The sequence below is a fragment of the Syngnathus acus genome, chromosome 21 (assembly GCF_901709675.1).
Source record: "Syngnathus acus chromosome 21, fSynAcu1.2, whole genome shotgun sequence".
In the NCBI taxonomy this organism is placed as follows: Eukaryota; Metazoa; Chordata; class Actinopteri; order Syngnathiformes; family Syngnathidae; genus Syngnathus; species Syngnathus acus.
In genome coordinates this window covers 14,021,384-14,265,603 of record NC_051105.1, presented here as the reverse complement: position 1 = coordinate 14,265,603, position 244,220 = coordinate 14,021,384, and the positions used below count along the sequence as shown (strand labels likewise).

Genomic DNA, 244,220 nt, shown 5'->3' with positions numbered 1-244,220 from the left:
CCTGTGTGTAATCAAGTCTCCGTATAAATGCACCTGCTCTTTGATAGTCTCAGGGTTCTGTTTAAAGCCTCTCTGCGCTTTGAAGACAAAGGAACACACCAGGCAGGTCCGAGATACTGTTGTGGAGAAGTTTAAATATTTCCCAAGCTTTAAACATCTCAAGGAGCACTGTGCAAGCAATTATATTGAAATGGAAGGCGTATCAGACCACTGCAAATCTACCAAGACCCGGCCGTCCCTCCAAACTTTCATCTCAAACAAGGAGAAGACTGGAGGAGATAAAGGCGTGGATGAATCTCAGCTTCCTGCAAGTTAACAGTGACAAAACCCAAGCCATGTTAATTGGCACTCCCCATCAGATCCATACCTGCCCAATAACAAGCATCTTATTCGCCGGTCTCACTATTCCCCTCTCAGCCACTGTCACCAACCTGGGTGTGAAACTGGACATTCAACTCAACCTTGAGTCACACATAAAACACATCTGCAAAACCTCCTTCTTCCACCTCAGAAATATTTCCAAACTCCGCCCCACACTTACCCTGACGGATGCTGAGAAACTTGTCCACGCCTTTGTCTCCTCAAGGCTAGACTATTGTAACGCACTCCTCATCGGGATCCCTAGCAAGAGCCTCCAGAGGCTTCAGTACATTCAAAACAGCGCTGCTAGGATCCTGATGAGGGTGCGGAAAAGCAATCACATCACACCCATCCTCCGTTCTCTGCACTGGCTCCCCATCAAATTCCGAATTGATTATAAGATCGCCCTCCTCACTCACCATTGTATCCTCGGACATGCTCCCCCATACCTCAAAGAACTCCTTGCCCCAAAACCAGCCACCCGAAGCCTCCGCTCATCCAATTCACACCTTCTCCACGTTCCGAAAACCAAGCTGCGCACCATGGGCGACCGGGCCTTCTGCCATACAGCCCCTACACTGTGGAACTCCCTCCCCGACCACCTAAGAGCACCCCAATCCACTGACTCTTTCAAAACTGGACTTAAAACTCACTCTTTACCTTAGCATTTCCGTAATTTCTCTCATATCTTGGTTGTCGTCCAGTTGTTTTAAACTTGTCCTTGTTTTGTTTTCTTGTTTTTTATCTGCCATGTAGCACTTTGAGATTCCCCCGAATGTAAAGTGCGTTATAAATATAATTTATTATTATTATTATTATTATTGATCAGAGATGCAGCCAAGAGGCCCATGATCACTCTGGATGAACTGCAGATAACTACAGCTGAGGTGGGAGAGTCTGTCGATAGGACAACAATCAGTCGTGCACTGCACAAATCTGGCCTTTATGGAAGAGTGGCAAGAAGAAAGCCATTTGTCAAAGATATCCATAAAAAGTCTCGATTAAACTTTGCCACAAGCCACCTGGGAGACACACCAAACGTGGAAGAAGGTGCTCTGGTCAGATGAAACCCAAATCGAACTTTTTGGCCACAATGCAAAACGATATGTTTGGCGTAAAAGCAACACAGCTCATCACCCTGAACACACCATCCCACTGTCAAACATGGTGGTGGCAGCATCATGGTTTGGGCCTGCTTTTCTTCAGCAGGGACAGGGAAGATGGCTAAAATTGATGGGAAGATGGATGGAGCCAAATACAGGACCATTCTGGAAGAAAACCTGTTGGAGTCTGCAAAAGACCTGAGACTGGGACGGAGATTTATCTTCCAACAGGACAATGATCCAAAACATAAAGCCAAATCTACAATGGAATGGTTCACAAATAGACGTATCCAGGTGTTAGAATGGCCAAGTCAAAGTCCAGACCTGAATCCAATCGAGAATCTGTGGAAAGAGCTGAAGACTGCTGTTCACAAACGCTCTCCATCCAACCTCACTGAGCTCGAGCCGTTTTGCAAGGAAGAATGGGCAAGAATTCCAGTCTCTCGATGTGCAAAACTGATAGAGACATACCCCAAGCGACTTGCAGCTGTAATTGCAGCAAAAGGTGGCGCTACAAAGTATTAGCGCAAGGGGGCCGAATAATATTGCATGCACCACTTTTCAGTTTTTTATTTGTTAAAAAAGTTTAAATTATCCAATAAATTTCGTTCCAGTTCACGATTGTGTCCCACTTGTTGTTGATTCTTGACAAAAAATTAAAATTTTATATCTTTATGTTTGAAGCCTGAAATGTGGCGAAATGTTGAAAAGTTCAAGGGGGCCGAATACTTTCGCAAGGCACTGTATATATAAAAAAAAAAAGAAATTCTCAACTGAGTCACACGATTCACGAAAATGATACTTTCGACGGAAAAAAACACGGAAATCCGCGGATCCCAGAAAATTCTCATCCCTGAATAAAACATTTCAATCATTTCAAAATTGTCAACGTAGTGGGGTTGGAGGACAATATAAAAAAGGTGGTCAGCAACAACGTACAGATGTATGTTTTTGTTTTGCTACTTTATAAACTCTTGTCACTTCAGACGGTGAGAAGATGTCTTTTTTCTTATAGAATAAAAAAATTATAGTATGGTTACAGACATATATGAAGATTTTTTCATTAAAAAGCTGAAGTAGTTACAGGCTTATGTAGAAATATTTTCAAATACCAAAATAAAAACAAATTGCTTAAAATATCACCACAGCTGCACTTAAGGAATCACAATATGGCATATATATATTGTGTAAAAAAACTGAATTATAGTGAGAAAAAAATAAGAGTCATGTTAAGATTGAAGGACTTGCTTACCTGTAGACATCATTGTCCAAAACTGTGCCTTCTGTCAAGTCAGGCCAAGTGGTTGAAAGATGAAGCTCACTTTGAAAAGAAAAATACATTTTTATGGTAAAAAAGTTTTCATATGGGCAGTGAACTTTTTCGTCACAAAAACGTATAACACCCTTAACCCTTAGATGCATAAGTGGGTCAAAAATGACCCGGTGAGGTTGTTTTTTTAAAATATCTTTGTAATTGAAAACTGTTATCATTTCATATTCCAGGAATTCCTCAAAAAACATGTTTTTGACATTATGCTATTGACATTTTTAACTTACCTATTATATATTTTGAGAAATTATAGTTTTTGTATTACTACCCCAAGTTTCCATAAGTGGGTCAAAAATGACCCGCATGCATTTTCTATGGAATCCAATGGGAACCTTTGATCCTCATCAACTGTGGCTGTGGACAACACAATCTATATGAGAAGTGTCACTCCTCACAAATATATTTTACATAGCAAGAGCTGATACATGTACCGTTTTTTCCCATGTATAATGCGCAAAATGTAACTAATTTATTGTCCTAAAATCTGGGGTGCGCATTATACATGGGTACAATTTTTTTACATTTTCTTTTTTTTTTTTAACTTTTTTTTTTTTTTTGGTGAAGAAAATCATGGTACAACAATTTTTGAAGAAAATCTTGTCACGGATGGTTCTTTACAACGTCACTTTCCTCTCTTCATTTTAACCTAACTGATCGCGGTGGTGCCTTTCTGGGCAGTCGGAGAAATCAACGCCAACAAAAAAAATACATCCAGCCTGGTTCAGAAATCACCAGAAAGATCACCATGACAATTGTGAATAATAAATAAATAATTATTATATATATTATATATATTATTATTATTATAATAATAATAAATAATTGTGATAAATAACTGGAACATCACTCAAATATTGGTGATCCCGTTGAGAGTCTCACATATTTCTTTGCCAACAAAAAAAATACATCCAGCTTGGTTCAGAAATCACCAGAAAGATCACCATGACAATTGTGAATAATAAATAAATAATTATTATATATATTATATATTATTATTATTATAATAATAATAAATAATTGTGATAAATAACTGGAACATCACTCAAATATTGGTGATCCCGTTGAGAGTCTCACATATTTCTTTGCTATCGGGTTTGCTACTGCATGCGCAGTGATACTGACCGGCAGAATAACATCCGGTTGTTCCCAAAGATGATCTTTTTCTGAAATAATTTTATGTTTACGGACTTAAGTAACCCGGCCGGGTCATACCAAAGACTATAAAAATGGGACCCATTGCCTCCCTGCTTGGCACTCAGCATTAAGGGTTGGAATTGGGGGGTTAGATCACCAAATGATTCCCGAGCGCGGCGCCGCTGCTGCTCACTGCTCCCCTCTCCCCCAGGGGATGGATCAAAATCACACGGGGATGGGTCAAATGCAGAGGACAAATTTCACCACACCCAGACGCGTGTGTGACGATCATTGGGACTTTCAAAAAAAAGAAAAAAAAAAAAATTTAAAAAACAAAAAAAACAAAAAAAAAGTCGAAATTTGGGTGCGTATTATCAAAGTCAAAGTCAAAGTCAGCTTTATTGTCAATCCCTTCATATGTCAAGACACACAAAGAAACCGAAATTCCGTTTCCTCCATCCCACGGTGACGAGACATACAAGTAGGCGACACAAAACAAAAACAAGAAGGCACAAACCATAAACAATAAATAATAAATAAAATAAAATGAGCGATGAATAAATAATAGACCAATAAATAAGAGGGGCAAAACCGAGCCAGTGTGCATACATACATGGGTACAGGCTTTTTTCCAGCATCGACATGCCATTTTTAGGGTGCGTATTATACATGGGGGCGCATTATACATGGAAAAAAACGGTAAGTATTATCGCATATAATATGTACAAGGCCATGATGTCAATTGGGAGATTTGAAGACATTCGCCGTACCTTGCGCTTTGATGATAAAAGGACCAGAGCCTTCCGGCTGGAAACAGACCACATGGCAGCCTTTCGTTATGTATGGGACCTGTTTCTGGTCAATTGCCGACAGTGATTCATCCCCAGTGATTGTGTTGCTGTGGACGTACAGCTTGTGCCTTTCAAGGGTAGGTGCAAGTTCCTACAGTACATGCCAAGCAAGCCTGCAAAGTACGGCCTAAAAATATTTTGGGTTTGTGATGCACGCATCCCTATGCAATAGATGGCATAGTTTACACGGGGAGACAACCAGGAGAAGAAGTTCAGAAGAATCTGAGTGAAACCATTGTCCAGCAGTTGTGTCGTCAATTTAGACACACAGGTCGAAACATAACAATGGACTACTTCTTCATCAGTGTGCCTCTTGCGTAGCATCTCTTGGATACGGATCTCACCATTGTGGGGACTCTACCCCAGAACAAGCCAGATATCCCTCCTCTGATGAAGCCTTCCAAGTCCAGGGAGGTTCACAGCACAGAGTTTGGATTCAATGACAACCTTACCATCGCTATGTCAGGAAGAAAGGAAAAGCTGTTGTGCTCCTGAGCACGATGCACCACGACAAAGTAGTGGATGAAACTAGCGCGAAGAAAAAAGAAGTGATCACATTTTACAAGAAGACGAAAGGAGGTGTCGACACCACTGACCAGATGGTTGGCACATACACCTGCAAGCGCCAAACACAGAGGTGGCCACCTGAATACCTACACCTTTTTCACAGCTCAACACCCAGATTTCAAGAGTGGCATCACCAATGCACGACGGCTCTTCCTCAAAGAGCTGTCAAAGGAGCTTGTCACACCACACATGAGGAGTCTGCTGTAACGCTGCCCCCAGCTTCAAACCCCGATTACAGAAACAATGGAAAGGTTAAGATGCTAGGTTTACACAATATAGAAAAACAAAACAGTTCTCCCTAAAAATGTTCACATTACAGGACACAGTCTTTTTGGGGAGCATTATCAGCATTCAAAATTTTTGCACATTTAAATTTTTGCCGACTGGTCTTGTCTATAGTGTTGTTTTAAGACGTCATTGTAGTTAGGTTGCAAAAACACAAGCATTTCTTGGTTTTACTGTTTCCAATCCACTCGTGCCTTATGGCAAGTGAGGATAGACTTGCATATTTTGCAAGTAACCATGCTACTATCTGTCTGATTTTGATAAAATATATTCAACACATTTGTACCATAGAACAGCTGTGTGCAATAGTGCGACAATGATTAAATTTGACGGTTATCATACAGGGTTGCCAGAGCATGAATGGACCCACTTTGGTGACCAAGATAAAGCTTTGCGCTGCTGCCCTCATTTCTCAGCGCCAGTCCAGCCGAACTAGTGAAGCTAATCACTATTCTCAACCACTAAGAGCTACAAGCATATCAGACCTGGCTTTCTGACTTGTGCAGAGACTGTAGTTAGACTGTATCGCATGGAATCCTCAGCAAAGTGGCATGTGATTCAAAGGACAAATTAGTAATTACCGTATTTTCCGGACTATAAGTCGCAGTTTCTGTCATAATTTGGCTGAGGGTACTACTTATAATCAGGAGTGACATATATGTGAAATTATCAACACATTATTACTTGATCATTACCACATTACTTACTTGCACCGTACTAAAAGGCACAGTCTCAGTTAGTAAGTGTGCCATTACTGTATTTAACACAGACATAGGGCGCACCGCATCATAGGGTGCATGCATGCCATGATTTACGGTAAACAAAACAAAATGTCACGGGAGCAAGAAAGTGAGTTCGGTTGTACTTTATTCTACTGTTTAACTATGTACTCGACTGTACTCACATTATTGTTGATCGATATTCATACGCAAATCCGTCCAAGTCCTCATCTTCTGTATCCAAATTAAACAGTTGGGCAAGTTTGCCATCTGACATGCCAATTTCTCTCATCATTGTCTCGTCGTTGTCACATTGCTCTTCGGCAATGATCCCGGCTTTCCAGGAAGCTTGAATTGTGCCTCGTTAGCATGTCTCTTTGTTGATGCCATTTTAGAGGGTCCTAATGCTGTTTTCTTTGCACAAACGATTGTATTTATTTATCAATGGCGGCGGAGGTACACACTCCACGTCTTACATGAAGTCCTCTGATTGGTTTACCGCCCTGATCTACATAAAACGTAATGTCCTTTGATTGGTTTATCGGGGCTACATATTATGCCTGTTTATTACGTCTCTGTGTGGCGGAAGCAAACGGTAGTATTTATCAATGGCGGCGGAGGTACGTACTTTGCTCAAACGATAGTATTTATTTACCAATGGTGGCGGAGGTACGTACTCCTCTACGTGTTACATCCAGTCGTCTGATTGGTTTACCCCCCCGTTCGACGTAAAACGTAATGTCCTCTGATTGGTTCATCGGGTGCCTGTATATTACGTCTCTGTGTGGCGGAAGCCACACAAAACAATGGTGGCGAAGGTACGTACTCCTTTACGTCAGTGATCCCCAACCTTTTTTGCGCCACGGACCGGTTACATGTCAGAAATATTTTCGCGGATCGGCATTTATATAAATAAATAATACATTTATATAAATAAATAAATAATACATTTATAATAAATATATAAATACGATGAAATAAAATGATACGACTGACATAAAAACAAGTACAAATGACAAAAATAAAACTCACCATTACGTTGAATTAGTGGGAGCACTGAGTTTGTTTCTCAGAAACGAGCCGGTCCCATCTAGACGTAATCGGAGACAATGACACCCGAAGTGATTAAGGTTTGTCTTTTATTGCAGGATGCTTGGTCTCCATGTGTTGAAGCAGTTTTGAATGCTTCATTGCCTGGTTAGTTAGCCTGTCGCCACATATTAGCTTTGCGGGCTCGACTGGGGAAACATGTCACGTGACCGGGACGAGTGTCTTGACCTGAATTAATTGATCGTCGATAATTGTTTTTTTTTTCTGTGCGGCTTGGCGGCCCGGTACCAAGTGACCCACGGACCGGTATCGGCCCGCGGCCCGGCGGTTGGGGACCACTGCTTTACGTGACACGTCTAGTCCTGTGATTGTTTTTATTGTCCTGAGCTACGTGGCAGAAGCCACACAAAACAATGGTGGTAAAGGTACGTACTCCGTGTCACGTCTAGTCCTCTGATTTGGTTTTTTTGTCCCGATCTACGTCTACGCCTGTATATTACGGAAGCCACACAAAACAACTTTACAGATTTTTGAATTTGGTTCACACAAAATACGCGCCTTCTTAAAAGGCGCACCTTGGTTTTTTGAGAAAATTAAAGGCCTTTATGTGCACCCTATAGTTGTGAAAATACGGTACTAGTATAGTTGACAAATGCACAGCGGTGCAGAAAGAGTCGGAACAGCGGCAATGAGCGCTCATAGCACAGGGTGTGCCTCTGAGCAATGTGCTTCACTAAGGACAAGCGCTGGGTGCGCGGCTGGCTGCGCACGTAGGAAAAAAGCACTGCCGTCCAGGAGTCGGGACAGCAGCCATGAGCGCTAGCGCTGATAGTGTGGGACGTGCCTCTGAGCAATGTGCGTCACTGTGGACGGGACTGAGTACAAGCGCAGGAGGCGCCAGTCGGCCACGCTTGAGGGAAGACTCACCAACCAGTGCAGCAGGAGTCTAGACACATGACAATATCACTTCTTTGTTCTTTTATTTACTGTAAAGGTACAATACATGCAAAGAAATGTGTGGGAATGGCTATTTAGAGAATGGGAAAGGCTTATGTAGCGTAAAAGTATTAAGGAGGGTTTAAAAAGTGTGTACTGGACCACAATGCAACAGGAGATTCATGCCCAACCATGACTCACTTTGGTTTCGCTATGCATCTTCTTCTTCATATTGACGATATGGTCCTTTGAAGGTGTAGATGTTATATTTGGGGGCAAATGTCAGTTAGCCAGCTGACATCTTATAACATGGTCTGCAGTCTGTTCCTCTGAGCCACACGCATCCTGCAGTAGGTGCCAATCCCCATTTGTGCATGGTTGAGCGGAAGAGACCAACACCAGTTCAAAGGTGGTTAAGCCTTACCCAAGCTGGTCTGGGGAAACATATTCCTGGTGGTATTGTGCTGGCCTCTGCAATGAATCTGCGAAGTCGGGAAGAGCTTTCTTTCCATTCCATGTTCCATTTGCTGTCTGCCCAAGTTGTTACATTGCTGTCTGACTGGTCAGCTTCATTCAGCAGCTCCATTGCAGCAGGGACAAACGGTTGTCTCGACTTGAGTTGCTGGTGTACTCTAGGTGTTGGAGAGAGAAGACGATCGTGCAGAAGGTGATCGGGCTCCTGTGCCCGGCGAGCTCTCTTACCGCGGAGCTCAGATGGTTGGATGCCTGCAAATGTGTACAGTTCGTCCGTTGGTGTGGGCCGAAGGCAACCTGTCACTAAGCGCGAGTGTCGTTAATTGGCTTGTCTATTAAACGGGTGTGAGCACTACGACACCAAACAGGAGTGCAATATTTGTCGGCAGAATAGACCGAAGCTAGAGTGTGTACGGAGTGTCTTACCGTCAGCTCCCCAGCTTGAACTAGCCAATCTTCACAGGAGGCTGACGCGTGTTGTGAGCTTTTTACACAGTGACTCTTGGTGACAGCGGTACGCGAGTGCTCTGTAGAGTTTAATGCCACGCTTTGTAGGCTTGGCAAAGAAAGGTAGAGAACCTTAATTAACGTTAAAGTTAAAGTCCCAATGATCGTCACACACACAACTGGGTGTGGTGAAATTTGTCCTCTGCATTTAACCCATCCCTGTGTGATTTTGATCCATCCCCTGGGGGAGAGGGGAGCAGTGAGCAGCAGCGGTGCCGCGCTCTGGAATCATTTGGTGATCTAACCCCCCAATTCCAACCCTCAATGCTGAGTGCCAAGCAGGGAGGCAATGGGTCCCATTTTTATAGTCTTTGGTATGACCCGGCCGGGGTTTGAACCCACAACCTTCCAGTTTCAGGGCGGACACTCTACCACTAGGCCACTGAGCTAGTAATGTGTACGTTAAGATCACGTTTTGCCTCCTTTTTGTAAAGATGGAAGGCAGCCATCAATCTTTTGGTGGTACTAAGCTTCAGCTTCCATTTCTGCTTGCAGGTAAGGCCACGATGCCAGACGGTATTGTAGGCTGCTGTAAGATCTACAAACACAGCACCTGATTTTTCTTTTGCCGAGAAACAGTCCTCAACCTCTTGAGTCAACAGAGTGACTCGATCTGCGGTAGATCTCCTACGTTGGAATCCAGCTTGCTCACTGGGAAGCATCGGATCGATGATAGGTTCAACACAGGTGAAGATTAGTATCTCTAGGATCTTAAAGGGGATACACAAAAGAGTGATAGGTCTGTAGCTCTTGGGATCCTCTAATGGCTTCGACGGCTTTGGGATAGCAACCACAGACATTTTCCTCCAGATTTTGAGAAGCTTGAGTGTATGCAGGCAGGAAGATAAGAACATGTTTAACAAAGACTTCAGAACAACTCCGGCATGTGTAATCAGCTCCGGGCAGATGGAATCAGGCCCCGGGCTTTTCCGGGTTTTGGTTGATGAACAGCATTGGCAAATTCCTCTGATGTGAACTCCCCAGAGATTGTTTGACCAGGGGGCGTCTGTATTTTCCAGAGTACAGCCACTTCTTTGATAACCAGGTAGGCTGCGTCGCAATCTTTTGTTTTGTATACCGCATTCTTTACCAGTTGCAAAGCAATGGTGTTGACAGAAATGGGGCAAATACGTTGCGATTTCCTGGATTTGCCCGTGAGGTTGTTGAAGGTGTGCCATGCTAGTCGGCTAGAGTGCGTAAAGTCGATGGACTTGACAGCCTCTGACCAGCATTCTTTCCGCTTTTAATCCAGTCGAGCATGTAGAGCAAATACCCATCATCGTTGGATAGGGTAGTAAAATTATTAATTAAAATTTGCATTTTGTTTATTTGTGTTGTTTGTCTGATATTCTTTGTGATCATCTTACTTTAAGTAATGAGACAATGCAAAAATGATTTGAGAAGAGGGCAAATACATGCTCACTGCACTGTAGTTTCTGTAACATTATACACACTATTAAAATATAGATATTTTACCTGATTGTTTCTTCACATGCACCAAATGGAAGCTTCCCAAACTCCTCCACGCCCACCTCGCCTCCAAGAAGGTTGTCAAAGTCTGCCAAAAATCCACAAAGAGCCTCAGTAACCCCTATATAGCTGTGTATTAATACTGTATTCAAATGCCAACCTTAAAATGTGTTTTCAAATTGCTTGAACAAAATTGTGCACACAATCATTTAAAACCTTTATTAAACCAAAAACAAACTGGGGGGAAAAAATAAAACATTGCGATAGCATTATTCTTGTCAAGGATTATATGGCCCAAAAGGCAAAGCACAATTTATATCATAGCAATTTATACGTCATAGCAACGCACACACGCACGCGCGCGCACACACACACATACATCGTTAAAGAATTCTTTAACGATATCATGACAATAGCGTAACATTAACTTCCATGTAACGTCATGTTACTTTCGAAACCAGACATAGGCAAACTACAGCCCACGGGCCACATCCGGCCCACGCGGCTGTTTAATCCGGCCCGTCAAACCTGAACAAATTGTATTATTAAACATTTTTTTTGGTCATTTTGCCTGCAATGACTGCGTTTCCCCAGTAGATGGGGAAACGCCCGCCCGCACATTTACTCCCGGAAGCCGTGTCAGAAAGCTCAGTGCACACTCACAAGCTCAGTGGCCTAGTGGTTGAGTGTCCACCCTGAGATTGGAAGTTTGTGGGTTCAAACCCCGGCTGGGTCAGGCCAAAGACTATAAAAATTGGACCCATTGCCTCCCTGCTTGGCATTAAGGGTTGGAATTGGGGGGTTAGATCACCAAATGAGCGGCACCGCTGCTGCTCACTGCTCCCCTCTCCCCCAGGGGATGGATCAAAATCACATGGGGATGGGTTAAATGGAGAGGACAAATTTCACCACACCCACATGTGTGTGTGATGATCATTGGGACTTTAACTTAACTTTAAGTGCGTGTACGTACTCAATAGTATGGACCGGACCCGGCGCCCTCCGCGCTGTATTTCTATCAGTGCTGAATTTCGAGTGTGGGCTGATACGTCAGCATTCTTGTAATTCGCGCACTGAGGTTTCAGATACAATTTTACGCTATGGCCACCCACAAACCTTCCCCTGGAATCCTTCCATTAAAATGAGTGGCCCAAGAAAAAGAAAGGTGGACACTGAGTGCCGGGTGTTCAAAAGAGTGGACAATTTGGCTCGACCTACGTGTGTGAGCAGACGTTCAGCCACATGAACGTCAACAAAGCCCGTCACAGATCTAGGTTAACAGACCAACACCTCGGCTCTATCCTAAGAATTGCCACAACAAATTTTACTCCAGACTCCACTAGCAAAAAAGGGAGACCAACAACACTATTCCCACTGAAAATGAAGGGGAGTTTCTCTAGTTTGTTGTACATAACAAAATGCATTTTGAACATAATTTGTACAAATAGCAGGGATTGAAACTAGCGACCGTTCTCATTTCCAAACAATGCAGGATGCTCAAGGACATTGATGCACCACATGTTTGCAACTGATCTTAACTTTTAATGTTCTTAAGGCCCACTTTACGAAGTGTTTCCCGTTTCCTCACCACTGTCACCAGGTGTTTGTGAGTTAACGCTCTGCTCTGATTTTCAGATATCTGTCACCGTGTTGCCGTTTTGATTTCTTTATTACTTTATTTAGATGTATTCTTTTACTGATTCTTCAAGATGATGTATTTGTTCAGAATGTTTGTTGTTTGATGTGATTTCGCCTCAATAGATAAACATCTTTCATAAATCTGACCTGAAGGCGCTGAAGTGATGGAAATTGTTATTCATAATAACAGTGTCGTATTTAATGAGAATCATTGATCGTAGTTTTTTGGTGAAATATTTTTTTTAATGCCGTTAACAAATGCATTTGTTTTCAAAAAGCTTTTTTGAATATCCACGCTTTACTACCTACTAAAGGCCAAAACCTTTTATGCAATGACCTTTACATGTCGTTTATATTCACACAAACACTACATCGATCTGCTCCTGGTTCAGCCCCCGGTCAAAATTTAGAACCCAATTTGGCCCGCAAGTCAAAAGGTTTGCCCACCCGTTCTAAACCCACATGATTGTAAAAGTACAAAAGTACCTTTGTGTTTTTTTGTTTCCATGTGCTCCATAATGTTCCTAGCGCCGCGACCTCCATAGCTGATCATATCTTGACAGAAAATACACAAAACCTTCCCCGGGACATCTACTTTATGGATATGTTCCATCAGGCACGTGGTTACGGACTATGTTCCGAGTTGTACGATGACGCTGCTCTCGAGCCATGCTCATCTGAAGCAGTTCTTGATCCCGTTCATCTTGTCTATTTCCCTGCCACAATCCTCATGCTGGCAAAACCCTTTGCTGAGTAGGCCCTAGATCTATCTAACTAAATAACTCGTCTACAAGTGATGACAACAATTCACATTGTGGCGGTGTAAAAACACTAGTTCTCCGCGTAAGTTAAGTTCACAAGTGGAAATGATGTGACGAAAGTAGCGCCAAAATGCTGCCGAAAATAAGGCGGATTGTTGTCGCATCACTGCTGCCAGTGAGTTAGGTTTACAGAGGCAAGCCGATTTCTATATTCACAGTTTAACTAATTTTGCCTTGAGATGTGCCAAAAGATGCCGTCGCGGCGGCCGGGCGAATGCTCGCGAGTCACCAAGACTAACGTTGCCGCTTCCATAAACCCCCCGTTTTTTCTCAACGGATTTCACGAAAATTATACTTTCGACGGAAAAAACACGGAAATCCGCACAAAGTTCTCATCCTTGTAAATGCTAATTAAAATACAGTCAAACCTCGGTTTTCAAATGTCCCGGTTCTCGAACAAATCGGAATTCGAACGAAAAATCCGAGATATTTTTGCCTCGGTTGTCGAACAAATTTCGGAGGTCGAACCTCGCGAGATGAGCCGAGAGGCCCTTAGAAAACCCGACCGCACGGTCCGGATGCCGACTGAGTCCGTTGTTATTGTATTTTTGTTACTTTGAGGATTGTATTAACCCCTAATCATGCATCTAAAGAAAGCAAGTGGGAGCAGTAAAGCCATCCTAAAAGACGCTCTTAAAGCAATGCGACAGTGAGTGCCCGGCGCGCTGCGGTTGCGCGATTGGACCAAATTAAGCTCCCTGCGCACTGAGGTCCACTTAAATCTTGGAAAGTACATCAGGACTTTAAAAATATTTTCTAAATTTCAGCGACGGCTCTGTCACAATAATGCGACCAGCGCGGTGCAGTTGCGCGGTCGGCGGCGCGCTACGATTGCGCGTTCAGCGGTGCGCTGCATTTGCGCGATTGAACAAAAATGCACAAATGAAAACATGCTTAAAAAAGGCGTTTTTTTGTTGTCTTGGAACGGATTAAATTTTTTTCCCATTATTTGTAATGGGAAAAATAGATAGAATAGAATTCGAACGATTCGCTTCTCGAACCACCTTCTGGAACGGATTGTGGTCGAAAACCGAGGTTTGACTGTATCTACAGAAAGAGAATTGAAAATTTACAATCAAAACAGACAGTGTCTAGGGAGCAGTACATTTGTCCGTCTATTGTCTCCAGTCATCATTGAAAGCTGTTGTACAGTCTGATGGCCAGGGGGACTAAAGAGTTATTGTATCTGTTGATGGAGCAGGGCAGACAGCAGTCTCCCAATGAACACATTCTGATGCCAGATGGGATGCAAATCAAACCCACGCTGCCCTTACACAATTCAGGCGAGTCTACCCTTATCTTCTTTCAACTGCCTTACCAAGACAAATAAATAAAAACATGTCTACATAAGCCGGCTCAGTGGCGCACTGGGTAGCACGTCCGCCTCACAGTTAGGAGGGTGCGGGTTCGATTCCACCTCCGGCCCTCCGTGTGGAGTTTGCATGTTCTCCCCGGGCCCGCGTGGGTTTTCTCCGGGCACTCCGGTTTCCTCCCACATCCCAAAAACATGCTTGGTAGGCCGATTGAAGACTCCACATTGTCCCTAGGTGTGAGTGCAAATGGTTGTTTGTCTCTGTGTGCCCTGCGATTGGCTGGCGACCGGTTCAGGGTGTCCCCCGCCTACTGCCCGATGACGGCTGGGATAGGCTCCAGCACTCCCGTGACCCCCGTGGGGACTAAGCGGTTCAGAAAATGGATGGATGGATGGATGTCTACATAAGCCAAAAAACCTTCTCTGATTTTCACGTTATGACATTGTTGATTGAATAATTTGAAGTTATTAAATTTTATTTATTATATTTTAAATTTAAATTAAGATCTACAGTACAGTGCAATACTACACTAACTTGATAGGTCACAGTCTGACATTTTTTTTGTTAAGTGCACCGATGTTTAAGAGTCATTAATGTGTAAAAATAAAACAACAATGCCTCCCCCACCACACCCCCATACTCATCTGTTTTTGGGTAACCTCCCTCAAATATGAGTTGCAGTTAGGATGTAACCCACCTGGACGATAGGAAATTCGCATTACCAGAAATTGATATTACCAAGAACTAAATGTTCCTTGGCAGTGAAGAGTGACTTACTGTAATTTCTGGACTATAAGGCGCACCAGCTAAAATTAGGGGAAAACCTTTTTTTTCTTCATATAAAGCCGCACAGGACTATAAGCAGCAGGTATTATAATGTTTAATTATCATTTGTAAGAGAATATACACAAAGAGGCTTGTCAGGAAAGAGATGGTTCTTTGGGGACGCATACCTTTTATTAACACGTTTATTGACAGAGATGAAGGAGCTCTGCAAACATACCGTTTTTTTCCGTGTATAATGCGCCCCCATGTATAATACGCACCCTAAAAATGGCATGTTGATGCTGGAAAAAAGCCTGTACCCATGTATAATACGCACCCAATTTTCTTTTTTTTTTTTTTTTTTTTTTTTTTTTTTTTAAAGTCCCAATGATCGTCACACACGCAGGGAGGCAATGGGTCCCATTTTTTTAGTCTTTGGTATGGTCTTAACTAGGCTGGATGTATTTTTTTTTGTTGGCGTTGATTTCTCCGACTGTCCGTAAAGGCACCACCGCGATCAGATGAAAAGAGAGGAAAGTGACGTGCGGACATGTGAAAAAGGCGGCTCTGTATGGGAGAGACGTTGAAGAGGAATAAAAACACCCTTGGAAACCAAAACTTGCCCCTCGTCGTGACTCGGAGCCGCAACAAATGTTTCGGATTTGTGTAGGGTACATTGTGACAGCAAACGAGCAGGTGATCGAGCAAGCGTCTGATACGAGAGCATTGCGTTCGTATGGAGCGTGTTTGAAGTGAACAGCAGGGACGAAAGGAACAAGGCAAAGTGTTGTGAAATAAAATATTACCTGTAATACGCATTTTGTTATTTGCTGATTGTATTAAACTATCACATTCATTGTCAGTCAAGAAAAGAAGAGGACTATTATCCCTTCTTTGATGAAATGACCAGAGCACAGTACAAACACACTATTGTTCTTGTAACGTGTTTTGTATTTAAGTGCTGTCTGCCCCTCGCTCACCGTCGGATCATTGCATGTGTTACTGTCATGATGTCTGTTTGGTTTCTGTTCCTGTCTTTGGTAATGTCACCCTGTCTTTTTGTTCCACGTCTTTGTCGGTCAGTCCTGTTGTTGGTTTTGTTGTACCATGATTTTCTTAAAAAAAAAAAAAAAAATTATTTAAAAAAAAAAAATTAAAAAAATGTTTTAAAAAAATTTGTACCCATGTATAATGCGCACCCCAGATTTTAGGACAATAAATTAGTTAAATTTTGCGTATTATACACGGAAAAAAACGGTACAAAAATGTATAAATCTCAGCAACAACCATAATAAACTTAATGTGCAGGAAACACTAGCCAAACAAGAATAATAAATAAAATGGGACCACTTACAGGGGTTAAGTTGGCAATGCGATACGAGCTACACATAAAGCTCCGGAGAAGACATAACCGGGAAAACAAATACTGAAAAGGATGACGCAACAAGATGTCATCAACAATAGCCCAGTGCCCTCTAGTGGCCAGAGGAAACCTCTACAATAACACAAAGAAGCTCAATGTTCTTCGTCAAGAGCCAAATCTACTGCCTTTTACTTAAAAGCGGCATTACAGGACTGTCTCAGAAAATTAGAATATTGTGATAAAGTTCTTTATTTTCTGTAATCCAATTATAAAACCCAAAATGGCATACATTCTGGATTCATTACAAATCAACTGAAATATTGCAAGCCTTTTATTATTTTAATATTGCTGATTATGGCATACATATCCTATCTCAAAATATTAGAATATCATGAAAAAGTATACTAGTAGGGTATTCAACTAATCACTTGAATAGAATAGAATAGATCTTTGTCATTGTCACATGTACAACGAAATTTAAAAAGTGCCAACCGATCCGCGCATGCGATAAAAAATATATAGAATAAATAGAATAAAAAGATAAAAAAAACAAGATAAAAACCCACAGAAGAACATACACAGACATAATCATTTACGTTTAGCTGCATTCAATGTGACTACCGCTGTAGGGTAAAAACTGTTGGCGAATCTGCTAGTCCTCGACCTAATTAATCTGTAGCGTCTGCCTGATGGCAACAGTTCGAAAAGGGAGTGGCCAGGGTGGGAAGTGTCCTTCAGAATGTTCTGTGTTTTTTTGAGACAGCGGGTTCTGTGTAGGTCTTCCAGTGTGGCGAGAGGGCAGCCAATGATCTTCTGTGCTGTGTTGATGACCCCTTGGAGCTTTTTCCTCTGAGCAGCAGTGCAGCTGGAGTACCAAACACATATACAGTACGTTAAAGTGCTTTCTATGGAGCAGCGATAGAAGGACACCAGCAGTCTCCGTGTAATGCTGTGCCTCCTCAGCACCCTTAAAAAGTAGAGTCTCTGTTGGGCCTTTTTAAGCAGCTCAGAGGTGTTCACACCCCAGGTGAAGTCCTCCTCGATGTGGACTCCCAGGTAGCGGAAGGAGGACACCCTCTTCACACAGACCCCGTCGATGATGAGTGGTGGAATGTCCGTTTTATTTTTCCTCCTAAAATCAATGACCAGTTCTTGGGTTTTAGCCGTGTTTAGGAGCAGATTGTTCTCTCCGCACCACTCCGATAGCTGGACCACTTCGTCCCTGTAGGCAGACTCATCCCCCTTTGAGATGAGCCCCACCACGGTTGTGTCATCCGCAAATTTCACAATGGTGTTGCTGCGGTGGGCGGGGGTGCATGCATGTGTGTAGAGCGTGTAAAGCAGTGGGCTCAGTACGCAGCCCTGTGGGGAGCCGGTACCAAGACTGAGAGGTGTGGATGTATGACGGCCCACTTTCACCCTCTGGCTGCGACCCGTCAGGAAGCTCTTAATCCACCTGCAAGTATTATGTGGAAGTCCCAGGCCCTCCAGTATGTCCACCAGTCTGTGGGGGAGGATGGTGTTAAAAGCAGAGCTAAAGTCCACGAAGAGCATCCGCACATAGCTCCCCGGCTGCTCCAGGTGGGACAGTGCAGCGTGGAGGGCTGTAGCTACTGCGTCCTCTGTGGATCTATTTGCCCTGTAGGCAAACTGGTGGGGGTCAAAACCTCTGAACAGGAGTGCTGTGATGTGACCCCGTACCAGCTTTTCAAAGCACTTCATGACCACCGGGGTGAGTGCGACTGGCCGGTAGTCATTGAGGCTGGTGATGTGGCGTTTCTTGGGCAGGGGGACTATAGTGGAGGATTTTAAACAGGATGGGACAGTGGACTCAGTAAGGGACTGGTTGAAAATCTTTGTGAAGACCCCAGCCAGCTGATCTGCGCAGTCCTTCAGGACACGCCCCGTGACGCTGTCAGGACCCGCAGCCTTCCTCGGGTTGATGGTCCGCAGCGTGCGCCTCACCTCGTGCTCCTTCACTGTGAGGGTGAAGCTGCTGCGGTCTGTGGGATGTGATGTGGCCCCTTCAGGTGGCTCGGACTCGAACCGGGCGAAGAAGGTATTGAGGACCTCTGCCAGTGAGGCGTCCCCTTCAGCAGCTCCGATGGTGGTTCTGTAGTTGGTGAGATGCTGGACTCCCTGCCACACCTGCTTGCTGTTGTTGCTGTCCAGGTGATCCTCAATCCTCTTCTTGTAGGCAAGCTGGGCCTCTCTGATGCCTCTCCTCAGGTTGGCTCTGGCTGTGCTGTAGAGAGCCCCGTCCTCAGACCTGAGGGACAGGGCGGTGTCCCTCTCCTCCAGCAGCCGAAGGACCTCCCGGGTCATCCAGGGCTTCTGGTTGGGGTATATCCGTATAAGTTTGTCCATTGTGACAGTGTCTGTGCAGTGCTTGATATAACACAGAACACTGTCTGTGAACACGTTCAAGTCCCGGTGTTCGAAGATGTCCCAGTTAGTCCTGTCGAAGCAGTCCTGCAACTGCTGAGAGGCGTCATTAGGCCAGGTTTTAACAGTTTTAGTGATGATAGGAGCTGATTTCCTGATGGTGGTATATGCCGGGATTAATAGCAGTGACATATGGTCAGACTGGCCCAGGTGAGGTAGCTGTTTTGCCCTGTAGCCTAGCTTGATGTTGGAGTAGACCTTGTCCAGAGTGTTTACTCCTCTAGTGGCACATTTAACATGCTGATGGAAACTAGGGAGTGCTGCTTTCAAATCTACATGATTAAAGTCCCCTGCCATGATGTGGACTGCGTCAGGATATCTGCTCAGCTGGCTGCTAATACTGCCATGTAATAGTCCGATAGCTAGCTTAGCATTAGCCTCCGGAGGTATGTAAACAACAGTCGTCATGACTACGGTAAATTCACGAGGGAGGTAAAAGGGCCTGCATTTAATAGTCACGTACTCCAGGTCCGGGCAGCAGTGACTGTCTACAGTCACCATATTAGTACACCAGTTGTTATTGACGTACATACAGAGCCCTCCCCCCTTGCTCTTACCGGAGTTCTCAGTCCTGTCATGACGCTGTGTGGTGTATCCTGCTAGCTCGATAGCAGAGTCCGGTATGAGTGGATGAAGCCAGGTTTCGGTGATCAGTACCATGCAGCAGTCCTTCACGGTCTGGTTCGCAGACATCTGTAGCCTTAGTTCATCCATTTTGTTAGCAAGAGACCTGGCGTTGGTAAGAAACAGGCTAGGGAGCGGTGGTTTGAACGGCTGCTTCCGTAGCCTGGTTAGCGCGCCGGCCCTGCAGCCTCGTTTTTGCCTCCTCTCTCTGCGCTGCCTTCGCTTCCTCCCAGCGGGGATGGTGATCCAAGGGGAGCCGGGGCGCCTGATGATATCCTCCGGTATGTTTTTCGAGCGGTGAAACTCCGCTGCGACACTCAACTCGCAGCAAACACCTATCCTGAGGAGCTCCTGCCGGTTGTAGGTGGTGTATGATTGACATACAGTGGGTACAAACACTAACAAAAAACAAACAATGCGTAGATCGGGAGAGCACTGAGCCGCTGCAACTGCGTGCGCCGCCATCTTTCCGTCCGCCCTCTTTCCGTCTCTTGTTATCAGGATCAAAATCGTCTAATTAACTCGAAACACCTGCAAGGGTTTCCTGAGCCTTGAAAAACACTCAGCTTGATTCAGTAAACTAAATCACAAGTATGGGGAAGCTGATCTGACTGCTGACCAGAGGACCATCATTGACACCCTCCATCAGGAGGATGAGACACAAAAAGAAATTTCTCAAAGAGCAAGCTGTTCACAGAGTGCAGTTTCAAAGCACATCCACAAAAAGTCTGTTGGAAGGGGGAAATGTAGCAGGAAACACTGCACAACCGAGAGAGATGACCGTAGCCTTAACAGCATTGTGAAGAAGAGTCGCTTCCAGAATTTGGGGGAGCTTCAAAGACAGTGGACTGAAGCTGGAGTCCAGGTATCAAAAGCCACTGTTCACAGACGTGTCCGCGAAATGGGCTACAATAGCCGTATTCCCATGGTCAAGCCACTTCTGAAGCGTCTGACTTGGGCTATGGAAAAGAAGCACTAGACAATTGCAGAGTGGTGCAACGTCCTCTTTTCAGACGAAAACAAGTTTTGTATTTCATTTGGAACTTAAGGCGCCAGAGTCTGGAGAAAGGCTGGAGAGGAGCAAGATCCAAGTTGCTTGAAATCCAGTGTGAAGTTCCCACAGTCAGCTATGGTTTGGGGAGCCATGTCAGCTGCTGGTGTTGGTCCACTGTGTTTCATCAAGTCCAGAGTAAATGCAGCTGTGTACCAAGAGATTTTAGAGCATGTTGCGTGTTGTGCGGGGATGTCCGAAGTTGAGGCAGGAAAAACAAATATGTGGAGTGTAGAGTTGGTCCTTTATTGGCAAGATCTTGGGTTGTTCAATGGCAGTTCGTACACAATGGCAAGGCGGCACATCAACAAGAACGTCCGTCTCCAGGTCAGCTTGTTTTATACTGTCCGGAAAGGCGGGAACTTGTCACATGACCATTTGGTATCTGTGAGTGTGGGGGGCGTCACCCCTCTGTGTGTGTGGGTGTGTGTGTGCCTATGTGTGTGTTGTATTAGTGTTCTGATTGAGCAGTTATGTTTATATAAACTAAGGAAAAGAATTGCATAATATGAACATTAAAACGTCCATGAGATTGTCTAACCTAATAGAATATGTACAGATTGCTGTTGCTCTCTCTTCAAGCACTACATGCTTCCGTCTGCTGAAAAGCTCTATGGAGATGATTATTTCATTTTCCAGCATGATCTGGCACCTGCCCACAGTGCAAAAACCACCAGTAAATGGTGTACTGACCATGGCATTACGGTCCTCGATTGGCCTGCCAATTCTCCTGACCTGAACCCCATAGAGAATTTGTGGTGTATTGTGAAGAAGAAGCTGAAAGACACCAGACCCAACAATGCAAATGAGCTAAAGGCCACTATTGAAGCATCCTGGGCATCCATAACACCTCAGCAATGCCATAGGCTGATTGCCTCCATGCCACACCGCATTGATGCAGTAATCCGTGCAAAAAGATTCCCAACCAAGTACTGAGTGCATTAATGGACATTTTCAAATGGTTGATTTTGTTTTGCTGTTATAAATCTTTTTTTTACTTGGTCTGAGGAAATATTCTAATATTTTGAGACAGGATATTTGAGTTTTCTTAAGCTGTATGCCATAATCATCAACATTAAAATAATAAAAGGCTTGCAATATTTCAGTTGATTTGTAATGAATCCAGAATGTATGACATTTTTGGTTTTGTAATTGCATTACAGAAAATAAAGAACTTTATCACAATATTCTAATTTTCTGAGACAGTCCTGTATATGGATTTATTTTGTCCCCCATAATGAGGGTTTGTGTACGAAAGCTTCCTTTTTCCAAATACGATATGTCTCCCAGCTAACCTGGGAACATCTCAGAATCCCCATGAAAGAGTGGACAAAGTCTGGCCTTTTCTGCTCTAGCTGTTCTCCACAAGACTTGACCCCAGTTTACAAAAGGATAGCTGGATCATTTTTTATAGTTTTTTTTACAATGTGTTAAAAAAAAAGTCTGTTTTCACACATGGGTGGGCTGGAATGTATACCCTGTGATGAATGGGAGTTCAATGGCGTTATCAAGGAAAGCGTAATATGCAGATGATCAAGACAGCTGAGCAATAAAGGGCTGGGACATAGTCTGTGAATACATCCGATAGAGCACACTGAATATCGTCTGAACTATATACACTTACCAGGAGGCTGCAGTGGCCAAGAATGTTGCTGCCAGTCCTGAAGAATGTAGGTAAAACGGATTGCAACATTGATAGGAGGCAATGGGTAGATGGTGTAGCCCTAAAAATATGGAGAAAAGTTCATGACAACAGTGATTGATAATGATAATGAATATTCAATATGTATTGTATGTGTATGTGTGTTTCACGTATGAAGTTTACACATTTACAGGACATGTGAATACTTTCTTCTTTGCACATTTAATAGCACTCTTAGTTTGTAAGGTGTAGGCAGGAATTAAATTTAGATTTTATATGCATGTGTAAATGGTTTAAAAATTCCTTTCTCTGTGGATGGATGGATGGATGGATGGATGGATGGATGGATGGATGGATGGATGGATGGATGGATGGATGGATGGATGGATGGATGGATGGATGGATGGATGGATGGATGGATGGATGGATGGATGGATGGATGGATGGATGGATGGATGGATGGATGGATGGATGGATGGATGGATGGATGGATGGATGGATGGATGGACTTTATTTATCCCACAGTGGGGAAATGTTCTTGTCACAGCAGCGTACAAGAATACAAGAAACAAGTGCCAAATGTAAAAATGGATAAATAACAGACAAACAAGGACAAAGACAAGTGCCATTAGTAGCGGTAGAGACCAAACAGAAGGAAACCAACACATGATCAGGTGCCGCACGTGTTGTCGAGTCTGACAGCAGTGGGAATGAAGGCCCTGCGGAACCTCTCCTTTCTACACCATGGGTGTAATGGTCTGCTGCTGAAGGAGCTGCTCAGGGACCGCACAATGTCATGGAGGGGGTGAGAGGTGTTGTCCATGATGTTTTAAGTTATGTTAAAGTAATGCTATTAATGTTTTGTAAAAGGAATGTTCATTAAATTTCAACATTTTCCTAATGTTCTTGTGCTCTTTACACCAAAACAAAAAGGAAAGCCATGATATTTTGGTTATTTATAACATAATATGGTATAATTTTAATCGTCCGGCCCACTTGACATCTACCGGGACCGTATGTGGCCCACAATGTGAAATGAGTTTGACACCCCTGGTATAAAAGCGAGTGCGTGCGTTGATGCGTCATGCGTTGATTAGCTTCTTAGGTTTGGTGTCTATGTGCTGCTCCCGATAGGCTTACATGTATGTCAATCAAGCGATTCTAGCCTATAGAAAAAATGTTTTTTGTTAAATGTCATGCGATCAACCAGTAGTAGCTTACTTCGGTGACGTCCCTGACCACCGTTTCCGTAATGCTGAAAGCGATGTGACCTTGTAATTTACATTTTGGTAGAGCGCTGTGTACAACCAGTATGGATCAACAAATTCATCAATTGATCCATATACGGTTTTGGCCCGAATATAAGACGATGTTTTTTGCATTGAAATAAGACTGAAAAAGTGGGGGTCGTCTTATATTCGGGGTCTAGACATTATACCGATTTTCACTTGCGCTTCACTTAAATTAAAGGTTGCTGGTATCGACTGAGTATGTTGCTGTGATCGTGTGCGTCTTTGACACAAAGTGAGTATATACACATTTCATTGTTACTACTGTCCACTGTTGTGCCGTTTATCCGATCGCAGTTTGCTTCGTGTGCGCGCAGTTTGATTGACAGCTCCGGCGCGCTCCTTTAAGTTTGCCTCGCATCGTACGAGTAGCCGTTACGCAGCGGCACAGCGACTAACGGTCACCAGCAAATGTATTTTGTTGTCTCGATCGATGACTTATGTTTGGTGTGTTGCCGAGAGTATTTCATTTATGGTTTTTTTTTGGGTTTTTTTTGCCAATAATTCAGTAAAGCAATCAAAACTGAACCACGTCTTCCCTCCTGTGTTCGGACCGACACCCGAGGGCGAAAAGAGCATAACCATCTGAGCCAACCCCCTATACAGTCCTCAGGCTCCCCAACAATAGCGGAAGCAGTTTGCATTCTTTTTTTGCAATGTTTTTCCTTATTCAGATTTTGTTTCAAGACTAGTTAGACTTCACTTTGATGGTTAATGCAGTTATTGCAATTTTGTTGTTTTACCACAGTAGATTGGTTTATTTACATTTCAAAAACCAGAAGCCATTCATTTACAAATGTGATTGCACTTTAGTTTACATATTTAAATGTTCAGATATTAAGATGTGATAGACAGGTTTTGCATGATTTATAAATAATAAAAACTAATTTAGTTTTCAAAAAGTCTTTTTTCAGACTTGAGTCTTGAAAAAGAGGGGGTCGTCTTATAATCGGGATCGTCTTATATTCGGGCCAATACGGTATAAGGCGCTCAAATAAACTTGACTTGACTCTGCATTATAACGCGCACTGTGTTTTTTTGAGTAAATTTTAAGTCCTTAAGTGCGCCTTATAGTGCGGAAAATACGGTATACTGTGGTACTTGTATGGTGAAGAGAAAAATTATAATTTGCCTTTTTTTTCTTTTAACTATTCAGCTTCTGTTGACATTTTTCTATGTCACAATGACAAGGCAGTCGATGCTGGGTCTCTAACAGTGTTTCATTTTACATTCTGTTTTTCTTCCTGTCTGTACATTTCGTTTTACAATGGAGGATTACATATCCAAACGATTTTCAACTATGTATTTTCGGTCGAAGCAGGAGGCCATCAGTAAAGGAAGAGCAACTCTGGACTTAAAAGGTTTGATTCGGACAACGGGACTTCGGAACGTAGTGGTACGCACGATCGAAAACAAGTTTTTGATTCTATGTGCTTTATTGAGTGTTTTTATGTGTGAAGACTGCTGATATGAGATTTTAATTAAAATAGTTCAAATTAAATAATGAATAAGCCACACTAGAGCAGCGTTCCCCAACCTTTTTTGTGACACGGTTAGGTGCCGGACAAATTCTACCGGGGGGGGGGGGTGACGTCAGTGCCTCCCCAGTCATGAACCTCACCGCACGTCACTGTAAATTGCGTAATCCTGACGCAACCCTGGCGGCTCCACACACAAAAAGTGGAGACTGGGTGGGTTAACAACGAGATAAGCGATTATGATTGCCTGAGGCAGAGATGTGTTTCATGGTAACCAATCGGAGGCAGTGTTTTTACATGACCCAGGCCACGCGCTTCATGCGCATAAGCGTACACGCACACAGCAAAAACCACTTTATATTATTTAACTGTTTACTTTTGAAGGGAGTACTTACAGTATAGAATGTCTACCAGACCAGTTGTCTGAGATTGTGAGTTTTATTTATTTAATTTAGACTACAGTTAAACAAACTTAATTTGTTTAAATGTATACTTTCGTTGTGAACAAAATACGTGTAAGTACAGGTTGTTTACTTGACCAGTTGTCTCAGGTTGTCAGAATGTTATTTACTTAATTTGCTAGTTACTGTAAACACACTTTATATTGTTTAACTGTTTATTTTTGAAGAAAATACTGAAAGAAAGAATGTCTACCAAACCAGTTGTTTGAGACTGGGAGTTTGAGTTATTGAATTAAGACTACAGAGTTAAAAACACTTTATGTTGTGGAAATATTTACTTTTGTTGTGAACAAAATACCGTATTTTGCGGACTATAAGTCGTTCCGGAGTATAAGTCGCACCAGCCATAAAATGCATGATAAAGAAGAAAAAGATATAAGTCGCACCGGAGAACAAGTCGCATTTTGGGGGGAAATTTATTTGATAAAATCCAACACCAAGAACAGACATGTCATCTTGAAAGGTAATCTAAAATGAAAATAGAATAGGCAACAACAGAGTGAAGGTACATTATGCTAACGTTACATAAACACATAAACAAGGAACTGAGAGCGTGCCTGACATAACACATTAAGAGTTATTCAAATAACTATAGCAAAAATAACATGCTAACAAGTTTATCGAACCATCCGCGTCACTCCAAATCAGGGTTAAGATCAGGGTATGTTGAGAAAAATTTTAAATTTTGCACAAGTGAAGCCCTTTGAGACTTGTCTGTGATTTAGCGCTGCATAAATAAATTTGACTTGACTCCAAATCAATAAATGCAACAAAATCTTCATTCTTGGTGTCACGTATAAACAACTCCGCTAACCCCGAAAATAGAAGATGCAACGCTTCCTCTTCTACGTGGCTTACGTCAGACTCATTGTCAGTTGCAGTTCCAATTATTCCATAGGCCAAGAGTGCCCTCTTGCGGTTTAGTGTGAAAATAACATGTGAAATGATATACAGTCAAACCTCGGTTTTCGAGCACAATCCGTTCCAGAAGGCGGTTCGAGAAGTGAATCGGTCGAATTCCTAATCTATTTCTCCTATTACAAATAATGGAAAAAATTTTAATCTGTTCCAAGAATAAAAAACACGCCCTTTTTAAAGCATATTTTCATTTGCGCATTTTTGTCCGATCGCGCAACTGCAGCGCACCACCGAACGCGCAACCGTAGCGTGCAGCCGACCACGCAACTGCACCGCGCTGGTCGCATTATTATGACAGAGCCGTCGCTGAAATTTAGAAAATATTTTTAAAGTCCTGATGTACTTTCCAAAATTTAAGTGGACCTCAGTGCGCAGGGAGCTTAATTTGGTCCGATCGCGTAACCTCAGCGCGCCGAGCTCACTGTCGCATTGCTTTAAGAGCGTCTTTGTGTTTTAGGATGGCTTTACTGCTCCCACTTGCTTTCTTTGGAGGCATGACTAGGGGTTAATACAATCCTCAAAGTAACGAAAATAGAATAACAACGAACGGAGTCAGTCGGCATCCGGGCCGTGCAGTCGGGTTTTCTCGGGTCCTTTCGGCTCATCTCGCGATGTTCGACCTCCGAATTTTGTTTGACAACCGAAGCAAAAAAATCTCGAATTTTTTGTTCGAATTCCGATTTGTTCGAGAACCGGGACGTCTGAAAACCGAGGTTTGACTGTAATGTGTTAATAATTTCACACGCAAGTTGCTCCTGAGTATAAGTCGCACCCCCCGCCAAACTTTGAAAAAAAAACTGTGACTTATAGTCCGGAAAATACGGCACTTCAAGTGCAGGATAAACATTGTGCAGTAAATATTGAAGGTTATGTACCTTAAGTACCTTTCTGTTCCACTCATTTCAACTGACTTGTGAAAACTGCTCAGAAAAATCAAAATTCTTTGACATATAGCAACTTTTTTTACAGTAACACAAATTGTTATTTTCTCTGGTAACTAGCTCCTTTTATTATAAAGTAATTCAGTTACTAACAGTTACTTTTTGGATCAAGTAGTGAGTAACTATAGCTAATTACTTTTTTAAAGTAACGGTCCCAACACTGGTCTCTAAAAACTATAATCGAATGCAGGAGCATTTTTGTAATATGATGACTGAAAATTTACTGTACATGTTTTCATACAAGCCCTCTGGACGCAAGTGAAATGAAATGAAAACAACTTTGAAACCAATAGATATAGAACACTTGGACAACACTGACACTTACTGTCTTTGATTTGAAAATGTCAAGAAGGCCAGACAGGTGGTTGTACTGACTTGGTACTCTACGAAGGTGTACCATCTCAAATTCAGTGTGGACACCCTGTCCCTGGCATTCACCAAAATATAGTCGCCTCCACTTTTGCTGGATCTGTACAAATATGGGGACTTGGCTGATTGGAGAGGAAAAACAGAAGTTTTGTTTTTTAGAACTTTTCAACAAGGATATAAACAGGATATAACAGTTTATTTTTGCTTTTTCAAACCTTTATAACAAAAATAAATGTCACTATTCTTGACCTCCTAACTTTGCTTAGGGATGTTTTAATTTTCTACAATTGCTAAAAATACCTCCGAGAAGACACAGAAAATGTATAAGTTGTGAGACTACCATTCTACGACTGAGCCACGTGAAAACATCCCTAGGCAGTCAGTAATCACTGTTGGCTAAAATGGTTGATGGCCTGGAATCAGTATGGGGGGGGGGCTTATTCTCACGGGTGGACTTATTATAGTAATAGGGCTACTGTTAGAATGAATACTCCTGTAACTTTGCTTGTAGAGGGGACACCTATTCAAATTTGCTACACTTGGTGAAAATACCCCCAAGAAGAGACAGAAAAACTAAAATGATGCTGCCATGAACAGCACTGCCAGGCCTTAATGGGAGCAAAATAAAGTTCAATGTCTTGCTCATTGATAATATGATACAATAATTAATGAACAAGGTTAATGAGTTTCTGGCTGAGTGGTCACTGAAAGCACGTCGCAAAGAACGGGAGTGAGAACTTGAAAAAAATAATTAAAAGAAAATGAACCTAGCTTCCGAAGATGAAAATTGACAAACACAAAAGTGTGTTTCTCATATTTTTATTGAAAACAAGCTGGTTCTGTCTGACGCACACCAACAGCTTCCATCTTTTACTCAATGTATGCGCACTCCTACAGCAGGGGATACCTACTTTGGCACACCAGCTATACTCCGTCACGATGCCTTTGCCATGTTTCTTTATGATTTTGTGTTTCATATTGATCTTTGGAGACATACTCGACTACGCTATTTATTGTTTGCACAGCTAATGCGCCGAGACGAATAGGGAATTACAGACCAAAAGAGACAAGGCGGGGGGGCATGACTGGTGCGTCGGTTCGTAAGTAGAACATTGGTTCGTAAGTAAGTGCAAAAAAAATCGCGAGGCTCCGGTTTGTATCTTGAAAAGTTTGTAAGTATAGGTAGCACTGTACTGTGACATTATCCATTACCTTGGTTACCACAATCATATATTTGAATATAGTCCTGAGTTTCCAAACAATGTTGTTAAAAAGTGGCGTTCGATTATTCCAAGTGCACCAAAAACAGAGTGCTGGTGTGCACTGTAGGTGTTCTAAATCGAGACATAATGCTTTAAAACACATTGCAGGTACGAATGGATGTGTCTCCAACTGGCATCTAAGGCTTCTGTTTGGTGATCATGTTTTTAATTAACGGTGCTGACATCCTCTGTGCATTTTTTGATGTAGGCTGACAAGGATAAGGAGTACTCATCTACATCACACCACTCATGAGTCTCAGAGACATCACTGGGCAATAATATCCTGTTCTTGCCACTTAAATGTTGTTAGTCACCTGAATGTTGTTAGTCACTTAAATGTTGTACAGAGGCTGATTTCAACTGGAGTCAAATTTATTGTTTGGCATGCACGAACTAGGCCAATAAAACAGATTCTGATTCTGATTGTTGATTGATGCAGTTGCCTTGAAAATGTTCCAATCCGTACATTCAAAAACATTCCTGCAGAGCCTCCACGGGCCCCTCAGGCCACACTCTCACCCTTCTCACTGAAGGTTTCTCTCTGATCAGGCTCTATTACTGTAACAGGAAAGTGGTCCCAACAGCCTATGGGGTGCTGCTTTGAATGCCTCTTTGATGTTAGTGTAGGTCTTGTCCAGAACTGGAACTGTGGCAAATTAAATTAGCCCAAAACGATATTGCCATCAGAGTGAGCAGTTTTCAGCTCGGTGATGATCTGGTAAAGATGACCCATCTGCCCAATTCACACTGGGACTGGGAGAGGGATTGTGTGTGTGAGTGTGCGTGTGTGTCCAAGTGAGTGTATACAGTTGTGTGCGAAAGGGCAGCCTTGTTAATTTCCGTGATTTTCCTTTATAAATCATAGATTCTTTGGATAAAAATATAAGATATAGGGCAGTGGTCTTCAACCCGGTCCGTGGATCATTTGGTACCGGGCCGCACAAGAAAGTATAAATAACTTGCATTATTTCTGTTTCCTTCATCTGAGTCTGAATGATCTTTTATTTTGAAAAATGGACAGGATTCTCTCCTACACCTTGTGACGTGAACAAAACATAACATTTCTCATGTTATGTTGTTGGCACAATGAAATGAGGACACTGCAAGTAAAGTTGCATAGGTGTTCGCAACAGAATTCCACCATGGAAATAAGGGTGTGTTGTGTCCGCGGTGTGTCTGTGTTCTTTTTATTCCTTGTTTTACGAGTATGTCCAGTAATTGTTTCGCGACACACCTGCATCTCCTTTTCTTCGTCACCACAATACCATTGTCTTTTATGCCGGTCCCAGCATTTTATTTTGCTTTCGACATTTAGTTTTGATTTTATTTGTTTTTAGAGGTTTTCTTTGCAAAATCCGTGACGTCATCAAACACCGGTCCGTGAAAATATTCATCCATTCATTTTTTGTGCCGCTTGTCCCCACGAGGGTCACGGGTGGGCTGGAGCCTAATCCCAGCAGTCATCGGGCGCTAGGCGGGAGACACCCTGAACCGGTTGCCTGCCAATCGCAGGGCACACAGAGACCAACAACCATCCGCACTCACACTCACACCTACAGCCAATTTGGAGTGCTCTACCATGCATGTTTTTGGGAAGTGAGAGGAACCCAGAGTGCCCGGAAGAAACCCACGCAGGCACGGGGAGAACATGCAAACTCCACACAGGGAGGCCCGGAGGTGGAATCGAACCCGCACCCTCTGAACTGTAAGGCGGACATGCTAACCAGTGTGACACCATGCCGCCTATGAAAATATTGTCTGACAAAAATCCGGTCCGTTATGCCACAAAGGTAGAGTTTTTCATTGAGACATCTCAACTCCTCTCAGCTCAGCAGTACGCCACTAAAACGCGCATGCGAGACCTGCCCTGCATTGACTTTCAACAGTCAAAGTGCTTCCGGGTTTTCCTGCCGGACGCCCTCTTCCTTCTCAGCCCAGACTCCCAATACTTTTCAGGCTTGGACGATTTTGTTTCTCCAGCGTGGAACTCATCTCCCTGACTCTAAAGTAAGTTTGAATCTTTTTATTACACTGTTCGATCTTTTTTACTTCGCAGCCGGAGTGCCTGGGAGAGCGGAGGCTTCGTGGCCGTTTGTCTACCGTCGATCATCGGACACAAAGTATGGCTGCGGATCAAGAGGTTTGTACGGCTTCGTGCACCAACTGCACCCTTCTCTTAGAGAGATTGTCCCTGCTAGAGGGACGTGTCCGCCAGTTAGAGCAGAATTGCGCGATAACCGTAGATGTGGCGGATACAGTCGCGGACTGTAGTCAGCCCGCTAGCCCAGTTAGCATTAGCCCCAAGCGGCTTGCTAATCGCGATGAGCCAGGTAAGACGCATAGCCGTCCAAAGTCATCTCGGTCTACTGGCCGTCGCACTTTGGTCATAGGTGACTCCATTACCCGAAATATTACGCTTAAAAATCCAGCCACGGTAATGTGTATTTCTGGGGGCAGAGCACCCGACATAGAAGCTAATCTTAGGGAGCTGACTCGCAATAGGTCTAGTCAACAGCGTAGTTCCAACAACACTAGCTACTCGGACATAGTGATACACGTCGGCTCCAATGATGTTAGGATGAGGCAATCGGAGATCACAAAGAGAAACATAGCGAGGACTTGTGATCTCGCCAGAAAGATGAGTCGGCATCGAGTATTTGTCTCTGGCCCCCTGCCTGGGAGAGGCACTGATGAGAGGTTTAGTAGATTAGTCTCCCTTAATCGATGGATGGCTGGGTTCTGTAATAAGCAGGGACTGTATTTTATAGATAACTGGCCCTCCTTCTGGGGCCGCCCCGACCTGCTGAGGAAGGACGGCCTTCACCCTAACCGTGAAGGCGCCGTCACTCTTTCTAGGAATATAGATTACTGTTTGAGCCACGCATGACAGGTCACTTTAGAGCAGGCCGGGGCACAGGTGATTAGACCACCTGTCAGGATGGGTTTGGAGTCTGTTAAGCTAAAGTTAACTAGCGCTAGGCTAGACTTCCAGCATGCACATAGCTCCTTGTGTAGACTAGAGCGTGACAGTTTGAATAGTGCCACAGTACACATAAACACACTTTCTACTGGGGTAGTAGACAAATCCAATCACTCCACCCCAACCGGTTTTGCTGATGAAACGGTGCCTGTTTCAGATAATTTTACATGTGTAACAAATATTTACTATCAGATTCCCACGGTCGTATCGTCCCGCTGCGCTAACAAACATTCGAGAGGTGATGTCAGGCCTAGAGAACACAATCTTACTCGCATCTCGTTTAAATATCCTTCGATAGATACGCACCCTGATCGACCGATTACGCTTAAACTCGGTTTTATGAATATTAGATCGCTTCATACAAAAGCAGTTCTCGTTAATGACCTCATCACGGAACATAATCTAAACGTTTTTGGTCTCTGCGAGACCTGGTTAAAACCTAATGAACTGCTGCCGCTTAATGAGGCCTCGCCTCCAAATTTTGTGAGCTCGCATGTGGCGCGTCCTCGAAAAAAGGGTGGGGGTGTCGCCCTCATCTCGAATTCTGAGCTGAGACTTAGGCCTCGTTCGACCAATGTATTTAAAACATTTGAAGTTCTCACTGTCCGATCCACCGCTTTACCGTCATTTTATCTTGCTGTTATTTACCGTCCACCCGGGGCTTACTCTGGCTTCCTGGATGAATTTTCAGAATTCGTGGCTGATCTCGTAACCAATGCCGATAATATAATTATCATGGGTGATTTCAACATCCACATGAATTTACCGTCAGAGCCACTTACTTCGGCGTTTCAGACTTTAACTGATATGTTTGGTTTTTCGCAAGCCGTACAGGCAGCAACGCATAAGAATGGAAATACCATAGATCTGGTATTATCCCGAGGACTTGCAACCTCAAATATAGCAGTGCTGCCATACACTACTGTTTTGTCTGATCATTACTTAATAAAATTTGAAATTTTAGTTTCTTGTCAAAGACAAGAGAGCAATCAGAATTATAGGAGCCGTAATTTTAACTCCATGACTGCAACTGCGCTATCTGAGTTACTGTCGCCGGCAACTGCCATATTTCCCGCGTACACCGGCTCTGTTGATAACCTTACAAATGAATTCAATGCGACATTGTTAAATGCCATTGACTCTGTGGCGCCGTTATGTCTGAAAACTCGCCGTAGATTGCCTACTCCGTGGTTCACGGATGAAACGCGTACGCTTAAGCAATTATGTAGAAAGCATGAGCGCAGATGGCGTCTAACCAAACTTGAGGTTTTCCATCAGGCATGGCAGGACAGCCTCCTGAAATATAAAGATGCGCTTATCTTAGCAAAAACTCGGTATTTCTCGCAAGTTATTAATCTCAATAAAAACAATCCGAAACACCTATTTGATACAGTGGCAAAGCTGACTCTATGCCAGCCGACCCCCGATAATTCCTTCCACTCAGCTGACGAGTTCATTCAATTTTTTGCTCAAAAGATTGAGTCCATTAGGGACGAGATCAAGAATACCATTCCAATCGCGCGGTCGAGCCCGCCGTGTACCAACGCTGATGATCATGCAACAACCCTCTCAACTTTTAATAGCGTGTCCCTTGAAAGGCTTACACAAATGGTTAGTGCGGCTAAACAAACAACATGTTTGCTCGACCCTCTTCCAGCCAAACTACTTAAAGAATTATTTCATATTTTAGGACCGTCTGTCTTAAATATAATCAAGCTGTCTGTCTCCTCTGGGATAGTGCCAACAGCCTTCAAAACCGCTATCATTAAACCGTTGCTTAAGCGACCAAATCTTGACCCGGACTGTCTCAGTAATTATAGGCCAGTTTCAAACCTCCCATTTATAGCAAAACTTCTTGAAAAAGTAGTAGCACAGCAGCTTAATGATTACATGGTCGCCAATAATCGATATGACTCTTTTCAGTCTGGTTTTAGAGCTAATCATTCCACTGAGACAGCACTTGCTAAAGTGACTAACGATCTCCTCATAGCTATGGATTCAAACACTTCATCTGTACTGTTACTATTCGATCTTAGTGCTGCCTTCGACACTGTAGACTTTGATATTTTATTAGGGCGTCTTAAAAGTTGTGTTGGTATTTCAGGGTCAGCACTAGGCTGGTTCCATTCCTATCTATCAAATAGGACGCACCGAGTGGTCCATGGCAATGCGTCCTCTGAGCTCTATAATGTTACGTGTGGTGTCCCACAGGGATCGGTTCTCGGACCAATTTTATTTAATATTTATATGATCCCGCTTGAGGACATAATACGTAAATATAATATTAGTTTTCAATGCTACGCGGATGACACCCAATTATATATGCCATTATCGATGACAGATCCGCGTGATTGTTGTAATCTTGAGGCATGCCTTGCGGAGATCAAGCAATGGATGTCTCTCAACTTCCTTCGTCTTAACCCAGATAAAACTGAGATGTTGATAATTGGTCCAACTCGTTTTCAACACTTGTTCAAGGAAACCGCTATAACTATAGATAACCGTACTATCACTCAGAGCGATACTGTAACTAATCTCGGGGTAATGTTTGACCAAACTCTCTCCTTTCAAAAGCACATTAAGAATATAACCAGAATTGCGTTCTTTCACCTTCGTAATATTGCAAAGATTCGTCCGATCCTCTCGACCGGTGATGCGGAAACTATTATACATGCGTTCGTCACGTCGCGCCTGGACTACTGTAATGTACTATTCTCTGGTCTTCCTAAGTCCCGCATCAAAAGTCTACAGTTAGTACAAAATGCTGCTGCAAGGCTGCTCTCACGGACAAGAAAATTTGATCACATTACCCCAATATTAGCCAACTTACATTGGCTCCCGGTCCATTTAAGATGTGACTTCAAGGTTCTTCTATTAACCTATAAATCACTGCATGGCTTAGCGCCTTCGTATCTCGTCGACCTAGTTGTTCCTTATGTTCCGTCTCGTAACCTTCGTTCGCAAAACGCTACCCTTTTAGCGACACCGAGGGCCAAGAAAGTGTCTGCAGGGTCTAGAGCATTTTCTATCCGGGCTCCAGAGCTTTGGAATGCCCTCCCAATGGATATTAGGACTGCTACCTCAGTAGAAACATTTAAGACACGTTTAAAGACACATTTCTATGACATGGCCTTTAACTAACTTGGAGTGGCCGATTCGGCCGGAGTTTGTTTTGTTTTCTCTCCCCCCCCCACCTCCCCGGCCGGGGAGGTGGTTAGGTGGCACCCAAGCTGACAGCGGCTATCTGGATTCTTGTGGGCTAATTCAGGTTGGGGGAACTGCAGCTCAACCTCCACAGCCAGGATAGTAGAGGGCTCCTCCGGCGGCCCTTCGCTCTGACTTGGACATCCACTTTTGATTTTCATATTATGTATTATTTGTGCCCTCTCTGCATCCATTACAACCTGGTGATCCTGAAAGGGGGATCCTTCCATCTGTGGTCCCTTCTCAAGGTTTCTCATTTTCCCCGGGCAGGGGTTTTGAGTTTTTCCTTGCCCTTTTGGGAGCTTAAGATCAGGGGATGCTTTGAGAATAATTGTCAATTTTTGTCTATGTGAAGCCCTTTGAGACTGCTTGTGATTTAGGGCTATACAAATAAACTTGACTTGACTTGACTTGACTAGAGGATCGCTGATACAGGGTGATATTTGATAACAGTGATATTTGAGAATTGAAATTTGTTGTCTGTTTACTTAATTTTTACACATCTCATCCACAATGACTGCAATGTAGGTTCTGAGACGAGCTTCCCCGGCCCTGTGCTTGCATTCGTGGGTGAACGTGCAACTGTGAGCTCGAATACCCCTCCGTGAGTCGTCACCTTATCGTGGTGGAGGGGTTTGCGTGCCCCTATGATCCTAGGAGCCATGTTGTCTGGGGCTTCATGCCCCTGATAGGGTCACCCATGGCAAACGGGTCCTAGGTGAGGGGCCAGACAAAGCACAGCTCACCCAAGCCCCTTATGATGAATAACATGAATGGATTTGGTTTTCCCTCGCCCGGACGCGGGTCACCGGGGCCCCCCTCTGGAGCCAGGCCTGGAGGCGGGGCTCGAAGGCGAGCGTCTGGTGGCCGGGCCTTCGCCCATGGGGCCCGGCCGGGCACAGCCCGAAAAGGAAACGTGGGTCCCCCTTCCCATGGGCTCACCACCTGTGGGAGGGGCCAAAGGGGTCGGGTGCAGTGTAAGCTGGGCGGCAGCCAAGGGCAGGGACCTTGGCGGTCTGATCCCCGCCTGCAAAGGCTGGCTCTTGGGACATGGAATGTAACCTCTCTGGCCGGAAAGGAGCCCGAGCTGGTGTGCAAGGCATCCGCCAAGGCTGCCCTTTGTCACCGATTCTGTTCATAATTTTTATGAACAGAATTTCTAGGCGCAGCCGAGGCGTTGATGGGGTCCGGTTTGGGGACCTCAGCATCGCGTCTCAGCTTTTTGCAGACGGTGTGGTGCTGTTGGCTTCTTCAGGCCGTGATCTCCAGCTCTCACTGGAGTGGTTCGCAGCCCAGTGTGAAGCGGTCGGGATGAGCGTCAGCACCTCTAAATCCGAGTCCATGGTCCTCGATCGGAAAAGGGTGGAATGCCCTCTCCGGATCGGGGATGAGATCCTGCCCCAAGTGGAGGAGTTTAAGTATCTTGGGGTCTTGTTCACGAGTGAGGGGAGGATGGAGCGCGAGATCGACAGGCGGATCGGTGCAGCGTCAGCAGTAATGCGGACTCTGTACCGGTCCGTCGTGGTAAAGAGAGAGCTGAGCCAAAAGGCAAAACTCTCAATTTACCGGTCGATTTACACTCCTACCCTCACCTATGGTCACGAGCTATGGGTCGTGACCGAAAGAACAAGATCCCGGATACAAGCGGCCGAAATGAGTTTTCTCCGCAGGATGTCCGGCTCTCCCTTAGAGATAGGGTGAGAAGCTCGGTCATTCGGGAGAGGCTCGGAGTAGAGTCGCTACTCCTCCACGTTGAGAGGAGCCAGATGAGGTGGCTCGGGCATCTCATCAGGATGCCTCCTGGACGCCTCCCTGGTAGGTCCCACCGGTAGGCGACCCCGGGGACGACCCAGGACGCGCTGGAGAGACTATGTCTCTCAGCTGGCCTGGGAACGCCTTGGGATCCCCCGGGATGAGCTGGATGAAGTGGCTGGGGAGAGGGAAGTCTGGGAGTCCCTCAACACGGAGAACTTAATCGGTGAGATGTATGATAAAGAATCCAGACTCTCATTAGAAGCTATTAGAAGCGTTTTGAGGCTGTTATTTCTGCAAACAGAGGATCTACTAAATAATGAGTTAAGGGTTTTATGGTGTCCAAATTTAAAATTTATGCATTTTGCTATTAAATGACAAGATGCTTTACTAATGCATTTTGCTCTGTCAGACTCATCATTGTAAGGCTGTTTGAAAGCTGCGGGAAATGAAAGTTGCCCGGTCGACTCTCTCCCGCTCATTTTTACACTATCAATAACACCAGCGTGATGTCTCCGCAGATGAGTTGACATATTGGATGTACTGCTTTTGGCAAATAAAACGCATTTGGTCCATATAAACATAAAATAGCCGTACCAATAACATTAATGAAAAGTCTAATTTACATCTGATGTTAATGAATGGTACGGTTGTTCAAAAACAAGTGTTCATGTTTAAAGAAAAGAGTGTCGAGGGTGTTTTTACCAGCCACTGTTGACCAGACAAATTGAGATGGAGCTTAGAAGCAAATTGCCTTTGGACTCGCTGATGATAGCCTCAACATTGGCTCCTGGGGATATGACAACAAACTCTCTTATCCCGTACCTGTCACAAGAGATGAAACAAGTGTGTTGATGAGACGTAGTTATTTTCATCTTTACATTTACCAAACGTAAGAGCTGTCATGCACTAAATCTGTTTGAATTTGCCTTGTCTGAAGCGGCTATGGCTCAGTTATTAATTTTGTGACTGAAGGATCAGTGGCAAAATTCGCATCTAGAACTGTTTGCATATTAAAAATAGGTGCTGTTTGCCAAACATTTGTTGAGTTAAAAATGTTAGAAAACACTCTTTAACCTGTCTAAAATTGTTTGATGTTGACATATAGCATACGTAATGACGGCACAAGATTAAAGATATACAGGTTTTATGTTGTATAAAGTAACATACATAATGTTTGTTACACATTTCCAGAAAAAAATGAAACATTATGAAAATAATTAAGTATGAATCATATTTGCAATTTCTGTACTCACGGTACATATGAAAATAATTTATGCAAATAAATGCACTCCATTTACCAATTAGATTAAATTGAAATTTTCATTTGTTGGACTACAAAGCATTTTTTGAGAAAAGTACACTAAATAACCAATTCAAGTTCATTCTGCATTTGCTTTTTAACATGAACAGGAATAGTCAACAGAGATTTTGGGTACGAGTTCTAATGTTGATATGATGACAAAAAATACATGGCCAAAAAATCAGCTAAAATTAAAATTGCGGTCAGATGACATTACCGTATTTTCCGCCCTAAAAGGCGCACCGGATTATAAGGCGCACCTTCAATGAACGGCCCATTTTAAAACTTTGTCCATATATAAAGGCGCACCGGATTATAAGGCGCATAAAATAGAAGCTATACTGCAACAAACTGAGGTTGACTAGGGTTGCGGTATGCATCCACTAGCCAATAACCAACGAGCCCTCTGTAAACAATCGCGTTTCTCAAACGATCTCCTATAAAATGATCGGAACTGACTAAAGTTCGATCTAACGCATTGGTACTACTTACCGATGTTTCCCTTCCATATCGATCCGTAGATTTACTCGAAACATTAACAGAGCAGCCTATTTTGACATGAAATAGCCTGGTACGTATAGCAGCTATCGTTATAGCATTAGCCATCCGCAAAGTCCCACGAGCCTCAGCTCGCAATCTCCCATGAGCCTCAGCAAAGTGTAAACAATCGCGTTTCTCAAACGATCTCCTATAAAATGATCGGAACTGACTAAAGTTCGATCTAACGCATTGGTACTACTTACCTATGTTTCCCTTCCATAGCGATCCGTAGATTTACTCGAAACATTAACAGAGCAGCCTATTTTGACATGAAATAGCCTGGTACGTATAGCAGCTATCGTTATAGCATTAGCCATCTGCAAAGTCCCATGAGCCTCAGCTCGCAATCTCCCATGAGCCTCAGCAAAGTGTAAACAATCGCGTTTCTCAAACGATCTCCTATAAAATGATCGGAACTGACTAAAGTTCGATCTAACACATTGGTACTGCTTACCTATGTTTCCCTTCCATATCAATCCGTAAATTTACTCGAAACATTGACGGAGCAGCCTATTTTGAAATGAAATAGCCTCGCGGGTACAACAGCTATTCGGTGACGCCCCCTGACTACAGTTACCGTAATGTTGGGAAGCGATGCGACCTTGTAATTTACTAGTCGTACTAAAACGTACTGAAATATTTTGGCAGAGCACTGTGTACAACCAGTATGGATCAACAAATTCATCAATTGATCCATATATAAGGCGCACTGGACTATAAGGCGCACTGTCGGCTTTTGAGAAAATTTTAGGTTTTTAGGTGCGCCTTTTAGGGCGGAAAATACGGTACCTATGTCTTGATGAACTTTTTAAATTGACAACATTCTTTGACAAATATTCCGTGATAATAAAATGCTAGAAACTGATGACACAGATGCTGAAACTCACCATCTGACCAAGCAGTGGGCTCGAGGAGGAAAGTCATTATTGGTGCACAAAAGCTCCTGCATTGCGAAAGGAAAGGGAGCTGCAAATAAACAAAAAAAAGTGTTATATGTTGTATCAATAAAGCTAGCCTGCATGTGTGTGTGTGTGTGTGTGTGTGCGCGTGCGCGTGTGTGCGCGTGTGTGCGTGAAGCTCAAGTTCCCCTTTACAGATTACTATCAAGCTTGGAAATGAAAGACAAAGAGAAAAAATTTAAATGTGAATTTGACTTGAAATATTGACTGTAAAGAGAGAAACAAAAGAGACAATACCTTCTTCCAATTCAGTATTTGTGTTGTTCTCATGCTCTTGCACCAATGCATAGTGAGTTATGGAAAATTTAAAATCTACAAAATTAATCTCCTGAGAATTCTCCTCCCAAGTGCCACTTGAATAATTACTCTGTGCAAACAAAAAATGCCCACTGTCAAAAACTAGAAACAACAGTCATGTTTAACGCAACATTTAAGGTTTTATCTCACCATCTTTTTAGGGGACATCCCTGTTGAGTTTCCAGTTAGCTTCCATTCATTTAGGACTTCTTCAACCCTGGACACAAACCTTTATTAAAGAAATAAATGTATATGACAATTAGTTGGACATACTGTAAATGATACACTAACATTATCCAACACCAGCATTGAGAATGTCTTGGATAAAATAGGCTTGAAAATTATGGAAGTGACTGTTGTGAGCTTTGGGCACTGTCCGGAAAAGTTTCCACACACCATTCTGTATCGAACTAATTAATTTTCATTACAGAACTCATTCTACAGCGAAATAGTGTTGCGTAACAAAAATTAGTACGCGCTTTTCATCAACAAGACTTTTTCACGAGACGTGACAACGTAATTAATGAAAATAAAAATGATGAAATGTGGTCTACAAAATTAAAGCTATGCTAAAATAGGTCTATTTTTGCGAAACAAAATGAGATGACAAATGTCATAAAATGTGTACATTCCTGATGTCTACTGACTCCCTCAAAGGATGGGTAAACCGAAGATGGTTAATTTTTCACTAACGAGCCCAGTTTATGTATTTTTTTTCATCAGGAAAATGAAAAAAAAGCTACCATTTTCTATTTTATCCATTCATTTTGGAGAAATAATGAATCAATTAATGCCTTTAAAAACGGCAACTTTTAATGACAAATAAGAGCCACACACCACACCCCTCCATGCCCATCCCCTTTGTTGATGACATCACGTTAGAAAGAGGTCACAATTTACCCATCATTGTACAGACTATCGCTTAAAATGTCCAAGAACAGCCATCAATTGGCATCAAAGTTTACATGGACATCTCTACGTACAGTGGGCCAAAAAAGTATTTAGTCAGCCACCAATTGTGCAAGTTCTCCCACTTACTAGATGAGAGATGCCTGTAATTTTCATCATAGGTATACTTCAACGATGAGAGACAAAATTAAATAAAAGAAATACGGAAAATCACATTGACTGATTTTTAAGGAATTTATTTGCAAATTAGGGTGAAAAATAACTATTTGGTCGATAACAAAAGTTCATATTAATACTTTATTACAGTTGGGAGAACAATTATTTGATACTCTGGTGATTTTTCAGGTTTTGCAACTTGCAAAGCATGTAGAAATCTGCCATTTCTATCATAGGTACTCTTCAACAGTGAGTGGTGAAATCTAAAAAATCCACAAAATCAGTATTTGATCATCTATCAACCAGTAAGAATTTTGGCTTTCACAGACCTGTTAGTTCTTCTTTAAGAAGCCCGCCTCTTCTCCACTCATTACCTGTATTAACTGCACCTGTTTGAACTCGTTACCTGTATAAAAGACACCTGTTCACACACTCAATCCATCATACTCTAGCCCAGTGGTTCCCAAACCTTTGCAGGCTGGCGCCCCCTTTGGCTCTCCAGTGAATTCCTAGCGCCCCCCCCAAGGACCGGCATTTATATAAATAAATAATACATTTATATAAATAAATAAATAATACATTTATAATATCATTACCATTCCGTTGAATTAGTGGGAGCACTGAGTTTGTTTCTCAGAAACGAGCCGGTCCCATCTAGACGTAATCGGAGACAATGACACCCGAAGTGATTTAAGGTTTGTCTTTTATTGCAGGATGCTTGGTCTCCATGTGTTGAAGCAGTTTTGAATGCTTCACTGCCTGGTTAGTTAGCCTGTCGCCACATATTAGCTTTGCGGGCTCGACTGGGGAAACATGTCACGTGACCGGGACGAGTGTCTTGACCTGAATTAATTGATCGTCGATAAAAAAAAAAATTCTGTGTGGCTTGGCGGCCCGGTACCAAGTGACCCACGGACCGGTACCGGTCCACGGCCCGGTGGTTGGGGACCACTGCCCTAACCAGCTCAACACAACACAACACGGCGCGTTCTGGCGAGTCCCCAATTTCATGTTGACTTGAACTCAAGATGATGTTGACCGCCAGAATGCGGTTTTTATTATAAGATAAAATTCTGAACATTACAAGCTTGAAATTACAAACCTGAGCTTTTGCTTTTGTAGTCTATGCTGTCGGATCTGACTGGGCCAGAGCGGCGTGTTGTGTACAAATCGACTGCCGCCCCCCTACCGCCCCTTTCTTCCTCACCGCCCCCCCAGATCTTTCCACCGCCCCCAGGGGGGCGGTACCGCCCACTTTGGGAACCACTGCTCTAGCCTCTCCATCAGGGGTCACCAACTCCGGTCCTCAAGGGCGCCAATCCAGCCTGTTTTAGATGTATCCCCCCTGCAACACACCTGATTCAAATAATCAGGATCGCTATCAGCCTTAATAGAGCTTGCTGATGAGCTGATCATTTGAATCAGGTGTGTTGTTTCAGGGCTGCACCTAAAACAGGCTGGATTGGCGCCCTTGAGGACCGGAGTTGGTGACCCCTGCTCTCCATAATGGCCAAGACTAGAGAGCTGTGTAAGGAGATCAGGGATGAAATTGTAGACCTGCACAAGGCTGGGATGGGCTACAGGACAATAGGCAAGCAGCTTGGTGAGAAGGCAACTACTATTGGTGCAATTATTAGAAAATGGGAGAAATTCAAGACAACGGTCAATTTCCCTCCGTCTGGGGTGCCATGCAAGATCTCACATTGTGGGGTATCAATGATCATGAGGAACGTGAGGAATGAGCCCAGAACTACACGACAGGACCTGGTCAATGACCTAAATAGAGCTGGGACCACAGTCTCAAAGAAAACCATCAGTAACACACTATGTCGTCAAGAATTAAAATCCTGCAGTGCACGCAAGGTGCCCTTGCTCAAGCCAACGCATGTCAAGGCTCATCTGAAGTTTGCAAATGACCATATGGATGGTCCAGAGGAGGAATGGGAGAAAGTCATGTGGTCTGTTGAGACAAAAATATAACTTTTTGGTTTAAACTCCACTCGTCGTGTTTGGAGGAAGAAGAATGATGAGTACAACTCCAAGAACACCATCCCAACTGTGAAGCATGGCATTGGAAACATTCTTTGGGGATGCTTTTCTGCAAAGGGAAAAGGACGACTGCACCATATTCAGGGAAGGATGGATGGGGCCATGTATCGTGAGATCTTGGCCAACAACCTCCTTCCCTCCGTAAGAGGATCGAAGATGGGTCGCGGCTGGGTCTTCCAGCATGACAACGACCCAAAAAACATAGCTAGGGCAACTAAGGAGTGGCTCCGTCGGAAACATCTCAAGGTCTTGGAGTGGCCTCGCCAGACCTGAATCCAATAGAGAATCTTTAGAGGGAGCTTAAAGTCTGTGTGGCCCAGCAACAGCCCCGAAACCTGAAGGCTCTGGAGGAGATCTGTATGGAGGAGTGGGCCAAAATCCCTGCTGCAGTGTGTGCAAACCTGGTCAAGAACTACAGGAAACGTCTGATCTCTGTAATTGCAAACAAAGGTTTCTGCACTAAATATTAAGTTCTGTTTTTCTGATGTATCAGATACTTATTTCATGCAATAAAACGGAAATTAGCCATCCATCCATCTTCTTCCACTTATCCGGGGTCGGGTCGCGGTGGCAGCAGCTTTAGGGGGGACTCCCAGACTTCCCTCTCCCCAGCCACTTCATCCAGCTCATCCCGGGGGATCCCAAGGCGTTCCCAGGCCAGCGGAGAGACATAGTCTCTCCAGCGCGTCCTGGGTCGTCCCCGTGGTTACTGATGGTAGTCTTTGTTACTTTGGTCCCAGCTCTCTGCAGGTCATTCACTAAGTCTTCCCCGTGTGTTTCTGGGATTTTTGTGTACCGTTCTTGTGATCATTTTGACCCTACAGGGTGAGATCTTGGGTGGAGCCCCAGATCGAGGGAGATTATTGTCTTGTATGTCTTCCATTTTCTAATACTGTATTTTTTGGACTATAAGTCGCGGTTTTTTTCATCGTTTGGGTGAGGGGGGGGATACTTATACTCAGGAGTGACTGATATGTGTAATTATTCACAAATTTTTACTTGATCATTAACACATTACTGACTTACTAATATAGTTGATCACTTCACATGTTTTCACTTTAAACTGCATGAGGGCGCACTGTGGCCGTGGAATAATTGGAGCCTCACTGACAATGAGTTCCATTCACTGACTTCCGGAGTCAGGAGATTTTATGATTTGGAATGACACAGATGGTTCGATAAACTTTTTATTTATGTTATAGTTACCGTATTTTCCGCCCTAAAAGGCGCACCGGGTTATAAGGCGCACCTTCAATGAACGGCCCATTTTAAAACTTTGTCCATATATAAGGCGCACCGGATTATAAGGCGCATAAAATAGAAGCTATACTGCATCAAACTGAGGTTGACTAGGGTTGCGGTATGCATCCACTAGCCAATAACCAACGAGCCCTCTGTAAACAATCGCGTTTCTCAAACGATCTCCTATAAAATGATCAGAACTGACTAAAGTTCGATCTAACGCATTGGTACTACTTACCTATGTTTCCCTTCCATATCGATCCGTAGATTTACTCGAAACATTAACAGAGCAGCCTATTTTGACATGAAATAGCCTGGTACGTATAGCAGCTATCGCAATAGCATTAGCCATCCGCAAAGTCTCACGAGCCTCAGCTCGCAATCTCCCATGAGCCTCAGCAAAGTGTAAACAATCGCGTTTCTCAAACGATCTCCTATAAAATGATCGGAACTGACTAAAGTTCGATCTAACGCATTGGTACTACTTACCTATGTTTCCCTTCCATATCGATCCGTAGATTTACTCGAAACATTAACAGAGCAGCCTATTTTGACATGAAATAGCCTCGCGGGTACAACAGCTATTCGGTGACGCCCCCTGACTACAGTTGCCGTAATGCTGGGAAGCGATGCGACCTTGTAATTTACTAGTCGTACTAAAACGTACTGAAACATTTTGGCAGAGCACTGTGTACAACCAGTATGGATCAACAAATTCATCAGTTGATCCATATATAAGGCGCACTGGCCTATAAGGCGCACTGTCGGCTTTTGAGAAAATTTTAGGTTTTTAGGTGCGCCTTTTAGGGCGGAAAATACGGTATTTAAGTTTATTTAGAGTAGCAACGTCTATGTTGTTAGACTTCAGTAGTTTCCGATTGTCTAGCAAGGCCGTGAAGGCAGCAGGGGGGGAGCGATCCAGGGTGCTGCTCATAGCACTGTGTTGGCTCATATGTTGAGCTCTTGTTTTGTGAAATAAAGAGCCGGTTACCAAACCCACGTCTTGCCTGGTACTTTGGTAACGCTACAATATAGTTATATACGTAGATCTGTGGAATAATTGGAGCCGCAACTGACGACGAGGCTGACGACGAGGCTGACGACGAGGCTGACGACAGCGGCGCACGTAGTTCCGAAGTCAACAGCTGTTGTTTTTTTTGTTTCTTTTAAGTGACACAGCGGATGAAGATTCCGATGGATTTAATGATTTGGAGTGACACGGATGGTTCGTTAAAATTGTTGTTCATATTACATTTATTTGATATATCTAGTCTGACGTCAGCGGCGCACGTAGTTCCGGAGTCAACAGCTGTGGGGTTTTTTTTTTTTTTTTTTTAAGTGACACAAGACAAAGATTCCGATGGATTTAATGATTTGGAGTGACACAGATGGTTCAATAAAATTGTTGTTTATATTATTGTTATTTGATATATAGTTTATATATTGTTGTATGGGCCTGTGGAAAAATTTGAACTGCAACTGACGACGAGTCCGACGTCAGCGGCGTGCCGCACATGCGCCGTTTTTTACATAAAGTACGAAGAATTCGATCGACGGATTCAATGATTTGGAGTGACATAGATGGTTTGATAAACGTATTATTTATGTTATAGTTATTTGAATAACTGTTAATGTTACGTCAGGCCCGTTCTCAGCTCCTCGTTTGTGTTTATGTCACATTAGTATACCGTATCGTTTAGCCTCATCGTATCGTTTAGCCTCATCGTATCGTTTAGCCTCATCGTATCGTTTAGCTCATGTCTGTACTAGGTGTTGGATTTTGTCAAATAGATTTCCCCCAAATTGTGACTCAAACTCCGGTGCGACATATACCGTAATTTTCGGACTATAAGTCGCACCGGAGTATAAGTCGCACCAGCCATAAAATGCCCAAAAAAGTGAAAAAAAACCATATATATGTATATAAGTCGCTCCTGAGTATAAGTCGCCCCCCCACCCAAACTATGAAAAAAAAACCGCGACTTATAGTCCGAAAATTACGGTATTTATTTTTCCCCTTTATTGTGCATTTTATGGCTGATGCGACTTGTACTCCGGAGCGATTTTTAATCCGAAAAATACGGTAATTGCCCCCACACTTGATTTCTTCGCACTAAGCTGCTTGCCTATTGCAGATTTAGTCTTCCCTGGCTGGTGTAAGTCTACAATTCTTTTTCTGGTGTCCTTTGACAGCTCTTTGGTCTTGGCCATTGTGGCCCAGCGACAGCCCCAAAACATCACTGCGCTCGAGGAGATCTGCATGAAGGAATAGGCCAAAATGCCAGCAAATGTGTGTGAAAACCTTGTTTTTCACCCTAATTTGCAAATAAATTCCTTAAAAATCATACAATGTGATTTTCCGGATTTTTTAAATATTTTGTCTCAGAGTTGAAGTGTACCTATGATGAAAATTACAGGAATATCTCATCTTGTAAGTGGGAGAACTTGCACAATTGGTGGCTGACTAAATACTTTTTTGCCCCACTGTAGGACCACTTTAACATATCACAAAGATTAGCCTTTCCTTGGCTGATTTAATAGACACGAGCAGCCTCTCTGCAGCTGATGTGTCTTGTCATGTCCATTTCTTTTCACCAGTCACCAACTTACGCAATGCGTTCAGAGAGGCTTTTTGTAAGCTGAATTGTTTTGCTAAATTGCCCATACCGTGAGTGAGGCCGAAGATAAAGATCTTGACATCAGTCAGTCAACTTATTAAAGCAAAATTTACAGGCGTGGAGAGTGAGTTTACTCACATATTCACGCAAATGATCGCTTTTATGCGTCTAATCACTCGTTAACACTGTTGTATACCAAAACGGCGTTTTCAAGCGAGTGTGCTGGATGTTTTTGCCTCCAGCGAAGCCACGTCCGTTAAATTACATCACGTCGTTTACAAACTTCGAAGGAGTCTATAGTCCCTCACTTTCATTTTTGTCTGCTTGTGGAAGCATTAACACTTAATAACGTCCATTTTTCTTAATATATCGACAAAACTGAAACACTGTTTTATTGATCATTTATTCCAGTGACATTGGTCTGGCAGGGAATAAAAATAATTCTAATTTTGTTGTCACATCGCAACATATTACTATGCAACTGGCTGGGAATAGGTTCATAACAAAAAAAAAAGATAAATTATAGAAAAACACCCAAGGGAAAAACACCAACAGATATCATGATTAGTGACACTAAGAACTCCCGAAAGATCAAATGTAATGTCTGTTAGTAATTACACGACATGTAATCATTCTGAATCTGTCTGTTTCAAGTAAACGTACAAGGCAGTATATAATACCTTTCCCACTCAGACGCAGTGGTGAAATCCGTGATCTCGAAGACCTCTGATTCGGACTGAAATAAACAAAAATGGCTTCAAACACAGATGACCCGTTGTTGAATCAAGCGATAAACCTTTACGTTACATTTTTTATGACTTTTACCTTCGTATTTTCACTCACATCGGTGACAGCTGCCATGTCGACGTTATCAAACTGCTCGAGGTAGGTCCGCCTGTTCCGCCTGCTTTGTAGTGTTGGCTCGTGAGTGAACGATTCGTTCAAAAACAACGAATATTTTCAGTGAACGAGAGTGAAAGTGATTTGTTCTTTTTTTCCGTTCATATAACTTCAACCAGTAGGTGTCGATAATGCCCATTGAAGCTGGTGCCAGTTCACCGCGAGAACGGATCAGTGAGGGACCGAATCCTGGCTTTCCCGTTCGCGAACGAGTCAATGAGTGAACTGCCTTCCTGTGCATCAACGGATCAGTCAGTGAGTATGTTGCGTCTCCTGGCGTGAACTATGTAAGCCAGAATGTAGATTTACGATTTACTTATAGTAGGTTTTAAATAACGTGTATGCATATATATGCCGAAATGTTATCCAATATATCGACTGCAGTTTCACATTAGATTGCTGGTTTGAGATGTACTTTTATTATTATTATTATTATTATTACTATTATTATTATTGTTATTTTATTTTAATAAACATTTATGTTATAACTTGTCTGGTGTTTTATTCCTTGTTTTTATATTCGCCAATCAAAACATAAAAATCAGACATTTGGTTAACTGCTTTATATGGCAATATGTATATGTGTTTTACGTTGTTTTATGAGTTGGTGTCCCCCAAAATAACAAATGTCGGCATAACGGGGGTTTTTTTTCAACCTTTTATTCAAACACAAACACATTCGGTATGATAACACCATCAACTACAAACCAACAAATACAAAATTAAAACATCAATGTTGGCATAACCTGTGTCGGCTGGCAATGGCATAGCAGCAATGCTGTCTGTCACTCACTCGTGAAGACCAATCAGCAGCGCCAGCGAGCGTGAGACGGAGGAGGGACTTAATGAGTCAGTCACGTAACTTCCCGTTCACGAACGAGTCGTGAATTGCATTTCCCGTTCACCAACGAACGAATCTCTGAGTGAACGAATCAGTGAGTGAGTGATTCGCATTTCCAGTTCATCGCGAGAACGGATCAGTGCGGGAACGAATCCTGACTTTCCAGTTCGCTAACGAGCCAATTATTATTATATATAATAATATGGGGGGGGGGGGGGGGGGGGGGGGGGGGGGGGGTAGTTGTATTGTTTGATGTGTATGGGTTGTTTCCACTGGATGTTGTAAAAAAAAAAAAAAAAAAAAAAAAAAAAAAAAAAAAAAAACGGATGTGTGTGGGGGTGGGGGGGGATTCATTGAACGATTCGTTTGAACGACTCTTTTGAGTGAACAGATTCTAAGGATTCAGTTCACCTAAAAGAACTGGAATGCACATCACTGCTGCTCTGACTGCATCTTTTTCTTCGTCTTCTTCGTTTTCTTCTTCGTCTTCGTCTTCTTCTGCGCCGCGCGTGAGCAGAATGTGTTTCTGTTGTAAATGGCAACACGATTCCTATTTTATCCCCCTGGGTCACTTTGAACCACTCAAAATGTTCAGTGGCTCCAGACTTATCCATACATATGTAATTTATTTTTATTTTTTGGGGGGATGCCCTCTATAGTAGTATAGTAATAGTAAAAATAACTGTATACGTTCATTTTTGAAAGTTAAAATCACAATTCTTCATGTGACGTAATTAGAAGTTTGAATGAGTCAATAAGCCATAACAAAATATGTTTTACATGCCTGATTTTTTAGGACAATAACGTTTTTTTTCTGAAAATACGGGACACAGTATGATTTTGTCCAAAAGACGACGCTGCTTTCTAAGTGTGATAACTAAGTACTTTATGAAGATTTTTTTTCACTTTCAACCACTCAAAATGTTCAGCATTTAGCATCAGACCTATCCATCTTTTCTTCTTTTCCCATTTCCCTCTATATGGACAATTAAAATAAGTATTGTTTTATGACCATAACTCTAGGTAGCAGGGATGAGAATTTTCCACGGATCCGCGGATTTCCGTGTTTTTTTCCGTCGAAAGTATTTTCGTGAATCATGTAAATCCGTTGAGAAAATTATTTTTTTTATATATGGGGGGAGCGGGCAACGTTAGCCTCGGCGACTCGCGAGCATTCCTCCGCCCGCTGCGACGGCATATATACGTATACGTGTGTGTGTGTGTGTGTGTATGTATGTATATATATATATATATATATATATATATATACAGGACTGTCTCAGAAATGTTGAATATTGTGATAAAGTTCTTTATTTTTTGTAATGCAATTAAAAAACCCAAAATGGCATACATTCTGGATTCATTACAAATCAACTGAAATATTGCAAGCCTTTTATTATTTTAATATTGCTGATTATGGCATACAGCTTAAGAAAACTCAAATATCTTATCTCAAAATATTAGAATATCATGAAAAAGTATGCGAGTAGGGTATTCAACTAATCACTTGAATGGTCTAATTAACTCGAAACACCTGCAAGGGTTTCCTGAGCCTTGAAAAACACTCAGCTTGGTTCAGTAAACTAAATCACAAGTATGGGGAAGACTGCTGATCTGACTGCTGTCCAGAGGACCATCATTGACACCCTCCATCAGGAGAGTAAGACACAAAAAGAAATTTCTCAAAGAGCAAGATGTTCAGCATGCCGTTTCAAAGCACATCCACAAAAAGTCTGTTGGAAGGGGTAAATGTAGCAGGAAGCCCTGCACAACCAAGAGAGATGACCGCAGCCTTAACAGCGTTGTGAAGAAGAGTCACTTCCAGAATTTGGGGGTGCTTCAAAGACAGTGGACTGAAGCTGGAGTCCAAGTATCAAAAGCCACTGTTCACAGACGTGTCCGGGAAATGGGCTACAATAGCCGTATTCCCATGGTCAAGCCACTTCTGAACTCAAGACAACGGAAGAAGCGTCTGACTTGGGCTGTGGAAAAGAAGCACTGGACAGTTGCAGAGTGGTCCAAAGTCCTGTTTTCAGACGAAAGCAAGTTTTGTATTTCATCTGGAAGTCAAGGCGCCAGAGTCTGGAGAATGGCTGAAGAGGAGCAAAATCCAAGTTACTTGAAATCCAGTGTGAAGTTCCCACAGTCGGCGATGGTTTGGGGAGCCATGTCAGCTGCTGGTGTTGGTCCACTGTGTTTCATCAAGTCCAGAGTAAATGCAGATTTTAGAGCACTACATGCTTCCGTCTGCTGAAAAGCTCTATGGAGATGATGATTTCATTTTCCAGCATGATCTGGCACCTGCCCACAGTGCCAAAACCACCAGTAAATGGTGTACTGACCATGGCATTACTGTCCTCGATCGGCCTGCCAATTCCCCTGACCTGAACCCCATTAGAGAATTTGTGGGGTATTGTGAAGAAGAAGCTGAAAGACACCAGACCCAACAATGCAAATGAGCTAAAGGCCGCTATTGAAGCATCCTGGGCATCCATAACACCTCAGCAATGCCACAGGCTGATTGCCTCCATGCCACGCCACATTGGTTGCAAAAGGATTCCCAACCAAGTACTGAGTGCATTAATGGACATTTTCAAATGTTTGATTTTGTTTTGCTGTTTTAAATCTTTTTTATACTTGGTCTGAGGAAATATTCTAATATTTTGAGATAGGATATTTGAGTTTTCTTAAGCTGTATGCCATAATCAGCAATATTAAAATAATAAAAGGCTTGCAATATTTTAGTTGATTTGTAATGAATCTAGAATGTGTGACATTTTTGTTTTTTTTAATTGCATTACAGAAAATAAAGAACTTTATCACAATATTCTAATTTTCTGAGACATTCCTGTATATGTGTACCGTGTTTTTCCATGCAAAATGCGCCCCCTTGCATAATACGCACCCTAAAATGGCATGTCAATGCTGGAAAAAAGCTTGTACCCATGTATAATACGCACCCAAATTTTGACTCTTACTTAAGTCTGTAAACGTAAAATTATTTCAGAAAAAAGATCATCTTTGGGAACAACCGGATGTTATTCTGCCGGTCAGTATGACTGCGCATGCGCTAGCAAACTCGATAGCGAAGAAATGTTTCGGATTTGTGTAGGGTACATTGTGACAGCAAACGAGCAGGTGATCGAGCAAGCGTCTGATACGAGAGCATTGTGTTCGTATGGAGCGTGTTTGAAGTGAACAGCAGAGAAGAAAGGAACAAGGCAAAGTGTCGTGAAATAAAATATTACCTGTGTCAGGTTTAATTCGCTGACTGAACAACTATTAAGAGAAGAGCAACAGCAAACAAACCACAAGTGAGACAGAATATTAAGTCTTTTCTCGCGAGGAGTGCAGTACAGATAGCTTACAACAATCTCACTACACTAAATATCTGTGTACACTCCCGCTCTTTTTATTTGGATTTGCCCTACCCACAATTATGAGACAAAAGCCCCTAAAGGAAGGGGGAAGCACGTGGGCTTTGCCTCGTAAGCAAAAAATCACCAGGTGTTACATACTAATAAGAACATATGAGGAAAAGGAGTTTGAGTTGAGAAGAGAAAGCCCTTGATCTCTAGTCAAAACATAGCAAGGGATGTTTTACGACCTTGTGTAGGATGAGACAAGCTAGGTTATTTATTACTGGATACGCACCAACATAATCTTACGATCAAGATAGTTTGGAAAACCCAGACTTTGATGGTCACTTGTAGGTTCATCTGAGGTGCAAGACAGCAATGAGGCATGTTGTCTAACAAAGTGGTCTTTGTTAAGAAGAAACTGTCTCGGTAGATGTCTTCTTTTTGCTGAGTTGTCAGCTGCGTCCTGTCTGACCCAGCTGTAACCTCTCTCCTGGCCCAGCCGTACCTTTTCTCTTCTGTGGTACATCATAAAAACAGCAAGGCCAAACAGCAAGCATATATTGCAGTAATATTGCGGTAAAGCATTGATTAGAGAACGCATGATAACATATATATACATTTTTCTAACAACCTGTAATACGCATTTTGTTATTTGCTGATTGAAACTGCTAATTAAACTGTGAATTGAAACTAATAGGTAGAGAACGGAACTCTCGCTCTTTATATAGCTGACGTGTCTTGCGCATCCGTTCTGCGCATACTGTCATGGCGGCCTCCGTATGATATCCGGTCTGCGATGGAGATTAAAAAACAAACAATATTTGACAATAACACACCATCATGGATTGCACCATCGCATCAAACGATGTGTCGTCAATTATGAATTTTACTGACTAAGTGTGTTGGGCAGGATGGCTGAATGCGATGCGCGATCGACAACAAACAAGAAGAAAGGTGTGATTTCAAGTTTTATTTCGAGGGAGATTTTCTTCAAAAATTGTTATACCCATGCATAATGCGCACCCCAGATTTTAGGACAATAAATTAGTTACATTTTGCGCATTATGCATCGAAAAACACGGTATATATATATATATATATCCCTATATCTGAAAACGTAATGTTATTACAACATTGAAAAGGTCGAAAAGTCAAATTGTAACTCTTTAGGCCAGGGGTGGGCAAACTTTTTGACTTGCGGGCCGAATATCAAGATGGCGGCGCGTGCATACGCAGCGACCTCTCTCTGTCCCGCTCGAACGGTGTTTTGTTCGTCAAATGAGTGTTTGACCGGCAGTTTTGTGCGTTCGTCTCGTCGTACTGAGTCGTGCTACAAGTACGGCAGGAAGGTTCTGCTCGACATCGGCGAAAGCGACTTTTGTCGAGTTCTGGACTTTGATGCGGGGACATTAAAGGCGCTCGGACTGCTACGTCCTGAAGCGTCGCCGGAATCGTCTGCTATTCCTCCCCCGGTTGGGAAACGTCGAAAGCGGTGTGCGAGGAGGCTGAAGAGGGGCAAGCGTGGGGGCGTCCGGGCCAGGCTGGCGGCCAACCCGGCTCGCCCGGCCGTGCCTTCCATTCTTCTGGCGAATGTTCGATCGCTGGACAACAAAATGGATTACATTCGCTTGCTGAGATCTACGAACCGGACGGTGCGTGACTGCTGTGTGCTCGTGTTCACTGAGACTTGGTTGACCGTCAACATTCCGGACTCGGCTGTACGTCTGGAGCGGCTAGCGTGCTATCGGGCGGACCGGACCATTGTACGAGGGGGGAAATCTCGTGGAGGTGGAATATGCGTCTACATCCGTGACGAGTGGTGCCGGGACTCTGTGGTGGTATGCAGGCACTGCTCGCCACTGGCGGAGTTTGTGATCATTAAGTGCCGTCCTTTTTACCTGCCAAGGGAATTTACCGCGATTCTGCTGGTCGCGGTTTACATCCCGCCTTCCAACATCGAAGGCGACAGGATCGCGGCTCTTAGTGAACTGTACCAGGCTGTCAGTGACCAACAGACAGCGCACCCTGACGGTTTCACCATCTTCGCTGGGGATTTTAATCATGCTAATCTGAAGTCTGTTTTTCCGAGGCTTCACCAGCATGTTGATTTTCCTACGCGTGGCGACAGCTTCCTGGACCTGGTCTACTCTTCGCATAAAGGAGCTTTCAAAGCCGCCCCCCTCCCCCATCTTGGGCTTTCTGACCATCTCACTGTTATGCTTTTGCCCGCATACAGACAAAAGGTGAGAACATCCAGACCAGTTCGCAAGCGGGTGCGGGTGTGGCCTGAGGGTGCCTCTGATGCGCTTCGTGACTGCTTTGGCTCTACCGACTGGGACGTGTTTAGGAGGGCGGCCACTTGTGACGGTCGGGCGGACATTGAGGAGTATACTGACTCTGTTTCCTCCGACATCGGGAAGTGCATTGATGATGTGACACACTCAGTATCCGTCGTCACTCGGGCAAACCGGAAGCCATGGCTGACGGGGGCTGTCTTCAGGCTGCTGAGGGCCAGGGACAAAGCCTTCCGGGCGGGGGATGAGGCTGGCTTGAGGACTGCGAGGGCCGACCTGTCCCGGGGCATCAAAGAAGCGAAGAGGGCGTTCTCGGGCAAAATTACCGCTCACTTCAAGGACAGCAGGGACGCACGGCGCCTTTGGCAGGGCATTCAAACCATCACGGACTACAAGCCCGCGCCGCAGAGCTGTGATGGCGACGTCCGTCTGCTCAATGACCTCAACCGCTTCTTTGCTCGCTTCGACGCTCAGAACAGCACTTGCCCGCTGAAGGCCACTCCCCCTTCCCACGAGCTGCCCCTGTGCCTCTCCGCCGACAGCGTGAGGAGGACGCTTGCCGCTATCGACGTCCGTAAGGCGGCGGGCCCGGACAACATCCCGGGTCGAGCGCTGAAGGACTGCGCTGGTGAGCTGGCGGGTGTCTTCACGGACATCTTTAACACTTCCCTGCAGCAGGCCATCGTCCCGTCGAGTTTCAAAGCAGCCACCATCGTACCTGTGCCGAAGAAGCCTGCTCCGTCCTGCTTCAATGACTACCGCCCCGTGGCACTTACGCCCATCGTCATGAAGTGCTTTGAGCGGCTTGTCTTGGAGCACATCCGGTCAGTTCTCCCCCCCACCATTGACCCCTTCCAGTTTGCGTACCGAGCCAAACGGTCCTCTGAGGATGCCATCTGCTCTGCCCTCCACTCGGCCCTCACCCACCTGGAGGGGAAGGACTCGTATGTGAGGTTGCTGTTTGTGGACTTCAGTTCTGCCTTCAACACCATTGTGCCGCAGCGTCTCATCAGCAAACTTGACAAGCTGGGCCTCAGTACCGGCCTCTGCAACTGGCTACTGGACTTCCTCTGTCAGAGGCCACAGGTGGTACGTGTTGGCGACAAGATCTCCGCCAGCATCACGCTGAGCACAGGGGCCCCCCAAGGCTGCGTGCTCAGTCCGCTGCTCTTCACCCTCCTGACGCATGACTGCGCTGCCACCTGCAGCGGCAACCGCATAGTGAAGTTTGCTGACGACACGACTCTGGTGGGTCTCATCACCAAGGGAGACGAGACTCAATACAGGCTGGAGGTTGACCTTCTGACCGCGTGGTGCAGGGACAACAACCTCCTGCTGAACGTCGACAAGACCAAGGAGATTGTCGTTGACTTCCGGAAGGGTCACGCCCAACACCTGCCGCTGACCATCGACGGTGCTGTGGTGGAGAGAGTGAGCAGCGCCAGGTTCCTGGGGGTGCACATCAGTGAGGATCTCTCCTGGTCCACCAACACCGCGTCGCTGGCGAAGAAGGCCCAGCGCCGCCTGTACTTCCTTCGGAAACTCAGGCGAGCGGGGACTCCTCCGGCCGTCATGACTACTTTTTACCGCGGCACCATTGAGAGCGTCCTCTCCAGCTGTATTGCTGTCTGGGGTGGCAGCTGCACTGACCAAGACTTGAAGGCCCTGCAGCGCATTGTGAAAACGGCTAGCAAGACTATTGGTGCTTCTCTCCCCTCCTTGAAGGACATTTACTCCTCCCATCTCACCCGCAAGGCGACCAAGATTGTGAGTGATGTGAGTCACCCCGCTCACTCTTTGTTTGAACTTCTGCCCTCTGGGAGGCGGTACAGGAGCCTGCGCTCCCGCACCACCAGACTTTCCAACAGCTTCGTGCTCCAGGCTGTTAGGATCCTGAACTCGCTCCCCCTTTCAGCGTAGCGTCCTGTTCTTGCTGTATGCTCACTGGCTCGGTTTTGCCCCTCATATTCAATGGGTTATTGGTCTGTTTTTATTCATCGCTCATTTTATTTTATTTTATTTATTATTTATTATTTATGGTTTGTGCCTTCTTGTTTTTGTTTTGTGTCGCCTACTTGTATGTCTCGTCACCGTGGGATGGAGGAAACGGAATTTCGGTTTCTTTGTGTGTCTTGACATATGAAGGGATTGACAATAAAGCTGACTTTGACTTTGACTTTGACTTTGAATTGGGTTCTAAATTTTGACCGTGAGGGCCAAACCAGTAGCAGATGGATGTCGTGTTTGTGTGAAGCAATATAAACGACATGTAAAGGTCATTGCATAAAAGGTTTCGGTCTTTAGTAGGTAGTAAAGCATAGATATTCAAAAAAGCTTTTTGAAAACAAATATATTTATTAACAGCATTAAAAAAATATTTCACCCAAAAACTGCTATCAGTGATTCTCATTAAATACGACACTGTTATTATGAATAACAGTTTCCATCACCTCATTGCCTGCAGGTCAGATTTATGAAAAATGTTCTTCTTATGAGGCGAAATCACATCAAACGGCAAACATTCTGACCAAATACATCATCTTGAAGAATCAGTGAAAGAATACATCTAAATAAAGAAATCAAAATGGCAACACGGTGACGGCTATCTAAAAATTAGAGCAGAGCTTTAACTCACAAACACCTGGTGACAGAGGTGAGGAAACGGGAAACACTTCCTTAAAGTCGGCCTTAAGAACATTAAAAGTTAAGATTAGTCGCAAACAGGTGGTGCATCAATGTCCTTGAGCATCCTGCATTGTTTGAAAATGAGAATGGTCGCTAGTTTCAATCTCTGCTATATGTACAAATTATATTCAAAATGCTTTTTTTTTTACAACAAACTCCCCTTAATTTTCAGTGGGAACAGTGTTGCTGGTGTCGTGTATTTTGGGCTAACTTAAGTTCTGTCGTAAGGAACCCCCGGAAGTGGGATGGGTTACTTCTGGGCGGCATTCTGTGTTGTGTGTGTGTGCGCCCTGTTAACGGACCGCGGTTAAGGAATAAACCAGTTAACCTTCACGTCGTTGTCCGACCTATTCTTGTTAGATAAGAACCTGGAAAATAGTAAGGATATAACAAAACTGGCGACGAGGACGTCTGGACTGACGCGTGTTGTCCACACCGTGAAAGTGAAAGTTATTTCTCTTTCCTGCTAATGCCTCGCACTGCTGCGGATGGTGGGCCAGTAGTCGCTGTCATCACGCCAGGTGTGCTTGAACCAGACGGCCAGCTTCAGCTAGAGGGGAGGAGTGGATCGGTGGACTATCGACAACGTCGTGAGTAGTGTGGTGAAGAGTGAAAAAGAGTAGCCTAGCCTACTGGGGGGTGACGTCTGTGAAGGAAAAGCAGCGCCATACAAACAGGAGCTTGAAATGGCTGGAATAATTCGCTCAATCGGTCCCTTTGACGAGAGTATTGCAGCTCATAGTATACCGAGCGTTTTGATTACTTCGCCGTGGCTAATGATATAGAGGAGGAGAAGTTAGTACCCACTTTTTTGAGTATAATAGGGCCAAAAACGTTTAACCTGCTACGCGACCTACTACAACCAGCAAAGCAAGGCAGTAAAACATACAAAGAAATAGTGGAAGTGCTGGCAAACCATCTTTCACCGAAACCCCTGGTAATCGCAGAAAGATTCCGATTTCACAGACGCAGCCAGAAGGAGGGTGAGTCGGTCACCCAGTTTGTAGCAGCAATACGCAAGCTAGCCGAAAACTGTGAGTTCCAGGATGTGTTAAGTGACACTTTGAGAGACAGGCTGGTATGCTGACTCAGAAACAAAACAGCACAGAAGAGATTGCTCACAGAAAGAAACTTGACACAGGAAGAGTGCACCAACTCAACAGCGATAAACCAAACGCACAAGGGCCATGTTTTCGCTGTGGCAAATCTGGACACCTTGCATCAACATGCTGGTGTAAAGAGATGGACTGTCGTAACTGTGGAAAAAAAGGCCACATAGAGCGGGCATGCAGAAGTAAACAGAGCGCAGACAAAAGCTCAAGGACTGAAAACAAAAGAGACAATGTGAAATACATACAGAAAAGGCATGTTCGCAAAGTTCGCCATGATAATGAAAGAAATAGTGATTCTTCAGGGGAAGAAGTGCCTGTAAATACGATACGGGTAATGAGTGTAGGTGAGAGCTCAGATGGCTACTGGGCTGAACCCAAGTTGGAGGGACATGTGGTGAAAATGCAGATAGACACGGGGTCAAAGGCATCACTAGTGTCACACAAAATCTATAGGGAACACATGAGGCACCTCCCACTACGTCCATCAGACACAGTGTTTAAGGCATATACGGGACATCGAGTGCACATGGAAGGGATGACAGATGTGACTGTTTAGTGCAACGGGCAAACCAAAAAGCTTCCCCTTTATGTGACCAAGGGAAATCATCCTGCTATAATGGGGCGTACATGGCTACAGGGAATCCGGCTGGACTGGTAAGCGATAAGGAAGCTGTCACACAGTTCCTCTCCGCAACAGGAAATACTGGAGAAACACAAAGAGGTTTTCCGTGACGAATTAGGCAGCATGAAAGATATAACCATTAAGTTACATGTCAAACCTGATAGCAAGCCTGTGTTCATGAAAGCTAGACCAGTGCCATACGCAATCTGACCCAAGGTGGAAGCTGACTTGGACACCCTGGTCAAGATTGGGGTTTTGGAACCAGTGACCATCAGTGAGTGGGCCACGCCCATCGTTCCAGTACAAAAAAAGATGGGGGAATCCGGACCTGTGGAGACTTCAAGGTAACACGTAACCCTGTGTTAGCAGCAGAGCAATATCCACTTCCCCTAATTGACGACTTGTTTGCTTGACTGAGTGGGGGACAAAAATTCAGTAAGATAGATCTCAGTCAGGCTTACCTACAAATGCATGTAGAAAAAGAGTCACGTGAAATGTTGACCATTAACACACATAAGGGACTCTTTAGATACTGCAGACTGCCGTTCGGCATCACGTCAGCCCGGGCACTGTTTCAGTGGGCAATGGCTCAAATCCTTAGCGGGTTGTCTGGGGTACAGTGCTACCTTGACGATATCCTGTGCACCGGATCAAACGATGACGAACACCTGCGCAACTTGGATGCTACCCTTCAAAGTTAAAGTTAAAAAGTTAAAGTCCTAATGATCGTCACACACACATCTGGGTGTGGTGAAATTTGGCTGAAGGACTATGGCTTGAGAGTCCGTAAGGACAAATGTGACTTCCTCCAACCATCTGTGGAATATCTGGGGCATGTGATCTATTCAGAAGGGCTGCACACTGCACCATCAAATGTGGCAGCTGTCGTGGATGCACCCCCACCACAAAACATCAGCCAGCTGCGATCCCTCTTAGGACTGTTGAACTACTACGGACGCTTCATCCCCAATCTGTCATCACTGCTACAACAGCTGCACGAACTGCGACGCCAAGACAAAACGTGGAAGTGGACAGCCAGTTGTCAGGAGACTTTTGAAAAGGCTAAAGAAGTGCTGACTACATCCGAGCTCCTCACTCACTTCAACCCATCACTTCCATTTCAGCTCGCCTGTGACGCCTCTCCTTACGGAGTAGGGGCGGTTCTCTCTCATGTCCTGCCGGGTAGTGAGAAAAAGCCAATCGCTTTTGCATCAAGGACATTGAACAAGGCAGAGTCTAACTATGCTCAGCTGGAACGAGAGGCACTGAGCATTGTTTTGGAGTTAGGAAATTCCATCAAGACTTGTATGGAAGGAAGTTTACGCTCCTAACCGACCATCGACCCCTCACAACCATCCTCGGTCCTCACACTGGGATACCGTCTCTTGCTGGATCCCGACTGCAGAGGTGGGCTCTGTTGTTGTCGGCACATGCGTATGACATCATATATCGCAAATCAGACTTCCACTGCAACGCGGATGGCTTATCCAGACTGCCATTACCTGTCATGAAGCCGGAGTCGAACACGGTGGATATCTTCTACTTCAGGGAGGTAGAGAAAGCACCTGTCTCAGCTGTACAGGTAAAAAGGGAGACTCGAAATGACCCCGAGTTATCGGCGGTCATGGACGTCGTCGTCAAGGGTCAACCTGCTGGTGATAATGCAAACCTGAAGCCCTTCCTCGGAAGCAGGTTGGAACTGTCTGTCCAGTCTGGGTGTTTGCTGTGGGAGAGGAGGGTGGTCATTCCACGGTCACTTCGCACAAAAGTGCTGCAGCAACTGCATTCGGGACACAGCGGAATAGTACGAATGAAGGAAATAGCGAGAAGCTATTTTTGGTGGCCGAACATGGATCAACAGATTGAAGAGTTGGCCAAAAGCTGTCCATCATGCCACAAAGTCAGAAACAATACTCCACTAGCACCTCTTCACCCCTGGGAATTCCCACAAGGACCATGGCACCGTGTGCACATTGATTTTGTGGCACCAGTGGAGGACAGAATGTTCCTTGTTGCTGTTGATGCACACAGTAAATGGCCAGAGGTGGCTATCATGAGATCAACCACCGCAGAGAAGGCAATCGAAAAGTTAAGAGAACTGTTTAACTTTAGTCGGTTTGGATCTCCTGCACAGCTAGTCTCTGACAATGGACCCCAATTTGTCTCAGGAAATGGCATGGTTCCTACAAGTTAACGGGGTTCAAAACATTAAGTCAGCTCCCTACCACCCCGCAACAAATGGGCTTGCTGAGAGATTTGTTCAAACCATGAAACGTGCCTTGAAAACATCACAAGGACAAGGAACCAGGGCTGTGGACTCGGTTCGGACTCGGGGACTCGGACTCGGTCGGACTCGGTCATTTTTGCCGGACTCGGACTCGGTGCTGATTTTGACCGAGTCCACCGAGTCCGACAATAAAAAAAAGAGGCAAGACGCAGCCAGAGAGTGTCAGGTTACAGTCAGCGCGTTAGGAGTTGGAAGAAGCAGTAAAAACTCCACCAAACTCGTCGTAATGACACGTGATATATGTTATATCCTTACTATTTTCCAGGTTCTTAGATAGCAAGAATAGGTCGGACAACGACGTGAATGATAACTGCTTTATTCCTTACTCACAGTCCGTTCACAGGGCGTACCAGAACAACACAGAATGCCCATCCCACTTCCGGGGTTTTTCTACTACGGAATTTGAGTTAGCCCAAAATACACAACATCTCTTCCCCTCTTACAATGAACGTGCTATATGCATGAACAACATAGTCTTATGCACCTATAACTTGACATCTTCAAGATCTATCAATAACTACCATTAAACAATTATCATATATGGTCCAGACAATTATGACAATAATATTCCCATGAAACCTTAACTTTGGGTGAGGGTGGACTACCCCGAATTATACCGAATTATAGCGAAAAACCGATGTCGTACGGCGTCAACACTATGTTGTTTTCAATAAAAACATGAAGAACTCACGTTTGCGTCAGTCAATTTTAATTTTTATAAAGGATTATTCTCATTTGATGTCTTTAAATTCATCCGCGTTCTGCCATTGAAGCGGGGTGCATTCAAAGACCAGTCGTACAGACGGAAACGTTTTGTGATCAAATCTTTCATAACGAGAATGATTTGAGTGAATTGATTTGAATGAATAATTGAGAAGAAATTTCAGTTCTGAAGGCTCCTTTTGTCCCAAGCAAAGTGACAGATGGTGGGGAGGGGGGATAAAAATTGTAAAATCAATTCACTCAAATCATTCTCGTTATGAAAGATTTGATCACAAAACGTGTGTGGCTTTTTCTTAAATGAACACGTTTGACATTGCTATCGTGTCAGCTTTTAATTATATTGCGCTGTCATGTTAAAGCAAATTAATAAATGCAACAATATTAATTTGCTTTGAAAATACCTGAGTAATAAAATAAAATGGATGGATGGATGAATGATGATCACAATTAAGTATAAAGTCTCCTTTGTAATATATACTCCTTGTAGCCTGTACCCAAAAAGAGGAGTTTCTTTGCATCGAGGTTTATGCAAAGAGCTCACGTAATTATATTGTTGCGTTTTGGTGAAGTGAATGAGTGTTCCGTCTGTACGACTGGTCTTTGAATGCACCCCGCTTCAATGGCAGAACGCGGATGAATTTAAAGACATCAAATGAGAATAATCCTTTATAAAAATTAAAATTGACTGACGCAAACGTGAGTTCTTCATGTTTTTATTGAAAACAACATAGTGCTGACGCCGTACGACATGGGTTTTTCGCTTTCCAAATAAGGGGTCGTCACTAATTATTTGTGTTTAGATAAATGTCTGAGCTATAATGGTGTAATTAATGATTAAAACTTGAAAGTATCTGTTTATTGTATTCGCTTATATGTTTAATAAAGACAAAGCCATCACAAAACTGTTGTAATTATTTAGATTTTGATCTAAATTAGCCTTGAATAAAGACTAAGCGCTCACATGAATTAACAGAAAAAATGGACAGCCGGACTCGGACCCGAACTCGGACTCGGACTCATGGTCAAGAGGCCGGACTCGGACTCGGTGCAAAAATCCGACCGAGTCCACAGCCCTGCAAGGAACGCTACATCAGAGACTGCACAACTTTCTACTAACCTACCGCAACAGTCCACATGCAACCGCCAAGACATCTCCTGCTAGCCTGAAGCTAAAGAGAGCACCACATTTGACCTCTTGAAGCCCTCAGCAGTGATGGACATTGTCCAATGTCAACAGGAGAAACAGGTTAGGTGCAGAGAACAGAAGGGCAAAGAAAGGCAAGGAACTACCATAGCGAACCAAAGTGGATTCCTGACACTGTTATTGCGCAAACTGGACCAGTATCCTATCCAAACTGTCCAAACGTCTGATATCGTATGGAGGAGACATGTTGATCAACTCCTACAGACTCCGTCAGTGCCAGTGGAGCTGTCCCTCAGAGATTGCCCTGATGCACCTGTCAGTGTCAACACACTGGTTCACATACCCTCACAAGTGCAGGACTCAACCGCACCAGAGCCAACAGTCCCAGCTGAGGATGTGACCGAAACAGGGATTGAGACATCTTCCTTTACAGAAGCCCCTGCAACGAGTTCACCATTGGACGACCATAGGGCTAATACTGTGCCTTCAGATAGGAGATATCCTACTCGAGAGCGGCGGCCTCCTGCATGCCTGGACTTATAGGTTAGTGAATGACCCGAGTTATGGGGGGCAGAATATCCCCATGGGTATAGTTCGAGGTCCACCCTCACCCAAACTTAAGGGTTCATGGGAACATTATTGTCATAAATAGTCTGGACCATATATGATAATTGTTTAATGGTAGTTATTGATAGATCTTGGAGATGTTAAGTTATAGTGGCATAAGACTATGTTGTTCATGCATATAGCACGTTCATTGTAAGAGGGGAGGAGATGTTGTGTATTTTGGGCTAATTTAAGTTCCGTAGTAAGGAACCCCCGGAAGTGGGATGGGTTACTTCTGGGCGGCATTCTGTGTTGTGTGTGTGTGTGCGCCAGTGACGTGCGGTGAGGTTCATGACTGGGGAGGCACTGACGTCACCCCCCCCCCGGTAAAATTTGTCCGGCACCTAACCGTGTCACAAAAATGGTTGGGGAACGCTGCTCTAGTGTGGCTTATTCATTATTTAATTTGAACTATTTTAATTAAAATCTCATGTCAGCAGTCTAAACACATAAAACCCCTCAATAAAGCACATGAAATCAAAAACTTGTTTTCGATCGTGCGTACCACTCCGTTCCGAAGTCCCGTTGTCCGAATCAAACCTTTTAACTCCGGAGTTGGTCTTCCTTTACTGATGACCTCATGCTTCGACCGAAAATCCATATTTGAAAATCGTTTGAATATGTAATCCTCCATTGTAAAACGAAATGTAAAAACAGAAAAGAAAAGGAAAAAAACAAATGTAAAATGAAACTGTTGTGAATTTTTATTCTGGTATCATGCAATGTAGTATATCTCACTAGTAAGCCTAAGTGTGACCGGGTCATGTTCGGGTCAGGTTTGTGTGGGATTGTTTGGGGCTTGGTCCAGGAATGTAGGCTCATTGGCACCAGACACATCTGGTTTCCATTAACAACTGCTAAGATATGCACCGTGTAGAGTTAGGGACTGGCTGACTGGGGGTTCATAGATCATCCAACAGCCCCGTGTGCGCGCACCCGAGTGAAGGGAAGCGCGGGGGTATAGGTTTTAGGGGAGAGTAGACAAAGGGACTCGACATCTTGGCTAGGGCGCGAGACACTTCTCTCTGACATCGGTTGAATAAAATCTTTCCCCAATCAGCCGTGTGTGACTGAAGTTTTCCTTCCCCAAGCCAGCCACTTTTTCACCGTTTGTTTGGAAGACCAGCTGACCATCGAAGAGAATTCACCACAATTTTTGGCGTCACAAACAGTTCTCGTGTCCTTCGGGGAGCCCTCGTCCGCCTGGGTGCGAGCATCGATATGTCCGGCCGGCAGGCCGAGTTTGAGGTGAGAAGCTTTCACTCACAGTATCGCGATGTGCTCGTGCCTGGTGTGGGGGGGACGGAGGGGCTCCTAAGGGGGACAGTTAATGGGCCTGGTGTGCCAGTGGCTGGCAAAGGGGGGGGATTTGTCTCCCCTAGCGGAATGTCGACGAGATGTGGATTTTGAAAGGGGGGAGTAGCCCCAATAGGAAAATGAAAATGTTCAATAAAAATAGAAAAAAGAAAAAGGCAAATAAAAATGGAAAAATAGCATAAAACAGTGTGAGTGACATGTCTGGTGTGAATGATGAATGAGAAAGAAAATGCCCCGAGTGAGAGGGCAGGTTGGACAGGACGGGATGTCTGGGGCATCGCCGCTCGGCTGTCACGGGAGAAGAATAATAGAAAGTCCCATAAAACGTGGACTTTATTTTGGCGACAGATCCGATGGAGGATAGAAATTTTAGCTGTGTGATTGAGCCGAAAACACAGATACAATTGAACACTGTTTGCGACAAGAGACGTGCGCCACCAAGCCACCGGAGGCACAATTCCCGGGACGTGCTGGGACGTTGAGATCGCACCCAATGTGATCGTTGAGATGTTCGGTGGTGGCATTTGTCTCTATAAAGGTCGCACAAAAAAGGGAGGCTTGCTGCAGACCGCGATTGGCAGAGCGGAGGAGTGCGCAGCCTTGGCATCCGTAGCTGTGTGAACGAATGTGGGAGAAATACCGGCTGGGTCTGGGACCAGGGTGCCGAAGAGAATGACGCGCGCAGACCACGTTATTTGGGCACTGATCAGATTAGGAGTTTGTGCGGGTTGCGCGGTTCCCCCGGCTGACCGCTGGCGCGTTAGCCTCTTAGAGAGATACTCTTTGGGCAACTTACCTGGGGAACTGGTGCACTGCGGTCTGTCAAACGCGCACTTTTTATCAAAGTGTCACCGGCTTCCCATCAAAGGGTTCGATAAGCCGGGGTGAAGGGACTCGTCCGTATCTAACCACCCGAGTGAAATTAATTCTACCAGAATCAATCTAATTTCTTTATGACGCCAATCCCTCTCAAGTCAACCGACGCGCGTGCCGAGTAACTCAATTCGAGGCGAGTCGTCGAAATGACCGCGCCATAATGATGGTTCCCTTCGGTTGTTTGATGCTTTTGTTATGTTACGGATATTTTTAGATGTCTTTGTTAAGACCTCAAGGATTCGTTAATTTACTAGAGCGCCCTCGCCCTAGCTGAGCTCAAGATAACTACTTCGAACCAGATCTGACAATTCCTGATGTTAAGGATTAAAGCTGTCTTCACTTTAAAAAGAATTGAACGGATTTAAAGAATGACTATGATAGGGAAATAAAGACATTTTAAAGTTGTAATTACCGCATATAAAACCATGCTCAACATAGTTAATACGAAATAATGGATAACCGAATTAAGGCTTAAGAAGAGAAAGAATTACAAGTCGAAAAAACAAAAAACAAGACTCACCCACTCAGAACAAAAGAGGAGAATAAAGGTCTAAAATCTTATTTGGTTGAACAAGTCGAGTGATCGGCTCTCCTTTGTTCCAAAATCCGAATTCTGTTTAAAAAAGAGGAAAGGTCTGGCCGTGAGGAGCATAGCCAAAAAAGTAAAATTGGCGTCTTCCCCTTTCTGCCCGGAGCGGCTGTCTCCTCTGCCTTCCTCGAAGCTTAACATTTGACAAAGTCCAATTCGAAGACTCTGGAAATTCATTTTAGTAGATTTTGGTTCAATCTCAAAAAGAATGAAAAATCCATCTTCGTTCTTTTACTCCGGGCAGCATCACGGCCATCGCCCTGACTAGGAAGAAGCGTGTCCGGGCAACATATTTATAGGCTTCTGGCATTACCTCATCATAATATGTAGGTGAAAGGTCAGAATCCCTGCACCACTGGTTGTCTTGGCAACCTTGCTTCAAGCAGCAACCACTGCGCCTGACAGCAGTCTGTCACCGGATGCAGATGTTTCCTGTTTTGCTCGTTCTTTCTTTCACTATTAGCCCTTGATGTCTCCTCTCAACTTAATACATTCAGGTATGGATGGAACACCAATGTTAAATACAGGTTGGACAAAACATTGCAACATGAATCACATATATCTTGTCTAATAAAGATCAATCTCAACACATAATAGTACTTAACACAATAATGGGTTCCTCCAACTTAAACACATATATTGATATTGCTCAAGCTGTTACATCTTAAAATTATGGCATAGCAAACTCATATTCCAAAATTGTGCGTTGCTACGTGTTTGAGCAGGTCGTGTCCTCCCAATTGCTAACAATTTAATTTATTAGATTTGTTAATTTCCATCAGGTCACCCCTATGTCAAGCTTTAACACCATCTGGTGAAATTTTGGAACTACTACATGTTTTGGGATAGCCAATGTGCCTGGGCCAAATTCAATACCTAATTTTACACCATCTTGTACCACCATGCCACTTGACAGGTCGTACCCAAAGTCGACACGGTTCGATTCCGATTGTCGAGGCGCACTGTAATAGCACACACGCCTGTCAAAGTCTGATGAAATTTACGGCTTGCAGCAGACCGCAATTGACAGAGCGGAGGAGTGCACAGCCGATAGAAATTGGAAAACGTGGAAAAAGAGGCCTCAGGGGGTTTAATATTGGTATACCATGTAAGAAAAGTAATTTGTGTGCACACTGAAGTTAAAAATCTGCAGTATAAGGGGAAATGCAAAGCGCTCTTAGGGGAAACAAAGACAAGAAGTGCAAAGGGCATGTTTGTAAGTGCACCTGCGCACGGTAAGAAGCCACAGAATGACCAAACCGCATGGAAGCGGTTAGTAAGAAGCTACATGAGAGATGGATTCGAATCCCTTTGTCTGTGTGTTCTGTGTTCGTGCGTAATCTCTGTAAAGTTTGTGTCAGTTGTCGTCGTTCGTCTGAGCTCTGTGTGCGCGCTTTGTGTATTGGGCGTGCGTGCGTGCGGATGCGTGTGTATATGTGCGGTTGTGTGTGCGCTCGGTGTGTGTGCGTTTATGTACACACCCTGTGTGGGTGCGGGCGTGGGAGGAGGAAGACGGCCTGGATCAGAGAATGTTCAAGAAAGGAGGGGGCCCGGTGGGCTCCGAGGCGTGGAATGGCGCTATACCGGCGGGGGTGGGGGCCAGCGGGACGCGCGGGCCTGGCCAGACCGTGGCGTCAACATTGATACGCTGACCCCCCCTTGTCCAGGGGCGCTGTGCCGAGGAGTCCGCAAAGGCGGGGCTGAGTCCCCCCGGGAGAGGTAAATTTCGAGGAGAACTGAGGCAAGACGAGGGGAGATCAAATGTTGAGGAGCAAAGGGTGCATGACCAACAGCGAACGTGCATGATTGAAACTGAAACATCACTGGCACTAATGTTTAACAGTTTGCAAATAGGTGAGAGAGGGGCATGCTTGCAATACTCATTAAAATACTAATGTATGTGTACCTGTGGGTCTTAGGAAAACAGTTGGGCCGTGGCAGCAGTGATTTATGGCAGGACGCCACACATTCAGCCCAAGACAGATAGAAAGAGGGAGTGAGTGAAGAAAGGGGGGGCTAACTCGTAAATAATGAGATATTGGGAGTAATCTGATGGTCCTTTCTTTAAGACCCTTTAAATGATTTCCTGGTGTAGACAGGTTAGCAACACGAGAGATTTAGAGGTTCAAAAGAAAGACAGTTAAAAGAAAATAACATTTTTGATTTAGACAATTGCAGGCTAACAGGAGCATGAGAAAGAAGAGCTGAGAAGCGGGATCCAATTTGATCGGGGAGATTGGAAATTCACAGCACCATATTCTAAGTCACATTTTTGAGCAAGCATGACACAGGTAATGACGTTTGAGAGATCAAGGGCTAGATGTGGAACGCAGACCTCGATGAATTAATTTTGAATAATGATACTGAAGACACAATGTACTGTCCCATTAAATTGGAACTATAGATGAAACGTAGCTCGAAAATAGGATGAGGTGCAGGACTTACAATATAAAAACGAGATCGTTGTTACTAGGAGAATTTGAAGTTTGGTAAACAAACGTTACTAGCGAATTGATGGCAGCAGCTACATTTGGTTACAAGTTTGATGTCCCAGTCTGTCACTCTCAGTGCCAGGATCCCTGAAACTCGATCCCGAGACTCCGCCTGCAGCTGTGGACGACTACAAAACGGTGCCTGGCTTTGGCAAGGACAAAGAAAGACTGTTGTTGTGATTGGAGGGGGCAAGTACACTCCGGAGGAAAGACGACATCCTCAGGGACGAGAAAAGACAGTGAGAAGCGGAGGAACTCCCAATGATGAAAATTGACTCATTTGAACAATGGACTCATTCGAGAGTGATGGATGGGTTGGCTCTGAAGCAACAACAAAAGAATACCAACTTGAGAGTGTGAGGTGCTGCAAAAGAAGTGTCCGACGGCCAAATCGCACTCCTTGCTGTGGCGTTGCTAAACTTGGTGGAGCTTGGGTCAAAGTGGACAGGAGCTTCATTGTGCACTGAGTTTGACAGAACTGAGGAGATTTGATAAAAAATTGAATAATGCGTAGAGCTACTGTCAGGAACGGGGCAGAGGAATGGAGCGAGGACGACCAAATGCAGCTTGGACGAGGGTTTATTGCAGAAACCAAAGGACAAACCCGGCAAACTGACGTGACTAAGCAAAACCAAAAGGACAGACCGCCAAAGCGTGAAACAAAAGACAGGAACAAAACAAACCGCGTGACAGTGAGACATGCATGGTCCGCACATCTCGTGCAATGCTCCGACAGAGAGTGACACGCAAACAGAACTTAAACAAGACACAGGTAACGAGAGGCAGGTGCGTGTGATTACACAAATCATGGGCACACAGGAGGGGAGGGGCGAGCACACAGACAGAAACCACGGACATGAGCACACAGGAGGGGCGAGTCATGACAGCTACAGAGAGAAGCATCATGGTCAGAGATTGAACAGATTTGGATAAAACAAATAGGCTAAAATGGTAAGAAACAAGAGCGAGATCTAATATTTTGGCTTGTCAGGCTTAAGAAGTAGAAGTCGAGTTAGATAAATTTTAGAATAGGACATTTGGACTAAAGTGGATTCAGTCAAGAGGAAGCTAGGACGCTCAATGTACCAACTCAATACGATAGAAGTTTGTTGCACCATAGTGGAGGTTGGGTGGTCAGAAAGTTGGATACGTTAAATTTTTGACTTTCACACAATCATGCATAGGAGTCGCACAAGGCCACAGGTAACAAGATAATGACTGCAATAGGGGTCACTTACGACTGCACCGACATGGCAAAGTAGAAGCAAGAGAGCTGAGTAAGGGATTATATGCTAAACAGTCCGCTATAGAGTTACCAATAGGCGATTCTATCAAAAGAAGTACTAAGAGGTGGAGGTGAAGATAACAGGAGGATGTAGATATTCGGAGGTTTGATAAGGGCAAACTCCATTGTCAAAGATAGGATTAGAGCGAGTAGGAACGGGGGCATTTTGGCATTTTAACAGGGATTGACAGCAAGGGAGATTGAGGATAGAAGATCTGGACAGCAATGACGTAAATTACATTAAAAACTGCTCATTCCCTGTGTGGAGCTCCAGCTTTGCAGAGGGGGGCGGACCGCGCGAGTGAGTGGATGAAAGGAGTGGTAATAGGCGACGACTTAAGGAAGCAGGGAGAGGTGCGGGATGGTGTGACAGGCAGGATTTTTAGGAAGAAAAAAAAAAAGAAAAAAAAAGGGGGGGAGTGAGACTCGCCAAGAGGGACAATAAAGAGAAGCAGACTGAGAAACATATTTGAGCTAGACAACAGGAAAAAGGGGGAGAGCCAAATGATGACGTAAAAAGCCAGAGGGAATAGTCTGACCCATCTTTATTGAATTTAATTAGGATAAAGTCAAAGTCAAAATCTGCTTTATTGTCAACCTCTTCACATGCCAAGACACACAAAGAAATCGAAATTACGTTTCCACTATCCCACGGTGACAAGACATAGTACACGACATACATACAAGCAAACAACACAAAATAAAAACAAGAAGGCACAAACAATGAATAATAAGAGTGATGAATAAATAATAAATAAACAAATAACACAATAAATAAATAAATAAGAGGAGCAAAACGGAGCAAGTGTGCATACAGCAGACAGTCAGAATATAGCGCAAAAGTACAGGACGCTACGCAGAAGGGGGGAGCGAGTTCAGGATCCTAACAGCCTGGAGTACGAAGCTGTTGGTGAGTCTGGTGGTGCGCAGGCTCCTGTACCTCTTCCCAGAGGGCAGAAGATCGAACAACGAGTGAGCGGGGTGACTCACATCACTCACAATCGTGGTCGCCTTGCGGGTGAGACGGGAGGTGTAAATGTCCTTCAAGGAGGGGAGTGAAGCACCAATAATCTTACCGGCCGTGTTCACTATGCGCTGGAGGGCCTTCATGTTGTAGTCAGCGCAGCTACCACCCCAAACAGCAATACAACTGGAGAGGACGCTCTCAATGGTGCCACGGTAAAATGTAGTCATGACGGCCGGAGGAGCACACGCTCGCCTGAGCTTCCACAGGAAGTACAGGCGGCGCTGGGCCTTCTTCGCCAGTGATGCGGTGTTGGTGGACCAGGAGAGATCCTCACTGATGTGCACCCCCAGGAACCTGGTGCCGCTCACTCTCTCCACCACAGCACCGTCGATGGTCAGCGGCAGGTGTTGGGCGTGACCCTTCCGGAAGTCAACAACAATCTCCTTCAGCAGGAGGTTGTTGTCCTTGCACCACGTGGCCAGAAGGTCAACCTCCAACCTGTATAACGTCTCATCGCCCTTGGTGATGAGACCCACCAGAGTCGTGTCGTCAGCAAATTTCACCATGCGGTTGGTGCTGTAGGTTGCAGCGCAGTCATGCGTCAGCAGGGTGAAGAGCAGCACTGAGCACGCAGCTTTGGGGGGCCCCCGTGCTCAGCGTGATGCTGGCGGAGATCTTGTCGCCAACACGTACCACCTGAGGTCTCTGACTGAGGAAGTCTAGTAGCCAGTTGCAGAGGTAAGTACTTGGTAGGGCTTTCCAAGATGGCGGCGCCCCAGTTGGCTGCGGCTGCTACGGCTCTCAACAACCGACGAGCATTATCACAAAATATGTCGCCTAGGACAGTGGTCCCCAACCTTTTTTGCACCACGGACCGGTTACGTGTCAGAAATATTTTCGCGGACCGGCCTTTATATAAATAAATATATTTATATATTTATTATTTAAATATTTATATACATAAATAGGATGAAATAAAATGATACGACTGGCATACAAACAAATATAAACCACATAAAAATAAAACGTTGAATTAGTGGGAGCACCGAGCTCTTTTCTCAGAAATGAGCCGTTCCCATCTAGGCGTAATCGGAGACAATGACACCCGAAGTGGTTAAGTTTTGTCTTTAAATGCAGGATGCTTGGTCTCCATGTGCCGAAGCAGGTTTGAAGGCTTCATTGCCTCGTTAGCTAGCCTTTCGCCACATATGCAGTGCACTTGGCGCGTCAGAGTCACCTGTGGCGATAAATCCATATTTTAAGTAGGACTCCAGAAATGTTCTTTTAAATGCAGCTTTCCTTTTCTTAGAAGTCGTAGCCTCTTCTTCTTCAGTGTCCTCATTGGACGTTTTTCCCTTTCCGAAGAAGCTTTCCAAACTTCTCTGTTTCTTGCTCATTTTTGCTTGCCTCGCGGGCTTGACTGTGGTGACATGTCACGTGACCGAGACGAGCGCCCTGTGTCAAGAGTCCTTATTTTTCAGATGCACCGACAGATGTAATTGGGAGAGATTCGCCAAATTTTTTATATTTTTCAAAATAAATTCTTACTCATTTTTGCTAGCTTTGCGGGCTCGACTGGGGAAACATGTCACGTGACCGGGACGAGCGTCTTAACCTGAATGAATTGATCGTCAATCGGGGGGATTCAATCTTGGTCAAATGTGGTTCCTGAGAGGCCTCAGATTGCTGTCAGGGAGGAATTCGATATTAAATTAGGTTGAGCTTTCCTAGTTAATGTAACCTTAAGTAGCATGCCTTGAGCATGATTTAGGATGAGACAAATAGGTCCAAATTGTAGACGAAAACCATAAAATGGTTGGGGGAAGATTTTTGAATGTACCAATGTCATTTCTTGTCGGGTTGTTGTCGGGGCACTTGTGCCCAGTCAGGGGGGAATGTTGTGAATTTTTATTCTGGTATCATGCAATGTATATCTCACTAGTAAGCCTAAGTGTGACCGGGTCATGTTCGGGTCAGGTTCGTGTGGGATTGTTTGGGGCTTGGTCCAGGAATGTAGGTTCATTGGCACCAGACACATCTGGTTTCCATTAACAACTGCTAAGATATGCACCGTGTAGAGTTAGGGAGGCTGACTGGGGGGGTCATAGATCATCCAACAGCCCCGTGTGCGCGCACCCGAGTGAAGGGAAGCGTGGGGGTATAGGTTTTAGGGGAGAGTAGACAAAGGGACTCGACATCTTGGCTAGGGCGCGAGACACTTCTCTCTGACATCGGTTGAATAAAATCTTTCCCCAATCAGCCATGTGTGACTGAAGTTTTCCTTCCCCAAGCCAGCCACTTTTTCACCGTTTGTTTGGAAGACCAGCTGACCATCGAAGAGAATTCACCACAAAACAAATGGACGACTGCTCCTCAGTTGTTCACTGTAAATTTGAACTGGAGATCTCTTATTCTACAGGTAGGCGTGTCCCAGGATCACTAGCACCCCCTGCCATAAGGTTGGAGAACCTTTTTTCGTAGCCTCCGTAAGATCTCTTTTCAAAGCCGTTTTGTTCATCTAAAGAAACACGACGTTACAGACAGCTGACAAAAAATACAAGAAATTATATACACCAGCTTAACTACGGAAATTAATTAATATAGCCAGTGTTTGAACACTTAAACAGCGACATAAAGACAGAGAGCAGTTTAGTCTGACTGCATAGCCTGTCAACTGTCACGAACGGAGAGGAATGGAGCGAGGACGACCAAATGCAGCTTGGACCAGGGTTTAATGCAGGAACTCAAAAGACAGACCCGGCAAACTGACGTGACTAAACAACGAAACCAATAGGACTGATCGCCAAAACGTGAAACAAAAGACAGGAACCAAACAAACCGTGTGACAGTGAGACATGCATTGTCCACACATCTCATGCAATGCTCCGACGGCGAGTGACACGCAAACAGAACTTAAATAAGACACAGGTAACGAGAGGCAGGTGCGTGTGATTACACTAATCATGGGCACACAGGAAGGGAGGGGCGAGCACACAGACACAGAACTGGGGACGAGACATGACAGAACCCCCCCCACAAGGGACGGCTCCCGACGTCCCAAAAACCCAACCCCCCACGGCGGCACGCGGGGGGGCGGGGGGGCAGCGCACTAGTCCAGACAACCCTACTGGTTTTCGGAACAGCTTGAACCGCGCACGGCGGCGACTTGGGAAACAACCGCACTCTGCGGTGACTTGGGGCACAGAACCGCACCGCACTCTGGCGGCGACGAGGGGAAACAGAACCGCAATCGGCGGCAACAGAACCGCAATCGGCGGCAACTCGGGGAAACAGAACCGCAATCGCCGGCAACTCAGGGACAGAACCGCGCTCGGCGGAAACTCGGGGAACGGAACCGTGCTCGGTGGAAACTTGGAAAGTCAGAGCCGCAATCGGCGGCAGTTTGAAGTCCGGACCGCAATCAGCGGCAATTGGAAGGCGGAGCTGTACGCAGCGGCAAGAGTCACCACGCGCTGCAGCAGTAGGGGGTGGGGCCATCGACGATCGCGGGTCCGGCGCAGCTGGCTTGAATCTGGCGACCGCGAGTCTGATGACGCCGGGAGGCACTCCGATGGCGGCCGCGAGTCTGATGACGTCGGGACGGACGACTGACGTCGATCGGGCGTCGCGGACGGGAGCTGATGGTGGAAGGTCCAAGCGCTGGTCGCAGTGATGGTCGGAGCATTCTGTCAGGAACGGAGAGGAATGGAGCGAGGACGACCAAATGCAGCTTGGACCAGGGTTTAATGCAGGAACTCAAAAGACAGACCCGGCAAACTGACGTGACTAAACAACGAAACCAATAGGACTGATCGCCAAAATGTGAAACAAAAGACAGGAACCAAACAAACCGTGTGACAGTGAGACATGCATTGTCCACACATCTCATGCAATGCTCCGACGGCGAGTGACACGCAAACAGAACTTAAATAAGACACAGGTAACGAGAGGCAGGTGCGTGTGATTACACTAATCAAGGGCACACAGGAAGGGAGGGGCGAGCACACAGACACAGAACTGGGGACGAGACATGACATCAACATAGGCAGCCGTGTGATTACGCAATCCTCAGAGGAAGCTAGACAGGACGTTGGCTCCTCCGAGCGAATCGTCTTCGGTTTTAAAATAACTGTAAAAATTCAGCGATTTTGGTTCAAAATGATACAAAATTATTGAAATTAAAAGGAAAATGACTTTATAATAAAAACAATTGAATTAGTTTTTCCCCTTTTCATGATGCAGGGGAGGCATAGTGTTAGGGTGGTGCTCACTCTAACTTATTTTGCAAGAACCACACGGGAGACAAGTAAGTCCTTTTAGACACCTGTAGGTGGAGAGTCATTCGTCGCTGTGCGTACAGCGATGATCAAATGAGGTCTGACTCAGGCCTCTTGCAGGAGCATTTTTATTGAGAGAAACAGAGTGGGGGTGAGAGTGGGGGTGAGAGTGGACAGGATGGGGTTGAAGCCCCTGGCCTGCTGATCAAAGCATAGCAGGGGGTCTTTTACGACGTTGTGTAAACAAAACAACTTTGATTGCTTCCTCTGCAGCTAGTCAATCAATTCAAAAGATCTTAGCACTTTGTTCTACTACTTTTGTTAAGACAGGACAATAGAATAGAATAGAATAGATCTTTATTTGTCATAGTAACATGTACAAGCTAGGTTAATTACCGTTTTTTCCATGTATAATGCGCAAACGTTAGCTAATTTATTGTCGTAAAATCTGGGGTGCGCATTATACATGGGTACAATTTTTTTTTTTTTTTTTTAAAGAAAATCTCCCTCGAAATAAAACTTGAAATCGCCTTTCTTCTTGTTTGTTGTCAATCGCGCATCGCATTCAGCCATCCTGCCCAACACACTTAGTCAGTAAAATTCATAATTGACGACACATCGTTTGATGCGATGGTGCAATCCTTGATGGTGTGTTATTGTCAAATATTGTTTGTTTTTTAATCTCCATCGCAAACCGGATATCATACGGAGGCCGCCGTCAGCTATATAAAGAGCGAGAGTTCAGTTCTCTACCTAAATGCGTATTACAGGTAATATTTTATTTCACAACACTTTGCCTTGTTCCTTTCTTCTCTGCTGTTCACTTCAAACACGCTCCATACGAACACAATGCCCTCGTATCAGACGCTTGCTCGATCACCTGCTCGTTTGCTGTCACAATGTACCCTACACAAATCCGAAACATTTCTTCGCTATCGAGTTTGCTAGCGCATGCGCAGTCATACTGACCGGCAGAATAACATCCGGTTGTTCCCAAAGATGATCTTTTTTCTGAAATAGTTTTACGTTTACGGACTTAAGTAAGAGTAAAAATTTGGGTGCGTATTATACATGGGTACAGGCTTTTTTTCCAGCATCGACTTGCCATTTTTAGGGTGCGTATTATACATGGGGGCGCATTATACATGGAAAAACGGTATTACAGGTTACATTCCAACATAATCATACGATCAAGATAATCTGTAAACCCTAACATATCCCTCCTGTTTTATCATATGATTATGCCAACCCCGATCAATCAAACATAAGTAAGAAAATACAATGACAGCAATAATTTCCAGTGAAGATGAGGTTTTCCCTCAATACTCCAGTCCAAATTTAGTGTGTGAGTGAAAAACCTGCGGCAACATTAATGCAGGAAAAGAGTCACATGGTCCCTCTGCCTTAGGCGACCAGAATGCTATCAATAAAAAAATTCAAATAAAAAGAAAAACACAGAAACACTACATCATTGTATCCATCACTTGCAAGGCATTTTCGATGGTCAAATCATCAAGTTTCTGTAAAACATGCTGAGCTAAACAGCATCTACGCAATCCACGTTTCGCAGACCATTATAGTCATCACATCCGTCATGTCTGAGAAGTTGTATATGTACCTGTGCTACGGTAGAATACACAACCCTTGTCACAGCAGACTTCAAACATGGGACAACACAGGTCGTAAACAAGCACAACAATACCAGCACAGCAAGCACAGGAGCCACAAGTTTGAACAGCAACTGCCACCAAGTGCCAGAGAATAGCCATGAAAAGAAATCCCATTGATGTGAGATTTTATCCTCCGACATGGCCTGCTGTAAATTCCTCAGTGAGTTCATGGCATCCTTGATGTGCGTGTGATTATCTCCTGGAATGTATGTGCAACAGGAAGTCCCAATGATGTGGCACACACCACCTTGTGCTGCAGTCATCAAGTCCAGAACCATCCTGTTTTGCAAGACCATTAGCCTAATAGCCTGAATCTCTCTGTTTTGTCCATCGTTGACTTGCAGTGAGAGATTCACAAAGGATTGAAAACGATAGTTCAGTGTCTCGATGAAGAGCGATTGTTTTCCAACTCCGATCCAAGGAAACAGCGCATGAACAACTTTGTCTCCGATGGACCATACTTTATGGTCGTCCGGAACATTCGCACCCCAGACAGGGTCATGGGAGTCAAAGGTTGCAACCGCCCTGCGTCGACGTCCAGAAGAGTTGTGTGCTGTCGTCAGCTGATGATGTTGTATCCTGTAGGTGTGGTCTGTCACCCACACTGGTGCACACACTCCTGTCCAGTTGGCGGGCAGCATCGGATAAACCTTGTGACCACAAAGCCACCAGCCATTCTGTATGAAGTATGTTCCGTTTGATGGTGCAGCCATGTTGGTCGGAGAACCCTCACCACCTGAAATGGCTCTCTTATCCTGACACTCAGCGGTGATGTCCAAAGCTCCCATCCAGTTTCCTCCTGGAGAGCAGTCGCTGTCAATGCATTTGTGGGTCTCATTTCCTTGGATGTAACACGTATAGTTCACTCCAGGTGGCCGCTCTGTGTAGGGCCTACACTGTAGGCCACCTGCGGCAGTGTTCGTCCTTTAACAGTCACATTGAGATTTGTCCAGAAAAGCTGATCACAGGTACCTTCCGCAAGTCCAGGGCGGGAAGGGTCAGCATCACTGACTGTGACAGCACGGTGTTGATATCCAACTCCTCCCATGGATGCCATACATTTCGCTTCAGTGACATTCATTGCTCTGGCCTCCAAGTGAACTTGTGTAGAGGAAGGAGGAAGTTTGGAACACACATAGCAACCCTCCTGTGTGTGTGATCTCACAGTGAACTTGACGTACCGGTACCAAGTGTTGGTTTCGTATGGGTTTCTGGGGTCCCATGACCAGTCCTCAAAGTTCTCATCGTGTGACCATCATTTTCCACGGTCAACATTGTCACTTGGTCTGTTCAGTTGAGTCCATACACCATAGCACGCTCCAACCACAACGCAGCAGAGGATCCACCTGGCATGTGGAGCCCCGTTGCTACTTGGATGACAGGGACACCGAGGCATACCCTCGCCTAGCGGAGTGGGGATTGTTGTTCGCTTCACCAACATTGAGACGCCTAACCCAATACGATGAGGCTAGTTTGAAGTCAGGCTTCCCCACCACGCCGAAATGAGGGGTCCAGCACTCCCTGTAGCTTGCAGTGGCTGAGGTGAATCCAGCTGGGCCGTTCAGCAATTTTCACTGCGGTGGGGGTAGTCAGCAAGACTTGGAATGGTCCCTCCCACCGTGGGCTGGCCCAGTTCTTTCTTTTGATGACTTTGATGTAGACCCAGTCTCCTGACTTGATGGGGTTGTCGATCTGTGACGATGAAAGATCAGGCGGCAGTAAATTTGCATTTGACACCTCTGTCAGTCTGAGTGTTCTGATCATGTAATCTGCCAAGGACTGTTCTTCATCTGCCTTTTGTAAATCTGCATGGAACACAGGTAGTCTATATGGTCTCCCGTGGATGATTTCAAAAGGTGTTAGCCCTTCTGAAGTGGGAGTGATTCTCATATAGAGCTTCACTAAGTCTAGGCACTCTGGCCAAGATCTGCCTGTTGTTTCCATGCATTTTTTCAACCTGCTTTTGATAGTATAGTTTGATCGTTCAACCAGGCCAGCGCTCGAAGGGTGGTAACTGCAGTGGTTTTTTAACGTTATCCCAAGGTGTACAGCCATGTTCTGTACAACTTGGTTCACAAAGTGTGGACCATTGTCACTGTAAATGGTTTGGGGGATGCCATGGGTCGGTATGATGGCTTTGCAAATGGCTTTTGCCACTGTTAAGGCATCTGCACGTTTAGATGGAACTATTTCCACCCATTTGGAAAATGCATCAATCATCACTAGGCAGTATTTGTGAGGTCCACTTTGTGTGAGTTCAATAAAATCAATATGCATGATTTGAAATGGGTAAGACGGTTTTGGAAATGAGCCTCTCTTAGGTCTCATGTTTCCTTGTGGATTATGTTTCACACAAACGGGACATGCTTTACAAAAATGTTTTAAGGAAACATCTAAACCAGGGGTGGCCAACCGGTCAGAGACTAAGAGCCACATTTTTTTACTGTGTACCGCAAAGAGCCGTATAACTTTGCCCTTTAAAGGTAAACGCAAACCAAAACTGTGAGTCTGGGTGAATTGGCACTGAGAAAAATGCATTGCTAAGATCAATTACTGTGAAAAACTTCTGGTTGGGCTTCAAAGTGTTTAGAAGTGTGTGTGGGTCAGGCACATTAGGTGCTCTTGTCTGCACTGCATCATTCACTGCTCGTAAATCTTGTATCATTCGCCAATCAATTTTATTGGCCTTTCGAACTGGAAAAATAGGAGTGTTGCAAGGAGAATCCGAGCACTTCCTAATGATTCCTCCTGACAAAAGACCATTTATACCAGGGGCAATCCTATTTATTGCCTCCTGTTTTAAAGGATATTGCTTAACTCTTGGACGCCACTCCACTTGATCTGCACTGGCGGAATGGATGTTAAAAGTCCTACATCAGATGGGCCCTTTGTCCACAGTTTTTCAGGAAGCCCAGCCAATTCCCCCTCCTCCTTTTCATTCAAACAAATGTTAACTAGTCAGGGAAGCGAACAAGTGCATGCCCTACCAACAGCTACTTCACACACAGTTTGCTTCCACATGTCACAACTAGTACTGTAGCTCCACCCATCACCTTTGTCCTCATAATCAGTGACAGATCCAGCAAGTTTAATCCGGCAACCCACATCTGCCCATGTTATACTGTGAGGTTTAAACAATGAAATGTGGGGTACAGCCGACAACTTGTATTTGTCTTCCTGAGGAGTGGGCAGGAGCACAGCAGCAGCTGCAAATGACCTGCGATCAGTGTACAGAGCAGTGATTGTTAAAGTTACTTCTGTATCACTGAGAAAACTTTCAATATAGTCATCTTGTGGATCTGTGAGAATATTGATGGTGACACGTAATTCTTTACAAGTCATTTCTGATTTAGGTCGCGTCAATTGTTTCCGGGCTTCACTCAGCAAATTGCCTGGTAGCTTGGGATTCTGTTCAGCAGAGATGTCATAAGAACAGCAAATCCGCTCACCTGCCTGTGCAGCAAATGAGTCTACATCTCTCACTCTACATGCTCGCATGCCATCCTTTACTGGAATTATTGCAATTCCCAATCTAGTCATCAGATCTCGTCCCAGAAGGTTTATGGGACATTTTGGGGATAGGACAATCGAGACTGAAGCCATGTTTCCAGTTTCATTATTTCTCACTTCAACTGGATTGGAGATACTCTCCTTGTGTACCTGCCCATCAGCAGATTTTACCCAAATAGTATTTTGGGAGGCCTTTAGATTTGGGACTTTAGTTTTTATTACGGTTTTACAAGCTCCGGTATCACACAAAAACTCTACCACTTCCGCCAATGTTTAAAGTAACATATGGTTTTTCTTTTAATGCATTCAAAATGTCCCATGCTGCATGGACATCTACTATTTCTTCCTCTGTAGGAGCACAAGAGATCAAAGGGGAGGAATCTAGTCATGCTGAAAATGTGGCTTTTCCTCTGCCCCTTCCTCCACCCTTTGATTGGTATTGTTTTGCAAAACGACACGCTCTTGCAAAGTGTCCTCGTTTCCCACAGTTCCAACAGTTGTCAGAATCTGATGGGGGTTTTGAATTGTATGGCGGCCTGCGACCTTGTTGGCCTCTACCTCTTCCTCTGCCCCGCTGGGACCCTTGGAAGAAGACTGTTGTATCTTCATCTAGGTCATCATCATCATCATTGTCTGGATGAAATACATCAGAACTTTGGCCTCTTTTGATCACTTTTTCAGCATGTCTGGCCCATTGCATAGTTGTTGTCACACTTGCAATATCCACTTCCACCAAATGTTTCCTCACCCAGTTGCCTATTTCAGGGCGGAAATTAGTGAGGAGCGCATTTTTAAGCTGTTGCTGATAAGCACTCTCAGCTGCATCATTGAATGGGATGCCACTATGCACCCTGAATTCTTTTTCAAATCTTAAGCGAAAATCATCAGTATCTTCCCCAGGCTTCTGTTTTATTCCTGCCAAATGACCATAATTCGCTCGTCTTGGAAATATAGTTCTCACTCTTTGCACAAGATCATTCCATTGTGTTGCATACTCCCCTACCAACTGATTTCCCTCAACGGGATAGGGAAAAGGCCCTTGATTATTCCTACCTGTATAATTTCCTCTAACCTTTGCCCAGTCTTTTCCCAAAGAAGACATTGCAGCTTCTCCTGCCTCATGCCCATTCAGTCTATAGGAATGTACGATTCCAGCCATGTCTTCTGTCCATTTATCTGGGTCTTCAGCAACAGGGGTAAGCCCTTCAACTGCTTTTCTTGCTTCTTCCAAAATCCATGGCCGAAAAACGTACGTATGTCGAGGTTGGCCTTCCCCTAGAATAGGGTTTGGCACCTGTATCATTGGGCACACATCAACATTGTCCAAATTTTGGGAAAATCTAGCAGCAGTGGTCAAACCTCTTGTTTGTACAGGACTTCTAGTAATGTGACCCTGACTTTTTTTTCTGTTATATGGGGGAGGGTGCAGGTCTGTTAAACTTGGATACAAGTTTTGCATACGAGCGGAAGGTCCCTCTTGCTCCTCTGCTTGAGCTGCGCTTCCAGCTGCGGCTGGAGCCGTGGCCGGGACAGTGCGCCTCATTGTCTTCCGGCCTGACAAACATAGTCGCAGTCTCATCGCTTTTCATCTTTCTATCTTTTGTCTTTTGGATTTGTTCTCTTCTCTCTTGTGAAGCTTTCAACCACAGTCTAGCACAATTCAACTCTCTCTCTTTTCTTTTCTTTTTCAGTCCCTTTGTCTTCCTATCTAGCGTCCCTGGTGTGCGCCCTGTTAACGCACTGCGGTTAAAGAATAAACCAGTTAACCTTCACGTCCTTGTCCGACCTATTCTTGTTATATAAGAACCTGGAAAATAGTAAGGATATAACAGTTGGTCTCACTTTTTTTGCTAGTGCATCATAGTCTGGAGTAAAATTTGTTGTGGCAATTCTTAGGATAGAGCCGAGGTGTTGGTCCGTTAACCTAGATCTGTGACGGGTTGATGTTGATGTCCATGTGGCTGAACGTCACGTCGCATAGGTCGAGCGAAATTGTCCACTCTTTTTTTAAACACTCGGCACTCAGTGTCCGCCTTTCTTTTCCTTGGGCCACTCATTTTAATGGAAGGATTCCAGGGGAAGGTTTGTAGGTGGCTTTAGCGTAAAACGATATCTGAAAGCTCAGTGCGTGAATTACGACAATGCTGACGTCACAGCCTACACTCTAAATTCAGCACTGATAGAAATAGAGCACGGAGTGCGGCATATTCGTACTACTGAGTATGTACACGCACTTGTGAGTGTGCACCGAGCTTTCTGACACGGCTTCCGGTAATAAATGCGCGGGCAGTTCCCCATCTACTGGGGAAACGCAGTCATTGCAGGGAAAATGACCGAAAAAAAAAAGTTTAATAATATAATCTATATAATCTACCGGATGTGGCCCGCGGGCCGTAGTTTGCCCATACCTAAAGTTTAGGCCAATACATAGTTCTAGTATTTGAATGCAATCACAACATTCTTTTAGTTTCCAATGTCTATGATTACAATACCAAACCTAAAAATGATAAACTACTCGATTCTTTAGTTAAGAGGATCACTTTTTGGCTTTCTAAATATCCCAATTTAATTCTCTTAATTGGGGGTGACTTTAATGTTACAATGCGCTCAACACGGGACTGCACTACATCCTGCACCATCTGGACACCCCAGCAACGCACGCCAGTATCCTGTTTGTGGACTTCAGCTCGGCGTTCAACACCATGGCTCCTGACATCCTCCAACAGAAGCTCATCCAGCTCGCGGTGCCTGCCTCCACCTGTCAGTGGATCACCAGCTTCCTGACCAACAGGAGACAGCGTGTGAGGCTGGGGACCATCACATCCGACACCTGGACCACCAATACTGGCGCCCTCCAGGGGTGCGTCCTCTCCAATGTTCCCTCTAAGCTGCGCGCGTGCGCAATCGCGCACTGCCCGCACGTTCTCAGCGCACAAGAAATCTATCCAGCGCATAAACATCCCCCCCCCGAAGCGAAGCGAACACGCAGCGTTAGCGCCTCATTAGCAACCCCCCCCCCGAAGCGAACACGCAGCGTTGGACGTCCCATTAGCAACCCGCCCCGAAGCGACCTGTTGTTGCTCACTGTAGTCCTCAGTTTGCTCAGGGAGCTTGTGTCTATGCCCAGATACATGAAAAATTAGAGGGAACATTGGTCCTCTCCCCACTGCTCTTCTCTCTCTACACTAATGCAGGCCCACCGGTGTGTGGACACGGCCTGGTGCCCACGAACCAGCCCCCAACTATGGGTTAAATAGTACCACTGCCCAGTGGGCTCCTCGGGAGAGGAATGGGCTAAGGGAGTCAACCCCTACAGAAAATCAATTTCCCCTTGGGTTGGTGTCAGGAAGGGCATCCGGCTGTAAAAAGTTTTGTTCCAAAAATTTTCTCAGTATCGGACTCTCAACCACGAGATGGCCATGGACCGTCCCCGGTGGAAGAAAGCCATATTGAGAATCCAGTCCAACCCAGCGGCGTCTGGAAAGCGGACTTTAAACCGATGATGATGATGATGATGCTCAAACATGGCCAATAAAAATTCTTGGATCTTCTTGAATCTTGAATCTTAAATGACACTATGGACAAGTGAACCCCAACATCACATTTTCGAATACATTTGAGAATAGAGGCAATTTGAATGACCTAGCAAACAAAATTTCCAGAGAAGGTCTCATTTACATTGAGGAACCGCTCTGGTTTTTAAAAAATTGCGTATTGATTAGTGGCTAATTTCAAATACAGTCATCCCTTGCTATATCATGGTTCACCTTTTACTGCCTCGCTGCTTCACGGATTTTTTTCACAGTGCATTGTGTTATGGCTTCAGATGAAAAAGGCACTGCATAGCGGAGTCAGGCCACAGAGGTACGTAATGATGATTAAAATTATCATTTTACTGTAGTTTTCTGGAAGAAAGTGTTTACTTGTTAAACAAATGCTTGGGCCTGAAAACAAGTTGTGTCCTTTGGTTTCAATGTTATACCTGTATAATAATGGTAAAAGAAAATAAAGGTTTCTACTTCACGGATTTCACCTTGGAATCAACCTCCCATCTATCCAGGACTTGTACTTGTCGGAACGTAACCCCAGCGAAAAACGAGGGATTACTGTAGTCTGCCCAAAGATAGCATTACAGTCGATATTCTCACGCCTCTTACAGATCATAGAGCAATATATATTAACTTGTAACTTTTTACAACCAATTTTACCAAAAGATCATCTTATTGGAAACTAAATAATTCACTCTTGAGCCATGCACTCATGAAATCTGAAATTATACGTCTAATGAAGTTTTTTATGGACAAGGCAAATAAAGAACGGTCCTATAGTACAAACTGGGAACAGGTAAATTCTTGGGACAGTATGGGGCTAGAATGGCGAAGTTAAAGTCGGCAGAAGAAGAAAAGTTGATCTTGAATTGCCACCTGACAAAGTCTCGGAGAAGGACAAACTGCAAATTAGAACCCTTCAGTTCAAACTTGATGAGCTTTAGCGCCAAAAAGCTGAGGAAAAGATGAATAGAGGAAGGCGAGTAGAATTCCGTGTATTTTATCAGATTAGAGAAACACACATCGAAATTTAATACCATTCACCAACTGAATATAAATAGTGCAGTTATTGATGATCCCGAAATTATTCCACTCTCTTCCTTAAAGTTCAAAGTCAAAGTCAGCTTTATTGTCAATCCCTTCATATGTCAAGACACACAAAGAAACCGAAATTCCGTTTTCTCCATCCCACGGTGACGAGACATACAAGTAGGCGACACAAACAAAAACAAGAAGGCACAAACCATAAATAATAAATAATAAACAAAGTAAAACGAGCGATGAATAAATAACAGACCAATAACCCATTAAATAAGAGGGGCAAAACCGAGCCAGTGCGCATACAGCAAGAACAGGACGCTACGCTGAAAGGGGGAGCGAGTTCAGGATCCTAACAGCCTGGAGTACGAAGCTGTTGGAAAGTCTGGTGGTGCGGGAGCGCAGGCTCCTGTACCGCCTCCCAGAGGGCAGAAGTACAAACAAAGAGTGAGCGGGGTGACTCACATCACTCACAATCTTGGTCGCCTTGCGGGTGAGATGGGAGGTGTAAATGTCCATCAAGGAGGGGAGAGAAGCACCAATAGTCTTACTAGCCGTTTTCACTATGCGCTGCAGGGCCTTCAAGTCATGGTCAGTGCAGCTGCCACCCCAGACAGCAATACAGCTGGAGAGGACGCTCTCAATGGTGCCGCGGTAAAAAGTAGTCATGACGGCCGGAGGCGCCCCCGCTCGCCTGAGTTTCCGAAGGAAGTACAGGCGGCGCTGGGCCTTCTTCGCCAGCGACGCGGTGTTGGTGGACCAGGAGAGATCCTCACTGATGTGCACCCCCAGGAACCTGGCGCTGCTCACTCTCTCCACCACAGCACCGTCGATGGTCAGCGGCAGGTGTTGGGCGTGACCCTTCCGGAAGTCAACAACAATCTCCTTGGTCTTGTCGACGTTCAGCAGGAGGTTGTTGTCCCTGCACCACGCGGTCAGAAGGTCAACCTCCAGCCTGTATTGAGTCTCGTCTCCCTTGGTGATGAGACCCACCAGAGTCGTGTCGTCAGCAAACTTCACTATGCGGTTGCCGCTGCAGGTGGCAGCGCAGTCATGCGTCAGGAGGGTGAAGAGCAGCGGACTGAGCACGCAGCCTTGGGGGGCCCCTGTGCTCAGCGTGATGCTGGCGGAGATCTTGTTGCCAACACGTACCACCTGTGGCCTCTGACAGAGGAAGTCCAGTAGCCAGTTGCAGAGGCGGGTACTGAGGCCCAGCTTGTCAAGTTTGCCGATGAGACGCTGCGGCACAATGGTGTTGAAGGTGTTAAAGTTGATGAAAACGAAAAATGCAGTAGCTTTACTCGATGCATACATTGAGTTAGATGTTATTTGCCACCTGACAAAGTCTCTGAGAAGGACAAACTGCAAATTAGAACCCTTCAGTACAAACTTGACGAGCTTTAGCGCCAAAAAGCTGAAGGGCCCTTTGTTCTTTTGAGGAAAAGATGGATAGAGGAAGGCGAGTAGAATTCCATGTATTTTTTCAGATTAGAGAAACACACATCGAAATTTAATACCATTCACCAACTGAATATAAATAGTGCAGTTATTGATGATCCCAAAATTATTCCACTCTCTTCCTTAAAGTTGATGAAAACGAAAAATGCAGTAGCTTTACTCGATGCATACACTGAGTTAGATGTTTTTGGTGACCTCTAATTGGGCGATTTTGGGTTATTTTGTATTTATTTATTTTGTTTGATTCTCTAGTTTGCTATTTTGTCCTTTTAATTATTATTTTACTTTGTGGATTTGTTTAGTTTAGTTTTGTTTACCTATTGGTGATACTTTGTCTATTTATTTTTGTTTTGTTGGGTACTGTGTGCCTTGTGCCTTACATTTCGTGTTCTCATTGTTCATGATATGCCATGTTGTTTGTATATTTCTGTTTTAGATAAAGCAAAAAAAAAAAAAAAAAAAAAGAAAAGGTGACTGCACCGGCCTTAGAAGGGAGCAGGCTGTGGATTTGGACACAGCACTCGTGTAGTTACGGTAGTAAGCGAGCCAAGATGGCCGATTGGCATTCTGCGCATGCGCGCAATGGATTACCCAGCCGTCGCGAATCGTGTCTTGATAAGTGTCCGTACTTGCGTGTGTGTGATCGTATGAGCGTAACCTTTACGATGATTTGGTTCAGTGGATCCATACCTGATGCCATTAATTTGGCTAAACAGAGGAAGTTTGTCTTTGTCATCGTCATTACAGGTGTGTGCTTCTATTTTTGCCAATATGATCGTCCTAGCAATATTTTCAGTGAAATGAGTAGGAGTACATAGCGAGTTAGCCTCCCCCTAATTGAAAATGTGTGCAACAAAAAACATTAGATTTCAACTCCAAAGTATAGTTTGTATTAACGATATTGGTGTCAGCGGACTGTGGTCGAGACAGCCTGCGCCGCCAAAATTGAGCTTAGGATCTTACTTAAACGCTCAGTATCTGTGTAAATTCGGCGTTTAGGCACAGGACTGCGAACCGTGTATGAACAAAATTGCCTTTGATCCCAAATTATTTTGTAAAGCAATCCTCCATTTACCATTCAAGGATTTTTGGACAGAAACTTTTAGAGTCAGTTTCAAACTTCAAAGTGGTTGAGTTCACAATTGGCTTTAAGTGAGCTTGCGTTACAAACACTGTACTGACGACACCGAAACCCGGAACTCAACGGCCTTGGTACTCGACATATTAGTTCGACCTAAATTGTCGGAAAATCTTTGCTCAGATCTCGAACAAAGCTTCGGAATCCGTCCGACTCACGCGACTTTTGTGTAAAAAGAAAAAGAAAAAAAGAAAACGTACTGTACAGTTCACCTTGATCTGTGAAAATTGGGGCACATATGTAACAGTTACGAGAACGACAGCCATACGAGAAAACTGCCATTTTTACTTTATTTTGGAATTGGGCACCATATGGTCTAATAGAGGTTACATTTTATTGAACATCTTCAGGAGATTTTATCTGATTGTTTTCAAACTTTGGGTGTTTCTTCTAAAAATGTTTAGGATGAAAAACTACTAAAAGCATTTATTTTGCCAGACACGGTTGTTGTGGCAATGTGCTGTTTCCCCCCCCAAAAATAAATACAAAAAATAAATAATTGTTTTTGAAGGTCTGAACCTGGGCATATACTCATAAGACTTTATACAAACATCAGACCTGGTATAAAAAGCAATATTTTAGAATTTTTATGTAAAAATGTCAAAATCAGGCTCCTCCAGAACGTGAGGATGAACTGGTCATTTGAATCAGGTGTGTTTAATGAGGGAAACTTGGAAAACATGTAGGAATGCGGCCCCCAAGGAAAGGCGTTTGACACCCCTGAGGCCAAACTATCCTCTAAAGCAGGGGTCGGGAACCTTTTTGGCGGACAGAGCCATAAATGCCCATTTTAAAAAAATAATTTACTTTGAGAGTCATACCATTTTAAAAAAAATAAATAAATAAATAAAAATAGGCTAAATACAATGCATATATTTTAATTAAGACCAACCATTTTTTCAGTGTACTAATGTATTCTTTTTAATAACATTTTAATATTGAAGCCTAGAAAAAAACCTCACCATTAATGAGACTTCTGGGGCTGCATCGTTTTGCTGATGGCTTTGTAGTCCGGTTGATATGCGGTGAGGTTGAGCTTCATGCAGGCGTTGAGGCTCTCATCAGTCATAATGGCCCGATAGTGAACGGTTCTTGGTGACAGAGGCATGTCTTTTATCCATTTGAGTATCTTTTCTTTGTCCATGAAGTCGTCAAAAAGTTCATGAGCCACATCAAGCATAAATGTTTTGAAATACTCGCCATCCGTGAATGGCTTTCCGTTCCTCACAATTGCTAATGCGCCAGCAAAACTAGCTGAATTAAAGTCACCTTGTCTGGTCCATACACGGAGTTGCTGTTGATTAGCTTGGACCTTCCTCTGGAGCTCTTCACACGCTTTCTTTCTGCTGTCCCCAGCTGGGTATTTGGTCGCAAATGTAGCATGTCGTGTCTCAAAGTGGCGCTTGATATTGGAGCGTTTCTTTGATGCAATTTTGTCATCGCATATGAGGCACGTAGCAGAGCCTCCTTTCTCTACAAATGCGAATTCTATGGTCCACTCACTCAGAAATGCCTTCCTGGTCTTTTGTTCCGGAGACAAAAGACCAGGAAGGCACCGGGCCCAGACGGCGTGTCACCTTCCTGCTTGAAAGTCTGCGCTGAGCAGCTGGTGCCCACCTTTGCACGGATCTTCAACCGTTCTCTGGAGCTGTGTGAGGTGCCCTCGTGCTTCAAGAGCTCCACCATCGTTCCAGTGGCCAAGAAGCCCACCATCACAGGTTTGAATGACTATAGACCTGTCGCACTGACCGGGCAAACAGGTCGGTGGACGATGCGGTCAACATGGGACTGCACTACATCCTGCACCACCTGGACTCCCCAGGAACGTACGCCGGGATCCTGTTCGTGGACTTCAGCTCGGCGTTCAACACCATCGCTCCTGACATCCTCCAACGGAAGCTCATCCAGCTTGCGGTGCCTGCCTCCACCTGTCAGTGGATCACCAGCTTCCTGACCAACAGGAGACAGCGTGTGAGGCTGGGGGGCATCACATCTGACACCCGGACCACCAATACTGGAGCCCCTCAGGGGTGCGTTCTCTCCCCACTGCTCTTCTCTCTCTACACCAACGATTTCTCCTCAGGTGACTCTCCTGTGAAGCTCCTGAAGTATGCTGACGACACCACTCTCATCGGACTGATCCAGGACGGTGATGAGACTGCGTACAGACAGGAGGTGGAGCGGCTGGTCCACTGGTGCAGCCAAAACCACCTGGAGCTGAACCCGCTCAAGACCGTGGAGATGACAGTGGACTTCAGGCGAGACCCTTCACCACCTTTACCCCTCACTATCCGCAGTAATACTATTCTCTCCACGGACACCTTCAAGTTCCTGGGAACCACAATCTCTCGGGACCTGAAATGGACCGGCCACATAGATTCTGTCCGGAAGAAGGCCCAGCAGAGGCTGTACTTCCTGAGACAGCTCAAGAAGTTCAACCTGCCGCGAGAGCTTCTGAAGACCTTCTACACTGCCATCATCCAGTCTGTCCTCTGCACCTCCATCACTGTCTGGTTTGGATCGGCCTCCAAACAAGACAAGCACAGACTGCAACGGACAATCAGGACTGCAGAAAAGATAATTGGGATCAACCTCCCATCTATCCAAGACTTGTACCTCTCCAGGACCAGGAAACGTGCAAGGAACATCTCTACAGACCCTTCTCACCCAGGTTGCAGTCTGTTTGAACTACTCCCCTCCGGATGGCGTTATAGAGCTCGGTACACCAAAACCAGCAGACACAGAGACAGCTTCTTCCCCCAGGCTGTTGCTCTGATGAACTCACACCACTCTTAGAGTCTCAGAGTCATTGCTGTGCAATAACATCCTGCTCTCCACACCTTTTTTTGAATTTGTCTACACTGTTTGTACTTTGTGTCCTCTCTGCATCCATTGCAGCCTGGTCATCCTGGATAAGGGACCTTCCCATCTGTGGTCTCTTAAGGTTTCTCAGTTCCCCTAGCTGGAGTTTTGAGTTCTTCCTTGCCCTCTTGAGAGTTTAAGATCAGGGAATGTTTGAGAATATTTGCCATTTTTCACATGTCAAAGTCAAAAGTCAAAGTCAGCTTTATTGTCAATCCCTTCATATGTCAAGACACACGAAGAAACCGAAATTCCGTTTCCTCCATCCCACGGTGACGAGACATACAAGTAGGCGACACAGAACAAAAACAAGAAGGCACAAACCATAAATAATAAATAATAAATAAAATAAAATGAGCAATGAATAAATAATAGACCAATAACCCATTAAATAAGAGGGGCAAAACCGAGCCAGTGTGCATACAGCAGACAGCAAGAACAGGACGCTACGCCGAAAGGGGGAGCGAGTTCAGGATCCTGACAGCCTGGAGCACGAAGCTGTCGGAAAGTCTGGTGGTGCGGGAGCGCAGGCTCCTGTACCGCCTCCCAGAGGGCAGAAGTTCAAACAAAGAGTGAGCGGGGGACTCACATCACTCACAATCTTGGTCGCCTTGCGGGTGAGATGGGAGATGTAAATGTCCTTCAAGGAGGGGCGAGAAGCACCAATAGTCTTACTAGCCGTTTTCACTATGCGCTGCAGGGCCTTCAAGTCATGGTCAGTGCAGCTGCCACCCCAGACAGCAATACAGCTGGAGAGGACGCTCTCAATGGTGCCGCGGTAAAAAGTAGTCATGACGGCCGGAGGAGCCCCCGCTCGCCTGAGTTTCCGAAGGAAGTACAGGCGGCGCTGGGCCTTCTTCGCCAGCGATGCGGTGTTGGTGGACCAGGAGAGATCCTCACTGATGTGCACCCCCAGGAACCTGGCGCTGCTCACTCGCTCCACCACAGCACCGTCGATGGTCAGCGGCAGGTGTTGGGCGTGACCCTTCCGGAAGTCAACAACAATCTCCTTGGTCTTGTCGACGTTCAGCAGGAGGTTGTTGTCCCTGCACCACGCGGTCAGAAGGTCAACCTCCAGCCTGTATTGAGTCTCGTCTCCCTTGGTGATGAGACCCACCAGAGTCGTGTCGTCAGCAAACTTCACTATGCGGTTGCCGCTGCAGGTGGCAGCGCAGTCATGCGTCAGGAGGGTGAAGAGCAGCGGACTGAGCACGCAGCCTTGGGGGGCCCCTGTGCTCAGCGTGATGCTGGCGGAGATCTTGTCGCCAACACGTACCACCTGTGGCCTCTGACAGAGGAAGTCCAGTAGCCAGTTGCAGAGGCAGGTACTGAGGCCCAGCTTGTCAAGTTTGCTGATGAGACGCTGCGGCACAATGGTGCTGAAGGCAGAACTGAAGTCCACAAACAGCAACCTCACATACGAGTCCCTCCCCTCCAGGTGGGTGAGGGCCGAGTGGAGGGCAGAGCAGATGGCATCCTCAGAGGACCGTTTGGCTCGGTACGCAAACTGGAAGGGGTCAATGGTGGGGGGGAGAACTGACCGGATGTGCTCCAAGACAAGCTGCTCAAAGCACTTCATGATGATGGGCGTAATTGCCACGGGGGGGTAGTCATTGAAGCAGGACGGAGCAGGCTTCTTCGGCACAGGTACGATGGTGGCAGCTTTGAAACACGACGGGACGATGGCCTGCTGCAGGGAAGTGTTAAAGATGTCCGTGAAGACACCCGTCAGCTCACCAGCGCAGTCCTTCAGAGCTCGACCCGGGATGTTGTCCGGGCCCGCCGCCTTACGGATGTCGATAGCGGCAAGCGTCCTCCTCACGCTGTCGGCGGAGAGGCACACTGTCCTGAGTGTTGTTAGTCACCTAAATGTTGAACAGAGGCTGTGATTTACCGAAGTCAAATTCCTTGTTTGGCACGCTCAAACATGGCGAATAAAAAAACTCTTGAATCTTGAAATGTTCAGTAATCGTCATCTTTTTTCCTCTTCGCCATCTTTCTTGCTTGCCTGGCACACACCTACTAGCCAGCTGAAATTTTAAATAGAGCGGATGGAATTTTACCTCTCACGACCCCGTAGGCACCGTATTGTCCAGTCAAAATCACGCTTTTTTTGTCCGACCTTCTGTACACCGAAGGGCAGCTGGGATTGGCTGATAGGACGCAACCGTGGATTTCAGGGGTAGAAAACCGATGGGATGGATTGCAAATGTGATCATATTTTATATTTTGAAAGCTAATTTAACATTTTGAATTCAGTGGGTCTAATTTTTACTTTGATAATACAACAAAATTATTTGACTTCAATTGTGTAAACAAATGTCAGATTTGTCCGCGAGCCATACACCGTCACCAAAAGAGCCATATCATAGGTTCCCGACCCCTGCTCTAAAGGATAGTTTGGCCTCTTTGATGCCTCTCTTCAGGTTGGCCCTGGCTTTACTGTATTGGATTTTGTTATTAGACCTAAAGGCGATGCAGAGTTTGAAGAAATTGTGGACATTGCTGTTCATCCAGGGTTTCTGGTTTTGGTGGGGCCCAATGTGTTTCTTTACTATTACTGTCTTTGCAGTTTATGTAGGAGAGGACTGTGTCGGTGTGCTCCAGTAGATCCTCGTCTAATACGTCCCAATCTGTGTGCTCAAAGCAGTCCTTCAGATGAAAGAAAGCATACTCGGGCCAAGTCTTAATTATCTTTGTGGTTTAGTTTTCCAGGAGGAAGGTGTATGGGGGGGTTGGGGGTGAGGGAAAACCACACGTGGTCGGTGCCGGCGGGGTGGGGGAGTGGGATAGTTTTGTATGTTTGTTTGAGATTGGAATCAACACAGTACAATGTTTTGTTCCCTACTGGTGGCACAGTTTATATATTGGACAAATTTAGGGAGCACAAACTTTAGACACACCTGATTGAAATCGCTGGCAACAATAAAGACACCATCAGGATGGGTGAGTTGCTGTTTGTTTAGCGGAGTCACCAGGATGCTAAGCGCTATGCTAACGTTAGCGTCTGGTGGTATGTAAACAGAGGTCACGATAACTACCGTCAGCTCTCTTGGTAGATCAAAGGGTCTGCAATGAACGGCTTACACTTCTAAGTCAGGAGAGCTGTACGTGCTTATTTATAATCTTGCTGTTATTATTAGGGCTGTCCTGACTTGACTTAGAAATCTCATCAGTTCTCTAGGTTGCGCCTTTACCTTATCATTGTACCTATGTGCAAGTCCACCATCATGCAGGTACACTTACGTGGCAGTGAGTAATTTTCTGCCTGGAAGCCATCATTTACACACACGGAGAAGGAGGCGAACATGCCAGGCACTAAAGTCCTTTTTTTCTATACCGACAAGCTGCTTTGCAACTTGGCAACTTTAAAATATTTTTTTTGTGGCGCCTGATGTTCGTGAAAAAATTGGTGAGTTTTGGTTTAGGTTTAGTTCGTCACTAATGTGAGTCTTTACGGAGAAGAATAATTTTAAATAAGAAACTTGCGTTCGCTCATCGGGCCCTAAAATAAAAGCATATTAAAGTCATACCATGATTGCTTTATGCATTTCAAAAAGTTAAAACTGACAGGTTAATTTGTGCAGAGAAAAGTGAAACATTAATAAATCTAAGGCTGTTTCAGAAATTAAACTTTGTTCCTAATATTTTTGTTATGACTTCCAATCACAATTTCAATTTTTTTGTATATATTTCTCATAATCCTTAACCGAAGTGAAATGCAAATATCAACGCACTTCATGTACCTGTTTGCCAGTGACTAACGTAAGCAATGAAACTTGATGTCCTAAGAAATGAAATAAAATAAAAGCAAAATAGAAATAAAATAAAAGCAAAACATGTGATCATTAAACAAAATTCAGATGTAATCCTCGGTGGATCAATAAATATCTTTCAAGTGGGTAAATTGCGCATATTTTGACAACTAACCCTGGATGAGGAACATATAACAGATTATATTTTACAGTAAATTACTCTGCATTACCTGCTCATAGGTAATGATGAGCAGTCAGCAAACCTGATAGCCAGCTGGGAGGATGACAGCGTTGCTGAGACGGCTCAAAAATGCTGTGTGGCCATTAAAATCGACGCTGAGAGGTATTGTATCATGTTCAGCACTTGTCTATAAAAAGTGAATAGTTTCCAATGCATTTTTATTCCCTCCTGATTAGGGATGGGTACCGACGACGGTACTTTTTGTTGGTATGGATCAATTTGGTTCGGTATTATTAAGCACCGATTCATGTGAAATCAAACAATGTACCATATTTTTCGGACTAAAAGTCGCTCCTGAGTACGAGTCGCATCAGCAATAAAATGCACCATAAAGGGGAAAAAACATACCGTATTGGCCCGAATATAAGACGAACCCGATTATAAGACGACCCCCTCTTTTTCAAGACTCAAGTTTGAAAAAAGACTTTTTGAACACTAAATTTAATTTTTATTCAGAAAATAATTACATCTGAAAAATGATTATAACAATATATTGGAGGGAAAAAGCATGTTATTTTGACTCATTCAAATCATGCAAAAACTGTATCACATCATAATATCCAAACATTTAAATATGTAAACTAAAGTGCAATCACATTTGTAAATGAATGGCTTCTGGTTTTTGAAATGTAAATAAACCAATCTACTGTGATAAAACAACAAAATTGCAATAACTGCATTAACCATCAAAGTGAAGTCTAACTGTAGTCTTGAAACAAATCTGAATAAGGAAAAACGTTGCAATAAAATAATGCAAACTGCTACCGCTATTGTTGGGGAGCCTGAGGACTGTATAGGGCAGACATGGGCAAACTACGGCCCGCGGGCCACATCCGGCCCACGGGGCCGTTTATCCGGCCCGCCAAACCTGAATAAATTATATTAATTTTTTTTGGGGTCATTTTCCCTGCAATTACCATGTTTCCCCAGTAGATGAGGAAGCACATTTACTCCCGGGAGCCGTGTCAGAAACCTCGGTGCACACTCACAAGTGCGTGTGCGTACTCAGTAGTACGTAGTAATTTCATCTATCAGTGCCGAATTTCGAGTGTAGGCTGTGACGTCAGTATTCTCGTAATTCGCGCGCTGAGCTTTCAGATAGAATAGAATAGAATAGATCTTTATTGTCATTGTCACATGTACAACGAAATTTAAAAAGTGCCAACCGATCCGCGCATGCGATAAAAAATATATAGAATAAATAGAATAAAAAGATAAAAAAAACAAGCTAAAAACCCACAGAAGAACATACACAGACATAATCATTTACGTTTAGCTGCATTCAATGTGACTACCGCTGTAGGGTAAAAACTGTTGGCGAATCTGCTAGTCCTCGACCTAATTAATCTGTAGCGTCTGCCTGATGGCAACAGTTCGAAAAGGGAGTGGCCAGGGTGGGAAGTGTCCTTCAGAATGTTCTGTGTTTTTTTGAGACAGCGGGTTCTGTGTAGGTCTTCCAGTGTGGGGAGAGGGCAGCCAATGATCTTCTGTGCTGTGTTGATGACCCCTTGGAGCTTTTTCCTCTGAGCAGCAGTGCAGCTGGAGTACCAAACACATATACAGTACGTTAAAGTGCTTTCTATGGAGCAGCGATAGAAGGACACCAGCAGTCTCCGTGTAATGCTGTGCCTCCTCAGCACCCTTAAAAAGTAGAGTCTCTGTTGGGCCTTTTTAAGCAGCTCAGAGGTGTTCACGTCCCAGGTGAAGTCCTCCTCGATGTGGACTCCCAGGTAGCGGAAGGAGGACACCCTCTTCACACAGACCCCGTCGATGATGAGTGGTGGAATGTCCGTTTTATTTTTCCTCCTAAAATCAATGACCAGTTCTTGGGTTTTAGCCGTGTTTAGGAGCAGATTGTTCTCTCCGCACCACTCCGATAGCTGGACCACTTCGTCCCTGTAGGCAGACTCATCCCCCTTTGAGATGAGCCCCACCACGGTTGTGTCATCCGCAAATTTCACGATGGTGTTGCTGCGGTGGGCGGGGGTGCATGCATGTGTGTAGAGCGTGTAAAGCAGTGGGCTCAGTACGCAGCCCTGTGGGGAGCCGGTACCAAGACTGAGAGGTGTGGATGTATGACGGCCCACTTTCACCCTCTGGCTGCGACCCGTCAGGAAGCTCTTAATCCACCTGCAAGTATTATGTGGAAGTCCCAGGCCCTCCAGTATGTCCACCAGTCTGTGGGGGAGGAGGGTGTTAAAAGCAGAGCTAAAGTCCACGAAGAGCATCCGCACATAGCTCCCCGGCTGCTCCAGGTGGGACAGTGCAGCGTGGAGGGCTGTAGCTACTGCGTCCTCTGTGGATCTATTTGCCCTGTAGGCAAACTGGTGGGGGTCAAAACCTCTGAACAGGAGTGCTGTGATGTGACCCCGTACCAGCTTTTCAAAGCACTTCATGACCACCGGGGTGAGTGCGACTGGCCGGTAGTCATTGAGGCTGGTGATGTGGCGTTTCTTGGGCAGGGGGACTATAGTGGAGGATTTTAAACATTATGCTAATGCCACCCACAAACCTTCCCCTGGATTCCTTCCATTAAAATGAGGGGCCCGAAGAAAAGAAAGGTGGACACTGAGTGCCGAATGTTAAATAAGAGTGGACAATTAGGCTCGACCTACGTGTGTGAGAAGACGTTCAGCCACATGAACGTCAACAAAGCACGTCACAGATCTAGGTTAACGGACCGACACCTCGGCTCTATCCGAAAAATTACCACAACAAATTTTACTCCAGACTATGATGCACTAGCAAAAAAGGGAAACCAACAATACTATTGATTTCTTTATTACTTTATTTAGATGTATTCTTTCACTGATTCTTCAAGATGATGTATTTGGTCAGAATGTTTGCCGTTGGATGTGATTTCGCCTCATTAGATAAACATATTTCATAAATCTGACCTGCAGGCGCTGAAGTGATGGAAAATGTTATTCATCATAACAGTGTCGTATTTAATAAGAATCTGAGTTTTTTGGTGAAATGTTTTTTTAATGCTGTTAATAAATGCATTTGTTTTCAAAAAGCTTTTTTTTAATATCCATGCTTTAGTATCTACTAAAAGTAAAAACCTTTTATGCAATGACCTTTACATGTCATTTATATTACTTCACACAAACACTACATCCATCTGCTCCTGGTTCGGCCCCCCGGTCAAAATTTAGAACCCAATTCGGCCCGCAAGTCAAAAAGTTTGCCCACCCCTGGTATAGGGGGTTGGCTCGGATGGTTATGCTATTTTCACCCCCGGGTGTCGGTCAGAACACAGGAAGGAAGACGTTCAGTTTTGATCGCTTTACTGAATTATTGGCAAATAATAATAATAAATAACCATAAATGAAATACTCTCGGCAACACACCAAACATAAGTCATCAATCGAGACAACAAAATACATTTGCTGGCGACCGTTCGTCGCCGTGCCTCTGCGTAATGGCTACTCGTACGATGCGAGGCAAACTTAAAGGAGCGCGCTGGAGGTGTCAATCAAACGGCGCGCACACGAAGCAAACCGCGATCGGACAAACGGAACAACAGTGGACAGTAGTAACAATGAAATGTATATACTGTAAATTTCGGACTATAAGCCGCGACTTTTTTCTCACATTTTGAACCCTGCGGCTTATAGTCCGGTGCGGCTTATATAGGATTTTTTCCGTGATTTTTGTGATGACTTGATCACTTTTATACACTCGTAAAAAGGCTGTGGACCGCTGTTGTGCGGCACCGCTTTGCTGGGCGGAGGGATGTATGACACGGTCATCATCATCATCGGTTTAAAGTCCGTGTTCCAGGCGCCGCTGGGTTGGACTGGATTCTCAGTATGGCTTTCTTCCACCGGGGACAGTCCATGGCCATCTCGTGGTTGAGAGTCCTATACCGAGAAAATTTTTGGAGCAAAACTTTTTACAGCCGGATGCCCTTCCTGACACCAACCCAAGGGGAAATTGATTTTCTGTAGGGGTTGACGCCCTTAGCCCGTTCCTCTCCCGAGGAGCCCACTGGGCAGTGGTACTATTTAACCCATAGTTGGGGGCTGGTTCGTGGGCACCAGGGCGTGTCCACACACCGGTGGGCCTGCGTGCCGCACGTCTAGGGGCCAAACCTCCTCCGAGTCCCTTGTAGTTTAGCCTGGGTCCGTGTTGTACCCAGTTACCATGTGTCGCCGCGTGGAGGCACTACATAGGGCTTGCTGTTAGAGAGGCTTTGTACTGGCAGGGAGAGACTTACGCACTCAGCTCCCCCGTTTGCATACTTCTAGCCAGCGGTGAGGGTTGACAGTGAGAAGTGACATGCACTGGGCACTCCACCAACACACTAGACCAGGGGTGGGCAAACTTTTGACTTGCGGGCCGAATTGGGTTCTAAATTTTGACCGGGGGGCCGAACCAGGAGCAGATGGATGTAGTGTTTGTGTGAAGTAATATAAATGACATGTAAAGGTCATTGCATAGAAGGTTTTTACTTTTAGTAGATACTAAAGCATGGGTATTAAAAAAAGCTTTTTGAAAACAAATGCATTTATTAACAGCATTAAAAAAATGTTTATCTAATGAGGCGAAATCACATCCAACGGCAAACATTCTGACCGAATACATCATCTTGAAGAATCAATGAAAGAATACATCTAAATAAAGTAATAAAGAAATCAATAGTATTGTTGGTTTCCCTTTTATGCTAGTGCATCATAGTCTGAAGTAAAATTTGTTGTGGTAATTCTTAGGATAGAGCCGAGGTGTCGGTCCGTTAACCTAGATCTGTGACGGGCTTTGTTGACGTTCATGTGGCTGAACGTCTTCTCACACACGTAGGTCGAGACAAATCTTCCACTCTTTTTTAACATTCGGCACTCAGTGTCCACCTTTCTTTTCTTCGGGCCACTCATTTTAATGGAAGGATTCCAGGGGAAGGTTTGTGGGTGGCATTAGCGTAAAACTGTATCTGAAAACTCAGCGCGCGAATTACGAGAATATTGACGTCACAGCCTACACTCGAAATTCGGCACTGATAGATGAAATTACTACGTACTACTGAGTACGCACACGCACTTGTGAGTGTGCACCGAGCTTTCTGACACGGCTCCCGGGAGTAAATACGCGGGCGGGCGCTTCCCCATCTACTGGGGAAACATAGTAATTGCAGGGAAAATGACCCCAAACAAATTTATAATACAATTTATTCAGGTTTTGCGGGCCGGATTAAACGGCCCTGTGGGCCGGATGTGGCCCGCGGGCCGTAGTTTGCCCATGTCTGCACTAGACGCATCATAACAACCCGACTTGGTCTTATGAAGTCAGACACACTTATGAAGTCAGACACACTTATGAAGTCAGACACTGGGGAGAATAGTGGTGTGTTGATCGCATGTCCATCCGCCAGGCAAATAGTGCCGTATAATTCACACAAAGAAGAGACAGAACGAGATCAAGACGGACATTACTGAAAGGAAGCTTTTATACACAAACCGTCATTATGGGGGACAAAAGAAATGCATATGATGCCGCTTTTAAGCTAAAGGCAGTCGATGTTGATGACATTGTGTTGCATCACCCTTTTCTTTATTTCGTGGTCCCGTCTACTCTGGAGCTATATGTGTCGCTCGCTAGTTTAATGTAATTTAGCGCTTCGTGCATGAATAAAATTAGCATGAACAGACCCTCATCATGGAAAATGCTAAAAGAAATGCATAAAACCGACGACGAAAGAGATACTGAGAAAGTGTGTGGCAAAGGATAACTAACGCTATTCCAATCGGAAGACTTCGATGGTTTCAATGCACAGGAGGAAGATGAAGACGATGAAGCTCTTTTTTTTTTACTTTTACTTGTATGCTTTTTTTAATCAGCCCTGTTAGTGCTGTGCTACAGTGTTGCTGCTGTGTTACCGCTGCGTCTCAGTGACTTTTACCGGTATGTTTTATTTAATCAAACCCTATTAGTGCTGTGTTACTTCCGTGTTGCTGCGTTATTACTGCCGCGTCACAGGCAGTGTTTGGAAAGAAATGTTAAGGTATGTTATTAAAACTTTAAAAAAGCTTTCTGTGTCCAGTCTTTCTTTGTTAATAACTCGCATGCACACTTCCGTGTTGCTGCGGTACTACTGCTGCGTCACAGGCAATGTTTAGAAAGACATGTTAAAGTATGTTATTAAAACTTTAAAAAGGCTTTCTGTGTACTGTCTTTCTTTGTAAAAAAAACTCGTGTGCACGTGCGGCTTATAGTCCGGTGCGGCTTGTATAAGAAAAAAACTAATATCCCCGGATTTTAGCTGGTGCGGCTTATAGTCCACACTTTGTGTCAAAGACGTTCACGATCACAGCAACATACTCGCTCGATACCAGCAACCTTTAACTTAACGCTGCGCACAAGTGAAAATGGGTATAATGTCTAGACCCCGAATATAAGACGACCCCCACCTTTTCAGTCTTATTTCAATACAAAAAACATCATCTTATATTCGGGCCTATACGGTATATGTCGCACCAGAGTTTAAGTCGCATTTTGGGGGAAATTTATTTGATAAAATCCAACACTAAGTACAAACATGAACCAGCAACAGGGTAAACGATACGGTATGCTAACGTGACATAAACACAAACGAGGAGCTGAGAACGGGCCTGACGTAACATTAACAGTGATTCAAGTAACTATAACATAAAGAACACGTTTATCAATGATGCTGGTAGTACGTGGGGCCCTAGGTCATCTTCGTCATCCCGTGATCAATCTTTGTCCTTTTTGTAAACAACCGCCGCGCCGCGCTGCTGACGTCACTTGAAATTAAAATTACAGTAATCCCTTGCTACATCGCGGTTCGTTTATCGCGGTTTCACTCTTTTTTTTTGAAACTTTTTGAAAAAATTCACATAAGTCGCTCCTCATTATAAGTCGCCCCCCCCACCCAAACTATGAAATAAAACCCGACTTCTTGTCTGAAAATTACGGTACTTAAGTCTAACAACATAGACGTTGCTACTCTAAATAAACCATTTATCAAATCACTATCACATAAATTACAAGTTTATCGAACCATCTGTATCACGCCAAATCATAAAATCTCCTGACTTAGGTTTGATTAAAAAGATTAAAGTTTGATTAAAGTCCCAATGATCGTCACACACACACCTGGGTGTGGTGAAATTTGTCCTCTGCATTTAACCCATCCCCGTGTGATTTTAATCCATCCCCTGGGGGAGAGGGGAGCAGTGAGCAGCAGCGGTGCCGCGCTCGGGAATCAGTTGGTGATCTAACCCCCCAATTCCAACCCTTAATGCTGAGTGCCAAGCAGGGAGGCAATGGGTCCCATTTTTATAGTCTTTGGTATGACCCGGCCGGGGTTTGAACCCACAACCTTCCAGTCTCAGGGCGGACACTCTACCACTAGGCCACTGAGCTGGTAGTCGGTGAATGGAACTCTTTGTCAATAAGGCTCCAATAATTCCACAGCCATAGTGCGCCCTCATGCGTTTTAAAGTGAAAATAACGTGAAGTGATCAACTATACTAGTAAGTAATGTGTTAATGATCAAGTAAAAATTTGTGAATAATTGCACACAAGTCGCTCCTGAGTACAAGTCGCCCCCCCACCCAAACTATGAAAAAACCCGCGACTTATAGCATGGTATGTTTCGGTCTGAACCACGTCTTTGTTGTGACTGTGCGGCAATAGAAGAGTTTTCATGACACCGTTGAACATAGCAGTGTACCCATGCCAGCATAATGATGTCACCCACTCACAAACACTAAAAGTACCAAGTTTGGAAGCAAGCAAGATTTCCCCGCCACCAAGCCAAACAAATACACTTAATGAAGTACCGTTTTTTTCCATGTATAATGCGCCCCCATGTATAATACGCACCCTAAAAATGGCATGTCAATGCTGGAAAAAAGCCTGTACCCATGTATAATACGCACCCAAATTTTGACTTTTTTTTTTTTTTTTTTTTTTAAGTCCCAATGATCGTCACACACGCGTCTGGGTGTGGTGAAATTTGTCCTCTGCATTTGACCCATCCCCGTGTGATTTTGATCCATCCCCTGGGGGAGAGGGGAGCAGTGAGCAGCAGCGGCGCCGCGCTCGGGAATCATTTGGTGATCTAACCCCCCAATTCCAACCCTTAATGCTGAGTGCCAAGCAGGGAGGCAATGGGTCCCATTTTTATAGTCTTTGGTATGGTCTTAACTAGGCTGGATGTATTTTTTTTGTCGGCGTTGATTTCTCCGACTGCCCATAAAGGCACCACCGCGATCAGTTAGGTTAAAATGAAAAGAGAGGAAAGTGACGTGCGGACATGTGAAAAAAGTCCGCTCTGTATGGGAGAGAAGTTGAAGAGGAATAAAAACACCCTTGGAAACCAAAACTTGCCCCTCGTCGTGACTCGGAGCCGCAACAAATGTTTCGGATTTGTGTAGGGTACATTGTGACAGCAAACGAGCAGGTGATCGAGCAAGCGTCTGATACGAGAGCATTGCGTTCGTATGGAGCGTGTTTGAAGTGAACAGCAGAGACGAAAGGAACAAGGCAAAGTGTTGTGAAATAAAATATTACCTGTAATACGTATTTTGTTATTTGCTGATTGTATGTATTAAACTATCACATTCATTGTCAGTCAAGAAGAGAAGAGGACTATTCGCATCGGATCCATAGTGCGCATGCGCAGTGATACTGCCTCCGTATGACGTCCAGTCCGCGATGGAGATTAAAAAACAAACAATATTTGACAATAACACAGGTTTCTGTTCCTCTTTGGTAATGTCCCCCTGTCTTTTTTTTTCCACGTCTTTGTCTGTCAGTCCTGTTGTTGGTTTTGTTAGAGTTATGTTAGTTTACCAAGTCTGTGTTTTGAGTTCCTCCAATGAACCCTGGTTCAAGCTGCACTTGGTCGCCCTCTTCCTTTCCACACTCCATCCGTGACAAGATTTTCTTCAAAAATTGTTGTACCATGATTTTCTTAAAAAAAAAAAAAACAATTTTTTTTTTTTAAAAATTAAAAAAAAATTGTACCCATGTATAATGCGCACCCCGGATTTTAGGACAATAAATTAGTTACATTTTGCGCATTATACATGGAAAAAAATGGTAGATTGTCGGCATGGTGAAGCCTCACACTTAGCAAGCTTCAGCTGAGCGTCAAGCAGTGTACCCCGCAGTGCCAGTAATAAATTGAAAAAATTTTTCAAAAAAACAAAGTGGAACCGCGATGTAGCAAGGGATTACTGTAATTTGAATTTCAAGTGACGTCAGCAGCGCGGCGCGGCGGTTGTTTACAAAAAGGACAAAGATTGATCACGGGATGACGAAGATGACGAAGGGCCCCACGTACTACCGGCATCATTAGCGGCTTTGTTTCGAAGTGACACGGAGGACGAAGAGTTTGAAGGATTTAAGGATTTGGAGTGACACAGAAGGTTTGAAAAACTGCTATGGCTTTTACGCACGCCCGGTCCTACTCTACGGAGCTCTCTTTCACCTCCGTGGATAGAAGCCGGGGGCCGGCGCTCGGCCGGGTGGCTGTCCGGGGACGGTGGATGGGGCTCGGTCATGGCTTTTACGCACGCCCGGTCCTATTCTATGGATCTCTCTTCCACCTCCGTGGTTGGAAGTCCACGCCGCCACACGCCTGGAAGTTTGTTTTGTTAAATAAAGAGCCGTTTACCTGACCCACATCTTTCCTTGTACTTTTAACGCTACAATAGTTATATACTGGATCTGTGGAATAAAGAGGCTGACGTCAGGGCGCACGCGCGGCGTTGTTGACAAAGGACGAGGAATTTGATCGATGGATTTAATGATTTAGAGTGCACAGATGGTTTGATAATATTATTGCTTATATAATAGTTATTTGATATCTAATTTATATATCGTTCTATGGGCCTGTGGAATGTTTTGAAGTGCAAGCGCCGTCAGCGGCGCGCACCCATTGTTGACAAAGGACGATCGATGGATTTAATGAATTGGAGTGACACAAATGGTTTTATAAACGTGTTATTTATGTAATAGTTCTTTTTAACAACTCTGAATGTTACGTCAGGCCCGTTCTCAGCTCTTCGTTTGTGTTTGTCACGTTAGCATACCTATCTTTTAGCCTGTTGTTGCTCGTTCATGTCTGTTCTTGGTGTTCGATTTTGTCGAATAAATTTCCCCCCAAAATGCGATTTATACTCCGGAGCGACTTATATGTTTTTTTTCACGTTATTGTGCATTTTATGGCTAATGCGACCTATATTCCGGAGCGACTTTTAATCCGAAAATTACGGTACACCTTTTTTACCAACTAACATGGACACAACAAACAACTTTTTTTCATTTTGGAACACGAATGTACATCATGAGAGTCGTCATCTTCAGCCAGTCGTCTGGGGGAGTCACTCATGCAGTCAAGTCATGTATTTCTTTTGTGTGGTGTGTGGGGAGGGGAGGGGGGGGCGTCGCAAGTCACGTTTTCAGGACATTGACGCCAAAAGAGGCATTCGTATTTTCAAGATGGAGCTACACTATTAGCATTAAGCAGTAGTAGCATTAAGATTGATTGTACAGTACATAGTAGAAAAAAGTGTTTTCTCCTGGAAAAGGAAAATATCCAATCCAAAGAAACATTTGGACTGGCAACAGGCTGTGTGAAGTTGAAGTGCAACTAATGCAGGAGATAAATAAGGCATTTATTTTGTTTGGACAAGTGAAATTCTTTTAGATGTTTCCTGCTGACAGTTTCGACTGTGTCTCCAGTCTTCCTCAGATGCGCCATCCGACACATCAGCAGCATGTCGGATGACGCATCTGAGGAAGACTGGAGACACAGTTGAAACTGTAAGCAGATAACATTAAAACGTTTTCACTTTTCTAAACCGAAGAACTGCCTTATATAAAATACGGAGACATGAGGAATCTTATCGAAATAATGCAGGAGAACCCAGAACTATAAATTGCTTTATTGAGTCATCTTAATGTTTTTTTTAAAAGGTTTTTGTATTTTATTTTTGAATAATGCACATGACCAAATTACCGTAATTTTCGGACTATAAGTCGCACCGGAGTATAAATCTCACCAGCCATAAAATGCCCAAAAAAGTGAAAAAAAACATATATAAGTCGCTCCGGACTATAAGTTGCATTTTGGGGGGCAATTTATTCGACAAAATCCAACACCAAGAACAGTCATGAACGAGCAACAACAGGCTAAACGATAGGTACGCTAACGTGACATAAACACAAACTAAGAGCTGAGAACGGCCCTGACGTAAAATTCAGAGTTATTCAAAAAACTATTACATAAATAACACGTTAATAAAACCATCTGTGTCACTCCAATTCATTAAATCCATCAATCGTCCTTTGTCAACAATGCGTGCGCGCCGCTGACTGCTCTTGCACTTCAAAATATTCCACAGGCCCATATAACGATATATAAATTATATATCAAATAACTATTATATAAGCAATAATGTTATCAAACCATCTGTGCACTCTAAATCATTAAATCCATCGATCAAATTCCTCGTCCTTTGTCAACAACGCCGCGCGTGCGTGCGCCCTGACGTCAGCCTCGTCGTTACTCCACAGATCTACTATATAACTATATTGTAGCGTTAACAAAGTTCAAGGAAAGACGTGGGTTTGGTAAACGGCTCTTTATTTAACAAAACGAACTTACAGGCGTGTGGCGGCGTGGACTTCCAGCCACGGAAATGGAAGAGAGCTCCATAGAATAGGACCGGGCGTGCGTAAAAGCCATGACCGAGCCCCATCCACCGTCCCTGGACAGCCACCCGACCGAGCGCCGGCCCCCGACTTCAATCCACGGAAGTGAAAGAGAGCTCCGTCGAGTCAATCTTTGTCCTTTATGTAAACAACGCCGCGTCGCGCTGCTGACGTCGCGCTGCTGACGTCGCGCTGCTGACGTCGCGCTGCTGACGTCGCGCTGCTGACGTCGCGCTGCTGACGTCACTTTAAATTCAAATTAGAGTAATCCCTTGCTACATTGCTGTTCGTTTATCGCGTTTTCTTTTTTTTTTTTTTTTTTTTTTTTATGAAAAAAAACACAAGTCGCTCCTGAGTATAAGTCGCCCCTCCCACCCAAACTATGAAAAAAACCGCGACTTATAGTCTGAAAATTACGGTAGTTTGCTGATGTACTTGAACTGTTTTTTTCTTTTTTCATCAAGCACCTTTCACGAATAATAATGTGGATTTCAAATCTTCTCATCTTAGTGTATTCAACCAATTGCAACAGATGCACGACAGTTTTGTCATGTCGTAGAATTCAAATCCTACATTTTGGGACTTTTGTAAAATATTAGATAAAAATGCGATTAATTAGTTTAATTATGTACAAATCTTGTAATTAATCAGATTAATTTTTAATCGCCTGACAGCACTAACAAAAACACTTCAATAAAATATAAAGCTGACTCAGTCTTTGTGATTTATTAGATTAATCAATTACAGATCCTGTAATAAATTTGGGTAAGTTTTTATTCGCCTCACAGCACTACTTAAAATGTAAAATCTACTTTTCTGCCTTTTCCCACAGTGAAACCTGCGTGCAGTTCTCACAGATCTGTATCTTTTTTTCATTGCTCTTCTCCAACCTAGAATCTACATGAACATATAGTATGGTACAATGTTAAGGTAATAAGAAATATAATTTTTGTGCAGTTTGTATGCATAAAAACAGAACATTTAATGTGCTCTGAGCGTATTCTTTAACAATATCCGAATGCAGATCCAGTGGTGTGTGTTCCTTCAAGTTTTTTTATTGGGGAGAATGGCGTTCCTTTGGAGGTCATTGCCGGCAGTGTGTCTGCCGAAGAACTACGAATTAGAATTGACCAAGTACAACAGGTAGGAGCCCTGATTTTGGATTGTACATTTTCCTATCTCACGCCTTGTTCCTACAAATGAGTCTGGTCTCAGGCCACTCCTATCATGTCCTTGCCGTCTTCAACTCTTCACATCCGATGATGGAAACGCTATGAAAATGAAATGACAAAATGACAGGCTGATGATTACAGTATGGTTTGGAAAAAATGACGGATTGACAATGATAAATGGGTCCCCAGGCCGCTGATGAATGACGAATAGAAATTTTGTAGATTGCCCACCTCTTCCGATCACGTGATCGGGTCAGGACATCGGTATTATTTGTAATTTATGTAGCATCACAGTCATCATACATTTTTTTTGTCTTGCATTTTGATGCAGAAACAGCATTACTAAATGTCCACATGAAACTTAAAATTTGTTGTTGGGGCTGAACTGTCATTTTTGTCCAACATCAACAACAGTCCTTCTTTTCACCTAGGACTATTATTGAGCAAATAATTCAATAAAATGGCGATTTGCTATGAATTCATTAATACACTTGTCGAAATAACAGTTGCTAAATCAATGTCTTTTTTCAGATGCATGCGGAAAAAATTGGCACTCGAATGGGGTCGCAAGAGACAGCCACTACTTTGATGACCAGTCCAACACAACCTACCATGGCTGCACTCTCAGCTCCTTCGGTGCCTGTCATACCACCAGAAGAATTGATTAGGCCCTCTGCATTGGAAGACATAGACCCTAGAGAGGCAGCAAAAGGTAAGAATGTCGAGTGTTCGACTTTACTCTAGTTCTATTTTCACTCTTGCATTCTGTAATACTCATGGGATACGCATGGGACGGTAACTTGTTTCACGGTATTAGAAAATACCATGATATTAAAAAGCCACGGTTTGATAACTGAGTATTTGCTCTTGACAGAGCTACTTTCTCATCTAAAAGTGCAGCGCTCCCTACCCCGCCTTCCCTGGCTCACTTTGCGACACACTGCCATAAATCAGTTGCACTTAAAAACTGAAAGCTGCTTCAAGTGGTGAAGAAACACGATAACCCCCTGCCAAAAGAACATAGTCTGAGGCCAAGGTTCGGTCATTCAAATAAACTGGAAAGTGTGCTGTGTCCATTTAACACCCAAACAGGCTGTGAATGAGCCTATGCAATCATGTAGTTATTTTGCTTTTTATGCTAACATGTACTATAATGACACATTTGTATTTCATCACACGCACACGCACGCCGTGCTGGCCAAAAGTATTGGCACCCCAGCAATTCTGTCATAAGTTAATTTCGCCCAGAAAATTATTGAAATTATAAATGCTTTAATATTAAAATGTTCATTTTGTTTGTCTTTTTTGTAAAACTACAAAAATAATTGTCAAAAAAGCCAAATTGGATATAATTCTACACCAAACATAAAAAAGGGGGTAGACAAAAGTATTGTAACCCTTTGAAAAATCATCTGATGCTTCTCTAATTTGTGTACTTAACAGTTCCTGTTACTTACCTGTGGCACATAAGAAGTGGTGGAAATCACTAAATCACACTTGCAGCCAGTTAAAATGGATTAAAGTTGACTCAGCCTCTGTCCTGTGTCCTTGTGTGTACCACGTTGAACATGGACAAAAGAAAGAAGACCAAAGAACTGTCTGAGGACTTGAAAGCAAAATTGTGAGTAAGCATAGGCAATCTCAAGGCTACAAGTTCATTTCCAAAGACCTGGATGTTCCTGTGTCTACCGTGAGTGTCATCAAGAAGTTTGAAGCCCATGGCACTCGTAATGTCGGGCCCAGTGTGAGAAACTGGGTCTCCTTCAGAGGTCATGGGTCTTTCAGCAAGATAATGACCCAAAACACACTTCAAAAAGCACTAGAAAATGGTTTGAGGAAAAGAACTGGAGACTTCTAAATTGGCCAGCAATGAGTCCAGACCTGAATCCCATAGAACACCTGTGGAGAGATCTCAAAATGGCAGTTTGGAGAAGGCACCCTTCAAGTCTCCGGGAACTGGAGCAGTTTGCCAAAGAAGAATGGTCTAAAACTCCAGAAGAGCATTGTAAGAAACTCAGTGGTGGTTACCAGAAGTTCGCAGTTATTTTGTCTAAAGGTTGAGCTACCAGGTATTACGCTAAGGGTGCCAATACTTTTGTCTGGCTTATTTTTGGAGTTTTGTGTAAAATGACAATTGATTTGACTCATTTTTTCCATTCTCTTTTGTGTTTTTTCATTGAAAGCAAAATAAATGAAGATAATACCAAATCATTTGTAATTGCAATCATTTTCTAGCACCGTTTTTTTTTTTTTTTTTTTCCGGGCAAAGCCTCGTACCCCAGCAACAGAAGAGCCACATCCAAAGCTTCAGACTTGAGTTATCTTATTTTAAATACACTTTTATTAATGTTCTATTCTCTCATGTTCTGTGTATTGTTTTAAAATAAAATTAGTTCCGTGGAAAATATTTTCTTTTCTGTTTTTTTTATTTTAAATACAAACTTTAAAAAATAAATATTTGGGCCACGATATTGTGAAACCGTGATATTTTTGCCCAAGATTATCATACCGTCAAACTCGTACTGCTCCATGCCTACGTACGACTCTTTCCATATTTTGGGTACCTCAAAACAAAAGGTTTTGTTTTTGCCTTTCACACACAACTAAGTTAGGAAAAAAAGTTGTGGAATAGGTAGGCAAAATATGAACAATTGAAAGTTGGAACGGGTTGAATCGGTTGAAAAATGTAGAAATTAGAAGTGAAAAATGAAATTTTGTGAAATTTTGCGCAAATTGTAAACGTGTAAATGTGAATTTTGTTTTAATTAGGCAATGTTGGGATTGTACCCAATGTGATTTGAATGTGCTAAATGATGTGAATTTCAAACTGGAACGACGTAGATGTGAAATGTAAAATCTGTCCTTAAGAATGAATGGGGAAAAATATGCCGGAAATTTGTGAATTTTGTGAAAAGAGAAAATTTTTGGAATGAAAAAAATGTAAGCAATGGTTTCATGAATATTTGAATAAGTGGAACGGAGTGAATCGGTTGAAGTATGTGGAACTAAAACTCAAAAAAGTGGGGGGAATAAAATTGTGAATTGAATAAAAAAGGCCTTCGCCTTCACACAATAATAATAATAAAGTGAATGGTGTAGAATAACATATGTGTGAAGGCCATCGCCTTCACACAATAATGGATCGCGCTTTGCAATGCATTATGGCACAGGTGTCAAACTCAAGGCCCGGGGTCAGATATGGCTCGCCACATCATTTTATGTGGCCCGCGAAGACAAATTGTGCATCAAATTCGTGTGTCATTACTAGAATTGCAAATTGTCTTCACTTTTAATCTTTTTTTTAAAAAATATTTGACTACCGTTTTTTTCCATGTATAATGCGCCCCCATGTATAATACGCATCCTAAAAATGGCATGTCGATGCTGGAAAAAAGCCTGTACCCATGTATAATACGCACCCAAATTTTGACTTTTTTATTTTTATTTTTTAATTTTTTTTTCTAAAGTCCCAATGATCGTCACACACGCGTCTGGGTGTGGTGAAATTTGTCCTCTGCATTTGACCCATCCCCGTGTGATTTTGATTCATCCCCTGGGGGAGAGGGGAGCAGTGAGCAGCAGCGGCGCCGCGCTCGGGAATCATTTGGTGATCTAACCCCCCAATTCCAACCCTTAATGCTGAGTGCCAAGCAGGGAGGCAATGGGTCCCATTTTTATAGTCTTTGGTATGACCCGGCCGGGTTACTTAAGTCCGTAAACATAAAATTATTTCAGAAAAAAGATCATCTTTGGGAACAACCGGATGTTATTCTGCCGGTCAGTATCACTGCGCATGCAGTAGCAAACTCGATAGCGAAGAAATATGTGAGACTCTCAACGGGATCACCAATATTTTAGTGATGTTCCAGTTATTTATCACAATTATTTATTATAAAGTTAAAAAAAGTTAAAGTCCCAATGATCGTCACACACACACCTGGGTGTGGTGAAATTTGTCCTCTGCATTTAACCCATCCCCGTGTGATTTTAATCCATCCCCTGGGGGAGAGGGGAGCAGTGAGCAGCAGCGGTGCCGCGCTCGGGAATCAGTTGGTGATCTAACCCCCCAATTCCAACCCTTAATGCTGAGTGCCAAGCAGGGAGGCAATGGGTCCCATTTTTATAGTCTTTGGTATGACCCGGCCGGGGTTTGAACCCACAACCTTCCAGTCTCAGGGCGAACACTCTACCACTAGGCCACTGAGCTTATTATAATAATAATATATATAATATACTATATAATAATTATTTATTTATTATTCACAATTGTCATGGTGATCTTTCTGGTGATTTCTTAATTAGGCTGGATGTATTTTTTTTGTTGGCGTTGATTTCTCCGACTGCCCAGAAAGGCACCACCGCGATCAGTTAGGTTAAAATGAAAAGAGAGGAAAGTGACGTTGTAAAGAACCATCCGTGACAAGATTTTCTTCAAAAATTGTTGTACCATGATTTTCTTCACAAAAAAAAGAAAAAAATTAAAACAAATTGTACCCATGTATAATGCGCACCCCAGATTTTAGGGCAATAAATTAGTAAAATTTTGCGCATTATACATGAAAAAAAACGGTAGTTTTGTCGCTTTTACTGTATAGTAAAACCAACTGACAAATAACTCGTTTTCAAATCAGACGAGTAAAAACGACCGTTTTTCGCTTTTACTGTATATAATGAGTTCTCCATGGATCGCCACCTTGCCGTGGTGGAGAGCCTTGCGTGCTCCGATGAACCTAAGAGCGATGCCGTCTGGAGTCTCGGCTCCTGGTAGGTTCAACCATGGCGGTAAGGTCGAAGGGGAGGTTCCAGACAAAGTGCGATCCAAAGACCTCAACGGTGGGAGTGGCGGAGGATGACACTGTGAGTCACAACGGCACTGAAGGCGGACGAAGGCTGCAACAGAGGGTGGTCTCCAATCGTCATGGACCCATGCCATTGGATCCCGGCCCCTTTCTGCCAAGGACCGTGTGGTGGCTGCAGGCGCATCAGTCTCCCCACGCTAAAAGACGTCACGCGCAGGCGTCCTCCTGAAGGGAACATATTCCATTTTACATCCTGGACAACAAAGTCCTGTGGCGATCAGGAAGTGGTAACGGGGGCAGGACAGTGAGGTCTGGCAGCCCCTAGCCACAACCTGGCACACAGGCGGTGGGTGTTAGATTCAGTCGTTAAGTTCTTGGACTGAGGCAGAAGAGCTTCTCGGCAGCTGCACCCATGACTGAGCAGCCCTATTTAGGATCCACTCTGCTCACCCCATTTAGGGGAGGGGGTTAGAAAAGGTACCCTAAACATAGCCTGCCTCACAAAATCCTGTCTGGAATACCGCATCCAGAGGGATCACCATCACGCGGTCAGACACAAAAACATGTACACATTGGAGCCTGGAACGTGCGGACCCTAACGGACAACCAAGCCAGTGATCGACCTGAAAGGCGAACTGCCATCATCTCCAGAGAGCTAAGGAAATTCCAGATCGACATCGCAGCACTCTCCGAGACCCGACTAGCAGATGAAGGGCAGCTGAAGGAGGAAAAAGGTGGATATACTTTCTTTTGGAAAGGAAAACCTGCAACTGAGCCAAGAATCCATGGTGTGGGTTTTGCTATCAAGAACCGCCTCATCAACCACCTCCATGAACTCCCTGTGGGCATTAACGAGCGCCTAATGACCATACGCCTGATGCTTGCCAACAATCAGATGGCCACGGTCATTAGTGCCTATGCACCAACACTCGATGCACAGGACGAAGTTAAGGAGGCCTTCTACGCTGACCTAGACAAAGTCCTATCGGACGTCCCCAAGGAGGATAAGCTAATCCTGCTTGGAGACTTCAACGCCAGAGTGGGACGAAACCACCACCTATGGAGGGGTACGCTGGGACGAGAAGGGGTTGGAAACACAAACTCTAATGGCACATTACTACTAACCAAGTGCTCAGAACACAACCTGGTCATCACCAACACACTTTTCCGTCAAAAAACCAAGTTCAAAACATCTTGGATGCATCCTCGCTCCAAACTGTGGCATCTCATCGACTGTCATTGTCCGCTCTAAAGACCGCCGCGATGTCCTAAACACCAGAGCAATGACCAGTGCAGACGACTGCTGGACCGACCATCGCCTCATTCGCTCCATCATGTCCATCCGCCTAATGCGGAAAAAACGGATGCAGAAAAGACAATGCCGGCCAAGAATAAACATCGAGCTGTTGAATGACACCGCCTACCAACAACAGCTGCAGGAGGCTCTTAGTGCAGCGCTGCCCAACCACTACCCAGAGGATACTGAAACACACTGGAGCACACTTTCGACTACCATAATGAACACCTGCAAAAATATCCTCGGGCACAAAAAGCGGACGCATCAAGACTGGTTTGATGAGAATGACACTGAGATCCAGCAGCTAATTAACAACAAGCGGCAAGCTTTCATCACCTGGCAAAATGACATCCACTGCAAGGTGAAAAGAGTAGCCCATGCCAAAGCGAAGGCAGCCGTCCAAACACAGGTTAGCAAACTGAAGAACCAATGGTGGACAAAGAAGGCTCTGGAGATCGAGCAGCTTGCTATCTCTGGAGACACGAGAGGCTTTGATGCCACCAGAGCGGTGTATGGTCCCAGCCACCGCTGCCTAACCCCCCTTCGCTCAAAGGATGGCCTGCTGCTGAAGGACAAGGAGGCAATTGCAAACAGGTGGAAAGAACACTACGAGGACCTCTTAAACAGGGACACTATACCTGAGATGGAGGCTCTTGATCAAGTACCACAACAGCCCACAGCTGAAAGCATGGGAGAGCCACCCAGCCTGAACGAGCTGCAGGATGCCATTGGGAAGATGAGGAACAACAAGGCTGCTGGGTCCGATGGAATTCCAGCAGAAGTCTTGAAGAAAGGCGGACCCGACCTTCTCAGGCACATCCATGCCCTGCTTCTTAAGATCTGGGAAGAAGAGGAAATCCCTGCGCAGCTCAGAGATGCCTTAATCGTCTCCGTATTCAAGAAAGGAGACAAGGCAGACTGCGGGAATTACCGTGGCATTTCTCTCCTCTCCACCATAGGGAAAGCCCTCGCTCGGGTTCTGGCCAACAGACTCACCCCCCTGTCAGAAATCATCCTTCCTGAGTCTCAGAGTGGATTTCGCCCAAGCAGAGGCACCACAGACATGGTTTTCATTGCTCGACAACTGCAAGAAAAATGCCGGGAACAAAATCAACCACTATACATGGCCTTCATAGACCTCACCAAAGCCTTCGATTCAGTTAACCGTCAGGCCCTTTGGCTGGTTCTATCCAAGATTGGCTGCCCAGACAAATACAGAGACTACTGCATGATAACATGTCAGCCACAGTGCTCAGCGGCAGTGGAGACGAGACGGAACCCTTCAGGGTTGACACAGGTGTCAAACAGGGATGCGTCATCGCTCCAACACTATTTTCCATCTTTATTGCTGCTATCCTCCGCCATACAAGCAAGCATCTGCCCCACGGAGTCAAAATCATGTACAGAACTGACGGTCAACTCCTCAACATCAACCGACTCAGGGCTAAAGGTCAAACCACCACCATATCCATCATGGAGCTGCAGTATGCGGACGACAATGCCCTTGTGGCCCTGTCGGAAGAAGACCTACAGAGTATTCTGTCTGCCTTCGCGAAGGCATACAAACAGCTTGGTCTGGCCATTAACATAAAAAAGACCCAAATCCTCCACCAACCACTACCAAACTGCAGTTTGCTTGTCCGCCCCCCAAACATCTCTATTGATAACATCCGACTGGAAAAGGTTGACCACTTCCCCTATCTTGGCAGCCTCCTGTCATCTGAAGCCACCATTGATGATGAAATTGACCATCGCCTCAGCTGTGCCAGTGGGGCTTTCTCAAGGCTACGGAAGCGAGTCTTCGAGAATCGTCACCTCCAAGCAAAGACCAAAATCCTGGTCTACAAAGCTGTGGTCCTCCCCACCCTTCTGTATGGGTCAGAAGCCTGGACCACATACAGCAGGCACTTAAGGGCACTGGAGACCTACCATCAGAGATGCCTCCGGAAAATCCTCAGGATCAGCTGGAAGGACCGACGCACCAACACCAGCGTCCTGGAGGAGGCTGGCTTGCCTACCATCACTGCCACCATTGCCCAAAACCAACTGAGATGGATTGGCCATGTAAGCCGCATGCCTGACTCTCGCCTCCCAAAACAAGTTCTTTATTCCCAGCTCGCTGAAGGAAAGCGGGCCCCGGGAGGTCAGAAGAAGAGGTTCAAGGACAACATAAAAGCAAACGTGAAGAAGTGTCACATAAACCTTAAAACTTGGGAAGACAAGGCCGCAGACAGGACGACGTGGAGAAACCTTGTCCGTGACGGCGCCGCTCAATATAACGTTGACCTCCACCATGCCGCTCAAGACAAACGCAGACGCAGAAAGGAGAGAGCCCCCACCAAGCAGGCCCAACCCAAACCCACCACCATTACATTCCCCTGTCCACACTGCACCAGTTATCGGGTCCAGGATCGGCCTCTTCAACCACCTGAAGACCCACAAAGACCAAGAAGGAGGACCGTCATACTCGACTACGAGTGACCGCCGATGATGATGATGATATAATATGAGGTGCTCATACCGTCTTTTTCCATGTATAATGCGCAAAATTTAACTAATTTATTGTCCTAAAATCTGGGGTGCGCATTATACATGGGTACAACAATTTTTGAAGAAAATCTCCCTCGAAATAAAACTTGAAATCACCTTTCTTCTTGTTTGTCGCGCATCGCATTCAGCCATCCTGCCCAACACATTTGGTCAGTAAAATTCATAATTGACGACACATCGTTTGATGCGATGGTGCAATCCTTGATTGATTGATTGATTGATTGAATATTTATTGATCCTCAGGGGTGGGGAAATTCAAGCCCCAGCAGTATCCATACCACAGAGAGGGTATACAAAAGACACACAGATGGCATGAGCGCAACTCAATAGGCTCTCATAAGGCTGCCACACAACGGCGCCACAAAGAAAGTCAGAAAGTGCACAAGATAAAAGCCATCAAAGCAAAAACAAAGCTAAAAGACAAAGGAAAAAAAGTAACAGCGGCCAACCAGCACCCCTCAATACAAGAGAACACCCCAAAACACACAAAATAGCCTCCACGGGGTCCATAGACAGGTGTAAGGGCAGTCCAGTTCAACGGCGCCCAATGATCGGTGAAAAACATCACAACGCAGGCAAGCGTGTGAGCAGCGTCCTGGGCACCCAGTCGGGTGCACGTGCAGATGGTCACCACGGGGCCAGCATGGCGAAAGTCGTTGGTCCCGACGAGGGAGCGGACTCCCCACAGGGGTCGCGGCTGCAAGGCCAAGGCGAGGGACCCGGTCATCACTGGCCGGATAAGCAGGAAGCCGTCGTGGAGTTACGCCGGCCTCGACCGATGATCCCACGAAGAAAAAAATAAATAAAAAACATCCGATCCGAAGAGATACCGAGGTGCGGTAGAAGGCACCAGCATCGCCGAATGGACAAAAAGACAGAAAGAAAAAGGAGAAAAGAAGGAAATAAAGAGGAAAAGAGAGAACACTGCTGGGAGGCAGCCACTTACGGCGCCATACCGGAAGAAGAAGATGGTGTGTTATTGTCAAATATTGTTTGTTTTTTAATCTCCATCGCAGACCGGATATCATACGGAGGCCGCCATGACAGTATGCGCAGAACGGATGCGCAAGACACGTCAGATATATAAAGAGCGAGACTTCAGTTCTCTACCTATGTTTGTTGTCAATCGCGCATCGCATTCAGCCATCCTGCCCAACACACTTAGTCAGTAAAATTCATAATTGACGACACATCGTTTGATGCGATGGTGCAATCCTTGATGGTGTGTTATTGTCAAATATTGTTTGTTTTTTAATCTCCATCGCAAACCGGATATCATACGGAGGTCGCCATTACAGATGCGCAGAACGGATGCGCAAGACACGTCAGCTATATAAAGAGCGAGACTTCAGTTTTCTACCTAAATGCGTATTACAGGTAATATTTTATTTCACAACACTTTGCCTTGTTCCTTTCTTCTCTGCTGTTCACTTCAAACACGCTCCATACGAACACAATGCTCTCGTATCAGACGCTTGCTCGATCACCTGCTCGTTTGCTGTCACAATGTACCCTACACAAATCCGAAACATTTGTTGCGGCTCCGAGTCACGATGAGGGGCAAGTTTTGGTTTCCAAGGGTGTTTTTATTCCTCTTCAACTTCTCTCCCATACAGAGCCGCCTTTTTCACATGTCCGCACGTCACTTTCCTCTCTTTTCATTTTAACCTAACTGATCGCGGTGGTGCCTTTCTGGGCAGTCGGAGACGCCAACAAAAAAAATACATCCAGCCTAGTTAAGAAATCACCAGAAAGATCACCATGACAATTGTGAATAATAAATAAATAATTATTATATATATTATATATATTATTATTATAATAATAAATAATTGTGATAAATAACTGGAACATCACTCAAATATTGGTGATCCCGTTGAGAGTCTCACATATTTCTTCGCTATCGAGTTTGCTACTGCATGCGCAGTGATACTGACCGGCAGAATAACATCCGGTTGTTCCCAAAGATTATCTTTTTTCTGAAATAATTTTACGTTTACGGACTTAAGAGTCAAAATTTGGGTGCGTATTATACATGGGTACAGGCTTTTTTCCAGCATCGACATGCCATTTTTAGGGTGCGTATTATACATGGGGGCATATTATACATGGAAAATTACGGTACATTTATTTGGGTTGACAGTCATAATGGCCCTCCGAAAGAAGCTATGACTACAATGCGGCCCGCGAAAGAAATGAGTTTGACACCCCTGCATTATGGGAACTAATTGGTGAGAGCATATGACAGGCAGTGTTGCTTCGTTCATCGGCATTACATTAACAAAACAAAACAAATCGAGAATGTATGCATTAGGATGCATGATTTGATAGCACAAGCAAAATGTCACCCTCATAAAAATCACATAGCCACCATTAAATGAATGAGTGAATGAATGAATAATAGTTTCGGTGCAGCTCAACGTAGCAGTTCGACGCCTAATTATTTTCCTTCTATAACTTTGTATTACACTTGATGAATTTATTTCCAACATGAGGAACAGGAATACAGTAATCCCTCATTTATCACGGATAATTGGTTCCAAGACCACCCGATAGGTGAAAATCCGCGAAGTAGTGTCACCCTCTCATTTTTAACCAGGGACGTGCGGTGCGGTCAGAGGAGGCAAGGGTTACGCCTCCCCTGCCATCATAAAAAGGGGAAAAACAAATTCAATTGTTTTTATTATAAAGTCATTTTCCTTTTAATTTCAATAATTTTGTATCATTTTGAACCAAAATCGCTGAATTTTTATAGTTATTTTAAAACCGAAGACGATTCGCTCGGAGGAGCTAACGTCCTGTCTAGCCTCCTCTGAGGATTGTGTAATCACACGGCTGCCTATGTTGACAGGCTATGCAGTTAGACTGAAGATTTGTTAGATTCCTGGAATAATTGGAGCCGCAACTGACGGGTCTGACGTCAGCGGTGCATGTTCCGGAGTCAGCAGCAGTGTTTTTTTTGTTTTGTTTTAAGTGACACAGAGGATGACGATTTTGATGGATTTAATGATTTGGAGTGACGCGGATGGTTCGATTAACTTATTTATGTTATAGTTATTTCATATATAGTTTATAGCAGGGGCCACCAACACAGTGCCCGCAGGCACCAGGTCGCCCGTGAGGACCGCATGAGTCGCCCGCAGGACTGTTTTCAGTGAGCTGAATCTATTTATTTTACAGTCAAACTTCGGTTTTAGAACGTCCCGGTTCTCGAACAAATTGGAATTCGAACAAAAAATTTAGATTTTTTTTGTTTCGGTTGTTGAACAAAATTTGGAGGTCGAACCTCGCTAAATGAGCCAGGAGGACCCGAGAAAACCCGACCGCGCGGCCCGGATGCCGACTGACTCCGTTATTGTATTTTCGTTACTTTGAGGATTGTATTAACCCCTAATCATGCCTCCAAAGAAAGCAAGTGGGAGCAGTAAAGCCATCCTAAAACACAAAAGACGCTCTTAAAGCAATGCGACAGTGAGCGCCCGGTGCGCTGCGGTTGCGCATCGGACCAAATTAAGCTCCCTGTGCACTGAGGTCCACTTAAATTTTGGAAAGTACATCAGGACTTTAAAAATATTTTCTAAATTTTAGCGACGGCTCTGTCACAATAACGCGACCAGCGCGGTGCAGTTGCACGGTCGGCGACGCACTACTGTTGCGCGTTCGGCGGTGCGCTGCAGTTGCGCGATCGGACAAAATTAAGCTCCCTGCGCACTTAGGTCCACTTAAATTTTGGAAAGTACATCAGGACTTTAAAAATATTTTCTAAATTTCAGCGACGGCGCTGTCACAATAATGCGACCAGCGCGGTGCAGTTGCGCGGTGGGCGATGCGCTACGGTTGCGTGTTTGGCGGTGCGCTACAGTTGCACGATCGGACAAATATGCGCAAATGAAAAAATGCTTAGAAAAGGTGTTTTTTTTTTTGGTCTTGAAATGGATTAAAATTTTCTCCAATTCGACCGATTCGCTTCTTGAACCGCCGTCTGGAACGGATTGTGGTCAAAAACCAAGGTTTGACTGTATTTTTGCTTTTGTTAAAATCACACTTACATGTAAACTGGAAATGACAATAATAACACATAGGGAAAGCTAAATTGAGCAAATTGGCTATTTCAGAAGTGTGTGTCAAACTTTGCCTTAATCAGTACCCAGGAAGTAGCTCTCGGTTTAAGAAAGGTTGGTGACCCCTGGTTTATAGTATATAGTTATATAGGCCGGCTTGTGGAATAATTTGAACTGCAACTGACGAGTCCAACGTCAGGGTCGCATGCAGAAGCGGCGTTGTTTCCACAAAGGATGAAGATTTCGATGGATTTAATGATTTGGAGTGACACGGATGGTTTGATAAACATGTTATTTATGTTATAGTTGTTTAAATAACTCTTAATGTTACGTCATGCACGTTCTCAGCTCCTCGTTTGTGTTTATGTAACGTTCGCATACTGTAACGTTTAGCCTGTTGTTGCCTCTTCATGTCTGTTCTTGGTGTTGGATTTTGTCAAATAAAGTTCTCCCAAAAATGCGACTTGTACTCCGGTGCGACTATTATTTTCTTCTTTATTATGCATTTTATGGCTGGTGCGACTTGAAAATATGGTACATACATTTTTTGTGTATCAATAAATATATATTAATCCATATAATTGCATATGTTATCGTTAAAACATTAAATAAGTTTCAAATATGTAAATACTATGTTAATAGTAAAACTGACATTCAGAAAATAATGTATAAATAATATAAATATAAATATGATACGTGTGTGTAACATATGTAGATGTAACTAAAGTATACATACTGTTTTTAGAACTCTTATCACAACTTTTTTATAACAAGGTACAAGTGTGCATACTGTAAATGTTTTTAGAACTATTTTGTTATTCTAACATTTTTTATAACAAGGTACAATATTGTAAATATGTTTTTAGAACTCTTATAACAATTTTTTTTATAAAAAGGTACAAGTGTACGCACTGCAATTGTGTGGGCACTCCCTGCCTTTTGCTGGCGTGTGGGCAACCTTCGTGCCATTATTCCCCAAATTAGAAGTTTTACTTTGAATTTTAATTTTTTTTAATTTGGAAAAAAAATCTGTGTAGTGAAACCGCAATAAACGAACCGCGATAAAGCAAGGGGTTACTGTATTTGGTAATTTGGTTTCATTCTAATTGGAATACACTGCTCAATATAAACCTGACTGGCGATGATTATCTTTGTGTTTAATCTGTATTGGACATTTGCAAACAGATGCTTTTACTGGGGGAAATGAGCCACAGTTCCCTCAATTTTCTGACATAATAATAATAATAATAATTCATTCAATTTATATAGCGCTTTTCAATAACCCAAAGACGCTTTACAGATAACAAAAAAAAGGGGGGGGTACGTATGGGGGGGGGGGTGAGACAATAGGATATAGTTAATAACAGGACATCGGTCAGCAGTGCAAAGGAGATGGATGGAGGAGATGGAGGGGCGGAAGCGGAGGTTGTTGAAGTTGGCAGTACGGGAGGTGGGGGTGACGGGGGGTTGGTAGTCCAAAAAGAGGAGTTGGGTGAGCCATCGGGGAAGTGCCGGTCCAGATGTTGGACCAGATGGTGATGCCGGTCGACCTCGACTGCACCCGCTCGAACGGCAGGCCCCAACGCACCACGGCGGCACACAGCAGAGCCACGGTTGGCGAGCCCGCAGGGAGTGGAGCCCGCAGGGAGTGGAGCCCGTCGCCCGAGAACGCCGGACGGAAGGCCAGAGAGCCAGGCCAGAGCTGCCGTAGAGTCCACAGCAGGCGGCCACAGGCTCAGAGTCGGGAGGCAGGAGGGTCCGGTGGTGGTTTTGGCCAGTTGGCTGTTGGCTAGCTGGCTAACGTAGCTGGTAGTCCGAGGGAGAGGAAACAGATAGGTGAGAGCGGAGCTGCGGGAATGCGAAGTGGACGGAGGACAACACGAGAAAAATAAAAGAAGAGACGGGTGCACTGAAAACAGGAAAACGAAAAACAAGTAACGGACACGGTCCGGGACAGAAGCGGCAGTCAACAAGTTTGACGCCAGCGTGCTCTAACCCGGAAGACAACAGACGGTGGGGGAGGACAAGATGAATATGCTCCGATGTCACTTGTCTGTAGAAATGGACATGTTACAGACCAACACAGTAATCAAATTATAATTTGCTAAACATGCCAAATCAAGCCAAATTAACTTTTTGAGCTTTTAGCGCTGTTAAAATGCTAATTTGTCACCGAAAGAACACCCAAAAAGTTGTGATTTTTTTTCTCTATTCATCTTGGAGCATTCTTACACATTCCTCCTCTCTAAGCACTCACCCCCTCTATCCATGGAAACGACCCGGTCCTCACATTGTGACATCACAAATTGAGGAGCCACCGCTGTTCCCATACAGAATAGGCAGTTCTTATTTTGGTGCATCAAATGCATGCTGATGTGTCAGGTTTAGGCCTAGGGTTGAACCCTCTGCAATCATTTTGCATGCCCAATTTTTCTTTTTTTGTTTCTTAAAGTTTGAATTATCCAACCTTCTTGACTGTCGCACTTGTTGATTCTTCACAGAAGTGTGTGTGTGTGTGTGTGTGTGTGTGTGTGTGTGTGTGTGTGTGTGTGTGTGTGTGTGTGTGTGTGTGTGTGTGTGTGTGTGTGTGTGTGTGTGTGTGTGTGTGTGTGTGTGTGTGTGTGTGTGTGTGTGTGTGTGTGTAAGTGTGTGTGTAAGTGTGTGTAAGTGTGTGTAAGTGTGTGTAAGTGTGTGTAAGTGTGTGTAAGTGTGTGTAAGTGTGTGTAAGGTGGATGTAGTTGAGAGCGCAATAAGAACGTTGAAGGGGTAAGTGTGACCGTGGATTGTATATATAAAACCCGCGCCCTGTGTGTGTGTGTTAAACACAGTCATGGCACACAGCTGAGAGTGCGCCTTTTATTACGGTGCGTATTTTGAACGTGAAAATACGGTAATCAGTGACTTCCTCATTCAAATGTCCACACACCAAGGACTAAGGTTACGCTGAAATCAGAGTGACGCTGCACACGGAAAGGAAAAAAAAAAAAAAAACACGGACTACTGGTGAGCTGTACAGCTGTACTAACTCTACACACTACTACGCATCCGCGCCGCCCACTCACAGTGATCGCAAACAACAAAAAGACTGGATTATTATTTTGTGATTATGAAGTAATTTGTTGCGTATGAAGTTGAAATAAAGATCAAATGGAGAATGATTTAATTTGGATTAAAAATCTGACATGATGCAACCTGGCCTGCAGTCACAAACACCAATAGCACCCTTCTTATTTATACAACAATAACAATAATAAAACAAACTTAATACATCTAATAAAAAAATCATTCAACTTTTATAAACTTGTTCATTTGTATTTAATTTATTATTATTTTAATCTTTTTAATTTAAACTTTTCTGGTAGTGTAATTGACAACAGATTCTTATTTGCAATATCAATCAGACAGCAAAGGATGTAGTTACATATTTACAAGTTCATTTACAATGGTAATGGTTCGAGGAATGTCAGTGTGAATGGTCGGCCCCTATACATCTTCATCTAACCAAATTTGGCCCGCTTTGCAAAAACCTTGGACACCCCTGCTCTAGATAATGCTGATGAGCTTTTCTCAAGGAAGTCTTTCTCCAGCTGCAATTATAAGGGAGAAAATTAGCACTTGCAAGTTTTGAGTTTTTACATGTTGCATGAGTTGCCCACCACTTCAGTAGACACTCATGCATTTTATTGCACGGCTCAGCTTTGTTGTTCATCCTTGTCAGAGTCTGAAGACAGCAGGAGGAGGCTTTTCTGTTGCCTGTTCCTCTGTGGATTGAGGGGCAGCAGGTCCTTTTTCAGATCCTCGCTGCATCTCTTCAAGATTCAAGAATTTTTATTCGCCATGTGTGGGCGTGCCAAACAAGGAATTTTACTTTGGTACATCACAGCCTCTGTTCAACATTTAGGTGACTAACAACACTCAGGACGTGTGAAAAATGACAAATATTCTCAAACATCCCCTGATCTTAAACTCCCAGGAGAGCAAGGAAAAAGTCAAAACTCCTACTAGGGGAAATGAGAAACCTTGAGAAGAGACCACAGATGGGAGGATCCCTCTTCCAGGATGACCAGGCTGCAATGGATGCAGAGAGGACACATAGTACAAATAGTGTAGACAATTCAAAAAACGTGTGGGGAGCAGGTTGTTATTGCACAGCAGTGACTCTGAGACTCTAAGAGTGGTGTGAGTTCATCAGAGCAACAGCCTGGGGGAAGAAGCTTGTCTCTGTGTCTGCTGGTTTTGGCGTACAGAGCTCTATAACGCCATCCGGAGGGGAGTAGTTCAAACAGACTGCAACCAGGGTGAGAAGGGTCTGTAGAGATGTTACTTGCACGTTAACTGGTCCTGAACAGGTACAAGTCTTGGATAGATGGGAGGTTGATCCCAATTATCTTTTCTGCAGTCCTGATTGTCCGTTGCAGTCTGTGCTTGTCTTGTTTGGAGGCCGATCCAAACCAGACAGTGATGGAGGTGCAGAGGACAGACTGGATGATGGCAGTGTAGAAGGTCTTCAGTAGCTCCGATGGCAGGTTGAACTTCCTGAGCTGTCTCAGGAAGTACAGCCTCTGCTGGGCCTTCTACCGGACAGAGTCTATGTGGCCGGTCCATTTCAGGTTCCGAGAGATTGTGGTTCCCAGGAACTTGAAGTTGTCTGTGGAGAGAATAGTATTACTGCGGATAGTGAGGGGTGAAAGTGGTGAAGGGTCTCGCCTGAAGTCCACTGTCATCTCCACGGTCTTGAGCGGGTTCAGCTCCAGGTGCTTTTGGCTGCACCAGTGGACCAGCCGCTCCACATCCTGTCTGTACGCAGTCTCATCACCGTCCCCGATCAGTCCGATGAGAGTGGTGTCATCTGCATACTTCAGGAGCTTCACAGGAGAGTCACCTGAGGAGAAATCGTTGGTGTAGAGAGAGAAGAGCAGTGGAGAGCGGACGCACCCTTGAGGGGCGCCAGTATTGGTGGTCCGGGTGTCAGATGTGATGCTCCCCAGCCTCACACGCTGTCTCCTGTTGGTCAGGAAGCTGGTGATCCACTGACAGGTGAAGGAAGGCACCGCAAGCTGGATGAGCTTCTGTTGGAGGATGTCAGGAGCAATGGTGTTGAACGCCGAGCTAAAGTCCACAAACAGGATCCTGGCGCACGTTCCTGGGGTGTCCAGATGGTGCAGGATGTAGTGCAGTCCCATGTAGACCGCATAATCCACCGACCTGTTTGCCCGGTAGGCAAACTGGAGCGGGTCAAGCAGGGGGCCCGTGACATCCTTCAGGTGGTTCAGCACTAACCTCTCGAAAGATTTCATGACCACAGATGTCAGAGCGACAGGTCTATTATTCATTCAAACCTGTGATGGCGGGCTTCTTGGCCATTGGAATGATGGTGGAGCTCTTGAAGCACGAGGTCACCTCACACAGCTCCAGGGAACGGTTGAAGATCCGTGCAAAGGTGGGTGCCAGCTGTTCAGCACAGATTTTCAAGCAGGAAGGTGACACGCCGTCTGGGCCCAGTGCCTTGATGATCTTTTGTCTCCGGAACATCTGGCGCACTTCCTCCTCGCGAGTCTGGAGTGCGGGCGCGGCCTCTGCAAGAGAGAGAGTCGGTGACAACGGTGATGGAGGTGTGGTCAGAGCGATTGTGGAAGGAGGTGAGTATGTTGATTGTGCTGTAGGAGGTCCTGTTGTGTGGGAGGACCGATCAAACCTCCAGTAGAACCTGTTTAGCTGGTTTGGAGGCCTTGGGCTCTCCACAGGACGGGGGGTTCGCTTCTTGAAGCCTGTGATGCACTGCAGACCTTTCCACACTGTTGAGGGATCAGAATTGGCAGAGAGGTGTCTCTCCAGGCTCTCCCCGTAACACCTCCTGGCTTTCCCGACCACTCAGTTCAGTGTGTTTCTGGTCTGCTTGAACAGGTCCTGGTCGCCGCTCCTGTTGGCATCCTCCTTGACTTTGCGCAGCCTCCTGAGGGTCATTGTCAACCAAGGTTTGTCGTTGTTGTACGTGCAGGTCTTAGTCTGCACACACAGATCCTCACAAAAACTGATGTATGATGTGACAGTGTCAGTGAGTTAATGCAAGTCTGAAGTTGCAGCTTCAAAAACTCCCCAATCGGTGCAGTCAAAGCAGGCTTGGAGGTCCTGCCTTGACTCCACTGTCCACTTCCTCACAGTCCTCACCACAGGCTTAGAAGTTTTTAGTTTCTGCCTGTAGGCCGGGATCAGATGAACTAGACAGTGGTTCGAGAGTCCTAAAGCTGCACGAGCCACAGAGTGGTATGCATCCTTAATTACAGTGTAGCAGCGGTCCAGTGTCTGTGCCCCTCTGGTGGGACACGTTATGTGCTGTCTGTATCTGGGGAGTTTGTGTGCGAGGTTCGCCCTGTTAAGATCACCCAGAACAATGATTAGTGAATTTGGTAGAAGTTTCTCCATGTCTGCACGTGCGTGTGGTGGAATGTGTAAACAGCCGCCATGACAATCGAGGAGAACTCCCTTGGTGAATAGAACGGCCTGCAGTATTTGAAAAGTGTTTCTAGGAGAGGGTTGCAAGACTCTTTCAACACCGTGACATCAGTACACCAACGTTCATTAATGTAGAAACAGAGACCACCTCCCTTTGATTTTCCGGTGAGCTCCGCGCTGCGATCTGGACGCATTAGCCGCATTAGCCAAAACCCAGCTAACTTCACGGCGTGGTGGGGGGTGCCCACGTTTCAACAAAACACAGAGCGGCTGATCTGCTGAAGTCCGTGTTCCTTGAATTGAGGAGCAGCAGTTCGTCCATCTGGCGCGAACATTCGCCAGGTGAATTGATGGTAGGGAAGAACGGAACCCTCTTTGCCTCAGCTTTACGAGGGCTCCAGTGCGTTTTCCGCGTCGTCTTTGTCGTGCTAGCTTGTATAGCACTGCCGCTCCAGCTAAAATTGACGGAGGTCAAACAGTGGATCAGAGAGAAAATACCAGAAGACTGTCCGATGTTTAACAGCGCTTCTGTGGTAAAAGCGATCCGGGATGGACAGCAGAGGACATAGAAAACACACAAAATAAGACAAAGTAACAGAGAGCGACTCACCGTGGCGGCCATCCGCGGCGCCATCAGTACAGTCCACCTGTTAAAAGTGGGGAAAATTCATTTGTTGCATAGCACTTTCTAACCAAAGCACTAGTCTCAGTCACACACATACCCCATCTCTTTCATTCTTGTGTATGCTCTTCAAATCTGTGAATCGCGTGTTGAGGGCTATAGCCACCTTCAGCCATCTGTTGATGTTGGCCATGCGTGTGTGTATGCCCTTTGAGAAGGTAGTCTTAAACTTTATCAAATAGCCTGGATCCTCATCAGATCCATAACCTGGTTGAGATGAGATGAGTGCAGCGAGTACCACAGACCATGTAACAGCTCTCACCTCAGAGCAGCTCGGTCACATATCTTCAGTGGAACGAAATATGGCAATAATGAACTCTCATCACTATTGACGTGTATATTTGTGTGTGAGTGAATGAGAGACAGTAGTGAAGGGATAGGGAGAGAGAGGTGAGTGTAAGAAGGGGTAGTGAATGGGAGGTGAGGTGTGTGAAAGAGCGATACAGAGAGATATGAGAGGGAAGGAGAGGTTTGTGTCTGTCATGTGTGGTCTGCGTGTGTGTTCGTATGTGTCCCCTCTCCCTTTGAAACAAGTGTCATCGAACACGATGGACAGGTAAATGAGAAAGAAAAGTGCGTGACACATCATTTGTCTGGATTTTTCTTCGTATTTCAATTAATAATTTTAATTCACGTCCAGCCTTTTATTCTTATATCTGCCATGTCTTTTAATCATTGCAGCTGCGTGTCGCCAGTCAGCTGTGACCACTGCAGCGAGTGAATATCCACATCCTACAAATGTATCTTTTATCAGTGAAGCAAATCCAGATATGAAAAGGTAACAGCAAACCTGCAAACTGGCTTTTAATTACCTTTACCTCAAAATATTAATGATGTTTTATCTGGAACCTGGATATCAGGCATCGGAGAAAGACAACGTTGGAGAATGAGGTAAGGAAAAGATCTTAGGGAACACTGATGCACTGGACTCTATGGATGTGTAAAAAAAAATCTGTATACCGTATTTTCCGGACTGTAAGTCGCAGTTTTTTTGTCATAGTTTGGCCGGGAGTGCGACTTAAACTCAGGAGCGACTTGTATGTGAAATTATTAACACATTATTACTTGATCATTAACACATTGCTTCCTAACTAGTATATCTTTTCACATGTTATTTTCACACTAAACCGCATGAGTGCGCTCTAGGCCTGTGGAATAATTGGAACTGCAACTGACGATGAGTCTGACGTCAACAACATAGAAGACGAAGCGCCGCATCTACTTCCGGAGTCAGCGGAGTTTTTTATCAGTGACACAGAGGACGAAGATTTTGATGGATTTAATGATTTATGTAGAGTGATACGGATGGTTCTATAAACGTATTTATGTTATAGTTATTTAAATAACTCTTTATGTCACGTCAGGCATGTTCTCAGTTCCTCGTTTGTGTTTATCTAACGTTAGCGTACCGTACCGTCAGCCTGTTGTTGCTGATTCATGTCTTTTCCTGGTGTCTGATTTTGTCAAATAAATTTCCCCCAAAAAGGCGACTCATACTCCAGTGCGACTTATGCAAAAGTTTGGGCACCCCTGATTATTTTCAAGATTTTCTTTATAAATCATTGGTTGTTCGGATCAGCAATTTCAGTTAAATATATCGTATAGCAGACAAACACAGTGAAACTTGAGAAGTGAAATGAAGTTAATAGGATTTGCAGAAAATGTGCCATCATTACTTAAACAAAAGTAGGCAGGTGCATAAATTTGGGCACCCCAACAGAAAAATGACATCAATATTTAGTAGATCCTTTTGCAGAAATAACAGCCTCTGAACACTTCTTACAGTATCTAATGAGAGTCTGGATTCTGGTTGAATGTATTTTTGACCATTCCTCTTGTGAATTGACGACAATACTTTCCTTGCGTTGTCGGAGGATGCAACGCATACAGAAAGCATTCATTACGCAGTGTGTGTGACATAAGATTTACTTGAAAGAGTGTGTTGGCCTTCATGATTTTAAAACACGAAGTTTGTGAATCTTTGCGAAACATTGTTGCCGTGGCAACACAGAGTTCCCCAAGAAAACAGTGCTATGTTTAAGTGTCTAAAGATGCACTAAAACACATGCAACACACATCAGACTCAATGTTTTTAAGTTCACAGAGTGATAAAAAGAGGGAAAAAAATCTGTGGCACCCCCTAAAAATTTTTAACAGCAGCGTGTGTTTGTGTGTTTCTATGAAATTTTGGTTGTATATGTATAGTCTCCTAAAGCCATGCGCTAAACCTAACAAGAAGACGACCATTTTGAGTTCATTTTAAAATTGAGTCTAGCTTCGACTTCAAAATCCCCTCTCATACCCACATCATCCAATCTTAAAAAGTCTAAGCCTGAAGACATCTACGAACTTATTATTCATTGCAGGGAATTAAGTTTGTGACATTAATAATGTAATATGTTCATTCTTTTGTTGTTGTTTTATCTCTGTTTTGCAGGACTGTGTGGATAGAGCAGCCCTTCATTCCAAAACCCTGGAGCACAAGGCTCAGCAAATAACCCTACAGGCCAAACAGACAGAGCTTGAAGCTGTAAAGGGTACTTTTGTGAAGCCAAGGGGGTAAATCTGCCATTATTGTCTCAAAACATCACATTTAGAGTGTGATGACACTTAAGGACCACATCTATTTTTTAGGATCAGTGTTATTCCAGCACTACAAAACGCACCTGATCAAAAGCCGCAACAGCAAAATTTAGAAGACAAAAAGGAAAACGTCTAATTTTTCTTTCATTCAATGCCAAAACTTGTACAATGTACAAATAAAAATGTACAGCTGCATAGTAATTTTATTCAATGCCAAAACTCTGTACAATGTACAAAGAAACATGTACATTGCATAGTGATTCACTGTCCACTAGCATTGTGAATATAAGCACTGTACAGCCGGGAAATTTGAAAGTTCATGCCATGAACATTAATTCTCGTAATTTCCGGACTATAAACCGCTAACCTTTGCACAAGCTTTGAACCCTGTGGCTTATAGTCTGGTGGGGCTTATCTATCGATTTTTCATGCTTTTTATGATATTGTAAAAGATTTGTTATGGTAATACAGGTAATGAGGTCATTTCAGGTGCGGCTTATTGTCCGGAAATTACGGTACACGTTTTATGTACATCAAGACAGTGGACTACATCTGCTCATGCATCAGCATACACTACGGGGATGTTTTTGTGAAGTGCGAGCCAGTAGCTCACACCACGGTTCCAGTATTGCGCGATTCTGTAAAAGCCATCATTGTCTACCAAGCTGTAAGGGCAAAGGTCCTTGCAAATAAATTTGGCGAAGGAGGTTGTGATACAGTCAAACCTCGGTTTTCGAACGTCCCGGTTCTCGAACAAATCGGAATTCTAACGAAGAATTTGAGAATTTTTTTTGCTTCGTTTGTCGAACAAAAATTCGGAGGTCGAACCTCGCGAGATGAGCGTAGAGGACCCGAGAAAACCCGACCGTGCGGCCCGGATGCCGACTGACTCCGTTCATTGTAATTGTATTTTCGTTACTTTGAGGATTGTATTAACCCCTAATCATGCCTCCAAAGAAAGCAAGTGGGAGCAGTAAAGCCATCCTAAAACACAAAGACACTCTTAATTAATTAAAGCAATGCGACAGTGAGTGCCCGGCGCGCTGCGGTTGCGTGATCGGACCAAATTAAGCTCCCTGCGCACTGAGGTCCACTTAAATTTTGGAAAGTACATCAGGACTTTAAAAATACTTTCTAAATTTCAGCGACGGCTCTGTCACAATAATGCGACCAGCGCGGTGCAGTTGCGTGGTCGGCGGCGCGCTACGGTTGCACGGTCGGTGGTGCGCTGCAGTTGCGTGATCAAACAAAAATGTGCAAATGAAAAAAATGCTTAAAAAAGGTGTTTTTTTTTAGTCTTGGAATGGATTGAAATTTTTTCCATTATTTGTAATGAGAAAAATAGATTCGGAATTCAAACGATTCGCTTCTCGAACCGCCTTCTGGAACTGATTGTGGTCGAAAACCGAGGTTTGACTGTACTCTGTACCCTCCGCGACCCAAGAGGGAACATCTCAACAGTAGTGAGTCAACTGACTTGATTTGCCTTTATTATCACCTGTGTGTAGCTTACCGTTATTGCGAACAAAGGGATTTTGTAGATAGTCTTTGTAGGGTTGCTTTGTAAAACAATTCTTGCAGATTGAGTGTTTCAGACCTGACTGTTTGGTCCACTTTAAAAGGACCAGGGTTTGATTCTAACGCTGGTCCGGACCTTTAATGCAGGTGTGAATACACGCAAACGAATCCTGGTGCGGATTAAAGAAACGGACCGAGACCTACTTTTTCAAGTGGTCTCGGTTCGCTTCCAAACGAACTCTGGTGCGATTCGCTTCAGGTGTGAATACAAACAGCGTAGATCAGAAATGTATGTACTTTTTTTCAATAATTAATGTTGCGTTTGTGCATCATTAGTACCACCACAAGGCTTCAGTTTCGCCTCCCAGATGGGTCATCCTTCACCAACCAGTTTTCCTCACAGAGCAAACTTCAGGAAGTTCATCAGTTTGTGATACAGGTCAGTAAAATGAGTAGACCTCAGTTATTGCAAAGGTTCTGGTCCTCAGTCATAGTTTTGACGAGACAATAACTTGGTTAGCTACTCCATCTTTTTGGTATCTTGCTTTTTTAGTTGATCCTTTGGGACCTAAATTGATTAAAAATACTCTGCTGTAATATATTTAGTGTGAAGGCGAAGTCTGTTATTCTAAACCACAGGTGTCAAACTCCAGTCCTTGGGGGCCGCATTCCTACATGTTTTCCAAGTTTTCCTCGTTAAACACACCTGATTCAATTATCAGGCTCCTGCAGAACGTGAGGATGAACTGATCATTTGAATCAGATGTGTTTAACGAGAGAAACTTGGAAAACGTAGGAATATGACCCCCGAGGACTGGAGTTCAACACCCATTTTCTACACCATTAACTTTTAGTATTTTTAGTATTATGTTTTAGTATTTAGTATTATACCGTATTTTCCGCACCATAAGGCGCACCTAGAAGCCTTTAATTTTCTCCCAAAAAACTAAGGTGCGCCTTTTAATAAGGTGTGCGTTTTGTGTGGACCAAATTCCAAAATCTGTACAGTTTTGTGTGGCTTCCGTGTTATATGAAGACCCGATAAACCAATCAGAGAACATTACGTTTTACATAAATCGGGGCAAAAAACAATCAGAGGACTGTACTAGCACATATAGTACGTATCTCCGCCGCCATTGATGAATCAATACTATCGTTTGTGCAAATCTGTAAAGTTGTTTTGAGAGGCTTTGAGTAACATGTAGACCCGAAGAACCAATCAAAGGACATTGTTTTACGTAGATCGGGGCAGTAAACCAATCAGAGGACTGTATGTAGCACGTTGAGTACGTATCTCCACCGCTATTGATAAAACTTGCAAAAATTTGTGCAAAAAAAATTGCATTAGGACCCTCTAAAATGGCATAGACAAAGACAAAGTTGTTTTGTGTGGCTTCCGCCACACTGAGACGTAATATACGTAATATGTACAGTGCCTTGCGAAAGTATTCGGCCCCCTTGAACCTTTCAACATTTCGCCACATTTTAGGCTTCAAACATAAAGATATAAAATTTTAATTTTTTGTCAAGAATCAACAAGTGGGACACAATCGTGAAGTGGAATGAAATTTATTGGATAATTTAAACTTTTTTAACAAATAAAAAACTGAAAAGTGGGGCGTGCAATATTATTCGGCCCCCTTTACTTTCAGTGCAGCAAACTCACTCCAGAAGTTCAGTGAGGATCTTTGAATGATCCAATGTTGTCCTAAATGACTGATGATGATAAATAGAATGGACCTGTGTGTAATCAAGTCTCCGTATAAATGCACCTGCTCTTTGATAGTCTCAGGGTTCTGTTTAAAGCGCAGAGAGTACCATGAAGACAAAGGAACACACCAGGCAGGTCCGAGATACTGTTGTGGAGAAGTTTAAAGCCGGATTTGGATACAAAAAGATTTCCCAAGCTTTAAACATCTCAAGGAGCACTGTGCAAGCAATTATATTGAAATGGAAGGAGTATCAGACCACTGCAAATCTACCAAGACCCGGCCGTCCCTCCAAACTTTCATCTCAAACAAGGAGAAGACTGATCAGAGATGCAGCCAAGAGGCCCATGATCACTCTGGATGCTAACAGTGTTTGCTGATTGACTGAAGTAGCATTCAAGTGTGAAGGCGAAGTTATTGTATGTTATTCTACACCATTAACTTTATTAGTGTGAAGGCGAAATGTGGCGGCCATCTTGGAGTGACCCAGAAGTGCCCCAAAATGAACACGAAGTAAACCGGAAGTGCCCCATCACAAACAGGAAGTGACCTAAAATGAACAGAAAGTTTTTCATTATTTGGATGGCCGTTCACAATTAATTGGTGAGCAATTTATTTTGGATTTACTGCTGCTATTCTTTGAGGTGGTTTATTCTCATAGTTTGTTTGTTGCTCATATTTTCCCTTGGAGGTCTCAGGTGGGAAGCTACTCAAATGATTAATTTGGGGGTTTATAAACAGAGATGATGGTCAGGTGTTTTGTCTCTAATTTGATTATTTCAATGGGGCCAGCTTCAATTCTTGCCGTGCTCAAAACTGATGATTTGTCCCCAACAAATATGGCACTTCCATATGTTTGGTTAGCGATGGTTGTTCACCCTATGTGTCTCTTGCAGACACAAGACATCTGGCTGAAGATCTGAAAGGATCTTTGCTTTGTTATTGCTAAAGTCTTCAATATTTAAACTAATTATATTCATGTTATCAGAGGGCCGAGGGTTTATCCTTTTACCACCCATAAGATCGCAATTGGTTGGACTGTATTGGCATGTAATGTTAGGATTGGTCTCCTTACGGATTAACAGGGTCACGACGAGAACGTTCCTAACTTGACCCTAGACTGAAATCTAGAAAAAGTTTTGTCACTGAGGAGGAACTTCCACCCCATATATCAGGACAAAAGTATAGAGTGGACCAATAGAAGGAATCTGAACAAAGGAATACCCCCAACAGTGCTGTTCAAGACCCCACCGAAGAAATTGCTGATGGGGCACATCTCCCTAGACGCAGCTGGTGTGCTCTTAATAGGGCAAGATCAGGAGTATGTAGGACAGGCGATAATATGGTCAGATGGGGTCTGGGGACGGGTCAGTGTGGAGAGGGCACCCAGACCATCGAGCATATCCTCCGAGCGTGCCCCTTATCATGCAGCCTGAACAATGCTGACTTGCTGAATGTGAACCAGGACACCCTACAATGGTTGTTGGTTTGGCGTGACAAGCTATGATGAACAGAAAGTGCCCCAACATGAAGAGGAAGAGAACCGGAAGTGCCCCAATTTTAACAGGAAGTGAACCGAAAGTGCCCCAAATCAAACCAGAAGTGCCCCATACAAATAGGAAGTGACCTAAATTGAACCGGAAGTGCCCCAAATAAACCGGAAGTGACCTAGACAAAAACGGAAGTGGCTACAAAAAACCGGAAGTGTCCCAAATACACTGGAAGTGACCTCACATGAAACAGAAGTGCCCCTAAACAAACCGGAAGTGGCCCAAATAAACCTGAAGTGACCAAATTTGAACCTGAAGTGACCTCAAGAAATCTGGAAGTGTCCAGAAAAAAACGGAGGTGACCTCAATTGAACCAGCAGTGCCCCCAAACGAGCTGGAAGTGCCCCAAATTTTGTTTTTCCCTTCTACTTTCACCATTTTTCAACCGATTCAACCTGTTCCAACTTTTAACTGTACATCTAATGCCTACCTATTCCACAACTTCCCACTTACCAAAAATTCTAAGTTTTCAACTTTAAAATTCACACAAAATTCTACAAAATGTTGTTTTTTGCTTCTAATTCCAACATTATTTGACCGATTCAACCTGTTCCAACTTAGGACATCATTCTGTAGCATACCCCAAGTATTTTTTCAGCTTCTTTGCTGAAGCCAAACAAAGATGCGGAGGACCCCAAGTCATACAGGCCCATCTCACTGCTGAGTGTCCCATTTAAGATCTTGGAAAGAATGATACACAGCCGCATAGAGCCAGTGGTGGACTCACAACTCCCACGGGAACAAGCTGGTTTCCGTCGCGGAAGGTCAACAGCAGACCAGATTACCCTACTCTCCCAAGACATCGAGAACAGCTTCCAGGATAAGGAGAAAGCTGGAGTGGTATACCTGGACTTAACTGCCGCATATGACACCGTGTTGCACCGGGGACTCCACCTGAAGCTGTTGAGGACCATACCGGACCGGCACATGGTGCAGTTCATTATGGAGACGCTTTCCAACCGCAGCTTTACTCTCCAAACCAGCAGTGGGCAGTGCAGTAGGCTCCGTAGACTGAGGAGCGGGGTACCGCAAGGGTCAGTTCTCTCACCAACACTATTTAACATCTACAGTGCCTTGCGAAAGTATTCGGCCCCCTTGAACTTTTCAACATTTCGCCACATTTCAGGCTTAAAACATAAAGATATAAAATTTTAATTTTTTGTCAAGAATCAACAACAAGTGGGACACAATCGTGAAGTGGAATGACATTTATTGGATAATTTAAACTTTTTTAACAAATAAAAAACTGAAAAGTGGGGCGTGCAATATTATTCGGCCCCTTTACTTTCAGTGCAGCAAACTCACTCCAGAAGTTAAGTGAGGATCTTTGAATGATCCAATGTTGTCCTAAATGACTGATGATGATAAATAGAATGCTCCTGTGTGTAATCAAGTCTCCGTATAAATGCATCTGCTCTTTGATAGTCTCAGGGTTCTGTTTAAAGCGCAGAGAGAACCATGAAGACAAAGGAACACACCAGGCAGGTCCGAGATACTGTTGTGGAGAAGTTTAAAGCCGGATTTGGATACAAAAAGATTTCCCAAGCTTTAAACATCTCAAGGAGCACTGTGCAAGCAATTATATTGAAATTGAAGGAGTATCAGACCACTGTAAATCTACCAAGACCCGGCCGTCCCTCCAAACTTTCATCTCAAACAAGGAGAAGACTGATCAGAGATGCAGCCAAGAGGCCCATGATCACTCTGGATGAACTGCAGATAACTACAGCTGAGGTGGGAGAGTCTGTCCATAGGACAACAATCAGTCGTGCACTGCACAAATCTGGCCTTTATAGAAGAGTGGCAAGAAGAAAGCCATTTCTCAAAGATATCCATAAAAAGTCTCATTTAAAGTTTGCCACAAGCCACCTGGGAGACACACCAAACATGTGGAAGAAGGTGCTCTGGTCAGATGAAACCAAAATCGAACTTTTTGGCCACAATGCAAAACGATATGTTTGGCGTAAAAGCAACACAGCTCATCACCCTGAACACACCATCCCCACTGTCAAACATGGTGGTGGCAGCATCATGGTTTGGGCCTGCTTTTCTTCAGCAGGGACAGGGAAGATGGCTAAAATTGATGGGAAGATGGATGGAGCCAAATACAGGACCATTCTGGAAGAAAACCTGTTGGAGTCTGCAAAAGACCTGAGACTGGGACGGAGATTTATCTTCCAACAGGACAATGATCCAAAACATAAAGCCAAATCTACAATGCAATGGTTCACAAATAGACGTATCCAGGTGTTAGAATGGCCAAGTCAAAGTCCAGACCTGAATCCAATCGAGAATCTGTGGAAAGAGCTGAAGACTGCTGTTCACAAACGCTCTCCATCCACCCTCACTGAGTTCGAGCTGTTTTGCAAGGAAGAATGGGCAAGAATTCCAGTCTCTCGATGTGCAAAACTGATAGAGACATACCCCAAGCGACTTGCAGCTGTAATTGCAGCAAAAGGTGGCGCTACAAAGTATCAGCGCAAGGGGGCCGAATAATATTGCACGCCCCACTTTTCAGTTTTTTATTTTTTAAAAAAGTTTAAATTATCCAATAAATTTCGTTCCACTTCACAATTGTGTCCCACTTGTTGATTCTTGACAAAAAATAATTTTTTTATATCTTTATGTTTGAAGCCTGAAATGTGGCGAAATGTTGAAATGTTCAAGGGGGCCGAATACTTTCGCAAGGCACTGTATATATACGACTTACCGGACACAGCATCCAGAAAGTATGGCTATGCAGACGACCTTGCCATCATCCTGAGTCGACCAACGTGGAAGGCGACGGAAGACGGCCTGAATGAAGACATGCGCACCATGGCAGCATACCTTCAAAAGTGGCGTCTCCAGCTCAGCGTTGGAAAGACTGTTGGTGCATCATACCATCTCAGCACCAGGGAAGCAAGGAGAGAACTGGCAGTGAGCATTGAGGGCAAACGCCTGGAGGTTCAACAAGCCCCAAAGTACCTCGGCGTGCGTCTGGATCGGACCCTATCCTTCAAACAACACCTCGAAGATCTGAAGGCAAAGGTGAAATTCAGGGTTGCACTGATCCGCCGCCTTGCTGGAACAACGTGGGGAGTCTCTGCTAAGATCTTGCGGATATCAACCCAAGCGCTGGTCTTCTCTGCAGCAGAGTACTGCGCTCCAGTTTGGAACAGAAGCCCCCATGCCAAAAAGGTGGATGTGGCAATTAACAATGCCCTCCGAACTATAACAGGATGCCTGAAACCCACCCCTGTGTCCCTCCTGCCTGTCCTTGCGGGAATAGCGCCGCCCAACCTTCGGCGAGAGGCTGCCACCCTCGTTCTCGCCAGGAAGGCAAAAAATAACAACTGGCACATCCTGCACAACACTACAACAACTCCAGCTCCACCAAGCAGACTCAAGGCACGCCACCCCTACAACATGGCAGCACAAGAGATGCTCAAATCCATCCCTGAAGACATCTCCAGAGATGCCTGGCTGGCAGCAGCTTGGAAGCAGGAGTGGGAGGCAGCTGGCCCCTCCCTCATGCACCGTTATGTCTGGGAACCAAGAGACGGCGCCATAGGAGGAGACGAACTACCTCGCCAGCAGTGGACCACACTGAACCGCTTAAGAACTGGTGTTGGGCGCTTCAACATGTCTATGCGGCAGTGGGGACTGGCGGACAGTGCGGCATGCGAGTGCAGACAGCCGACCACATCATCAACACCTGCCCCCTATATAGACCACCCTCGGAGGCCGGCCTCTTCGACCTGGGACCAGAGATGCTGGCGTGGCTCCACGACACCAAGTTGGAGCGCTGACGTTACACGAGAGAGAGAGAGAGCTTCTTTGCCTTCATACTAAATTTCTCCAGAAATTGCAAATTCTAGTTATTATATTTAATTCCTCGCACTTTTGTGACGTGCTCCACATAATTCATCCGATTCATTTCATTCCACTTTTGACGTATTCCAAATATTCATGTGATGAGCGCTTGCGTATTTCTCATTCCAAAAATTCCCTTCTAATTTCTACATTTTCCAACCAATTCAACCCGTTTCAACTTTCAACTGTTCATCTTTTGCCTAACTACTCCAAAACTTCCCACTTACCAAAAATTCAAAATTTTCAATTTGAAAATTATTAGAGAACTCTCCAAAGAGCTTTATATTTTATGCACATGAAACATTGACTGGTTCATCTAAAGATATTCAGAATCAGCTTTATTGGCCAAGTTTGTGCATGCCAAACAAGGAATTTGACTCCGGTTGATCTCAGCCTCTGTATAACATTTAAGTGACTAACAACATTCAAGTTACTAATAACATTTAAGTGCCAAGAGCACGATGTTATTGCCCAGTGATGTCTCTGAGACTCTGAGTGGTGTGAGTTCATCAGAGCGACAGCCTGGGGGAAGAAGCTGTGTCTGTGTCTGCTGGTTTTGGCGTACAGCGCTCTGTAACGCTGTCCGGAGGGGAGTAGTTCGAACGGACTGTGACCTGGGTGAGAAGGGTCTGTAGAGATGTTAATTGCACGTTTCCTGGTCCTGGACAGGCACAAGTTTTGGATAGATGGGAGGTTCGATAGATTGAATATAGAGTTACATAAAATTTTTCATTTTGTCAAATTCCGCTGCCATTGAAACACACTATTTGACATGAAAGCAAAAATGTTTCTGATTGTCTAAAAATACACAAAAGCTTTCATAAGGTTTCCTCTTCAGAAAATGTTGAAATGTGTGGTGTTTCTTTGCTAGCACTGAATGGAGGACAAGCCATTTTGTTTTCAAGCTCCGTTCATGCAGATACATTTTGTATGAGGGATTATCATTTCCCTTAGATGTGTGTATTATTAACCAAAACTAAAAAAGTCAGTTATTTTATATGCGTCAAAGTAACTCACAAAAAAGTTTCAGTTGACAATGAAATACCGTGATTTAAACACCCAACTGGGGAACGAAAAAGCCGAATTTGGAGGGAAAAAAACTTTACCAGAGATTTAAGTTTCAAGACGCATGACAAGTCATAAAACACACATCAGGCCTGCAAAAAACATCTTTAGAGGTTTATTGTGACATTCAAAACAAAATCACATTCCGTTGTGCCAGTACCCCAACATGCCAGTCCCCAAAGTGGACCGGGCTGCGACGGCCCTTCGTTGCTGGTCGCAGCTCTATTTCTTTGTTTTTTAATTATATGATTTTATTAGTTTGTCTATGCTATATGATGTTTCAATTGCCTTTACTGTGCTCTCAAATATTTTCTTGTGCCACTCCAACTCTTTACTATCATAAGCGTATTGCTTCTTTGATATTCTCTGAGAAACATCCTGCATGAGGAAATATTTTGACATGAAATTACATTTGTAGCCTTCCCTGTGGTTTGATATGCACAAACTTAGTAATATCCTTTATTGTGTAATTTTAATATGCCACTAGTGTCTTTAGTAAATATGTAGCTAAAGATTTTTGTCTGCATTGTTTCTTAGGAAGTTGGAAACCGCAATAGCAACTTTTCCATGGCCACCATGTTTCCGAGAAGGGAATTCACCAATGAAGACTTTAATAAGACTCTATTGGAGCTGGGACTTTCTCCAAGTTCATCCATTGTACTTCTGCCTGTGAGTAGACTTTTTCCATCAAATGAAATTAAACTAGACTGGTGAATTTTTTCACCAGAATGATGCGAAATATTGAATATGATAGTGAACAGGTGTAATTATGTGGGAATTTTGTTTAAAGGGATGGTAAAGCGAGACCAACATTGGCACTTTTGTGATAGAACTATGAAAAAATGATGTCAATGGTACAATTCCCCCCTGTAAAAAAACTCAAGAGAGTTATCGATATTTTGGAACAGAAGTAAGGTACACTTACTAGGGCTGGGTATTATGGCCAATTTCCTAAACCGATTCATTTTCGATTCTGTAGGTTCTAAATCGATTAATTGTGATTTGATTCAATTCGATTCGGCTCGAATCGATTCAATCTGCCCTTAAATGATGAAAATAGCTCACCTCAATACACATGACTTTAATTTTTCTCGTTAGGTTTCAGGTGCAATTTTGAATTAAACTTGACAGATCACATTAACTGTAAAAATAGATTTGTCAGTCGGAAAAGTGCAAGTGAGTGTACATTAACAACAAATTGCATAAAGGCATTGTGTCAGTGCAAAATAATATCAACAAAACTAAAAGTAAAATTTACCTCTCAAGGCAAATCCTGTTAATTTCATAAATTTGACAGTTCACACTTTGTCTGGCCCGTGGAGACTCTGATGGTAACGTTACTACGTCCCTCAGTTTCTTTTGTTTTGCCCCGGGCGGCTTGTTGTCGGAAGCCAACGGACTAGTGCGGTACCTTGTCAAGTGGCTTCGGAGGTTTGTACTATTCCTACAATAACTGAGCTCCACATATCTTGCACACCACCTTGAATCTATCCAGCTCGTTGTCCTTTGTTGTTTTATATGCGAAATTGATCCAAACGTCAGACTTGAGCTGGGACGACTTGCAGAGCAGTGTTTTACCTGCCTCCACCGCTTTATGAATTCGCGCTTGAACGTCTTCACGTATGATGTCACGAGACTGTTGCGGTCCTGTGGCAGAAAAATTAAAATAAAGTGCGCATCATGGGTGTCCTATGAATTGATTATATCATTTTAATGGTATGTATTCAAAATCGATTAAATAATTTTTTTTACCCAGCCCTAACACTTATTGACGCCCACTTTTTGGGTGGAGTCTGCTTGATTCGACACATCAATCTGACTATGTCAAGGAAGGAAGAAATCTCAATTTCCCCATTGTAAATTTTGTAAAGAATATCGCTTACAAAGTACGACAAAGACAGCTATGAATTGGCACCAAAGTGTATATAGACATCTCTATTTATGGTACAACACAAGGATTAGCCTCTTTGGCTGATTTTGGAGAAATGAGCAGCCTCTTTGCAGCTGAAGTACCCCGTCACGTCTGTCTATTTCTTTTCACCAGTCACCAATATACGCAAACACAAAATGTTCCGAGAGGCTTTATGTCAGCTGAATTGTTCATACGTCGTTAAATAGTCAATTGAAATTGGCAAGGGTTCATTTTAGTTACATTTCCCCTGAAGTCCACGTATGGGGTATCACCTCCGCCGCCTATCTGAAAAGAAGGCCCTATAAAAAGTCACACTCAACTGAAGGGTCGGCCTCCTTGCTGGAAGTCTGATGATGCAGGGATGAGAATTTTCCACGGATCCGTGAATTTCCGTGTTTTTTTCCGTCGGAAGTATCATTTTCGTTAATCGTGTAAATCCGTTGAGAAAATGTTGTTTATATATAGGCCATCTGGCCGGGCAACGTTAGCCTCAGCGACTCGTGAGCATTCGCCCGCCCACCGCAACGGCATCTTACGGAAATCAGCTTGCCTCTGTAAACCTAACTAACTGGCAGCAGTGATGCGACAACATCCGCATTATTTTCGGCAGCATTTTGGCGCCACTTTCGTCACATCATTTCCACTTGTTAGCTTAACTTACGCGGAGAACTAAGTGTTTTTACACCGCCACAATGTGAATTTGCGATTGGGTTTTCATCACTTGTAGACGAGTTATTTACAGTTGTTAGATAGTTCTAGGGATATATATATATATATATACCGTATTTCCACGTTTATTAGGCACGGGTAAAAGTCTTAGATTTTTTTTCAAAATGTGCGGCGCGCCCTATCATGCAGTGGTCCCTATGTGTGTTGTTGTAAGGCGGACGTATTAAGGAGCACCATGAGAACATTAAAGGGAGAATTGTGGGCGTGGATTTGCAGTACGCCCCGCCCTGTGTGTTGTTGTAAGGCAGACGTAGTAGAGAACGCCTCTCTCTCTCTCTCTCTCTCTCTCTCTCTCTCTCTCTCTCTCTCTCTCTCTCTCTCTCTCTCTCTCTCTCTCTCTCTCTCTCTCTCTCTCTCTCTCTCTCTCTCTCTCTGGCATCCGTCTGTCTCGAGAGACAATGGTAGCGCCATGGAGCATGGACGGCGAGGCTGGAGTATCCTCTCCATGGCGCTAGCCAGGGCAGAATTTTTGAAGATCATGCATTGCCCATTAAACATGACTCCACTCTCGGCTGCACCAACTTGATCCAAGGGAACGCTACGCATTACATTTGGAGCTGGTTTAGCTGCAGGAGCTGCCGGAGAGATGTCGACGTCGACTATCCAACCGTCTTCGGGGCTCCACTCCGAATTTTTCCTCAGGGTTGTCTCCCGAAGCCTTTCCCGAGAATAAGTAACCCACAAGGCAGTGGGGGTTTGAGAATCAGGGTTTTCCGTCCCCTAGATGGATTGCCCTCCCAAGCTGACGAGCTCCATCTACCCGAAGCAACTGCACTCAAGAGAACGCCATGAGAACGTTAAAGGGGGAAGTGTGGGCGTGGATTGTATATAAAAGAACGGGTACATGCGTCATGCAAAACTTGTTGTTATAACAACAGTAAAAATGGCAAAGAGACACGCTTATCAAGCACAGTTCAAACTGAAGGCCATCAGCTACGCGGAGGAGCATGGAAATCGAGCAGCCACTCATCACCATCGCTGTTGCTCTGTGACTCTACGCGTGCCCATCTCACAGCCGATGTGAAAAAACAAGTGAAGCAAATGAACGCCGAGCTTGCTGTTATTCCAGGAGGCACGACAAAGGAACTCCAACCGCTGGACATCGGTGTGAACCGGCCGTTCAAAGTAAAGCTGCGAGCGGCGTGGGAGCGATGGATGACCGATGGAGAGCATAGTTTAACTAAGAGTGGAAGGTAGCGCCGGGCGAGTTACGCCACAATTAACGAATGGATTGTGGATGCTTGGGCTAACGTGTCTGCTGGCACTGTTGTTAAAGCTTTCGTAAAAGCATCATATCCGAGGAGCCACACGGCACGGAAAGTGACTCTGACTGTGAAGAAAGTGAACCTGGCATGTCTGTTAGAGATTTAGTGCTGCTGTTCAATTCGGAAACAGAGGATGAGGACTTCGATGCGTATAATTGATGACCATTACCGGTAATAAAAATGTGAATACCAAACTCAGTTTTGCTCCTGTTAGTGCAACTTATTTGCAAGAACCACACGGGAGACAGTATGCCCTTTGAGCACTTGCAAGTGGAGAATTCGTTCGTCACTGTGCATACAGCGATGTTCGAACGAAGTCTGACTTAGGCCTCTTGCAAGAGCATATTTATTGAGAGAAACAGGGTGGGGGTGAGAGTGGACAGGATGGAGGTGAACCCCTGGCCTCTGGTCAAATCATAGCAGGGGGTGTTTTACGATGTTGTGTAAACAGAACAACTTAGATTGCTTCCTCTCCAGCTGGTCAATCAGTTCAAAGGATCGTAGCACTTTGTTCGACTACTTTGTTAAGACAGGACAAGTTTGGTTAATTATTACATATCTGTGTTCCAACATAATCGTAGGACCAAACTAATCTATCAACCCTAACAGCTCCCACTTCATTTTTAAATACGCACGCTTGTATGCTTGTGTGTGGGTGTGTTGTTGTTGTTGCCATGAGAATGTTAAAGGGGTAAGTGTGGGCGTGGAGTTGTAGTGCGCCCCGTGTGTGTGTGTGTATGTGTGTGGGTGTGTGGGTTTGTGTGTGTGTGTTGTTGTAAGGCGGACGTAGTTGAGAGCGCCATGAGAATGTTAATATTGTGTTAGGGTCACTACTGACCCGTTTTGAGTTTTAGCATGCATAAAAGTACTTCATACATTTGTTTTTTGCGTTGAAACTTTTTGACTTTGTCAGGGACTTCCATTTAAACAAAATAAAATATATATTTTTTTTTACTAAATTATAAACTGCTCTGGTGAAAAAAATTACTTTTGTGGTGTTCGGGTCATTTTTGACCCAATTAAAATTTTCGATTATAAAACAAAAAATGCCCAAAATGAAATCATAAACACACAATCAACCAACAGCCTCTTCCTCCAACCACTTGAGCTTCATTTAGGGGCTTTTCTCTTTGCCTCTTTGCGAGAGCAAACAAAGGGAGACATGTCCAGGCATGTCAAGCCATTTGAGTGTGGGGGTGGTGACTTGCAGAGTACACATCTCCAATTCACAGGATGCAACAATGAGGAGAAGATTGACTGTAAATGAAGCTTTGGATCACATCTTTGCTGCAAATGAGGGAGCGGACACAGGATTTTAGCGATGGAGATGAACAGGCCTCTGAGGACGAAGATGATGTGGAGTACCAATTGGAAGAAACAGACACAACTGATCAGTCTGAAGAGGAGGTCACTGGTGCTGAAGCTGCTCCTGCTGAATCATTCCAATCCAAACGTGGCAACATACGTTGGAGCACAGTTCCTCCTGATGTGCATGGAAGGACAGCTGCTGCAAACATCATCAAAATGACCCCAGGGGTCACGAGGTTTGCTGTGACGAGTAAGTGACATCAAGACGTGCTTTGATCTTTTTTTGCCATTGTCACTAAAAAAAAGTCATAATTGCTATGACAAACCTTGAGGGGAAAAAAGTCTATGGCAACACGTGGAAAGACATTGATGAGACGTTCCTGGATGCCTACATTGGTGTTCTCCTCCTTGCTGGAGTTTACAGATCCAGCTATGAGGCAACTGAGAGTCTCTGGGATATATCAACGGGCAGAAATATTTTCCGGGCAACAATGTCTCTTCAGACCTTTCACATGATCTCAAGAGTCCTCAGATTTGACAATCGAGACACCAGAGCAAAATCTGACAAGCTTGCTCCCATCAGGGATGTTTGGGAGAGATGGGTGCAACTCCTTCCACTGATGTTCAACCCAGGGCCAGAGGTGACAGTGGATGAACGTTTTCTCCCTTTCCGAGGAAAATGCCCATTCCGGCAATAATATGACCAGCAAGCCAGGCAAATATGGCATAAAAATCTGGGCAGCCTGTGATGCTAAAACAAGCTATGCGTGGAACCTACAGATTTACACAGGCAAATCTGCAAGCGGCATCCCTGAAAAAAAACAAGGAAAACGTGTAGTCCTCGATTTGACTACTGGACTGCAGGGTCACAACATCACTTGTGACAATTATTTTACCAGCTATGACCTTGGACAAGAACTTCTCGGGAGGAAACTCAAAAAATAAACCTGAGCTGCCCGCTGAAATTTTGCTGGTGAAGGACAGGGCTCCACTTTCCTCCAAATTTGTTTTCACAGATACCACCACTGCGCTCCCGCACCACCAGACTCACCAACAGCTTCATTCTCCAGGCTGTTAGGATCCTGAACTCTCTCCCCCCTTCTGCGTAGCGTCCTGTACTTTTGCGCTATATTCTGACTGTCTGCTCTATGCACACTTGCTCCATTTTGCTCCTCTTATTTATTGTGTTATTTGTTTATTTATTATTTATTCATCACTCTTATTTATTCATTGTTTGTGCCTTCTTGTTTTTATTCTTTTGTGTTGTTTACTTGTATGTATATTGTGTACTATGTCTTGTCACCGTGGGATAGTGAGAACGTTATTTCGATTTCTTTGTGTGTCTTGGCATGCGAAGAAATTGACAATAAAGCAGACTTTGACTTTGTTGTCCAAAAAAACAACGGAATGTGATACTGATGTCCACTCTTCACAAAGATGCTGCTGTGTCATCAGGAAGAGACAAAAAGCCCATCATCATCCTGGACTACAACAAAAACAAAGGAGGAGTGGACAATCTGGACAAGCTGACTGCCACCTACACTTGCCAGCGAATGACCAGGAGATGGCCAATGGTTGTGTTTTACAACATCCTCAATGTGTCTGCATACAATGCATTTGTGTTGTGGACCCATATTCACCAAGGGTGGAATTCAACCAAAAACACCAAGTTTCTTGAGGAGCTCGGGAATTCCCTTGTCCAGCCGCACATTGAGCAACGGGAACGGGTGCCCCGAGACCCAGCTGCTGCAGACTTGGTCAGACAGCTTCAGTGTTCACCAAGCACGCCATCCACAGCAACCAGAAGAACATCAGCATCACCTTCCCCCTCAGCAGCCAGTCCTGCCTCAGGCACTCCATCCACAGCCACAATGCCAGTGAGACCACCTTGCTCAAAAAGAAAGAGGTGTCAGGTATGCCCGAGCAGTATGGACAGAAAAACCTACATAGTGTGCTTCACCTGCAAGAAATACATCTGCAAAGAACACACTAAAACTGTCACTGTTTGCAACACATGCATCTAAACACACACAAGCACGCGCGTGCGCGCACACACACACACACACACACACACACCAAACACACACACACCTACACCATCATCATTCTATTCTATTCTTCTCAGGGTCGTCTACTTGTGGGTCCGCAGGTGGGCGTAGAGGCCGATCCGGGATCCACATATTTTTGTGCAGTGTGGGCAGGGGAAAGTGGTGGTGGGTTGTGGTCGTGCTGGAGCCTGTTTTTGTCTTTCCTTTTGGAGTTGTCGTTTGGTTTCTGCGACACGGCGGAGTTCCTTTTCGTGATGTGCTGCACCTTCTTGCACCGCTGCCCTCCAGCAGTTCCTGTTCAAGGCGATGCGCTCCCAGTCCCGAGATGTTATTTGGAATTTCTTGAGATTGGTCTTGAGGTTGTCCTTAAAACGTTTCTTTTGCCCGCCCGGGGCTCGCGGACCTCTCTCCAGCTGGGAGTATAACATCTGTTTGGGGAGGCGGGTGTCAGCCATGCGGATGAGATGTCCTGTCCACCGGAGTTGGTCCTGCATTATTAAGGTGGTGATGCTCGGTATCCTGGCTTCCTCCAGAACGCTGATGTTTGTGCGTCTCTCCTCCCATTTGATCCTGAGTATTTTCCTCAAGGTTCTCTGGTGGTGTTGTTCAAGAGCTCTTAGGTGCCTGCTGTAGGTTGTCCATGATTCTGCCCCGTAAAGTAAGGTGGGGAGAACCACAGCTTTGTAAACCAGGAGCTTGGTGTCAACCCGGAGGTCTCTGTCTTCAAAGACTCTTTTCCGGAGTCTGGCATACGCTCCACTGGCAAAGCTCAGGCGATGGTTGACCTCAGAGTCAATGTCCGCTTTGGAGGAGAGAAAGCAGCCGAGGTAGGGGAAATGGTGAACATATTCAAGTGCAGTGTTGTCCACATTTATGATGGGCGGAGTAGATGGCTGGTTGGGTGGGGGTTGATGTAGCACCTGGGTCTTCTTGATGTTCACGGCCAGACCCAGGGCTCTGTATGCCTTAGTGAAGGAGTTCAGGATGCCCTGGAGGTCTTCTGCAGAGTGTGCTGCAATGGCATTATCGTCTGCATACTGGAGCTCCACGACCGTGGTGGTTCTGATCTTGGTTTTGGCTTTGAACCTGTTAAGGTTGAAGAGCCTGCCATCAGTTCTGTACCATACTGGGATTCCGTGTGGTAGTTCTTTGTTGATGAGGTGGAGTATGGCGGTAATGAAGACAGAGAACAGGGTGGGTGCAATAATGCATCCCTGTTTGACCCCTGTCTCTACAGTGAAAGGCTCAGTCAAGGAGCTGTTGTTGAGCACTGTGGCTGTCATTCCGTCATGTAATAAACGCAGTATTCTGACGTATTTGTCCGGGCAACCGTACCTCAGAAGGATGCTCCATAGGGCCTGGCGATCCACCGTGTCAAAGGCTTTTGTAAGGTCTATGAAAGCCATGAACAAAGGCTGTTTATGCTCACGGCATTTCTCCTGGAGTTGGCGTGCTGTAAAAATCATGTCTGCAGTGCCTCTAGATGGGCGAAAACCGCACTGCGATTCTGGGAGAATTTCCTCAGACAGTGGCAGTAGGCGATTGGCAAGAACACGAGCAAGTACTTTGCCAACTGTTGAAAGGAGCGAGATGCCCCTATAGTTTCCGCAATCCGCTTTGTCCCCTTTCTTGAAAATGGTCACTATTTGAGCATCCCTGTGCTCCGAGGGGAGTACTTCTTTTTCCCAGACCTTCAGAAAGAGGGAATGGAGGTGGCGCTGGAGCTCTAGTCCACCTTCCTTTAGGACCTCAGCTGGGATCCCATCTGGCCCAGAGGCCTTGTTGTTCTTCAGGCTCCTGATGGCATCTTGGACCTCTACTAAAGTGGGAGGTTCACCCATGTCTTCCCTGATGGGACTCTGAGGGATGTGACTGAGGAAATCTGACTGAGTTGTGCTGTCACGGTTGAGGAATTCCTGAAAGTGCTCTCTCCACCGGTTGTTTATGGACTCATTGTCCTTCAACAGCTCCTGCCCGTCTTTAGAGCGTAGGGGTTTTTGGCCGCGATGGCTTGGGCCGTAGACAGCCTTAGTAGCGCTGAAAAAGCCTCTGGTGTCACCAGAGTCTGCCAAACTCTGGATTTTCAGTGCCCTTTCTGTCCACCAGGAGTTTTTAATCTGTCTCACCCGGCTCTGGACGTCAGCCTTGGCTCTGGAGTGAGCCTGTCTCTTTGCTGTGCAGGTGATGTCATTTTGCCAGACATGAAAGGTTTCCCTTTTCTTGGAGATCAGCTGTTCTATCTCCGTGTCGTTCTCATCAAACCAGTCCTGATGCTTTCTGGCCTTGTACCCGAGAGTGGCACGGCAGGTGTCGAGGATGGAAGACTTGAACAAGCTCCAGTGTTCTTCAATGTCCTCAGGGTATTCCTGATTGAGGCTTTCTCCAAGAGAGGCCTGAAACAGCTGCAGGGCGGCAGTGTTGTTCAGGGTCTCGAGGTTTAGTCTCTGCCGGCTCAGCTTCTTTTGCAGTCTCCTCTTCCTCTTGAGTCTGATGGACATCGTGGATCGTATCAGGCGGTGATCTGTCCAGCAGGCCTCTGAATCCATCATGGCTTTTGTGATGCTCACGTCGCGCTGATCCCTGGCTCTGACAATGACATAGTCAATAAGATGCCATTGTTTAGAGCGAGAGTGTCTCCATGAACCCTTGAGTTTGTTCTTCTGGCGAAAGATGGTATTGGTGATGGTAAGGTCGTATTGAGCACATTTGCTAAGAAGCAAAACCCCGTTGGAGTTGATGTTTCCAATGCCTTCCTTTCCAATGGTGCCCTTCCAGAGGTAGTGGTCCCGGCCCACTCTGGCATTGAAATCTCCCAATATAATAATCTTGTCCTCCTTGGGGATTTTTGACAATACCTCATCCAGACAGGCATAGAAGGCCTCTTTTTTGTCCTCATCGGAAACGAGGGTAGGTGCATAAGCACTAAGAACTGTTGCCGTCTGGTTGTTGGCCAGCACCAGACGGAGGGTCATCAGGCGCTCACTGATTCCCACAGGGAGTTCAGAGAGCTGACTGATCAGTTGGTTCTTGATGGCAAAACCAACCCCATGGATCCTAGGCTCATCTGTGGCCTTTCCTTTCCAGAAGAAAGTGTATCCACCCTTTTCCTCCTTCAGATGACCTTCCTCTGCCCGTCGGGTTTCTGAAAGAGCAGCTATGTCAATCCGGCATCTTCTCAGTTCCCTGGCAATGATGGCGGTTCTCCTCTCCGGCCTATCACTGCTTACACTGTCCATTAGTGTGCGCACATTCCATGCTCCAAAATTCATGTTTCTGTGTTTTCGACCGCATATTGGTGATCCCTCTGAACGCGGTAATCCAGTCGGGAGGTTTGAGGCAGGCTATGTTTAGGGCACCTTTTCTAGCCCCTTCCCCCTCAGGGGTGAGCAGAGTGGATCCTAAAAAGGGCTGCTCAGTCGTGGATGCAGCTACCAAAGAACTCTTTCTGCCTCGGTCCAAGAGCCCAACGATCATCTAACATCCACCGCCTGATGTGCCAGCTTGTGACTAGGGGCTTCCAGACTTCACAATCCTGCCCCCGTTGCCACTTACTGGTCGCCACAGGACTTTAATCCGGGATGTAAGGTGGATTCCCTGAAAAAGACGCCTGTGCGTGACTTTGTTTAAAGTGGGGAGACTGGTGCACAGACAGTCACCACACCGTTCTTGACAGATCGGGGTCAGAGTCCAGTGGCAAGGAGACCAAGACGACTGGTGACCCTTTTCTGCTGCAGCCTTCATCCGCCTTCCCAGCCGTTGTGACGCCACCCCTCAGGTCAGCCATCATCCTCCGCCTGGTCCACCGTTGAGGTCTTCACTATTTACCCATAGCTGGAGCTGTTTACCCACAGCCGGGACAGTGGTTGATGGGCAGTAGGGCGTGTCCACACACCGGTGGGCCTACATGCCACATCTCTGGGGCCCACTGCTGCTCCGAGATCCTGCACAACTTAGCCTGGGACACGCACACGCACACGCACACACACACACACACACAGGCATGTTCTTTGCACATAGTATTTATAGAACAAGTACTTGATTTGGTGTGATTTTCTCGATTGGTTGTTGTTTATTTGACCTTGCAAATCTTTGTTTTATTGTAATTTTTTATTATTTATACTGTTCTGTTTTTCATATTGTTTAATATTGTATTAAAGTTCTATTGTGTGGAAAAAGACTTGTTTTTGCCCTTTTCTTTAAGTAAATAAATACGGGTGCCAAATGACCCGAAACACCATAGATGTTACTATATTTGATAATATTAAAATGAAAATCTTTTTTTTGTTGAACATTTAAGAAATGTGTTTTAATATCTCTCAGTTACACTCAGGTAACAGAACAACTGATTATTTTGTTGCCTTCTTCTCTTAAGGTTAATTTGACCACTTTTTAGACATTGAAAATGAGGGGTATGCTGTTAAAACAAAGGCCCAGGGGGCCACAAAAAATATTAAAACCAATCTTTTCATGGATAAGGGAGCCCAACCAGCTAAACAAGAGTTAAGAAAAACATTGGATGATAAAAGATTGTTTTGAGGGTATTTTATGGCTGATTTAATACACGGGTCCAAAATGACCTGCTAACACCACAGATGGCAGCAGAAGGCCAACAAAAGAGGAATAATTAATAACCTTTCTTTTAACCTTCCTTCGTGGATTGTATATATAAAACCTGTGCCCTATGATCTGTTGCGCCCTCTGTGTGTGTTAAACAGTCATGGCACACAACTGAGACTGCGCCTTTTATTACGGTGCGCATTTTGAACGTGAAAATACAGTAATCAGTGAATTTTTGTTTGCCATGTTTGGGCGTGCCAAACAATTTGACAGCCTCTGTTCAACATTTAGGTGACTAACAACACTCAGGATGTGTGAAAAACTAGGGGAAATGAGAAACCTTAAGAAGAGACCACAGATGGGAGGGTCCCTCTTCCAGGATGACCAGGCTGCAATGGATGCAGAGAGGACACATAGTACAAACAGTGTAGACAATTCAAAAAACGTGTGGAGAGCAGGTTGTTATTGCACAGCAATGACTCTGAGACTCTAAGAGTGGTGTGAGTTCATCAGAGCAACAGCCTGGGGGAAGAAGCTGTCTCTGTGTCTGCTGGTTTTGGCGTACAGAGCTCTATAACGCCGTCCGGAGGGGAGTAGTTCAAACAGACTGCAACCAGGGTGAGAAGGGTCTGTAGAGATGTTACTTGCATGTTTCCTGGTCCTGGACAGGTACAATTCTTGGATAGATGGGAGGTTGATCCCAATTATCTTTTCTGCAGTCCTGATTGTCCATTGCAGTCTGTGCTTGTCTTGTTTGGAGGCCGATCCAAACCAGACAGTGATGGAGGTGCAGAGGACAGACTGGATGATGGCAGTGTAGAAGGTCTTCAGCAGCTCCCGCGGCAGGTTGAACTTCTTGAGCTGTCTCAGGAAGTACAGCCTCTGCTGGGCCTTCCTCCGGACAGAGTCTATGTGGCCGGTCCATTTCAGGTCCCGAGAGATTGTGGTTCCCAGGAACTTGAAGGTGTCTGTGGAGAGAATAGTATTACTGCGGATAGTGAGGGGTGAAAGTGGTGAAGGGTGTCGCCTGAAGTCCACTGTCATCTCCACGGTCTTGAGCGGGTTCAGCTCCAGGTGGTTTTGGCTACACCAGTGGACCAGCCGCTCCACCTCCTGTCTGTACGCAGTCTCATCACCGTCCCGGATCAGTCCGATGAGAGTGGTGTCGTCTGCATACTTCAGGAGCTTCACAAGAGAGTCACCTGAGAAGAAATCGTTGGTGTAGAGAGAGAAGAGCAGTGGGGAGAGGACGCACCCCTGAGGGGCGCCAGTATTGGTGGTCCGGGTGTCAGATGTGATGTTCCCCAGCCTCACACGCTGTCTCCTGTTGGTCAGGAAGCTGGTGATCTACTGACACGTGGAGGCAGGCACCGCGAGCTGGATGAGCTTCTGTTGGAAGATGTCAAGAGCGATGGTGTTGAACACCGAGCTAAAGTCCACAAACAGGATCCTGGCATACGTTCCTGGGGTGTCCAGGTGGTGCAAGATGTAGTGCAGTCCCATGTTGACCGCATCATCCACCGACCTGTTTGCCCGGTGGGCAATCTGGAGGGGGTCAAGCAGGGGGCCCGTGACATCCTTCAGGTGGTTCAGCACTAACCTCTCGAAAGGTTTCATGACCACAGATGTCAGAGCGACAGGTCTATAGTCATTCAAACCTGTGATGGCGGGCTTCTTGGCCACTAGAACGATGGTGGCGCTCTTGAAGCACGAGGGCACCTCACGCAGCTCCGGGGAACGGTTGAAGATCCGTGCAAAGATGGGTGCCAGCTGCTGAGCACAGACTTTCAAGCAGGAAGGTGACACGCCGTCTGGGACCGGTGCCTTCCTGATCTTTTGTCTCCGGAACATCTGGCGCACTTCCTCCTCGCGGATCTGTAGTGCGGGCGCGGCCTCTGCAAGAGAGAGAGTACGTGACAACGGTGATGGAGGTGTGGTCAGAGCGGTTGTGGGGGGAGGTGAGTATGTACATTTTGCTGCAGGAGGTCCTGTTGTGTGGGAGGACCGATCAAACCTGCAGTAGAACCTGTTTAGCTGGTTAGCAAGCCTTGGGCTCTCCACAGGACGGGGGGTTCGTTTCTTGAAGCCCGTGATAATAATAATAATAATTCATTCAATTTATATAGCGCTTTTCAATAACCCACAGACGCTTTACAGATAAAAAAAAAAAAAAGGGGGGGGGTACGTATGGGGGGGGGGAGACAATGGGATATAGTTAATAACAGGACATCGGTCAGCAGTGCAAAGGAGATGGATGGAGGAGCAGGAGGGGCGGAAGCGGATGTTGTTGAAGTTGGCAGTACGGGAGGTGGGGGTGACGGGGGGTTGGTAGTCCAAAAAGAGGAGATGGGTGAGCCATCGGGGAAGTGCCGGTCCAGATGTTGGACCAGATGGACCAGATGGTGATGCCGGTCGACCTCGACTGCACCCGCTCGAACGGCAGGCCCCAACGCACCACGGCGGCACACAGCAGAGCCACGGTTGGCGAGCCCGCAGGGAGTGGAGCCCGCAGGGAGTGGAGCCCGTCGCCCGAGAACGCCGGACGGAAGGCCAGAGAGCCAGGCCAGAGCTGCCGTAGAGTCCACAGCAGGCGGCCACAGGCTCAGAGTCGGGAGGCAGGAGGGTCCGGTGGTGGTTTTGGCCAGTTGGCTGTTGGCTAGCTGGCTAACGTAGCTGGTAGTCCGAGGGAGAGGAAACAGATAGGTGAGAGCGGAGCTGCGGGAATGCGAAGTGGACGGAGGACAACACGAGAAAAATAAAAGAAGAGACGGGTGCACTGAAAACAGGAAAACGAAAAACAAGTAACGGACACGGTCCGGGACAGAAGCGGCAGTCAACAAGTTTGACGCCAGCGTGCTCTAACCCGGAAGACAACAGACGGTGGGGGGAGTGATGCTCTGCAGACCTTTCCACACTGTTGAGGGATCAGGATTGGCAGAGAGGTGTTCTCCCCGTAACACCTCCTGGCTTTCCTGACCTCTCGGTTCAGTGTGTTTCTGGGCTGCTTGAACAGGTCCCGGGCGCCGCTCCTGTAGGCCTCCTCCTTGACTTCGCGCAGCCTCCTGAGGTTTGGTGTAAACCAAGGTTTGTCGTCGTTGTATGTGCAGAAGGTCTGCACACACAGATCCTCACAAAAACTGATGTATGATGTGACAGTATCAGTGAGTTCATGCAGGTCTGAAGTTGCAGCTAAAAACTCCCCAATCGGTGCAGTCAAAGCAGGCTTGAAGGTCCTGCCTTGACTCCACTGTCCACTTCCTCACAGTTTTTAGTTTCTGCCTGTAGGCCGGGATCAGATGAGCTAGACAGTGGTTCGAGAGTCCTAAAGCTGCACGAGCCACAGAGTGGTATGCATCCTTAATTACGGTGTAGCAGTGGTCCAGTGTCTGTGCCCCTCTGGTGGGACACGTTATGTGCTGTCTATATCTGGGGAGTTCGTGTGCGAGGTTCGCCCTGTTAAGATCACCCAGAACAATGATTAGTGAATTTGGTAGGAGTTTCTCCATGTCTGTCACCTGGTCAGCCAGCATCTGCGTGGCTTCACTTGCACGTGCGTGTGGTGGAATGTAAACAGCCGCCATGACGATCGAGGAGAACTCCCGTGGTGAATAGAACGGTCGGCAGTTTATGAAAAGTGTTTCTAGGAGAGGGCTGCAAAACTCTTTCAACACCGTGACATCAGTACACAAACGTTCATTAATGTAGAAGCAGAGACCACCTCCCTTTGATTTTCCGGAGAGCTCCGCGCTGCGATCTGGACGCATTAGCCGCATTAGCCAGCTAACTCCACGGCGTGGTTTGCCTGTATAACTCTATGAGCCACAGTGCCTGTTACTTTTTTGCCAATAATTTCAGTCAAGCAATCAAAACTGAACCACGTCTTCCCTCCTGTGTTCTGACCGACACCCGGGGGTGAAAAGAGCATAACCATCCGAGCCAACCCCCGATACAGTCCTCAGGCTCCCCAACAATAGCGGTAGCAGTTTGCATTATTTTACTGCAATGTTTTTCCTTCTTCAGATTTGTTTCAAGACTACAGTTAGTTAGACTTCACTTTGATGGTTAATGCAGTGATTGCAATTGTGTTGTTTTATCAAGTAGATTGGTATATTTACATTTCAAAAACCAGAAGCCATTCATTTACAAATCAAAGTCAAAGTCAAAGTCTGCTTTATTGTCAACCTCTTCACATGCCAAGACACACAAAGAAATCGAAATTACGTTTCCACTATCCCACGGTGACAAGACATAGTACACGACATACGTACATACAAGCAAACAACACAAAATAAAAACAAGAAGGCACAAACAATGAATAATAAGAGTGATGAATAAATAATAAATAAACAAAGAACACAATAAATAAATAAATAAATAAGAGGAGCAAAACGGAGCAAGTGTGCATACAGCAGACAGTCAGAATATAGCGCAAAAGTACAGGACGCTACGCAGAAGGGGGGAGAGAGTTCAGGATCCTAACAGCCTGGAGTACGAAGCTGTTGGTGAGTCTGGTGGTGCGGGAGCGCAGGCTCCTGTACCTCTTCCCAGAGGGCAGAAGATCGAACAACGAGTGAGCGGGGTGACTCGCATCACTCACAATCGTGGTCGCCTTGCGGGTGAGATGGGAGGTGTAAACGTCCTTCAAGGAGGGGAGTGAAGCACCAATAATCTTACCAGCCGTGTTCACTATGCGCTGGAAGAGCCTTCATGTTGTAGTCAGTGCAGCTACCACCCCAAACAGCAATACAGCTGGAGAGGACGCTCTCAATGGTGCCACGGTAAAATGTAGTCATGACGGCCGGAGGAGCACATGCTCGCCTGAGTTTCCGCAGGAAGTACAGGCGGCGCTGGGCCTTCTTCGCGAGTGATGCGGTGTTGGTGGACCAGGAGAGATCCTCACTGATGTGCACCCCCAGGAACCTGGTGCTGCTCACTCTCTCCACCACAGCACCCTCGATGGTCAGCGGCAGGTGTCGGGTGTGACCCTTCCGGAAGTCAACAACAATCTCCTTGGTCTTATTGACGTTCAGCAGGAGGTTGTTGTCCTTGCACCACGTGGTCAGAAGGTCAACCTCCAACCTGTATTGCAGCGGTGGCCAACCCGCGGCTCGCGAGCCGCATGCGGCTCTTTGGCTGGTTTCATGCGGCTCTTTTACGTTCATATCAACATTTGTGTTTATTTTTCGTGCGTATTTGCTTCGCTTGAGTTCAATATGGTATTTTGGTCAAACGCGCATGCGCGTGAGGTGAAATCCCGCAAAGGAGGAGGGACAAACCGAGCGATTGGTTTTGCTGGCTTTTTAATGAATGGCGACTGTGACTACGGGGGCCCATTAGGTCCAGAAAAGCTTAAAGTTGTTTTTTGTTGAACGCTATGGCAAGCCATTCTGCCTGATATGTCGGACGTCATTGGCGCATTTAAAACCTTCAAATGGTCAGCGCCACTTCAGCTCACGTCATGCCAATATCGATAAGGACTTTGCAAAAGGGACTGAATTTCGCAAGCACAAGTTTGGAGACTTTGAAAAGTCAGGCAAAAAAATGGGTACAGTTTTTCAAAAAAATTACAAAGCACTCAGAGACTGTCACACTTGCATTGTTTCAACTGGCTTGGAACATTGCACAGGCTAAAAAGCCATACAATGAAGTGGAGTTCGTTAAAATATGCCTCAGTGACGTTATTGAAATCTTGTCTCCTGAAAACGACAAACTAAAACGAATGGTCTGTCCCGCCACACATAGTAAGTGAAAAAACTTGTGTTTTTGTTTGTGGAATTTGTTGAACTGAGAGTTTGTCTGTGTGAGACAATGCACACAATGTTCATTGTTGAAAATGTGGTCTTTGGTCTGTGGTTTTAGTACTAGGAGTCAATTTGTCATTATCATGTTGGTGCGTGACATAATAATGTCACACAATAAATTTGGCTGAGCAGAGGTGTGTGTGTGTGTGTGTGTGTGTGTGTGTGTGTGTGTGTGTGTGTGTGTGTGTGTGTGTGTGTGTGTGTGTGTGTGTGTGTGTGTGTGTGTGTGTGTGTGTGTGTGTGTGTGTGTGTGTGTGTGTGTGTGTGTGTGTGTGTGTGTGTGTGTGTGTGTGTGTGTGTGTGTGTGTGTGTGTGTGTGTGTGTGTGTGTGTGTGTGTGTGTGTGTGTGTGTGTGTGTGTGTGTGTGTGTGTGTGTGTGTGTGTGTGTGTGTGTGTGTGTGTGTGTGTGTGTGTGTGTGTGTGTGTGTGTGTGTGTTGTGTGTGTGTGTGTGTGTGTGTGTGTGTGTGTGTGTGTGTGTGTGTGTGTGTGTGTGTGTGTGTGTGTGTGGGGGGGGGGGTGGTGTTCATGTGTGCTCATGTGTATGATGTGGCTCTTTGCGATGACACAGTAAAAAATGTGGCTCTTGGTCTCTGACTGGTTGGCCACCCCTGCTGTATTGATTCTCGTCGCCCTTGGTGATGAGACCCACCAGAGTCGTGTCGTCAGCAAATTTCACCATGCGGTTGGCGCTGTAGGTTGCAGCGCAGTCATGCCTCAGCAGGGTGAAGAGCAGCGGACTGAGCACGCAGCCTTGGGGGGCCCCCGTGCTCAGCGTGATGCTGGCGGAGATCTTGTCGCCAACACGTACCACCTGAGGTCTCTGACTGAGGAAGTCTAGTAGCCAGTTGCAGAGGTAGGTACTGAGGCCCAGCTCGGCGAGTTTGCAGATGAGTCGTTGTGGCACAATGGTGTTGAAGGCAGAACTGAAGTCCACAAACAGCAATCTCACATACGAGTCCCTACTCTCCAGGTGGGTGAGGGCCGAGTGGAGGGCCGAGCAGATGGCATCCTCAGAGGACCGTTTGGCTCGGTACGCAAACTGGAAGGGGTCTATGGTGGGGGGTAGAATGGATCTGATGTGCTCCATGACAAGCCGCTCAAAGCACTTCATGATGATGGGCGTCAGTGCCACGGGGCGGTAGTCATTGAAGCAGGACGGGGCAGGTTTCTTCGGCACAGGTACGATGGTGGCAGCCTTGAAACACGAAGGGACGACGGCTTGCTGCAGGGAAATGTTGAAGATGTCCGTGAAGACACCCGTCAGCTCCCCAGCGCAGTCCTTCAGCGCTCGACCCGGGATGTTGTCAGGGCCCCCCGCCTTACGAGTGTTGATAGCGGCAAGCGCCCTCCTCACGCTATCAGCAGAGAGGCACAGGGGCTGCTCTTGTGGAGGAGGAGGGGCCTTCAGCGGGCAAGTGCTGTTCTGAGCGTCGAAGCGAGCAAAGAAGCGATTGAGATCGTTGAGCAGACGGATGTCGCCCTCACAGCTCTGCGGCGCGGGCCGCACTTTAGTTTGTGATTGCACTTTAGTTTACATATTTAAATGCTCAGATATTAAGATGTGATAGACAGTTTTTGCATGATTTGAATGAGGCAAAATATCATGCTTTTTCTCTCGAAGCACCCTCCACTGAACGTCACGAGGGGCACGGTCGAACGCCTTCTCCAAGTCCACAAAACACATGTGGACTGGTTGGGCGAACTCCCATACCCCCTCGAGGAATCTGCCGAGGGTGTAGAGCTGGTCCACTGTTCCACGGCCAGGACAAAAGCAACACTGCGCCTCCTGAATCCGAGGTTCGATCCCCCGACGAACCCTCCCCTCCAGCACCCCTGAATAGACCTTACCAGGGAGGCTGAGGAGTGTGATTCTGCTGTAATTGGAACACACCCTCTGGTCCCCCTTCTTAAAGAGGGGAACCACCACCCCAATCTGCCGATCCAGAGGCACCGTTCCCGATGTCCACGCAATGTTGTTGAGGCGTGTCAGCCATGACAGCCCCACAACATCCAGAGCCTTTAAAAACTCCGGGCGGATCTCATCCACCCCCGGGGCCTTGCCCCCGAAGAGTTTTTTAACTACCTTAGTGACTTCAACCCCAGAGATTGGAGAGTCCGCCTCAGAGTCTCCAGGCCCTGCTTCCACAATGGAAGGCGTGTTGTTGGAATTGAGAAGGTCAAAGTATTCTCCCCACCGACTCACGACGTCCCGAGTCGAGGTCAGCAGCACGCCATCTCCACTGTAAACAGTGTAGATGTTGCACTGCTTCCCCTTCCTGAGATGCTGGATGGTGGACCAGAATTTCCTCGAAGCCGTCCGGAAGTCATTCTCTATGGCCTCGCCAAAGTCCTCCCACGCCCGGGTTTTTACCTCAGCAACCGCCGAAGCCGCGTTCCACTTGGCCATCTGGTACCTGTCGGCTGCCTTCGGAGTCCCGCAGGCCAAAACGGCCCGATAGGACTCGTTCTTCAGCTTGACGGCATCCCTTACCGCCGGTGTCCACCAGCGGGTTCGGGGATTGCCGCCACGACAGGCACTGTTAGAGTGGTGCTCACTCTAACTGATTTGCAAGAACCACACAGGAGACAGTATGCCTTTTGAACCTAACTTATTTGCAAGAACCACACGGGAGACAGTAGGCCTTTTGAACACTTGCAAGTGGAGAAATCGTTCGTCATTGTGCATATAGCGATGTTCAAACGAAGTCTGACCTAGCCCCCGTGCAAGAGCATATTTATTGAGAGAAGCAGAGTGGGGTTGAGAGTGGACAGGTTTGGTGAACCCCTGGCCTCTGGTCAAATCAGAGCAAGGGGTGTTTTAAGATGTGTAAACAGAACAAGTTTGATTGCTTCCTCTGCAGTTGGTCAATCAGTTCAAGGGATCTTAGCTGGGACTGTCTCGGGGTGCTGCCCGTCCTCGCAGGCATCGCCCCGGCTAACATCAGACGAGAAGCAGCCACGCTGGCCCTCTCCCGAAAGGCACAGACCAGTGAATCCCACCTCCTCCATAAGATCTTCACACACACCACGACGCGTGCGCCTAAAGTCACGACGCCCCTTTGCCATCCAAGCCCATGAGCTGCTCAGCACATCAGCTGACACTTCCAAGGCCACCTGGGTCAAGACGAAATGGAGAGAACAGTGGAAGTCAGCAGAACCATCTAGGCTGCACCACTACATCAATGACCCCACAGACGTCTCTGGCCTAGACTTGCCCCGGAAACAGTGGACAACCCTCAACCACCTGAGGACAGGCGTTGGACGCTATGGAGCTGCAATGAAGTGGTGGGGACTCGCAGATAGCGCCTCCTGCAAGTGTGGGGACCCAGTCCAGACAGTAGAGCACATCATCAGCAGTTGCCCCAAACACCGGCCACCGAATGGCAAACAAGGCCTGATTGATCTGGATGACGACACGTTGACCTGGCTCGCCTCAACAGAGCTGCAAGTCTGAAGTCATACGACAGAAGAAGAAGAAGAAGAAGGGATCTTAGCACTTTGTTCTACTACTTTAAGACAGGACAAGCTTTGTTAATTGTTACAGGTTACATTCCAACATAATCATAGGATCAAACTAATCTATCAACCCTAACATCCCTCCTGTTTATCATATGATTGTCACCCCGATTAACAAATATAAGCAAGAAAATATAATGAAGATAGAAAAATAAAAATAAAAACAAAGAAACAGTACATCATTGTATTCATCACTTGCGAGGCATCTTCGACAGTCAAATCATCAAGTTTCTGTCAAAAACGTTCAGCTAATCAGCATTATCGCAATCTTCTGTCAGCAGCGCATTAAAATCATTAGATTCGACATGCCTGAGATGTTGTATTTGCACTTCAACTACGGTCGAAGACACAGATCTTGATACAGCTGACTTCAAACACGAGATAACAGGTCATAAATGAGCACAACAATCACAGGAGTCACAAGTTTCAACAGCAGTTGCCACCAGGCGGCAGCGTATAGTCATGAAAAGAAATCCCATTGATGTGGGATCTTGTCCTCCGACATGGCCTGCTGTAAATTCTTCAGTGAGTTCATGGCGTCGTTGATGTGAGTGTCATTATCTCCTGGAATGTATGTGCAACAGGAAGTCCCAATAACGTGGCACACGCCACCTTGTGCTGTAGTCATCAAGTCCAGAACCATCCTGTTTTGAAAGACCATTAGTCCAATAGCCTGGATCTCTCAGTTTTGTCCATCAGCGAGCAAGTCACAAAAGATTGAAAATAGTTCAGTGTCTCCATTAGGAGTACCGTATGTATTCTAATTTTCGTCCAGGGCGATAATTAGAGAAGGTTTATGTCCAACGGGGGGTGGGCGATTAATAGAGAACACTTTTTGTCCGATCGCCAAGGGGCACTGAAATGGGCGATAATGTGTATATTTTCCTTACGTAGTATGCAATACCTGCATCTCACTGGTGTTCTTAACACTAGAACAGCGGCTGTTTTGATCTACCTTAAACAGCGGGGTGCGTCAATTGACGCTCCATCGATGCGACACGTTACCGTCGCACATCACATGTTGCGCGCGTCTTGTTATCGCGATCGTCTTGTTCGAGCGCACGCCCCGATAACGTAATTCTGTGAGGATATTGTAGCGGAGTGACGAGTGTAATTGTATCATAGTTTATGGAGAAAAACAATTTAAAAGGGACATTCGACGTGCTGTCATATCAGTCATGTTTAAACTTGCGCAATGACGTCGTCATGTGGTCGTGGAGGAAAACGTACGTTTTGGGGGGAATTTTTAGCAGCATGGGCGATAATTAGAGGTATCAATGTTTTTCATTTATGTCATCGCTAACACACACTGGGCGATTATTAAAATATGGGCGATAATTAGAATGAATACGTAAATTTTTTTTTTTGCCCCAACTCCTGATCCAAGGCAAAATCGCATAAAGCTTTGTCACCGACGGACCATACTTTGTGGCTGTCAGGGACATTCGCACCCTAATGTGGTGCAAAGGTCGCAACAGCCCTGCGTCGACGTCCAGAAGAGTTGTGTGCCGTTGTCATCTGATGATGCTGTATCTTCAGGTGTGGTCTGTTACCCACACTGGTGCACACACTCCTGTCCAGTTGGCAGGCAGCATCGGACAACCCTTGTGACCACAAAGCCACCAGCCATTCTGTATGCAGTAGGTTCCGTTTGATGGTTCAGCTATGTTGTTCGGAGAGTCCTCACCACTTGAAATGGCTCTCATATCCTGGCACTCAGCGGTGATGTCCAAAGCTCCCATCCAGTTTCCTCCTGGAGAGCAGTCGTTAATGCATTTGTGGGATCTCACAGTGAACTTAACATACTGGTACCAAGGGTTGGTTTCGTATGGGTTTCTGGGGTCCCATGATCAGTCCTCAAAGTTCTCATCAGGTGACCATCTTTTTCCTCGGTTGACGTTGTCAATCGGTCTATTCAGATGAGCCTATAGACCAGGGGTCACCAACACGGTGCCCGCGGGCACCAGGTCGCCCGTGAGGACCGCATGAGTCGCCCGCAGGACTGTTCGAAAATTAGCTCAAATAGCGGCACTTGCCAGTGAGCTGCATCTTTTTATTTTACAGTCAAACCTCGGTTTCCGAAATTCCCGGTTCTCGAACAAATCGGAATTTGAACAAAAAATTCGAGATTTGTTTGCTTCGGTTGTTGAACAAAATTCGGAGGTCGAACATCGCGAGATGAGCCCGGAGGACCCGAGAAAACCCGACCGCGCGGCCCGGTTGCCGACTGACTCCGTAGTTATTATATTTTCGTTACTTTGAGGATTGTTTTAACCCCTAATCATGCCTCCAAAGAAAGCAAGTGGAAGCAGTAAAGCCATCCTAAAACACAAAGATGCTCTTAAAGCAATGCGAGACTGAGCGCCCGGCACGCTGCGGTTGCGCGATGGGACCAAATTAAGCTCCCTGCGCACTGAGGTCCACTTAAATTTTGGAAAGTACATCAGGACTTTACAAATATTTTCTAAATTTCAGCGACGGCTCTGTCACCATAATGCGACCAGCGCGGTGCAGTGGCGCGGTCGGCGACACGCGACTATTGCCCGTTCGGTGGTGCGCTGCAGTTGCGCGATCAGACCAAATTAAGCTCCCTGCGCACTTAGGTCCATTTAAATTCTGGAAAGTACATCAGGACTTTACAAATATTTTCTAAATTTCAGCAACAGCTCTGTCACAATAATGCGACCAGCGCGGTGCAGTTGCGCGGTGGGCGAAGCGCTACGGTTGCGCGTTCGGCGGTGCGCTGCAGTTGCGCGATCGGACAAAAATGCGCAAATGAAAAAATGCCTTAAAAAAAGGCGTTTTTCTTTTTTTTTTTTGTCTTGGAACGGACTAAAATGTTTTCTATTATTTGTAATGGGAAAAATAGTTGCGGAATTTGACCGATTCGCTTCTCGAACCGCCTTCTGGAACGGATTGTGGTCGAAAACCGAGGTTTGACTGTATTTTTGCTATTCTTGTTAAAATCACAATTACATGTGAACTGGAAATGAAAATAATAACACATAGTGTAAGCTAAATTGAGCAAATTGGCTATTTCAGAACTGTGTGTCAAACTGGTAGCCCTTTGCCATAATCAGTACCCAGGAAGTAGCTCTCGGTTTAAGAAAGGTTGGTGACCCCTGCTATAGACCATAGCACGCTCCAACCACAACGCAGCAGAGGATCAACCTGGCATGTGGAGCCCCATTGCTACTAGGATTGCAGAGACACCGGTATATCCCATTGCCTGTCAGAGTGGGGATCGTTGAATTCTTCACCAACATTGAGACGCCCCACCCTAAACGATGAGGCCCCTTTGTAGTCAGCCTTCCCCACTCTCCGAAAATGGGGTCCAGCACTCTCTGTAACTTGCAGTGGCTGAGGTGATTCCAGCAGGGCCTTCCAGCAACGTTCAGTGCAGTGGGGGTAGTCAGCAAGACTTGGAATGGTCCCTCCCACCGTGGGCTGGCCCAGTTCTTTCTTTTGATGACTTTGATGTAGATCCAGTCTCCTGGCATGATGGAGTTGTCAACCTGAGAGGAAGAAAGATCAGGCGGCAGTAAATTTGCATTTGACACATCTTTCAGTTTGAGTGCTCATGCTATCTGCCAAGGACTGTTCTTTGTCTGCTTTTTGTAAATCTTGTATCATTCACCAATCAATTTTATTGCCCTTTTGAACTGGGCAAATAGGAGTGTTTGCAAGTAGAGTTTGAGCACTTCCTAATGATTCCTCCTGACCAAAGACCATTTATGACAGGGGCTATCCCATTTATTGCCTCCTGTTTTAAAGGAGATTCTCTGATCTTGGTTGGATTTGGACTGGAGGAATGGACCGTAAGTCCTGTAGCAGATAGTTCTTTGCCCACCTCCTTATCAGTCAAACAAATGTTGATTAGCCAGGGAAGCGGATAAGCGCGTGCCCTTCCAACAGCTACACCACTTCCTCATAGCTTCTTTATAGTCACTTTTCAATCATCTTCCAATTGTTTACAGCAAAAGTTTAAGAACAAATTTAACTTAATGGTACGACTCCATATGTATTAGAAAATCCATATGTTGTAAAGAATTGTATTATTACTATCTTTCACTATCTCTCCGACTCCCTCCGTTTTGAAGCTTGGCGACGCCCATGCCTCACACCTTGTCCAGTATCACTAAGACAATCATTTTGGGAGGATGTGTTCTTTACTACATATGATTACAACATCACTTAATTTGACTTTCTTTCCAAAATGCTACTCAGTTTCCCAGTTCACACATCTTATGCATGTGTTACTGGTTCTCCAGTTTTTTTTTCTAGTTAATTATTAATCCAAAAGCAACTTTTTTTTCTTCTTTCCTTTGCATTTAACTTGCTCAAAATCACTCTTTCTTCAAAGTTCTACTAATTTTCCATAGTAGTCTCCAACGACTTCAACCATCCAACCTGTATTTTCCTTTCATTCAGGCAATCAATCATCCTTGCTCATTTGCATCTCACACAGTCTCCAAAAAGGAGTCTTTCCATCACATTAGTCTCAATTTATCCAAGCTCTCCACACAACATTCATATATTACTCTCAACTCACATTCCTCATCCTAATATTTTCTATTATTTCTCTTAAATGTAGCATTGCAATGTCTCAAATTCACAATTTTACTTCATCTAATTCCTAAAAATGTTTTCTCTTCCTTTCGAATTTGTCATCAGGGCGAGACACTAATGAGCACTAGTGTGAACCAGTTTCTGCCCACAAACAGATTTATTTCTTTTCCTCTCTTTTATTTTTCAAAATTGTTTCCGTCTTGCGGTGCAAATCGAAAATACCACAGTCTAGCAAATTTCTTTGCACTAAAGGTTTAGCCAGATTCCTCATTTTAACACATAGGCACACTCTTAGGCACACAAATGCACAGCTCTCGCGCGTGAGGGCATCATTGATTCGTCACAAGCTGGCCATTTCTTGCGGTCGATCATGAAGCCGGTCCTTGACCACACACGCGAGGACAGCACATTCCAATTCTCTATTTATCTTTTAGAAGCAATTTACATTTCTTTACCACTTGATTTGCAAATTTTAACTTTAGTGTGCACACATAATTTGATCCCTGGTCATTTGTCATTCTATAATCTGACAATGAATCTAAACCAAACGTAACGTGTTTTTTTTCTTTTAATGCACTCAGAATGTCTCATGCTGTATGGACATCTATTATTTCTTTCTCTGTAGGAGTATGAGAGGTCAAAGGGGAGCAAGCTAGTCATGCTGAAAGTTTGACTTTGCCTCTGCCTCTTCCTCCACCCTTTGATTGGTCTCGTTTTACATGATGACACACTCTTGCAAAGTGTCCTTGTTTCCAACAGTTCCAACAGTCCAATTTTGATGGGGATTTTAAATTGAATGATGGCCTGCGACCTTGTTGGCCTCTACCTCTTCCTCTGCCCCGTTGGGAACTTTGGAAGAAGTCTGTTGTATCTTCATCATCATCTAGATCAGCCGTGGCCAACCCGCGGCTCGCGAGCCGCATGCGGCTCTTTGGCTAGTTTCATGCGGCTCTTTTACGTTCATATCAACATTTGTGTTTATTTTTCGTGCGTATTTGCTTCGCTTGAGTTCAATATGGTATTTTGGTCAAACGCGCATGCGCGTGAGGTGAAATCCCGCAAAGGAGGAGGGACAAACAGAGCGATATGTTTTGCTGGCTTTTTAATGAATGGCGACTGTGACTACGGGGGCCCATTAGGTCCAGAAAAGCTGACAAGACGCTTGCCAAAATGGCAAGGAAAAAATGCACAGCTAAACGAATATATGACGATGAACACAGGACGTTTTTAACAGAGTTAAAGTTGTTTTTTGTTGAACGCTATGGCAAGCCATTCTGCCTGATATGTCGGACGTCATTGGCGCATTTAAAACCTTCAAATGGTCAGCGCCACTTCAGCTCACTTCATGCCAATATCGATAAGGACTTTGCAAAAGGGACTGAATTTCGCAAGCACAAGTTTGGAGACTTTGAAAAGTCAGGCAGAAAAATAGGTACAGTTTTTCAAAAAAATTACGAAGCACTCAGAGACTGTCACACTTGCATTGTTTCAACTGGCTTGGAACATTGCACGGGCTAAAAAGCCATACAATGAAGTGGAGTTCGTTAAAATATGCCTCAGTGACGTTATTGAAATCTTGTCTCCTGAAAACGACGAACTCAAACGAATGGTCTGTCCCGCCACACATAGTAAGTGAAAAAACTTATGTTTTTGTTTGTGGAATTTTTTGACCTGAGAGTTTGTCTGTGTGAGACAATGCACACAATGTTCATTGTTGAAAATGTGGTCTTTGGTCTGTGGTTTCAGTACTGTAGGAGTCAATTTGTCATTATCATGTTGGTGCGTGACATAATAATGTCACACAATAAATTTGGCTGAGCAGAGGTGTGTGTGTGTGTGTGTGTGTGTGTGTGTGTGTGTGTGTGTGTGTGTGTGTGTGTGTGTGTGTGTGTGTGTGTGTGCGCGTATTTTTTGTCTTTTGAATTTGTTCTATTCTCTCTTGTGAAGCTTTCAACCACACTCCAGCACATTGCAATTCTCTCTTTTCTTTCCTTTCTCAGTCCCTTTGTCTTCCTCGCCACACTCCCCTCCAAAACTTCTACCACTGTGTTCCACATTTCAACTTTCAACTTTCCTTCTACTCCATACTTTTTCTTCCACTTCGGCATGTATTGCATACAATTAAGAAATCTACTCGCCATGTACTTCTTATCTCCTTCAAGAGCCCCTTTATTTGGAGATTTGCAGTTTTCATTTCCCATCTTAATTTTAGTAGTTTTAGTTTTTACAATTTTTTTTTCTTTGAGGATCCTCAATGCAGGTTTAAATTGACCTTTCAACAGAATTGCTTTTTAGTCGATTTATCCTACCAGTCACACTCACAACCACACAAGCTTTTTCCCTGCCAACTCGAAGTACTCTTTAGAAGAGATACCTCATCCAGAGGGGGGACTCTACAACACCCCCTCCTTCCCTGAGAACGAAAGACAGCAGTCCTGTTACCCAGCCGTGCCAACGCGAAGTAGTACTTTAGAAGAGCTACTTCATCCAGAGGGGGACTCTACAACACCCCCTCTTTCCACGGGACTTAAGATCTCCTGTCCTGCCTATTTACTAGTAAGTTTTCCTGTGCACTTTTACTTTAGGGCTTTTACTCACTTGTCTCCTGGGTCGTTGCACTTCTGGATCCCGTCAATCCACTGTTGTCAGACGAAGGCAGACCTAAGATGCTAGCCCAGCGAAGAATTTTCTTCCCAGGTCTTTCTTTACCAGGTCCAATGGACGCTGGCCTGTCGACAGTGTGCAGCACGTCCTCCTCCGTCCATCAGCAGTGGGTATGTTGAGATTCGGGTCACGGCACCAAAATGTTAGAGTGGTGCTCACTCTAACTGATTTGCAAGAACCACACGGGAGACAGTATGCATTTTGAACACTTGCAAGTGGAGAAATCGTTCGTCACTGTGCATACAGCGATGTTCGAACGAAGTCTGATTTAGGCCCCTTGCAAGAGCATATTTATTGAGAGAAGCAGGGTGGGGGTGAGAGTGGACAGGTTTGGTGAACCCCTGGCCTCTGGTCAAATCAGAGCAGGGGGTGTTTTACGATGTGTAAACAGAACTTTGATTGCTTCCTCTGCAGTTGGTCAATCAGTTCAAGGGATCTTAGCACTTTGTTCTACTACTTTAAGACAGGGCAAGCTTGGTTAATTGTTACAGGTTACATTCCAACATAATCATAGGATCAAACTAATCTACCAACCCTAACAGGCACCAACCACCTTACGGCCGCAGCTCCGGTCGGCTGCCTCAACATAGGAGGCACGGAACATGTTCCACTCTGACTCAATGTCCCCTGCCTCCTCTGGGACGTGGGAAAAGCTCTGCCAGAGGTGGGAGTTGAAGCTCTTCCTGACAGGGGATTCTGCCAGACGTTCCTAGCAGACCCTCACAGTACGTTTGGGCCTGCCAGGTCGGACCGGCATCTTCCCCGACCATCGGAGCCAACCCTTCACAAGGTGGTGATCAGTTGACAGCTCTGGCCCTCTCTTCACCCGAGTGTCCAAATCATGCGACCACAAATCAGATGACACGACTACAAAGTCAATGATCAAACTGCGGCCTAGGGTGTCCTGGTGCCAGGTGCACACATGGACACCCTTATGTTTGAACATGGTGTTCATTATTGACAATCCGTGACGAGCAAAGAAGTCCAAGAATAGAACACCGCTTGGGTTCAGATCGGGGAGTCCGTTCCTCCCAATCACGCCGTTCCAGGTCTCACTGTCATTGCCCACGTGAGCATTCAAGTCACCCAGTAGAACGATGGAGTCCCCAGAAGGAGCGCTCTCCAGCACTTCTTCCAAGGACTCCAAAAAGGGTGGGTACTCTGCGCTGCTGTTTGGTGCATAGACACAAACAACAGTGTCGAGTCGGAACTTTTCTGCCTCGCACACCAGCTCGGGCTCCTTTCCAGCCAGAGAGGTGACATTCCATGTCCCAAGAGCCAGCTTCTGCAGCCGGGGATTGGACCGCCAAGGTCCCTGCCTTTGGCCGCCGCCCAGCCTGCATTGCACCCGACCCCTTTGGCCCCTCCCACAGGTGGTGAGCCCATGGGAAGGGGGACCCACGTTTCCTTTTCGGGCTGCGTCCGGCCGGGCCCCATGGTCGAAGGCCCGGCCACCAGACGCTCGCCTTTGAGCCCCACCTCCAGGCCTGGCTCCAGATGGGGGCCCCGGTGACCCGCGTCCGGGCGAGGGAAATCTGAGTCCATATATATTTTTCATCCTGAGGGGTTTTTTGAGCCGTGCTTTGTCTGGCCCCTCACCGAGGACCCTTTTGCCATGGGTGACCCTACCAGGGGCATGAAGCCCCAGACAACATGGCTCCTAGGATCATTGGGACACGCAAACCCCTGCACCACGGTAAGGTGACGACTCACGGAGGGGTAGCTGAATTTAGTTCAACAAATTAGTTTGTAAAACTAAGCTGAATATGTTTCAAACAATTAGCTGAATTCAACTCAACAAATTAGCTTGTAAAACTAGGCCAAATATGTTTTAAACAATTAGCTGAATTTAATCAACAAATTAGCAAATTTGTGGTTGATTCAATTCTTCAGTTATTAATTGTAAAAGCCTGTGTGCCTGAGTTAAACTCAAAACAAACTTCAGAAATGAATTAAATAGCCAATGAAACTAATTATAATTTAACACTAAATTTTGGATAGAGAATTCAAAGTCCTAGTGACCAATCCTAATAAATACAAAATAGTCAGTCTTGAATTAAATGATAATGACACGGATTGATTGCTTATTCTGTTAGAATAAAGTGGTTTATCAAGTCGCTTCAATTCCAAAATCCCAATATAGAAAGAAATAGGTTCGGCCCAGAGGAGAAAATGAACACCCAAATTTGGCTGTCTTCCCGTCTTGCCACAGAAGATTTTCCCCTCAAACCTATTCTCCAAAGGAAGTTTAGAAAAATCCAATTCTTTGAGTAAACATATGACGGCCCTCAGCCCGATGGACTGCGGGGAGGCCTGAACCGGAACAGAGAGGGGCAGGAGGCACGTGTTAGGGTGGCTACATGGAACATCGGCAGCATGTCACACCGATCGGGGGAGGTGGTTGAGGCTCTACACAGGAGAAGGGTGGATGTCTGCTGTGTCCAGGAGTCGAGATGGAAGGGTGGAAGTGCAAGGATGCTGGGTGCAATCGGCAGAAGGTACAAGTTCTTCTGGCAAGGCTGCAACGAAGGGACTGGTGGTGTTGGAGTACTTATTGCTGAAAAGTGGATAGATCAAGTGCTAAGCATTAGCAGGGTAAATGAGCGGATCATCGTTGTGAAGTTGATCGTTGGGAAGCGTCTGACAAACGTCATTTCAATCTATGCCCCTCAAGTTGGCAGAAGTCAGGACGAGAAGGATGCGTTCTGGGACAAGGCCATCATGGTGCTGTCAGGGATCCCCCAGAATGAGGTTATAATTCTGGGAGGTGATCTGAATGGACACGTGGGGAGGGAGTCAGATGGCTTTGAGAGGGTACATGGGGGACAGGGGTACGGCATGCGGAACGCAGAGGGAGAGAGGATCCTGGAGTTCGGCGACGCACTGGAGCTGGTGCTGTGCAACACGCTTTTCAAGAAGGACGAAGCCAAATTAGTAACATACAGTTCAGGTGGCTGCAAGAGCACAATAGATTACATCATGGTCAGAAAGGTGGACCGCGTCCTGGTCAGGGATGCCAAGGCAATCCCCGGAGAAGAGTGTGTGTCTCAGCATCGCCTAGTCATCGGAGACCTAACTCTGCGGATCAAGAAGGTGGGGGCTAAGAAGCATCCTCCCAAGTTGAAGTTGTGGAAGCTACATAGCGGAGGGAATAAAAACGAGTTTAGGGAGAAGATTGAGCATATAGCAGAAGAAGTGGAGGAGATGATGGAGTCGGGTGGTGTGGATGGCAAGTGGCAGGCAATGAAGAAGGCTCTGCTTAAATACAGCATATCACAGTTATGCTTTTGCCCGCATACAGACAAAAGGTGAGAACATCCAGACCCGTTCGAAAGCGGGTGCGGGTGTGGCCTGAGGGTGCCTCTGATGCGCTTCGTGACTGCTTTGGCTCTACCGACTGGGACGTGTTTAGGAGGGCGGCCACTTGCGACGGTCGGGCGGACATTGAGGAGTATACTGACTCTGTTTCCTCCTACATCGGGAAGTGCATTGATGATGTGACACACTCAATATCCGTCGTCACTCGGGCTAACCGGAAGCCATGGCTGACAGGGGCTGTCTTCAGGCTGCTGCGGGCCAGGGACAAAGCCTTCCGGGCGGGGGATGAGGCTGGCTTGAGGACTGCGAGGGCCGACCTGTCCCGGGGCATCAAAGAAGCGAAGAGGGCGTTCTCGGGCAAAATTACCGCCCACTTCAAGGACAGCAGGGACGCACGGCGCCTTTGGCAGGGCATTCAGACCATCACGGACTACAAACCCGCGCCGCAGAGCTGTGATGGCGACGTCCGTCTGCTCAATGACCTCAACCGCTTCTTTGCTCGCTTCGACGCTCAGAACAGCACTTGCCCGCTGAAGGCCACTCCCCCTTCCCACGAGCTGCCCCTGTGCCTCTCCGCCGACAGCGTGAGGAGGACGCTTGCCGCTATCGACATCCGTAAGGCGGCGGGCCCGGACAACATCCCGGGTCGAGCGCTGAAGGACTGCGCTGGTGAGCTGACGGGTGTCTTCACGGACATCTTTAACACTTCCCTGCAGCAGGCCATCGTCCCGTCGTGTTTCAAAGCTGCCACCATCGTACCTGTGCCGAAGAAGCCTGCTCCGTCCTGCTTCAATGACTACCGCCCCGTGGCACTTACGCCCATCATCATGAAGTGCTTTGAGCGGCTTGTCTTGGAGCACATCCGGTCAGTTCTCCCCCCCACCATTGACCCCTTCCAGTTTGCGTACCGGGCCAAACGGTCCTTTGAGGATGCCATCTGCTCTGCCCTCCACTCGGCCCTCACCCACCTGGAGGGGAAGGACTCGTATGTGAGGTTGCTGTTTGTGGACTTCAGTTCTGCCTTCAACACCATTGTGCCGCAGCGTCTCATCGGCAAACTTGACAAGCTGGGCCTCAGTACCCACCTCTGCAACTGGCTACTGGACTTCCTCTGTCAGAGGCCACAGGTGGTACGTGTTGGCGACAAGATCTCCGCCAGCATCACGCTGAGCACAGGGGCCCCCCAAGGCTGCGTGCTCAGTCCGCTGCTCTTCACCCTCCTGACGCATGACTGCGCTGCCACCTGCAGCGGCAACCGCATAGTGAAGTTTGCTGACGACACGACTCTGGTGGGTCTCATCACCAAGGGAGACGAGACTCAATACAGGCTGGAGGTTGACCTTCTGACCGCGTGGTGCAGGGACAACAACCTCCTGCTGAACGTCGACAAGACCAAGGAGATTGTTGTTGACTTCCGGAAGGGTCACGCCCAACACCTGCCGCTGACCATCGACGGTGCTGTGGTGGAGAGAGTGAGCAGCGCCAGGTTCCTGGGGGTGCACATCAGTGAGGATCTCTCCTGGTCCACCAACACCGCGTCGCTGGCGAAGAAGGCCCAGCGCCGCCTGTACTTCCTTCGGAAACTCAGGCGAGCGGGGGCTCCTCCGGCCGTCATGACTACTTTTTACCGCGGCACCATTGAGAGCGTCCTCTCCAGCTGTATTGCTGTCTGGGGTGGCAGCTGCACTGACCACGACTTGAAGGCCCTGCAGCGCATAGTGAAAACGGCTAGTAAGACTATTGGTGCTTCTCTCCCCTCCTTGAAGGACATTTACACCTCCCATCTCACCCGCAAGGCGACCAAGATTGTGAGTGATGTGAGTCACCCCGCTCACTCTTTGTTTGAACTTCTGCCCTCTGGGAGGCGGTACAGGAGCCTGCGCTCCCGCACCACCAGACTTTCCAACAGCTTCGTACTCCAGGCTGTTAGGATCCTGAACTCGCTCCCCCTTTCAGCGTAGCGTCCTGTTCTTGCTGTATGCGCACTGGCTCGGTTTTGCCCCTCTTATTTAATGGGTTATTGGTCTGTTATTTATTCATCGCTCGTTTTATTTTATTTATTATTTATTATTTATGGTTTGTGCCTTCTTGTTTTTGTTTTGTGTCGCCTACTTGTATGTCTCGTCACCGTGGGATGGAGGAAACGGAATTTCGGTTTCTTTGTGTGTCTTGACATATGAAGGGATTGACAATAAAGCTGACTTTGACTTTGACTTTGACTTAAAGCCACAGAGGAGGTGTGCGGATGGTCAAAGGGTAAAGCAAGACAAAGAGAGACATGGTGGTGGAATGACAGCGTCGAAAGAGCGGTGAATGAGAAGAGGAGGTGCCATAAAGTATGGAAGAAATCTAAAAGGGAGGCAGACCGAGTGCGGTATGTAGAGGCAAGGAGGGCGTCACGGACAGCAGTGTGGGAGGCCCAAGAGACCAAGAGGAAAGAATTTGCAAGTGAATTGGAGAGTGAAAAAGGACAAAAGAGCTTCTTCAAGATAGCGAAGCAAATGGTTAAGGAGAGGCGTGATGTGACCGGTGCAAACTGTGTGAAGGATGAGGATGGCAACATCGTGACAGACAACAGAGGAGTGAAGGAAGTATGGCGAAGGTACATGGAGAAGCTGCTGAATGTGGAGAATGACTGGGATGGTGAGGCGGGATGCGACGAAGTGGAGGGTGAATGTGGCCCGATCACACGGACAGAAGTGGGAAAAGCCATGAAGGCCATGAAGGATGGAAAGGCAGCTGGACCATCTGGAGTGGTGGCAGAGATGCTAAAGGCAGCGGGAGACGTCGGTGTGCAGTGGATGACCGACCTGTGTAACAGTGTCATCGCTGAGGGGCACATTCCGGAGGACTGGACAAGAAGCGTCCTGGTGCCTCTATTCAAAGGGAAGGGGGACCCACTCGCATGCGGGTCATACAGGGCCATAAAGCTGCTAGAGCATGGAATGAAGTTATTAGAGAGGGTGTTGGAAAAGAGGGTGAGGACACGGGTAAAGGTGGACGAGATGCAGTATGGCTTCATGCCTGGTAAAGGTACAACAGACGCAATTTTTGTCATCCGACAGATGCAAGAGAAACACCAGGAGAAGAGGAAGAGGTTGTACTTCGCTTTTGTCGACCTGGAAAAAGCGTTCGACAGGCTGCCAAGGGAGGTGGTGAGGTGGGCCCTAAGGAAGTCGGGTGTGGAAGAGGGACTGGTAAAGGCTGTGATGGCTCTCTACTGCAGAGCCTGCACAACTGTTAGAACAGGAGTTGGCGACAGTAATGGGTTTGAGGTAAGGGTAGGGGTGCACCAGGGATCAGTGCTCAGCCCATTACTGTTTGCTATCGTGATGGATGTGGTATCGAGGGAAGTGAGGGGTGGACTACCATGGGAGCTGCTCTACGCGGATGACCTGATATTGATTGCTCACAGCCGAGAAGACCTAGCTAGGAAGCTAGCGGCCTGGAAGACATGCCTGGAAGTGAAAGGAATGAAGGTGAATGCGGCAAAATCAAAGGTCATGGTCGGTGGTGCTGGCCTGGGAGTGATATCGCAGTCAGGAGCATGGCCATGTGGAGTTTGCGGGAAGGGAGTGCAAGCTAACTCTATCCGGTGCAAGGGTTGCCAGAGATGGGTACACCGAAGATGCAGCGGAGTAAAAGGCAGCCTACTAGCTGCAAGTGAGACCTTCCAATGCAAGCGGTGTAGGGGAGAAGTCGCCCAAGCAGACCCAGCTGAGCAAGAGGGGCTCGTGGTAGATGGGGAGATGTACGAGGTGGTGGACAGCTTCTGCTACCTTGGAGACATGCTTAACGCTGATGGGGGGGTGGACCTAGCAGTGACCACAAGGGTGAGAAGCGGGTGGAAGAAATTCAGGGAACTCATGCCCTTCTTAACATCTAAGGCCCCATCCCTGAAGATGAGAGGCCAAGTGTACTCAGCCTGTGTCAGAAGTAGTATGACGTACGGAAGTGAGGCATGTGCCCTGAAAACGGAACATGAAGACAAACTAAACCGAGCAGAAATGAGGATGATCAGATGGATGTGTGGTGTGTCAATGAGGGATGAAAAGACCAGTGCAGAGCTGAGACAGAAGATGGGAGTGGAGGCCATAGTGGATGTGGTGAGGAGAGGCAGACTGCGATGGTACGGACATGTAGTGAGGAAGGACGAGAACGACTGGGTGAAGAAAGTTATGTCGTATAACGTAGAGGGAACAAGACCCAGTGGCCGACCTAAAAAGACCTGGCAGATGACCGTGGCAACCGACATGAAGGCACTCGGCATCAACCTCGAGATGGCCATGGACCGTTCCCGGTGGAAGAAGGCCATATCGATAACCCAGTCCAACCCAGCGGCGCCTGGAAAGCGGACTTTGAACCGATGATGATGATGATGAAATCCAAGTTAATCCAAGCGTGCGATCTTGCGTCTAACACTAAGAGTCCGGCAGCTGGAAAAAGTCCGTGAAGACACCCATCAGCTCCCCAGCGCAGTCCTTCAGCGCTCGACCTGGGATGTTGTCAGGGCCTGCCGCCTTACAGGTGTTGATAGCGGCAAGCGCCCTCCTCACGCTATCGGCAGAGAGGCACAGGGGCTGCTCGTGTGGAGGGGGAGGGGTCTTCAGCGGGCAAGTGCTTGAGCAGACGGATGTCGCCCTCACAGCTCTGCGGCACGGGCTTGTAGTCCGTGATGGTCTGAATGCCCTGCCATAGGCTCCGTGCATCCCTGCTGTCCTTGAAGTGGGCGGTAATCTTGCAAGAGAATGCCCTCTTCGCTTCCTTGATGCCCCGGGACAGGTCGGCCCTCGCTGTTCTCAGGCCAGCCTCATCCCCCGCTCTGAAGGCTTTGTCCCTGGCCCTCAGCAGCCTGAGGAGAGCCCCTGTCAGCCATGGCTTCCAGTTAGCCTGAGTGACTCTGAATTTTGTGTGGGTCACATCATCAATGCACTTCGTGATGTAAGAGGAAACAGAGTCAGTATACTCCTCTATGTCCGTCCGATTGTTGCAAGTGGCCGCCTGCCTAAACATTTCCCAGTCAGTAGTGCCAAAGCAGTCTCGAAGCGCATCAGAGGCACCCTCAGGCCACACTCTTACCCGCTTGCGAACCGGCCTGGATGCTTTCACCATTTGTCTGTATGCGGGCAAAAGCATAGCAGTGACATGATAATATTTCCGCATTTTGCTGGTCGGAGGAGTACAGAACTTGTTGACTGTTAGCCGTTAGCGAGGCTACCAGCCGTTGGCGGGGGCTGCTAGCAGGCAGCCGGCTGGTTGTCGAGGTTTGTTGTGGTCCTGGCAACTGTGGCTCGGCCGCTTTAGCCTGCGAGTAGTGCTGTGAAGAGCCGAACAGGATCCTGTTGGAACTTGGGGGTGATCCTAGGCTTTGGAGGAGACTAGAGGACTGGAACCAGCCGAAAATGCAGGAGGACAGGTAGGCATAGAATGGCTTGCTGTTGCTGATGGCAAAATGTTGCCGAAAGTTGCTGAAGAGTAGCAAAAAACACGCTAAAATGCTATACGCTAAAATACTAACTTTAATACTGATTGAAAGTTTAAAAATAAAAAAAGGACTAGAACTAAGCTAACTCCGGTGGAGAAGCGGCGAACATTCAGCGCTTTCGGTCTCTTTGACCACAGTTCCCCAGAACACTGCTCAGAGATGTCATTATTCCAGGGGTTAAGGTCAGGCGAGCTTGCTGGCCAATCAAGGACAGGTACTGGTGGTTTTGGCACTGTGTGCAGGTGTCAAGTCCTGTTGGAAAGTGAAATCTGCATCTCCATAAAGTTGGTCAGCAGCAGGAAGCAAATGCTCTAAAACCTCCTGGTAGACGGCTGCATTGACCTTGGACCTCAGAGAACAGAGTGGGCCAACACCGGCAGATGACAAGGCACCTCACACCATCACTGACAGTGGAGACTTTACACTGGACTTCATGCAACGTGGATTCTGTGCTTCTACGCTTTTACTCCAGATTCTGTGACCTTGATTTCCAAAGGAAATGCAAAGTTTACTTTCATCAAAGAACATAACTTTGGACCACTTAGCAGCAGTCCAGTCCTTTTTGTCCTTAGCCCTGGCAAGACGCTTCTTACGCTGTTTGTTGATCAAGAGTGGATGGATACAAGGAATGCGACATCTGAAATTCATGTCTTTCATGCGTCTCTTCGTGGTGGTTCGTGAAGCACTGACTCCAGCTGCAGTCCACTCTTTATTAATCTCCCCCACATTCTTGAATGGGTTTTATTTCACAATCCTCTCCAGGGTGCGGTTATCCCTATAGCTTGTACACTTTTTCTACCACATTTCTTCAACTGTCTATCAATGTGCTTGGATACAGAGCTCTGCAAACAGCCAGCCTCTAGCAATCACCTTTTGTGTCTTGCCCTTCTTGTGCAAGAGGTCAATGGTCGTCTTTTGGACAACTGTCAAGTCAGACGTCTTCCCCATGATTGTGTAGCCTTCAGAACAAGACAGAGACAATTTAAAGGCCTTTGCAGATTTTTTGAGTTAATCAGCGGATTAGTGTGGCACCAGATGTCTTCTATATGGACCCTTTTAAAAATATTCTAATTTTGAGGTACTGAATTTGGAGTTTTCATTAGCTGTCAGTTATAATAATAAAAACTAAAATGAATAAACACTTGAAATATACAAAATATGCAAAGGTTTGGGCACCCCTGATCATTTTCTAGATTTTCGAGATTGACTTTGACTTTGGGGCGGCTCGGTGGCGCATTGGGTAGCACGTCCGCCTCACAGTTAGGAGGGTGCGGGTTCGATTCCACCTCCGGCCCTCCCTGTGTGGAGTTTGCATGTTCTCCCCGGGCCCGCGTGGGTTTTCTCCGGGCACTCCGGTTTCCTCCCACATCCCAAAAACATGCTTGGTAGGCCGATTGAAGACTCCAAATTGTCCCTAGGTGCGAGTGCGAGTGCAAATGGTTGTTTGTCTCTGTGTGCCCTGCGATCGGCTGGCAACCAGTTCAGGGTGTCCCCCGCCTACTGCCCGTTGACGGCTGGGATAGGCTCCAGCACTCCCGCGACCCCCGTGGGGACTAAGCGGTTCGGAAAATGGATGGATAGATGGACTTTGACTTTGATATTCCATCCCCCGCTTACTGGAGTTGAGAAGTCACGAAATTCTAGCCTGTGTTTCAGTTATCAAAAAAGTATGAAAGGATGAAAGATTACAACCAAGGGTTTCACTGCCAGACACACAATCTACATTACTACAGCACTACCAATAATACTGACACAATCATGAAAAGAGAGAATCAATAGAAAACAGAAATTTGAACAGTATAACACGATCTGAATACAGCAATAACAGATAAATTGGAGTTTGAATGAGTTGAATTCAGCAATGATTTAAATACAGCAATAACAAATAAACTGGAAGTTTTCATAACAATTTATATAAATTTGTTTTGAATACAGCATTGCCAATTTGATTTAGTTATAACATGTTTTAACAGTTTGATTTGAATACAACAATGACAGCTTAATAAATTTCGAGCGTTATTAGAGTCAAGTGTGTTATTTCAGTTCCTGTTTAAGTTTCACCATCTGACACACTGCATTTGTGCTGGTGCTTCCATCGCGAATGGAGAGGTCAGCCAGTATGTGTTCTCACCACCATGCTCAAATGCACCTGAACTTCAGATGTATTGTTAAGAATCCTACTAGGATTGGCGATCAAAAAACCGGCAGTCACTTAGTCGGAAAGGCACCAAGTACTTTGAATAGCAAATAAACCCGAAGCAGTAGGAGCATCGCCACACACTGGCGCACTGTCCGCCATCTTGGCATTCACATCAGTCACCAGTGATACAGGACTCAGTGAGTGGTTAGAGTCGACAATAATAATGGGTGAAAACCCATTTCTGTCAATGCTGAGTTCTTTAGTCTTACATCATTCGTCAGCAGAATGACTGTCCATCACTGACAGATTGACAGACTGACAAAAGGCTCACCTCTGTCCAAAATATATGCTCAGGGCAGCTGAATATTTTTGTGTGCCGCACTTTTCATTTTTTTCTCAAATGCTCTATTATATGAAATCCCAATAAAACAAATTTCTTTCTGTTGTTTTTATACAATATGAATGTTTAAAAACAAATAATGCATCATATCCTTCTTACAGCGTGGCAGGCCTGCTTGCACTATTGTCCCATCCACTGGTGGAGGTATGTGGGCTTTCCTGAGCACACTCTTCTATCCTGTTCTCACTGTATGGCGATTCGTCACCTCCTTCACGTTTCAAACTCCACCACAAGAACCATCAAGAAGCTCTTTTGCCCTGTCTCAGTCTTACGTCAACCCAGCAACGCACTCTAATAAACCAAAAAGGTGAGTGACAGTCTCTGCTCCTCTTTGTATTATACACCGTGTAAACTGTATATTGTAATAAAATATATAATGTACAGAAAATTACCAAAAAAAATATCTCAGAAAATTTGAATATTGTGATAGTTCTTCATTTTCTGTAATGCAATTAAAAAAAACAAAAATAACATACATTCTGAAATGAAATCATTACTAATCAACTGAAATATTGCAAGCCTTTTATTATTTTAATATAGCTGATTATGGCATACAGCTTAAGAAAATTCAAATATCCTATCTCAATCGTTTAATTAATCCGATTCTCTCCCGGATGACCGAGCTTCTCACCCTATCTCTAAGGGAGAGCCCGGACATCCTGCGGAGAAAACTCATTTCGGCCGCTTGTATCCGGGATCTCGTTCTTTCGGTCACGACCCATAGCTCGTGACCATAGGTGAGGGTAGGAGCGTAAATTGACCGGTAAATTGAGAGCTCTGCCCTTTGGCTCAGCTCTCTCTTTACCACGACGGACCGGTACAGCATCCGCATTACTGCCGACGCTGCACCGATCCGCCTGTCGATCTCGCGCTCCATACTGCCCTCACTCGTGAACAAGACCCCAAGATACTTGAACTCCTACACTTGGGGCAGGATCTCATCCCCGATCCGGAGAGGGCATTCCACCCTTTTCCGATCGAGGACCATGGACTCGGATTTGGAGGTGCTGACCCTCATCCCGACCGCTTCACACTCGGCTGCGAACCGCTCCAGTGAGAGCTGGAGATCACGGCCTGAAGAAGCCAACAGCACCACGTCGTCTGCAATAAGCAGAGACGAGATGCTGAGGTCCCCAAACCGGACCCCTTCAACGCCCCGGCTGCGCCGAGAAATTCTGTCCATAAAAATTATGAACAGAATCGGTGACAAAGGGCAGCCTTAGCGGAGTCCAACCCTCACTGGGAACGAATCCGACTTACTGCCGGAAATGCGGATCAAACTCTGGCATCAGCAATACAGGGACCGAACCGCCCTTAGCAGTTGACTCGGCACCCCGTACTCCCAAAGCACCCTCCACAGAACCTCCCAAGGGACACGGTCGAACGCCTTCTCCAAGTCCGCAAAACACATGTGGACTGGTTGGGCGAACTCCCATGCCCCCTCGAGGATCCTGCTGAGGGTGTAGAGCTGGTCCACTGTTCCACGGCCAGGACGAAAGCCACACTGCTCCTCCTGAATCCGAGGTTCGACCTCCCGACGGACTCTCCTCTCCAGCACCCCTGAATAGACCTTACCAGGGAGGCTGAGGAGTGTGATTCTCCTGTAATTGGAACACACCCTCCGGTCCCCCTCCTTAAAGAGGGGAACCACCACCCCAGTCTGCCAATCCAGAGGCACTGTCCCCGATGTCCACGCAATGTTGTAGAGGCGTGTCAGCCATGACAGCCCCACAACATCCAGAGCCTTTAAGAACTCCGGGCGGATCTCATCCACCCCCGGGGCCTTGCCACCGAGGAGTTTTTTTAACTACCTCAGTCCGCCTCAGAGTCCCCAGGCCCTGCTTCCACAATGGAAGGCATGTAGGTGGAATTGAGGAGGTCTTCGAAGTATTCTTCCCACCGACTCAAGACGTCCCGAGTCGAGGTCAGTAGCATGCCATCTCCACTGTAAACAGTGTTGACGGTGCACTGCTTCCCCCTCCTGAGACGCCGGATGGTGGACCAGAATTTCCTCGAAGCTGTCCGGAAGTCATTCTCCATGGCCTCGCCAAAGTCCTCCCACGCCCGGATTTTTGCCTCAGTAACCGCCGAAGCCGCGTTCCGCTTGGCCATCCGGTACCTATCAGCTGCCAAAACGGCCCGATCGGACTCCTTCTTCAGCTTGACAGCATCCCTTACCGCCGGTGTCCACCAGCGGGTTCGGGGATTGCCGCCACGACAGGCACCAATGACCTTACGGCCACAGCTCCGGTCGGCCGCCTCAACAATGGAGGCGCGGAACATGGTCCACTCGGACTCAATGTCCCCCGCCTCCCCCGGAGGTGAGAGTTGAAGCTCTTTCTGACAGGGGATTCTGCCAGACGTTCCCAGCAGACCCTCACAGAGCGTTTGGGTCTGCCAGGTCGGACTGGCATCTTCCCCCACCATCGGAGCCAACCCACCACCAGGTGGTGATCAGTTGACAGCTCCGCCCCTCTCTTCGCCCGAGTGTCCAAAACATGCGGCCACAAATCCGATGACACGACTACAAAGTCGATCATCGAACTGCGGCCTAGGGTGTCCTGTTGCCAAGTGCACACGTTTGAGCATGGTGTTCATTATAGAAAATCCGTGTCGAGCACAGAAGTCCAATATGACATTTTTGTTTTTTTAATTGCATTACAGAAAATAAGGAACTTTATCACAATATTAAAATTTTCTGAGACAGTCCTGTACAGTCGTATGCAAAAGTTTGGGCACCCCTGATCATTTTCAAGATTTTCTTTTATAAATCATTGATTGTTCAGATCAGCAATTTCAGTTAAATATAAATAGCAGACAAACACAGTGATATTTGAGAAGTGAAATCAAATTTATATGATTTACAGAAAGTGTGCAATCATAACCTAAACAAAAGTAGGCAGGTGCATAAATTTGGGCACTCCAACATAAAAATGACGTAAATATTTAGTAGATCCTCCTTTTGCAGAAATAACAGCCTCCAAACACTTCCTATAGCTTCCAATGAGAGTCTGGATTCTGGTTGTAGGTGTTTTTGACCATTCTTCTTGACAAAATATCTCCAGTTTAGTCAGGTTTGATGGTTTCCGAGCATGGACAGCCCACTTTAAATCACAATATAGATTTTCAATCATATTCAGGTCTGGCGACTGAGATGGCCATTCCAGAATGTTGTACTTGTTCCTTAGCATGAATGCCTTTTGTGGAATTTGAGCAGTGTTTGGGGTCGTTGTCTTGTTGAAGTATCCAGCCCCTGCACAACTTCAACTTTGTCACTTGAACATTGTTCGCAAGAATCTGCTGATTCTGACTGGAATCCATGCGACCTTCAAGTTGAACAAGATTACCAGTACCTGCACTGGCCACACAGCCCCACAACATGATGGAACCACCACCAAATTTGACTGTGGGTAGCAAATATTTGTCATGGAATGCTGTGTTCTTCTTCCTCCACCCATACCACCCCTTATCAAAGTCAAAGTCAAAGTCAGCTTTATTGTCAATCCCTTCATATGTCAAGACACACAAAGAAACCGAAATTCCGTTTCCTCCATCCCACGGTGACGAGACATACAAGTAGGCGACACAAAACAAAAACAAGAAGGCACAAACCATAAATAATAAATAAAATAAAATGAGCGATGAATAAATAACAGACCAATAACCCATTAAATAAGAGGGGCAAAACCGAGCCAGTGTGCATACAGCAGACAGCAAGAACAGGACGCTACACCAAATGTGCTTTAGCATACCTCAAGTGACTCTGTTTGTGGCATGTGCGCAGAAAAGGCTTCTGCCGCATTATTCTCCCACACAGCATCTCCTTGTACAAAGTGCATTGAATAGTTGAACGATCCACAGTGTCGCTATCTGCATGATACGACTGTATGTAGGTCGGCACGGCGGCACACTGGTCAGCACGTCCGCCTCACAGTTCAGAGGGTGTGGGTTCGATTCCACCTCCGGCCCTCCCTGTGTGGAGTTTGCATGTTCTCCCCGAGCCTGCGTAGGTGTTCTCTGGGTCCTCCGGTTTCCTCCCACATCGTAAAACATGCTTGGTTGGCCAATTGAGCACTACAAATTGCCCATAGGTGCAAGTGCGGATGGTTGTTCGTCTCGGTGTGCCCTGCGATTGGCTGGCGACCAGTTCAGGGTGTCCCCCGTCTACTGCCCGATGACGGCTGGGATAGGCTCCAGCACGCCCATGACCCCTGTAAGGGGTACAGATAATGGATGGATGTATGGATATTATATGTATTATTACTATTATACATAAAATAATTATGTATAATTATTCTTCTAAAAAGCTGCCCCCTCCAGATCACAAGATTCACACTGAGCGTTGACTTCACATGATAACTGTGTAAAAAGAGAGGTACTGTATGTTTAAGATCAGGGGATGTTTGAGAATATTTGCCATTTTTCACGTGTCCTGACTGTTGTTAGTCACCTAAATGTTGAACAGAGGGTGTGATTTACCGAAGTCAAATTCCTTGTTTGGCACGCTCAAACATGGCGAATAAAAACTCTTGAATCTTGAATCTTGAAAATATACAGTAATCCCTCACTACTTCGCAGTTCGATAATCGCGGCTTCAGTACATCGTGGATTTTTCTCCAAAAAAAAAATAAAATTACTAATTCAAAATAAACCTTCTAAATTGAGGAATTATGACACGAATGTTGCCCACACACCAGCAGAAGGCAGAGTGTCCACACAATTGCAGTACGAACAATTGTATCTTTTTATAAAAAAAGTTGTTATAATAATAAGAGGTCTAAAAACATATTTACAGTATTGTACCTTCTTATAAAACATTTTTCATAATAATAAAAGAGTTCTAAAACATTTTTACAGTACGTACACTTGTACCTTGTTATGGAAATGTTATAATAATAAGAGTTCAAAAACATATTTACAGTATGTATACTTTAGCTACATATACATCACACACACACACACACACACATTATTTTCTGTATGTCATTTATACCAGTGGTCCCCAACCTTTTTTGCACCACGGACCGGTTACGTGTCAGAAATATTTTTGCGGACCGGCCTTTATATAAATAAATATATTTATATATTTATTATTTAAATATTTATATATATAAATAGGATGAAATAAAATGATACGACTGGCATAAAAACAAATATAAACCACATAAAAATAAAACGTTGAATTAGTGGGAGCACCGAGCTCTTTTCTCAGAAATGAGCCGTTCCCATCTAGGTGTAATCGGAGACAATGACACCCGAAGTGGTTAAGGTTTGTCTTTAAATGCAGGATGCTTGGTCTCCATGTGCCGAAGCAGGTTTGAAGGCTTCATTGCCTCGTTAGCTAGCCTTTCGCCACATATGCGGAGTGCACTTGGCGCGTCAGAGTCACCTGTGGCGATAAATCCATATTTTAAGTAGGACTCCAGAAATGTTCTTTTAAATGCAGCTTTCCTTTTCTTAGAAGTCGTAGCCTCTTCTTCTTCAGTGTCCTCATTGGACGTTTTTCCCTTTCCGAAGAAGCTTTCCAAACTTCTCTGTTTCTTGCTCATTTTTGCTTGCCTCGCGGGCTTGACTGTGGTGACATGTCACGTGACCGAGACGAGCGCCCTGTGTCAAGAGTCCTTATTTTTCAGATGCACCGACAGATGTAATTGGGAGAGATTCGCCAAATTTTTTATATTTTTCAAAATAAATTCTTACTCATTTTTGCTAGCTTTGCGGGCTCGACTGGGGAAACATGTCACGTGACCGGGACGAGCGTCTTAACCTGAATAAATTGATCGTCAATCGGGGGGATTCAATCTTGGTCAAAAAGTTTTTTTTTTTGTTTTTTTTTTTTCCTGTGCGGCTCCGCGGCCCGGTACCAAGTGACCCACGGACCGGTACCGGTCCGCGGCCCGGTGGTTGGGGACCACTGATTTATACGACATATTAATATAGTATTTACAAATTTGAAACTATTATTTAATGTTCTAATGATAACATGCGCTTATATGGTTTGATATACACTTATTGATACACAAACAATGTATGTATGTTAAAAAAAAAAGGTAACACTACTTCACAGATTTTCACATATCGCGGGTGGTCTTGGAACCAATTATCCGCGATAAACAAGGGATTACTGTATTGCAGGGATGAGCAATTTAAATGCTGGAGGTGGCCACAATTTTTAATCCATGTTACTTGGAGGCCACATAGGTTCAAGAACTTCTAAAAGCCCTTATCCAACTGAGGGCAACCGTTTGCGATGGTTGATTGAAGGTAGTGAATGCGCATTCACGCCAGAGTTTGTCAAGGTTCGTCCATGGTCACCATCATGCAAGGCAAATTTTTTGTATAGCATCTTTAATGTACAAAATTCAAAATGCTTTACATAAAACATTTGAAGCTTTTTAGAAAGTAAAACAAAATACATACCTTGGAACCCTGGAAATCCCACCACCACGGTAGTCGACATATTTAGTTTTCAATGCAAAATGTTGGGAAAGCTTCAGATGCCGACATTAGTTGGCGTTGTTGATTTGCGGGTTTTAAACCATTGTGACGCTCGACTGCAGTCGTGCGCGGCACACTTCTAAAACGCTGCCCCCTCCAGATCACAAGATTCACACTGAGCGTTGACTTCACATGATAACTGTATAAAAAGAGAGGTACTGTATGTTATATTTATTTTCTCTAAGAGCAAGCTTTATTGCGATGACAAGGACGGAAGTGATTTGTGCCCAGATTTGTGTGCTTTGAACAGCCTAGCAATTGGAGGCAGTAAGAGGCTATAAGAACATTCATAAAGCCACCTGGGTCTCACTAAACCAGGGGTCACCAACACGGTGCCCGCGGGCACCAGGTCGCCCGTGAGGACCGCATGAGTCGCCCGCAGGACTGTTCTAAAATTAGCTCAAATAGCGGCACTTGTCAGTGAGCTGCATCTTTTTATTTTAGTCAAACCTCGGTTTTCAAACGTCCCAGTTCTCGAACAAATCGGATTTCTAACAAAAAAATAGAGATTTTTTTGCTTCGGTTGTTGAACAAAATTTGGAGGTCGAACCTCGCGAGATGAGCCGGGAGGACCCATGAAAACCCGACCGCGCGGCCCGGATGCCGACTGACTCTGTTATTGTATTTTTGTTACTTTGAGGATTATATAACCCCTAATCATGCCTCCAAAGAAAGCAAGTGGGAGCAGTAAAGCCATCCTAAAACACAAAGACGCTCTTAAAGCAATGCGACAGTGAGCGCCCGGTGCGCTGCGGTTGCGCATCGGACCAAATTAAGCTCCCTGTGCACTGAGGCGACCAGCGCGGTGCAGTTGCGCGGTGGGCGACGCACTACGGTTGCGCGTTCGGCGGTGTGCCGCAGTTGCACGATCGGACAAATATGCTCAAATGAAAAAGTGCTTAAAAAAGGCGTGTTTTTTTTGTCTTGAAACGGATTAATTTTTTTTCCATTATTTGTAATGGGAAAAATAGATTCGGAATTCGACCGATTCGCTTCTCGAACCGCCTTCTGGAACGAATTGTGGTCAAAAACCAAGGTTTGACTGTATTTCTGCTATTCTTGTTAAAATCACACTCACATGTGAACTGGAAATGACAATAATAACACATAGTGAAAGTCAATTTGGCTATTTCAGAAGTGTGTTCAAACTGGTAGCCCTTTGCCTTCATCAAGATTCAAGATTCAACAGTTTTTATTCGCCATGTTTGAGCGTGCCAAACAAGGAATTTGACTTCGGTAAATCACACCCTCTGTTCAACATTTAGGTGACTAACAACACTCAGGACATGTGAAAAATGGCAAATATTCTCAAACATCCCCTGATCTTAAACTCCCAAAAGGGCAAGGAAAAACTCAAAACTCCAGCTAGGGGAAATGAGAAACCTTGAGAAGAGACCACAGATGGGAAGGTCCCTCTTCCAGGATGACCAGGCTGCAATGGATGCAGAGAGGACACATAGTACAAACAGTGTAGACAAATTCAAAAAGGTGTGGAGAGCAGGATGTTATTGCACAGTAATGACTCTGAGACTCTAAGAGTGGTGTGAGTTCATCAGAGCAACAGCCTGGGGGAAGAAGCTGTCTCTGTGTCTCCTGGTTTTGGCGTACCGAGCTCTATAACGCCGTCCGGAGGGGAGTAGTTCAAACAGACTGCAACCTGGGTGAGAAGGGTCTGTAGAGATGTTTCTTGCACGTTTCCTGGTCCTGGACAGGTACAAGTCTTGGATAGATGGGAGGTTGATTCCAATGATCTTTTCTGCAGTCCTGATTGTCCGTTGCAGTCTGTGCTTGTCTTGTTTGGAGGCCGATCCAAACCAGACAGTGATGGAGGTGCAGAGGACAGACTGAATGATGGCAGTGTAGAAGGTCTTCAGAAGCTCTCGCGGCAGGTTGAACTTCTTGAGCTGTCTCAGGAAGTACAGCCTCTGCTGGGCCTTCTTCCGGACAGAGTCTATGTGGCCGGTCCATTTCAGGTCCCGAGAGATTGTGGTTCCCAGGAACTTGAAGGTGTCTGTGGAGAGAATAGTATTACTGCGGATAGTGAGGGGTAAAAGTGGTGAAGGGTCTCGCCTGAAGTCCACTGTCATCTCCACGGTCTTGAGCGGGTTCAGCTCCAGGTGGTTTTGGCTGCACCAGTGGACCAGCCGCTCCACCTCCTGTCTGTACGCAGTCTCATCACCGTCCTGGATCAGTCCGATGAGAGTGGTGTCGTCTGCATACTTCAGGAGCTTCACAGGAGAGTCACCTGAGGAGAAATCATTGGTGTAGAGAGAGAAGAGCAGTGGGGAGAGGACGCACCCCTGAGGGGCTCCAGTATTGGTGGTCCGGGTATCAAATGTGATGCCCCCCAGCCTCACACGCTGTCTCCTGTTGGTCAGGAAGCTGGTGATCCACTGACAGGTGGAGGCAGGCACCGCAAGCTGGATGAGCTTCTGCTGGAGGATGTCAGGAGCGATGGTGTTGAACGCCAAGCTGAAGTCCACGAACAGGATCCCGGCGTACGTTCCTGGGGTGTCCAGGTGGTGCAGGATGTAGTGCAGTCCCATGTTGACCGCATCATCCACTGACCTGTTTGCCCGGTAGGCAAACTGGAGCGGGTCAAGCAGGGGGCTCGTGACATCCTTCAGGTGGTTCCGCACTAACCTCTCGAAAGATTTCATGACCACAGATGTCAGTGCGACAGGTCTATAGTCATTCAAACCTGTGTTGGCGGGCTTCTTGGCCACTGAAACGATGGTGGAGCTCTTGAAGCACGAGGGCACCTCACACAGCTCCAGAGAACGGTTGAAGATCCGTGCAAAGGTGGGCGCCAGCTGCTCAGCGCAGACTTTCAAGCAGGAAGGTGACACGCCGTCTGGGCCCGGTGCCTTCCTGGTCTTTTGTCTCCGGAACATCTGGCGCACTTCCTCCTCGCGGATCTGGAGTGCGGGCGCGGCCTCTGCAAGAGAGAGAGTGGGTGACAACGATGATAGAGGTGTGGACAGAGCAGTTGTGGGGAGAGGTGAGTATGTAGATTGTGCTGCAGGACGTCCCGTTGTGTGGGAGGACCGATCAAACCTGCAGTAGAACCTGTTTAGCTGGTTAGCAAGCCTTGGGCTCTCCACAGGACGGGGGGTTCGTTTCTTGTAGCCCGTGATGCTCTGCAGACCTTTTCACACTGTTGAGGGATCAGGATTGGCAGAGAGGTGTCTCTTCAGGTTCTCCCCGTAACACCTCCTGTCTTTCCTGACCTCTCGGTTCAGTGTGTTTCTGGTCTGCTTGAACAGGTCGCGGTCGCCACTCCTGTAGGCCTCCTCCTTGACTCTGCGCAGCCTCCTGAGGTTCGGTGTAAACCAAGGTTTGTCGTTGTTGTACGTGCAGAAGGTCTTAGTCTGCACACACAGATCCTCACAAAAACTGATGTATAATGTGACAGTGTCAGTGAGTTCATGCAAGTCTGAAGTTGCAGCTTCGAAAACTCCCCAATCGGTGCAGTCAAAGCAGGCTTGGAGGTCTTGCCTTGACTCCACTGTCCACTTCCTCACAGTCCTCACCACAGGCTTAGAAGTTTTTAGTTTCTGCCTGTAGGGTTAGGGTTAGGATCAGATGAACTAGACAGTGGTCCGAGAGTCCTAAAGCTGCACGAGCCGCAGAGTGGTATGCATCCTTGATCACCGTGTAGCAGTGGTCCAGAGGCTGTGCCCCTCTGGTGGGACACGTTACGTGCTGTCTGTATCTGGGGAGTTCGTGTGCGAGGTTCGCCCTGTTAAGATCACCCAGAACAATGATTAGTGAATTTGGTAGAAGTTTCTCCATGTCTGTTACCTGGTCAGCCAGCATCTGCGTGGCTTCACTTGCACGTGCGTGTGGTGGAATGTAAACAGCCGCCATGACGATCGAGGAGAACTCCCGTGGTGAATAGAACGGCCGGCAGTTTATGAAAAGTGTTTCTAGGAGAGGGCTGCAAAACTCTTTCAACACCGTGACATCAGTACACCAACGTTCATTAATGTAGAAACAGAGACCACCTCCCTTTGATTTTCCGGAGAGCTCCGCGCTGCGGTCTGCACGAGTTAGCCGAAACCCCGCTAGCTCCACGGCGTGGTGGGGGGTTCGTTCGCTGAGCCACGTTTCAACAAAGCACAGCGCGGCGGATCTGCTGAAGTCCGTGTTCCTTGAAGTGAGGAGCAGCAGTTCGTCCATCTTGTTCGCCAGGGAGCGGACATTCGCCAGATGAATTGACGGTAGGGCAGAACGGAACGCTCTCTGCCTCAGCCTTACGAGTGCTCCGGCTCGTTTTCCGCGCCGCCGTCGTCGCGCTAGCTTGTATAGCACCGCCGCTCCGGCTAGAATCTCCGACAAACAGTCTGAATCGGAGAGAATAGGAGAGAAAATACCAGAAGAAGACTGTCCGATGTTTAACAGCGCTTCTCTGGTAAAAGTGATCCGGGATGGACAGCAGAGGACACAGAAAACACACAAAATAAGACAAAGAAACAGAGAGCGACTCACCGTGGCTGCCATCCGCGGCGCCATCATATGATGGGCATTCCACCCTTAATCAGTACCCAGTAAGTAGCTCTCGGTTTAAAACCCCTTTGGTGACCCCTGCACTAGACCATCCATCCATCCTTCCGCTTATCCGGGGTCTGGTCGCGGGGGCAGCAGCTTTAGGAGGGACTCCCAGACTTCCCTCTCCCCAGCCACTTCATCCAGCTCATCCCGGGGGATCCCAAGACGTTCCCAGCCCAGGCCAGTCTCTCCAGCGCGTCCTGGGTCGTCCCCGGGGTCTCCTACCGGTGGGGCATGGCCGGAACACCTCCCCAGGGAGGCGTCCAGGAGGCATCCTGATGAGATGCCCGAGCCACCTCATCTGACTCCTCTCAACGTGGAGGAGCAGCGACTCTACTCTCTCTTTACCACGACAGACCGGTACAGAGTCCGCATTACTGCCGACGCTGCACCGATCCGCCTGTCGATCTCGCGCTCCATCCTCCCCTCACTCGTGAACAAGACCCCAAGATACTTGAACTCCTCCACTTGGGGCAGGATCTCATCCCCGATCCGGAGAGGGCATTCCACCCTTTTCCGACCGAGGACCATGGACTCGGATTTGGAGATGCTGACCCTCATCCCGACCGCTTCACACTCGGCTGCAAACCGCTCCAGAAGCCAACAGCACCACGTCGTCTGCAAAAAGCAGAGACGCGATGCTGAGGTCCCCAAACGGACACCCTCAACCCCTCGGCTGCGCCGAGAAATTCTGTCCATAAAAGTTATGAACAGAATCGGTGACAAAGGGCAGCCTTGGCGGAGCCCAACCCTCACTGGGAACGAATCAGACTTACTGCCGGAAATGTGGACCAAACTCTGGTATCGGTGATACAGGAACCGAGCCGCCCTTATCAGTTGGCTCGGCACCCCGTACTCCCGAAGCACCCTCCACAGAACCTCCCGAGGGACACTGTCGAACGCCTTCTCCATGTCCACAAAACACATGTGGACTGGTTGGGCGAACTCCCATACCCCCTCGAGGATCCTGCCGAGGGTGTAGAGCTGGTCCACTGTTCCACGGCCAGGACGAAAGCCACACTGCTCCTCCTGAATCCGAGGTTCGACCTCCCGACGGACCCTCCTCTGCAGCACCCCTGAATAAACCTTACCAGGGAGGCTGAGGAGTGTGATTCCCCTGTAATTGGAACACACCCTCCGGTCCCCCTTCTTAAAGAGGGGAACCACCACCCCAGTCTGCCAATCCAGAGGATCCCTGATGTCCACGCAATGTTGTAGAGGCGTGTCAGCCATGACAGCCCCACAACATCCAGAGCTTTTAAGAACTCCGGGCGGATCTCATCCACCCCCGGGGCCTTGCCACCTAGGAGTTTTTTAACTACCTCAGTGACTTCGACCCCAGAGATTGGAGAGTCCGCCTCAGAGTCCCCAGGCCCTGCTTCCACAATGGAAGGCGTGTCGGTGGAATTGAGGAGGTCTTCGAAGTATTCTCCCCACTGACTCAAGACGTCCCGAGTCGAGGTCAGTAGCATGCCATCTCCACTGTAAACAGTGTTGACGGTGCACTGCTTCCCCCTCCTGAGACGCCGGATGGTGGACCAGAATTTCCTCGAAGCTGTCCGGAAGTCATTCTCCATGGCCTCGCCAAAGTCCTCCCACGCCCGGGTTTTTGCCTCAGCAACTGCTGAAGCCGCGTTCCGCTTGGCCATCCGGTACCTGTCAGCTGCCTCCGGAGTGCCGCAGGCCAAAACGGCCCGATAGGACTCCTTCTTCAGCTTGACGGCATCCCTTACCGGCGGGTTCGGGGATTGCCGCCACGACAGGCACCAACGACCTTACGGCCACAGCTCCGGTCGGCTGCCTCAACAATGGAGGCAAGGAACATGGTCCACTCTGACCCAATGTCCCCCGCCTCACCCGGGACATGGGAAAAGCTCTGCCGGAGGTGGGAGTTGAAGCTCTTCCTGACAGGGGATTCTGCCAGACGTTCCCAGCAGACCCTCACAGAGCGTTTGGGTCTGCCAGGTCGGACCGGCATCTTCCCCCACCATTGGAGCCAACCCACCACCAGGTGGTGATCAGTTGACAGCTCCGTCCCTCTCTTTACCCGAGTGTCCAGAACATGCGGCCGCAAATCCGATGACACGACTACAAAGTCGATCATCGAACTGCGGCCTAGGGTGTCCTGGTGCCAAGTGCACTCATGGACACCCTTATGCTTGAACATGGTGTTCATTATTGACAATCCGTGTCGAGCACAGAATTCCAATAATAGGACACCGCTCGGGTTCAGATCGGGGGGCCGTTCCTCCCAATCACGTCTTTCCAGGTCTCACTGTTATTGCCCACGTGAGCATTGAAGTCACCCAGTAGAACAATGGAGTCCCCAGAAGGAACGCTCTCCAGCACATCCTCCAGGGACTCCAAGAAGGGTGGGTACTCTGAGCTGCCGTATTGTGCATAGACATACAGTCAGGACCCGTCCCCCCACTCGAAGGTGGAGGGAGGCTACCCTCTCGTTCACCGGGGTGAACCCCAATGTGCAGGCGCCTAGCTGCGGGGCAATAAGTATACCCACACCTGCTCAACGCCTCTCACCGTGGGCAACTCCAGAGTGGAAGAGAGTCCAGCCCCTCTCGAGAGGGCTTGTACCGGAACCCACACTGTCTGTGGAGGCAAGTCCGACTATATCTAGTCTGAACTTTTCTGCCTTGCACACCAGCTCGGGCTCCTTTCCAGCCAGAGAGGTGACATTCCATGTCCCAAGAGCCAGCTTCTGCAGCCGGGGATCGGACCTTTGGCCGCTGCCCAGCTTATAATGCACCCGACCCTTTTGGCCCCTCCCACAGGTGGTGAGCCCATGGAAAGGGGGACCCACGTTTCCTATTCGGGCTGTGCCCAGCCGGGCCCCATGGGCGATGGCCCGGCCACCAGAAGCTCGCCTTCAAGCCCCACCTCCAGGCCTGGCTCCAGAGGGGGGCCCCGGTGACCCGCGTCCGGTGCGAGGGAAATCTGAGTCCATATGTCTTTTTCGTCATAAGGGGCTCGTTGAGCCGTGCTTTGTCTGGCCCCCCACTTAGGACCCTTTTGCCATGGGTGACCCTACCAGGGGCATGAATCCCCAGACAACATGGCTCCTAGGATCATTGGGACACGCAAACCCCTCCACCACGGTATGGTGACGACTCACGGAGGGGTCTCACTAGACCGCCAAATGGAAAACCAGCTTGACCATTTCAGCAAAAGTTTATACGGTCCATGTGAGAGTAAAGAGAGGAGTGGATGTGGCTTCGGACCATCACCTTGTGGCGGCCCAACTGCAACTGAAGTTAAAGAAAAAACGGATGACAGCGCAACCAACCAGACACAAGTACAACACAGCTCTTCTGAAGCATAACAACAAACTGCAAGAGTTTTTTAAGTGACCCTCAGTAACAAGTTTAAAGTGCTTCAAGACATGTGGAAGGAGAAGATGGTACCCTTGAGAGCAAGTGGGACGCGATAAAAGAAGCAGTGTCAGGAACATGCAAGGAAGTGCTCGGCCTGAAGAAACACCAGCACAAGGAGTGGATTTTGGTTGATAGTTTAGGAAAGATAAGGGAAAGGAAGGATAAGAAGACAGCCATAAACAATTGTCGCACATGGGCAGAGAAAGCCAATGCACATGCATAGTATACAGAAGCTAACAAGCAAGCAAACAAAAGCATGAGGACAGACAAGAAAAGGTATATAGATGACCTGGCAACATCAGCAGAGGAAGCAGCAAGAAAGAATATTATGAAAGAACTGTATGATACTACCAAGAAGCTAGCAGGGAAGTACAGTAGGCCCGGAAGACCAGTGAAAGACAAGAATGGACCATCAATTATGGGAGAGGAAAGGCAAAGGAACAGATAGATAGAGCACGTTGGGGAACTCTTCAACAGGCGGATAATTGGTTCCAAGACCACCCGCGATAGGTGAAAATCCGCGATGTTAGAGAAAATATATTGTTACAATATCCATAAAAGACTTTTATGAACCTTTATTGTATTTTGAAGTTAAAGTTAAAGTCCCAATGATCGTCACACACACATCTGGGTGTGGTGAAATTTGTCCTCTGCATTTAACCCATCCCCATGTGATTTCGATCCATCCCCTGGGGGAGAGGGGAGCAGTGAGCAGCAGCGGTGCCGCGCTCGGGAATCATTTGGTGATCTAACCCCCCAATTCCAACCCTTAATGCTGAGTGCCAAGCAGGGAGGCAATGGGTCCCATTTTTATAGTCTTTGGTATGACCCGGCCGGGGTTTGAACCCACAACCTTCCAGTCTCAGGGCGGACACTCTACCACTAGGCCACTGAGCTGGTCACTGTATATTGTACTTTTAAATGTTTTTTGTATTCTTATTCACTTTAGTAAATATTTTAAAGTCAAACTGATTTTCATAAACAAATATAAATAAATAGGAAAATAAAGAAAATAAATAAGAGCGAATATCCGCACAAGACTTTGATGAACCTTTATTGTAGTTTTATACACTGTTGTTTTTTTTTAAACACTTTTTGTATTTTTAAACACTTATCTAAAATGTTTAAAGTCAAATTGACTTGCAGAAACGTTCTTATTTATTTAAATAAATAAATAAGAAAATAAATATGAATAAATATATTGTTACAATATCCACACAAAACTTTCATGTACCTTTTTTGAAGTGTAAATGTGTCTGGCTCCTCTCTGCTCTTGCGTGCTGGCCGACTGACGCACCCCCGCGGCCCAGCGCGAGCGCATCCGCACAAGACTTTTATTTTTTTACACTTCATTATATTTTTAAACATTTAAACATTTTAAAGTGGAAATGTGTCACGGCCACACATTTCTCAGAAGCACGCCCTGCGCTTAGTACTCATTGCCGGCCGCTGTCCCAAATCCTGGACGGCAGTGCTTTTTTGCTACGTGCACGGTTACGCTCACTACCGTTGTCCCGACTGTTTCTGCACGCCGGCGCATTTTTCCTTCGTGCGCGACTGTGTCACGTCTCTGTTCTCGCACTGCTGGCCTGTGGCATCACGCACCCTCCGTGCTAAACTTCTGAGGCGCGCGTCGCCAATACGGAACTGCTAATCGTCAGCCCTCACAGTTTTGTCTGTTATACACGCATGCCTGCCACCTGATTCTCGTTTGCCTGACCTGCTGTGTTACGAGATGCCTGCACGACGCGAGCTCGCTGACCGGCTTGTCATTTTAAGGTGTAAATGTGCAACGGCTCCGCTCTGCTCTTGCTGTGCTGACCAGCTGTCGCGTCCCCGCTGCCTAGCGCGAGGGCATCCGCACAAGACTTTTATAATTTTATGACGGGCAAACAGGGTGATCCGATCGGGAGTGAGAAGCAGACACGCAGTTTTACTTCACTTGGCGATCGAGGAGCGGAGACGTGATGATGTGTGTGCTGCTGATATGTTGACACAGACGGAGTGAATAAAGTGCGGGAGGCTGAGATAAAGTGTAGTTAGAACTGCTAAGCCAACAGCTGCAAGGACACAGATCAACATGTTCCCATTGGCCATCAGTGTCATATGGTCAGACAAAGCCCTGCGCTCCAAGTGACGCCGCAAAAATCCGCGATTATCGGGGAGTCGCTGATAGTGTACAGGTGCACTTGCCTGTCTTGTTGCCTGGTTTGTGTGCTTTATTGCATATGACGCTGTGTGTGTGTGTGTGTGTGTGTGTGTGTGTGTGTGTGTGTGTGTGTGTGTGTGTGTGTGTGTGTGTGTGTGTGTGTGTGTGTGTGTGTGTGTGTGCGTGTGTGCGTGTGTGCGTGTGTGTGTGTGCGTGTGCGTGCGTGGGGCGCGCGCGTGTGCGCGGCAGACTTAAAAAAAAAAAAAAACGATGCACCGAATCTATCTGCAATATTTGTTTAAAAAAAAAAATTTCGCGATGGAGCAAGGCCGCGATAGGTGAACCGCGAAGTCGCTAATGATTACTGTATATCGACGGCTGCCTGCGCAAGATTCTTCACATCCACTGGCCAGAGACTATCAGCAACAACAAACTTTGGAAGAGACCAAACCAGCTACCTGTGGAAAAGGAAATAAAGAAACGGCGCTGGGGATGGATTGGAAACACCCTCCGAAAGCCAGCAAACAATATTACGAGACAAGCCTTTAAATGGAACCCACAATAAAAAGGAAACCGAGGCCGACAAAAAACACCTGGCTCAGAGACCGAGAGGCAGACGTAGAGGACCTTTTTGCTGTGGGTCAGCAGCATTAACCACAGTCCCCTTACAAAAAAATGTATTAAAGTTTCTGGGTGAGAGCCACCCTGCCACCTCTGTCGTTGTGCTAAGTCAGTTTATTTTCTTTTGTGTCTTCTCAGAGAATCGCTTTCCAAGCCTTCTATAAACCGTCCCAAGAACTTCAAGAAAGATGGTAATATCTGCCAGCTCAGGGCTCAAGAGGATAGTGAGGACGATAACAACACTTGGAATGGAAACTCTACCCAGCAAATGTAGCTCTGTAAAAGTAGCTTTTTTCTGTCTGTTCCAATATCGCTGTCACAACTGTTCAATCCCAGTTTAGTAATAGATAATAATAATAATAATATATACAGTAATATAAATAATTGCTCACCTGTTGGAATGTTGTCAAAGGGATTATTTGAAACTGTAAACACTATCAGAGATTTATAGAAATAAAGTGTTGCATAATTTGCAGAATTATCTGTTTCCTATTGATCACGAGAAATCAACAACTTAACCAGTGTCTTCACATACATGAACGTCATTAATTGTGTGTGTGTGTATATATATATATATATATATATATATACACACACACATATACACACACACTGTGGAGCCTCGGTTTTTGAACGTCCCGGTTCTTGAACAAATCGGAATTTGAACAAAAAATTCGAGATTTTTTTGCTTCGGTTGTTGAACAAAATTCGGTTGTCGAACCTCGCGAGATGAGCCGGGAGGACCCGAGAAAACCCGACCGCGCGGCCCGGATGCCGACTGACTCCGTAGTTATTGTATTTTCGTTACTTTGAGGATTGTATTAACCCCAATCATGCTTCCAAAGAAAGTAAGTGGGAGCAGTAAAGCCATCCTAAAACACAAAGACGCGCTTAAAGCAATGCGACAGTGAGCGCCCGGCCGGCGCGCTGTGGTTGCGTGATCGGACCAAATTAAGCTCCCTGCGCACTGAGGTCCACTTAAATTTTGAAAAGTACATCAGGACTTTAAAAATATTTTCTAAATTTCAGCGACGGCTCTGTCACAATAATGCGACCAGGGCGGTGCAGTTGCGCGGTCGGCGACGCGCTACGGTTGCGCGTTCGGCAGTGCGCTGCAGTTGCGCGATCGGACAAAATGATGCTCCCTGCGCACTTAGGTCCACTTAAATTTTGGAAAGTACATCAGGACTTTTATAATATTTTCTAAATTTCAGCGACGGCTCTGTCAAAATAATGCGACCAGCGCAGTGCAGTTGTGCGGTGGGCGACGCGCTACGGTTACGCGTTCGGCGGTGCGTTGCAGTTGCGCGATCGGACATAAATGCGCAAATGAAAAATGCTTGAAAAAATGCTTAAAAAAAGGCGGGGTTTTTTTGTCTTACGGACTAAAATTTTTTCTATTGTTTGTAATGGGAAAAATAGAGTCGGAATTCCACCGATTCGCTTCTCGAACCACCTTCTGGAACGGATTGTGGTCGAAAACCGAGGTTTGACTGATGTTTTGCTATTGTTAAAATCACACGTGAACTGGAAATGACAATAACATAAACAAAACATCAACTAATAACTACATATGTGTATAAATGAGTATATGCCTACACAATATAGTATGGCAACAACAAAAAGTATGAACGTTTACATTCCAGAGTTTATCAGAACTACAGCTCTCCATTCGGCTTTGGCCATGTTCGTCATAATGGAATGTATTTTGTTCTGGACCATCAAAAGAAAAAAAAACAAATAGGTAGGCGATTTACGCAAGGTGGTCCCACTCATCTCGTTCACGCTGGACCAACATGATATTCTGGACAGCTGATGTCAACATTTTAGTCATCATGTGACGAATACAAGGTATGATGCATGATGTAAAAATACAGAGAAATAACAGTGTGGCAACTAAAAGAACCGCGACTTTCAAGAGAAGTTGCCTCCAATTGCCATAAAACAGCCACCAAAAGGGATGGACATCCTTGGCTGGAGTTTCGTCCTGGGACATAGCCCTACGGAGGTTCCGAAGTCCTTGTAGAGCAGTGGTTCCCAAAGTGGGCGGTGGAAAGATCTGGGGGGGGGCGGTGAGGAAGAAAGGGGCGGTAGGGGGGCGGTAGGGGGGCGGCAGTCGATTTGTACACAACACGCCGCTCTGGCCCAGTCAGATCCGACAGCATAGACTACAAAAGCAAAAGCTCAGGTTTGTAATTTCAAGCTTGTAATGTTCAGAATTTTATCTTATAATAAAAACCGCATTCTGGCGGTCAACATCATCTTGAGTTCAAGTCAACATGAAATTGGGGACTCGCCAGAACACGCCGTGTTGTGTTGTGTTGAGCTGGTTAGGGCAGTGGTCCCCAACCACGGGGCCGCGGACCGGTACCGGTCCGTGGGTCACTTGGTACGGGGCCGCCAAGCCGCACAGAATTTTTTTTTTTTATCGACGATCAATTAATTCAGGTCAAGACACTCGTCCCGGTCACGTGACATGTTTCCCCAGTCGAGCCCGCAAAGCTAATATGTGGCGACAGGCTAACTAACCAGGCAGTGAAGCATTCAAAACTGCTTCAACACATGGAGACCAAGCATCCTGCAATAAAAGACAAACCTTAAATCACTTCGGGTGTCATTGTCTCCGATTACGTCTAGATGGGACCGGCTCGTTTCTGAGAAACAAACTCAGTGCTCCCACTAATTCAACGTAATGGTAATGATATTATAAATGTATTATTTATTTATATAAATGTATTATTTATTTATATAAATGCCGGTCCGCGAAAATATTTCTGACATGTAACCGGTCCGTGGCGCAAAAAAGGTTGGGGACCACTGCCTTAGATCACGTCCGCCACCATTTTCTGTGAGTAAATGGAAGAAAATGAATACATGAGAGGGTAAACTTGCTTTTCATACCTTCAATGTTGTCATTTTTGTCTTTAAGTAGGCCTATTTATGAAATTTAGTAGAACGGGGCTTCAGTGCAGTCACCTTGCTTCTTTCCAAGCAAAGAAACCGACTGAAAATTACTGACCGCGGGGATCTACGACTTCTTCTTAGTGAGTTCCAGCCTGATGTTGAGAAGCTTATGTCCCTGCACCAAGCACATCCATCCCATTAATATTACGTGTGAGACAATGAAGGTTACTGGTGGAATGTTTATTTACGATTCTATGTTGCTGAAACAGTTAAAACTGCTAAAAAATAAATTGGTTTACTAAATACTAAATTGGGTTTTATTTGTGAAATACACATTTGTGTTTAACCTTTATCTTTTCAAATTGCAGCAAACCAAATATCAAGAAAGAGGTGTTTGTTTCCATATGTGCCTTGGGGGGGCGGGGGGGGGGGGGGTTGGGGGGTGGGGGCGCTAGTAATTCACTGGGGAGCCAAAGGGGGCGCCAGCCTGCAAAAGTTTGGGAACCACTGTTGTAGAGCATACTCGATGTGGGTGTCATTTTCTCCTGGGATGTAGGTACAACAGGAGGTACCAACTATTTCACACACACCTCCTTTTTCGGCAGTCAGGAGGTCCAAAACCATTCGGGACTGTAGTGCCATTAGTCTCAGGGCTTGCAGTTCCGTCTGGTAACCTGTAAGGGCCTCTAGAGTAAAATTGGCAAAGGTCTTCAACCTGTAGTCCATAGTTTCTATCCGGAGAATAGTCTTAGCCACACCCGCCTGTGGGAAGAGTGTGAGTGCCACCTTTTGTCCTGTGCTCCAAAGCTTGTATTCATCTGTTGTACTAGGTTCATCTTGTTTTTTCACAATCACATCAGTGACACTCTGATGAAGGCGGAAGAACCTGCCGAAACATGTCAGGTAAATGAACCTAAAACAAATTCTTTGATATAGAAGAACCAGTGAAGTAATTGAAAAAGAAAAAACAAGATCAACCTAGTACAACTATTATGAAGAAGTTATGGAGAGAACTGCGTCAAAGAATTTCGCCTCCTCGAAAAGCTGACGAAAAAACGAGCTCGCTACAGGAACCACCTGAGGTTCAATCTACGCTGCCGGGATGAAGAAGTAACGCCGGCCAGCCTGACAATCAAGAACCCAATTCCGACCAGGAATGCGGAAAGGATTATAAGGAGAGTGCGGATGGCTCTGGCCAAAGAAAGGATACGCTGCACAAACAACAAACTCAACAATATCAACGATGAACTACAGCGACGGACGCAACAATTCAAACACCGGTATGCCCTGGACAATGGCACGGAAACAACACTACACGAACATTTAGATAAAATACACGAACAGGAATTTGCCGCCACAAAAAACCGACACATCGGGAAATTGGACAGACTCATTGCACAAAAGAAGGCACAACCGGACCACACACACATCAACGAAAAATTGATTCACAACATGTCACGCCACGAACCCACCCAGGCAGAATGCAGCATATTAGCAAAAGGACTCAACTACGCGATCACACCCAAAAACATACCTTACGATGATTTCATTTTAGCCACGGAGTTACCATGCGAAAGAATACATAACCCAGGACAAAAAGCAGCACTACGCAATGAAGTTGCAGGTATATTAAAAACGGCTAAATCACCACCCAGTAATATTACAAAACAGGAAACAAACGCAATGATCACACTAGCAAAAAATAAAGACATTACAATCCTCCCGGCAGACAAAGGCAGAACAACAGTGATTATGGACACGGACACTTACGAAGAATCAATGCAACAGTTACTACAGGACGATACCTACGAAGTAATAAAAAAAGACCCAACAGAAGACAAGAAAAATAAACTCAAAGCATTACTCAAACCACTACTGATGGAAAATAAAATAGACAAACAGACATACAATCACCTAATACCCACAGCAAACATCATCCCCAGAAGTTATGGCACACCAAAAATCCATAAACCAGGTACACCTCTCCGCCCCATTGTAGACAGCATTGGGTCAGTCACATACAACCTTTCAAAAGCACTCACAGAAATAATAAAACCACTACTAGGACACACGGATCAACACTGCAAAAACTCAAAACAACTTGCTACAGAACTCACACACATAAAAGTACAGAAAGATGAAATGCTCATATCACACGACGTCATTTCACTCTTCACAAAAACGCCCACACAGCCCACTATACACATAGTACATGACAGACTATCAGCAGACAGGACACTCAAGAAACGCACAAATCTAACAGCACAAGACATCACCCAACTACTTCATTTCATAGCCACCTCCACATACTTTCAATACAGAAACACAATATACAGGCAAAAAGAGGGATTCCCCATGGGAGACCCTCTTTCTGCCATCATGTGCAATTTCTTTATGGAAGATTTAGAACAGAAGGCACTCTTAACAGCCCTGGACACATACAAACCCACGCTATGGAAACGTTACGTTGACGACATTCTGGAAAAAACAAAAACAGGACATACACAACACCTCACAGACCATCTCAACACCATAGACACCACCGGTAACATCAAATTCACTCATGAAGAAGAAACAGATCGATCCATAGCTTTTTTAGACATCAACATACACCACACAGACAACGGTGACATAAAAACAAAAGTACACAGAAAACCCACACACACCGACCAATACCTCTTCTGGACATCAGAACATCCCACTATACACAAATTGTCAGTAGTCAGAACACTATACGAACGCACAACAATAATCACGGATCCGGAAGACATAACACAGGAAGAAAAATACATACAACACGCACTCAAAAAATGTCAGTATCCACAATGGGCAATAACCAAAGGTGCAGAACAGGTAAAAAACAAAAAATACAAAACACAGGAGAAAAGAAAGAAACAAACACGGAAACAAGAACCCAGCGGAATGGTGACGTTGCCATATGTAAGAGGCATTACGGAACGCATCAAAAGAGCCATGATAAAATACAACATAAGCACGCCTATCAAACCACATACAACACTCCGTCAGATACTGGTCCACCCAAAAGACAGAGTTAATCCGGAAAATAAATGCAATTCCATATACGAGATTCCATGCAAATCATGCAATAAATCATATATCGGGGAGACAGGGAGGAACTTCATCACAAGAAAAACGGAACACAAGAAGGAATGTGAGAAGGAGACAGCAACAAGACAAACAAGAGCAATAAAACTACAAGCAGAACAGGAACACTACAAGTCAGCCATCACCGACCACTGTAAAAGAGAAAACCACATCATGGACTGGAAAAAGGCCAGAGTCATCCGCACTGAAGACAACAAACATCAGCGTTGGATCAGGGAGGCCATTGAGATCCGCAAGCGGGGCCCGAGGACCATCAACAGGGACGAGGGAGCCTATATGCTCTCTACAACCTGGAACAGCATTTTGGAGAGGTGAACGGACAGCAGAGGGCGTGGCTCATCTGTCAAATCTGACAGGTGAGCCACGCCTTCATCCATCAGCTGATAAAGACGCGTCACAATCACATCAGTGACACTCTGATGAAGGCGGAAGAACCCGCCGAAAAATGTCAGGTAAATGAACCTAAAACAAGTTGTTTGATATAGAAGAACCAGTGAAGTAATTGTATTCATCTGGTACGTCTGAGCCCCAGACACTGTCGTAGGGACGGAAGGTGGGAGCAACAGCTGCACGTGTCTTTCGCTGATGATGTTCCTGAAAATGTGTCAGACTGAGGAACACAGTCTGCGGTCTGATCTGACACATATGCGGGGGCACATGTGCCATCCCATCGTCCTGGAAGGACTGCGTAGCCTCGGCGACCACAGAGCCACCATCCCCCTTCGATGATAGAGTGGGGATTTTCGCCTCCTGCTAGGACTTGTTTGATTGCTTCTGTGATATTCAACGAGGTCTCCTCGGTAGGTCCTAGAAGTGAGGTGGTGATGCAGTGTTTTGTTTCTCCCACCTTTATTCCATCAACACGTCTTCGTCGGAAGCACAGGGGATGTGAGATGGTTTCACTCACTTCGAGAGTCACTGGTGCGACGACAGAACTTCTTGACACTATTGTGAACGGCCTTGAGATGTTGTAACAGGGATGGGCGGCTAGTTGTGCCTCATCAATTTCCGACCGTCTGATTCCTTTGAGGGGATTAAACCCAATAGCCCTTAGTATTGCGAAACACCATCCATTTTTCTCTGGCATGGGTCGGGCATGTAGGACAGGTTGTTGACTTGATCGTGGCATTATGGAACATACATAACATTTAGTTTGATTGTATGTTTCGGCCAACATGTTGTCTGCATGGGGTATATCTGGGTTTATCTTTATATACTTTGTCAACAGTTCGGTCGTCATTCTCTTGATTCGAGCGGAAGTTCCACTTTCCCCTTGGGGACCCTGGACACTCCATGTCATTGGTAAGCATGCTACAGCCACAGCACAGACAAGCGCTGTGCTTGTCTGAGTGCCATTTTCCGTTCAGTTCCACAGAGCCACCTGAACCCCTAGGGAGCTAAATGGTCAGGGTTCTTAGTTCTTCACCGGTTTGAGACTGATGCCAAACTATAATTGACACCCCCTTTGTAGCCAGACTTCGCCCTGACCGAGGCCTAGGAGTCAAGCACTCTCTGCAGCTTACAGTGGCTGAGATGTATCCAGCTGGGTCTTTCTGCAATCTTGACAGCTGTGGGTGTGGCAAGTAGGACTTGGAATGGTCCCTCCCACCGGGGTGAAGACTACATCTTTCTTTTGATTACTTTGATGAAGACCCAGTCACCTGGTTTCGCTGAGTCATCCTGTGGAGATAAAGGAGTGGAGGGCAGTAAATTTGCATTTGAGACTTCTTTCATTTGCATGGTTTTGATCATGTAGTCAGCTAGAGTTAGCTCTTCTGCGGCTTTGTCTAAATCATGTGAGAACAGAGGGAGCCTGTATGCTCTGCCATGAATGATCTCATAAGGGGTTAAACCCTTGCTACAGGGCGTAATCCTCATATAGAGTTTTACCAAATCTAGACATTCGGGCCATGGTCTTCCTGTTTCTGCCATGCATTTGGTTAATCTATTTTTAATTGTTCCATTTGTCCGTTCAACAACGCCAGCGCTCGATGGATGATAGGAACAATGATTTTTTAATGTAATCTGCAAATGTTCAGCCATTTTGTGAATGACTGAATTGACAAAATGTGGTCCGTTGTCGCTGTAAATGGTCTCTGGGATACCATAACTGGGAATGATGGTCTTGCAGATAGCCTTTGCTACTGTTATGGCATCTGCATTCTTTGCTGGGATTATTTCTGTCCACCTTGAAAAGGCATCTATTAGGACTAAACAGTATTTGTACAGTCCACACCTGTTTAGTTCTATGAAGTCCATATGCAACATTTGGAACGGATATGCTGGTTCTGGGAATTTTCCTCTCTTTGGTCTTACATTCCCTTGTGGATTATTTTTTATACAGACTTCACACGCTCTACAAAAAAGTTTTGAGTACAAATTGAAACCATACGTTGTAAAGTGTTGTGATATTAGCTCCTGCATCCCCCCTGTCGACACATGAGTACTACCGTGTGTCGAAATTGCAGCTGCTCTAAAAAGGGATTTAGGGAGAACAGGCTTATTATTTACAATGTATATGTCTTTGTCTGTCAGTTGTGCACCTTTAGCAATCCACATTTTCTGTTCTTGTTTAGGGGCTGAATGTTGCATATCATGCAAGATCTGTGTATTTATTAGTTCTTCCTTTTCTGACGGCAATCTCAGAAATAGGTCTGAGGTTCCGTATTTGCCCATAGCAGCTTCCTTTGCTATTTTATCTGCTAAGGCATTGCCTAGTGATACCAAGTCTTTCCTCCGTGTGTGTGCCTCACATTTGCAAATTGCAAGCTTCGTGGGCAACATTACTGCCTGGAGGAGCTGGATTAGAAGTTGTGCATGTGTTATTTGCTTTCCTGTTGAAGTTATCATTCCACGCCTTTCCCATTGTTTTGCAAAGTAAAAAACTGTTGAAAATGCATACTGGCTGTCTGTGTATACAGTTAGGTCTTGTCCATCTGCTAGAGTACATGCTCTAGTCAGCGCAGTGATTTCAGCTGCTTGGGCTGAGAAATGCGAAGGAAGAGTTGCTGCTTCTATTACTGTATCTGGGTTTTCCACTACAGCATAACCTGTCAGCGTTTTTCCTATTGGTGTTCTTGAGCAAGACCCATCTACAAACCACGTTTTACCTGTGGTGAGTGGTGTGTCTGACAAATCTGCTCTGGGTAGCTGCAGTTGTTCAGTTTCCTCTACACAATTATGAGGTATTCCATCATTTGGTGTAGGGAGTAAAGTCGCTGGATTTAATACAGTGCAGCGTTTAATGGTTATGTGTGGCTGTGACAGTAACAGAGCTGTATAAGACAAATGTCTGGCTGGAGACAGCATATTCATTTTACTTTGAAGTAACAACACATCAACAGCATGTGGTACAAACAGGTCTGTGGGATGGAACAAGATGACATCTGCTGACGATTCTACTGCCATCGCAGCAGCACATATAGCTTGAACACATGGTGGCAAAGCTCTAGCTACAGGGTCAAGTCTTTTGGAATAGAAAGCTATTGGTAGCCATTTCATGCCATGTTGTTGAGTCAGTACTGATGTCATAAACCCATCTTTACAGTCCACTGTTTGCATAAACCTTTTGCTGTAGTCAGGTAGGATCAAATTTGCTGTTTGAACCAATGCCAATTTCAATTTTGTGAATGCTTCTTCTGCTTCTGGTGTCCACGTGATTTTATCTTTGAGTGCTCATGGCTGTCCATGAGCTACCTCTATCAATGGTTGAGCCATCTCAGCATAGAGTGGAACCCAGGCTCTGCAGTAATTACATAGTCCTAAGAAAGACATAAGTTGTTTCTTTGTGACAGGTCGTGGTGTGTCTAATATAGCCTGTTTCCTGCCCTGTTGTACTGCTCTTCCCCTTGCTGAGAGTGTGTGACCAAGATAATTCACTTCTGGTTTTACCCATTGTAACTTCTGTTTACTGACTTTATTTCCTGTCTGGCCTAGGTGTTGCAGAAGGAGGAGGGAATCACGTCTGCATGCTTCCTTTGTTTCTGAAGCAATTAAAATATCATCAACGTAGACCAAAACTTGACTCTCAGATGAAGGTGTGAAACCAGCCATACAGTTCATGATAGCCTGTGTGAAAATGGTTGGGCTGTCGGTAAAACCTTGTGGTAATCTGGTGTAGGTACCCCTGACCCTTATATGTGAATGCAAACCAATACTGAGAATCATCAGCTACAGGAATAGAGAAAAATGCATTACTCAAATCAATCACGGTGAAATGAGTCCTATTTGGCTGCAATGAATTTAGTAATGTGTGTGGATCAGGAACATTTGGTGCCCTGGTCTGCACTGCATCATTTACAGCTCTCAAATCCTGGATCATTCTCCATTTTGATGCTTCTGCTTTTTGAACTGGGAATATAGGTGTATTACATGGAGAGTCATTACATTTCCTAATTATTCCTGCGTTTAATAGATCTTTAATGACTGGTTCAATGCCTATAGAAGCTTCAGGCTTCAAAGGGTACTGTTTTACTCTGGGTCTGTAAGAAGATATTGGTTTAATTTCCACAGGTGGAATGGCTGTAATCAGACCAACATCTGTTGGGCCTGTGGCCCACACAACAGGATCTACACTCTTCAAATCTTTTTCATCCTCCTCCGAAAATGCAATAGTTGCTGTCTGTCATTCTAGGGCAGGGGTGGGCAAACTACGGCCCGCGGGCCACATCCGGCCCACGGGACCGTTTAATCCGGCCCGCCAACCCTGAATTAATTGTATTAAACTTATTTTTTTGTCATTTTGCCTGCAATGACTGCGTTTCCCCAGTAGATGGGGAACCGCTCGCCTGCGCATTTACTACCGGAAGCCGTGTCAGAAAGCTCGGTGCACACTCACAAGTGCGTGTACGTACGTACTCAGTAGTACGGACATGGCGCACTCGCGCTCTATTTGTATCAGTCCCGAATTTAGAGCGTGGGCTGTGACGACAGCATTCTTGTAATTCGCTCGCTGAGCTTTCAGATACAGTTTGACGCTAAAGCCACCCACAAACCTTCCCCTGGAATCCTTCCATTAAAATGAGTGGCCCGAAGAAAAGAAGTGAGTGCCGAATGTTAAAAGAGTGGCCAATTTGGCTCGACGTACGCGACGTGACGTTCAGCCACATCAACCCGTCACAGATCGAGGTAAACGGATCTCTCCTAAGAGTTTGATGTGATCTCATAAGATAAACATTTTTCATTAATCTGACCTGCAGGCACTGAAGTGATGGAGACTGTTATTCATAATAATAGTGTCGTATTTTATGAGAATCACTGATAGCAGTTTTTTAGTGATTTTTTTTTTTTTAATGCTGTTAATAAATGCATTTGTTTTCAAAAAACTTGTTTGGAATATCCATGCTTTACTACCTACTAAAGGCCAAAATCTTTTATGCAATGACCTTTACAGGTCGCTTATATTACTTCACACAAACACTACGTCCATCTGCTCCTGGTTCGGCCCTCCGGTCCAAATTTAGAACCCAGTTCGGCCCGCGAGTCAAAAAGTTTGCCCACCCCTGTTCTAGGGCATGGATTTTTGGAGTAGCTGTGAATAACATGCAAAATTTATGTCTGTACATGTCACAGCTCGGGCTGTACTCGCAACTTGGAGCTTCCCATCCTGTTTCACAAGGCTTATAATCAGTTGCTGCACCAGCTATTTTTAGCTTCGGACCTGTGTCTTTCCACTGAATATGTTCTGGTTTCAAAAGTGACACGTGAGGCACTGATCCTCCTCTATACATGTTTTTTAGATTTGTAGGTAAGATTACTGTGGCACCTGCAAATGATCTGTGATCAGAATATATATAGTCAATGGACACTGGAACGGAGGGCTTGTTTAGGAACTCCTCACTATATTCAACATCTGAACATGGTGAAACTTTCATTGTGACATGTAATTTGGTGTACTGCATTTCATCTTGTAAATCAGAAATGGTGGATTTTGCAAATTTGATCAGATCTGCCGTTTCTCTGTCACAGAGGGAGTGTGGAAAATCAAGTGAATAGTAAACGGCTTCATCTCCCTCTGTGAGTAAGAGGTGTGGCACTCTGGCTGCTGTCATCCCATCTTTTAGCGGGAACACAGCTATGCCTAGGGCTGACATTAAGTCTCTTCCTAGGAGATTTACAGGACAGTGAGGTGAGTAGACGACTGGTGCTGAAATCACACTGCCTGTTTCTGGATCTTTAACCTTTAGTGGTAGTGTCATGTGTTCCAGGTATGTCTGACCATTAGCTGTTTTGACCCAAATTGACTGCTTTCCAGTGGAAAGGCCTTTAACTTTGTGTCTTAAAACTGATGTGCAGGCACCAGAATCACACAAAAAGGTTACTTTTTGTTCATTAACAATCAAATCTATGAATGGTTTTTCTTTTAAGTGACTCAATGATTCGACTGCTGTAAAAACATCCAAGAGATCATGCTTGTCCTCCTCATCTAGTCATGCGCTCTGTTCTGGCCGCGGTCCTTTTTTCTTTTTAGGACATTCTTTGGACCAGTGGCCTTTTTCTCCACAATGCCAGCAGGCAAATTTCCTCTGCGTCCACCTCGGCCTCGATAGAGCAGGTGGTTCTGATAGAAGAATTCTGATTCTTCCACGCAGTCCGAGTTTGCCCAAAAAACTCCGGCTGACCCTGTGGGAGTTTTAGGTTTCTTTACAATTTTAGCGGCGTGTCTAGCCCATTGCATTACGGTAGTAACACTGGCTGTGTCTACCTCTACATTGTGTTTTCGAATCCATTCACTGATTTTGGGTTCCATTCCATTTAAAAGGGCATTTTTTAATTGTTGTTGTAGGGGCCTGCGTCTTGGTCGTCTACAGGGATTCCACTGTGAACTCTAAATTCTTTTTCAAATCTCACTCTAAAGTCATCAACATCCTCACCCAATTTTTGTTTTATCCCTGCCAGACGTCCATAATCAGCTCTTCTCCTAAATGTTGTTCTACATCTGTCCCATAAAGCGTTTAATTGAGCCAAATAAGGACCTCTTAATTGTCCATCATTTGGGTATTGGAAAATTTCCCCTTGATTAGTTCTACCTGTGTAATCTCCCCTCACTCTTCCCCATAAACGAGGGACGGAGCACTGGAAGGCTTCTCCTGCCTCCCTACCATTTAATCTATATGAGTGTATTACTCCTTCCATGTCTCTGATCCAGGACTCTACATCCTCTTGTGGATCAGGGATTCCCTCAACAGCTTCTCTGCACTCTCTGTTTGACCAAGGTCGAAACACGTACATGTGTTGATTATTAGGTCCGTCTGCATTTGGATTAGGGACCTGAATCATGGGATAATTGCCCATTATCGGGTCGTCACCTTCCTCATCTGAGTATTTGTCGCGTGTTATTTCAGTCATTTTGTCTGGGACAGCCTGCGGCTGGACTGTCCTTCGTCCTGTCTTTTGTCTAGTGTGCTGAGAAACCGGAGAATAAGGTGGGGGCACACTAGCTTCAGCTCTAGCTGCGGCCTCTAATTCCCCTGGAACGCTCAGGTTGTGCTTGAACTGCTTCTTCATTCATTCCGTCAAGTCCATGTGGTGCCGCGTCATTTTGTCTCTGTCTTAGTCGTCCTTGTCCTTCATTGTCCTCTGGTTTGACAAAACAAATTGTACCAGTCATTTTATTTTGTTGTGCTTTTCGGTCCTCTCTAGCTTTTAGTCCAGCTCTGCGTCGGTTTTCAGCCTCTTTTAACCATAACTTTGCACATTGCAATTCTTTTTCCTTTTTTTCTTTTTTCTTTCCTTTTTTCATAATCACACTAGCCTTAAGCTTGGCAACTACATTTTTCCACTGATCTACTTTAAGGTGACCAGTCACACCATACTTTTTGTTCCATTTTGTCAACCATTCGATACTGTCTGGAAACTTATTTAACATATACTTCTCATCTCCTGATACCTTGTCAGTAACACTTTGAGGCCCCCCATTTTAATCAATTTAGTCCAACTGTCAAATCCTAAATTTTTGATTTCTAAAGTTGGAATGTTTCTTTAGTGGGATAACGACTTTCTGTGGTAATTCCTGCTTCGACCAGTTTCCTGGTGAGGAATTCTTGCCTGTGCTTCCACAGAAATTCGTTATTTCTTCCCACTATATTACATGCAGCACATACGTGCTACCATTCACACACACATTCACACCGCGGAATTTTCTTAACACAACGAGGTGTATTTACTAGGGGTGTAAATCGCGGGTTTTGTCACGATACGATATCATATCGATACAAAGGTACACGATACGATTATTGCCGATATCTTAAAGCCTGCTGTGATTCATTCACGATACATCACGATATAGTGCTCCACGATCGATATTTTTATTTATTTATTTTTTTTTAAATAAAAAATATAGAACAATATCCTGATTTATAACAATTCATACGCAAAATCAACAAGGTACTGCAAACTCTTTATTTAGGAAATTACAAGAGTATTGTAGTATACAAAGTGCTTATTTAACACTGAACTTGATCGAATTCCTATATTTTTTCTCATATAAGTAAAGAAAGTGCTTATTTAACACTGAACTTGATCGAATTCCTATATTTTTTCTCATATAAGTAAAGAAAAATGAATATTCTTTCTTTTTTTGTAATACCATTAACTTTAAAGTGTACGGAAGAGGATTAGGGCCAGTGAAGAAAAAAAAACCGAAGGGTGACAGGATTCTGACTTTTTTTCTCAGAATTCTGACTTTATTCTCAGAATTCTGACTTTAAAGTCAGAATTCCCACTTTAAAGTCAGAATTCTGAGAATAAAGTCAGAATTCCCAATTTCTGACTTTAAACTCAGAATTCTGACTTTATTCTCAGAATTCTGACTTTAAAGTCGGAATTCTGACTTTATTCTCAGAATTCTGACTTTAAAGTCGGAATTCTGACTTTAAAGTCAGAATTCTGAGAATAAAGTCAGAATTCTGACTTTATGGCGTGGGGTGGCGGAGGGAAAGTCAGTGTGGTGTGGTTTTGACCAGAGAGGACATTATGTCGTCAACGAGTGACTTTTTGCGTGCCAGAGGATTGCCGGAGGACATCATTTCACACTTGGAGGAGCAGGGGGTGAGTAAATAAAGCATTGTGTTCATTTTGGTGACTGTTGCGTATATAACTGGCTCCGTGTAGCATGTAGCTCCGTTGCTAATTGATAGCTCTTGACGGGACGCGCCGCATTTACACGTAAAGAAGCATTATGCGTATTTTTGTTCATTCAGTAGTCAGTTTCATTAAACCGATGACGTAATGCACGATTATAAATATATATACACGTCACGGCAACGTCACAAAGCGTCGGTAAAACCCCTTATGCCTTGCTGACTCTCCATACCACAATCCAACGCTAGATCATTTTAAGTGTTTACACACTCACATTAAGTCAACTGATGATTGAAATAGTGTATAAAATGAAATAAAAAACACATAGACTTCAGGTATAAATGTGGCTTAATAAATTCTTAAAGATTAAACAGTTGCAACATGTTTGTCGTGTGGATTTGATTTACAATAAGTATTATATTTGTGCTTCATTCTTTCAAATTAAGTGATTGTGTGTGACCGATTTTTTTTTTCTGTCATCGTGCAGATTGACAGTGATGTCATCGCACTGATGGACGATGCCGCTCTTGCCAATTACATCCCTCGCTATGGAGACCGCATTGCACTCTTTAATTTTTGCAAGACGAAACAGCCTAGATCCAAAAGAAAAAACTGACTTTTAGAAAAACTACGTGAAAAAATGAAACTCAGGAAAGACAGTGACAAAGAGGACACCACCTCAAAGACACAACCACAAGAGACAAAGAAGCAGAAAACAACAAGAAATATTGCGATCGGATGGATACACAGTGATGGAAAGATGACCAAACAGGTGAGGGAGAAGCAGGGAGGGGGTACCAGAAAACTTCAAATGTCCACAGAAGCTGGGTTGAAAGACATTCTCAAGGAAGGAAAAAAACTATTTTTCCCAGATGGAATTTCTCCCAAAGGATCACAATTGGACTTTGAGTTTGAGGTTTGGGATTTCAAACAAAACTGCCTCACTGATGACACCTGCCATTCCATCGGCTATATGTACGAGGCTGCAAAGCTAACATTGTTGCGTTTTTACATTGCAACAAGACCAAAAGACAACCAAGATGATGTCCACACACACGAGGAAGTTACGTCAGACAATGGCAGTGAATACAATGCCGCAGAAAGTGACGAGGTCTCTGTTTATTCAAATGAAGTCTACCAGCCATTCAACATTTCTGTTGATTCAGAAATTACCTTTGGTCCCACATGTGACACACAGGAAGATACAGAAGTCACAATGATCTACGATGGTCCTGCTATGCCCCTCAATCCACCTGATCCACAAGATGTGTTGACTATAACTGTCCACTCCACTGACACATTGAATGATATGATAAGAGCATTCTGTAAAGAAGAAATACTGAACAAACCACTCAGTGTGAAACGCATACTCCCAGGTGATAGAGAAGAAGCAGGTGTTGGGTCTGGAGTACTGAGAGATGTTCTCACCTGTTTCTGGCAGGAATTCTATGACCGATGCACCCTTGGTACATCAATTAAGGTGCCATTTATCCGTCATGATTTTTCTGCAGCAAAGTGGAAAGCAGTTGGGAGAATACTTATAAAAGGTTACCAAGAGTGTTGCTATTTCCCAAACAAACTTGTGTTTCCTTTCCTCGAGCAAGTGCTTTTCAACTGTGTCTACAGTGATCCAAGGGCCCACTTTCTGCAGTTTGTGAGCAGCCAGGAGCGTGACGTTTTGATGGACGCAATGAAGGACTTTTCAGAAGTGGACCAAGATGATCTTGTGGAAGTTCTTGACAGCTATGGGTGTAGAAAGAGAATCACACCTGAAACCTTTCCCACAATACTGCAGGAAATAGCGCACAAAGAGCTTGTCCAAAAGCCCATGTTTGTTATTGACTGCTGGAGAGAGGTTACTTTTCACCATGACTTCATAAGTCCTGACGCACTTAACAAGTTGTGCTCTGACTTGCAACCTACTTCCAAAAAGGTCTGCCAACTGCTGAAATTTCCAAATGATTTAATGTTAGGGTTTGCAGAATATCTTCATCGTATGATTATGTTGGAATGTAACCTGTAATAATTTACCTAGCTTGTCCTGTCTTACCAAAAGTAGTAGACCAAAGTGCTAAGATCTTTTCACCTGATTGACTAGCTGCAGAGGAAGCAATCAAAGTTGCTTTGTTTCCACAAAGTCGTAAAAGGCCCCCTGCTATGCTTTGATCAGCAGGGGAGCGGCTTCACCCCATCCTGTGTTCCCACACCTCCACTTTCAACCCCACTGTGTTTCTTCTCAATAAATATGTACCTGATGAGGCCCGAGTCAGACTTCATTCGACCATCGCTGTAAGCACCGCGACGAGTGAACTCTCCACCTGCAGGTGTCTGAAACGACTAACTTGTCTCCAGTGTGGTTCTTGCAAAATAAGTTAGAGTGAGCACTACCCTAACATTTAACCTCAAAGCAGAAGGAAGTGGTAAATCATCTGAAAAGGTTCATCAGAGAGTTGGATGAACTCAAGCTTCAGAAATTTCTTATTGTCACCGACACCATCCTTGTGGAGTTTCAACAAATGACAAGAGTTTAGTAGAAGACCAGTGGGGCACACGTGTGGAAAGGTTTTGTACATTGCTGACAGCTATGAAAATTTTCCAGACTTCCGATCAGAATTCAATGCCGTTCTCGAAAGCAATAGTTGGGTCATGGATATTGTTTAATTCTGTCAATAACCATAACTCCGTTAATTATCCGTTGTAAGTTGCATCAACACAACATATTTTGTTCACTGTTCTTATTGGTCAAATAGAAACAAACTTTGTATTCGTTCCTTCACTGTTTTTAGAATTTTATAGAAACAGCTTGCATTTGGCATTATGTTCCAGTTATATAAAAGTTCTAGGGCTTTATTAAAATGACCCAAGATGTTATGCATAACCATTGGATGGTTGTTTTCAGCAGCTACATAGTATTAAGTGAATGCTTCTGTAATGAAGAGTAGTAATATTTTATTGCATTCAATAAACTCACTCTTCATCCACTATGTATTTCCTGACTGCACCTGAATGTTGGTATATAAAAATAAAGTATTATGTTGTACAGATGCCTTCTATGAAAAGACACAATTTCTAATATACAAGTAATACATTAATACTTAATACATATTTAAGCAGTCAAGTTCAGGACATTTCAAGCAAAATGTAACATCTTTGTTTTTGTTAGTCACAAATGGAAAAGAATAACCATAGATCAGGTAAGCATAGTTAAAAAAAATTCAATTTTGCAATGAATTATTCTGGAAAATTTGGGTCATTAAGGAATATTTAAAGGTCAAGAAGGCATTGTAAGACTAAAAAAACATAGTAACTGAGTATACAGACTACTGATTAAATTATTTTCTGAGGAGTTTATATGTATTACATCAATACGCTTGTCAAACAATCTTCAGTAATTCCTCTCTCAACATAAGATACAAGTCACTTGCATGCAATGGATCTGATGGAGCGTGCCATTCATTTTCCTCCATTAGCAGACAACACAGTTCAAATACAGTTTCATCGCAAGGAAACTGGCATTTTGGAGTGCACTCTTCCATACACGCAGTGATATCTTGCATTCCAGTGGGTTTCAGTCGATCCTCGGCACTGTGCATGGCAGGGAATGAATACATGACGACTGGCCGGCCTGAAGCTGTATCACCGTTCGACCTTGGTCTTATTTTGTGCGAGTTCCATGTGTTCACAACTTCATCCAGCTCATCCTGCACAAGAGCAGCATAGTTAAGTATTTAAGTACATTGTTATTTTTTACTACTCAATTTATTCATTTCAACTTCAAAAACATGATGGGAGAGACAAAATATTTTACCTGCACAAGATTAAGAAAGCAGAACTGGATAAGACTTTTATCCAGAAAATCTCCTGTGTAGTGACCATCCTCCTGAAGAGTTTGAAATAAATTAATCCAGAACTGTGCGCTCTGTTTGCGAAGGATGGACCACCACCCTTCAATGCGCTGATTGGCAGTACTTCTCCCGTAAAGAAAACTTTTCTCCCCAGCAAAATTGTCAGAGTGGTTTTGTCGCAAACACAATTGCATCTGTTCAACACAACCATTTTCTGTGCCCCTGTCTGCACGGATCCTCTCTGGACATCCACCAATGCGCGAAACTGTTTTGATAAAATAACTTGCAATCACCTTGGGATCATTGTTTGTGGTATAGGCCTCTGCCCATAACACATACCGGCTAAACTCATCAATACAACCATGGATGCAAATCCCATAGGGTTTTAATTTATCATAGCCATCCATGTGCCAAAGAGCATTTGGGCCTCTGCAGCTGTACTGGCGTCTTCTAAGGCGTCGTGCTCTTCTTAATTCCACGCCGACCGGGTCAACCAATTTTATAATTTGTCTTATTGTATCTTGTGAGACAACAAATCCTTTTTGAATCGCACGTAGATGAAGCCAGCGATAACCTTGCATCTGGCCACAAGTCAGGATTTCATGCTGGACAAAAGCCAACACATCTCCCAGGTCCGACTGATTCTTTCTTCGGAACAGACCAAGTCTTTTACAAGTTCTCTTCAGAGTCCGAATACTTATAATAGTCTGAGCATTATGTGCTAAAACTGCAAGTATTTCCTTGTTGCTGAATGCAAGTCTAAAGCATAGCTTGATTAAGTCATCCAAATCCGGCTTTTCAGGCACTGGTTGAGTTGCACCCTCCATCAGTCACTTTATCTGCACAACAAAGTAAAAACAATTACAATTTGTCAAACAAAACAGTGGGCATTTTGAAAACATGACTTTATGACAGTATGCTTATTGTATAAAGTTGTTTTTAATACTAATACTCCTGGTACGATGTCAGGTGTAACATCACTAAACAAGTCTCATCCAGTGAGTAAATAAAGACGTGCGTGTGTGCATGATTATACTTCAAATGATGTAACCTTGAATTGTGGCACGTAGAATCAACACTCTTAAACAACAGTGTGATCAGTGTATTGAGTTAAATTTAAGGTGCAATGATATTGCAGCCGGTCACAATCAGCAAGGCATAGTTTATGCCGCGTGTCGCGGTGTTTTACCGACGCTTTGTGACGTTGCCGTGACGTGTATATATATTTATAATCGTGCATTACGTCATCGGTTTAATGAAACTGACTACTGAATGAACAAAAATACGCATAATGCTTCTTTACGTGTAAATGCGGCGCGTCCCGTCAAGAGCTATCAATTAGCAACGGAGCTACATGCTACACGGAGCCAGTTATATACGCAACAGTCACCAAAATGAACACAATGCTTTATTTACTCACCCCCTGCTCCTCCAAGTGTGAAATGATGTCCTCCGGCAATCCTCTGGCACGCAAAAAGTCACTCGTTGACGACATAATGTCCTCTCTGGTCAAAACCACACCACACTGACTCTCCCTCCGCCACGCCACGCCATAAAGTCAGAATTCTGACTTTAAAGTCAGAATTCTGACTTTATTCTCAGAATTAAAGTCGGAATTCTGAGAATAAAGTCAGAATTCCGACTTTAAAGTCAGAATTCTGAGAATAAAGTCAGAATTCTGACTTTAAAGTCAGAATTCTGTCAAAGTCAGAATTCTGTCACCCCTCGTTTTTTTCTTCTTCACTGGCCCTAATCCTCTTCCGTAAAAGTGCATTACTGAACTATTTATTTACAATAATTTTAATTGTCCGTTGAGCCATCTTTTCTTTGGAATCCAAAGTGCTTCCAAACGAATGACTTGAAGCCCAAAGGGGAGCGAATTTCCTCGTCTTCTTGGACACTAGCCATAGCACCAGCCCAGGAGCCGCGTAGTTGTCGGCTCCCCTTTCACGTGCCTGCTCTGCTCACAACACAGCACGCCGCGTACTGCTCCCGGAAAGAGGAAGCAAGCAACAATGAACTGGATTTCAAAATAAAGTCGCGTCTAATGTCCGAGGTCAAACACGGCGATATAAATCGATGTTTACGTTTAGCATCGATGCCAATAAATCGTAGAGCATTATATCGATTAATCGATGTGTATCGATGAATCGTTACACCCCTAGTATTTACGTCTACAAGTTCCATCTGTAGACCGAATTCCTATTACTTGGAATTCACAACAAGGACTCGGCCGTCCTTACCCGGGTACCCTTTTTTCTGGGGACTAAAATACCCCAACCACGCAGCCAACGAAGAGGTCTCACCGAGTCTGTGAAAGATTTCTCTTGAAGATTCCGTCAATCGTCGCCGCCGAGAGGTGCTGAACTGGGCCGGCCTGGTGGATGAACGTCGCTCCCCAGGGCTTTCCTTCAGGCATCCTTTGACTCCTGCCGTGCACGGATTCGGCGTCTTCAACACTCCTCGGATCAGCGAGCAGATTTTCAGGAATCCCGGACGAGCCCCCAAAAATGTTGGGTTCACAACATTTATCTGAAAAGAATCTCACAGAGGCAGGATACGTCTTCGATGGCAAGCGATCATCTGCAGATGGGCACAATCCAGACTCACACAGCAAGTGTGGCTGAGATCTGCGCCCTTCCTTCAGTTTGGTCGTGCCTTTTATTGAGGAACAAACAATGGGGCAAGTCTACATGAATGCATAGCTTCTTTAGACAGGAAGGACATTCCACAGCACAACAAGATACTATCTCGGACAGAAGCGGTATGGTCGGCTCATGACTTTAGCTAGGAGAAAGACGTAGTCTTAATGCCTATGGGACGGATACTCCTGTGGCGTTCTCATGACCTCCACTTAAATAGGACCTTTGTCTGCTTCAGCTATCGCATGACAACCTCATGTCCTGTTTATGAGTAATAGAAATGGGGCTTATTGTATAGCGCGGCTGGTGACTCCAAACATGAGCTCCTTAGCCAGCCATCTGCTCCCAAGTCAACATCACGAGGTCAAAATGTCACATCCTGTAGAAGATCTTGCACACATAAGTAGATACATAGAATCCAATGATAAAAAGTATATTTTTCCCAACAGTTGGTGACCCCTGCGTTAGAGGAAATAACACGACAGACTTTAAAAAGAAATACATGGTTTTTCAATTACACTTTGATTTGTCGCAAATATAGTGTTTCAATATATTTTCCACCAACGATATATTTTTATTAAATACACTGGAAAGACTTCTTCATCCAAAACTGGGATAAAACATCAAACTACAAATCGAGTTCTTTTGTGTTTGTCATTGTTGGGTTCACAACATTTATCTGAAAAGAATCTCACGGAGGCAGGAGATGTCTTCGATGGCAAACGACTTCTGCAGAAGGGCATAAACCAGACACACAGCAAGTGTGGCTTAGATTCGCGCCCTTCCTCCAGTTTGGTCGTGCCTTTTAGTGAGGAACAACAATGGGGGGAGTTTACATAAATGCATAGTCTCTCAAACAGCAAGGACATCTCGTGATTACATCTCATGACTTCAGAACAACAGGGATGCTATTATTAAAAAGAGCAGTATGGTCGTCTTGTGACTTTAGCTTAACAAAGACGTAGTCTTAGTGGACATGGGATGCATACGTCTCGTAGCGTACTCATGACTTTTACCTAAATAAGACGTTTGTCTGCTACAGCCATCTCATAATAAACTCATGATCTGGTCATGACTAGTTAACTAAGGAGTTTATTGTATAGCGCGACTCATGACTCCAGTCATGTGCTCCTTAGCCAGCCACACGCTCCCAAGTCATGATCACGAGGTCGAACTGTCACATACTGTGGAAGATCTTGCACACATACGTAGATATATAGAATCTAATGATAATATAAAAAGTATATTTTCCCAACAGTCATCACTACATAGATTAAAACAGTGTTTTTGCAAACACTTTATAAGGACCACCTAAAAAAAATACTTTAAGCTCAAGTACGCATAGAAAGCAATCCAGAAAACAAGGTTAACATGCCTTCGCTGCAGTCCGTCAGTGAATTCGGTATCCTTTTTATTTCTGACTTGGACCTGCCAATTCAAAGGGGCGTTCTTGTGCATTTTTCTAATCAGAAAAGTCAAACTTTCCTCGAATGCAACATTATACTCAGGAGTTCTTCTCAATTTCCTCGAATGCAGCATTTTACTCAGGAGTTAATTGCTGATCAGCTGTAGGTGAGTGCACTCCAGAAACCACCCCACCCAGCCTAAAACTGCAGCATTTGACAATTGGAGCCACAGGACATGGGGTCACCAAAATAAAAAAAAAGGAGCAACCCTGACAAGAATAGACACAAAGACAAAAGTAACTCTGCATAAACATTATGATGTGCTTTGGAAATGTTGCCAGGACATGTGACCAATGTTCCCTCTAATTTTTCATGTATCTGGGCATAGACACAAGCTCCCTGAGCAAACTGAGGACTACAGTGAGCAACATCAGGTCGCTTCGGGGGGGTGGGGGGTGCTAATGGGACGTCCAACGCTGCGTGTTCATTTCGCTTCGGGGGGGGGGGGGATGTTTATGCGCTGGATAGATTTCTTGTGCGCTGAGAACGTGCGGGCAGTGCGCGATTGCGCACGCGCGCAGTTTAGAGGGAACATTGCATGTGACAATCTTTTTGTTTCAATACTTTGTGTGTGCGTGCATACTAGGGGTGTAAATCGCGGGTTTTGTCACGATACGATATCATATCGATACAAAGAATCACGATACGATATTTGCCGATATCTTAAAGCCTGCTGTGATTCATTCACGATACATCACGATATAGTGCTCCACGATCGATATTTTTATTTTTATTTATTTTTTTTAAATGAAAAATATAGAACAATATCCTGATTTATAACAATTCATGCGCAAAATCAACAAGGTACTGCAAACTCTTTATTTAGGAAATTACAAGAGTATTGTAGTATACAAAGTGCTTATTTTAACACTGAACTTTATCAAATTCCTATATTTTTTCTCATATAAGTAAAGAAAAATGAATATTCTTTCTTTTTTTGTAATACCATTAACTTTAAAGTGCATTACTGAACTATTTATTTACAATAATTTTAATTGTCCGTTGAGCCATCTTTTCTTTGGAATCCAAAGTGCTTCCAAACGAATGACTTGAAGCCCAAAGGGGAGCGAATTTCCTCGTCTTCTTGGACACTAGCCATAGCACCAGCCCAGGAGCCGCGTAGTTGTCGGCTCCCCTTTCACGTGCCTGCTCTGTTCACAACACGCCGCGTACTGCTCCCGGAAAGAGGAAGCAAGCAACAATGAACTGGATTTCAAAATAAAGTCGCGTCTAATGTCCGAGGTCGAACACGGCGATATAAATCGATGTTTACGTTTAGCATCGATGCCAATAAATCGTAGAGCATTATATCGATTAATCGATGTGTATCGATGAATCGTTACACCCCTAGTGCATACGTATCTTTTTCTGATGAGTTTCTTTGTTGTGTGTTACATTTTCCCAGTTCTTTATAGACATAGAAAATTCACTTTTTTTTAGCTTTTAAATACATTTAATTGTGCACTTGGAGTCTCCAGGATTGTAGAAAAGTAATCTAATCCCTCCAGGTGCTGCAGTGATACTTTCATAATCTGTGGGATACTATATACTCCGTTCAATTTTATCCATTTTCTGTGGCGAATTTTTATCTATTATGTTTTGCAAATCCGCCATCTTTATTACACAGAGAGACTTTTGTAGTCCAAACATCTCAAGGATGTTGAAGTGGAGAGATCAAAATGTTCCGTTTTTTGATGCATTAATTCACACAACTGATTACACCATCCCCAACATCAGAACCTCAAAGAAGTGCCTGGTTAAATTTCAGTTTTCATGACGAAATTCCCACATCTGTGGGCAAAGTGTTTTAGAAATCTCGTCAGTATAGAGAAGAATTTTCATTGAGGATTCAAGCTCCTTTGATCTATTGAAACGACGGACATAGTAGCGGTAAGCTCGAGATGACACAAAAATAAACTATTTCACTTTCATATTATTACGTGTCTGTTATGCCTTCATTTCTATAGCATTAGCATCAGTCTTTCTGCTGATTTTAGCGCTGTGCGCCCTATGTTTTCACTTCTTTTGGATGTATTATGAGCACCATGTTTTACGATAAACTATAAATCAGGTTTTTTCATAGTTTAGTATGGTTCATAGTTTCATAGTTTTTCATGCGACTTACACTCAGGAGCGACTTATGTGTGAAATTATTAACACATATACCATTTCACATGTTATTTTCACACTAAAGCGCATGAGGGCGCTCTAGGCCTGTGGAATAATTGGAACTGCAACTGACGATGAGTCTGACGTAAGCCACGTAGAAGAGGAAGCGCTGCATCTTTTACTTATGGGGTTTGCAGAGTTGTGATACCAAGGATGAAGATCACGTTGGATTTAATGATTTGGAGTGACGCGGATGGCGGCTCGGTGGCACACTGGGTAGCACGTCCGCCTCACAGTTAGGAGGGTGCGGGTTCGATTCCACCTCCGGCCCTCCCTGTGCGGAGTTTGCATGTTCTCCCCGCGCCCGCGTGGGTTTTCTCCGGGCACTCCGGTTTCCTCCAACATCCCAAAAACATGCTTGGTAGGCCGATTGAAGTCTCCAAATTGTCCCTAGGTGTGAGTGCGAGTGCAAATGGTTGTTTGTCTCTGTGTGCCCTGCGATCGGCTGGCAACCGGTTCAGGGTGTCCCCCGCCTACTGCCCGATGACCGCTGGGATAGGCTCCAGCACTCCCGCGACCCCCGTGGGGACTAAGCGGTTCAGAAAATGGATGGATGGATGGAGTGACGCGGATGGTTCGATAAACTTGTTCGCATGTTATTTATGCTATGGTTATTTGAATAACTCTTAATAACTCAGACACATTCTCAGTTCCTTGTTTATGTGTTGATGTAACATTAGCATACAGTACCTGTTGTTGCCTATTCTATTTTTATTTTAAATTGCCTTTCAAGATGACATGTCTGTTCTTGGTGTTGGATTTTATCAAATTAATTGCCCCCAAAAATGGGACTTAAACTCCGGTGTGACTTATATGTATGTCTTTTTCTTTATTATGCATTTTATGGGTGGAGCGACTTATACTCCGGAGCGACTTGTAGAAAATATGGTAGTTGCATCAGATGAATTGCATCGAAGATACTGTTTTGTTCTTGGGGAGCACAATAATATGCTAAAGGCATTTGTTAGCTTCCTGCTAGCATTAGCTTACTTAACTTGACTGCAGTGCTTGTTTACAAGACGTGTTCATAGATATTGTGAGGGGATTTTTTGTTATGTATGGTTGGATGGACAAGTCTTCTGCTGTTGACATCTTTTAATCAATCAAAATGTGTCTGTGTCGCAAGTAAACTGTACTTCAGCAAACAAATATGTCCTACAGGAAAGGGAGGCACACATCTTCCGACCTGGAGGGAGCGGAGTGTTAAGTATATAATTTGCATTTAATGAGACCGCACCAAAACGGCTTGCTCTGAGCTGCTCCTCAGAACAGGGGTAAAAGAGAGGCCTGTTCCATTTTATTTGGACCACAACTGAATGAGTAAAATGTAAAACGGAAGGATTTATAACCATGATGTGTCAGCTGTAATGCTCGCCATGCCCCCAAAAATGCCCCCATAATTACCAGGAGGCTGCATTCTAAGTTTTACTATTTAATGTAGTATGTTACAAAGACTGAGACACGGCCATGGAGCTTTTTCTGCAAGATTGCGGAGAAATGTCTAACTCCCATCATCCAGGATTCCTACTTTTGTACTCTTGGCCGTCCACCTACAAAGGGGTGACTCTGCCATGTCTCTGTGATATTGTGTGACCTTGCAGTTCTAACGGAAACCAGTCAAGTTTATTTATATAGCCCTAAATCACAAGCAGTCTCAAAGGGCTTCACATATACAAAACAAATTGACAATTATTCTCAAAGCATCCCCTCATCTTAAGCTCCCAAGAGTTAAGTTAAAGTTAAAGTCCCATTGATCGTCACACACACATCTGGGTGTGGTGAAATTTGTCCTCTGCATTTAACCCATCCCCGTGTGATTTTAATCCATCCCCTGGGGGAGAGGGGAGCAGTGAGCAGCAGCGGTGCCGCGCTCGGGAATCATTTGGTGATGGAGGGCAAGGAAAAACTCAAAAAATGAGAAACCTTGAGAAGGGACCACAGATGGGAGGATCCGCCTTTTAGGATCACCAGGCTGCAATGGATGCAGAGAGGGCACATAAAATACATAATGTAAAAAAATCAAAGAAAAAGTGGATGTCCAATTCAAAGCAAAGAGCTGCAGAAGGTGCCCTCGATTGTCCTGGCAGTGTCTTCGAGGGGGTAATCCGCTGCAGTTCCCTCATCTTGATTGGTCCATGAGAATCCAGACAGCCGCTGTCAGCTTGGGTGTCACCTAACCACCTCCCCAGCCGGGGAGGGGTGGGGGCTGGAGGGGCATGGGGTGGAGGGAGCGAAAAAACAAACTCCAGCCGAATCGGCCACTACAGGTTAATTAAAGGCCATATCATAGAAATGTGTCTTTAAACGTGTCTTAAATGTTTCTACTGAGGTAGCTGTTCGAATATCCATTGGTAGGGCATTCCAAAGCTCTGGAGCCCGAATAGAAAATGCTCTAGACCAGACGTGCGCAAACTACGGCCCGCGGGCCACATCCGGCTCACGGGGCTGTTTAATCCGGCTCGCCAAACCTGAATATATTGTATTAAACTTTTTTTTGGGTCATTTTCCCTGCAATTACTATGTTTCCCCAATAGATGGGGAAGCGCCCGCCCGTGCATTTACTCCCGGAAGCCGTGTCAGAAAGCTCGGTGCACACTCACAAGTGCGTGTACGTACGGACCCGGCGCACTCCGCGCTCTATTTCCATCAGTGCCGAATTTCGAGTGTGGGCTGTGACGTCATCATTCTCGTAATTCGCGCGCTGAGCTTCCAGATACAGTTTTACGCTAATGCCACCCACAAACCTTCCCCTGGAATCCTTCCATTAAAATGAGTGGCCCGAGGAAAAGAAAGGTGGACACTAAGTGCAGAGTGTTTAAAAAAAGAGTGGACAATTTGGCTCGACCTACTTGTGTGAGCAGACGTTCAGCCACATGAACGTCAACAAAGCCCGTCACAGATCTAGGTTAACGGACCGACACCTCGGCTCTATCCGAAAAATTACCACAACAAATTTTACTCCAGACCATGATGCACTTGCAAAAAAGGGAGACCAACAATACTATTGATTTCTTTATTACCGTTTTTTTCCATGTATAATGCGCCCCCATGTATAATACGCACCCTAAAAATGGCATGTCAATGCTGGAAAAAAGCCTGTACCCATGTATAATACGCACCCAAATTTTTCTTTTTTTTTCTTTTTTTTTTTTTAAGTCCCAATGATCGTCACACACGCATCTGGGTGTGGTGGAATTTGTCCTCTGCATTTGACCCATCCCCGTGTGATTTTGATCCATCCCCTGGGGGAGAGGGGAGCAGTGAGCAGCAGCGGCGCCGCGCTCGGGAATCATTTGGTGATCTAACCCCCCAATTCCAACCCTTAATGCTGAGGGCCAAGCAGGGAGGCAATGGGTCCCATTTTTATAGTCTTTGGTATGGTCTTAACTAGGCTGGATGTATTTTTTTTGTCGGCGTTGATTTCTCCGACTGCCCGTAAAGGCACCACCGCGATCAGTTAGGTTAAAATGAAAAGAGAGGAAAGTGACGTGCGGACATGTGAAAAAAGTCCGCTCTGTATGGGAGAGAAGTTGAAGAGGAATAAAAACACCCTTGGAAACCAAAACTTGCCCCTCGTCGTGACTCGGAGCCGCAACAAATGTTTCGGATTTGTGTAGGGTACATTGTGACAGCAAACGAGCAGGTGATCGAGCAAGCGTCTGATACGAGAGCATTGCGTTCGTATGGAGCGTGTTTGAAGTGAACAGCAGAGACGAAAGGAACAAGGCAAAGTGTTGTGAAATAAAATATTACCTGTAATACGTATTTTGTTATTTGCTGATTGTATGTATTAAACTATCACATTCATTGTCAGTCAAGAAGAGAAGAGGACTATTCGCATCGGATCCATAGTGCGCATGCGCAGTGATACTGCCTCCGTATGACGTCCAGTCCGCGATGGAGATTAAAAAACAAACAATATTTGACAATAACACAGGTTTCTGTTCCTGTCTTTGGTAATGTCCCCCTGTCTTTTTGTTCCACGTCTTTGTCGGTCAGTCCTGTTGTTGGTTTTGTTAGAGAGTTATGTTAGTTTACCAAGTCTGTGTTTTGAGTTCCTCCAATGAACCCTGGTTCAAGCTGCACTTGGTCGCCCTCTTCCTTTCCACACTCCATCCGTGACAAGATTTTCTTCAAAAATTGTTGTACCATGATTTTCTTCAAAAAATAAATAAATAAATAAATAAATTACAAAAATTGTACCCATGTATAATGCGCACCCCGGATTTTAGGACAATAAATTAGTTAAATTTTGCGCATTATACATGGAAAAAAACGGTGTATTCTTTCACTGATTCTTCAAGATGATGTATTTGGTCAGAATGTTTGCCGTTTGATGTGATTTTGCCTCATTAGATAAACATATTTCAGAAATCTGACCTGCAGGCGCTGAAATGATAGAAACTATTATTCATATTAACAGTGAGATATAATATAATGAGAATCACTGATAGTAGTTTTTGGGTGAAATATTTTTTTAATGCTGTCAAGGATGAGATTCTTCCGTGGATCCGCGAATTTCTGTGTTTTTTTCCGTCGGGAGTATCATTTTCGTGAATTGTGTAGATCCGTTGAGAAAATTGTTTTTATATATGGGGGGGCAGCAGTATTGTGACAACCGCCTTATTTTCTGCAGCATTTTGGCGCTACTTTCGTCACATCATTTGCCTACTCATTTGCCTAATTAGCAAAAGTTTTAGCCAGCATGGCGAACGTTTTAGAGAAAAAAGACGAGGATCGTGCCAGGGAAATAGTCGAACGGGATCAGGAACTGCTTCAGATGGGCATGGCTCGAGAGTAGTGTCATCTTACAACTCGGAACACGGTCCGTAACCACCTGTCTGACGGAACATATCCGTAAAGTAGATGTCCCAGGGAAGGTTTTGTGCATTATTTGTCAAGATGTGATAAGCTATGGAGGTCGCGGCGCTTTGAACATTAAGGAGCACATCAAAACAAAAAACACAAAGGTACGTTTTTACTTTTACAAGCATGTGGGTGCAAGTCTGAAATGCCAAAGTAAGTGGCTCTGACAGTAAATTCATGTGGATATTGAAATCGCCCATACCGTAATTTTCGGACTATAAGTCGCACCGGAGTATAAGTCGCACCAGCCATAAAATGCCCAAAAAAGTGAAAAAAAACATATATATGTATATAAGTCGCTCCTGAGTATAAGTCGCCCCCCCACCCAAACTATGAAAAAAACCGCGACTTATAGTCCGAAAATTACGGTAATTATTATAGTATCCGCATTCGTCACTAGATCAGCCACGAATTCTGAAAATTCATCCAGGAAGCCAGAGTAAGCCCCGGGTGGACGGTAAATAACAGCAAGATAGAATGACGGTAAAGCTGTGGATCGGACAGTGAGAACTTCAAATGTTTTAAATACGTTAATCGAACGAGGCCTAAATCTACGATCGGAATTAGAGATGAGGGCGACACCCCCACCGTTTTTTCGAGGACGCGCCACATGCGAGCTCACAAAATTTGGAGGTGAGGCCTCATTAAGCGGCAGCAGTTCATTAGGTTTTCACCAGGTCTCGCAAAGACAAAAAATGTTTAGATTGTGTTCTGTGATGAGGTCATTAACGAGTACTGCTTTGGATTGAAGTGATCTAATATTCATAAAACCGAGTTTGAGTCTAATCGGTAGATCAGGGTTCATATCTATCGGAGGATTTTTAAACGAAATACGAGTAAGATTGTGTTGTCTAGGCACAGCATTACCTTTAAAATGTTTATTAGCGCGGCAGGAAGATATGACCATAGGAATTTGATAGTTAATATTCGGCAAACATGTAATATTATCTGGAACAGGCACCGTTCCATCAGCGATACCCGTCAGGGTGGAATGATTGGATTTGTCTACTACCTCAGTAGAAAATGTGTCAATGTATACTGTAGCACTATTCAAACTGTGACGCTCTTGTCTACACAAGGAGCTATGTGCATGCTGGGAATCTAGCCTAGCACTAGTTAACTTTAACTTAACAGACTCCAAACCCATCCTAACAGGTGGCCTAATCACCTGTATCCTGGCCTGCTCTAAAGTGACCTGTCATGAATGGCTCAAACAGAAATCTATATTCCTTGAAAGAGTGAAGGCACCTTCATGGTTAGGATGACCTTCCTCAGCAGGTCGGGGCGGCCCCAGAAGGAGGACCAGTTATCTATAAAATACAGTCCCTGCTTCTTACGGAAACCGGCCATCCATCGATTAAGGGAGACTAATCTACTAAACCTCTCATCAGTGCCTCTACCAGGCAGGGGGCCAAAGACAAATACTCAATGCCGACTCATCTTTCTGGTGAGATCACAAGTCCTCGCTATGTTTTTCTTTGTGATCTCTGATTGCCTCATCCTAACATCATTGGAGCCAACGTGTATCACTATATCCGAGTAGCTAGTGTTGTTGGACCTACGCTGTTGACTAGACCTATTGCGAGCCAGCTCCCTAAGATTAGCTTCTATGTCAGGTGCTCTGCCTCCAGGGATACACATTACCGTGGCTGGATTTGTAAGCGTGATGTTTCGGGTAATGGAGTCACCTATGACCAAGATGCAAGAGCCAGTAGACCGAGTTGGCTTGGGCCGGCTATGCGTTCTAACTGACTCATCGCAATTAGCAAGCCGCTTGGGTTAATGCCAACTGGGCTAGCGGGCTGACTACAGCCCGCATCTGCTTATACTTCATCGATTAAAGTACATAAGCATACAATCATATCACATATACAGATTAATCAAATAAAGAAAACATATATAATCAAGTTATCGAATATTTTTTAACACAAGTATATTCAAGCCATATCAAGTCAAGTCAAGTTTATTTGTATAGCCCGAAATCACAAGAAAGTCTCAAAAGGGCTTCACATGTACAAAAAATTGACAATTATTCTCAAACATCCACTGATCTTAAACTCCCAGGAGGGCAAGGAAAAACAAAAACAAAAAACTATCAGGGAAAAAATGAGAAACTTTGAGAAGGGACCACAGATGGGAGGATCCCCCTTCCAGGATGACCTGGCTGCAATGGATGCAGAGAGGGCACATAGAATACATAATATAAAAAATCAAAGAAAAAGTGGATATCCAATTCAAAGCTGCAGGAGGTGCCCTCAATTTTCCTGGCAGTGTCTTTGAAGGTGGTAATCCGCCGCAGTTCCCTCATCCCGATTGTCGATGAGAAATCCAGACAGCCGTTTCAGTTATCAGTTTGGGTTGTCACCTAAGGGGGGGGGACAAAAACGCAACCTCCAGCCGAATCAGCCACCACAGGTTAATTAAAGGCCATGGCATAAAATGTGTCTTCAATCGTGTCTTAAATGTTTCTACTGAGGTAGCAGTTCTGAAATCTATCGGTAGGGCATTCCAAAGCTCTGGAGCCCAAAAAGAAAATGCGCTAGAGTCTAGCGCAGGGGTGTCAAACTTATTTTTGTCACGGGCCGCATCGTAGTCATAGTTTCCTTCGGTGGGGCATTATGACTGTCAATCCAAATAAATGTATGTAGAGCCTCATATATTCAGTATAAGCTTCAAAACACACTAATGAATGACTAGTTTTCAAATCAGAGATTAGTACAGACTATTCAATTATTTTAAAAATATGTTTTTAAAAGTGAAGACGATTTGCAATTCGCACATGAATTCGATGCGCAATTTGTCTTCGCGGGCCACATAAAATTGTGTGGCGGGCCCCCGGGCCTTGAGTTTCACATCGGTGCTCTAGACCCTGCGGACTTCTTTTTGGCCCTAAAAGAATAGCGTTTAGCCAGCGGAGGTTACGGGACGGAACGGAAGGAACAACTAGGTCGACGAGATACGAAGGCGCTAAGCCATGCAGTGATTTATAGGTTAGAAAAAGAACCTTGAAGTCACATCTTAAATGGACCGGGAGCTAATGTAAGTTGGCTAATATTGGGGTAATGTGATCAAATGTTCTCACCCGTGTGAGCCGTCTTGCAGCAGCATTTTGTACTAACTGTAAACTTTTAATACTGGATTTAGGAAGACCAGAGAACAATGCGTTACAGTAATCAAGGCGCGACGTATTAAACGTATGTATAATAGTTTCCGCATCACTAGTTGAAAGAATCGGACAATTCTTAGCAATATTACGGAGGTGAAAAAACGCAATTTTAGTTCTGTTCTTAATGTGTTTTTGAAAAGAGAGCGTTTGGTCAAATATAACCCCGAGATTAGTTGCAGTATCACTATGACTGATAGTACATTTATCCATTTGTATAGTGGTTTCCTTAAATAAGTGATGATAACGAGCTGGACCAATTATCAACATCTCAGTTTTATCTGGGTTAAGACGTAGGAAATTAAGAGACATACATTGCTTGATCTCCGCAAGGCACGCCTCAAGATTACAACAGTCCCGCGGATTTGTCATCGATAACGGCATATATAATCGGGTGTCATCCGCGTAACATTGAAAACTAATGTTGTATTTACGTATTATGTCCCCAAGCGGAATCATATAAATACTAAATAGTAGTATTGGTCCGAGTACCGAGCCCTGCGGGACACCACACGTAACGTTATTGACCTCAGAGGTCGTGTTGCCATGGACCACTCGGTGGGTCCTGTCAGATAGATAGAAATTGAAGCAGCGAAGTGCTGACCCTGAAATACCAACACAGGTTTTAAGGCGCTCTAATAAAATATTGAAGTCTGCAGTGTTGAAGGCAGTACTAAATTGAGTAATAATAATACACATTACTTACTTACTATAGTATAGTATAGTTGATCCCTTCACGTGTTATTTTCACTTCAAACCGCATGAGTGCGCACTAGGCCTTTGGAATAATTGGAGCCGCACCTGACAATAAGTCTGACCTCAGCGCTGCATGTACTTCCAGAGTCACCAGCGGCGTTGTGACACGGAGAACGAAGATTTTGATGGATTTAATGATTTGGAGTGACACGGATGGTTCGATAAAATTGTTATTTATGTTATAATTATGGCTCGGTGGCGCACTGGGTAGCACGTCCGCCTCACAGTTAGGAGGGTGCGGGTTCGATTCCACCTCCGGCCCTCCCTGTGTGGAGTTTGCATGTTCTCCCCGGGCCCGCGTGGGTTTTCTCCGGGCACTCCGGTTTCCTCCCACATCCCAAAAGCATGCTTGGTAGGCCGATTGAGCACTCCAAATTGTCCCTAGGTGTGAGTGCGAGTGCGTATGGTTGTTTGTCTCTGTGTGCCCTGCGATTGGCTGGCAACCGGTTCAGGGTGTCCCCCGCCTACTGCCCGATGACGGCTGGGATAGGCTCCAGCACGCCCGCGACCCCCGTGGGGAATAAGCGGTACAGAAAATGGATGGATGGATGTTATAATTATTATTATATATATACATTGCTCAAAAAAATTAAAGGAACAGTTTTTTATCATGGTATGGCATGAATTCAATTAGACTTTTCTGATAAGGTTTTGGTCAGGTAGGTGGCAGAAGGTGTTGTTAATCAGTTTCAGCTGCATTGTGTTGATGGAATTAACAACAGGTGCACTAGAGGGGCAACAACGAGATGGTCCCCAAAACAGGACTGGTTTTGCAAGTGCAGGCCATTTCAAGTTCCTCCCTCTTGATCTTTTTTAACTGTTTTTCCACAAGTGTTGGCTTTAGCTAGAGTCATTATCACGACTGGGAGCATGAGGCGATTTCTTAACCCTCCTGAAGTTGCACAGATTTTCCAACTCCTCCAGGATGGCACATCCATGCGTGCTGTTGCAAAAAGATTTGATGTGTCTCCCAGTACAATCTCCAGAGCATGGAGGAGATTCCAGGAGACAGGCAGTTACTCTAGGAGAGCTGGACAGGGCCGTAGACGGTCCTCATTTCATCAGCAGGACCGATATCTGCTACTTTGTGCAAGGAGGAACAGGTTGAGCACTGCCCGAGCCCTACAGAATGACCCTCAGCAGGCTACTGGTGTGAATGTCTCTGCCCAAACAGTCAGAAACAGACTTCACGAGGGTGGCCTCAGGGCACGACGTCCTGTAGTGTGCCCTGTGCTCATTGCTCAGCACCGTGGAGCTCGATTGGCATTTGCCATAGAACACCAGAATTGGCAAGTCCGCCACTGGCGCCCTGTGCTTTTCACAGATGAGAGCAGGTTTACCCTAAGCACCTGTGATAGACGTAAAAGGATCTGGAGAAGCAAAGGAGAGCGCTATGCTGCCTGCAACATCATTCAGCATGACCGGTTTGGTGGTGGGTCAGTGATGGTCTGGGGAGGCATTTCCATGGAGGGACGAACAGACCTCTACAGGCTAGAGAATAGCAGTCTGACTGCCATTAGGTATCGGGATGAAATCCTTGCACCCATGGTCAGACCCTACGCTGGTGCAGTAGGTGGAGGCCATTTCAAGTTCCTCCCTCTTGATCTTATTTAACTGTTTTTCCACAAGTGTTGGCTGTAGCTAGAGTCATTATCACGACTGGGAGCATGAGGCGATTTCTTAACCCTCCTGAAGTTGCGCAGATTGTCCAACTCCTCCAGGATGGCACATCCATGCGTGCTGTTGCAAAAAGATTTGATGTGTCTCCCAGTACAATCTCCAGAGCATGGAGGAGATTCCAGGAGACAGGCAGTTACTCTAGGAGAGCTGGACAGGGCCGTAGACTGTCCTCATTTCATCAGCAGGACCGATATCTGCTACTTTGTGCAAGGAGGAACAGGTTGAGCACTGCCCGAGCCCTACAGAATGACCCCCAGCAGGCTACTGGTGTGAATGTCTCTGCCCAAACAGTCAGAAACAGACTTCACGAGGGTGGCCTCAGGGCACGACGTCCTGTAGTGTGCCCTGTGCTCATTGCTCAGCACCGTGGAGCTTGATTGGCATTTGCCATAGAACAGCAGAATTGCCAAGTCCGCCACTGGCGCCGTGTGCTTTTCACAGATGAGAGGAGGTTTACCCTAAGCATCTGTGATAGACGTGAAAGGGTCTGGAGAAGCCAAGGAGAGCGCTATGCTGCCTGCAACATCATTCAGCATGACCGGTTCGGTGGTGGGTCAGTGATGGTGATGATGGCCACATCCGGTCCACGGGGTCGTTTAATCCGGCCCGCCAAACCTGAATAAATTGTATTATGAAACATTTTTTTGTCATTTTCCCTGTAATGACTGTGTTTCCCCAGTAGATGGGGAAACGCCCGCCCGCGCTTTTACTCCCGGAAGCCCTGTCAGAAAGATCTTTGCACGCTCACAAGTGCATGTACGTACTCAGTAGTAAGGACCCGGCGCACTCCGTGCTCTATTTCTATCAGTGCCGAATTTCGAGCGTGGGCTGTGACGTCAGCATTCTCGTAATTCGCACACTGAGCTTTCAGATACAGTTTTACGCTAAAGCCACGCACGCACAAACCTTCCACTGGAATCCTTCCATTAAAATGAGTGGCCCAAGCAGAAGAAAGGCGGACACTGAGTGCCGACCAAGTGTTTAAAAAAGAGTGGACAATTTGGGTCTACCGACGTGTATTTCCCGTTTCCTCAACTCTGTCACCAGGTGTTTGTGAATTAAAGCTCTGCTCTGATTTTCAGATATCCGTCACCGTGTTGCCGTGTTGATTCTTTATTACTTTATTTAGATGTATTCTTTCAGTGATTTTTCAAGATGATGTATTTGGTCAGAATGTTTGCCATTTTATGTGATTTCGCCTCATAAGATAAACATATTTCATGAATCTGACCTGCAGCCGCTGAAGTGATGGAAACTGTTATTCTTAATAACCGTGTCGTATTTAATGAGAATCACTGATAGTAGTCTTTGGGTGAATTTTTTTGTTTAATGCTGTTAATAAATGCATCCATCCATCTTCTTATCCGGGGTCGGGTCGCGGGGGCAGCAGCTTTAGGAGGGACTCCCAGACTTCCCTCTCCCAAGCCACTTCATCCAGCTCATCCCAGGGATCCCAAGGCGTTCCCAGGCCAGCTGAGAGACATAGTCTCTCCAGCACGTCCTGGGTCGTCCCTGGGGTCTCCTACCGGTGGGACATGCCCGGAACACCTCCCCAGGGAGGCGTCCAGGAGGCATCCTGATTAGATGCCCGAGCCACCTCATTTGGCTCCTCTCAACGTGGAGGAGCAGTGGCTCTACTCCGAGTCTCTCCTGGATGACCGAGCTTCTCACTTTATCTTTAAGGGAGAGCCCGGACACCCTGCGGAGGAAACTCATTTCGGCCGCTTGTATCCTGGATCTCGTTCTTTCGGTCACGACCCATAGTTTGTGACCATAGGTGAGGGTAGGAACATAGATCGACCGGTAAATCGAGAGCTTTGCCTTTTGGCTCAGCTCTCTCTTTACCACGACGGACCGGTACAGAGTCCGCATTACTGCCGACTAGGGCTGTGGACTCGGTCGGATTTTTGCTCCGAGTCCGAGTCCGGCCTCTTGACCATGAGTCTGAGTCCGAGTCCGGCTGTCCATTTTTTCTGTTAATTCATGTGACTGGTTAGTCTTTATTCAAGGCTAATTTAGATCAAAATCTAAATAATTACAACAGTTTTGTGATGGCTTTGTCTTTATTAAACATATAAACGAATACAATAAACAGATACTTTCAAGTTTTAATCATTAATTACACCATTATAGCTCAGACATTTATCTAAACACAAATAATTAGTGACGACCCCTTATTTGGAAAGCGAAAAACCCATGTCGTACGGCGTCAGCACTATGTTGTTTTCAATAAAAACATGAAGAACTCACGTTTGCGTCAGTCAATTTTAATTTTTATAAAGGATTATTCTTATTTGATGTCTTTAAATTCATCCGCGTTCTGCCATTGAAGCGGGGTGCATTCAAAGACCAGTCGTACAGACGGAACACTCATTCACTTCACCAAAACGCAACAATATAATTACGTGAGCTCTTTGCATAAACCTCGATGCAAAGAAACTCCTCTTTTTGGGTACAGGCTACAAGGAGTATATATTACAAAGGAGACTTTATACTTAATTGTGATCATCATTCATCCATCCATCCATTTTATTTTATTACTCAGGTATTTTCAAAGCAAATTAATATTGTTGCATTTATTAATTTACTTTAACATGACAGCGCAATATAATTAAAAGCTGACACGATAGCAATGTCAAACGTGTTCATTTGAGAAAAAGCCACACACGTTTTGTGATCAAATCTTTCATAACGAGAATGATTTGAGTGAATTGATTTTACAATTTTTATCCCCCCTCCCCACCATCTGTCACTTTGCTCGGGACAAAAGGAGCCTTCAGAACTGAAATTTCTTCTCAATTATTCATTCAAATCAATTCACTCAAATCATTCTCGTTATGAAAGATTTGATCACAAAACGTTTCCGTCTGTACGACTGGTCTTTGAATGCACCCCGCTTCAATGGCAGAACGCGGATGAATTTAAAGACATCAAATGAGAATAATCCTTTATAAAAATTAAAATTGACTGACGCAAACGTGAGTTCTTCATGTTTTTATTGAAAACAACATAGTGTTGACGCCGTACGACGCCGTACGACATCGGTTTTTCGCTATAATTCGGTATAATCTTAATCTTTAATAATTCAACCAACTCAGTGGCCTAGTGGTAGAGTGTCCGCCCTGAGACTGGAAGGTTGTGGGTTCAAACCCCGGCCGGGTCATACCAAAGACTATAAAAATGGGACCCATTGCCTCCCTGCTTGGCACTCAGCATTAAGGGTTGGAATTGGGGGGTTAGATCACCAACTGATTCCCGAGCGCGGCACCACTGCTGCTCACTGCTCCCCTCTCCCCCAGGGGATGGATTAAAATCACACGGGGATGGGTTAAATGCAGAGGACAAATTTCACCACACCCAGGTGTGTGTGTGACGATCATTGGGACTTTAATCTTTAATAATTCGAGGTAGTCCACCCTCACCCAAAGTTAAGGTTTCATGGGAATATTATTGTCATAATTGTCTGGACCATATATGATAATTGTTTAATGGTAGTTATTGATAGATCTTGAAGATGTCAAGTTATAGGTGCATAAGACTATGTTGTTCAAGCATATAGCACGTTCATTGTAAGAGGGGAAGAGATGTTGTGTATTTTGGGCTAACTCAAATTCCGTAGTAGAAAAACCCCGGAAGTGGGATGGGCATTCTGTGTTGTTCTGGTACGCCCTGTGAACGCACTGTGAGTAAGGAATAAAGCAGTTATCATTCACGTCGTTGTCCGACCAATTCTTGCTATCTAAGAACCTGGAAAATAGTAAGGATATAACATATATCACGTCATTACGACGAGTTTGGTGGAGTTTTTACTGCTTCTTCCAACTCCTACCGCGCTGACTGTAACCTGACACTCTCTGGCTGCGTCTTGCCTCTTTTTTTTATTGTCGGACTCGGTGGACTCAGTCAAAATCAGCACCGAGTCCGAGTCCGGCAAAAATGACCGAGTCCGAGTCCCCGAGTCCGAACCGAGTCCACAGCCCTGCTGCCGACGCTGCACCGATCCGCCTGTCGATCTCGCGCTCCATCCTGCCCTCACTCGTGAACAAGACCCCAAGATACTTGCTCCTCCACTTGGGGCAGAATCTCATCCCCAATCCGGAGAGGGTATTCCACTCTTTTCCGACCGAGGACCATGGACTCGGATTTGGAAGTGCTGACCCTCATCCGGACCGCTTCACACTCGACTGCGAACCGCTCACAGCTTGAAGAAGCCAAGAGCACCACGTCATCTGCAAAAAGCAGAGACGCGATGCTGAAGTCCCCAAACCGGACCCCCTCAACGCCTCGGCTGCGCCTAGAAATTCTGTCCATAAAAATTATGAACAGAATCGATGACAAAGGGCAGCCTTGGCGGAGTCCAACCCTCACTGGGAACGAATCCGACTTACTGCCGGAAATGCGGACCAAACTCTGGCATCGGTGATACAGGGACCGAACCGCCCTTATCAGTTGGCTCGGCACCCCGTACTCCCGAAGCACCCTCCACAGAACCTCCCGAGGGACACGGTCGAACGCCTTCTCCAAGTCCACAAAACACATGTGGACTGGTTGGGCGAACTCCCATGCAACCTCGAGGATGCTGCCGAGGCTGTAGAACTGGTCCACTGTTCCACGGCCAGGACAAAAGCCACACTACTCCTCCTGAATCCGAGGTTCGACCTCCCGACGGACCCTCCTCTCCAGCACCCCTGAAAAGACCTTACCAGGGAGGCTGAGGAGTTTTTTTCCCCTGTAATTGGAACACACCCTCCCCTTCTTAAAGAGGGGAACTACCACCCCAGTCTGCCAATCCAGAGGCACCGTCCCCGACAGCCCCACAACATCCAGAGCCTTTAAGAACTCCGGGCGGATCTCATCCACCCCCGGGGCCTTCCCACCGAGGAGTTTTTTAACTACCTCAGTGACTTCGACCCCAGAGATTGGAGAGTCCGCCTCAGAGTCTCCAGGCCCTGCTTCCACAATGGAAGGCGTGTCGGTGGAATTGAGGAGGTCTTCGAAGTATTCTCCCCAGACTCACGACGTCCCAAGTCGAGGTCAGCAGCACGCCATCCCCACTTCCCCCTCCTGAGACGCCGGATGGTGGACCAGAATTTCCTCGAAGCCGTCCGGAAGTCATTCTCCATGGCCTTGCCAAACTCCTCCCACGCCCGGGTTTTTGCCTCAGCAACCGCCGAAGCCGCGTTCCGCTTGGCTATCCAGTACCTGTCAGCTGTCTCCGGAGTCCCGCAGGCCAAAAAGGCCCAATAGGACTCCTTCTTCAGCTTGACGGCATCCCTTACCGCCGGTGTCCACCAGCGGGTTCGGGGATTGCCGCCACAACAGGCACCAATGACCTTACGCCAACAGCTCCGGTCGGCTGCCTCAACAATGGAGGCATGGAACATGGTCCACTCGGACTCAATGTCCTCCGCCTTCCCCGGGACGTGGGAAAAGCTCTGCCGGAGGTGGGAGTTGAAGCTCTTCCTGACAGGGGATTCTGCCAGATGTTCCCAGCAGACCCTCACAGAGCGTTTGGGTCTGCCAGGTCGGACCGGCATCTTCCCCCACCATCGGCGCCAACCCACCACCAGGTGGTGATCAGTTGACAGCTCCGCCCCTCTCTTCGCCCGAGTGTCCAAAACATGCGGCCGCAAATCCGATGACACGACTACAAAGTCGATCATCGAACTGCGGCCTAGGGTGTCCTGGTGCCAAGTGCACACATGGACACCCTTATGTTCAGAGGCGTAGCCAGGAATTTTTCCAGTAGGGGCGTACGACCACAGGAAAAAAAATCGAACATCACCCACGCCGTTCGCTGATCGCTAAAACAACATCCGGGTCCGGGAGGCAAACGGTGAATGGATAACATCGCGCACATAGAATAGCGCAAGCACATTCGCGCAAGACCGAAAGAAAAAAACGGCATGAAAATGAAGAATCGAAAAAGCTCTATTTTTTTTCAACCGGGGCGCAGGGAGTCCTAACCGGGGCGCCGCCCCGGCTCGCCCCGGCTTGGCTACGCCTCTGCTTATGTTTGAACATGGTGTTCATTATAGAAAATCCATGTCAAGCACAGAAGTCCAATAATAGAACACCGCTCGGGTTCAGATCGGGGGGGCCATTCCTCCCGATCACGCCCTTCCAGGTCTCACTGTCATTGCCTACGTGAGCATTGAAGTCACCCAGTAGAACGATGGAGTCCCCAGAAGGAGTGCTCTCCAGCACTTCCTCCAGGGACCCCAAGAAGTGTGGGTACTCTGAGCTGCTGCTTGGTGCATAGACACAAACAACAGTCAGGACCCGTCCCCCCACCCAAAGGCGGAGGGAGGCTACCCTCTCGTTCACCGGGGTGAACCCCAATGTGCAGGCGCCCAGCCGGGGGGCAAAAAGTATGGCCACACCTGCTCGACGCCTCTCACCGTGGGCAACTCCAGAGTGGAAGAGAGTCCAGCCCCCTCTTGAGAGGGCTTGTACCAGAGCCCAAACTATGTGTGGAGGCAAGTCCGACTTTTCTGCCTCACACACCAGCTCGGGCTCCTTTCCAGCCCGAGAGGTGACATTCTATGTCCCAAGAGCCAGTCTCTGCAGCCGGGGATCAGACCGCCAAGTTCCCCGCCTTTGGCCGCCGCCCAGCTCACTTTGCACCCGACCCCTTTGGCCCCTCCTAGAGGTGGTGAGCCCATGGGAAGGGGACCCACGTTTCTTTTCGGGATATGCCCGGCCGAGCCCCATGGGCGAAGGCCCGGCCACCAGAAGCAAGCCTTCGAGCCCCACCCTGGCTCCAGAGGGGGGCCCCGGTGACCCGCGTCCGGGCGAGGGAAAAGGAAGTCCATTTGTGTTTTTCGTCATAAGGGGCTTGGGTGAGCCGTGCTTTGTCTGGCCCCTCACCTAGGACCCGTTTGCCATGGGTGACCCTACCAGGGGCATGAAGCCCCAGACAACATGGCTCCTAGGATCATAGGGGCACGCAAACCCCTCCACCACGATAAGGTGACGACTCACGGAGTGGTTAATAAATGCATTTGTTTTCAAAAAGATTTTTTGAATATCCATGCTTTACTACCTACTAAATGCCAAAACCTTTGATGCAATGACCTTTACATGCCATTTATAATACTTCACACAAACACTACATCCATCTGCTCCTGGTTTGGCCCCCCCAGTCAAAGCTGTTCGTCAGCGGCCAGACACACACACCCTGGAGGGGGAGGGGCTGTGCCTGGTGACGATGGCAGTTTTGTGACGTTTTACAGCAAGCGCTGAAGAACGCAAGCGGCTGCCTGCCTTCATCTGCTTCATCTAGTTCCTCCCTTTTTTGTGTCCCACAGACTTTGCCATTTTTTACAACAAAACTCCTCTGATGACAAAAAAAAAGTTTTCAACATTGAGTGGCCGATACTGTACTAATACTGTCATGTAAAATTGTGCCGGAAGGTCAACAGCTGGAAAAAAAAAAGTAAAAACATCCCAAGTAAGCCACTCACATTTCTCCAAGCCAGCTCCCATTTAGTACCTTTGTCCCGGTATTGTTACATGGATATGTTGTAGTTCATAGATAATCTTTTCCTGCATTTGGTTCTCTCCTTTTTTTTGATCACACATACACATGGATATGTTGTAGTTTCTAGATCAGGGGTGGCCAACCAGTCAGAGACTAAGAGCCACATTTTTTACTGTGTCATCGCAAAGACGAGGCAACCTAAAAAAGTCGTTCTGGGGATTTAAGATACAGCAGGCATCATACACATGAGATTTGACGGCTGCGTGTGGACCAAGGCGGAAGTAATCTGGGGAGAGGACGCTGGCGCTGATTGTTCGCCGCTTCTCCACCAGAATTAGTTTAGTTTTAGTGTTTTTATTTATTTATTTTTTTTAGCCATTATTAAAGTTTAGTTTTTAGCTTCTAGTTTTAGTGTGCAGTGCGCCTGGACCGCGGCGAACCGCGGCGAACCTCCACAGAGCCGGCTGCCTACTACGGGGCGCCCACCCCACCACCCCCCGCCAAGGCATCCTGGCTAGCCTAGCCAATGGCTAACACTCAAGTTCAGTGTTCTCCAACCGGCACTATGTTAACTTACTCCATCCCCCGCTTGCTGGAGCTGAGTAACCACACCATTCCAGGGTGTGTCTCAGTCATCAAACAACTCGGACTTCTCCGCAGACCACGTTACATCCACAGAAGCACCCGTCGTAACTTTGTTTTCTCCCAACCCGTCCATAACACTGTACCATTCATCTGCTCCTCCTCCGCCCGACACCCCGTCGCATGTACAACACGTCATCAGATACCTGGCGCACTTGGATCTTATTGTAGCAACCATGCGGGGCTGCAGTACTCCAGGTGGCCTGGAAAACATGGTGCGGACTTCACTCCTACACGAAGCGGACTCCGACACAAGCCGGACACCGGGTTGCCGGGAAAACACGGGGTGTTAATTTCTCCAGCACGGGACGGACACCAACACGGAGTGGACTTCACTCCAACACAGAGTGGACTGCACTGCATGTGGCACAGAAAACGTGGAGTGGATTTCTCTCTACTTCGCCCCCTACCTAAACACAGCCCCACAGCCACAATCAAAATGGATCTCCTCAACATCCAAGCACTCACCCGTAAATCATCATTTATTCACGACCTCATCCTGGACAAAGGCTTAGACATAATGTGCCTGACTGAGACCTGGCAACCACCCGATGTCTATCAATCCCTCAATGAAGCCTGTCCCTCTGGTTATAAATACATAACTAAACCTCGCAGCACTGGCCGTGGCGGTGGCCTGGCTGTACTCCACCGTCTTGATCTAGAGCTGTCCCCCCTCCCTCTACCTGATCACTCCTCATTCGAATCCCTTGCATTCAAATGTAAACCTCCATATCCTATCACAGTTTTACTTATTTACCGCCCTCCTAAACCAAACTCCTCTTTCATTCCAGAACTACACGATCTACTCACTACCCTCTGTACCTCCACTTCCTCTAATCTAATCATATTAGGTGATGTTAACATCCATGTCGACACCCCCTCCCGCCCCCCTGCCTCTGACCTGTTCCAACTATTGGACTGTTTACACCTCACCCAACATGTAAATGTCCCCACACATGACAAAGGGCATACACTTGACCTTGTCATCTCCTCAACGGCCATAAGCAACCTGCAAGTTCACGAGGTCGGTGTGTCTGACCACAAACTTATTCAAATGGAACTTCCTTTCCCACACCCCCACTCCAAACCCAAGCGGCAAATCTCATTCAGAAATTCCAAAAACATCAACCAAGACACTTTAGCACAGGACCTCCGGCTTCTCTCCTCCTCCTCTGCAACCTTTACATCAGTCAGCAAGGCAGTGGACCATTACAATAACTCTTTGGCCAAACTTCTAAGTATCCACGCCCCCCAAAAAACCAAAACAGTCACCTTTTCACGCTCAGCCCCCTGGTACACCAGTGAGCTGCGTCTGATGAAGTCAACTGGACGCATCCTGGAGCGTCGTCTTAAAGCCTCAGGACTGACCGTGCAGGCCTACAAAGAACATCAGAAGGCCTACTCAAAAGCCCTTGGGACTGCACGTGCCCAGTTCTATTCCAATATCATAAACAATACCCCTGGAAATTCAAAACAGCTCTTTTCAACCATCAACCACTTTCTCAAACCCCAACCCACCACTCCAACAGAATCCTCAGAGGTAGTGTCCAATAACTTTATGACCTTCTTTACCGCTAAGGTTGACAACATCCGCACCCAGCTCCTCTCCTCTTCTTGCCCCACCACTTCACCTCCTCCCCCCTTACTTCCACCCGGCACAGTCCAGCCTCTCCGCTGCTTCTCCCCTATCTTGCAGTCGGAGGTAGAAGACATCATCAAAAAGATGAAACCCTCCACATGTGCCCTGGACCCTTTCCCCACAGCCCTCATTAAACAACAAACCTCAGCCATTAGTCCCCTAATAACCAATGTCATCAACCTCTCACTCCAATCTGGCTCTGTACCCCCTGCATTGAAGACTGCCATTATTACCCCCCTGCTCAAAAAACCCTCACTTGACCCGGACAACCTTGCCAACTACAGACCAATATCTAACCTCCCGTTCCTCTCCAAGGTTCTGGAAAAAGTGGTAGCTGCCCAACTTCACACTCATCTCACCCGCAATAACATCGCTGAGAAATTTCAATCCGGGTTTCGCTCTGGCCACAGCACTGAAACAGCAGGGTCACCAACGACCTTCTCATGGCTGCCGATGCAGGCTCCCCGTCACTTCTCATCCTGTTGGATCTGTCCGCTGCATTTGACACTGTCCACCACAATATCCTCCTTAACCAACTTCACTCCACTGGATTCTCTGGCACTGCTCTAACCTGGCTTCAGTCCTACCTCTCGAACCGGACCGAGTACGTTTCCCTGGGGGGGAAAAAATCCGACACTCACACTGTCACCTCCGGTGTCCCCCAGGGATCTGTACTCGGTCCTACCCTCTTCACTCTCTACATACTACCCCTCGGCAATATAATCAGGAAGTTCGGCATCTCATATCATTGTTATGCGGACGACACCCAGCTATACCTCAAACTTGACCCCCCGCCCTCCATAACCCAGCCTTCTCCATCTCCCTCATCCATCCTCTCCCTGTGTCTGGAGGAGATAAAGGCGTGGATGAATCTCAGCTTCCTGCAAGTTAACAGTGACAAAACCCAAGCCATGTTAATTGGCACTCCCCATCAGATCCATACCTGCCCAATAACAAGCATCTTATTCACCGGTCTCACTATTCCCCTCTCAGCCACTGTCACCAACCTGGGTGTGAAACTGGACCCTCAACTCAACCTTGAGTCACACATAAAACACATCTGCAAAACCTCCTTCTTCCACCTCAGAAATATTTCCAAACTCCGCCCCACACTCACCCTGACGGATGCTGAAAAACTTTGCCTTTGTCTCCTCAAGGCTAGACTATTGTAACGCACTCCTCATCGGGATCCCTAGCAAGAGCCTCCAGAGGCTTCAGTACATTCAAAACAGCGCTGCTAGGATCCTGATGAGGGTGCGGAAAAGCAATCACATCACACCCATCCTCCGTTCTCTGCACTGGCTCCCCATCAAATTCCGAATTGATTATAAGATCGCCCTCCTCACTCACCATTGTATCCTCGGACATGCTCCCCCATACCTCAAAGAACTCCTTGCCCCAAAACCTGCCACCCGAAGCCTCCGCTCATCCAATTCACACCTTCTCCACGTTCCGAAAACCAAGCTGCGCACCATGGGCGACCGGGCCTTCTGCCATACAGCCCCTACACTGTGGAACTCCCTCCCCGACCACCTAAGAGCACCCCAATCCACTGACTCTTTCAAAACTGGACTTAAAACTCACCTCTTTACCTTAGCATTTCCGTAATTTCTCTCATATCTTGGTTGTCGTCCAGTTGTTTTAAACTTGTCCTTGTTTTGTTTTCTTGTTTTTTATCTGCCATGTAGCACTTTGAGATTCCCCCGAATGTAAAGTGCGTTATAAATATAATTTATTATTATTATTATTATTATGAGCACACATGAACACCCCCCCCCCCCCCCACACACACACACACAAACACGCACACGCACACACACACACACACACACACACACACACACACACACACACGCACACACGCACACACTATCATATGCGGGAATCGAACTCACGTGTCGGTACACGACAGGCAAGTGTACCCCTGCACCATCAGCGACTCCCGTTTGGTTCTCTCCTTCTCCACACATTCCCCCGGTATATGATGCAGTGCGTCATGTGGTACGTTCCCGAAGGTGATTGGGTGACGCAAAGCGTAGAGAATCAAATGACAATTTTTTGCGTTGCGTGTCCCCACGTCC

General features: G+C 45.4%; 4 protein-coding genes and 1 long non-coding RNA gene across 16 annotated transcripts in view; 2 read left to right on the top strand and 3 right to left on the bottom strand.

Annotated features, from left to right (window-relative positions):
• Positions 1 to 48,150, bottom strand: part of rab3gap1 (RAB3 GTPase activating protein subunit 1) — a 176,501-nt gene extending 128,351 nt beyond the window's left edge. For 2 of the 11 annotated variants that reach the window (XR_005101404.1, XM_037280627.1), the window contains exons 1-10: positions 48,001 to 48,126; positions 47,856 to 47,911; positions 40,355 to 40,430; positions 40,142 to 40,271; positions 39,833 to 39,911; positions 37,808 to 37,927; positions 27,861 to 28,026; positions 22,431 to 22,530; positions 10,793 to 10,874; positions 2,716 to 2,784 (exon numbers count right to left, since the gene is read on the bottom strand). Coding sequence is in view for 10 of the 11 variants with exons in the window: in XM_037280627.1 (XP_037136522.1) it covers positions 2,716 to 2,784; positions 10,793 to 10,874; positions 22,431 to 22,530; positions 27,861 to 28,026; positions 37,808 to 37,927; positions 39,833 to 39,911; positions 40,142 to 40,271; positions 40,355 to 40,430; positions 47,856 to 47,911; positions 48,001 to 48,036 (914 nt within the window). In the remaining variant the exon portion in view is untranslated. Of the gene's footprint in view, positions 1 to 2,715; positions 2,785 to 10,792; positions 10,875 to 22,430; positions 22,531 to 27,860; positions 28,027 to 37,807; positions 37,928 to 39,832; positions 39,912 to 40,141; positions 40,272 to 40,354; positions 40,431 to 47,838; positions 47,931 to 48,000 lie in introns of all 11 variants that reach the window. The other 9 variants (XM_037280619.1, XM_037280621.1, XM_037280617.1 and 6 more) reach the window with 9 other exon arrangements.
• Positions 48,151 to 87,364: 39,214 nt separating this feature from the next.
• ubxn4 (UBX domain protein 4) lies at positions 87,365 to 197,155 on the top strand. Of its 2 annotated transcripts, none has more exons than XM_037280648.1 (12): positions 87,365 to 87,525; positions 94,774 to 94,876; positions 107,295 to 107,323; positions 107,487 to 107,605; positions 108,166 to 108,346; positions 128,158 to 128,254; positions 128,322 to 128,367; positions 129,914 to 130,035; positions 131,914 to 132,016; positions 140,294 to 140,425; positions 179,571 to 179,776; positions 196,816 to 197,155. In XM_037280648.1, the coding sequence occupies exons 1-12, from the start codon at positions 87,426 to 87,428 to the stop codon at positions 196,949 to 196,951; spliced, it is 1,374 nt and encodes a 457-aa protein (XP_037136543.1). In that variant the 5' UTR covers positions 87,365 to 87,425; the 3' UTR covers positions 196,952 to 197,155. The 2 variants fall into 2 exon arrangements, with proteins under 2 accessions (XP_037136543.1, XP_037136544.1); XM_037280649.1 differs by having other exon boundaries at positions 87,366 to 87,525; positions 128,337 to 128,367.
• On the bottom strand, positions 125,815 to 153,595 carry LOC119139731. The gene is made up of 3 exons (XR_005101430.1): positions 153,546 to 153,595; positions 128,275 to 128,277; positions 125,815 to 125,998 (listed from the first exon to the last, which is right to left on the bottom strand). It is a non-coding gene; the product is annotated as an uncharacterized LOC119139731 (long non-coding RNA).
• A 14,382-nt stretch (positions 197,156 to 211,537) lies between the features above and the next one.
• On the top strand, positions 211,538 to 213,748 carry LOC119139711. The gene is made up of 3 exons (XM_037280679.1): positions 211,538 to 211,755; positions 212,276 to 213,335; positions 213,415 to 213,748. The coding sequence occupies exons 2-3, from the start codon at positions 212,429 to 212,431 to the stop codon at positions 213,444 to 213,446; spliced, it is 939 nt and encodes a 312-aa protein (XP_037136574.1). The 5' UTR covers positions 211,538 to 211,755; positions 212,276 to 212,428; the 3' UTR covers positions 213,447 to 213,748.
• Positions 213,749 to 214,428: 680 nt separating this feature from the next.
• LOC119139703 lies at positions 214,429 to 217,193 on the bottom strand. The gene is made up of 3 exons (XM_037280665.1): positions 217,054 to 217,193; positions 215,597 to 216,472; positions 214,429 to 215,489 (listed from the first exon to the last, which is right to left on the bottom strand). The coding sequence occupies exons 2-3, from the start codon at positions 216,458 to 216,460 to the stop codon at positions 215,163 to 215,165; spliced, it is 1,191 nt and encodes a 396-aa protein (XP_037136560.1). The 5' UTR covers positions 216,461 to 216,472; positions 217,054 to 217,193; the 3' UTR covers positions 214,429 to 215,162.
• Positions 217,194 to 244,220: the final 27,027 nt, after the last annotated feature.

Excerpts from the sequence above, each read along its gene's own strand:
- ubxn4 (XM_037280648.1), top strand. The coding sequence starts at position 87,426 with ATGAGCGTAACCTTTACGATGATTTGGTTCAGTGGATCCATACCTGAT. Across the intron at positions 128,368-129,913 it reads AGACAACGTTGGAGAATGAG|GACTGTGTGGATAGAGCAGC; the intron begins GTAAGGAAAAGA and ends TCTGTTTTGCAG. Across the intron at positions 179,777-196,815 it reads CACTCTAATAAACCAAAAAG|AGAATCGCTTTCCAAGCCTT; the intron begins GTGAGTGACAGT and ends GTGTCTTCTCAG.
- LOC119139711 (XM_037280679.1), top strand. The coding sequence starts at position 212,429 with ATGAAACTCAGGAAAGACAGTGACAAAGAGGACACCACCTCAAAGACA. Across the intron at positions 213,336-213,414 it reads TGGGAGAATACTTATAAAAG|TGATCCAAGGGCCCACTTTC; the intron begins GTTACCAAGAGT and ends CTGTGTCTACAG.
- LOC119139703 (XM_037280665.1), bottom strand. The coding sequence starts at position 216,460 with ATGGAGGGTGCAACTCAACCAGTGCCTGAAAAGCCGGATTTGGATGAC. Across the intron at positions 215,490-215,596 it reads GCTTTCTTAATCTTGTGCAG|GATGAGCTGGATGAAGTTGT; the intron begins GTAAAATATTTT and ends GCTCTTGTGCAG.